Source organism: Manacus candei, unplaced genomic scaffold (genome assembly GCF_025592945.1).
Source record: "Manacus candei isolate 608988 ecotype Guabito, Panama unplaced genomic scaffold, ASM2559294v1 h1tg000072l, whole genome shotgun sequence".
Lineage (NCBI taxonomy): Eukaryota > Metazoa > Chordata > Aves > Passeriformes > Pipridae > Manacus > Manacus candei.
Window position 1 is genome coordinate 2,476,732 of NW_026138120.1, and position 288,358 is coordinate 2,765,089.

A 288,358-nucleotide genomic window follows, 5' to 3' on the forward strand; every position below is an offset into this window, starting at 1 on the left:
TGGTTTTGATGAAGGCAAAGAAACCTTGAATAAGAGAATGACAGTTCTTACAGAGAAGTGGAGAGGTGGGAAAGGATAGGAAAACTTCATGAGCTGTGCTATTGTTTTATACAAAAGCAAACACAACTTATCAAAACCAAGGCTGTTTACTTGTGAGTGAGATTTAAATTCATACCTAATTTAAGTGAAAGAGTGGACTCTGAAACATTTGTCTCCATCCTTTCTTTCTACCTCCCTTTTTCATTCAATGCACTTTGCTCATTCTCACACATTCTTGTTTTCACTAATCTGTCTCACAAAAGGATTTCCCTTGGCATTCTCCTTTAATAAAGAAGAAATCTAAATTTCTGGGTTTACATAAATTTACTGCCAGCCTCCAGACTTGTCTTGCTGCACCTATAGTTCAAAATAAATTGTCATACACTATTAGCAGATTGAGAATACTGTTGTGTTTCATATTTTTTGTCTGTTGCAATATTATCGATAAAGAAATTTTATCTTTTCCATGCATAATCATGGAAGAAAGGGATGATTTATGCTTTCTCCTGACATGGAAGGAAGACAGAGAGAGAAGGATGAAAGTGGAAAGACTGCTTTGGACCCTGTGTAAACTGAAATTTTATGTCACTGGTTGTTAACGTTCAAGCCCTCAGAGAAGGTGAAGGTGCTATAGGTTTGTAATTCTGTAATATAGAAATTCCAGTGCAGGTTTCTCTTCACTTGTACTCCTTCCCAGTATATCATTCACATTTGGTCTCCACTTTGTAAGCAGTGTGAGTCAATGTCTGCTGGAATTCTTGTAATTGTACTGAAAATCTTTGTACCTGATGGTGCCTTCCCTAGGGGACAATTTCAGCTAGAAAGAGCAAGAATTTTGTTGGGGAGTGGAAAAAATTGTCATGCTCACAGAGATGCTGAAAACATACTGCTCCCTTTCAAACCTGAAACATCACAAGTGTGTTTCCTAAACCAGTCTAGTGAATTTAGGTGAATTGCTCCCAATTCTTGAGCAGCTGGATTTATAATGTGATCTTGCAGAGGAATGCATAGTCTACCTTAATAATGCAGGGTTGTCTAAGTAGATTACGCAGCTTTTACACAACTCTGCTTTTCAGTGCCAGAAAGGCAGACTCAGACATATTCAAAGCACAGCACAGGTGTAACAGACTCTGAGCCTTCTCCTAGAATGGCTGTAAATCTACTTGTTCATACAGCTCTAAACCCTTTTTTGTCTCTGAAGAGGAAAGAGGGGTGTTTGTACTGCGAGATTTGATGTATCTAACTGAGCCTCGGCTTTTAATTTACACACCTACATAATCCCTGCAGAGAGGGAGGTGCTCTGAGTTGTTCTCTCAGGATGCTTGTCTTCCTCTATTGACAGAGAGGAGAAATGGAGGGGAGGGCAATCTTCCTTTCTATTTAGTTGTAAAGACATGAATATATCCCCTTCTCTCCCACTACCCATGCAGATGAATGTTTTATTCAAGCGAACTAATTTCCAGACATGGAAAAAAATATTGGAGAAAATACATGAGGATTTAAAAGCAAAGGGAAAAGATGTTGAGGAGAGCAGGCAAAATGCCTGTGTGTGTTTGTTGGAAGCACTGGAGTCCACGCAGGGAACAGTAGGGACTAGAATTAAACAGCTTTGAAAGCCATTCCACTACTGGGGTATAAACTGCAAGATGGAGTAAGAGCCAGTGCTCTCATCTCAACAGCATGAGCCTTGCAATAAAGGCTGTCTTTGTTTTTAATTTTCGCCTGGTCTGTCAGCCAGTTTAATGTTCTCACACAGAAAAGTGCATTTACCCTCATGGTCACATTTGGAGCTAAAGGTGCTTATGCACACTCAGCCCAGTCTCTGCTTGCTGTCTCTGACAGCAGGATCCTCTGCAGTGCTCGAGGTATGCTTCCAGAGGGGTCATCAGGAATGCTTTGCACTTGAGAAACTGCTTAATTTTTATTTAGATTCCCACTTCCTCCTTTTTTAGCCTGTACCGATGGGGGGAAAAAAATGATCCAACCGCTGATTTTTGAATCAAGAGGGAGTTGTTAGGTGGATTTTTTGTTGGTATGATTGGAAAAAAAGTCTGTTTGGTTCTAGAAATGGAAATTCAGACCCTTTAGATTTTCCTGAAAATTTCAGCATTTCAGTTACATTAAAAGAATAAGTCCTTAGTTGCTTTATTAATTGATATATGTGTGCTTAAGGAGACCATACACTATTTACTTCGACCTCCTCCAATGTTTCTTTTGATCTTTGTGAAAAGCAGAAAAGAGTTGACTATATTAGAAAAACTATAATTGTCTTCTCTCCCTCTCTGATATTAATATCAATCAACAATGCCTTTAGTGAAACTTTCTGAAACAGTTAATATAAAAATCAATGCTAAGTAATCCAAAGGACAATCAAATCCATTATAAAACCAAAATACAAGTCCCCATCAGACCACCAATATCAATGGAACCCATTGTTGGTTTAAAATTCTGGTAACCTTGGAGTAGCAGAGGTGATGCTTATCAGTATAAAAGTTAGGGTCCACTGTGATGGAAGTGGTAGCATTCAGATTTCAAACAGCTTTTTTTCTGTTTGAGAAGAAGAAGAAGAAGATTTTTTTTTCCTCTACCTGAAAAAAAGTTGCATTCCCTACAATCTGGATCACTGCTGTTCATGGCTATTATTTAAAATTCTAAAGATACTTGAGCTTAGTTCTACTAAGCTCTGTCTTTCTACAGACTTTTTTTCTATGTGGATGTTTGGGACCATTGAAAAATGTATTTAAAATGCAATGTGAGTAAGGTGCTACCTTTATAATACCAAGAAAATGTCTTTAATTACTTATTGTCTAAAGGCTATGACATTTTTTCACAGACATCTAACATGTCAGCATGACATGCTTGGGAAACTTCTGGCTTGTAACAGGCAATGTGTATTTGTTGAGAACAGTCATGTCAAACCAATTTGATTTCTTTCAAGTGACAAGGTAGCAGGCCTCTTGCATAGCAAAAGGAAACAGATGTTGAATATCTTTAGTAAAGCTTTGTTATTGATTTACACTATATTCTCAAAAGCAAAATAGATTAATACATTTAGTTGTAACTAGTAAAAAAGAATTTCAGTACTATTGGGACAGAAGGACAGAGTGGATGACTGAACAAAGTGGGATGCTTCAGGGATCCATCCTGTCTGAAATACAATACAATGTTTTCATCAGTTACTATGATGAATAAATTGAGGATACTCCCTGAATTTTATACTCCTATTTAACCTGAGGAACAACTGTTCAGGTAGCAGTTCAGAAAAAAAATCTGGGAGGTAGTGTCGATCAAAAGCTGAACAGAAGATAAGAGTGAAACACAGCTATCAGAAAGAGAGAGGTAGGTGAAATGAAAGAGTTGGAAAACTGAAATGTTTTGTGGTGGCAAGGAATGTGGTGGCAAGTTTTGATTTAGAAGACAATGATGCGCACGGTGATCACTTGCCTGGCATGTGACAATCATGTGGCAATTGAATCCAGCATATGATGTCAATAAGAGCTACTCTGCTGAGTTTCACTGAGCACAGCATAATTTAGGGAGAGCCCAGAGCAGGAATCCTAGGAATCCTGATTCCTTGTCCTTGTTTTTACGAAACTGAGGTCATTATTTGCTAAAATTGACATTTTTCACTCCCACTTTAGAGCTGTAGAGGGAAAAAACCATGATTTGAAATCCCAACAGCCTTCAAAATAGTACAATTATCCTAAATAGCACAATAACGCAAAATAGTACAAAGAATCAAGAATATTCACTGTGTAATATCCACTCAAAGGGCTTCAGCAGCTCCGGGATCTAGGTTCCACTCTTTTACTCAACTGAATTTTCAGGATAGAGAGTGACTCCACAGTGTTTATCTCTGTTCACTACAGGCAGGTTTTAAAGTATCCTAGCAATTTTAACTCCAATGTCTGTTAAGTAATAAGCACCAAAGAATTTAGTTTCTCTTTACCTGCTGCTCCTCCTTCCTTTAGGGCCATTCCTCTATGTGAAAACACCTATGGCTCTCCCAACGGTTCTGGATGTGAAGCAGCTGACTGTAGTTCTTGGGGAGAAAGCCGCTTTCATGGTGGCTGCCATCACTCTTATTGCTAAAATTTGAGGTAAAGGGATGAAAAATTAATATTATGAAGTTGTTAAAAAAAATTAATTGCTATTAATGCTAAATGCACATACAAATTTTCCTTTCAGTTACAGGCTTTTTACTGTGACGCCAAAAAAGAGCGACTTGCCTTAAAAATTCGGACTTTAAACACCAGGCATTTCACACATGGGGGAATTTTGGAAAGGTCTAATTTGGGGAAGGGAAAAAACCCCCAAAATAATGGCAAATAATAAAAGTTATTTGTGGTAACAGCCACTGGGAAATTCAGTGTTTGGGAGATCAGAAGCCTGTCAGATTGATCTGTCATCACATGACAAAGGAAGCAAATGAAGTTAAAGCTTCCCAGTGCTCACTGTCTCACTACTCTGATAGCCCGGCCAACCCTCAGAGCCACTTCTGGTGCAGAACTGGAGGATTGGGCAGACTATTAGCCAGATCAGGGGATCATTTTCACCAGGAACTGTGACTTTCAATTGTTGCTAAAGAATGATGAAATTCTTCTTTCTTAATAACAGCCAGCAGCTCCTGAACCTGCAATGGTCAGCAATGTTGCTGGAGAGGATGTGCCAGGATTTCACTGCTGCTCAGAAAGGTGTAAATAATTAAAAAAAAAAAAATTATTTTTTTCCCCCACAGTAAGCAACTTACTTTCTTTTTTAGTAAATGCTAAGGTAGCCAGGCTATGCAGTGCCACAGTTTAATTACTGAGAAAACACCATGGGCATGCTCTCCCTGTGCTGAGGGAATGCAGCAACTAGCAAAGAAGAGGATCATCTGAGGGAGAGAAAGAAATGCTGGTAAAACCAAATAAAGAAAAGAGAGAGTAAGGGACTGGAAGAAATTAAAACACAGGGAAAAAAAAGGTGTTCTCAGTGTTTTTCACCAGGATTCAATGTCCAGACTTGGGCTCACACATTAACTCCAGGTAGCTCCATATAAGATTCTGCACTTAACAGATAAATTAGAGCTGCTTTGCAATTTGGATCATGTGAGATCTCTCAGCACATTTTGATCCTTCTGAGTGTGGAGAGGGTGAAAAGAACAGTCTGCCTTGGGTTCTCATCACACCCTCTGAAGAAAGGAGCTTGGGCACTCCTGTCTGCGTCCTTGCTTGTGCTGATCTTACATGAATGCTCTGAGCTGCCAGCCATACAGAGGAGCAGAACCTGTCTCCTCACCTGTCAAAGGTCCAATAAATTGCACTCAGCTGGCAGATACAGGTAATCTTATGATAACAGTGCCACATGAGCTAAAATCTTGCTTTTCTTTGAGGCAGTAGCAACCACTGGAGACAGACAGCTCTTCCTGTTTTCATACTATCTGAAAACACATTGTAAGGATGACTTTGCTAGTTCTTTCAGCTCTCATTGCTGGAAGGGCATTGTCACAGAAGAGCATTATCTCACTCATGTTAATGCAACCTGTACTCTTGCTGCATTTGCATTCTGTTAGGGCATGAAGTCTGAATTGTAAGATGGATTTTTCAAGGTGTCAGATGTATCTGCATCAAGAAATGAGTGCCTTGCCCCTGTGTCTGACTCTTACTTAGCAAAGTAAGTGTAATAGTGAAAGTAAATGGTTGATAACTAGAATACATTGGCCTGTAATAGGCAAAATATTTTGTTTATAGAAACTTTATGGTATGAATTTGAGTTGTTATGAGATTTGGGCACAACTTCACATGTTTCCTTTTTTTTCTGGCATGAAAAATAATTAACACCCTTCTCCCCCCTTTTGAGCCTTTGATGAAATGTGTGTCTACGTTTAAATCAACTACAGCACTTGGGAACTACTTTTGTTAAATTGTGGGCTGTGTTGCTGTTAAAAATGTCCCAGTGTTATGCTGACCATATATAAGTTCAGTCTGTATTTTTTACAATGATATCTGCCCTCTAGGATTTATTTTCCAATTATAATAATACTTGTTAAATTTTTCCTTTGCTCTTGGTGATGAGGAAGGTTTTATGAAGACAATTACCCTTCCATCTGTGGTTATATCATTCAACTTTGTTTCCTCTGTCCTGTCTCTTTCCACCTACTACAGTCAGCATCCCTGCTCCTGCTGGTACAAGCTGTTGTCCCAGTCTGCTCCAGACTTTTAATTTGTGATTCTTGCAGTTTATTCTAAATCCCCCTTTGCTATAGTCTCTCTGTGAGTGAGTGGCTATGGCTGCTACTGGCTTTCCTGCCCTGCTAATCTTCCAAATTAATTTATTTTATTCCCGAATTTCTGTTTGCTGCTGCAGCAAAGTAGATTGTGTTCCTGATATTACAATTTTTGGTGATCAGCTTCATGTTTTTTGTTTTATCAGTGAACCCCAGCATAGTTACTGCTGCTTGATGGGATGCCTCTGCTGACCTAGCATGCAGCAGCAATTTCTTTCTCCCTCCTTCATTGCTATTTTTGTTTCTTGCCATTCTAATAATTACTAAGTTTTGGGGTTTTTTGAATCGGCTAATGGTCATTCATATAATTTTCTTCACCTCATTCCTGTCCCATGAACCTGCCACATTTGATTTGCTCTGCCTTTTATTTAACTACTCAGGCTTTATGTGTGCATATACATGTGTCCTATGTGGACTTTTTTTCTCTTTTCCCCAATGGCTTTTGCAAATGTGGCCAATTTTAGTCATACCTTAGAGAGGTAAAGTCATCCAGGAAATGTTTTTACCCTTTCTGTGAAACAAGCAGCACTCAAAAAAATGCATCACTGTAGGTATTTCAATGTATGTGTTATTAGACACTAGAGATACTGTGCTGCAGACATCACTTTAGAAAGACTCTGAGGAGAGACACTTTGAATTGGAGCTCACACTTTTGGGATGTGTTCATGTGAAACTATATTAGTTCATATTTATTTTATTTGCAGTTTCTATTACTGTAACAGAAGACACATTTTAAAGAAGTTTTGCTAATGTACATCCTTCTCAGTTGCTAGTATATGAGGAATTTGTGTACAATTGCAGTGAAAAATTAATCAAGTTCAATTATACATAGCTGTTTAAAAAAATAATTTGTTTACTGTGGTAAAGAATGTAGTATATAATCTCCCCCTCCCCCCCCCCCCCCTTAAAGACTTGTTTACTTGATAGACCAGTGTTTTTGTCTTTTTTGCATGTACCTGAGAGATGCTTTTGACACTGTTCTTGCTTTCTCCTTCATGGGCTTCACAAGCTGCTGTTGAACAATTTTCTACTAACAAATAAATATGCTTAAGTGCCCATACTTAATATTCTGTGTGACTTCCTTTTTTTTTAACTGCATTTATCATATGAGTTTATTTTTAGCTTTTTTTTCCTGTAAAAAAGAATGCTGTTTGAATGGAATCTCTCTTCTTTGGCTCTGTCTTTCCAGAGGTTATTCTACTGAGACTGTGAATGGAAATGCATGAAGCTGAAGAGTCTGCAACAGCAAAGGATTGCTGTAATCCTTTAGCGTAATTCTACAGGCAGTGAGGTCTTTTAGGGGTAAAATAGGTTTACAGTTCAGGCTCTAGCTGTAGTTATATCATGTCTCATCCCTGGGGTACATTAAAAACTGACTTTGGTTTAAGTACAGATTTCTTGGCATGGAGAATAGTGTTGGCATGGGTGACAACATCTGCTTGGATGACTGTATTTCCAGTTTCCAGAGCTCTTCAGAAAAAACTCTGAGTTTCCAAAATGACAATTCTTATTTTTGCTTTGCCACATCCAGAGGTAATTCTTTTTATCATCCATTAATTTCAGTAATGATTTTGCACACAAAAACTCAAACATCTGCAGTGGGGCCCCTTTAACTGAGTAGAGTTGATTGAAATAAAACAAGAGACATCAGGGTGAGGCAGTGTAATGAAAGGACTGTACAACTCTGGGCTCTTGCAAATGGAGGTGAAGATGACTGGCAGAGGGTATATTGCTTCTGAGAGGCAAACTTTATCTCTACTACTAGACTTTGACATTTTGAAATGGTCTGTTTTTTACACCTTCCGTCTCCTTATCTGTGTTAACATGAAATGTAGATACCTTTGCCACAAAATTTCCCAATCCACATTTCAGGCAAGAGTGAACAGTTCAACATGGCACCTGCAGTGATATGTTTGCCATTCCCTGCCTAGGTTTTGTTAATTGCTTTCCTCAGCATTGCATCTTTGGTGAAAGATAATTATTTATTGCTGAAGGTGGGACTGTTTCAGACGATGTGAAATAGCAATTAGATTTTTCCTACTTTCTGTATTGTCATTAAAATTGTAAGGATTCTTTCCATCTGATGCTAGGATGCTTTCTGAGACCAGAAAATTCATTAAATGTGTTGTTCAAAACTATCCTGCTGGAGAGAAAAATATATAAAAATTTCATTGAGTGACACTTGCCTTACCCAGCTTTGCTGTCTTTTGTCAGAGCAAATGAAGGAGCTACTTCTCCCAAGATCAGGCTTGAAATCTGAACATACCTATAGTTAAACTCTTTCTTTAGGAGAATAAATAAATGAAAGAGTGGAAATTTTTAGTACCTGGCAGCATGAGTTCAGAATCTCTGAGATTCTCTCTCTCGCTCTCTCTCACCCTCTGAGAGAGAACACTCTTCATTGCATGATAATGTTTATCACTGGTGACTCCTATGTTTCTTAAAATTGCCTCTAAATATGTCTACATGGGTGCAAAATCACACACACTTTCAAAGCGTTTCTTACACAATCCGGAGGAGCATGGAGGAAGAGATCCAGGTCTGGATTATCTAAGGAAGTAGGACAAGGATCTGACCAGTGCAACACCCAAGAAAAGGACTACCAGAAGAACAAAACTTGGTGTGAGAAACTTTTCAAGATTTACATCAAACCTAGCTGCAATTTTAGGATCCTGTTTTATTCAGAAGAGCAGAATTGTACTGGCATAGTACTATGGAGAGAAAAAAATGTGGAAAAAAAAAGGACTTAATAGCATGGTGAGACTCATGTTTATGACAGCTTCTGAAAGCCCTGTTTCTGTAGCCAGTCAAAATAAAATTCTGATGCTAAGTTGCCTGAGATACATTCATGTACAATAAAAGTTTGAGATGAAGAGTGGCATAAACATGTACTACAAGTTTGGCTTCTGTGGGAGAGACTTTTTAATTTGTAATACACATCTCAAAAGCTGTATAATGAACACAAGGAGGAATATAAGAAAATCATGTAAATTAAAATTAACATGGAGGAAATAATTTTTAAATGGTACAAGCAGGAATAATTTAAAATTATTGCATACTGCAAAAGATTCTTTTTCAGTAAGAATGAAAATTGTAGAATGTTTCCATCATAGTTTCTGACAGGAGACTAGAAAGAAAATTTGTGTAGTGAATCTCTGGAACAGGGACCTTGCCTTCCAGCAACCCCCTTTACCTCCATGGTAGAGATCTGAAGGGACTGATTATTTCAAGGATACCCAATAACACCTAGCTCAGGCTCAGACAACTAACAAGAATCAAACAATTTTCAGTTAACACAGCCGAGGGTGAGTCTGTCTGTTTTGTAGCATGCCCTCTCGTAGTTAGCTCATGAAAGCTTTCCTAAGGTAGTACAAGTAAAAAGTAACATTTTTTTTTACAACAATCAACTGTAGTGTGCTTTGTTTTTCTATGGAGGACAAAAACTTTGATTCACAGCAAATTATCACGATAATAATATATTGGTATTTCATTAATTATTCCATGTTCCTTTACCAAGTTATATGGTAGGGACCTAAGAGATATGTTGGTCACAATGTGTCCTTTTTTCCCAAAGAAGGGCTAGATGCAGCTAAGTTCTTGTTGTTATGACAGGCAGCTTCCAGCGCTGATGCACTGTCATCCCCAGCAACTGATGTGGACACAGAGTTGCTCCACTGGCTGAACTGCTGGGAGGGGCCAAGCCAATAGGCTTGTAGGCCACCTCCATAGGACTGACCACAGGTATGTGTTGTGCTAGAGCTCCTGTCTAACTGTACAACAGGGATGAGCTGATTTGTGTCGGGGATCACAGAGGCGAGAGTGTTTGGAGTGTTAAGCAACAATAAAGATAGGAGGTCCCAATGAAGGAAACCAACTGTATGACCCAGGTACCCTGAACAAATTCCTGATTTTTGGAGAATTTTATCCTATGCTGTAATAAGCAAGCTCTCTGCTTAGGCCCTGACATGAGTTATGCTGTGAGTACAATCAGCAGCACTGGCCCAGCTGCAGATACAATTTGGCTGGTTCAATGGAAGCATGCCAGAGTGCTGAGGAGGACTCCAAGGCATGGCAAATTGTTTCGTGCTCTCCCACTGAGTGTTCTAGATGTGCACTGGAGTGCCCGGACATTGCCACTAGGTGTTACTCTCTCTAAAAGGAGCAGACTGACTGTGTGTTTGGTTAAACCAAGAGAACATGGGGAAAACCAAGTTGACAAAGTGTAGCTGGAAACTTTCAGATTTAAAAAAAAATATTTGTACTGTATTATGTATAATTTGAAAATAAGTCATTGTCAGGATTTTCATTGCACTGTAAACTATGAGACAACCTGACTGACAATTAAGAGAAGGCCAGTATTTAGTTGCAAGAATGAAGAAAGGAAGTAGAAAACCATTGGGACGGTAGAAAAAATTGGGATGAAGCAGCTCATGGGGGCATGGAATTACCCCTGCAACATGCAACTTGCAACAGTTTTGACACGACAGACAGTTTTTGTGGCCTATTTACACAGGGAAATGAAATGATCTGGCAGAGTATCTAAGTGGCAAATAAAACTCAAGTGAAATCTAAAGGCTGTGATACCTGAAATGAAAACAAAAGTATTGGTGGTTCAACAAAAAAAAGTGAATATGCAGCAAGTATCTTCTGGCAAATGCAAGGTTGTCTGAAGCCCCTCTTTCTTTGTTCTGAAGGATAAGCGAGGAAGAACAGGCACGTGGATAACTGGTTTGGTGTAGCTGATATGATGTAGCTAATTTTTATTGTAGTGTCTAAGCCACATCAGTTTAGTTTGAATATTTCATTTACATGTGTGACCTAAAAGAATTTTACACAAGGGTTTTAAATTACTTTAGGAGGTGTATGTTAGTAGTTTCTAATGTCTCAATGCATTTATGATCAATTTAGTTAGTTTTTTAATATAAGGAAAGCCTTTGTTTGAACTTTGATTTTGTAAAGTTCCTTTTTTATCCTTCCATTCAAATACTCAAATATTGTTGGAATAAAATTTTATTGTGAGAAAAAAATTAAGTATTTCACAGAACTGAGGGAGAATGTACCACTAGTGGAGTCAGCATAGCGCACCAAGACATATGTAAAGTATTTCTGAGTCAGTTGAAAATATAGAAACTTCTCATTTTTTCTAGAAGTTTGCATTGACTGTCAGAAATATTTCATTTTGCTAAAATTGATACTTTCTGGCAACAGTTATGGTTTTGGTGAATTAATATTTTCTAACATTTCTCCCCCATCTGCCTCAAAAGTAAAAAGAACCCAGTCCCAAAATATTTTGTCAAAAAGACCATGATCAAACCAGTTTGACATCATTTGTGTTCAGGAACTGATACATATAAACAAACATTGATTCCATGTCACTGATCTGTTTGAAAGCTGGCTCAACATCTGTTACTGTTTGGCAGAGGGGTACAATGTACAGATTTTTAAAGCCTTGTAAAATGCTTTCATATTTATTTAATGATTGATATTTCATTGCAGTTACTAACTTGACAAAATTCTTCACCAGAGGTAGGAGGATGAGGGGAAGTTAAGAGACAAGCACATCTGCTAGACTCTTGGAGATCCAACAAACTCTAAATGCGATTTAGACTTTGAACTCCTTTCAAGTTTATTTTCATCCTCAAATCCAGAGAGGATAGTAATGGGCTGAAAGGAAGCAAACTGCATTGCGATAAAATGTATCCCAGAGGAGCCTTTATGATGGGTCTATCACCAGTTTCATTAGTCAAATGTTTTCGTTGGAGAAATAATGGGAAACTGGCTGTTTTCCTAGCAAGTGCATACCACCATCTACTATGCTCCTGTGTTTCTAGCAATTATTAAAAAATACTTTGAAATGTTCCTTCTCACAAAGGATAGTAATCATGTAATTGTAATTAGAATGGAGTAAGACTTCTGAAAATACTGTGAGCAGAAAGTATCTTCTGAAAAATATAATTCATCAAGTGGCAGAAAAGTGAAATTTTGAAATGATGAAATATAATAGTTGCCATTTTAAGTGTTGAAGTGTTCTCTTCAAGCTATTCTTGATTTGTTTACATTTTAGATAATTAGTCTTTAAATCAGATATTAAAACTGTGCTGTAACTAGGTGTTATCCCTAATAAGTTTTGCAGTATCAAAATCTCTATGGGCACGTCTGCTCTGTTCTGTAAGATGATAAGCAGATATTCCCAAGCTGATGTTAAAAGAGCTAGAAACAGAACAGCATAGTCACTCCACTAGCCCCAGACAGTTTGTTGCTTAGCCTGGAAGCAGGTGGTGGAGCTGAGATCAGAGCTAGAATCATTAGTAGTATTTTGCAGTGCTCCATGGATGATGATCCGCTTTGCCTGGGGGGAGGTTGAGATCCCCTGCATGAGAAACAGAGTGCTCAGAGCTGGTATGCTTCCCTGTGGAGCCACAGCAAAGTTGCTTTGCCTTTTCCAAGGTTTACTGGCTAAACATCATGTTCATATCTTTGGTAACACTGGGGCACTGGGGTTTCTGTCAATCCTGATATAAGGCAAGCCACATAGCTCTGTTTTAAGGCAATTGAATTTACAAAACTAGGGATTTAAACTTAGTTTCTCCCATTACCTCAGCTACAGCTGTATCAGCCAGTCTTTCCGAGCAAAAGTGAAGGTGTAACAACAGCTGGCATTACTGGAAAAGTACAGCTGTAGGTAAAAATAAGCCATTTTTATAATAGTGTTTTAGAACAAAGCTCAGCTTCAGTATACTATAATGATATGCAATTTAAATTTACAAACTTTAGCAATTAAAATAGGAACAGGCCAAAACTTAGGTTGTCTATGAACTTGTCAAGAACACAAATGCTAGGCAAGCCTTTGTTAATCATACGTTAATTATAGTGGAGTTATCTTTCCAGAACACTCTTAATTGTACCTATTTGAATCTGTTTTGCTGTTATGTGCATTGCCTTTGTTTTAAATAATAATAGTTTTACTGAATTATGATACAAAGTCTTCCAATTTGAGAAAGGCACAGAAACATGGCTTCCCAACCTTGTTCTGGAAAACTACAAAGCTTGTCTCATGGTATTAAGTGAACAAATGCATTTTATTTGAAATAAAAACAAGGCTTTGAAAATTTTGGCATCACTGACACAAATTTTTAATAGTTCAGTGAGTGAAAACAGAAAAGGATTGGAGCCTTTTACCAAATGATCTAATGGAATGTTTTTAGCGATGATATTCCCACTTTTTCAACCTTCAAGTATATTTGTTAGTAGAAAAGCTATTTAATCTGTCAGAATGAAAATCTTTAGTAGAAAAAACATGAGCATTTACCAGATATTTTCAGCCTATAATGAAAAAAAGAAATTAAATTGGAATACTTTAATTTTAAAAGCACAAACAGTTGATGCTAAAAGTAAAATTCATCTTCCCCCAACATGGCACATATCAATTTAAGTTTAATTAAAAGTAACAGCATCAATACCATCTTGATGCTTGTCAGAATATTGAAGAGTTTGTTGACAGATGCTGGCAATACAGCAGTAATTATGAATCTTTCCCTGTTGTATAATTTAATTTTTTAATGAAATCACACCATTTATAGACTCTTCAGGTACATTCAGGTCCACGGCCTATTGTGTGCACTCAGCACAGCACACACCAACCTGTTTTCTTAGGTGAAATCTATGCAAGTCTAAAAATAACTCTGTGAACATATGTGCTACAGTACTTTGAGGTAACCTTTGTTTTGTCTCAACTTAATGTAATAAATCAAAACTGTAGAGCCAAGCACATGCTGTCGCAGCTCCTCTTGCACAGTCATACATCACTTTTCAGTGCAAGAAGAAAAGTTCTGATATGTACATAATATATAATCTGTAGAAAGTACTTATGGTAGGGTTTCAAAAAGATGCGTAGTGTTTGTAGGGAACTCACTCTTCACCTCTTTCAAAAAAACACATGTTAATAAAAGGCATGGCTGATAGGAGAGTAACTTTCTATTGAATTTTTTTACCACTTTAGGGCTCTATACTTATAGATCAGCTGCTGGATGATTACTAACTGTTCATTATCTAGTGGTTTGTGTTAAATTAGACCAAGGTCTCTTCACCACAAGTCTGTCTTAAAGCACCTTGAATAATACATGGAACTCATTCACACTCTTGTGGGTTTTCTTCAAGGTCCAATATTTAGTCAATGGAGCTGCTTTCATCATCTAAGAAGTAAAGCAAATTGGTATTGAAGCTGAAGAAACATTGCTTATTTTGGCATGTCTCCTATGTGTGCTCTGGTCAGTGGGAAAAAGTTTATCAGGTTATCGCTCGTGATTATTACATTGGGCCGAGCATTTAAAACGTGAAAGCAAATTACTTATGGAAAACAAGCTAAACTTGTGACTCCTAAAAAAAAAAACCAGCTTGACAATGAAGGGCTGTGGATGCCAAGGACAGGCTGTTGCTGATCAACTGGACAGAAGGAGTGGAGGGAAAGAGGAAGATAAAAGGAAACTGATACTAATGTCAGCAGTATAAAGAGATGCCAAGGAGGCAAAAGGAAGGGTTGTATAGGGAAGTTTAATATGCAAAGTTGACAAAGGCATAACCCATGCCTTTGAAGACCTTCATCTATTAAACTAATGAGTATTAATACATCTTAGAACAATAACAATAAATAGTGCAGGAAGGGCGCTATATGTTTTCTGGTTTGTGTGTCTTGTATCTTGAAAGGGTAGAACTAATAGCGAGGTGATGTTCAAGTCCTCAGTTGTTTCAGTGGGGTTTTGTCTGTTTGTTTGGAACTGCTTCAGGCAACGTCCTTTCTTGTAACACCATGTTTTTTCAATTTAAAGCAAATCATCTAAATCTGCAATCTAACATTTTTCAGTGAGTGAGTGAAAGAGCAGTCATGTAACTTGGAGTTATACCTTTCAGCTGGTTTATCTCGAGCTAGCTGAATGAATACTGCCTGTTACAGATATGAAATATCTTTAACAACACTGGTGTTGGGACTAAACAACTTATGCTGATAAAATACAAGTAGCTAAACATTTATCAGATTGAATTTTGGATAAAATAATTGCTAACAGTCTATAACAAAATTAAGTAAAGGCATGGTTTATATTCTTTGTAAAATGATCTGTCAGTAAATTAAAAGTTTTGGATTATGATGCATAGACCAAAATAATTATATGAATGAAATCTTTGGCAGTAGACTGATGCAGCAACTCATTGTGTGGGGTTGACATTGTACAAGTATTTTTGGCTTGTGTTCTAGTTAACTTCTTAGTTATTTTTAATTTTTCTCAATATTTGGCCTTCGAATCTCCCTAATGTCTGTGGGGTGGAGTCTTTTGCTTGAGTGTTTTTTTTAGAAGGTAGCACATAAGTAGCCCAAAATATTTGGCTACTGAGAACTATTTTTAATAAACTTTTTCAAAAAATCTGATATACAAGTTTTCTTGTTATCATGGTTAAACCATGACCCATGGTTGTTATAATATTATATGAAAGTAGTCAGGGTGGAACAAGCTGTTCAGATCACCATGGATTCTCACAGTGACTCTGTTTACAGGAGTTTAGGGAGGCTCCTTTGGGTGAGCTCGTAATGACTGGTAATTACCTACCCACCAGTTTTTAGCAGCCCCAACCAGCCTCTGTGTGTTGTTTTTTTCTTTCTTAGGATGGATTCTGAACTGAATGTGTTCTTCATAGTTGGAGTTTACTGCTTGTCTGAATGACGAGGACAGTGTTATGAAGCCAGGCCAGAACAAAACCTGCTCATTTGCTTCTGGCTACTGGTGTACACAAAAAGCAGAAATATTGAGCGAGACTGACTTTTTACCTGTCTTTAATAGCAACTGAAGACTGTCAGCAGAAGATCAGCCTTTTGTCTCACTGAGGGCTTCAGATTCTTCAACCAAAGTAAAACACTCCACCCAGTCCTGGGATAGATTTTTTGGTAAACCCTGGTCAGCAAGCAAATTATGAAGTTCATGGCATAATAAGGAAGGAAATGGATTTTCAGCTTTATTGCTCATCATTGGAAGAGGTACTTGAAGGAAGATAAGGGTAAAGAACCTTGGTGTAGCCTCTTGGACAGCACTGGTGCTGATCACAGATGAGGAAGATGGGCCGTCTCTGTGGGGAGTGCTGAAGTTGGCAGATTTTTTGTCTCCTATCAGAAGGTCACAACATAGTGGGGCGATGTATTACATACAAGTGCCATATGGCACCACTTGACAACATTGCTGAAATTAAAAATAACACCTGAACACCATAAGACTACTGTGGATTGTGTTTCTTCAATCTATCTTATTTGCAAATTTCCCATTGTATTTTATCTGATTACTTTCATTGAAAGAAGACAAGCTAAGGTTTTTACAACATGTATTCTACAGTACTGTAACTCAGCTGATTGCACTAACAGAGCTCAAAGCAAAACATTTGTACTACAAAGGTTATTAAGAAAAAGGTACTTGTGTGTTATGAAGAGAGGTGTTAGCAAACCACAACTACATCCAGTAAAGTAGATTATCATGCAAAAGCCATAGTATTGAAGTCTTCTTTAAAGTATAATTGACTCTGCCTCAGCTGAAACAATATGCCTCTTTTGAATGTTTGCCATGACATGCATGTATAAAAACAACTCATCAACAAGCAGCCATTGAGTAATTAGGTAACAATGTCTAGAAGCATCACAAAATTATTAAAAAATTTTAGTGACCCAAGACACGATTTGGCACAGGAAGAAAGAGTTGAGTGGAAACAGCAGTGAGATGGTGGGAGCTGGGGCTATGCACCTTGGTTACACAGTGTTTTTCACCTTTCTGGTCTTGTCCTCCTTTTGTCTGCTTCTCATTTTCTTCAAGACAGAGATCACCTACAACTGCATGTGTGTTGTGCATGACATTGCACACTGGGGTCTTGGGACAGGGAATGTGTTAAATGATGACCCTGCTATATAGAAGCAAAGTATGATAGAGATAACAATGGGGCTAAGAGAGATGGATGTCATCATGGTTTTGTGGTTTTTGTTTGTTCTGGTTTGGTTTGGGATTTTTATCTCTTGTAATGGTCAACTGTGTGATGTGATGATAGAAATAATTTGGCATGTAGAGGGCATGTAGATGGATAGATTTCTAGGAGAAAGATGTAAATGGTAAAGAAAAGGTATAGCGGACTGAAATGTAGAAAGTCATAAAAAAGGGAATAGGTACAAAGTCTGTATTTCCCATGGAAGGAAAAATTACTCTGAATTTTTAAGGAAATTGACTTCAAAACTTTTTCATATCTTTATATTAAAGATGGAAGAGTTGTGGGGGAGAGTAGTAGTAAGTTTGGGACAGAATTCAAAAAGCAACAAATGTTCTGATCCACCTCCATGTCTAGTATCTTGGAGTTTAATATGGCATTGCACATGGCACACTTATAAAGGAGTGTGGTCATAATTACCTGTCTCAGAATAGGGAAGAGGAATTTTGGGCAGCTTTTCAGATCTCTAGATGTCCTGTGTGTCTAACCATTTGAGGTGGCACAGCAGTCTGGTTTACTGCTCTCTTAATACCACTCTCCATTCAAGCCTGTTTACGTCAAGCTGAAAAAGAATCTTCAGTGGTGGCTTTATAACTTTGGTTAACTTAGATTTCATTTACAAATGAAAAAAGTTACACTGCAAAAGTGATGTCATCAGTTTTTGCGCTGCACGTACTTGTGTTAATTTCTGCATATGCTTTTGATATATGCATCTTAAAACAATACACCTCATGAGACAGGTGCTGTATCCTCTTACAAATTATGTGATATTAAAAAAAAATTGCAATATCTAGATATATTGGACATTGTTAAATACTCTTGTTTTGTTTCAAGGTTTCTTATCACTGTTTAGCTCTCTAACATTTCTCCCCATTATTCATATATTGACAGAGACACTCAGAGACTATGTTTATAGGCATATGCTTCTGTTGTTTGACTGCTTTTGCCTTTTTTAATTGACCTTACTGCTTTCTCTATGATAGGGATTGGGTGTTACTAGTATTCAAAATTACATTCAGGAAATGTGTAAATTGTCTGGAGAGCAGTAGAAAGATATTGCATCCATTTTTTACCGTAACTGAGTAAGATAGCAAGGTCACAGCTTTCACCTTGAGTGTCACCAGAAACTCAGGGATGGGGACTGGTGCAGTTTTCATATGGATCATGTAGTTCTTGAGCATTCGAATTGCTTGTGCAAGTTGTCAGGAGACTGGATTGTTAGTGGCCAGCCAGTTGCTCATCAAGCACAGGATACCGAGGTGAGTTGAGAGTAAGCTGGCATGTGAAGTGTTTAGCAACATTTGAGAGACAGTGTCGGCTGCTGGAGGGGAGCTCTCCTGTGAGTCTGGAGATCTCATGCCTGTTTCTGGTTTTGTTGCCAGTCTGCTGAGTATCTATCACCGGCAAATTGCTTTTCCTGCCTGTACTGCTGCACTTTGGCAATTTATGTACCCTCTCTATTAAAAAGGGTGCTGTTGCTGGTATGGATTGTCACAGACTATGCATGTACACAGTTCATTTGTGCCTTGCTCTCAGGCCCTGCGCTGCTGTTAGCTGTCAAAAATCCCGGAGAATTTTTAACTGTCAAAACCTTTCATTCCTTTCATTCCCCAATGGAATATTTTGCTGTGGTCATTCCTGTTTTGGGGCTTCTGTCTGCTTCTTGTCATTCCTTGCAATTAGCAGCTCCACTCCACACATGTGCAGACCCTCCTCACAAATTTTTGCTTATTGCTTCTCATATGGTTTTCTTTGTTGCCCTCCTATTGCAGTAGAAGTGCCTCCCTCCCCGAAGGCTTATTGCTGGTGCTTCTGTAGGGTGAAAGGAGTTACTGAGTTCAGATAACTTGATGGAATTTGATCCAGTTGTTAATGAGCTTCCTTAAGGAAACTTAATTTGGGTGCTCTTTGTTTCCTTCACTAGTGAAATGGACTGTGGTGTGAAATGGAGCAGATAGGTAGAAAAATAAGAAGAAAGTAGGAAAGGATTGCAGGTGTAGCTGGGCAGCCTGTTTCGATTTTGCTTTTAATTTTGTCTTCTTTTTGTCTTAGCTTGGCTTGACTTTATGGAAGCAGATTTCAGTCTAGTCTTGAATTATTTGTAATTTAAATTTTTTTAGTCATCATCAGCTGCAGAAGTATACAGAAGAAAAAAAGAAATAAATGTGCTCTAAGTTCCCTGATAATGTAAATGCTGGGGTGGGGACCATATCACTTTGAGTGAGAACAAATTAATTTTGAAGTTTTTGCTGAACTGGGAGTCTGAAAATATTTGATTCTTGAGCAGATGTGTTCTGCAGTGTTCTGCTTTTAGGCTTTTAACACGTAATTTTAAAATTAATGGAAGGAAACAGTTGAAACAGCAAGAAACTTGTCTTAACAGCACAGCTATATGTTTGATACAGCACTGGAGTCTTAGAAATCCTGTTCCTCTTGCTGAAAACTGTAACTCAGTGATTTTACCTGAAGTGAAGCTGAATTTTAGTTTTCAGTTATAATGACATTTATTAGCTATTCAAGTGACTGCTCTCTCCATTTGATGCTCAATGCTTTCTTAGAGATATCGTGGACAAAGGTGAGAAAGGTGAAGTTTTTTGTTGTTGCTGTATGCATTTGCCTAGGGTGGTATCTGATTCTTTCCTTAGCTAATCAAATACTCTGCTGTGACAGTTCAGGCTTCTCAGGGAACTGCACCCGATGACAAAAGTATTGTATAAATAGAAAAGCAGGAAACTACCTGCAGGTTGGAAATCTGTGTTCCCGTCCCTGCAGCACATACCTTCAGAAGAGAAAGGCAAGGAATTATCAAAGGAAAGAAAACATGACATTGTTAATTACATCCAAAGTATTAGAAATTTATCTAAAAATAGTTTTAGAGAATCATGTGAAAAAAGTTTACTCTGGCAGCATGCTGACTGCATGTGCAGAGAAGAGAGAGACTGATTACATATTATAAGGCCTTAATTGGCAGCCATCTGAGTGAAGTATTCTGTTTGGAACTAACAACTATAAAAAACATCCCTCCCTAGACAATGGGTTAATATAACTTCTCGGGTCTCCTCAAAAAGTTGTCGCTTAGAGAGTGAGCTGCTTATGACTCCTATAATAGATGAAAAATGCATGCTCCCACTTGGAGCAGAAGATAATAGGAAAGTGTTATCTGTGGTTTGCAGACTGGCTCTGCTTGCAGAGTGAATGCGCCCTTCCTTGACCTTCAAACACTCAGCTAGTTGAAAGCACCTGCATAAAGAATATGGTCTCTTCACAATAGATCAAGCAAGGATGCTGGGTGTTTTTCAGTCACTCTATAGTAGTCACCGATGGAAAAATAACAGCTCAAAATAGTTTTCTAAAATGTTTGGATAGAATAAGCATAACGAAGGAGGACACCTATTTATTGAGACAGCATCAATACAGTACATGTCATCAAGATACCTTAGATACAGTGGTCTAAAGCTGGAATTTCTTCAATAAGAAACATGGGGAGCTGGCGTTTTATCTATATCTGAAACAAACAGCAGATTTTATGGAAGGTTTTTGAAACTTTGTCTTATATAGTTATTTGAAATGTGTGTATTTACTTCTGTGCATATAACATAGTTTCTGAAACTTCGAATTTGAGTTCTCAAAGTCCTTGAGATTAGAAATTAAGGTTTAGGGTTCCTCAGTGTATATGGTCTTAATTTCTGCTACGCCCACACCTTGGTATCACAAAGGTGAAAACCTCTGGTATTCTTAGTATTCTATACAGCAGGGCCTGCCCTGGAAAAGCAGACTTGGAAAGCCCAAAGACTTTCGGGTTAGTTGTCTGGGACCTGTCTAGATTTTGTTAAACATCAATGGCAACTTAGACATTTTTAGAAAGTGTTTCAGTTCAAAAATTTTCCAGTTAAATCTGTTTCACCTGAAAATTCCCAGTGTAACGTGGTTTTGACAGACCTTCATGATTTAGGAGTGAATAAAATACCTTGCTGTATCCGTATTTGTTAATTAGTCTACAACTTTTATCCCACCAGTTTGAGTGGAAATCTAATTCTGGTGTTTTTGAAAGTTGCATATGACTGCTTTTGAGTCACATCAATGTCACTGCTGGTTCAGCCTTGCACCCTAAAGAATTATAAGTAGAAAGTGGAAGAAAGATATCAATTTTTCTCATTATCTGAAGCAGAGGGTATGTTAGCTTCGATGTGGAAATTATCAAGCTTGGTGATGGATAAGGATATTCCATCTTAGGTGAGATGGAGAATTTACAATCAAACAACTTTTTGATTTTTGTTACTGACACTAACAAGAGAAGAATTCAGCCCTAAAAGTTTAAGTCTTGAGGTTCATCATACATCACAGAAAGCCCTTGTATCCACCCCAAATTTGGGATAATGCCACAGATTGCTGCTGAGCCTTACAGTTAGTAGACTTTTCCAAATCCTCTTACTATGTGTGGTGATTCTTTTCCCTCCCCTGATGTTAGTCTCTGGTTTTGGTTGTTGTTTTATAGGGTTTTCTTGTTAATTGTTTTCTAACCAGCAATAAATCATCATGAGCTACTTTGTCTGCTTTCCACTGTTCTGGGGGCTTCTTTATTTATTAATAAGACCAACAGAAAACCAAAATTCATGGCCTTTTCATATTCATTATTTGCAAAGCACATTGTTCCAGGCCACCTTGCACCTGTGTCATAAATTAAGTCTGTAACACCTAGCATGCATACAATGAATAATAAAACTAGTGTTCATTTGGTACCAATGTAAAAATAATATATTTCTACTCTGTGTAGATCAGCAGTTTTAATATTTAGCTGAATCTGAAGAGGACAATGAATTCCTTTTATCTTGCAATTAAGCCATTTATTTTATACCAATGTTGCTCACATGACGGAATTTACACAAGATAAAACAAAACAAGCTCAGGATCATAAAACTGTCCTGTGGAGAGGAAAAAGGTTATTTCTAAGTCACCACATTGTGGTTTAAAGCAAAGAGTAATGGAAAAGTAGAAAGTGAAAATGGATTCACATCAATATAAAGAATTAAGAGTTCACTCAGGAAAGCTCAGGCTGGATGAAAGTCATACCCTGGCTGGAGAAATACAATAAAGCTGTAGTTAAGGAAAAAAAGATTAGTTTCTGCCACTGACATTTATGACTGAAAAAAAAAATATGTTCTTCCACCCTGCAGAACTCAGCTTAGAGCTGGCAAGGGACCCTAAAAATATTGGGAATTTGTCATAAACTCTCTAGGTTAGATTTGTATGTGGCTGGAAAGTTCAGTGCTGTCATTTGTGAGAAAGAAAGAGAACTGGGGACTCTTTCACTGTGGGAAACTTTCACGTCTCAAATATAGTTTGAAGAACAAATGCCACTAACAGTGGTAGGCAAAAAACATGTTGGAGAGACAACAGCTTGCAGATTTGATCACCAAATGGTCACTGAAAAAAAAAAACAAGAGGAAGGTCCTGTACCAGGTCTATTTTGGACTTCTAACCGGGGCATTGCAGAAGGTAACCTTGAACCAACTGGCTACACGTAGAGAGTTTAAATTAAGCAGAAAATAAATGTCTGAAAGGATATGCATATGACAGTCTGAAGCTGGTTGAACCTAAGTTGCTTTTCTTCAAATCAAAGATATAACAAACCATCTAAACTCTCTACTCCTAGAAAGAGTATAATGTTTTTAGGGGCTGGTTCTGGTTTTAGCATCTTCATCCGCACAAGAATTTGGGTTTATGTTGGCCTATTCAGCATCACTTGGCAAATTAGTTAAACACTGAGTCATCCAGCTCTGTTAACAATATTGAATTTGTTCTGATTTCAAACATGAATGTTGGCTGTAAATAATTGTAAAGGACATAATTGCTACTGATTTTGGGGGAACCTGTTCCCATTCCAAAGCCATTAGCTTTTTCCTTACCTGGTTGAGTGCCTCAGTGTACATTAACTCATACAAAAAATACGTTGAGAGGCAACATCGAACAAAATTTCCTTCCTCCCCCCCCAGTTTGTTTAGTTTTGATTATAGTGTTTCCCAAGCTATAGCTTGTTTCTGGTTTCAGATAGGGTCTGGGGTCTTCCAACTACTGCTTGCACAATGACTGGGGGAAAAGGTATAGAAGAAGTGAAAGCACAGGATGTAAAATGTCTCTCAATGTCTTGCCTGCCTGTGGTTGCCAGGTTGACTGTGACAGAAGTGAGGCTTGCTGTATGTGCAGAGTCAGCAGGTGTACTGTGTATTGCTGGAACACATTGTCTACCTTCTTGCCCCTGAAAATACTTGACTGAGGCAAACTTTATCCTCACAGGCACTAAAATTCACAGGTGTTGTTCAGATGTGATTTTTATGTCTGATGGCAGTTTAAGGGAAAGGGCTGCTTCGCTGTTCTGCTCACCTGAGATTGCAGGTGTGATATAAACCTTATGCAAGTCCTTCAGAGACTTCATTTTTCCTACCTTGCACACATGAAGAGGCTAATTAATTATCAAACTGGCTGGCATAATTCAAGCACCTGCTCTCAGAAACTTAATAAGTACAGCTACAGAAACTGCTGTGCTACGTAGTCCTCACCACAGACAACTCTGCCATATGTCTCATTTGTAGGTACTCTTTGTACAAAGCATAGTGCTGGGCATCCTTCAGCATGAGTGCTTGGAAAGACTTTCTGCTCTTCCAGAGCTCTGTTTCCTGGTGCAGCTCACACTGCTCCCCCACTGCCAGGCAGTGGGGCAGGCAGGGAGTCCACCCCTGCCAGCTGATGCCGGACTGGGCAGAGGAACCCAAGCCCAGGCAACCTGCTGTTCTGCTCCTGCCTCCCTGCAAGTCATTGTGGGACCTTGGATAAATTTTTCATGATCCTTTTTCTCTTCTTTGTGCTACTTCTTTTTCTGTTAGGTTGAAAGCTCTCCAAACTTTGTATTATCTCCATATACTGTGATGAATACAACAGACCTCTGAACCCTTTAAGTAGTCCAGTTTCTACTGCAATGTGAATAATTGCAAAACTGAGCTCCACATGATGCCATTTATTCTCAAATACAATTTTCTTATTGAAGCAAAGGGCGACCAACACTTCAAAAGACTGTGTGTGCTGTGCTATGGCTCTAGTGAGGATATTATTATATGTCCCTGAGAGTTTTTACAATCTCCTGTTTCATTTTTTTGCTAGTAAGTAACTGTACAGAAACAAGCTTTTCCTAACAGCCGGTTGCTGAAGGACTCTGGTCTTACCAACAGAACGCTTATGTTTGCATACTGGTATGCATTAGGAATAGGCAGATTCTCACCTTGGATGCTCTATACTTGTCTTGCTGCTGCTGTTTATAGAGATAATTTAGTCCTAAAGGAGAGTATTAAGGATACTAATGAAATTATAATGTTTTAAAAAAGACTAACTAGAAATTTTCTTTTTTTTTTTTTAAAAAAAAATCATTTTACCTCATGTTGGAGAGGCAGGGAATAAGGAAAATTCTCTGATGTGGTACAAGTTCCAGTAGCTATTAGTACACTCTATGTACACATTCATCAGAGACTCTGTGGCAAATCTGTAGTGCAAACTGGTAATTTTCTATGTGAAAAAAATAAGCAGGTGATTGCACATCTTTAGACATGCAACAGCTGCTTGACAAGCATGACCCAGTAACATTTTAAAATGTTGTTATGAGATAGTGTAGCATTCAGAGAATGTGTGCGTTGGTGGTGGTGTTCATGTCCAGCCCATGTCATGCCCCCCTCTCTCAAAATTTCATTGTAAGCAACGATGCAGAAGAGAATTTTGTTACTTACTTTTGGAAAACATTTTGAGACTAACAGGAGAGAGATGAAAAATATTTTCTATTGTGTGGTTATCAGTTTGCTTTCCTTTAAACAAGTATAATGCAATAAATTAATTTTTTTTTTTCCATACTACAGGTTTTAAAATTCTGTTTAAAATTCATTTGCATGGTTACTGAAATAATATTGGCATTTTTCTAGTAAGAATATGAGCTGTATTTCTGTGGATCATTGCATGTAGGGGTGGGAAAGAATCCAGCAGCACTAGATATATGTGTTAAGTTACAAAATCATGCAAGGAAATTTAGGAAGTAAATGATTGACAATGTTGGCCTTTAAAAAGGCATAATTAGTCTGTAAAGTTACTGTATATTGAGGCTTGTGCTTCCAATTTGTCTCAGGGTGCTGCTGTTTTTGTCTTGTGTCTGACTGCAGAGTCAAAAAGGAACTAGTGCGTGGGATTTGATTGTTTGTACATAGGGTGGTTAACAGTGGGTGAGGTTTTTTTCCTCCTTCTTGAAGGAAGCTTTGATTTTTTCGAACCAGAAGCAAAATCTTTAATGTGCATAATGAAGAAAAAATCTCCAAGTGATGTGGGTAACTCAGTTATCTTGTGTTGTATCAGGGCGAGCAAAGGAAGATGTAGTCCATTTAATTGCATGAAGAGATCAGAGGTAGAATATGCTAAAAATAAGGAATCAGAATAATTACCAAGTAGGCCAGGACAAGGTGAATACATACATAAAGCATCACCCACTACATATGAAATTTAAGTGCAGATAAGGTGGACTTAGACATCTGGAAATTTGCACTGACTGTCCTCAATCCTGACAATGTGTGGACTGCTAAATGTGAGCTTTTAATTTTAAAAAAAGTCTTTCTTTATATTCGCACATTTCCATGAGAAATCTTCTGCTGCTTTGTTGATTTACTTAAAACTTTCACTATTGTTTTGTAAGACTCTAGGATTCTTCTGAGCAAACTCTAGTTTTTGCCTTTTTCTGAGCATTTTCTTTGTGATGCTTGTGATGCCACAGGGTCCTTAGTGCAGTAGTTCCTAAAGTCATCATTTACAACAGTGCAAATTAACTCCTGCACTGTCTCTAGCCCTTACATTTTGGGAGAAATCAACATAATAGAACAAAGGGGAGTATAGAAAGAATGAATTAAAAAAGTTGTCTGAAGTTGTAACTTTTAGGGACCTTATCAGAGTATTTTGAATCTGTGAGGTTATAACAAAGCATCCAGGATAAGAAAATTGGAAAACTGAGGAAATGTTTCTTTTCAATGCTTCTCATAAGCCAGTTAATGGAACATTTATTTAATCTTTAAAACATACTGGAGATTTTTAAAAAGAGACTGGATGTGGCACTTAGTGCCATGGTCTAGTAACCGCAGCAGTAGTGGATCAAGGGTTGGACTTGATGATCTCAGAGGTCCCTTCCAACCCAGCTGATTCTATGATTCTATGATACTAGCCATTTACCATTGTAATACATAATTTGTACAACTTGGTGTCAATGAAGATAAAGATCTTTACTATTTTTGTTTTTTTCTACCTTTCCTCTGTTGTACCAGGCCATTTCCTGGTCATGTATAAGACCTTTGAATTTGCCATGGCAAAAATTTAGCAAGTTTCAGAAGATCTGTGAAGAGAGAATGAATTCAAGTGTTAATCTCCCACAGATAAATGCCTAGACTTAAAACACACTATCAAGGCACAAATGTAAAACTACATAGTAAATATTAAACTCTAAAACAACTTGAAAGAGGAAAGTACTGCTTTTCTTCTTGCTCAACTCCTGTGGTTCCAAGTTCCAATTGACATGAGTCTTTAAACCCTTAACCTTCAAAAACTTTCTTCTTTTGAGAGATTTCCAAAGACTGGGAAACTCCGCCATCAAGGTACATAGGAAATAAAATTTTGCTTTCATTAACCAGTTTCTTTAAATGAAAGGATCAGATCTGTGGCATTTCTTCGTGGTTTTGAAGCTGGAAATTTTTGTTTCTTGTCATTGTTGTTGCCACTGACAGTGTGTGGTAAGAGAAATGAAGAGACACTGGGAAGAGAATTTTATGACGTACAGAGGAGGTCAGTGGCGGGTTTGGGAATGATGATATGATTTCTATGCTCAACTTCGAAAGGATAAAACTGATTCTGTGTGCAGCATCATCTAAGAAACTTCCAGATATGCAGGTTTTTTTGACAGGATTTAACTATTTGCATGTACTAAAGGAGATGGGCTTAGATTTCTTGTGATAAAATATTTGATTTTCTGATTGAACACTTAGTACCACGTAGGCTTCTGGAATTGATGACAGCTGTGCAAATTCCTCTTACTGAAGCAGGGGAGGGAGCCGGGAAATCAAGCACCAGCCCTTTTCCTTCTCTTATTGCTCACTCAGCTGCTGTCCAAAGCCCCAGCTACGGCCTCATTCTTTCAAGGCTGAGGTAAGTTGTTAGAAGTCTTTTTCTAGAACGTGGGTATGTGATTGTGCACTTCCTGTGGTAGTCCCAGCAGCACGAAACGTCTAAAATGTGTCCCACTAAGAGGGATGTGGAAACCAAGTGCTTTCAGGTTAAGGGAAGAAGGTGTTGAAAAGGTTCAGAACAGTTTGTTGCATCCCAAAACTTAATTTGTGAAACACAGGACTTTTTACAAACTACCAGGTGAGACTATTGACGCAGTGTGCTACAAAATTGCCTCGTAAAGGAAAATATTTTGAAATCTCAGGTGTAGGTAGCAGATGGACTAATTAGAGAGTAAATTATTTGTGGTAGGTAACCAAGCAATGTCAAAGCAAGGTTATCACAAGAGCTGGGTATGACTTGTAAAAAAATGAAGAGTATTTGCAGAATTTATGGTAAGCTGTGTTTCTTAAATTGAATCTAGTAGTTACCATGAGCACAACACAAATAAACATCTTTAATAATATATCTGAAGTTATAAAAGCAGAAGACAGAAGAAAACTAGTGGGGTTTCCTACTTTTCTTTTTTTTTTCTTTTTTTCAGTGTGTCTTTATTTTTTTCATTTTTTTTTTCCATTGCCAGTGGAGGTGACTGCAGCATTGTAAGAGTATAGTAGTGCAAGAGATTTTGGTTAGAGACTGGTGGTTTACTGCTTGACTGTTGATAGAGACTAAATATGCTGTCCTGTTGCATGATTGAGTTTAGTAACCATTTAGTTCATTAGTGGCAGACCTAGGATGATTCTTAACAGAAAAACCACCATGAAATGAGGAAAGACATGGCTGAGTTTGATGAAGTTATAAAAGGGATATAGAACTGAACGAGTGTTGGAAAAAAGAGAGGGGAAAAGTAAATAAAGAGAAATTACAGTTACTGTATAGAAGAAGAAACTGACTGATGGAAAATGCAAGAAAGGAAGAAAATGTAACAAATTTGGGAAGTAAACTGATGCAGAATTAGATGGGAAGAACAATCCTGAACAAAAAATAATTCTATTTCTTTAAAGCTTAGTGTAAAAAGAAATAAAGTAAATTGTCTGAGCTGGGCAGCTGGATTTTAGGGTATAGGATGCCTGTATTGATGTTCATACTGAGCACCTTTGGAGGGTGACGTGAATATTACAGTGGTTGTTGTTTCAATCCCAGGTATCCTTAATGGCCACTCTGTGTGTAGAACTAATATGCTCATGGTAATCCTGCTTGGAAATTACCATTCCATTCCAAATGTATGTGCCTTCACATTTGTCCCTATGAATTGTCATTTTACCTTCAAAACTGAAATTTGCTGCATTGGTTGCAGATATTTTTCAATAAAAGCTGCTTGGGGGATTCTTTTTCTGGGACTTTCAGAATATAATGGTGTCAGGGAGTTTAAAACAGAATAACCCTTCAAGTCCAGGTTTCTGTTTTGCTGTTTTGTCCAAAATCCTTACTTGATTTTGGACAAGGTGTCCTGGTTTTGGCTGGCATAGAGTTAACTTTCTTCACAGCAGCTGGTATGGGGCAATGGTTTGGATTTGTACTGGAAACAGAGTTGATAATATAGAAGTGGTTTTGTTATTGCTGAGCAGTGTTTACACAGAGCCAAGGCCTTTTCTGCTCCTCACCTTACCCACCAACGAGGGAGTTGGTGGTGCACAAAAAGTTGGGAGGAGACACAAGCCAGGACAGCTGACTCCAATAGACCCAAGGGATATTCCATGCCGTATCGTGTCATGCTCAGTGCATTAAAGCTGTGGGAAGAAAAAGGCAGGGAGGGATATTTGGAGTGACGGCATTTGTCTTCCCGTTACCCTTGCACATGATTGAGCCCTGCTCTCTTGGAAATGGCTAAACGCCTGCCTGTCCACGAGTAGTGGGGAATGAATTCCTTGTTTTTCTTTGCTTGCATACCCAGCTTTTGCTTTTCCTATTAAACTATTTTTTATCTCAATGGATGAGTTTTCCAGATTTTACTTTTCCAATTCTCTCCCCTATTCTGACATGAGGGAAGTGAGTGGTTGCATGGGGCTTGGTGCTGGCTGGGGTTAAACCGTAACACCTGAAACGAACACTTATCCTGTCTGAAGTTGCTTGAGCTTTTCCCTGGGAGGCAGTATGCTCACCTGTGTGATGCCCATCTTACAGTCTGTGCAATTCAGGTAAATTCCTTGAAACTATAGCCAATACAAATAACATAGTGTTTGCCAGCTTTGTTTAGGATGTGTTTGACAGCTGCAGAAACAAAGAGCTACTTAGGACACATATCCTGGTGCTATTTCTTCTCAATTAGTGTACATGCATTTTTTTTAATTGAAGAATTAAATGTACAACAGTAAAGTTATGGCTATTTATGCAAAGTGGTTTTTTGGTGTTTGCACTGATCTTTTTAAACTTTCATACAAAACTAACACAAAAACTCCAGAAAAACCCTCCATCTATTTTTAATCTTATGACACCAGTGTTTATACTGGAAAATAATAAAACAATGTCAAAACTTTCAAGCATGTACATAATGCTTTATAAATCATAAAATGAGAAAGCAAACACTGCTGTCAATTTTTATATGTAATGGAAATTGTTAAATCATATTGGGAACTAAGCATGTTAGACAACCTTATGCTTGTGCAGCCCCAGTCAACAGCTGGGATATGGTGAGCTTAGATTAACTTGCGTATTTCATTAATATAATAGTTATCTTGTGTGGTATGAAGAGGGTTGCCGTGAAGAATGAGGATTTGCAGACAGCTGTGCTGCATGTACCTGTGCATCCCAAGGAACCAGCATCTGTCCTTCATGGTGAGTACAGGAGAGGGCCATAGGCTTGTCTTTGTTACTATATTTGCTACTATTTGTTTTTTGTTTGGTTGGTTTGGTTTTGGTTTTGTTTGTTTTGTTTTAAATTTTTTTTTATTTCTGGGATATGCCTCATTTAACCAGCATTTCTCTATTTAACCTTAAACTAAGCAAAAACTGGAAGAGAGGGAAAGTAAGAAACCTTTTATAAAAACATTCATGTTGAAGTGTAGACACTGACAAAATTCAGGCAGCTCAAATAGAGAGACGACACTCTGTCCCTAATTTGTATCAGTGGGAAAATGGATGTGAAAGGATGTAAACTGGGCACAGAGTATCATCTGGGATTTGTGTTCCTGCACATGTCCAAATGTTAACAATTAACTTAGTCTCTGAAGTTTTCATTAAAAAAACCCAAAAACTCTTAAGGAAGTTAAACATAAATCTGTGCTCTGTAAAAATTTAATTTGATAACCACCCTTTACATTGATTATTAAATGAAACTTAATTTACTTATCAATTTTAGGACACTTATTTTGGGTTGTAAGCATGGTCTTTTTAGAAAGCTTGCTAAAGAACATGTAAAAATGTTGCATACTGAGCATCTTTAAATGTATAAATCAAAACTACAGTGGAAAAAAATAAGGCAGTTGCCCTGGTTGCACAGTAGCAATACATTTCTAGTATATAAATACTGGAAAAAAATCCCTTGGGCATTAAATCTGTTTCAGGATTAAATAATTTGCCAAACCTATAGTATCTTTTTTTTTCCTTGACTATAGGTCAAAGACAGTTTTTACAGATATAAGTAAAAAAATCATCAAATAAATAATAAAAAACTATTTTAAGTTATTTGATTCTGACTAAACCATTGTAATTTTCTCCTTTAATATTCCTTATTTTGCTCAATGGTTTTCATCCCTCTTAATTTTCTTATCTAGGTATAAAATCCCAAAACAGGTATGTCTTGTAAAATGTTGACTTGGTCTTCTAAATGACAGTGCAATAGGGAGACACAAACCAAGACTACTTAATGTTATCAGTATAACACCTTGTTTTTTAAGTAGTGATAGCTTATTACAGGATACAACATTCCAGCTGTTTTATTTTTTTAAATAAAATAATACCTAATTTATTTGTATTTCACCAGAATGAATACATTCATTGCAAATTGCATGCACATAAAAGCGAATCCATTTGTAAACTACATAATATCTTAACAATAAATAGTATTTGATCTAATACATGATGGTAGTGCATTTTTTGTTAAAACTGCAAGCTTTTACCAAAATGAAACCAAACTCTTACTCTTTTTATAAATATTTTAAATCCTTTTTAAGTACATTTCATACCAAGTATATAAAAATAGTATTTTTAGATAAATTAAGAGGTTTCATTTACATGACAAATAACGTGCAGCAACTAACCACTCTCTAGCAGCTCTATTTGGTTGATTGTCTAGATGACATGCAGCGAATATTGTCCCTTTGCCTTCACAGAACTGACAAAAAGACCAGCAGGACCCACGATCACCTGAAGCAAACAATGCCATAGATATTGTTTGGGAACAACAGTCAGACACTCGGGGAAAACCTTTGCTTCAATGAACAAAAGCCACCCAAGACAGTTCTTTGTCCTAGACTTCCAGCTACTCTGACCCTCAGGGTCTTTGGACTATCACAATAGTCTGTCAAACAGACAAGTAAGTTATATCTGTATTCAAAATGTTTTTCAACATGCTTCTAGAATCTAGAAATTTATTGTTTTTCCTATAGTATGAACCAACATTATCTTCTTTTACTTTCTATAAATCTGAATTCTCATGTTTGTAATCTCCGTGATTGCCAAAAAAGAGATCAAATAAAGCAGTCATGCAGTACTCTCTAAATTTAAAACTGGCTGCTGTGGAACATGCTTTGAGTACCACTTCACTGTTTCTCATACATCTATGGCTTGGTAATCTTTATCTTTAACATCCTTTGTGCTTGTCACAATGTCTATTGGGAAATCGGAGGTCTGTGCAGAAGTTACTCCAGCTGTTCCTTCCAGGTCCCACGATCCTGGCAGGTTCTCAAGGCTTAGTGAACTGATTGCTCCTTGGCTAAAACTACCTTCTTCAGATCTGCTGGGCAGCACGAGGTGTAACGATGTCTCTGATGAAGAGCATACTGAAGGAGAAAGAGTTGCTGAAATAGACTGAAGAGGAGTCAGGGTAGTGTCTGAATGGGGAGAGGTGCATCTTAAAAATTGCAGATTGTCTTTCTGAATTACCTGATACTGTGAGGGAGAATTTTGCAGGCCCATTGTATAACAAAATTCTCCATCCATAGAATTTTGCAGGTTGGGTTCAGTCCTTTGGGGACTGCTGCCTACAGAGGACAGATCTGTATTCCAAATGTCACATAACGTGTTTCCATGGCAAAGTTGTGCTTTGGTGCAGGTGAAGTTCCCAGATTGCATGCGTGAGCAAGGCTGATGTGTAGTCCAAGCCATTTGAGACTGCAGACTATCCAGTGTGGTACTTCGAGATATGCTGTGCACAGCACAGAATCCTGGAGGCTTCTGGGATGTGAGCAGGTTCTCCAGAAGGTGCATCACATTCTTCATATCTTTATGTAATTGTGAGACTTCTTGAGTTAAAGTTGTCACCTGTTATGGCAGGGTAAAAGTATTTATGAACCATGCCTGAAATACATACATACATACCTTTTTTTCCTTCTAGCAATGTCAAATTTCATCTGTGGTACAGTGTCTTTACATTAAAAAAATACACTCTACTGATATATGTGTGGGAAATTGTTCATCCATCTACCTTACTAAAGCTGATGCCACAATTCCTGTGGCATATTGAGATAATTAAAGAAACTCAAAAAAAAATGTATGATGGATACTCTGTAGGCATAATACACCTGATTTTAAATGATTCTCTGTATATAAAGAATGGTCTTAGGGTCAGAATTGAGATGATTTCCATTGGAAGTATAACATCAATAGCTTCTTGATCAATCATTAAATATTTTAAAGCATAAAATTTTTTTAAATTAATTTTATACTGATGAATTTTATAACAACGAGGTCTTGTGAAATCTTGTTCAGAAATATATGTGAAGTATACTGCCGTTTTCATAGCAAAATAAAAGAAAACCATATTCTCGGTTGTTGGATGCAAGTAGTAGTTATATGAAAATCTAGTGGACTACTGCTAAAAACAAGAAAAGAAAAAAATAAGTGGAAACTGAAAACCACTTGCTACCTCTAAATATTTAAACAATATAAAAGGTTGTGAAACAGTTTACTTTCATGTACTTATGTTTATGCTTGTATATATATATATATATGCTTGTATATGTATTGCATATAACAGTGAGAAAATAATCCATAGATTACTCTGGTGTATGTGCAAAAGGAAGAACCTGATAGCATCCAGTTGGTTACATGAAATGGATGAAGTCTTTCATCTCCTCAAAACTTGCTGCTTTGGGTGGGGATCAGATTAACAGGTTCTGAATTTGTAAAGTAAACTGCTTTATGAACATTAGTGGGGATACTTACTAGGACTTCTTAAGGATATTTTGGGCAACAAAATGTGTAACTCAAATAAGAAAGTAACCTGCTCATAATTTCAAATGCATTTATCTTTCCTTTTTATTTCTGAAGGAAAAGTTTTTAGGAAGTTAAAATCAGTCAATTATTTTTAATAAAGGGAAATTAAGAATTTCTATCAAGAGGTAGAAATGAACTTTGTCTCCATGGTAGCTAATCAATCTATTTTTGGCCAAAACACTGTCATTACCATTAAAACAGAGTTTCTTTTACTGACACTAGGGAAAATATTCTGCTGAAAAACAGACATTATTGCATGTGTATCTTTAAGCCACATATCAAAAAGAAAAAAGGATGATTTAGGGGGGCTTTCTTTGATCTTAAGTAATGATACCACCTATTAGATGCTCTACACAGATTAATTTTCATGTAATCAACAACAGAAATACAGTTTTCATTTTTCTGACAGAACAATTCTGAAGAAATCTGCTGGAAAGACATTTCAGCCTGAGTTTGACTGTGTTACTACAGGCACAATAATTATAAAGAAATTCTGAGAAGACATGGGAAGCTCCAACACAGCTCCTATATATCTCTCTGAGCTAGGAGTTCAAACCCATCATATTGTTTAACAGTTTTGTAATGATCACACTACCTCTGGAGGGAAAACCCCTAAAGGCAGGAGCCTCTTAACTGGCAGATGACAGGATTTCTCTGTGTCTCTGCACTTCTTTCTCTCTGTCTTGTTACCTAATCGAGTCATGCTAGAAAAAAAAAACCAGGAGATCCCCTTCTGCTAGCTGAGATTAAGGTTTGACTGCCTGGTAGCTCATTTGAACTACAGTTAATGTGAGGGATTAAAATATGTTGCAAAAGCGATTTGTGAATAGGCTTTTTGTGGGGTCAGAGCAGCCAGAGAAGGTTCATGGTATAGTCAGACTTTAAGGTAGCACACTGTGAGATTTCTGGACAAATCATCTACACAAGAACTTCTGTGTTCTATTTGAAACTAGGAAATGGCATTGCAAAACCTCCAAAACTTTCCCTTATTTGGGCAGAAGTGGGAAGACAGACAATCAAACCCATATAGATTCAGTGGTCATCAGTTCTTTTTAGGATCATGACTGGCCCCTACTCCTAGCGGATAAAGCAATTGTTTTCTGTGTCTAATTTCCCAACTTCCATCAAATTTTCAGGGCTTTCTGCAGTTGTGCAGACAGAAAGATTGACACTATCCTATGAGTATGCACCTTACCCAAACTATGAATGATATGTGAAAAATTTAAAATATTTAGTTTGGTTTGATTCATGTTTCTATTTTCCATTTCTGATCATTTATGGACTTTTAAAAAGTTTCATCATCCTTTAACATGTTTCTTTTGCCAATTCATTGACACAACAGCGAAAAATCAATCCCAGCATCAGTACTCATGGCAGTCCTGAATTTCTGTTCATTACAACTTTTTCTAGTGTCCAGATACTATTTTTGGCATGTCAGCTCTTAGATCATTGTATTATCAGCTTGCTCTCACACAGACAGAGGAACTGACCTGATAAAACCACCTTTGATGCATGCTTTAATAGTTTCCAGTTATGCCAAACTTTATTAGAAATTCACCATCACCACTTATTAAGACCTACTTGGACCAATACTGCTCATCACATACATAAAGAAAATATGTAGTTTTCAAGATTTTACAAACTATTAATCTTAGAAGATTAAAGCTCCAGCATCTCTCCCACATTAATGGTGCTCTATCTCTATGTTATGTAGTCATAAAGGATACCATTACTGTTACTACGAATGCTATACTGTTTATCCTATTATTTTTACATCCTGCAGAGATCCTTGAATAGATGCAAATAAACATGTGTAACAGGACTAAACAATTTTATCACTAATATTAAAAATTTCATAGTGCTGCAGAAAGTGCAAAGGGACAGAGATTAGAAGCAAAAGGAATTTTAAGTCTATGAACAGAAGCTGAAAGCAGTAGTTTCCTCCTGAGCAAAAGGTCTAATTCCTCTCATACTGGCAAGGCTGCATTTTTTTTAGGAGCTCACTGATTATTTGCTAGGCAAAACAGCTAGTGGTACAAATGGTTCCTGCTGTGCTAGGCAGACAGCTTCAAAATGGTCTATAAGATCCCAAATATACTTGAAATGCTGCCTTAACACTTTCTAGGACTTAAAAAAAGATACTGCAATATTTCCAGAAATAGAAACTGTGATTTATACAGATTTAATTTGAAGTAGCAAGAAGTGCTTCTCAGACTGGTCAAAAGCAATGTGCTGGTACCTTTTTAGTAGACTAGGTTATCAGGAAAGAATATCTTCAAAATAGAGTTTAAAAAAAAGGCAGAATTTTTTAACACATGGTCTTTATTAATAGCATTTTCTGATGGTCTGACCAATATATATTTTAGTAGTTGCGTTTTGCATTTTCAAATTACTTTGACAGCTTCAGTAGAAAGAGTATTTTTCTTTACTACTAGTATTAAACTTTTGAACAGTTTGAGTACTTTGTTCCATATAGTTAAATAGGAATGGAGTGATTAAAAGCTCTACATAATGTAAGATGATGATGGTGATTATTGCTTCGTTTAAATGGCATTGGTGAAACATATTTCTTTGTTTTTCCATGGTATAGTTTTTTTTTTTTGCTGTTAAATGTTCAACTAGAATGCCTATCTCTCATCACTGTTCCTGGATAAATCCGGAATAAGACTTGTTTTTTCTGATTAGAAGCAGATTCTGATTAATACATTGGTATTTTTTTCTCTCTGTGGTTTACTCCCTTTGAAATTCAAACTTTCAGCTATCATGAGTTGTTTTTCAAGGCTCAGATTGACTAGCTGCTGATATTCTGTTTCTCGCTAAGTGTATTGTTGAATGAATGAAATTGGGGTGAGCTGAGACAGACTCTTCACTGATCAGCTACCAGCAACTCTGTGGCCATTGGTATTACGGTGACAGACGTTTATGATTTAATGGCACTTTAGTAATAAAGCTAGATGCAGAAGGAAAAAAAAAATCCAGTGCAGCTAATCTGGGCAGATTAAATATATAGGATTTGTGCAATGATATGATGGTTCAGTTTCAGTGAAATAAATCCAAAAATCTGGAAGGTTGGGAAATTGATTTTACTGTGTAGGAGTAGAAAATTTGCTGCTTTGTCTGATGACTTATTAGTCAGCTCTTTGATAGTTCCAGAGTGACCAGTTTGTCTGGATAAATTAGGAAACCAAGATTATTGCTATTAAACAGGTAAGGACAAAACAGAAAAGTATAAGGGACAAGATTATTTAGATGTATTCAAGTCAACATGGCTCCCATGAAATTCAATCTAGAAAAAGGATTCCCAAACTGCAGTTCTAATTATAATTTGTGGCTCTTCATTGAGAGTGAGTCCGGGGTGAGGGGTTGGGGCAGGAGCTGAGGCACAATGATTAGAGGTATGGAGCACCTCTCCTATGAAGAAAGGTTAAGAGAACTGAGATTGTTCACCTGGAAAAGAGAAGGCTTTGGTGTAACCTAATTGCAGCCTTTCAGCCCTGCAGCCTCTCCTGAAGGAGAAAGATGGAGAGGAACTATTTACAAGAGCACGCAGTAACAGAACAAGGGGAATGGCCTCAAACTGAAAGAGAGGTTTAGATTAGATATTAGGAAGAAATTCTTTATTGTGAGGGTGGTGACGCAATGGGACAGGTTGCCCAGGGACGCTGTGATTGTCTCATCATTGCAAGTGTTCAAGTCCAAGTTGGATGGGGCTTTGAGCAACTTGGTCTAGTGAAATGTGTTCCTGCCCATGGCAGGAAGGTTGAAACCAGATAATCTTTAAGGACACTTCCAGTGCAAGCCATTCTGTGATTCTATGATTGTTGGATGTGGATTTTGTCTTCAAGTTGGCATAGAATCAGGACAGTGTCAGCATCATGGTGACACTAAGAAAACCAGGTTTGGAAATTACTGCTTCAAGGAATCCAGAAAGTATCAGGGACAAACTCTGACTCACTAGGTACTGACTGAGAGCAAATGGAGGATTATGGAAATCCCAGCTGACTGGGAGAGAAGCTGCTAGTATGTACTCATGAAAGAAGGCCTGAGGTGATACATATAATATTGAGCAAATATATTAAACAAACGATTTCTATAAGCACCTAAAGGAATAGTTAAAAGGGAACATACATTTCTTAAAAATAAACCATGGCAAAACAACATAATTCTTTTCTTTAACTGAAAAGCCATTTCAATATATAGCAAGAAACATTAGATGCAATATATCTTGTCAAAAGTCTCCTCATATGTTACTGCCCACCTGACATTCTTCAGAACAACTAAGAAAATATGATGGGCATGTAATCACCATGAGTTGAACCCACACATGACTGGAATGGCTTATGATCAATAGTTTGTTGCCATCCATGGACATTTAAGGCTATATTTTTTAGCATCACAGCCTGATCTGTTTTTATTTAATGTTTATTTTTAATGTCTAAATAGAGGTTATGTTCACTTTTAAATATCAGTAATATGAAATTCAACAAAGATAAACGTTAAAGATTACACCTGAAAAGAAAATGTCAGAGACATAAATATAATATTCTGCCTATGCAGAGTATTATAGAAAAATATTTGTGGAGTTTTGCTGATTGACACTTTTCAGGCATTAATCATACTCCCAGGATGTATAAACAGCATTTTTTTCTTTTACTGGACACAGGGAGGGAGTTCTCTTTACAGGCAATTACTTAGGTTGCTTGAAATGCACTGCAGTTTGAGATTGTGTACTTTGTCAGTGATTCCAAAGATCTAACCAAAGACGGTCCAGAAGAAAATGCTACCAGTGAAGAGTTTTAGAAAATGTAATGGGCAAAGACAGACAGAAGGAATTTGGTTTGCTGAGATCTGCTGGAGTAGTATGTTTCCAGAATAAATTGCTTTTAGGAGAACAGCACTGAACTTTTTTTTAGTATCTTCTAGGCATAAAAGAAAAAGAAGTGAACTTGAATACCAATAGAGATTTATATTTAGATGTTGGGAAAATAGATCTTTTCAGTACAGGAACATTTTGAAATTCCTTTTAGAGAGTTAACTGGATGATTGTTGCCATCTATCTTGGTAGTAATATTTTTTATTCAAATCTGAAGTCAGCTTTTGGTGTCCAGTTGATTTGTGTACTGCATGGCTGCCTCTGGGTTAATTTCTTTGTCTCAGGTGCCTTTCCACCAAGGAAAAGTTCAAGAGACATACCACGGTGTATAGAAGTTATGTCATGTATGTGCAATGTGTTCTACTTAAAAAAAAATTAATTTAAGCTTTAGAGCATCAGCTTATTTTTTATCTTCATCTGCCAATCAATAGCTATTAAGCTAACATTAAAAGAATGAAAAAATTAGCTGTAAAGACTACTCTACAGTCATCAAAGTACAAGAGCAGAGAGAGAGACAAAACAACAAGGTAGAAGTTCTTTGGAAACATGAATGTCAATGCTAAAAGAAAATATATTTTAAAAGTCTTAGTGTGTTTACTTGTCGCGTATGGTTTAGAAGGCTTTTACTTCTTAATGCAAATGATACTAGGCTCTAGGTCTTGGCTTTGATGTGAAACTTATGTGGCTAAACCACAAAATGGATAGATTAGTTGTAATAGTTTTCATCATACATAAATGTAATTAGTTCACTTTTTGACATGATTTTCTTGATTGAAAGCTGCTTTCCAAAGCAAATTACTGGGATAGCCTTGCTGCAAAGTAATTTCTCTCATGTGAAAATAAAGTTACGAACTTGATAAAAAGAACATGTATTTAACTACTCTAAGTCAATCAAGTTCATTATATGAGCTCTCAAACTGCAAATTGAAGTTTAACAGTATATACCCTATGTAAAACTGAAGGCCTGATTGACTTTACCAAATTTTCTTCATTGACACTGATTATCATTTGCATACATTTTTAATATTAAGGAATGCATTTTTTCCTGTACTGAGAGAAAAATGAGATTGATTTTTGGCAGCTGGTTGTGAAATACATTTTAAAAAATTATATTTATAAAATATCTTTAAGTGATTTGGGAAATAAACATATTTATTTAGGATTGGTCCTTTTGTTAGATGAAAGTCAAATATTCCTGTGAATGCATTTTCTCTGTTCTAAATAAGTGCCAGATGCCTAGAGTATTTTAAGCACTTGCATTTCAAAAACCTAAAATTAAAAATAGCTGAATTTCTACTAAGTGGTCCAACGTGGAGCTAAATAGAAGGCAATTATCTAGTACAGAACCTAACCCTATTGATATTTCCTCATGTTTGCTTGTTTTTGGGTTGAATGGAAGAAATGTGAGTACTGTGTTCATTATATTGTTTTAGTACAGTAATTCTGGGATCTACTGATGTAGTAAAGTAAGAAATCAGCCCCCAAATTCTGAAGCTGAAGGAGTCTGCACTGAAGCTGGGTGGCATATGGAAAAAATGGGGGACATGACAAAGCAGTCTGCATGCACTGCATGAGATGTCCTTTATATGTGAGCATGAAACCACGTATCCATGTTTTTGAATGGAGAATGTGTACATGTAATCACGGGATAAAAAAATATGACTAAATTTTGGCTATTTTCTTCTTATTAACTGGTCTATGTTTTAAATAATTCAGATTTGGGTTTTTCAAATTGAATCAAAGTAAAAGTACTTCCATGCTGTTTTCATACAGTTGCATTCAAATGACAGTGAGCTAAAAGCCTAGTAGTATACAGGCAGTGAGATAGTGATAGGCAGGTGCTTTAATCTAGACTTTTTCGCCATTTGTATACCTCAGAAAATCTGCTTAGTGGTTTCTTATTTTTACTTTGTGGGCTCCTCAGTAGTTATCTATGATTGCATCACGTACATAGTGCCTCTGAGAAAATGCTGAATGTTTAGATACAACCATTTGATCAGCCTTCGCAGACAAATGTGTTGGAAAGACTCGGTCAAGCGTACAGACCTCTGCAAAGGAAGGATGTATACTTGTAAGGTAGAAGACTATTTCTGAATTCTTGCTGTGCCTAGTCTGGAGCAGGTCTTTGAATCAAGCTTTCCCCAGCTCTGCAAATGTACAATGCTGCTAGGTATTCAGTAACCTAATCTTGAAACTATTGCTAAATAATTGTGTTCTTGCCAGAACAAGAACCTGAAACTGAACTCTCACCTGCCACAGATTGAAAGTACTGAACTATAATGAATGTCATGCCTGTTTTATTCAGTGATTATTTACACTAAGTGGAAGGGGCAAATAGGGTAGGAGATAAAGTAGTCCTATTCCACTCTGCCTTGCACTACAGAACTGGAGGGAAATTCCACTATCACCTTGGATCTCATTCAGGCTCAAAGTGAGAAGTGAGGTTAGGTGAGGAAATGAAGAAGCTGGGTAACTGGCTGAGCAGTCAAACCATGGAGCTATACAACAGGAATTTGGGGTGTGTTCAAGTTTGTCTCACATAGATTGTGCTGATTTTGGAAATTACTCTCCTTAGAGGAAGTCTGTGCATCTATTACTCCTAAAGTTAATATATAACAAATCTGAGAACTGAAATCAATGCACTGACTTCTGTTACTCTCTTTCTTAGGTAAATGAACTTTCTTTTGGATTATGTAGTGAGTGTCATACACCTAAAATACTGCCAAGAGCTCAGCTGGATTTCTAAACTAGGTATAGCTATTTTTGTAGATTTTTCTCTGGGGTAACTTTTTGCTTTGCTTTGCTAACAACAGTCTGCATTGAATGTCTGAATGGAAAGATGTCTGTCTTTGTTTCCCCAATGAACAGCTGAAATGTTTTTAAGCTAACTAGCGAACTGTTGTAATACAATTGCCTTTCATGAAAGCAGTTATTTTTGCATTTGTTGATTGACTTCTGTTTTCCACTGAAAAATGTATTAATGACAGTGTTTGCTGCTGTTGGCTACTTGTGACCTGTTTTCTCATATTTTCCAGGGGGAGACTGCATGTCTTTAATAGAGAACTTTGTCTCTAACTCTGCTGGTATTTTAACTATTGCTAGTTGTCTGCTGCAGCATCAGTCATAATTTTCCATTACCATCCATCATCACATGATGGAATGATGAAAGCACTGGGTCTATGAGTGTTCGATTCTTAATGCAACAACAAAAAACCCCAACCAACAACTAGAGTACATCAGCAAGGCTACCCAGAGGCTCATTGGGTAACCACCAAGTCAGTACTGTCAGTTCATAAACTCCAGACGACGTATGGCTGAGTATATGTAGAATATGCAATTAAGCAGCCTTACAGTCATGCAGTTTTTCCAATGTAAATTTTGATCCATGAGAGGACTTGGAGGATACTCATCTGTCTCTGGGATTTGAGCTCAGAATGTTACCTATGAAATCTAAGTCTACATCAGTAGAATTGCTCCACGTACTTTTTTTTTTTTATGTCTCAGTCCAATATTTGTCCATATTGTATGCCCATGTATTGTCATATCAAACTGAGAATTATCCCATATATAAGTATTTCAATGTTTAAGACACTTGTTTGGTCAGAATGCTGTTTTCTCTGCTAGGGGACTTCTTAGAGAGAAGACAAAACATGAGCTTGGAAAGTAGAGAATACTCCTTCCAGGTACTGCAAGGCACCACCAGCAATATTAATCTTCAGCATGTCTGCACTAGTAGAGATGTATGGTATATAATGTACTCTGAACAGCACAGAATAAAATAATCTTAGAGATTCTGCAAGGTTGAATAAAAATGTTCCCTTAGGTTCCTATACTAAGTCTCGTGTGTTTTCCAGACTGTGGGAGGTTTTATAATCATTCACATAGCCTCATGTAGCTCTATAATTCCTATAAGTTCTATGAGGTTCTGTAATCAGAGAAAGGTATCTTTCTCTGCTGTGAACAGCAAATACAACTATTTTCAGAATTTTTTCAACATTATTGTGTTATTTGTATTTTCTGGTTGCATTATTATTAATGTCATTTTATCACTGATGAGGTTAGATGTAAATCAATTCAGGTTTTACCAGAAGATGTCTAAACCTACCAAAACTTTGTATGACTTTCAGTTTTATTACTTATCACCCTATGTTGGCACAGGCCTCAGTCAGTTTTGCAGTGTGAAAACAAATTCTGTCTCACACACCAAGCTAGCAAGACTCCAGCAGTTTGTGGCACTCTTAAATCTCTGAAGATTCTCTTCCTCTTACTTAAAGGATTCCAAATACCTGCTGAAGGGACAGAGACTATAGATGAACTCACTTCTGCCCCACTTCTGTGGAAAGAAGAGAATGACCAGCTGGTGATGAAAACCTAATGATTGGCTTGTTTAATTAAGAATTATTTGTTCATGTCTTTATCCCAGGAGAGATTGCAGAAGTCTTGGGAGGTAAGTACCTCTTATTTCAAGTCTCATAGGTAGCGACTTTTATGAAAAAATGGACAGATACTCCCCTCCTCAATTTTAAAATAAAAGAGTGAACCATATTCACAACAGTGAAAAGTTTATTTCTGGATTTGGATTCTGTATCCTTGTGTGGAAACTTTAGTGTTTTACTGCATGTGGTGCAATTTCCTGTCTTATGTTAGTGTGAGTAAAAAAGTTGCATAATATTTTGTTCAGATAGTTTTATCAGGGAAAAATTAAGATTGTATATGGAGGGAAATGACCTTGATCATGTGGAGTTCTTTTGATTAGCATATTGCCCTGTTCCAAGATCTATTTATCTATCTCTTTTCCCTAGAAAAGCAATGACAAACCTGAAACTGTTACAGTTGAAGGGTTTGGTTAATCCACAAGATGCCTGTCTTGGCACATCTGTCACCATGATGTATTTTCCAATTGCCTCTTGCAGATAGCCACGTAATACATCCTCTTATTTTAAAAATACCTGTTCTCAAAAGGAATGAATAAGTATGACTTGTCTTTTTCAAAAGCATTACATAGAAAATAGAAATTTGTATCATAATGGTGTTGTCAATGAACATCTTGAAGGTTTTTTTGGGTTCTTTAACCAAACCTTATAAAAACCTGCAGTCAGTGGGATACGAGACTTTTGTCTGAACTCTACAGTTTGACATACAAATGAAGTGATGCACACAAACGAGGTGATGCATGCACTCCTAGCTCAGGATATTTAAGTTATCTCACCCAGTTAAACTAACTAAGGTTGAAAGAGGTTTAGAAGCCAAATATTTCCTAAGTGGGAAATAAAGAATAACTAGATTAGGTGTGCACAATATAGAAGGAAAAATAAAGACAAAATTTGACATTTCTGGTAACCAAAGAGCTCAGAAAGGAAGTAAAACTGTGTGGCAGACTTATTTAAATGTTTCCTCATGTGGAATCATAAGAAATTGCCTCTAATCTCGTCACACTGAAAGACAGAGTGTGCTGGGAACAGATTTTAGTCTTGCAGTGTAACTGTGAAGTTCAAGTCTGATGCTTTCATCTTGTTAGCTAAAGTACTGCAATGGCTGGATATATAAAACAGTTTAGCCATAGAACATCTCTTCAGTTTTGGATTAATAGTTGATTACAGGTTTGAAGTTAATAGAAGGGAGGAATGAAAAGCACCACTGAACAATGTTGGCCCTGCATTCCTCAGGTCATATTGCTTGAGCAGGAAGGGATGAATTTCCTTTTCATTCTAAGTATACACAGGTAAAGTGATTTGAAACATTTTCTGTGAATTTGAACATGACTGGGTTTGCATTTCTTTCAAGGAAATTCTCTAAAAGCATAGCACATATCAAGACAAGAAAAGTTGGAAGAAGGAGCTTGGAGAAATAATGAGAGGAAAGAGAAAAACAGAAGCATACCCAGAAGAGAATAAATCCTAGGAAAACTACACACACTAACCATGCTAACCTCCCTTTGTTTTTAGTTCTAGCATGTGACATGAGCTTTTATATAGGTTTCATGTAGGAAATTAATCTCAGAATGAGTTAAAAGCCTCAAACTGCCCTACATGTAGGAACCTCATCCAGTTTTGTAAGCTTGTTTACAAGAATTTATTGTATTCCCATGTCTTCTGAGTTTTCTCCAGCACTCCTTGAATGATCGTTAATATTCTTCAACCCCCACAAAAGCTTGTTACCTCATTATTAAGCCTGCTGATCTGCTGTTTGGTCTCTTCTGCTTTGATAACGAGTACAGCAGCACCAATTTCAGCTTCTGAAAATAATTCAAATACATGCAAATGAGATAAGTATAACCATTTGGAAATGGCAATACTATTCTGCACTTAACCAATGTCTTAAATTTAAACCTAGTTTGCACTTGGCTAGAATGAAAACAAAATCATGCATTAATGTTCAGTGTATAACGTGTAAGAGAAGTGTAATGACTAAAGTCCATATTGCTCTCTTCCGTCTGGACCTGAAAAGACTGAAATGACAAACCTGGTGCCAACTACATGACATGTCAAATCTTTTTAAAAATCATAGATATGATTAAACTTTTATTATTATTTTCCTGTTTGGCTTTAAGAGGAACAATATGTGTTCTAATTGTCTCCATGCTAAATGTAGCTATGTGGGGATTGCTTACTCATAAAAGAGGGGATGTTGGAAACAGTCTTTCTGCATCTTTATCTTTTTTTTTCCCCATCTCGACATGTTCTATTCCACTGTGGTGCTACTTTATCAACCTTTTCAGAGTGTAGGTGATTTAAGGCTTCCTAAGCTCCCTTGATATCAAGGTTTTCACTCTTTTACTTTTAAAAATCTATGTAGTTCCACACTCCTCCACTTCTGTAAATATCTTTAAAAAAGTTGACAGCCAAGTTTACATATGGCTATTAATGAATTTTTAGTTTGGTTTTTTTTCTTGTTTATTTATGGTTTGTATTTTTTTCTTAATTTGGTATTAGAATGTTTTTTGATGTTGAATTTTGTCCTTGGGTTTAGGACCTTCCACGCCCAAAGGTTTGGGAGTATGAAGCACCTGGCAGATCCTACAATACTGCTGGTAAAGTACAATGCATAAAAACACAGTACTCTCCACAAACTGTTTCATCATGACTGTCTGTTAGCAGGAAACCAACAAATCTCTGGGACCTCGTTGTACTTTTCCACGGTATCAGCTGTGGCACTGAAATGGTACTGAGAGTACAAATATACGTTTAATCCATTTATGCCACTTCTGAGGATCAAAGAAATAAAGGGGAACAAAAAGCAGTTATGGAAACTATTTTCTCTAAAGAGTGATTTTCCCAGGCAAAACTCACCTCCAGTCGTAGGAGATAACCTGGATTCCTGCCTGAGCTGATCGGAGCTGAAGTCAAAGGTTTGGCTTTCCTCATTGTGGTTTCTGTCTTCAATCCCATCTACAATTCTGTTGAGAAAAATCAGGGTAGTGGAGCAGTTTCATAAACAGTTTCATAAACATCATGTTCATAATTATACTGTAAAAATTACTCCTAAAGGGCACATTTTTAAACAATGGTAAATTTTGCACAACATTAAGTTTAGAGAAAAGTAAAAACTATTATACTGGTATAACTTCTTGTGAGTCACTAAAGATTAAACTTAGTGTTAATGGAAGGAACATGAGGCTAAAAATAATTAACTGAAGTTTCAAAATTTTCATGACTTTTACAGCATATTCTGAGTCTTATCTAAACCTATAGGGAATATAGTTTGCTTTTCATAGCTAAAGTAATCTGTTGCCACCTTTTCCTCTGCACAATCTAAAAAGCTCTTGTTAAGCTAAAATCTGCCTGCACATAACAACCAGGCTCTTATATTAGCCTTACTTAGGCAGAGCCTAAGCCTGAACTTAATATATTTATGAAAACATCTCTGTAAAATTCAGTCAAAAGTGTCATTTCCATGCAAATAGTTATTATAAATTTGTTTAAATTTAACTAGCTCAGGCAGGGCAATCCTGTTTGTAAATTGGATATAGGAAGATGTGCAGACTAGCCTGCAGTGTCCTAGTTACATTAATATCAATATTGGATATGACTACCAGAAAAAGTATTTTTGTCAGTTATTTCTACCCATGCATAGCAGTTATCTCCATTTTCCCATGTTAAGAAATCCAAAGGAAAAAAAAGTACAGTACTTTATAAAATAATCAATTCTGCATGCAAAGAATAGAAAACATGTATCAGATGGAGGAATAAACACACAGGATCAAAAATACATAATTATGAATATTTTTTTGTTCTGAATTATAATAAATCGTGCTATAAAGAGAACTGTTTTAAAGTCAATGAAAGAGACTGACAACTGCCAGTTGACAGATATGAAGCATGAATTTCTTCTTTTGTTCAGGCACAAGCTTCATATTTTGTCTTACAGTAGGCAGATGAGTTTAATACTAATCTTGAAGGGCTAAAGCAGGCAGTTCTTGGCCTCTCAGTTATTGGTGATAACTTTGGGATGATGGAAATTAGACTTTTCATCTAATAAGGATATTTTCAAGAAAACCTCTTGACTACAACTGTCTGGAGAAAGGAAAAACAGACAACACAGAGATATCTGTGATGTATTTGCCTTGAAAGACCAATGTAACTTAGACCTCTGTGCACATACCATGTATTCTTGTCTTTTTTGGTTCTTCATGTGGCTTTTGGGCTCTGTTTCATGTCTGAGTGTTCATGATGCCTGTTGGGTACTACTAGACTTCATTCTAATCTTAACCAGCCTCTGGGAGAAGATGAGACACAAATGAGGTGCTTCAGCCGCTCTGGCCGATAATGCTATCTGCAGCTGGAAAACTGAATGATTACTTTATTTGAAATTTGCTATAAAACCTATTTAATGTCATCTGGCTTCACTACTTCAAAAAGCAAATTTTAAACACCAATATCCCTTTTATAGAAGTTTCTAATTATATGAAATGATAACATTTCAACTGCCTTTAAAGCACACAGGAGAAAGCTTACTCAGATATGACTTGAAATTCAGAGATGCTACATTCTTTAAAATGTTTAAAGATTCAGGCTAAAAAGAAATTATATTAGCAGAAGTAGCTAGTCGTGGAGTGCCAAAAGACAGGCTTCTATGTGGGAAATATGTAATGGGCAACATCCTTACTCATATACAAGGAATGGGCTGTGGAGCAACATCTAACAAATTGAAAACGTGAGGTGACAAAAGAATTTGGTGTCTCACCCCTCTCTGAATCAGCTATTGTACAGCCCTGAATTTTCTCCTGAAGACAGACAACTCACTCCTAGAAGCCAAAAAGTCAGAAAAGATTAATATGTGACATCTTCTATCCAGTTGCTCAGGGCTAGAGTGCACTCCTTCATGTGAATCTGAGGAGCTTTGAGTACATAAATGCATCCTCCTAGGACTGCCTTTATTATTACATACATTTTCTTCCTTTTGATGCTCTTTCACTTCATAGACAGCACCTAAAATGGATTAGGAAGACTAGGACTGTATTCTAGAAGCTACAATGCTAGCTTCTGTTCCTTGTGACAAGAACTCTTTAAATATTTTACCCAGTCTCTGGGCTTTATTGCCTTCACTGTGGTGCACGGTGAAAGAACCTGTAGCAGCCACAGAACTCTGTGAAGAGTTCTGGTTGGCTTACTCTAGGAAAAACCAGAGTAGAACAAGTTTCTTAAGAAGACAAAGTATATTCTCTTGAGAAAGTGTGGTTATACAGTTCAGAACAACTGACTGGACATTTCAACCACAGTCTTGTCCTTCCCTTGCCTTCCCTTGCTTTCCAACAGCAAATAAAAGTGAAAATTTTAATTAAGGTTTTATTTTCTCCTTAATACTTACAAAGAAACATTTAAGGCTCTTTTTTAAAGTGGTATTAGCTTGTCAGTTTAAATATTCTAATAATATAAACTCATTCTAGGAAATAATATGAAACTGTTTTGGCTGGAAACCAAAATCTGAAAAACATATACATTTTGGGCCTATTTTCCAGTGTATTAACCAAATTATTCTGCAGTTATAAAATTATGAATGGAAATAGGAAATAATAACATATATAACAATAATTTTTTTATATTTGCTCTTGCAGACTTAGGTGCCAATATCTGGCTGCATAAGTTCAGAACAATAATGAACAAGATTACATTACAGCAGAAAATATGAAAGGTTGCTTTTCCCTGAATTACCACTTTTTATGCGAATGAAAATGACCTTTACTCATAGCTGACTGAACCAAATTCATATGAGAGCTATGAAACAAATGAGAAAATATCCACTATGCATTTCAATTTTGCTTGTGTAGAAGCTAATTTTCCACACATTATCTTCTCCTGTACTGACTCCCTATTCAGGGTCTAGAGAGTACGTCCTATGAGGAGTGTCTGAGGGAGCTGGGGTGGTTTAGTCTAGAGAAAGGGAGGCTCAGGGGAGACCTTATCACTCTCTACGACTATCTGAGAGGAGGTAGTAACAGGATCAGTGTTGGCTTCTTCTCCTTGGCAACTAGTGAAGGATGAGAGGAAATGGCCTCAAGTTGCACCAGGGGCAGTTCAGATTAGTAATCAGGAAAAATTTCTTCACAGAAAGGGTTGTCAAGCATTGGATTGGGCTAATCCAGAAGGTGCTGGAGTCACCATCCCTAGAAGTGTTCAAAAAACAACTGGACATGTACTTAGTGCTGTGGTTTAGTTGGCATGATGGTGTTTGGTCAAAGGTTGGATTCCATCTTGGAGATCTTTTCCAACCTTAATAATTCTGTGATTTCTATGATTCTGTACAAAACTAAAGTCAGTTTGTATCCTGCTCCAATTTGAAATGTAGCTGTACTGATCAAATATACGTTGAGGGGGAAAGATTTCTATATAGTCTTCCATTGCATCCTTAGGGACAGGTACTTTGACAGAATTAAACAAATATGGTCAAGTTGTGCCTATTTCATGTTTGCAATGGCAAGTTGCTGAAACTTCCATTCTGCCTCTAATGACTAAGGGAAGTTCTTGAATATGTAAACTATTTCAAATTATAGAAACCAAAACTAGAACTGGAAGACCAACTGCTGCACCTCCTCATATGTGAAAAACTACTTGTGATTTCTCTAAAGAACTTAAAACCAGGATTACATTGCAGCAATTTAGAAACAAGTTACATAAATCACCTTATAAGTAGAATACAAGTAAAAAATTAAACTATTTTTAAATTGTACACTAATAATACCACAATAAACTGTTATATGACTCTTCTTTATGTCCAAAGACACAGCAAAGTACATTTGCTAAACTCCATATTTAGTCTCTACATAACTTCCATTATCAGATTTCCTGTGTCTAATTTAAAAAATTTTTTCTAAAATTGCTAGGCAATAGTTTTCCATTAAAGTGCTCTACTCCAGTAATTTTTGTATTTGCACAGCTATGCTGTAATTTCATCTACTTGCTTTCTAAATTGTATCTCTGATGGACTCAGAGTGTTTCACTGTGCTATTGTGGGAATGCATATTATAGACAAAATAGACATAAAACTAGACTATTCAAATAGCCATTTTTGCAGTTGCTCAATTTTTTCACTGCCCTTTTTACTGGTAAAAATACTTTATTTTTCAATAAAGTTCTAAAGTCATAACGTTCTGCATAGTGTCAATGGTTCCTACAATAACATGGACGAACAAAAGTATAAACTTAAAAAAAAATAAGTATTTTTATAGTGTCACAATCATGATATTTTTAATAGGAGTTACATGATAGAGAAGAAGAAAATAAGTTCATAACTATTACCTTGGGCTCAGATCTGGTGGGCCACTGGTGGTCAGAGCTGAAAGGTGTAATTTAAGGTTTTTCTCCCTCCTGGAGTAGTAATGGAGCTCCGTTTCATGTTTAGCTCTTGAGGGGTTTGAACTACAAGCACGGATGGGGGAATGAAAGGGGACAGTTCCTGAGGCCAACTGCTTCAAGTTTCTCCCTAGGTAGCTTTTATTGCTTGCAGTCTTCTTCTGCTGAGAGCTATTTGTGCTTCTTGTATCAACTGGTGAAAGGATACTGCTTTCCTCTTCTCTCTCTTCCTCATCTTCATCTTCCACAATTGAAGGGAGTCTTTTCTTTATATTTCCATTTCCCTTGAGCTCTGTCTAAAATAACACATAATACATAGTAGCGTAAAATTCAGAGTCTGATGTTGCCAAAACACAATTTCTTCTGGTGTTCATCCTGGAACAAAACCAGATCTAGCACAGCTTTCATTTCTCATTAGAGATAGCTCTTTTGGAACTCATCCATAGCTTCCCTCCTCAACTATGGCTGTATGTGCATACACGAGAAAAATACAAACAAATTAAAAAAGGTCACTAGTGATATAGCCGGCAAACTTGCTGCAATATGTTTTGTTACCAAGAAGGAGTACACAACTAGCTCTTACAAGCCATTTGGCATGTGCACACTTGAGAAGATTAATTTTGTTTTACTAAGGCATTATTTCTTTTGAGTGTTATGCTACCAGACACTTGGTGGTCTACAGATAAGAAGTGAGGCTGGTAATTCAAATAATACCATGTTTTCATAATGTATAAATAGCATTTACACCAGTTCAGCTCAAGCCCGAATGTTCTCTGTGTCCTTCTCAATTGTTATAACTGAAGCCACTGCTGGGATAGTAGACAGACTTTTTATTTTATACGAAGTCCCATTGATGCACCAGTGGTGTGACAGTGTCAGCTTCAGAACAGAGTCACCAAAAAGTGAAGCTGCATCTGGTTGTGAAAAAAAGTTGCAGTTTGAATGCTCGATGTTGGAACCAAGGAAATTTAGAGGCAACATAGACCTGGGTTCTGTACTTTACATATTTATTAAAGCACAGTGTAAGAGACCAATGTATTGTTTGTTATTTTTTCAGGGTAACAAAATGTACTGGTCATGAAGGCTGAGATATGCCAACGTGGGCCTCATGTCAGGATCAGACCATAACTCAGAAATAATTCCATTTATTCCCACAGTAAAACTTACTATATTTATTGGTAGTAGGTGAATGGACTAAGGCAGACTCAGGTTCCAGGTCAAATTAACTAACTTCACACATCTCAGCAAAAAGTACAGCCAAATGCAACTTCACGGTTTCGGATTTTTTTTTTTTTTTTTTATTTTTATTTTTTTTTTTATTTTTTTTAACAGGCTACTCCTCTTAATCAAGCTTGATTAAGGTACTGTTAGCTTTAGACAGAAAACCTCAGATGACCCTGCATAGTCAGATTTCCCACATTCGGGTCAAATCAGATTGGCTGGGTGGAAAGACAGATTTGGGGAATTTATCCAAATATTCTAAGCCGCTGTTAGCATCTGTCTAAATGTTTTGCAGCATAGTTTTAATTTTGCTGTGTGTTACAGCACACATACTGAGTGCATGCTTTTATCTTGGTATACTTTGACAGATTTAGTGAACTAGGTGCTTTCCATCTAAGATATATGAAAGGTAAGAATTTAAAGGAGTGACAAAAGACATGTCTTTTATAAGAGATAAAAGACTTGCAGTCAATTGCATTAGCCATCCAAAGGCTGTCAGGATGATCAAATTTTACAGGACCTGGCACTGATACAACCTATACTCTACAGAGAATGAGTGTTACCCACATTCAAAACTTTGGCTTAGGTACCCATGTTGTTAAAATGCAGTTGCTATAGTAGGATATCCAAATCCAGCACCTGAGAGAAAAGATCATAAGCTGTTACTCATATAATGGACAGTGTCAGAACTATCTGCAGGATGAAATTCAAATTCTCATTTTGAAACCATGAAAGTCTGTTGGAGCTTTTCAAGCTTTGTTCTGGCCATAGCTGTGTTTCAAAGTCAAGCTTGGCATAGTTAAAATGTGACCAACATACCTGGGGTAGTGTAGGCTTGTTTGATAATTTTGATATTACCTGAAAAACAAAACAAAACAAAACAAAAAGGTAGCAAATATGTGCATCTGCACAGTATTGGCTTCCAACAACACGCAAACATCTAAACCAAAACATTTATGTAGATACAAGAAAAGACTCTCATGATAAAACAGCTGTATTAAATTAAATGTGACATAGCACTGAACTAATGATAATCCTTAAGAACAGATGCTGTGAGAAAAAAAAATATTTCTTTATTTTGATTAAAAAGGTAGTTCATGGAAAAATAACATTTTACTTTAATAAAAAGCGAGGTCAAGACTCCAAATCTACGAATGAATGCAGATGTGTGAAAATATGCTTGGTAAGTTTCAGTGCTGGTTTGATGGAATCCCAGGCAGGAACAAGTGCTCTACTTTGGCCCTGCCTAGCTTTAGCTCCTGTGCCAGCCCAGTCTGTACCTGAAGATGAACTAACTATATGTGGCATCTCTGAGGAATTTTCAAAAGCAGTGATGAAGCAAGTAGGAGCACAGTAGTCCTGGGGGAGATAGGTATCTGACCTATTCAAGGCCATAACATTTTCTTTTCTTGGATTAAACAGGAAGTAAAACAAAAGAAAAAGAAGAAGAAAAATTATGCAAGTTTAATGCATAATGATTTCTAATAAAATCCACTGGAACTGCTGAATAATATCTGTTATGAAAATTCTGTTGTTTATTTGAATGTTCACATCTTGGCCATGGGCAAGTCTATATGCTGTATTTATAGGAATATTTTAGTCTGCCAGGAAGAATTTTGAAAAATTATTTTCAGCATTCCTAACCCCACATATCAAGATAAAAAGTGCGTAAACCATAAATTCATAGCATCAGTTTATTTTTCTCCAAGCTTAGGTAAAAGAAGTTAAGCTTTTCTGGAAACCATTGGAACTTCTCAGTTTGTGTGATAAAAGTCTTCAGGACTTCTAAATATTTGAATTTTAGGCACAGATTTGAAAATAAGAATTATCTGTGGGGTTTTTTTAATCTCTTTTTTTTTTCTTCTTCACAAATCTTTCAGGTTAACCCGAAAACTGTTTTGTAGTGAGAGTACTAGTAGTGGTACAATATAAAAATATTTAAGTTTTCATAGGCAGAAATTCTACTCCACATCAGCCAAGCCAGTAGCAGGTGTATCAATGAATGTAGCAATAACACTCTAATAACTGCCAAACACAGCAACCGCAATAATTAGGCTATGTAAATAAATTAGGCTATGTAAATAAAATAACTGCTGTGTTCTTACTGGGTTAGATAAAATACTAGATGATGTTAGCAGAGAATAAAATGCCAGATACTTAAATCTCCCATCTTGCACTGTAATCCATGTCAATTGAAGAATCAGTATCTCCTTCAAGATTCAGGAAGAGAGGAAACTGCAAATGCACTAAAATATTAAAGTCAGAATTAAGAACTACTTGCTTTACACATATGTCTAGAATATTAATCTAAAATAATGCTCAGAATTTTGGGGCACCAGTTTGCTTGCCTTCTAGGCACAGGTGCAGTATGAATGTTAAATAGCAGCCTAAATTAAAACTCCAGGTGAATCCCAAACATTAGCAGCTTCATGAAAATGATCTCAGAAGGTACGAATTTGCCTGCTGAAGGCTTTAGAAGTGACTTGTCGTTTGTAGTTTGTAATGTGGGTGAAGATATCTCCTCATTTTTGTTTTGATGGGGTCTTTTGCCTCCTGAGTACATGTGTTAGTCCTGACTGTACATCTTGAAAACAAAGAGAAAGAAATTGTTACACGGGGTTTAAGATCCATGATCAGCTGGTAGCCCTGTGCTCTGGCTGCTGAACTTCTCCTCAGCACAGCAGCCACAGCCACCCATCGATTCTCCTCTGCTCTGTGTTACCCTGTCTGGTTGCTGCAGCAGGGAGAAACTGGCTGCAGAGGAAATGGCATTAGTGGCAGCACTTTGTTACCTTGTGCCCTTACCAAGAAAAGGGTAAAGGAATTTTTGAAGGCAAGTTGCTCTTTGCAGGGAGGGGAAGGCTAGCAGAAAAGAAGAATAGGTATGAACAGGGAGCACGTGGCGTGAGAAACTACTTATCAGACTTTCTCCTCCCATTTCCCCAGACTGGCCCCCTTAACACAGTGGGGACACTTTCAGTCTGGATAAACTGATATTTTTAGATAGACTCTGGACCTATAAACTGTCTTTTCCATAGCGCAGAATCCACAGTAAAGAGTGTTGTAACTGCTTCTGTATTAAGGCACTGCAACCATATTTATTGCTTGTAACTTTGAGTACCCTATCTTTCACACATAAAACAGGGGCCTGGGCTTTATGGCTTAGTAGTGAAAAGTTGGTAAAAGAAACTAATATGTCACCAGAGAGAATTCTCAAAGATTTTGCTTCTAAACCTTCTCTGGCAACTCCCTGTTGTCCCCCCAGTCTCAAAGAGAAAAGTAAAGATGAACAAGAATGTGGACAAAGCCAAAAATTAAAAGCCCTCACCATGTACATAGTTTTATCTGTTTAAAAATATAATATCAGAGTAAATAATTATGATTTGTTGTCCTAGTTTCTGAGCTGCTAAAATCTTTTATTTAGAACCCACTAGTGTAGCCTTCTATAAAATGTTCTTTTTTTCTTATGCAAAAGGAAAGAAGATGCAAAATAGCTCACACGCTAGTCTTTTAAAAAAAAATTGAAACTCTCAAAGTATAAGGGCTACTTATACAGTAAGCACAGGTACTTACCCTGTAATGCATTAGGAAAAAAACCCAAAAGACTGATGTTAGTATGAGTTATGTGAAATACTAATTACATTTTTAATTTCAGCCCTGAAATCTCTTTATGTCTTGTGAAACCAGATATTTTACAAGGCAAACCAATAATAGATCATGTACCAAAAGCAGACATATCAAATTCTTCCATATATGTAATCCCAAATCTATAATCTTGCAATTGTTTAATGTCTTAATATATAGGGCTTAAAAATTCAGTAATCCTCATCATTGCTTATTACAAGCACAAAAAGAACATTTCTCCATCTGAAAACACTGGTGGCTTGTTTTTGAAAGCAAGTGATCTGAAAATTTTTCAGGGTCAAGAGACAGTAGTCATTTATATAAGAATCTCTAACAGGAATTGCAGGCCAAATGAGGTAATCAGATGTACAATAATTCAAGATGAATTCTGATGATAAAACCCTAAGAAGAGATGCAGCTAAATTTGGGGCTAACACATTACTTGTCAGTAAATTTGCATTTTGGGTTCAATAGAATGTTATCAGCTTTTGCTGGGCTGATTCTTGTTGCCTTCACAAAAAGTAGGAATAAAAATAGGAACATAGTTTAACTGATTTGCTTGCAATCTTAGGTACTAAAATACATGAATAATTCTTTGTGTCTGAGGAGTCAAAAGATTAAAATACATTTTCAGGAAAGGATTTTAAATCAAACTAGAGTGTTAATGTTCTTAGTCAGCATTTGGAAACAGGAAAAACCCCTTTAAGAGCATTGGCAGTGTGGGAAACAAAACCAAGAACCCATGCCATATGTTCTGTTCTTTGCAAATTTACTGTATGGTAATGGAAAAGATACAAGTACATAACAGGGGATTATTGTACTGCTGGAAAGCGTAATGCCTCAAGTGTGTTCAGGCCTCAGTTTTCCACAATCAGGAAATTGTTCAATGAAATATCACAAATCCTCTAAAACACAAAGGACTGAATCACTCACTTAGGCTAGATGTAATTGTTTGATTTCTACATTTACCTCTTTTTTTTTTCTTCTTTTTCTTGTTTTGTTTTTCTTTTTAAGACTTTAATTTTTTGTCTTGTTCCTATATTTTCTCAGGATTATCCTTATCTCTTTTTCTTGCTTAATGGACATATAAAGTATTTTGTGGAAGCAGACACTTTCAACATTCTCTGATCCTTCTAACAGTACCGAGTATATTGAATTAACAGCAAAAGTTGAACAGCAGAACCGTCACTGGTATTTTGTCCCAGTTAAAAATAACTGTGAATTGCCATGAGCTCTGCAATCTTCTGTTAAGTCATTGTCTTGATTCTTTCCTATCTTTCAAATAAGTTTTAGTTTGTGAAGTTGGTACAAGTGTTCTTTAATGCCTGGTAGTGGTTAGTTTTTGATAGGTTTTTTGCAAATTAATACTTTCTTGGATTCAAATTTCTTACATGAGCTTTTATATTTAGTATTAAAAGTTTACTTTTCATCTAATTCTTTAAAACCTGAATGTTAATTTTACAGCATTCATTTGCAATTTTTTTTAAATTATACTTTAATTGTTTCATTAATAATTCAGATGTATTGCATTTCATGTTAAAAAGATGTCATAGAAAAAAACCCCCTAACCTGTCTGTCGCTTGCACCACATTAGGAATCAAATAAATGGGAAATGTGGATCATATAATTTGTCATTTTTACTTCTATATTCTTACCTCCCTCTAGCCAACCATAGAACAGTAAAAGAAATTAGGGTGCCAGACTGCTCTGAAAATGCATCTTTTATAATAAACCTGTGCCAATAAGAATTAAAAAAATAATAAGTTAAGAAGAGGCTATCAATAAGGTCAAAAGAAGACAAAAGGAGGAATTGTTAAAATAGACAATAGACCTTGCACTGACTGTACTGTCTGGCAGGTTGTATTTTTGGAAAAGCTTGTAAATTACTGCAGAAAAAAGATACAGCGGAGAAAGGTTTTTAATACTCCTACAGTTTGAGTACAGTCAAGAAAAGATTTACATAATAGAAATTACAATGAATGCTAACAGCTTTCGAAGCAATAATACCTATATGCTTCCTGCAACTCCAAGATTTCATACAGACTCATAAATATTTGGAGGATTGGCCCTGTGGATTGATATCCAATTAGACTCCTTAACTTGAGGCTGTGGAAGGGTTGTGTTTTCCGTCTGTATTGTTAGCTTTAGCTTTAAATGAAACTTCATACTACTTTTTTTTTATGTAAATATGTATATATAACTTCAGGGAGGTTCTTGAAAAGAAAAGAGGAGGACAATGAAGTGGATCTTCCAAAATATTCTCCCAGTTAATTTTATTAGTGCAAATTTTCTATTCTAAGCATTCCCAATGTTGGCCAGCTATTTTGCTAGCACTCACAGGACAAATCAGTGGGATTAGTGTTAATAAGTACCTCACTGAGGACAGCAACATATCCATGGAAAATTTTTAAGAATGTCCAGCTTTGACTGTCTCCCAGGGGAAACCTTACAAAGAAGGCAGGGACAGGCATAATCTGTGTCCTTATTTTAAAACCAGGGCATGTGTGTTGTTTGTTTGTTTCCCTCTGAAACATTTCTTATAAATAATGACTATTTTGCTCTTTGGTTGGCAACTTGTTCAGTAGATTAATCTCTAGTCAATTCTTCTAGAAGGAAAATAAGTGCAAATTGGTCACAGGTAAGCCCTAGATATATTCAAAGTTAAAACTTTGGGGAAGATAGGAGTTGTACAGTAACTGTACAGTAACATTAGGGCAAGAAGCCATGTTGTGGAATGTGAAGATGCAGCAGAAGTTTAACTATATAACTTTCTAAGTAAAAGAGCCATTGTAATTTCCTTCTCCTAGGATGAAATTTATGTTTTTCACATACACATAATACAGAAAAGCTGAGCATGTAGCTTTTTGGAGCTCTTGACACCTTTGTTACTCAAGAAATTCTTCATGGGTTAGAAACTCTGACGACAAGGACACTTTCATTTCAGTGAATAAAATTGTTTGAATTTTTTGAAGTACCATGACATAAACCCAAAAACAGTCAGAGAAATCCAATACAAATTTTGCCAAAGGAAAAAAACCCACAATGAATATAATGTGATTAGCAATGGAATCTGTCTCTGAACACTTGCAGTACTGTACTGCATGTACAGTGTATGTGTATATTCTGTATGTATATACTTATTACTACATTCATGTTATTATTTACAACAACATTGAAAAAGTGATCTAAATGTATTAGGTACCAACTTCATTTTCAGCAGAACACTACTTGCACTTATGTAAGCAGGTTCTGTACCTCTGGTTTTACTGAGTGAAGCTATAGATGATTAAAAATAAATTTCTTTTGATATCAGTAAAATCTTAGACTGCATTTGTACATACATAACTTTTGGTTTTCATTTTTCATGCTTTCATACTTTGAGCAGAGAGGTCGGTCTAGATTACCTTCAGAGGTCCTTTCCAACCTCAACTATTCTACTGTTCTACAATGTTTAAAAAAAAAGTTGCACTAAAAATGTTACCAGCTCAATAAAATTGAGAACACATACTTGTATCAATGTAAAATGCCACCTTGATACACAAGTTGCAAGGATTATGGAGTAGTTTTCTCAAATACTACACTATATTTACTTTCACACATTTCAGCATGTATCCTGAGGTTATAATGACTCTGCAAGCGATGTAGGAACTTTACCATATAAGCCAGTCTGATATACACATTACATATCAAGATAGCCTATGCCTTCAGAATTATTTATAGAAGAAATTATAATACATATTATCATTTCCTTCATATATTAGTCTTATCTTACATAGAATAATAACAGGACGTGTTACTGTAAGAATGCTTCTAAATTTAAGGCCACTAACAGTTTGTTGCTATATCAATGCAAAATAAAATGAATTAAGAAATAAAAAAATTAAGAATCCATCCACTCTCTAAATTCACACAATTTTAATGTTAAAAACTATTAGGATTAATTTTTTTTCCCCATTTTGTTCTGATGTAGAGACAAAAGATAATACTAATATTGTAGAAATTACATTATCATGTTTCCTAAGGCACATTGAAACATATTGGAAAAAAATAATTATCTAGTGTGCCTGTGTAATTAAAATAGAAACATGGTTAGATTCCAAGGCAATACTCTTTGAAAGCAAGGAGCTTTTCCTGTCTAAAATTCTGTTCTACACAGTGTTTTATACCCTTCTCATACAAAAGTCTAAAAACATCAATAAGCTGCTTTGCTAGCCTGGATTTTTTTTTTAACATGTAACCCTCTGGTTAAGCTTTATAATCTGTTGCAGAATGTAATAATCCCAGGAAGTGAAATGAATGAGAATGAATGAGAATGCAGAGTGTTCTAAAGGAATCAAAAGCTAAAATTAGAAGTAAAATTTTGTCACTTATTTAAACATCGATTTTAGTTACAATGAAAGTTGTTTGTCAAGAAGGTGCTAAGGTCCACTTGTCAAGATCTTTTAATAAATAATATATAATTAATACTCATAATTCCTGTCTCTTAACCCATTCACAAAAGTAAAAGAGTAGGAATTTGAGAATGGATCACATATATGTAAAACACTCCCAGACAAATGGAATTAGGTTATTTTCCTCTCCTTCTCTTTGTCCTCTTCTGCATCTTGTGTGATTCACCTTTACAGTCAGTTCTCCATTTGTTTTAGATGTAAAATGGAAAAAACTTATAAAAATACAAGAACTAATGAAAAAAATATTAATGGAAAAGATTACATAATTTCATCAATAAATTGTGGTGGTATGAATCTCCTAACTGAAAAATGACCACAAATCAGAAGAATAAACTACTAAAGAGACAAATTTAGACAGTGTGGGTGTCTGTGTGTTATCATGTTCAAAAGTATTAGAGTGACTGAAGGCTACAGAAATGAAACAGGAGATTACTAGAAAAAATTTCTTCAGGTGAAGATACGAGGAAAGAAAATGAAAAGGCCACCAAGCCTGCAAGAGAAAAGGCATACCAGTCTATCCTTTTTGAATTACATGTTTCCTTGTTGCATTATTTCTCAGCGGTGTACCATATTGAAAGGTATATTAGAAACATGATAGTGAGATGATTATCTTGTGGGTTACTGGGTGAAGTGAAGGCTCAGAGGCACCACACATCGTGCTCAGCAATGACTGCTATTAAACGAGCTTTATGACCTACCACACTATAAAAAGGAGTCAAACCTGGCTCGCACTGTAGCTCCAGGTCAGCCCTGCTCCCATACTAAGTGAAGGAGGTAATTGCCAGGCTGAAGGAGTGGAGGAGGGATGACTGTAACACTGCACAGGGAGGAGGCAGATTTTGTTGTCTGAAACCAGCATCCACTTTAAATAGCCAAAGATCCATCAAAAGATGCTTGCTGTCATGAATACGGATAGGAGACCTGTGAAATATCTTGCAGAGAGCTAGAGGACAAAGTTTATTCCCAAACTACTTCTCATCCATTTAAAATCAGAAATTAAGTGTAAAACAGGTGAACTAACTGCTCTGTGGCGTTTAGTGTTTTTTGTTTATTTTCTTTTTTTTTTCAGTGCTTACATCCATCGACAGCTGCATAACTTGTTCCATAGGAATATAGAAGTTGTGTAAGTTGTGTAAGTGACATTGTGTGAGTCTTGCCTTGTTCAGCAATAGGATAACTTATTTTGGGAAGAGGGAGAGGGAGAGAGAGAGGGAAGAAGGAAAAAATATTCCCAATGTCCCTGAAGCATAAAGAAAAGATCTGAGTAGCTTGTCCAATGTGAAAGCCCTGAGCTGTATTTCATAGCAGCACTAATTGGAGAATAGTCCATGCACAGAGGCAGGAGTCAGGAGTCATGTCTCAAAGTTAATTATATGTTCAGAGTTTTAAGATTAATTTAGTTTCTGACAGTATGAGGAGCACCTTCATTCCTATATTACAATCACTGAGAAGTTGAAAAGTTTGCAGACTCCTTCTCATATCCAGTGATACAACGGAGAAATGAAAATATGATGTCTGTCAGGCAGAAAGCAGTTAGAACAACAATTAGAACAACAAGACCCATGTGCACATGGATTAAAGAGAAACATCATTAACAGTTGGTTCACAGTTTTATAATTATTTCAGTTTTTTCAGTTTTGCTTTTGCTTTTATTTCCCCAGAATAATCATACAGATATAGTACTAGACTTCCGTTGCTTTAGGTGATTTATTCACTTCTATATTCTACCTCTTGTAATAATTCTTGTATAGAAGCACAAAAATTGCCATTTATTGGTCACTTATTTTGCAGAATTTATACCTATTGTGCCATGGACAATAAACACCAGTGAGTTACACCTGCAATAATAGCACATAGTCTTCTGCCAGTCAAGCTATTGACAGAGGTGGGCACTTAACTGCATGTAAGCTTATTTAAAAATGACAGGTTTTCCTCAAAGTCATCAAACTCCACTCTAAATGTTAAAGACATTTTAACTTTTTTAAGGGAAAAAACTTCTTCCTACACTGCTACTGGATAATGTAACAAAACCAGCTCCTCTATTAAAAAGGTGGTTGGAATTATTTGGGGAATGTTCTATGGAAATTATTTATTATGAAAAATATTTTACAGCCTGTGTTTGTCCTCCAGTGTACAGGATGAGCTATGATCTAGGTTTGGGTAGAGGAACTGTGACTAAGTATAGCAGTGTTGTAAGAGCTGGTTTGGAAATTCATTTTTTCCAGTGCACAGGTTTTATTATAAACACATAGGTAATAACCAAGAAATATAAGGGGTTTTTTTTGCTTTGAAAGTTAAACAAATCATTAAGTAATTATGTGACTGAAGTTTCTATCAGGTTTTCTTATCTTGCAACACTTGCTAAGAATAAAAGCAACCATAAAAATACCCCAAATTATTTTTTTCCTTAATATCTGTAGAATAACAAATAGGATAACTTATTTTCTTCTTTAAAGTGAAATACTATTTATTATGTAGAGAGTAGATGTATTAAAAAAATCATGTCACACTATTTTCATTGACGATTCATAATAGATAAATATGTAATAGAAAAAAATCCTTCTGAGTTATTAGTATATTGGAAAGTAGCATTCATAAATTCAGGCAAACTGTACTAGAATATCTAGAAAAAGCATAACTAAAGAGGCAAGAATGAATGCATGTCAAATATGTAATCTAGTAGCTGAAAAACAGACAGTGGATAGGTAGAATTTAATCTGAATTTTGTGCTTGCATTCAAATATTTTTTGCTATCCATTTTCTGACTACAAGAGCAGTTAGCCCAAAGAAAGATAAGAGTTTAGAAATAAACCAATTAAAATAAAATATGGTGGAATTACAGATAGGCTTTTAAAATACTTGCTTAATGCTTAGCTGGAATGAATCAGAAAGCTCAGAGCTGTTTTCACCTTTATAAGCAATTGATCTGGCCAGCTGTCAGGTTTCCCAACAGAAAATGAGGAGCACCTCTTGTAATTTCTTAGGTATTGCTAATAAGAACTTGAGCTTTATTATATTAAAACCCCCTCACATCTCATTCATTAAAATTTAATAAATACTAAAAACCAGTCTTTCCAAAGGACAAGAATTAATCCCCATTTTGTCATACAATGCCTTTCAGAGGGAAGGGGGAATTCTTTGCTTTTATTGCTTCTTGGTTATTTGATTGCCTTTTAAAATGTATTTGTCTATTTATTTATTTTATTATCAAGGAGCCTGGCTAAGCTGCAGTAAGACTCCATGTTCTCAACTGGAGGAAGAATCTACCATTTTTTTATGAAGTCTTTGTCATTGTGTTTCATTTACACTGTGATGCACTGGTGGAAGCAGTCCTTCCCCGGGCTTCAGAGGCTGAGCATTTTCATTTTAAAGAGAGTAGCTTCTCCTTCTTTGGAGGTAGGGGGAAGGGAAGCTTTTATAAGAGGCAGAACACTACTTTTAAGGCCACGAAAGGAAAAGTAGTTTCCTATTAGTTACGAGTCCTGTCTACAAGCACAGATTTTTGACTCTTCAGGGATATAATCACTTCTTTTTGAAAATGACACACATTGATAGAGCTTTAGTGAGACAAAGATTGTGCCTGCATGTGTCTTGTCTTCCTTTGGGACTTCATTACAGCTTGAGAGATTGCTTAGATGCCAAGGAGGCTTCTTGTTCTTTTTATCAGTGTGGCTGTAACCAGACTTTTTTTTTTTATTTTTATTTTTGTTTTGTTTGTTCATTTTTGTTGTTTTTGTTTGTTTTTTTTTTATCTAAATAATGTTGTCTGCACTGTAGATGCTTCTTCATGGACACAAGAAATAATCAGAAACAGTAAACTGTTACCAAGTCCACAAAGATATCGTGCAAATATTTACTTATTCGAAGTTCTTCATAGGATAATTCAGAGTTATGAACAGCTGTTACTACTCTCTAAATATATAAAATAACACATTTTCCAAGGCTGGTGGATTACAAAATAATTGCCAGTTTCTTTCATATATATGTATAATATGTTTTAAGAACCTTCTTATAAGTGTTTAGCTTTATTAAATCAGATATCAAACTCTCTCAATACCTGCTCGATTTGAAGTCTGTGATATATAGTGCAAAATTATATAGATGGGGTGAGGTATGTGTCAAAATCTGCGTGACTTAGCAAACTATTTCCTTACTATGACATCATAGTCACAGACTTAGAAAAATTGGTTGAAATGGCTGAATTGTTTTAATGTCACAACTCCAGCTACCGAACGAATTAGATTTTTCTAGACATCCTCAAATAATTGAATACATTTACAAAAACAGTTACAGGTTTGTTGATCAAAAGGCAGCAAAGAGAGGAAAGGTCAGAATATATACAATGAACACAAAAATTCTTTTCCTATTCACATCTTGCTGTGATGAGAATATATAAAAAATGGCATAATAGTACTGCAAATATGACTGCATACACTGCAGACTGCATACACATTAATGGTTATAATCATAGATCACTTAGCAATTGCTGGCTATCACGAGTTATCATGAGGAACCACTGAAACTTCATCTCTGTGATTTTGTGTCTTTGTTTCTCTATCTGTTGTTACTCATTAGAGACTGAAATATTTGCCAGTTTCCTACTTAAAATCTGAGCTTTTCTTCCAAGATTAGTTAAACAAAATTGTCAATATTTCTATAACCAGGCAGCTACAGTTTCTACTTGTAACTGGGAAATCTGGTTGCATCTCCTCCTTATTTTATTGAAAAGTGACACAGCTATGAAAGTCCTCAGTCTTTTCCACTTTTACACCTTACTTGGATTTTAATGCAGATGGAGCACATCATTATATGCACTCTTAGACTTGCAAATGAACCAAGAAAACAAATTTAAAATGATTTCCTAGAGGTTTCTGTGTGGGTAGGGAAGCTATGTGATCTAGTGCCAAGTATTCAATTTTGACACTTCAGGATCAGGAAACTACATATGACTTTTGTCCCTACTTTTAATTCAGTTCAATTCAATTTTGTGTGCAATGAATAGTTCAAAGAGCACAAGGAAGGAGGGAAGGAGATAATGGATCACCAGGACTGCATTCTCCAGCCTCAGCTTTTTAATGATGGCTTAAAGTTAAGAACTTTACAATCTAAGGAAGTTTTGGTGGACTGTGACTGAAAATGCAATAATATTTTAGGTCAGGATTGAAAGGCACTTCACAAATCCTAGTGGGGAAATTCATGCTTTCACCCTGCAACTCACCTAACCCTAAGTACTGTTACTGATCTATTTTCAGAAGCATTAAATTCACATTAGGTTGCAAATTTACAGTAATTTAAAACATCCAAGAACAAGAAAGTGAGAAACAGACTTATTGAAATGAATCAACAATTCTGTTTACCTACAGAAATGTTCTCCAAACCCAAAATTCCATAAAGCTGCAGAAGTCACAAATACTCGGAAAAGTAAAATCTCCCTGTATTAGGGAAAGGGAATCAAGATTACAGTGTCATAGCTGCCAAACTCTCCCATAGCATCATTCCCAAGAAGTAGTGTTGTATTTAAAAAAAAACCAAACAAAAACAAAAGAAGAAGAAAGAAGTCATTGTAACATACCCAGAAGTTGTAAAAAACCTTCTTCTTACTTTTCCCTGAGAGTAAACCATCAGGCAACTCAAATTATTTCTGTTTGCAAATTATATTAATGGAGACAGGTATTTTCCATGTGAACCAGAGTGAGTGGTTGACCAGGCACACTTGCTACTGACATAGATATCTTCCTTCATTTGTTGAGCCCTCTTTTTGTGGTGGTACAATTTTTGGCCACTTTATTCCTGCTCATTACCCTTATTGATAAGCAAAATGCTTGGATAAGAAATCAGATGCACATGACTGAGGTATGTTCTGCTGCATAGAATTACCAGTGGAGGGCACAGTTAACTGGAAGACGTAGGAGAAAGTGACACTGACAATTTATCTTGGGTTCTCTATATCTGCCCGTGACACTGCATGCTACTCATTGTCAGGATTTTTTTTTCCCTCTGATTTTAAGATAACAAATTATACCATCAAGATATGGTGTATATTCACAAATGCTCTAAATATTTTCTTCTTTGAAGCAGAAAATTTACTTGGCTGTGTCCTGCACTGCTTTAAATCCCTCAGAGAGTGTGAGAGGTTCTTTTCCTGTCTGTGCACTCAACTTCAAGCTGCTGTCAGCTTGCTCTCAGTGGAGAGTCTGTACATCACCCAACTTACTCTAATTGGGAAGAGTGGTCCCTGAATTTATAAAAGCTGAATGCAGCTGAGAGAGTGATCGCAAGACTTGCCATCATACAGAAAAGCATGAAGGAATACATTGTGTGGATCCACCAAGTTCCTTGGCAAAACTGTAGAGGGGAATGCAAACAGCTTCAAACTCTATCTTTACATGGAGTTATGGAGTTACTCCTTTCAGATTAAGCATTCCTCCCCAAGGGAAATATGTTGGTTATACAAACTAATCACCAGGCTCTCAGAACAGATGTGTACTTTCAGCTGCTGCCTTCAGCAGCAGGAAGTTTGGAGACATTTCAAGAGACAAACAAATGAAATGTCCTGATTATTTTCCTCTTCAGAAGTTTGCATTTATATATGGGCTTCTTTTGGCTACAATGGTTTAACAGAGTGTTGCTGTGGAAACATTGGCACCAGAGTACACCTAGTAAGAAGCTTACGTAGAAAAATCAGACCACATATCAAATTCATTGGGGTTTTGAACTGAAAAGGACTTTGGTGCACTCTTCCCTGGCATTACCTTCATCCCCTATCTGGATAGTAGCCTAGTGTCCTTTCATATCTTTCAATGTGACTTCTCTCTGTGTAAAGAGAAGCAGAATACAAAGACAAATAGCTGAACTGTTAAACACCAGGCTGAAAGTTTAGCTATAACTGTCTTCGTGCGTTTATACGGTAAAGTCAGAAAAAAAAAAGATGTCATCAAAGCTTTTAATTATTAAAATCTGAATATATACATATTTTCTATATAAGATCAGTGAAAGTACTTTAGTAAGTCTGTACTGAAGCCTTCCAGGAGGGCTTTATCTGGAATTTCTTGTTGGAGTTTTTGTTTGGTTGGTTTTTTTTGTTTGTGGGTTTTTTTCCAAATTTAAGTACTCATTTACATGGAAAAACATATCTTCATTGCAGTGTGTGAGAAACAACTGTTTCTCATTTTGACTGTGTGTGATGACATTCTTAACTAACAAGTGTTAATCAATGTATAAAATGAATGTTCATTAGGCTGGCACATGAGCTTCTAGAAAAGGTATAGTGAAATACCTTTATTTGGACACATGATTTATATGACTTGTTTTAAACATAAGCAAAAAATGAAAAAAAAATTAAAGGATAATATTCTTTCATGGATGAGGTTTTCTATGGAAAAATGAGAAGCAGAGAACTTGTTCAAGGTTTATGATCTGACCCATTGATAAGCAACTCATGTAGGTAATGTCTGAATTATCAAACAAACAGAATGAGCATCTGTATATTATTTCTTTACTGTGTCAAAATGATAAGAAATTAGTAAATTATCTTAAAGGTAACAATAACTGCAGAGACCTTTAAAGATACTTACATCACTTTCATGGCCTTCTCTTAGATTATACGTGAGATCATGCTGTATGTCTTCAACAAACTTGTGAGCATACTCTGGGTAAAGGTCGAGCACTTCAAAGAGACCTTTGAGGATAATACATTGGAGGTCACAGTATGTTAGAGCTTTAACATCCGCATTTGTTTTAATAACTTGATCCCTAATGGAGAGGTTTGCTCCAATTAAATCTCCTTTACCTAAAAGAGAATACAAAAATAATTATCTTCAAAGTATGAATTCTTTACTTCTTTTTTGAATCATATGTTTAATATAACCTGAAATCCCATTGTTACTACTGCATTCTTTAATTAGTAACTTTCTAAAGGATCTTAGACTAATATCCTTCTTTTTATTGTTTTGGGGTTTTTTTGCAGCTGCAACCTTATATGCAATTAATTGGAGGTACAAACTAATTTCCAGAAAGGTAACTAGCTGATTAAGGGAGCAATAAAGTAGATATGTGTAAAATGCAGATTTACACTGGTAACAAATAGCAAGTACAATTTTGTTTTTCAAAATAGCTGTCATAAGGATTTTGTGTGTGTATGTGTGTCCGTGTTAAAACAGGCAGCTAAGATAGCATTTTAACAATGACACAAGTAAGCGCAGATCACCATTCAAATTACCCTTTTACTTAGAATTTGGATTGCAAAACATTCAAAATCTATGATAACTATGGCTGCACAGCTGTACTTCATGATGTATACAAGCCATTGTATTTCCATTTATGGGCAAGACTGCCTTAGAATACTCAATGTATTAAAGCCTACAAGTGACCATATATTGAAGAGCACAAAAATTTTGTAAGGAAAAGCTTCCATAAACATTTGATCTGAGGTATAAATTCCAAACTTCAGTCTTTCAACCACAAGTCCTCCACAAAATTTAACACAGATGGTCTTTGTTAAAGACCTGGACAGCGTGATGGAGTGCATTCTTAGCAAGTTATAGGCCATACCAAACTGGGGGGAGTGGTCGATATGCTGAAGGGCAAAGTTGCTATTCAGGGGGACCTCAAAGAAAGACAAAATGGCTGATAGGAACATCATGAAGTTTAACAAAACCAAATGCCAAGTCCTACACCTGGGATGAAAAAGCTCACTGCAGCAGTATGGACTGGGGACTGATCAGCTGGACAGCAGCTCTGCACAAAAGGACCAGGAGGTCCTCGTGGATAAGTTGAACATGAGCCAAAAAATGTGTCCTTGCAACAAAGTCCAAGAACCTCCTGTGCAGCATTAGCAAGTATACAGCCATCAAGTCCCAGGAAGTAACTCTTTTCCTCTATATATCACTTGACATACCACATCTGGAGCACTGTATCCAGTTTTGGGTTTCCCAGTACAAGACGGAATATTGACATATTAGAGTAAGTCCAGAAGATCATCTACCAAGATGATCCGAGACTAAAGAGCACAATGTACAAGGAAAGACTGAAAAAAGTGGGTATAGTTCCACCTTACAAAGAGAAGGCAAAGGAAGGATAATACCTTCAATAGCCTAACAGAAAAGTGTACAGAAAACAGAGCTAAACTTCTCTTCAGGGTGCACAGGGTACTGAGAGATACTGGGCATAGGTTGTAACAAATGAAATCAGGAAATTAAATCATGATGAGGCTGGTCAAATAGTGGAACAGGCTGCTTAGAGAGGCTGTGGAATTGCTAGCAGCCTTGGAGATGTTCAAAACTTGCCTGCACATGGCCCTGAGAAAGCTGAGCTAATACGGCCATTTTAAGCAGGTTTAGGTTGGGTATCTTCTAAAGGTCCCTGGCAATCTTACATTATTCTGTGATAAGTTAAGACAGTCAAATATGAAAATCCACCTAGCAGTGATTCCAGCTGTATATTACACAGGAAATGGTGATCTTGAAGGGTAAGTTAAACTAAACAATCAACTATCCCTGAAGCTTGTTAAATAGGATAGTTTTATACTTTAAAATATCACTTTTTTAGTACCTTAAAATACCATGTTTTCTATTTACAGGGAGCTTGAAAAACTTTCTCAAAAGAGCTTAACATAAACCCAGCATAGGAAGGGATTTTCTTTTATGCTAGGAATATACATACATTATTGCTACTTTGAGGTCTCTTAAAAATCTCAAATAGTATAAATAAGAATTGGTATGAGCTTAGACCAGTCTGAGTAAGGGAAACTCGATAGGTGACAATAACATTTATAATTGCTCATCACATGATGTATTGCTGACATAATAAAATATAGTGTAAAGTTAAGCAGTTATACATATTTTTACTTTACTGTAAATATCAACAGTTCCTTAGATTTCCTTGTTTATATTAAGCAGAGGGCTTGCAATGTTAATCTATTGCTGGCTGTTAATATGGACAAGTGAAAAAGTATTTCAAATATGCTAAAAACATTCTAATTATAAACTTTTTAGACACACAAACAGTATTAGTATCAATAACCCATAAATATTTTGGAAAAATATTAGATTTTTATCTGATTATAGTTATAGTGTTTGATGAAATAATGTCAGCCTGAAAGACACTGCAATTGATTTGGTAATGCTAATGTATGTTTCCTTTTCAAATGACAATTGTATAGCAGTCTGTAGGTAGTAACCAAAGTTTCATGTAGAATTAATGAAGTGGTAAAATTATTGTACCTTGAATGTCAACATAACATCATTACATAACAATCATTTCAGTTATTCCTAGTATCTCTTTTTTATTTTTTTTTAATCAGAGAACGAACTTAAATATGAATATTTCTACAGATATATCTGTTTGTTAATATAGCTGGGACATGCTGTCAAAGTTATATGTCCTCACTATGGATATTTTTAAAATAACTTATGGCTAATATTTTTAACAAACCAAAGATATATGTTCAAACAGTACATAAGTCACATTAAAACATATTTTCCTATAAAATATATCCTAACCATCATAATTAGATGTAAAGTAATAGTCTCAAGAGGAACCAAATATATATTTAATGAGAGCATTTCACTGCATTGTTACGGTACTGCTTGTTAGTGAGAATGGTTCAGTAAACAAAAACTAATCCACTAGAATTACAATCAGGACAGAATTAAGAAATATTCTGGGAACTGCAAGTAACCCAGCAGCATCAGGGAAAAAAAATGCTCTTTTGGATTTAGACAGCACAATTTCTCATAGGGACCTACATTTTTGACGCATTCACCTTCTGCTAGTGTTAATTAGGTTTAAATGATGAAGCTCCCATTCACTGTAATGAAACATTATTTCATTGTGTTATGTTTATGTTTCTTTTCATTATGATTTCATTAACTTCTCTCAGAATTCCACTAATCTCTTTCTTATTGTTTTGATTGTCACCATTACACAACGATGTTTTCATTAACATTTTCAGAAGTGCCTGAAGATGGAATCATTAATGAAATTATAGTTCCAGTGGAGGTAGCTCTTGATGTTTTGCTGGCTTTAAGCTTATGTTTTTTCTAAGCCATATTTTATATCTTTGACCTATGTGACCAAATGAAATCAAGAGATTCTAAAACTTAGCAATAACAAATTAGTGATGAGTGATATGGACTGTAAATCTAATAGAATTAAAGAGTTCTGAAACAAATGGGACCTGTATCACATTTATATTCTAAAAAAACACCAATCAAATGCATGCTAGTAAAATTAGGGAAATTAAATTACAGAGGACCAGAAGCTTCCATTATCAACAGCCTAGTGCAATCCCACAATACAGGAAGGAAAGCAAAAAAAGGAAATGTTCTTTTTAACTCTGTTTTATAAGAATATTAAAAGTTATTAGAAAGAAGAAAACATTTAAATCTAAAGAGACATTAAAATCATAATAAAATAATTCTCTACTTTTAGAGCAAAATGTTCTATTTTACTTTACCAAAACACATTATAAACCCTTGCTCAGACAAGTCTAATCATCCTTTAGCTGAAGATAAAGAGAATATCTTTAGTAGGCATTAGATTGAGGCAAATCACAGAAATGTACAGATAGAGTTGCTTAAAACTCAATAAGTCAAAACAGTCATTTTGCCCGCAACAGCTAAACAAAATTTATTCGAACTGAACTTCTGGCCTTTCTCTGTTCTAATATACCCAGATGACTGCAGCCAGCAGTTAGCATGAAGAAATAGCTCCAGGGAGCAGAGCCAACAATGCTTGTTTTTTACCACAAGGCTTTACTGCAAGGGGTGTTCACACGCATGTGTCAAAGACTGACAGTAGGCTCAAATTGCTTTCTTTCATCTGGAAGCATTAGTGGGAGCATTGTCTGGCCACTAATTTTCATGAAATTTTGGGAGTTGATAACCAATGTTCTTTGAGTTGTCAATACCATCATCAAATTAGGTTGAAAGTAGCAATTTGTGACAAAAGCTAACAAGTATCTATTTACATGAAAGGAGACAGAATAAATATAAGAAAATCAGGATACATGTAAAATATTGCGCAGCTAACAATCCAGCAATTGAAAGCTCCCTAAGTCAAAAAATAAGGAAATTTAAGCTAAAAAAAAAAAAAAAAAAAAAAGAAAGGATGTCCATAGAATAAGAATAGTAAAATTAAACAAACACTTTCTCATCAGACTATTAGTAGTGAAGGTCCTCCCACACTGGGGGACCATTCTTCCTCTTTGAATCTATGGCTGTGAACATACCGAGAATTGCCAGCACCGTGCTGTCCTTCAGGACTTCCATGGAACCTGAGCACACAAAGTAGATTGCTTGCAGGGCATCTCCCTGCCGGAGAAGGTATTCCCCGGGAGCACAGAAGGAGGTTTTGATGTGCAGAGACAGAGACCTGAGGCAACCACGGCTGGCACACTCAAAAAGGGAGAGCTGCAAAATCTCCTTGTTCAAGTGCATGGTGATGTCTGAACGTAGCTCGTCTGGGAAGTCTTTTAAAAGCTGTCAAGAAAAAAAAAAGGGTGAAAAGAGAAAAAGTGTAAAATAATTTGTTTCCACTTTTGCAGAAGTGACATGATTTGGTAGTGCCGTACGTGTCATACTGATGCAAATACTTCCCTTTCATTTTTCTTATCCCCTTGATGAGACATGTGGTATACCTTAATGAATCTTTACGCTGATAAATTCCAGGAAAGATGTGAATAAATATATGGTTTTATAAAAAAACAAAAAAAAACCCAAACCCAAACCCAAACAAACAAAAAACCAACAACAAACCCCAAAAAACCCCAAACCAACAGAAAAAGCAAACAAGAAAAAAAAGGTGAACAGACTGTGTGTAGGAATTCCCTCTAATGCACAATTTAAACTTGTCCAAGTCCTTCTCAGAAAGCACAGTAGGTTGTTCAAAACAAACATGAACTTAGTTTAGGTTTTCTTTAATATGCTTCTATAAAATTCATCAATACACAGTGTTGCTTCTTCTATGGTAAAACCACTGAAAGAGGAATAACTAAAAAAAACCCTGTAAGGTGGTTTTTTTGTTTGTTTGGTTTGTTTGTTTGTTTATTTATTTGAGGGGTTTTATTGTTCTTTCTTGCATTTTTTTTATAATGTAATTGGACACTGAAGGAGGGGTGGGAAAGGAATGGCCACAAGGTGAATGAACAACGGAAGAACCTATGGAAACTAAAAGACCATGAAGTCTTCCTACTTCTCCTTTCAAGCTGCAAGCCCACAAACATAGTTTTGTCTGTAGTTTGAGGGGGTGTGGCATCTAAGCAATGTAATCAGCCAACACTTGACCAAGTGGGCTTAGACAAGGCACTTTATCCACAGGAGGCGAATAATGAAGAGCTGCAGTTATAGTACAGCAGTACTTTCACTCACTTTCAGTGCAACTAAAGGTACAGAAGGTACAAAAGCTGAAGGTGATCATTAACCACACCTAGGAAAGCTTTGACATCTAAGTGATTTTTGTACCTTTGAATCTTACTGAGCTCCTGTTGCTAGGATGCTGTTGAACATCCCATTCTTTGTGCTGTGCACAAAACAGAAAGAATTTATCAGGAAAAGAATGTTCTCAAATCCAAATCTTTCTGCTTATTTCCACATTATCTTTAGAAACCACTGGGTTTTATAACATAGATAACAAGAAATCTGAAGGGAGTGCTACATTCAAGTAACGCTCCAGCAGAGAGAAGTCGTTATTTCTCCTGGAGTATACTAACAAACAACCTTGATAAGCAATTTAAAACAGGCAAACAAAGACACCACCAGAAATCTGTCTTTTGATTTCACTCTTATGTTACATTCTGCAAAATTTTAAAATATAGGGAAATAAATAGCATAAAAATTAAGGCTAAACCGCTTGTTTGCAGTATTGCAAAGAATAAAATGAAGGAGGTGAGGAAAGGGCATCAAAGTTCCTCCTTTAAAGAAGACCTAAAACCCCTAGTTGATATTTTATTTACTGAAATACAGAACCGCTCATGGTAGCATGTCTGCTGGCATCATCCAAAAAGTTTCTGATTAATGCCTCTTCAGCACTTGAGAATTATGAAGGAATTTGAATTTTAATGTATGATTTGATGTTTTAACACAAAACACATCATCACAAAAGAAATAATACCCCTTTTCTTGACTCTAAGTTCATACCATCAAACACGAAAACTCCCTCATTTGCTTACCTCATTGGAATCAATTCCATTATTGACAGACCACGTGGTTTGGAAATATTCAAGCATCCTTTGCTTTAGCTGCTGTGGCAGGTGATGGACCCGTATAAAGTCCTTCAGATCCTTGGTTCTTGTGTGATAAAGGGACCATCTGGAGTACATCCTCTGAATTATGGCAGTCACATTGCCAAACACCAAGGCATGCATCAGAGCTAGAGAACACAGAAATTATGTACAAAGTGGAGTGATCTGTTGATCATTAAAACGTAAAAAGAAAATCAACAGGATCTTCACAGAAAGCAAATTTCCTGATTGAGAGATATAATAAAGCTTTTGAATATAAGATTCCATGAATAACATACACTAGGATTAATATGATTATTCATTTTTCTTTTTTGAGACACTAGCAGTCACAGTCATGGAACAGGGTAGAAAAACATCTGATTCTATCTGTGAAGGTACCAAGCAAAAATCAAATAAAGTTCATAGTCTAAGAAAAAAGGAAAACATAATAATAAAATCATAGAATCACAGAATTATAGAATCATACAACGGTCAGGGTTGGAAGGAACCTTAAAGATCATCTAGTTCCAATCCCTATGCCGTGGGCAGGGACACCTTTCACTAGATCAGGTTGCCCAAAGCCCCATCCAATTTGGCCATCAACACCTCAGGCATGGGGCATTCACAGCTTCTCTAGGCAGCCTTTTCCCGTGTCTCACCACTCTTATAGTAACGAATGTCTTCCTAATATCTAACTTAAACCTACCCCCTTTCAGTTTAAAACCATTCCCACTTGCCCTATCAATACATGCCTTCGCAAAAAAGTCTCTCTCCATCTTTCTTGTAGTATCCCTTTAGGTACTGGAAGGAACACATGTAGGCAGGTATCCTCAGGAAATGATGAGAAATAATCAGTATGAAAATTAACTCAAATAGTCAGTCAAATGTAATAGATTTCAGAGCACTCATAGAAAAAAACCCAGTTACTAATGGGGACTATGTGTAGTGGAATGAAGTTGTATATAACATTTAGAGATGTATCACATTCTGGGGAATAAGATATTAAAGAAAAAAAAGCCAAAAACCCTATTGTAAGGAAGAAGTTTGGGTTAAAAGAAACATTCAAACAGACAATCTGATTTTTTATGTCATTTGAGAGGGTCAAATATAGTAAGAAATCATTTATCAGAAAGTTCTGACATCCTAGACTTTGTCTGCAATTAGATACTGGCTTGGGAATAAAAAGACCAGAAACAAAATTGAAGAAATGCTTACAGGCACAGGTCATCTGGGTTTGTCTATGCAGAAATGTGCTTGCTGATTATGAGTTGGAAAAATCACTGCTAGGTTGTCTATCATGTGATATTGAACTGATGTATAGAATGTGTACAAATTTTTTATTAAAAAACTACTAAAGAGCTTGATTATTTCTCTAAAGGAACATCTATTTTTATAGTGCTTGAAAGAAAGCAGACAGACTCCTTGAAGTGGCAAAGGAATTGGTTTCTAAACAAGACAAACAAGCTGTTGACCTTGTATGCCAATTTACAGAATTCCAATGTGAGTAGGAAGAGACTAGGGGAAACAGGTGGAGGAAAGGATGCACTTTTAAATGTTAGAAACAGATAGAAAATTCTTTAGTTCGAAGTGTTAGAAAATTTTTACAGGCTGGGTAAAGCACAAAGGAGCTAGTAACAACATCTATGTCTTTATTGTGGAGAGAGTGCAGAAAAACAGATAAAGAACTGCAGTGTAGAAAGGGCAGAAACAGATCAGGTATGAGTGTTAGAAAGGAAAGTAAGCATAACTGGAAATTTATTTCTAAGAATAATCATCTAGATCAACTAGGTGTTGTTCATGTTGGTACAGTGAATTTCTGTGTCATTAATGTCAGAAGCTTGAGGAACAAAATGTGAGGGCCTGGTGTAATGCTAGGTACAGGATATTACAGTAGAAATATGGCAGCTGTGGCTGAACGATTAATCCAAACACATCTGAATAGGTTAAGGAAATAGTGTAGCCTCTTTAAGGATGCAATGATCAGTTTAAAAAGTGGGGGAGCAATAAAGCATTAAGTGGTGTATGGATGCATATGTAAGAATCACATGTGATGTAAGTCTACCAGAAGGCTCTAAGGTTAGGACCTGGACAGTGTAGACATCTCTGCGATGTTGTTATAGGGACAAATATAATCTAAAATTTTATTATTAAGGTAGAATGTGTCATTGCCTATATACATTCGAAGGTAACTGCTACTTATGATGACAAGCTATTCTTGGCTGTGACAGGCATTAGATTTCTTTATCAAATAATCACAGACTCACCCTACCTTCTGTAAGAAATATATTACTCCATTCTGTAAAATTCTAGGAACTATATTTCATAAAATAAAGGGGCCTTTATTTTAATGGATATTCTAAATTACATTTTTGTTGCTTAGGGAGCACTGAAGCTACTATAGTGGGCCTTCAATCTCTTAAATACAAAGTTGCACATTATTTGCTGAAATAACATGGAGAATATAGAACAGAACATGGTATGATTATCTGCTGGAGGACAGATCTGATTAGTATTTTACAGATACTGGGTATCCTAGGAATTCTAGATAAATTTTAATAAGTAAATTTTCTTTCCAAGTTTAAGAAGAAATACCATGTATAACAGGATGTTTTATCTTCAAAATATTACTTGTTATAAATTTAAATTTCAAATTCATGCAAAACAGAAATTAATACCAGGAGGCCAGTAAAAATCAAAAAGGTATACTGTAAGTTATTTCTTTGTTAACACTTTTTTTTTCTTTCCTCACCTTTCTTTAAGTTTGTAGTAAATTCACTTCATTCTTTCAATTTGCAGTGAAAAACACTAAAGTACAGAAAGACTACTGATTAACTAACTCACCCTACCCATTATGAAATTTCACAACTAATGGCTTTATCAAAAACTCTAAAAAGCTTACATAAATTTTTCTCAAAATATCACTTTCCACTAGGGAATTTTAAAATAAATATCAGCCAAAACAATAGCCTAAAACATGTTTTAAGAAATGAAGAGGTGTAATGTCCTTAAGTACAGATTAGTACTTCATTCCTAACAGTTTTCTGAGGCACGCTTACCAATCTGCACTGTATGATGCTAACTCCAAGTTTCTTTGCCCTACTGATTTTCCTCGACAGTATCTAAAATACAGTTCCTCAAGAAAATACCTGGAGATCAACCTGCTCTGCTCTTTTACCTGGAATATATCCTGTTCACTGGACCCTCGCAGATATAAAACCATTCTTTTACCTGCTTGCCTGTGAGCAACTTTGTCTTTCAGTCATCAGTTCCCTCTTACTACATTCAGTCGACTAGTTCTTCACAATTTATTCAGAGCACAAGTATATTATCTCTATTACTTAATAATACAAGAAATGAAAATAAAACTGCTATAATTGGACTAAATAAATGCATAAGATACTTTAAGTTCGACTCTATTAAGTTTATGAAAGCTCTGTCATATCAAAGAGTATTAAATGTTCATCATTGCCTTACACAGGGTATCTCTTGATTTCTTGACAGAAATGAAAACTCCTTCCTTCATTCCAACTGATTTTATGTAGTGAAAGCCCCAAAGCAGAGAGACCATAGAGTATTTCAAAACTATAATTTTATAATTTTATGCTACCAGCAAGAGCAATTCATGAGCTGCTTATGGTTTTGTGACATTGTAAAAATCAAAATTATATCATTCTTGGATGATTCATTATATTATTGCCACTCATTTTCGTGACTTAGGGAAATGACAATAATTAATTGATCAGTTTTTATACCACTTTATGCTGCAAATATATAGTTTACAGGTCATTCATCTTGTTCGCTTGCTTTCAAGTGTCAAATTGCCAATTTATTTTTGACCATGAAAATTTATTCTGCAAAGCTGACAACGAGCTGACAACCTGGGCTTTACTGACTAGCCCCGGAGAAATACCTACTAGTATTTCTAGAATAACTAGGCAAGCAGAAAAAAAGGAGAGGCAGGAGGCAGTACTTTAGTGGTAATTTGCATTTACCCTTCATGCCCTCTGTGACATCTTTGAGCTGTATGATGTACACATTACAAAACAGCACCGCTGATTTTTGGGGGAAACAGAGAGCTGCAGGTACTTTCTCTAGTGGTCTTGGCTTACAAAGGTCTGCAGGTGCTACCAGTTCACTGATTGTACCCAAGTGTCTCAGCAGAAAGAAAGGAACCATGAATGAGTATATGACTTTCCTCAACAGTACAATTAGATAATTAACATAAATAAAAATACCACTAAGAGCTTCAATTTGAGAAAAACATTGCACTCTGATTCTAATCTGAACCAGATGATTAGCAATGATAATTGAACTACTTTTTTGTTTATGGTAGAGTCACCTAATGCTCACCAAACAGTCTTCCTGGCTCTATCCTGTCTCCCTAGCCTTCTCTCTGTCCTGGTTGTTCAGCTGTGGATGCACACCAGCTCACAGATGCATTGCCCTGTGAGCTGCCCACCTTCCCTCATCACTATTCTCAGGACTGCGGTGGGGACCGAACTGGAGCTCACATGCACATAATACCCACCTGATCAGAAAAGTGCCTACCATGTGACCAAAGTCCCCAACACATGCCTGGGCCATTCTCACTGTCAGTAATGTGAGTTTGCATTTTACTGTGTGACACCGTCTTTTGTCACCACAACTGAACGAAAAGATATATTTATATCTTCCTAAGAGAGTTTATGTAGTGTAAACCAAACAAAGTTATTTCCTTGCTCTTTTAAATTAAACTTGTTAAACTTTCTGCTGTGTTTTTTTATAAAAGAAATTTGGCAAAATCGCAGCTGTTTTACTTGTTTCTACCCCAAAAAACATTTTACATGGCATTTAGCATTTGTACCTACCCCCAATCAGCATTGTGCAAATGGAGAAGATCTTTTCAGCATCGGTATTGGCTGAAACATTTCCAAACCCAACACTGGTGAGGCTGCTCAGAGTGAAATATAGGGCAGCTATATAGGCACTTCTGATTGATGGGCCTCCTAGTGTATTATTCTCATAGTAAGGAGACTCAATACGCTTTCCAAGCTCATGAAGCCAACCTGCAAAACAAAGCAAAAAAAGAACTACTAAGGAATACTGACACCATGAAAACTACACATGCCATAAAACAAAATAGTTCTAAAAAAAATTATTTAAAGGACACTACATTCTTCTCATAATTCCTAGAATAAAACAAACATTAAACTGTAGGAATTTATTCAGCACAATAATATTGTGTCTCTGGAATATTTATTTTTATGCATGATTATTTATGATAAGAACTGTATATCTGTATGGAAATGAAGTGGTTTTGAATTGCATATTACAGGTCTAATTAGATAATTTATAAAATCCATTAAGTTACTGAAAAGAAAAAAATCATCACCTAATAACATTGCAGCTAGAATGCAACATAATTTGATTCTTTCCATTAATTAATACTTGGAAAGCTTTTTGACATACTAAGGCTAAGTCATTATAATAGTAATAGTAATTACATATTCAGAGCTTTTTCCTTGTTTCTTTTTACAGTAGAGAAGATTCAAAGATCTAAACATAACTTACGAATCAGAATTAGTTTTCAAAAGATGCTTCAGTGTTTTCTAGATTGTTCATTAAATCTTTCCTTTCATTTTGCTAAATGAGTCTATGTGTGCTAAAGAAAGTAGAATTAGCTACTGCTTCATAGATATTTGAAAAAACAACAACAAAACAATCCCAAAGCTACAAAGCGGGAAAAATATGCAGTTGGAAAACACATGACCTGAATGAATTGCATAAACACGATGCTTCACAAAAATCAAGTTGGGGGAAAAAAAGGATAAAAATTGATTTGTTTTAGCAGTTTTGCCTGTTAAGCAACTTTCTTGGGAGATTGGGAATCTTTCCTGGGTACTCAGGGAGAACTTCCAAAAAAAATAATCCTGACAGATAGAGTTTTATTTTTAGAAAAATTGTTTGGTGGTCCCTCTGTTGGAAGCTGAGACCTGATAGACTGAATCACCTCCTGAAGCTTATTCTCTCTCCCCTTCAGTCAGCATCCATTTGGATGAATCCAAATATGACTGGAGGAAAACCCATTGCACAGAATATCTGCAAAAGTAAGGGATAGATTTAAAGTATCTGTCCCAGCTTTCAATTAAGTTTGGGAAAAAGTCTGTACGAATTTACTATTTACAGCAGACTTGTTGAACCAAGACTGCTACTATGCTCAGCTCCATAATCTCTGGCATGTTGTCCTACAGGGAACGCTCAGCCAGAAGGGCTGGGTTATGGCAGGGTAGGGGCTGGCCATGACCCTGCTGACCCACTCTATGCAGGACAGTGAATTTAACCAAAAGCATAAATGAAAGCGATCTGCATTGTTGTATCAAGGCAGTGCTGAGTAGGTTGTTTTACCTTGACAACAGACACAAAAATGAAAATAAGAAATCTCCTTGATTTTGTCTTGATAGAAAGTATTAATCATGTGGGGCTATTTTATATTTGTGGCTCCCAATTATTTAAAATGAAAGTAAAGAAAAACTGGGAAAAATTAAAAAAAAAGCCTAACTGAACCAATACAAAGCCCAGCTGTACCTCTGTACACTACTATTTTTCTGAGACTGCATTGCATTTTCCCAACAGTAACATGGCCCTTTGTACAGCAGATTTAATTCCTATGTTTCTGGGTTGGGGAATGTAATCCTAAACATTAAAGAATATAGAATAAAAACCTAAGAAAATCCCTTGCAGAGAGTAGACAGTTAATCTATCTTCAGTGCAAAACTGAAACAAACAGGTTATTTTAAATAACTGTAACTGATATGAGAATACTAAAATAATGCCTTTTAGGAGAAAATCTCCTTCCTGAGAGTGTTCTAAAAGCCAGTGATTCTTGGCCTGTGTATTTCCATTTTTTTGACTTTTCATACATTTTCAGTACTATCCAGGAAAGGTGGATGACTACTCTTTAACTGATAGATATGTGTAAACTGGTTTCTCCTTTACAGTTCACTTTATGTTCAAGGTTATCACCCAACCCTTCTGAAACATCACTGTTCCTAAAGGATTCATTACTGCTAGTAAAGGTAAGGTACAAAAATAAATTACACCTATCAAACAGTAGAAGTCCCTACATTATTTCTACAATATTTCTACTACCAAAACACCAAATATAATACTGTCATTTTACAGTTGCTAATAAGCACTTCTGGCCAAGACACCACTATTTGAAATGAGTTCTGTGTTCTGTGTCTAGTTCTGTGGTATAACTGAGGGTCAGACAAATGATCTTCTCAGTAGGATGAATGGCTTATCACTGAGCTACAACAGTAGCAGATAGAAATTATTAGCAATTCTTAACAATTGTGAAAATAATGCCCACAATATAAAGAAAAGCTGTTAGATAAATTTCTTTGGAGATTTAGACTTGGAAGAGAAAGTGTTTATCTGAAAGTGAAAAGCCAATACATATATTCTTCTGACTTGTAGATAAGAACATGTTTATAGCTTCTCACTTCTACTTTGGTTGTTAGAGATTATCCTAATCAGGACCTTTTGAAGAAATAATATAGAATGATATTTCAGTCACAGTATATAAAATGCTGCAAGATCTTCCAAATCATCTTCTTGTTAGCACTGAATTTTTTTTTTTTTTTCATTTCAGGGTAGAGCCAAGATGGTGTTGATCATAAATACTTCCATTAGCCAATGGAAATAGTCACGAGGTAACATCATTGACTAATTCCTTTTCCTTTTCGGTTCCTGCAGGTAATAGCTCTCAGCAAATTTTCTGGCAAACCTGAGCAATTAATTCCTGCCCTCAGGGAAGAAGAGGAAAATAAATATACCTTGTAGTCAGATGGAGCTTCCTAGAATTTAGCATTATGAATCTTGACTGGTTCGGAATTAGCATTATCTAGGTATAGCTCTCTTACTTTGAAGACATTTTAAAGCACCAATCAGCATAATTAAGAGGAAGACCTTTCAAAGAGAAAAAGAGCACTTAAGTAATCAAGTCCTATCAAAAAGTCAATAGGAATTGGATATTTAGCTCCATTAGGCTACTTTGAAAATTACTGTAAGAATCTATACTGAGTCTCATTTCTCTATATCGGGGAAGTGTTCAAGTATCAGTAGAAGCATAAAAAAGCATTTAAACATCCATAGATTACAAACTTTTTAACTAGATATAAAACACATTATTTCATTTACTAGCCTCTCAAAAGCTCAGTCTTCTCCTGGTTTGGTGCTAACTCTGTATTGAGTAGGTGCCTCACTCCCTATAATTCGCAGTTTCATTCTATTCTACTACTTAGATTTTCCTTACATGCCAGACACTTAACATACCAAAATACTGTCTGGCACTTCAAAAACTTGGAAAAGAGTTGCATTTTCTATAGCATTAATTACCCACAGCACTTATTCTATAAGTAAGACAAACATTTTCTTTCCCAGTTAAAAAACAGACCATAAATCTCTGGTTTATTCTGCACTACAGTATCAGGAAGCATAAAGAGGTAGGGATGAGGAAAACATCTTAGAGCATCCCTGAATGCCTGCAAGCAGGAATGGTCCCCAACAGACCAGTAGTGCTGATGTTAAAAGAGAAAAGGATGGGACAAAGGCCAAGCTTCTCTCAGCTATGAATCCACGTCAAATTTAGGGACTTCAAGTATTCCTAGAGGAAATGTAAACATAGGAAAGCCTATCTACTCTCATGTAATTGGTTTTTTTTGGTGTTTAAACAGTATTTGAACCTCACATAAGGCCAAGTCATACTTGTCCCATTCATGCTAGTGAGGAGAGAGAGTAATTGATACTATGCTGACAGTAGGGACAGAGAATATGTAGTGAGTAAACTAAAGGACACTGCTGAGTGTGGGTTATCTTTAAGGACTATGTTTGAGGCTTAGTTTTGTTTTTCTGGCTCAACTGAAAAACTCTGTAGCTCTACATGAAAGCACAAATATGGCAATGGCATTATTAGATGCCATGTCTTCTTTATGAGTCTCCAAAGCCTAGAACTGTACATTAGAAAATAGCAGGTAATACAAAACCATCTAAAAACAAAGAAAACCCAGAAATAGTGAAGAAAAAAAAAATACAAAAAGTATAAGTAAGTCACCAAAGATTAAAAAATAATAGAAAAACATCCTGAACAAAGCACATGCAGCCTTCTGGTGTAAATAGATTATAACTTTTAACACAGAAGTCTCTATCTTAGGACTAGTACTGTGTTGCAGTGAAGAGTTTAGGGTCATTAAGGAGAAAACAGAAAACCCACAAACTATACAAGAGAAAAAACAATACAAGATAAAAAAGATCCTTCATCACTCAAGTGCATTTTTAAATTAGCTCCTCATTTCAGATCTAGAGCCAGGCAGTGAGGAGCTATATGTTTGCATGGCAAACCATACCATCCTTTCATTACATAGCTGCACCCTCTGATCTGCAAATGAATATTTCATATTTCCATTTTAAATGGGGGAGAAATGTTGCAAGTTTTCCACTGATCTCAATGAAACCAAGATTTTGAGCTTGTATCTGTCTCTACTATGTTTCTTTGAATTATTAACCTCCACAAAATAAAGCCTAAGGCAAAACAGTTGCTAAGATAGAACAAATAGGTAAATTTCCTTCCTTTTAGGTAAAGGCACTTGTGATAACAGTTTCTGTGATTTTAGATGTCCAAATCACTTCCATCAACTGTCCTTGTGGCTGCTTCAGAATGTGTCATAGTTAAAGTGCATTTGAGGAGGGGAAGCCAGAGCTAATATTGTATCTGAGATAAGATTTTTTACAACAGCATAATGAATATATTCTTCCGTATAAAACTGTAACTATCATTCATTAGACATTAAAACATTAGCTTTGCTTTTAAGATTGCTCCAAAGAATTTTGCACAGTTACTCTCCAGTTGTTGCTGACTGATTCTATGCATTCGGAATCTAAAGGCATACAAGAAGATTAAATCATTTTACTTCTTCTAGTGTGCATGCCCGCATTATTGAATAATCATTGCCTCTCTTCTCATGATAATTACTCATTTAAGGCATTCAAGTTCTTCTCAAGGTACTCAAAGTTTTTTTTATCTCTGTCTAGCCAAAATGTTTTTGACATGTGCAATTTTTTCCTGTTAAAAGCTTTGCAGTTTTTCCAGACTATTAATAGGCTAAACAGCACCATTCCTACTACTTCACCCTGTGAAACATCACTGTTACTCTTTCATTGTCACAAAATCTGATCATTTGTTTACAGGTTTGATTCACGGTGGAGTTTTGCCTGTCATGATAGGAGAAGTTCCCAGGTACCAGAGCAGATGGTTTTACAATTAAAGAACCCCAGAGGAGACAGGAGCAATCATAACTTCAACCACTGCTTCTGGAGGACTGTAAATGTGTAAGACCTTATTGCACCAGGTCAATAAATAAAACATGCATTAGGCTTTTCTTTCACACAGATTAGAAAGAAACAGGTACCAAAAAAAAAAAAAAAAAAGCCACAATCCTGAAAGTGTGGCAGTTACAGGTTCTAAGAGTGTAAAAACACAGCTACATGACATGTACCCTAATGGCAGATTTGAACAGTAGTAAAATACAGGACATGAATTTATGCTCTTTTGAAACTTAAGATAATAAATTAAATGTTACATATATAAGAGGAAACCTGAGATACATCTGTATGACATGCCAACAAGCACAGGCCACGAAGGAACAGCTCTGGCCTATCTGGCCCAGAGGTTTATATTTGAACAAGATAATTTTAACTGGCATTCAAAATAAGTAAAAGTTAAGTGGCATTTAGACTAGAATGGCTTCAGTATTAGTACAACGGACATAATCATAATGGATTCATGACAATGAGGAAAAATTGGCATTAATCTGGTCTCCTTGGTCTTTATTCAGCTAACACACTTTCCCACAAACAGTAGACACATAAAATGAGAAAGAAAAGGTATACTATAAAGACATTGAGATTTTTCTCAAGCACTGTAACTGCTTAAAAATGTTAAAGTAAGTCATAAAATAATTTATTCTAAAAAATATGTTTTCTTATTTTAGCTTTGTAAAATGTGGTCCTTAACAGATTTTATTCTTTATTATGACAGATTTAATGACTTTTTTTTTCTTAAATTAGAAAGACATATAACATGGGTATGAATGAGACTTGATAGTGTGAGAGAACTCGAGGAACATCTATTGCAGTCAAATCCACATGGTCAAATTTTGTGGAGGGAAATTTTTTACATGACATAGAAAATAAATAGATTTAACTTGGACTATAAGAAACACAGTTTTATCTCAATTGTCTGTGACTGAAGTCCTTGCTGTAGAGGTGCTCTCAAGGCTACCCTGTGTAACCTGGGGCCAGAGCCCAGGCATAACTGTGCTGACTGGGAACTGCCACGCATACAGCAAGTATGGGGATTACTGCTTCAGATCAATGCATAGCAGAGATATCTACCTTCCACAGTTCACAGCATCACCTTTCTCTTCCCTTTGTGACACACTACCTGTATATTTTAAATCTAACATTTGTCTGTTTTAATGTTTCCCCCCATTTTTCTATGTTGGGGTCATAATCCTTGGTACTTTCATGGTGCATTCACTGCACCAACTAATCCAGGTAGTGAAAGGTTAACTGTGTTAAACTTATACAAGCAGATTATACTTAACCTCTGGACTGAGGTACATGGATACTATCATGATAGAAACTACACAAAACTTTCTACAGATATAGATAAAAGTTTATACACTTTTGCTTGATGAATACCCACATTATAGACAATAAAAAACCCAAACAAACAAAACAATCCCTCTAATTTGTAATCGAACAGGAAAAGAATAACCCCTTTTCTATCATGTACTCTATGCTTTTTTCTATTCAGTAAGTAAAATCTTTAAAGGAGAGAGAACAAATTTTATAAGAAGATTTCATGCTTCTGATCTGAGATGTTCGTCTTTAAAGCCTAATCCATAAAGAAAAATAGAGCCTTCATTCATGTAAGTGGTATATAGACATATATAAATATCCACGTGAAAACATTAACAGCATGTTTTTGGGGAGCTTTCAAACAATGCAAATGACAAGAAATGTAATAGTTTTAAATTAAAAGAAAAACAGTTGATAATTTCAAAACCATGCCCTTCTCAGAATTAAACCCTGATGAGACATCTTCTCTCCAAAATTATAGATGAAGATTCACGAGTGGAAATTTTTAGGAACATTGTCATACTAGATGTTATGTGGACACAAGAATGGATAGATTCAATAAAAATGCAATTTGATTTCCACTGCAGAGAGACTGGATACAATTCTTATTACAACTCTTCCCAAATTAGCAAATGAAGTAAGAGATGGGCATGAGCCAAAATCCAAGGCACAAACACGCTTCTAATAATGCTGACAATTCATACCTTTGCATCTACTTTTTATTTTTATTATAGACCAAATTAAAAAAAAAAACAGGATTTGAACATAGATGAAATTGTAGTCCTCTGCCAGACTTTGGGAATCCTACCACTGATTTTCCGAAGTCTGTAAATTGCCCATAGAAAGTCTGAACTTGGACATAACACAGTCAGAAATAAAAACAACAACCAAAGATAAACAGCATCCAGATACGTCCCACTGCTCCATGAGGCTTGGACATTCAAGATAAACAAGCCTCTGTAGTCAGAGGTAGGTGGGTGAAATGGTTACCTTCATAACTGTTCCTTTTGAATGCTTGCCTTAAATGATGGAGTACCCTTTGCATGTGCAATGCCTGATGTGCTTCTTGGGCAATGATCTAGAGGAAAGAGTATCTTTCCCAAGATCCTTAGGGAAAGTTTTTGACTATCTAGAGAGCAAACATTAAGGCAGATGTTTTAAAGGCTTTTAAAACCCATAGAGTTTTCCAAACTAAATGTGTACTCCCTTTAGTTAGATCATTTTCAGATACAAACTTAAACTTCGTCAGGTCTACAGAAAGTTGATTTTATTTGAAAGGTGACAACCCATGTAATTCTTTTGTAAGGCTGAATAATACCCTTTGTAAATAAATTGGCTGTTGTATTTCTAATCGAATATATACTTAGAAGGTATTATAAAAAAAATCACATTTTGCAAAGCTTTAACTCATTTAACTTGACAAAGTCATAACAAGATATTGACCCATTCTGCTCACTGAAAATGAAGTTTTCATGGTGCAATAAATATTCAATGAACTAAGTAGTTTCAGGAAGAAGAGGTGTTCAACCAAGGATTAAAAAAGGAAAAAAATCTAAGATCTAATTGCAATGTTGTTGATAACAACAAAACAGAAGTAATGAAAAGCTAACAATTAAGCTTTAATTATCTGATAAAACTCAACTCCAAAGTATCACTGCTTAGAATAAGAATATAACATTCCTGTATTCTCGTGATAAAGTTGATGCCACCTTCAAGATACTGACAAAAATTCCTTGTAGAAAGCATTCAATTTCTTGTCATCAACAATGTGTGGTCTTTTAAATAATTTAAATTTTAATTTTGAAAAGGCATAAGTGCAAGAATACTTTTTATCCTATGGAAAGCTAGTAATTCACCCCAGTGAAAGAACTATAAGTGCATGGATTATAATGCGATTTCCAAAGTCCCTGGTTGACCACTCCTGGGCACATTCACAGCTTATAAGTGATAGAGCAAGAGACCTGACATGAAATACTTTCAGTCCTAGGATTTTTTTAGAAAACAATGTTGGAAAGATACATTTTTAAAAATATTTGGTCGCTAAAAAGTAAGAGCAGGTTGGAGTTCTGCAGCTCTTCCACCTAATGCAAAATACTATGTAAACACTCCAGAAAACACAGTGTCCATGAATTACCAACAGCTTCACACATTTCAAGCCCCAGTTTCTAGACAGAATTTAACTATATTTATGCATTAAATATTAATATTTCTAGATTATGCCCTACCTTATTTTGCCTGCAAAATAAAGTTTTGCAGTTTTACTTTTTCTTCTACTGTGTTGGAGAAATCCCCAAGGACCAGCCCAGACAGTTTCACAGTCAGAGCCCCAGATACTCCCTGAAGTGGTAGATAATTCATGTGAATTAGTATTTACATTTCTTCTTTGCCATGGGGCAAAATATTCTCTTTCCAGAGAAGTTATTTCATGTCTACAAGTACAGTATATTCTGGTGAGAGAGGAAAGATAGGAGTGGTATGAGGGGAGTGGAGACATGTCCCCTTGAGTGGAGAAAGTCTCCAAAAAGCTAGCTAATGCTCTGTGTGAACACAGAGGTTATCATCACTGGAAGACTTTTCCTCTAGGACCACTTGCCATGTGGAATGGTAATTGGATGCCTGTGGTTGTCCTACTCGGTGGCTTGGCCCTGCAGGCTGACTGGGGAGGCTTTGGGTGGGTTATCCCTCTCATCCCTATGCTGTATTACTACCTTACTGCCTCATAAGGCTCCAGACAGCTGCATAGATTTGTTGTTCATATTTATGAGGAAGACTTCAATATAACTTCACACCAGTTTCACCATACAATCTAATAAAGATTCCTCTTATAGCAGAGATACATTTATTCCAAGATAGAGACCTGTCTATATTATGTATAAGGGTTATGTATAAGAATTTTAAGAGCTGACCCAGCAGATCTGCAAGGAACACATTTATTTTGATATTTTATGAGAGTTCTCGAAACATTTAGACTTCTGAGAAGAAACTCCAGTGTACATGGTCAGTGCACCTGCATTCCTGCAGAACTAGGTCATAAATTCCTTCAGTCTATTTATCAAGGAGTAGGTAAATTTAGAAAAGAAATGTATTAGAAACTCTTCTTCTCTGTGGTAAGCATGCACAGCTCTTCTCGACAGTAATTTGTCAGATAGCTGTGTTTGAATATGTGGGAGATTTAAATCTTTCTCGCTTTTGCAAGTCAGTAGTTTACTTTCTCTTCCCCAAATCACTAAAAGGACAAGATGGGGATATTTTCAACACCAACTTTCCGTGAATGTAGCAGTCAATACATATAAAGCATTAGGTATAGCTAATTATTTTTATTAAAATTTTTATTTTTACTAGGAATAGTTTACAAACAACTCTAAAGCCATTAATGTATTTGGAGTGAAGAAAAATACCTTTTTTTTTTTTAAATTATCTTGCTTTGTTCTCCCCAATATATATTCTAGGGTTCTTACACTAAAAGAAATTAGTAGCATTAGTAAATTAGCTACTATTTTTGCAATATTGTATAATGTTAATTTAATTTTTAGATTACAGGTAAACCATACAAGTCTAAACATATAGGTAATTTAAGAAATAAATTGCAAGACTATAATCAAAGGGATATAAATCATTTGCAAATAATCTTCTTGAAGGAGGTGGTCACACTGTCACTGTACAAAGAGTCTCCTCATTTAATGTTAGGCAGACTGGCTGTTACTGTCCTTTTTCAGGCTATCAAATGCCTTGCAGCTAAGCTTGCAATTAGAAATGTTAGTGCTCCTAGTCCATTCAGTGCAAAGAGCACGTCTATCTATGCCCTCTTTGCTTCCCTGTGCTCCATCGGTCTGTACCCATCTGTTAGAGCTTTTCTTGTCTTATATTTAGACTGTAATACCCTCTTGGGCAAGAGCAGCCTTTTTATCCTGTGTTAATTCAGCAACGGAGACAAGAGGGTCTTGACCCATAGCTACCATCCCAGGTGCTGCTGCAATAAAATTACTGATAATGACTTTTTTTTTTTTATGGTGTCAGCTGAAGAGTTGGAAATCTGCTTTGCAGTTTTATGTATTTGGAGTCCAAATCAGACCAAAGAGATCTTGAGCTACTATAGGTGACACATTCACGTCTTCTTAAAGAAATAAGTATCCTCCTCCATATACAGATCACTTTAAAATGAAAACTTTATTATTAAAATGCGCAAAAAATATCCCATGAAACAAAACCTTGCAGAATGTCAGTTCTGCAAAACTTTGGGTCTTTATGTGTGCAGTGTGACATAGTTGGTAAATTAATCTCACCTGATGTTCTCACTTGCTCAGATTTCACCATCAGAGAAATACAGGCTAAAGTTTTTCAGTACTTATGACAATATCTCAGTTCTAAGAGTTAGTATATTTACAGTTCTGACTCAGAATCTGCAAATAAATTTTCACGGAGGCAATGACAGTGGTAGTCAATGCCTTAAATTCTCTGTAAAAGAAAATATTATTTATTTGCAAGAGCAAGATATCAAGAGGACTATATTTTTTATAAAAACAGTGCAATATGCCACAAATACTTTCATACTGTCTATTTAACTGTCAGCAATCTGCAAGAATAGAGCTGTTTACTTCTAGACTCTTCTGTAAGAGTCCTCTCTGCTTTTTAAATCTGAGTAGTGCAATAGGTGGTCCCTGACAGGTGGTACCTTCCCCTCTCCTGCCATCTTCCCCACTCCAGAAATCATGCCAATATTCAGCAGCTCCTACATATTCAAATGCAGCCTCCCAGTTTGGTAAAACAGACGCAGAAGCCTCAGCAGAGAAACTGTTTCCTTTTGTACATCTAATCACAAATGAAAGGGTAATTGCAAAAAAACCAAGCTAAGTTCCATCTGACTAGCCTGCACAGGAGATGATAATGACAGTATGGAGTTCAGTTTGGGTCAGTATAGACTGCTGCAGTCTACATGACATCCATTTCTCCTTGTCTTCTATATTAATAACATCCATGCTGGTTAGATAACAGCTAAGTATGTTAACCCTCGCTACAATCTGTTCCTTGCTTGCTCCATAGATTTTACAGTATCGTCTAGGTCTTTTCTTCTGTCTTCTTATTTAAGAAGCCACTGTGTTGCTTTCTGGATCAGGACTTTGTCAGGCAGCCATATGATAAATGGTATTAACACTTTATTTGCTCTTGCCTTGTCTTAATTTTCAAATCCTTGAATCTACAACATAAGTAACATTTTTCAATATGTTTTTAATTATGTGTCATCTGAATCAAGGAAGTTTAGATCCAAACATACTTGGCTTTTTGAGGGGGAAATCAACCATAGGAGATATTTTACTCCAGTATATATATCTAAACATAGTAAAAACCTCAAGAAATTGTAATGCAATAAAGGCTTGATATAAAGAAAGAATAAAAGGTAAAGAAGAAAGGTGGTGTCTTAATGGGAAAGCACACTACGTGTTTGAAGCTACAGCAGTTCTGAAATAATACATGTGTGTGCAGATCTGACAGGTCTTTTTGAAGTGCATGACATAAGGGAATCCTAAGCATTAGCATTTTTATCTCTAGCTCTCTTAGATCTGACAGTGAAAAATGATTTAGAATAATTAGGTATAATTATTTTTACAAAATAGGTCTTGTGTAAAACTTTATATGCTGCAGAATACTGTGACATACTCTTATAGCTTCACATTGACTTGTTTTGCTGACAGTTAAGCATTGTCACCTGAAAGTACAAAAGGAGCACAAATACTTTCCAAGGAAGGTAAAAATGAAAAAGAGTCTGGGAAGAATAATTTCTTCATTTTTATAGGGAAATGATTTTCTATTCTGGCAGCAGAAAGCCCCTTCTAATATCAAGCACCTGAGCTGTTAAAGGGCAGGAAAAAAAGAGATAAATAAATAGAAAATAGGAATATACACAAAGGACATCTCTAGATTAAGAATGTAAGGCATGCTTGTGCTATAGAAGAAAAGCAAAGCCATTTTAGTCATTATGGGATGTGTCTGGAATGCAACATGGCATTCTAACTCCCTAGAATCTCTACCTATGTGATGGAGCTGAGAGGCAGTCCAACCAGATATTGAAGCAGTTGCTGAAAAGATTTCAAAATATATAGCAATGGTTTTGTGGGTTTTAAGATATTACAATTTGAACAGCCAAGACCATGAGCTTTAAAAGTAGAAGGAGAGATTTTTGAGAAATCCTAACAAAACTTCCTATTACACCAACATGTAATAGACACTAATATTTTAGCAAAATGGTACAAAGCTTTCCAAAGAGGGTAGTGCAACCCTAGAACAAGGTACCAAAAGAGATGGAGTCCTCTCCAATCTTGACAGTGTTCAGGACTTGAATGGAGCAAGTAATGTCTGACCCGATTTAGTGCATATGATAGTCCTGCTTCAACCAGCTGGCTGGTCTAAATAAACCCCAATGGTTCTCTCCAGCCAACACTCCAAGTACAGCATTTAAGGGTTAAAAGACTCTGATATAACTTCAAATTGATTGAGCACGACTTTTATGCACAATATGTTCAACTTCCAATAAAAACTGCTTTGTAGAGTTAATGAATGTTAGGTAGAGTTAATGATGTGTAGGTAGCCTGTGGTTAGACACAGATTGTCAAATCTCAGGGACTTCATCCACACACCAGACTTTTACTTTTCAGTAATATTGCCCAGAAGTTTTTTACTAGGTACAAAATCTTGAAAATGTATTAATAACTACATAAAAATCTCATACTCCCTTTTATAAGGTACTTTTGTACCTATTTTTTCAAGGGCTTCAAATCCAACAGGGTATCTTGGTCCTGGGGTATTTCATGATTGCTAAAATGGCTTAATCAGAAGGCAAAGTACGGTGTGTAAAGGAAAATACAGTTTAATCAAGGAACTGAGTCTGTAGAAAAGAACAGCAGGGAAGAATGGCAAAATAAAACTTACTAAGGCCTAAAGCAGCTAAACTACAGATTAATGTTACTCTAAATGCAGAGGAAAAAAATTCAGTTCAGCTCAACAAATGACACTTTGGTTTCACACATTTGCACCTCAAAAACAGAGTTGTTTTTACAAATAAATACAAAACGGAATAATTTCCACAAAATTAATATCTATGAATATTTTAAAATATAAATTTATATTCCAAATCCTGACAAGGTCTGGTATACCCAGGTCTGAAAAGAGGGATGTTAATTAAGAAAACCTTTCCTAGAAAGTATATTAGTATATGATTTATATTTATGGTTTAGTATATACTTAACATAAAAAACAGGCAGAAAAGTAGGTCCAGGTTTTCAGGTAAACCTTTACAAGACCTTAAATTGTAAGTATAGGTCTTTACCATGTGCAGACAGATTTCCACTCATACTTCCAGCATATACTCTGGTGGTCACAGCTTTGCACATAAAACCTCCTTGCAGCATTTAAATCTCTCTGTGTCTAATCTATCAGACTGACAGACACAGAAAATACTATGTCCCATTAAAATAGTGAGTAAAATTTGTAAGTAATCTTACAAATGGGATTTCTTCTTCAAAAGCTAGATGAACTTTCTCTCCTTATTTATACTAATTCAAAAGTGTAACCCAATTAGATAAAACAAAAAGTTTTCTTTCATTAATATTTTGCACCACAAGCTTCTCCAAATTAGGCCTCATATATAGTATTTTACATCAGAATTGTTTTAATCACTCAGGTAAGGTATTCGGCAAACTTTAAATAAATATTTTTTGGTTGTACATTTGTACATTTATTCACTCTAATTTCTTCATGATTTTAATGATTTTATCTACTTTTGTTCTAACAAGTCTAGAAATTGTGCACTCCAAACATTAATTCATGGAATTATTGTATACACATTGTGTATACAATAAAAGAGTTACTTTCACAGAGGAGTAATACTCATAAAGATTTAAAGAAGACATTAAAAATATTTAAAGGCATTCCAATGATAGATTTTCTGGGATTAAAAATTTCTGTTTCAATTGCCTTAGAGTGCTTCATCACTATATAATGCTTCAGTACTTTGCTACATCCTTGTCTTTCTCCAAGTATGTGCAACGTAGTAAGTACTGTTTGTAAATCATTTGTAAGATGAGTGCTTTGAAAAGTTTCATAGCTTCAAAGTAATTTTCTTGTTTTGGTTTCCTATTTTATTCCTATTCATTATTTCTGTATGACACTCCAGGGGCTAATTATTTCATATAGTACTGCACGAAATGACCCAAATTAGTTGGCTAAGGCTTTCAGATACTGATACCCCAAGATACTTCACAAGAGTGGTAGCCATCAACCATTTCCTTCTTATATTAATTAGAAGTGAATTTTCAGCCATGCTTCCCACAAACAAAATGGACAGGTGAGTATAGAGGTATTTCTATTCCACAAAACAATGGACCTTCAATACAGTACTCCAGGTCAACAGAGCATTTATTTATTTTATATATATATATATATATCTATATCTCTAAGTATATATAGATATTTATTCTACTAAACTGAAGATGCCAGCACTCATGCATGACAAAACTATATTTTTTAAATTCTTTTTCTTAAAGATACCTCTTAAAAACCAGAAAGAAAACCTTAAAAAAACATAATTCCAAAGGCACATATTCTGTTATTACTAATGACAAAAAGTGAAGAAAACCGATAATCAAAAATGTAATGAAGCAGACTGGAAGAAAAATTAAAATCAAACATTCAGGTACAGAGATGACAGACTGAAATGAACAATTGATCATTTATTTTGAATGATGCCCTGTGCAACGTAGTCAGCATGACGTTCTTTCTTGCTCTGTGCCAGGATTTATAAATTTATGCATGTCAGTTCTAACCAGATGGATGTGTGTGTTTAGAGCAGTGAAACTAGACCAATATTTTATAGTAGAAGACAGTTTTCTTGGCCAGGACCCTTGGAAACTTACAAGTATTCTTTCTGTCAGTAAGGAGGATTCATTTAGTTCTTATAGTGCAACAAAAAAGCCTGAGCTGCGGTTCCTACCAAAGAAGACTGGGGAGTGCAGGGCACCTGCGCCGAACCTTGCCATCTGCCAGATAGCACGAGAGCAGGTGCCAGCTGCAGCCTTTCCCAAGGCTCCAGCTGTGGCTCATTAGTACTAGCTCTTCATAAGCTGAACATTTGTTGAAATTACTAGAAGTTGTTTTGATGTAGGTCCAGGTTCAAACTCCAGAAGGTAGGTCTGGAATACAGAAGTAGGTACACTCATCTGCATGCACCAAACACATCATCTGTGTCCAAAAACTGACCATTCTTTAGCGTTACAGTTTTACCCTATGTTTTCCGTTAGCTGATTTTCGTGACAGCCCCAGTACCTGGAAATCTGTGATCACACAAAATCTCAGCTTTCATATTTTTTTAAAACTAAGTTCCTGGTTGCCAATGTTGCCAAGAATATGTTGAAAATATGAGTCTCAGAGGGTTCAAAAGCAGATTGGCAATCAGTCTTAGACTGGCAATCAGATTTAAAAATCCCATTATTTTTCATACTTCTCTTTGTTTTGGTTTTTCAATGCTTAATTTAGTAAAAATTTCTCACATCACATTCAAACCCAATTTTTTTAATTATTTAGCAGAGGAGACAAAGCTGGAATGATCTGAGATCATTAACACAATTTATATACAAAAAAAATAAAAGTAAACACCAAACCTCTATCTCAGCTTTAATACCATCTTGTTTGTCATGTCTAGCCATTTAAGTCATTACACTCCTTTGCAAAAATATCATGATGCATTAATATCTACCTGCTTCTAGAGTAGTTGTGAGGTGCAATACAATATGAAAAATACTAAGAGTCAAAAGTTAAGTAATTATTATTTACCAAATTATCTATTGTATTGATCAAGAATGTATGTAACGACACTGATTTTTCCAATATGATTTCTAGTGTTATTTACCCCATGGTTATGCTGGATCCAAGAGCACCAGAAACTTAGTTAAATCACTAACATACATTATTTGAGAAAGGACTACCTGATACATGTACCTAAAAATAGTCTTTTTTCTGAAAAGAGGCTAGCCAGAGTTTTAAGCCCAATAAATATACCAATGTCTTAAGTATCTATTGTCAAGGTTATACTTAAATCCGTACCTTCGGAATTCCTAGTAAAATTGCTCAGAACATTATAAAAACTAACAATTGCCTCGGGTTTCTTAGAATAAACTTGGAAGAAAGTTCCTGGCACTAAAACTTCCCAAGCTGTTGAAACTCAAGAGAATTCAGGGCAATGTCTCTCTTAATGGATATTCCAGTGATGCTGACTTCAGTTTTCTGACAAGACTGAAGCTACCTGGGGACCACAAAGGACTTGGGCAGAATTTAGGAACACAAGCTCAAGAATGTAACCTAAAGTTTGCATCTAAGACATAAGACACCTATGTTTTGGACAATCCATTTCAGCCAACTTCTACATCAGGCCAGAAGTGCCACTATCTTTACATGATTAAGATACTTGGAGATCCTCTCCTATCTTCACCCAGCAGGGGTCCTTCAGCCACCTTGTCCCTGCACCTAAATTCCCTCTAGGACTCAGCTGCGAACTTGGGCTGTTCAGTTCAGTCCAACATGAGGTATATAAAACCTGAGTAAAAGGGCCTGAAGGCACAACCCTATTTTCAACATTTCCTACTGGCACCACTCAGGTGCTGTGTACCTTATTCTGTACCTAACTCTGCCACTGAGAGCTAATTGAGGGTATTCACTCAAAGTCAGCATCCAGGGCCTTTTAAAGGCTCACACTACCAGTGTGTGCTGGACAAATTTGGTGGGGGAAGTTTTGTATTGCAGAGTATGAAACTACAGTGGTTCAGTCACAATTGAATTCTTGTTTTCAAAAATGCTGTGAAGTATAAAACCAATAGAAAATGAGTAAAAACCTGAAATGAAAGTGGAAGTATTACATTGAAATAAAGATTTAAATAGCGGAATAACAATACCCTTTACACACCCAATTTTAAAGCTTCTCCCAAAGTAAGCCCGTATACTTTGTTTTCTATAAAAGCACAGGTTATTTTTTTTAACGTATTTTGCATTGATAACAACATCTCCATAGTGAGAATGTTGTGTTACTGTAGATGGACTAACAAAAAGTTGCAGCTAAATTTCTGATATACAGGAAGAATTTTTTGGTTTTGAGATAATTACATAAATTTTACCTGACAGCTTTGACTACCCAAGGGAGCCAGTATCCTGACTCTTGTCCCTCTCCTAACCTCCTCATTACACTCAAGACACCTCATCATATGGTTCTTACAGAATTAATGCCTTCAGCAGTAGGAAATATTTTCAATATTATCTGTTCCCTGCAGAGACAGATTGAAAAGTCATTTTCTTATATTTGATAAGAACCTGAGGGGGAATAGCTCAGTATATACTAATACAAAAGAGCAGTCAGCAAATAAAGAACCTATGCCTAAATCTAATGCCAGCTAAACTACAGAAACGAGAACCAATGGAATTAGAGCGTTACAATCAGACGGGAACCTCTACATAGCCTAGCCTCTACTCCGTGTCAGGTAACAGAAAATTAATCTTATTTTTATAGGTTGCTTAAAATCATTCCATGTCTCAGGGAAGCATCCATTTCACCAATGAAAACAAATGAGCAGAACAAGGTGGAATGCAACAGAGAGAGACCTGAAAATGCTAGAAGAGAAAAGCAGGACAAGAACTGTACCAGTGCCTCAGGTGGATGGGAATGATCCATCCAGCATTTTTGTCTTTTATCAGACGTTAGAGTCAAGCTGCTGCACATGGAACAACTGTGTCCTGAGATGGGAGAACTTGCTGAGGTAAAGGCTTCTAGCTCTGAAAACAGTGTCCATACTGCATATCTTCCAAATAATTCAGTTAAATGTGGCAATACTAGAGCTACGCAATAGATCCAGATTTTAACAGTATGCTACACTGCTGTAAGACCGAATGCCACCACATCATGACAATTCATGAATAATATACCCAAACACTACACCTTTCTCATTTTGCAGCCATATGGCTAAATTTGTGAACGTAACCATGTTTTTATATTATTTGCAATGGTAATGTTGCCTGAATAAGGACAAAAAGTGAAGTAAAGCCTTACAATTAGGTCCAGCAAGAACAAAGCAAATACCATTTTCAGTCCTGGGTATTTTCATAGGAAAAACTGTATCACTCCCATTGCCCCAATCCAAATGCAAATTAAGCACCTAATTTGTTTAAATTCGCCAGAGATACACAGAAGCAAATGCCGCTCCCACTAAAGTCAATGTGCATATGGGGCTATGGTGCATATCTGATGGCACAGCAAGGTTCAAAGTCTTATGTTAACGGTACTGCAGCTTTAAAATATTTACTTTAAGTGCCAGCAAACCTCCTTGAAATCTGTGCTGCAGTGTTTCTGAGGAAGCACTAAATGGAGTAAGAAGGTTGTTAAAAGCTTTTTCTCCTCTGCCTCTTCCCCCAGCCTGCACCTCTCCACCCTCAAAAAAAAAACAGCAGCAAGCATAAAAAGCAAATGAATCTTCTTTTCATTCCAGGCATCATTTTCATTTCTTAGAACAAACCCATTCCTATATTTCAGCTATTGTATACATTGCATCATCCATACTCAGTGCACCAGTTTTTCAGGTGCACATAATCTGAGACACTCCAGTGAAGAATCAAAAGTAGAGATTCCAAAGAGCAGGCACATTTCTTTAAATGAAAAATAGTATAGGATTCATAACTTGTACTGTATTTTTAATACTGTCAATTAGAAGGCCTCTTAATGGCTGGAATAAATTTTGTATAAGATGTATTGATTGAAACTTGAGTCTTGAGTTTTGGTATTAATGTATCAAAATTAAAAGTTAAAAAATTAAAATCTATAAATATAAGGCTTAGGATCTATTTTACTACTTTGCCTGCTGTAATAGGTCTCTTTTACATGCTCTCCAAAAATTTTAAGTTGAGGTCTTCCTTCAGGAGAACTGAATGTCCTCAGTGTCTTACAGTAATATTACCTTAATTATACTCCAATCAAGATTTCTTCTGTATACATTTTTTGCTTGTGATTTATTATTATCTCCAGATCTCATTTCACTTTCCTTAATAACTCATACTCTAAATCATACTTACCATTCTCCCCTCAACATATCACCTATGCGGATGCTGTGAGGTATAATGAACTTGTTACTGAAAGTTTTCTTAAGGTGAAAGGAAAGTCTAGCTACATATAATCAGCAGTATATCATCAGAGTAGCAAAAGATATTGCACGCAGAGGGCCAAGACTTAATTTCATTGTATTTCACCAGCAAGTAGTTTGCATGTGGAGAGCAATAAAATTTGCACTGATTGAAGAAATTACATAATCTGATTTTTCTGCTCATATATGTGACACATAAGCTTATACAGAAATTTCATCAGTTCTGAAATGGTCTTTGCAAAACAGCAGCTTCATGTCAGATATCTGGATTTTTTTGATCTCTTTTCTTTAAACCAGTTTCTAATACTTTAACATTTTAAAACTGTTTCACTTAAAAAAAAACCAAGCAAGCAAACAAAAACTCCAAGCAAATCCCCAAAGCCATAAATTATTTAACTTACAACGTTAGAAATAACCATTCTGATAGATACAGAACTAATATCTGTAAGAGCTTTGCAGGAGTCATTACAGTGTAATTTTTATTATACATTTATAGCATCTAAATATTTTAGAGACTATCTACAAATAGAACAGCTTTCCAGGCAAAAATGCAAACCCACAGTATTAGAAAAACAACCAAAACAAAATCATGCTGTAAGCCAAATGGTGAAGCCCTTTTTCCAGGTAGGAGGCTAAAGTCTGAGAGTACACACCAGTAAGAAGTACCTTGGCCCATCCAACGTGGAGGTGCCTTGGCCATCCAATATGGAAGTGCCCTGGCCTATCCAATGTGCTGCCATGCCTGCAGCTGCCCAGGGAATGTCACTGAGTCTCACAGGCCAGGACGAGCTAACAGTGAGGGGCTCTTATGGAGCAGTTTCTGCCTGGGAAGCCCACTAGAAGACTATCAGTGTGTGATAACCCAGAAACAAAACTCTTCACTGAGACACAAATAGGACTTCTCGGAAATGTCACTGTTCTAGTTAAACTGGGATTGCTTCTGATGAGGTTGTTGGGACATTTTCTTGTTATTGCCCTAGCCCAAGAAAGGAGAAAACTTATTGGTGAAAGCTAATGTTTTCATAGCAATAAATGGCAAGAGCCCCAGGGTATATGAAGAGAGTTTCCTGACTGCGGCCTTGGCCTGGGGAAAAGGGAGCATGGGGAGAACAGCCAGCAGCCCTGCCTGGGGAGCAAGGACACAGCCCATCATCATCATTTGGACTGCAATGAATGCTTTGAAACCAGCTATTTTTTGTGGCCTATATAAGCTGACAATGTGTCTTCATAGCTACTTCCCACTAGAGACAATTATTATTATTACTATTACTATTATTATTACTATTATTATCTGGATTTGTTTCTCTGTTAACAGTATTTGACCAATTTTTGCACAGTGGGCTTTCTTTGTATGTTCTCCCCTGCAGCTGCAGTCTTTTCTTTAAGAGGTTTGCACTCCATGAGGATTTCAGCAGCAGGTCACAGACCTGGTTCACAAAGGGGAAGAGAAATAAACAACTAACTAGAAGAATAAGAAACTCCACAAAGCTTTAAGTAACCTATAAAAAAAATAGGACTTCGCTTCTTCTTTTCCTCTACCTGACCCAGCATCCTCACCTCTCTGAGGTCAACCACCTTTAACATGCTTGTCTTTTTTCCCTCAGATTTATGGTTATCAGATGATTTAGACAGATGCTAACAGGGTTAAGAGAAAAGAAATCAAAGGAGATAACAACAGGACAATTGCAGTTTGAATGCACATCACTGAGCCTTTGGCCACAGGTGTTTGCATTATTCCCCCCCCCCCCAGATATTTTTTCTGTTGGGAAACTCTGCCTGAACATTAGACAGTCCGTTTATGAAAGATACACATGCATTCTTTTTCTCTCACTGATAACTTATATATTAGAATTTATCTGTATGCTTTTTAATCATGTCTTCCATATCTAATAGCATAAAGAAACTAGCCAGGCTTCCCTTCTCCAGTTAATTTTACTGCTGACTTGATTTCCTCTCCTGCTTCAGTGAATAGATTAGGCTAAAGGTAACTACAAGTAGAATTAAAAAGATAGAACACAAGGAATCAGAAAGAAAAGGGAGAAAAGGGGGTTGTTGTGGCATCTGAGAAAGACAGCAAAAGAAATGTGCTTTTACAGTAAAGTCAGAATGACCCATGTGGGAAGATGTCAAGTCTCAGCTGTTGCACTAGTGGGTAACACACCTTCAACAGTGTACGAGTACCTGGTGGTGGTACTGTACGAGTGGTGAGGGTGTACGAGTACCTGGCTCCTATATAAGGTATATTGCTTCCCCATAGTATCATCACATGTGGGTACAACTCCTAGGAATAATAATAAACCTTTAACAAAAAATGAAAAGCTTAAAATCTAAGGAACCAACATGGAACACTCAATTAAATCAGAATGAAGGATGGGGTAGAAAACATTGGACCAAAACTGAGCATCCCCAAACCATCTCTCCACTGATAAACACCTCATGTGCTCTGCAAAAGAGCATAACCTGCAAACCCGCTAAACAATAGTTCCAAAGGGAGTTTTTAACTTGGCATTTCAGGGTCTATCTGATTTAATGTATAGGAAGGAATAATCAGCATACTCAAAGGAATGTCTCTGTTGATGAATTTTCCTCATTCACAAAACCCATGAACTTTCTCATCTATTCTTTTACACTTTCTGTCTAGCCCTTTCCTATCCAGATCCTCAATTTTCAAAACTTTGAATCACTCTTAAAAATCTCATTGTTTTTTCTTTTTGCCAATTTCTTTTTATTTTAACCCTCTTTTTCAAATTGACCCAAGATTTAGAACGCCAATCTCTTCCTTTTTTTCTACAGACAGCACCAAAAAATTGTGTAAGATTGAACAAACTCCAAAATCATGAGTGACTTATACATGTGCTTTTATATATTTACATACATATGATGATGATGATGATGATGATGATGATGATGATGATGATGACATATATGGATATATACATGTGTATATGTGTACGTAGGATGGAAGGACTTACCAATGTCCCAGGTAAGGGGGTTATTCTGTTCCATCTCCCTTTTCCCTATGACATACCAAATACAGGCCATCCAGTGAGCAAGCAAGGCAAACATGGACATGAGAAGCGTGAGAACGATTGTGCTGTGCTGGGAGTAACGATCCAGCTTCTGAAGGAGACGCAACAGGCGGAGCAACCGCACCGTCTTTAGGAGGTGGACAAGGGAAACCTAGGAGAAGATGGAAAGAAAAAACTTGTCAGCAGCTTACTTCTACCACACAGATGTCTTGCTTCAATGAAAGGAAATTCAAAAGCTCTATGAAATTTTGTCCTCTCTTCACAGATACATAGCTACGAGACTAAATCTTAAGACAGCAGAGAATAGCAAAGAAGATGCTTTTAAATATGTGTTTAATTTTGATGTGTAAATCTATAATTACTATTCCTAGTTTAAACCAATCAAACTTGAAATATTGGGAGATCTTTCCATTAATTTTTTTTTATACAGTCTTCTTTCAGATTTAGCTTAAAAATTTGTGTTTGTGAAAAATGTATTTTTCCCAACTCTAGAAGAGAAATATAATTATCAAACTGACCAATGTTCATTTGATTGTAATATGAAACCACAAAGTAAATATCTCCAAGCACATGATGACTTTCAGTTTCTTCTAACAGTAGACCTAACAAATATCTATGAGATGAAACCAGTTTATAATTTACCCTGGAAGAGATGATAACATATAGCAGATATTTTGCAGAACAAGGAAGCAGAGAAGTTCAAGAAGACTCAGATTTGTTCTTCTGATTTAAACCTGTGTTCACGGACCCGGGCATATTTTACTGCTCTATACTAAGCTGTAGCCTAAAAAAGCTTGCATTAAAACTTCTAATACCACTTCTTAAAATCCTTAGCTGAAATATTATCACCTTTCAAGTTTTTGTGGCAAAAGCAGCACCTAATCTGCTCAGCACTGTAACTATACATCAGTTTATGAAGCGTAGGGGCCTTAGCCTTGGAGGAGTTTCAGCACAAAGCGAGCAGTCTCTGGATGACCCCACCCCTGCCAGGGCATCCTGCAACCTACATCCAACACCAGAGTGTGCACAGCTCCCAGTTTTGCATGGTATGTATTTGGCTCATGTTTCAGCTGTTGGGGTTGAGTTAGCAAAAAATATACAGATTAGGATCCAAATACTTCTATTTTTTTAAGATTAAATAATCATAATTTTCATTAACAGTAAGCTGCTTTTTTCCCCCTTTATTAATGAGACATTAGGATTAATGCCTACTTGTATCCTGGCTGATACATGCATCAGCTAGAAAAATAACATCAGACTTGACATGTCTTCCCACAGCCCTCCCAGACCACAGTAATGAGCTCTCCGAAAAGAAAGTTTAAAAGCACAGTTCAATCAATATCCATTTGCTTTTGCTAATCCATAATAACCTGAAGCTCAACCTTTCTGTTTCTGTTATCAAAACTAATAATCTGAAATCTAAATTTTATAGGTGTACATTCACTAACAGCTAAGTCCAAGATGAATAATAAATTCTGCAACATGGGGTATATTTTATTTATTCAAAGACTTAACAACTCATTGATTTTATTCCAGTCTCAGGATTTAAGACGGTGCGAAATCTGAAAAGAAGAAAATTAAAAAAATCCACAAACTTTTTTTTTTTTGGTTACTACAGTTTTGATAATACATAAGTAATTCTCCCATGAGCTTCTTCAATGGGCAGTATTTACTGCCCATTGTTTATTGTTTTGTTCTCAAGAACCTTTGCATTTTTTTCTCATGTACATAGCAGAGAAAAAAAGAAAAGTAACAAAAACATGACACTTTTAAAAAATATTTTGAAGTTCACTGCTGCAGAGTAAGATCTGACATTGGAGTACACAAACATTTACAAGGTCTTTTCTTCTTGCATTTCTTTTCTCCATCTTATGCCATCCAGTGTCAGAGAATTAGTTATGTCTGTGGTCATAAGCCCAAGAACATCTGCAAGTCTGGGGCAGAAGGCTGCAACATATTTGGAGTAATTGCTACGATTGTATTAAAACAATCATATAACTTTTAAATTATAATTATTCTATGAATGATACATAACTATACCAACTGCCTCTGTTTCTGTTCATTTCCCAAAGTCCCATTTCTTCCCTTTTATCAACTTGTTTGAGCCAAACATGGTTCTCATAACATAATGCACTTAAATGTGCACTCATAACATAAATGGGTCCCTCTTCATGACTGACTCTTAAAGTGTTGTACCAATATATAAACATATGTATAATGATTGTGTATATAATGATTGTATATGTGCTGTGGCATACACACTGAAGCCTACATCTTTACATGGGAACCTATGTTCTACTATATCACAACCAAATAATTATAACTTAGGTGAAATTATTTTTTTATTACATTCCTATAAATAAGAAATTGCAAAAGGACTATTACAGTGTGCCCTGCCAGTTTTGCCTAAGTTCTGACCATTTTTATTAAGCTACAGAATGCTGGTAGATATAAAGACAGTGAATCATATACCGTAATATTCTTTTTAATGTGGAGATATGTTTCATTTTAAGGCCTAAGGACTGCCTCATTTCAAAATAATTTCTAGCATAAATTTTAACACAGATGTAATTAATCATATGCTATTACACTGAATTTTCTCATTAGTCATGCCAAACACTCTTCTGGTATTGTGTCCAATATGTCATTGGAAGATCTAAAATGCCATCAGGCAGCTTCTTTTTCTATGCCACAAATTTAGAAAGACAAAATAAGGAGTCAGCACTCATACTTGTGCCTGCATAGATCTTGTTTTGCCCACAGATATAAAATCATCAAAATTTTCCACTTTGTTAATCGTTTTAGACTAGCTGGGTTAACCTTTTTCTGTCAAAATGACAGGGACAAAATTTTATCTGAGACTAACACAAACTCCATCAGCATAGTCCTGAGAAGTACCGAGAATAAAGCTGCTACAAACCACTGATTAAATTCTCTGCTCAGAAGAATCATCTCCCACAAAAAAAATGAATTAATAAGGAAACAAGAATTTTTTATCATTTTTGTCCACCTGATTAGTTGTTTTCTTTCTCAAAAAATGATACTCTTGCTCTAATCAACAGTTACTCAGAAAGGAGTAAATTCAATCATTATAACTAGTGCTTAATGGCCTGTTTTTTACTTTGGCAACATTTGACAACACATTTCCACAAATTAAGGGATCCTTTATGTTAGACGAACACAATGATGGAAGTAACTGGGGTCTCGGCATGCTCTGAGGTTAAGCAGGATTACACCCATGGTCTCAGACCTCCAAAGAGTCCCTGATTTAATGGTAGGGCAGAATCCCTCCAAGGTGTAAAGGCAGTAGAGCCAACTCAAACAGTTTCACTTTTTTTTTTTCAAAATATATCCAAAGATAGCAAAAGACTCCACAGCATTTACATGCACTATGGCTCCATCAATCTTCCAACTGGAGTATGACATATATGTGCCATACATACCGAGGTATGTATGGCACTATACCTAGAGCTTCCCTAAAGGTTTGGCCTTTGTGCCGGGGCCTGAACAGCAAAGGAGTGAGATGCTCCCTGATGCCCTTTCTCACCGTTCTGTTGAGGCAACATCTGAAAGTCGATGAAGTGAAAATCTGAGAACAGACATGAGGAAATGGCTTATTAAAGCATAAAGTCTGAAAACAGCAGAATGTGATTGACACCTCCCCCCATTCTTGAAACCGTCAATAGTGATTGTTGTGTTGAGGATTATATTAACAGTTGCCAAGTCTTGTCATGATACGAAACATGATGTAGTAAGGCACTGTGTTCCCAGCGAGGAATCACATAGATAACAAACAATGGAGTTTGCTGGGGTGAATGCAGAGTGCAGACTCCAAAATTCTGGATTTGCTCTCAATTACCAGAGGGAAGAGAGGGTTGGCCCTTGACTCTCTACTCTGAGGGGGTCTTTACCATATAGCAGATAGTTACTAAAGCTGGGCCACAGCCAAAGAAGGAAGCAGATTGGACTCTGCAAAAATTTTTAACAAGGTGTTTAACCTCTTGAAACAGTCAGGAAACTACGCCTGTCAGTCAATGCTAATTTTAAAATCAGCATGGCTATATATCATTTATTATTTGGGGCTTAGTGCTAGTATCCACTACTAAGAGAGGGCAGTTCAGTGTACCCAGATATTCTTAATCACCATATTAGAGATCTTATTATAGGAAAATGTTTAGAAGTACACCAGTCAGGAGATGTGTATTAATCATGTTACAGTAGTATTTTTAAAATTGTGACATTTTAACTGTAAAAATTACTATTGGATAATACTTTCTTTTCCAGAATTAAGTACAGAAAGCGTATCAGTCCTTCCAATGGAGAACAAAACAAAGATGGGGATTTTGGTTGCTATTTTGTTTGTTTGTTTTGCTTTGGGGTTTTGTTGATTTTTGTTTGGGTCTTTTTACTTTTCTCCTTGAAGGAAAGGGTAAACCTGGTTCATTTAATGAAAAATTCTTAGTAGGAATTACACCAACAGAGTTATGCTAGCTGCTTGGTTTTAATGTAAGGGATAAACTGAGATAGTAATGTATATAGAGATTATCCACTCTATAAAAAAAACAGTGATTGAAGAATATGGAACCACTAACTGTCTGGTTTTAACAGCTACTGTACTAGCATCAGACTGATGGTTCTTAAAGTAACAAATGGAATGAAAACAAAGTTAATTGAAGGAAATGGAACTAAATGATAAAATCAAACATGATACTTTACATGGGATCCTTCCCGACTAATGTCTTTCTATGTAGCTTTTTTTTTTTCTGATATGCATCTATCCTATCTATGTGCTTGTCTGTAACTCACATTAAATGAAATTGAGATTGAGTGCATCTCTTTAGGAAAGATCAAAATTCTGAGAATTAGAAAGTGGACAGCTAAAAACCTTAGTCTCTTATGGCAAAGGTCCACAAAATTAAGAAACCTCTACTAACCTTTTTTTGTAAAAATTAAACTTTCTGATTTGGAGGGTGAGGGGTTTTTGGTTTTTGCAGGGGGTTGTTGGTTTCCTTGTTTGTTCTAATTTTGCTTAGTAGATTCTTACTCTACTAAATCTAGCAGGGCTAGCAGAAGAAAAACCTTTATCTTAGCATAAGTAAGCCAACACAAACGTAACACGTCATGATTGTGACATCACTTGATGTTAGAACAAACATTTTTCAAAGCAGATTAAGCCTTTTGCCATCACATTTTTAAAAAAGATGAGTTGAAACCAAAGCCAAAGTTAGCGACAACTATAAGCAACAGGTGTTAGAAGACACAAAAATTGGTAATCATGCTGTAATTTTTACACTAGAATGCCCAGAGGTAAAGAGAAAGAAGATTCCTGGCTGAGTAAGAATGCTGACCATAACAATGAGTTACTTTACCACTGTAAAAATTTATGAATCTTGAAAAATTAAGGACTGAATTTATGAAGCATAAGGGAGTAAAAGCCATAGAAAACTGTGTTTGTGTAATTAAACATGAAGCTAACATAGGTGCAGCTGTTTACAAAGTAATGATAATTGAATTAAAAATTGGGTACATCCAATATGAAAACACACCACAAAGCTGAAAAAGACAGCAAGATATTTTAGTTCATTATGTTTTAGTTTCCAGATCTGGGGAAAAAAACCAAAACACATCAACAAACCACTCTTGAAAAGAAAAGAACAATTAAAAAGACAGGTTAGTACTTACCACAGTGACGTTGAAAGCATAAAGAAGATCAAAAGGAAGTGCAGCAATTAAATCAATGATAAACCACGTAGTCACGTAGTGGATACAAATAGATCTTGCTTCAAATATAACTTGGCCAGACTTGCTGACATATGTTGTTCGGAAATTTAAAATAATATCTGCTTAACAAAGAAGGAACAGAATCAGAGACAGTGATTTCTTGATTCCTGGGGACAACACCAGGAATCCAGCATAACACTGATTGTTTTTCTTATGCATCACGAATACCAGATGAAGAATCTAATACAGAAACAACAAACCCATAGTGGTAAGAGATCCACATACATAGAGTTAACTAATTGATGTATGATTCTTTGCAAGGAGTAAACAGAATGTTTAAAACATTTATAAGTCACTGATTTGAAAGGGAGCTTGAATTAAAAAACACCACCCACACTCATTGCTCTTAAATTGTACCAAATATTGGTATTTTTCTTAGTGAAAAATAAAACTATGACTTCTGCCCATAAAATTTATTTATATTTCTTTTGAAATAAAAGATCATTAATTATTTTATTTAAAAAGTGTAATTAAAACTCTTAGTGATAACTGTCCAGCACAGAGGACAAATGTCATCTTCAAGGATAATTGTTTGTTTATCAACTGAAAACTGCTGAACACACTTTAACAAAAGGCTTTTGGGCTATGGTGGAGGCCACAAAAGTGATATGAATTTCTTGGTGGCTTGTGCATTTTGTATGTTCCTATCTAACATTACAGAATGAGTGTCTTTCAACATGAGATATATTTTTGACATGTCTTGCTAAAACACATTAAAACTCAAAGAAAAGCTCAGGTCTTGACAACAGAGTCTCAATTATTTTCACGTCCTACAAGACAAAGACTATAATCTGTCCCCAAGCTATGCACCCTGTTTGTACTAACATTAGTGAGAACTACTTGTATAACTTTTGCAATGTCAGAAAAGAGTGCAGCCAACCATTAAGGCTGATGTTTTACAGCAAGACAGCTTTAGGGAAAAAAAAAAAGATTGATTTGCATTTCTCTCTACATGTTCTTTAGGTAGGCTACAGTAAGACTGAGTAAAGTAAGATCTTCAAGCCTGTTAGCCATAATATGCAAAAAGCCAGGTAACAATTTTTTTTCCCCACTGAGGGCAAAGAGGAGAAGCAAAGAGAGATTCAGCACACAGAGAGGATCATGTTGGATCATTTCTTTGGGGTATCAGGAAAGATTTCTTCAGGATGCATTTGGATCAAATGCCCAGTTCTGGATCTGGAAAATAATTACTTGCCAGGTTTCACTAGCATAAACTTTTTATGCTGTCTTCTGCAGTTTGAAGCTAGACAGTCTACTATGATCATCTGACATACTCGTTAACCTGTATACTGCTAGTAGTGAACCTATGATATTTTTAACAATTTGATATCTGCCACCTTTGACCCAGTAGAATTGAGTGTCCTAAACTAATGAAATCTTTGGGGGAATTCTCATTTTGCACAGTGTTGATCCTGGAAATTCTTTAAGGTTTCGCGCAAAGCCTTAGCATAAAGTTACCAACACACATATTCAAGGCTATCTAGTTTCATCGACTGAGGTATGGCAGGTTCATGCTTTAAGAACTACTGTTTTCATTCAACTAAATCCTCAGGCTGAACAGAACATATAAGTAAAATCAGAGATATAAAAATTTTAGATTACCTCACGAAGTAGTCTCAACTGGCTCTGCACTCTTAAAGCTACAAAAATGTTAGGAAATTTTCAATAATACAGTTAAGATTGGAAAATAGCATAATTTTATATGGTTCACACTGACAAGGGAGTCAGTGTAACTTCACAGGTGCTTCACAGAGATAGTTGGTTAATATTCACATTTACAGATCAGTATGGTAGCACCAGTCACATACATAACTACTTCATGTAGATTTGCTTGATAGAGGTAAGAAAGACATGGATATTTACATCACTAGTATTTTGGAACTTCTCATTTGTCTCAGAAATTCTAAAGTGTTGTTATCAAAGTCAGAAAAAGGATTTGCTTACTTATTGCACATTAGCATTTATGGAACAACTAAAACTTTAACAGAAATGGAGATAAATTCTTGCTTTCAATTCCCTTAAGACTTCCAGTACACCAAAGGTTTATCAATGTGCACTGCAATTCACTGTTCAAGACTGAAGAGATTAGAGGTTTTTTTGCACTGTACCTCTTTTTGCCTTCTTATCAAAGCAACTTAGGACAACAGCACCAGATAGTATATATATATATATTATGTATATATATATAAAACATCAGATAGGAAAGGGTAAGTGCTTCTTTCTGCATCCAACTTATTAGATAAAAGCCCATAGGGTGGAAAGCAGGTGTGATCCATCTCGTATTTCTTGACAGCTTTCTGAGCTATACTTGAGTGTAAACAATTTCTTCTGGGTAGCCTTATTTACAGCTTAACCACTGTGCTAAAGTACTTATTGAGAAAGCTGTAAAGGAAAAAAAAAAAAACAGAACTCCTCAGTCAAGAAACTTCTAAGAGCACAACAAAATCTTTAGTGCAAGTTTAGAGGCTTTAAGAAAGGCCCTTAAGTCATGTATAAACATGACTCTCATGATCTCTTTTTTTTTTCCCGAGATTTTTACTGTGTTTAGCATAGATACACCCTGTGTACTGCCTTTGTGTTAAACACTCATGCATCCTAAGCCAGTTAGGATCTCCTCCTTCCCCACTCACTGCTGTGCAGGTGAGCCTGTGTGGACCTTAAGCAAAGAGTGTCAGTCTGTCAAGAAGCAAGTTATTTTGCTTCTGTCGAACACAAAGGTGAATTTGACCTGAAAGCACTCCACAGGGAGAACTCAAGACTTCCAGTTTCAAGAGGTTTGGAATAAGAAATCGTATCACCTGTACATATTGTGTCCAAAAATGGGCTTCTGCTCCACATACCCTCTTGATCACAATTGCCTGTTGATGCAACTCCCTTTTGCTTTTTGAGTCCTGCTCCTCTGAGTCCAGTTCCTCCTTCTCTTTAGCCTGCAGACCGACCACCTTTCTCTACCATTCCCACACAACAAAAACCAAAAGCCCTTTTAGGCACTAAGTCCCTAAGATGCTCCCAGAGAAAATAAACAGTGAGTCTGTGAAATCCCATGATTTGTCTTCTGGTTGGATCCCATGGCTAACTAGCCCAATCTGCATGGATTCTCTCAGTCTATTATTTCCACTACTGATAAGGTATGGGCACACATCCATTTAAAAAAAATCTTGTAAGAAATGTGGTATCTCTAAATCTCATGCAAAGATACACTGAAAGATTAAAGGAAATGCATTTTTATAAAAAAAAAAAAAATCTCATTTTTTCAACCATTAAATGAATTTAAAATTATCTATATGCAGTTGCAGTTCCTAATTTATTTATACATTTTGCTCCAATTAAGTTCTTATACAGTATGCACATCAGTAATCACCAGAAAACTGGGACCAATATTACCCTAATGTTTTCCAAGTTTGCCATTACCATGGCTACACGCTTTTGCAATATTTTCATTTCAAATTTCTGAAGCCAGTAATGTGATCTAACCAAAAAGCTCTAAATGATTACTTTCCTTGAGTGTTCTAACTCCCCTATTCATGACAATTTTCTTTTTCATAAGCTTCCAGTGTGAAAATCCATGCCCTAGTATGATAGCTCAATTCCTAAGAAAAGGCAACTTATTTCATAGTTGGCGACAAGAGATCTGGGAACCCTAAGCAAGCCCTAGGGTTTTGAAACTGTTTTGTGACCTCTCTTGAAGTAAAGCTCTATATGACATGCCACCTCTTCTACCAAGCCATCCCTTTCTAGATTTCTATTGTGCACACATTCACACACAGATACATTCACTCAGTGAATGGTGTAAAAACATCGGTTTAAACTGGTGTTCAACAAAGGGAAAAAAAATTACTTACAACAATTTGAGATTCTACTTGGTGCATAATGCAGATTGCTATCCTAAATAATATAACAGGAATGAAAACCATAAACTGATACACACCAAAGTGATCTCTTAATCCTTAAAATAATTTCCAGTATAATACCGCTTTTACAATTTCAAGAGAACAATATGTGTTTTGTATAATCTCAATTCCTAGTCCCTTTTAAAAGAAAAAAATTGGTGTCCAGCTGAACCTCTTCATCCATAAACTGGATTATTTTACCTGAAGCGGTTGATTTTCATGTGATAACATGTTTTTCTCTCATTAGACTTGATTTAAAAAAAACCCAAAACCAAACCTGCTGGGACCAATCATATGATCAAGTTACTGTTTAGGATTAGTCAGGTGATTCAATAACTATCCATGACACACTTTTAGATTTCAGCAAATGCTATGTAATATACCTCAGCTTAACTCTCTTTTACTGGGAAGTAAATGAAGTTGAAAAATCCTGTACCTTTAGGACAAGTAGTATACATACAAGCAGTAACCAGGGGATTGGGTGACGCACGATGTTTTATTAGACTGCAGTCATTCAGTCCTGTGCTTGAAACCCAGATGATTTAGGTATATTAATCCCATTGGTCTTCAGAGCAGACAGTTATCCACACCACCTCCCTCTTCTAGATGGTATGACTGACTCTTCTCTAATTTTTTTTATTTTTTTCATTTTCCTTTATGCGATTTTACATGGATTGTCTTTGGCTAGCAATACTTTCCCCAAAGTCCAAGCTCTTTGATCTATCTGATTATTTGAGAGAATGTTATTTAATTATACAAGGATAATGGCATTAGGATCTGGCCAGAGAGCTTTTAGGAAAGATTCCGGGAAATATTAGTACCATATTGCTTGAAGAACATTTTACCTGTCCCTATATCAACTGTTATTGTTTCTTTTCTACTGCTGATATAAACTTAGATGTTCCTAGTAAATCTCCTAGGAGCAATTTATTCAAATGGAAGTGTGATCTTTCAACTCAACGTGTTCCTTCCAAACGTCTATTACCACATTAGCATGATGATTTTCTTTTAGATGCTGACAGGATAAGGTGAGGGAGATAGTAGTGGGTTTATAGAGGAGAGGAAAGGAAAATAACGCTGATTATACACCATTGCTTAAGAACCTGGGCCACTATGAAGTCAAATAAATTTTGCAAGAATAAAACCAACAGAGATTAAGTACTAATTAACCAAAATGTAAGGACTTTATAGAATAAATATGTAATATATAATAAAATACATACTATATAAATAATGATATATCAAAATAATGTCTTTATAACAGCCTATTGCAGCTGTTGAAGGAACAGCATTTTTTTTCTTTTTAATAAAGATATATCAAATGGTGAACAGATACTAAGTAACAGAACATATAAACTATAGAAAATTTGACATCAAAATCAAGACCTGTTTGGGAAAGAGAAAGAAATTGCTGGTAGCCAGGAGGAAGAAAAATTACAGTTTTAGGAAGGAAATTCTAATATGCAGCTTTAGTTCCTTTGTAGTAGTGGGATGCCATTATGAGAAAAGCTATGAATAATCTTGTGGGAAAAACGGATGTATTCAATAAATACTTCTAATCTAATTTTGGGATGAAGCAGTAAAGTATGGTTGTGTCATATCGGATGCCTAACTGACAATCCAGTGTGCCCTAACTAAGAATCATCAGGTAGCAACATTTTGAAACAACAGGACTACTAAATACTTAACAAGATGTCACTTCTGAAACTTGATGAAAAACCCAAACCAAATAGAAATATGCCCTTTACAAGGCATAGGGGAATAGAGTTGTGAATTCTTCTTCCTCTAGGGTCTTTGAAGAAGAGCTGATGTTCTTCAGGAAAACATACTTTAGTCAAACAGAAATTAATATTAATAACTGGATTAAATATACTATCTTTAAGACTGAACTAGATGGTAAAATTTTTTAATTCTTATCAGAATCTTTATTAACTGAAAGGTCATATAAAACTACATATAACTGAAGTCTCAGTCGTATTGTGTTGACGTAAGTAACAGTGAGAAAGAAGCACACAGACCAAATTTTATACTGCTAGAAATTAAAGAAATTAAGTATACCAAGTTATGATATTTAGGTCCGAATGGACTTGAAATCTAAAATGGAATATCAAGACCCCCTTCTGTACTACCAGGATGGTGTTTTGTTAAGTAGAAAAAATAGTTCTCTTCCACAGCTTAAACAGAAAAAAAAAAAGAATCTTATTGAGGAGCATGATCATTAAAGAAAATTATGGAAAAGGATTAGAATTAGTCCTTAAGCAACTGTACATTTTAAACGTCAAAATATGGCTGTCAAATATACCTCTCCCTCCTATTTTTCTTTGTGTGTAACCCCAAATAACATTTTCTCCTGGCCATTAGCATTTCAGAATATTGAGCAAACAACTCCATTCGGCTTGTGTGGACAGTCACAGGGCTTGGGAAACTCATTGTAGAGGTACATTGCATCTCCATTGAAATAAGTTATTTTTTAGAAGTCCTGTGGATTTAGCTGGATGACTAGAATTCAGATGAACAATAGAAACATTAAAAGCTACAAATTCTTAAAATCTTCAGCACAAGGATATAACATGGTATCATGTAATATGATGGACTTCTGAAAAAAAAAACTTCTGCTGGTGTGGAATGACTATAATGCATAGGCTTTGTTCTGTTAAAGTCACCATTGAATGCACTGAACTGTTTTACCAGTCAAATTTCTCCAGTGAGAAGAGTTTATTTACCATTTGACACCAAGTTGCTCGTCATCGTATAGCACATGAGAAGTGGCACAGTCCCTGTCCTAAGGCAGTGCTATGACATATGTTCTCAGGCTTGATTTATTACTGTTTGAAAAATAAAAACTTTTTTATTGATTTTAATGGAGGAAGATCTAGAGGTATGATGGATCATAGCAGAACGGATTCCCAAAATCTATCTGTAACTGGCAGACTGCTTTGCTCTTCCTTACTGTCTCTTCTTACAGTGGAAAGTAATGGGATGTTGATGTCATATTCAAGTGGAAATATTGTTTTGCTTGGGCAAATTATCCATTAATATAAAAAAATTGAAATCTGAAGGGATTAGTGGTTTAAATGGCTACAGTTATAACAAAAGTCACTCCTTCCAGGGGTCAGTGTTAATGCACTAACATGGTATGTTCTATCAAACACTATATTTAGGCTGCTGTGCCCATTAATGTGGACAAGAATGGCCAGCATACCAATGTTAAAAAAGGGGGATTATTTTTAACTCTGTACTGTACTGAGAGCCCATTAATTCAAATCATGAAACTGAACAAAAGATCACAAACCAAAAAAAAAAAACAAAAATGCACATTCTTTTATAAGCTTCCTTGATTTTTAGCCTTTGGGGTTCACCCTTTCAAGTTGCTTTCTTTAGCTATGAGGGTGTTAAACTGAGATTAGCTAATCTCAGTTCCAGTACCTGGTACACCAGAAAAGCATTACATATCATGACCTTTGTAGTAACATACTAGACACTGGGAAATTCTTATTTCTTATAAACTATGCTCTGCCTTTTGAAAATAGACTCAACCCCTGAACATACTGAATAGTTAAATATATTATATTGACTTTTCTACAAAGATACAGACTTTGGAATCTTGAAAGAAAATCAAAGAGTTAAAAATATTTCTGAAAAATGAACTGCTCACTCTGTCTTGAAAAGAAACTAGTATTTGTGACTGCAGAAGTGTGAAAGTTTCTACATGGGTAACTTTCTTAATAGAACCTGCAGAAATATGGCAGAAAAAAGCAATTACAAAGACTGAAGAAACATCAGTCACATGACTTAACTTTTCACTAAATTCAATGTGTGTGAAGCAAATTGTTGGGTATGTCATGAACACAATTGACACAAATATTGAGAAAACAATGCAAAGATCAAACAAGTAAAACATTCAGTGAGCAGGGGGACAACTGCTTCATGCACTTAAAATTTTTGTCCAGTTCCAAGGGGGAAACCTGAAATATTTTTCTCAGAACTTACCTCATGCAGTTTGACAACATTTCACATAGACGTTATCCCTAAATCATTAAATAAAAGAAAGGGAAAAAAGACCACATGCAAACTCACAAAAAATTATAGTAAACTATTAAGTATCTAATAATTTCCTTGGAAATTACCTAGATCATTAATTAAAAGATTTAATCTTACTGAAAAATATGAAAAATATAGTTTTGTTTTACCATTGTGTTATAGGATAGTAAATGTAAATACAAACTTTGTCTGATTGTAGCTACAATGCAGGTCAGTCATACTCTGTATAGGAGGGTGGTTTTAATTTTGCATACCTGCTGAAAGGAAACATAGCACAGTGGAAACTACATAAAAACTGCTACTAATAGCATTTCTGAATGTGTAGATGGACTATAGGTGAAGCAAATGATTTGTCACACTGACTTTTATTTTTTTTTTTACTGTAGCACCACAGCTTAGAGAAAAAAAATGCAGAGTCAGCCCTTAAGTTGCTCTTAGCACTCTTAAGTGCTCAGAAAGCCTATATCACAAGTCTCATTGCAAAATAGGAAGAAGGATAGAAAAATAATATGCCTGACAAGATTCGTTTAGTACAGCTGAGAAGTGGAACAGTGATTTTATTTACCAGAAGCACAGAGGCCACCAGCTGCCTACCAATCTCTCCCCAGAACATTAAAAAATTACACATGGAAATGCTGCATATTTCAACTTGTATTTATTAATAGAAGTTGAAATATAAGATGACAGTTGCTCCTGTCATGTTACATGTGTTTTTTAAACGGCCTTTATCCTGCATAATCTGCTTGTTTTCTTTTAGATATTACTTCACAAAATCAGATTTTGGAATGCAGCCTGTGCAGTACTTCTTGGATTTTACCTTTAATTTTGATGGTATTTGGCATGATACATAAGAATCACTTCCTGTAAGCAGTTCAAAAGCAGTTTACATCAATGTCATTTATTCTGGCCTCAGGAAAAGCAGGAGTTCTCAGATGAGCACTTTTCTTGGCTTAACCGTAAGGAATCTCCCCACTTCAGGGGTAGTAAGTGACATTTTGGAGTAGTGATTTCTTAAATCTTTGGTTAGATCTACAAGTAGACATTTTTCCATTCTATGAGAAGCTGGCTACTGATGTTTAACAACGACATCACACTTCTGCAAATGAAGAGAAGGAGTCAGCAGAGCCAATGCAAGTAAAATTTGCAGGGTACCTCCATTATCATAATATTTATCTGCATCTATCTGAAGATACAGAAATGTTTTCATGAAATAATCACTTCTTATGTCTCATACTTGTCTCCTTTATGCTAGGTGGATGTTTTGTGCATGGAAACAGCACCTAGTATGCAGACAAGCATCTGTTCTTGCACAAGGTGTGCAAGGAAGCTTACTGGAAAAATTTCTAACATTATTGTGGTCTTGCCTATCTCAGTTCGATGCTTTGAGTGAGAATCTTTAGGAAATTTATTACTGTTTTTCAGCATAAATATTTGTTACTGTTTTTTCATGTTACTATGTAATCCATAGACCACGGACATTTCATTATGACCTTCCCTCTCAAATACTAGGTATCTCAACAATGTCAGTCTGTTTTCAAGTTTTCTTCATATGCTTTCACAGATGAGACCATTTGTTGCTCAGAAATAAATTCCCAGAAATAAATTCTCAGAGATAATTTCAAACCAATCCCTTGGTGTTTACCTGAATTTTAGCATACTATGGCCTGAAAGCCATAGTTTACATTTGTGATAGATACTTAAAGGGCCCACAAGTCTCTTTAATCTACAGTATCATGTTGCACAAATCCAAGTTTCAGGGCTTCAAAACATACTGCTTTAAAAAAACCCAGAAATTGCTGCTAAAACACTTCGTTAAATAGCATTTAACTAGAGAGAGAAATACACATACAAACAGAAGAAATCTCAGTAATCATGATCAGTTTTCTCCCTTGAAAGTGCAAGCCATAGATAAAGCCCTCAGGTGAGAGTATGTGCACAGAGAGTGTAGAAAGGGATGGGTATGTGCTTTTTTTTTCCACAGGCAGCAAATTAGTACATTTTAGAAAATCTCTTAAAATAATCTTGCCAGTGTGTTTATAAAAAGTCTAATTTTACAGCTATAAATAATATCCAGTGTTTGTCTTATACTAAAAACTAGATGATCCACAAAGAGAAAACTGAGCACTTCTCTCTATTGTTGCTCCTGGCCACCTTAGAATACAAAAAGACACCTTTGATCTTATTCATCAAATAATGCATTACCATTAGCCTGAAAGCCTATAGATATTTTTGCTGAACCATGGCATTGATCTCAACTCCTGTTGAAGGCATCCTATTCAAATAATCCTGTGAGTGAGCAATAAAGTATTGATAATTTTTTAGGTATTGTTACTTTCTACAGTTAAGATGTTCAACAATGTTTAAAAAATGCAAAACAGATAGAGAAAGACAATATATGAAAACTGGAATGAAACTGTTGCAGAAATAAAAACACCACACTGTTATGCAATAGTTATGCAATCAGGAGATTGTAACTAATTAAATGGAATGAACTTGGTGAGAGATTCTCCTGTCTTTTTTCTCCAGAAGACAGAAAAATTAACAAATATTGTTGAAAATTAACCAAGATCCATTATGTTTCTTAGAAATATCAAAACTTTAGGCTCCAGACATACCTATCCACAAATGAAGGACGCAGCTACTGCACAGACAAATACAGGGACATAAACTTGTAAGCAAATAGTGCAATAAAGCAGGTAATATCCCTCACTAGTTGAAACATTTCTTAAGATAATTATTTTTGTGTTTGTTTAAATACATTAATGCTAAAAAAGTTTTCTCTGCACCTATTTATGATTTTTGAATACATGAAACAGATAAAAATCTATAAAAGTAAACTCTATCTTTGGTTAGAGGAAACAAAAGATTTATTTACAGGGGCATGTTAAAGAATGTTTGCACACATTACAAAGAATAACAGATGTGAAAGTACACTCAAACATCACATCACACAAGTTATCAAAGCACTACCATATATAGGAATGATCAAGTGCAAAATTTAACTTAATTTGAGAAGACTTAATTGTGTTTCCCCTTCAACCTCTCCCCCAAAAGCATCAAAAAATGGGTTGTTATTATAATTTTTTATCTTTTGGCTATGTGTTAGAGAACTTTAAAGGCTAAAGCAGTAAAACCTTTAGCTAGATCTACTCTTTTCTCATAAATAATTTAATTCATATCAACACTCTAACCTGTAAGCAACCCAAGTAAGGACAACACTTCTATACGCAGTATTTTATCATGCTTAAGCACAGGCTGACACACACGGTCAGTCTTGGATAAGACTAAAAGATTTTTTAGCCACTAAACTTATTCAAACTCTTCTGCCTAAAGTAAACCCTTAGCATCTACCCTGTTATGTTCCTTGAACTTATGTACAAGCATATGTACCCCTTATGTACCCCTTATTATTATGGTTTTTATTGTCATGTCTTCATGCCCTTGGATAACACAGCTGAAAAACAACGACCATGCCAAGTCCAAATAAATGTTCATGTTTATAAAAGGAGTATTACTCTATATGCTGCGAAATCTAAATAAAATCAAAGAAGATAAACTCTATTTCTCCAATCCATGACTACTGTTGTGATAGCTCAATCCATGATTACAGAGCTGTAATACAACTGAAGACCCTATCTCAGATAGATCTTCCCACTGACTTCCTGAGGCAGCAGCATAAGAAGAATTTTACTCAGCGTTCCTCACTGACTTTTCTCAGAGCACACAGATCATCCATCAAAGATGTGCTTGTTGGAGCCACAGTGCAACAAATGCCCTGAAACTTATACTGAAATTTAAGTATGCTGTCAATCTTTCTACTTTCAATATAGTTACACATGTTCTGAGACATATTAATTCAACATTTTATTGGACAAGGTACTATGGGGATATTATTATAAACACACTATTTTCTTTAAATTCACTGCAGAGATTTAAATGCAGTATGAGAATGTCCTGAAAATACTCCATAAACCTTTCCTCAGAGCTACAGATTTTAAAACAGGTAATAACTTTAGAAACAATGATTCTGGAGAAAAATGAGCCATTATTCAAACTGTGGGGGAGGAATATTGATATGCTACAGTACAGTGCTTGTGGTTACCAGCAACATGATTAGGAAAAGTCTTTTCTAGTACTTCATACACATTTCTTTGAAGGTGTTTAGTTACAGCCATGGTTTAATTTCCTGGATGATAGACCTAAAAGTCTCATAGGAAAATATGAAGTAAAATTTCAGAAAATCTTTTTCATTTTATTTTTCTTACCCAGCTACTCTATTATCATTGCTTTTGAGTTACTAATATAAAGACTCCATATTTCCAGCAAAATATGTAACCAGAAAAGTAACACTGAGCAGTACACCGTCATGCTTTGAATGAATACTACACCATATAAATCAATTAGATACAGATTATACTCTCTTGTATTTATATTCAAATAAACGCACTTATAACACAAACCAGTTATCTACACTGATGTAGGATGAAGGTTACAACCATTATTAAAATACCATAACTTTGAGTCTACTTTTTTTATAGTGTTGCCCAGGTACATCAAGTGAAATTATTTATTTTGTATTCTTTAAAATGGAACATAGATTAATTTATGATTGACTAGACTCATAACCTCGGTCTTTTTATGTAAGACAAAAGATGATCCTTGATGATCTGCATTGCACAATGTAAGTTTCTTACTGCAGTGCTTGAGTATCTTTGAATGTGAATTGTTTGCATTAACATGAAAGAGATCACCAAGATCTAATAGTGATCTAAAAAAGGAAAATTAGATCATAAATATATTGAAAAAACAATGACCAAAGGAGGAAACAAATATTTATCCATCATAACATCTGATTCTTCCATCAGTCACATTACCTACTCGTCTTACTCTCTACAGTAAAGCTGACAGAAATGAACAAACTTTTCAAAATTTTCACAAGAAAATCTTCTGTTAAACTAAAGACATTTGGAGTTACTGTTTAGTGTTTATGATGTTTCAGTTTTCTTTATTTTTCCTAGAGAAGATAATAACATTGCTTTTAATGTTTAAGCTAAGCTGCATTTTTTCATGAAAAAAATAGAGAAAAGTGGAAAAGAAGGTTCTAATCTGAGAGTGATTTTATTCTTTTGTTAATTTCTTTCTCTTTCAGAGCCCATCCAAAGCCTTTTCATATTCAAGAAAGACATACTCAACTTGGCTTATTTCTTAAAAATAATAGCTTCTCCACCTGCCTATTATCAACAGATCTGAGCTATGGTTTGTCAGTGTGACAGCAATGAGTGGTATTATAACAGTAAAAACTTGGGGAAAAATCTGTTTGACTCTATTCAGAAATTCTTTTCCATATTCAGAAAGAAATTGAAAAAAAGATAATACAAAAAAAAAATCTTGGTTACGAAGTCACTATTAGACATGACCTTGTTTCTTTTTAATTCTTTTAAGATATAAGAATTAAATCCATCATGGAAATAAAAAGTTTAGAGAATGGACCACATGACAAACTCCAACTTCTTAAATTCTAACCCCGCTGTCAGTATAGCTTACTGATACTGTACATTTGCATTATTGTAGTATGGGTTTTAATTTATGTCATTAGTTTTTAAAATCTACTCATCTTCAGCTTGTGGTCCAGGGCTCTTCTAAGTATCTGTGAAAAATAATCTTAAAAAATAAAAAAAGTACATTATGGGCAAAACTGTCGTGATTTCAGGGCACATCCCTATATTGGGAAGGTTTAGGCATCGACAGTGTGAAACGAGGGTCTTCAATCTTCCTTGAGATCAAAGGTCTCTTTAGAGTAACAGCCAATTTAGAGGAAAAAAAAAGAAAAAGGGGAAAAAAAAAGTGATCTAAAGTTCAGAAAAAAATACCAAGCTATACAGCTAAAATTGATTTTCTTCCACGTCAGGAAAGTGGTGATTATTTCCTTTTCTAAATTATACACCCTGTGAAAACCCTAAATGTCAAAACAGAGATCCAAAACAAATCCCAAACATATCTTACCGATGATAAAGAGAATTTCCACTGCAATGTCACTGACAGTTGTGCTTCGAGTTGTAGACAGCTCATCATGGCCAATAAAGGAAACATTGTAAGGTACAGTTACAGCAACATAAAACGTTGCCAGTAAAATAAGCCAGTCCCAGCCAGCTTTAAAAGTGCTAAAATGCAAAAGTATGAATTTGGATTTTTTTGCATCTGAGACTTTGTATTCTGGAAATGCTGGTTTATCTACAAAAACATTCTGAAAAAGAAAGAAAAAAATTAAATGAGACAAACCAATAATTTGATCACGCAGAAGCATTTCTTCCAATGCAGTCATTAGGTGTGTTTGTTTTTTTGTTTTTGTTTTTGTTTTTTTTTTACAAAAGCATAATGAAATATAACATACTCATATGCAGGCAAGAACTAATGCTATTTTTTTTCCTTCCTAATGTAGTCCTCACACTTATTTAGACAGATGGTTCTGTTCATGGAATAACTTTTGTGAATGTTGGACAGAAAGAGGATTAATGAGGTACAGATTAAAGAGAATGAAGAGGGGACTGAATCTGGCAAACTATTTCTTCCTCTGTTGGATTAATTCTGACTGAAGAACAATGTTATTTCTTTAGTCAGATAGGTTAGAACTTCATATATGCAAGGACGTAGTATTGCAAAAGGAAACATATAGAAAGGAATAGGTGGTACTGAAGATAAAACATCCTTCCTATACATATTTTAGAGCTGTGAGCAGGTTTTTTCAGACTAGCTTTAGCTTCGTTCCACGGGCTAAACAGCTCTAGTACTTGGAGCACCTCTCCTGATTTAGTTTCATCTATGGCAATCCAGGTCATGGGAACCAAATTAGTAGGAATAACCTTTTGATTCTCTTTAAAATTGCACTCCTGATCTAAACCAAAATGCTAAGGTAGATCCACCATAAATAACTCCAGAACTGACTACCTTCAACATTAGACTATACCTATCTTTGTCTCGAGTCTTTGTCTAACTAGTTATGTTTTCTGCAACCAAGACTTCAGTGTTAAGCATCAGCTTTAGAAATTCTTAGCTTTCATCTTTCACAGTTTTAACAAAAACATCTACTCTCCCGAAAAGCAGCATGTGGGACATGAACCATCATGTATTACTTACTAACGAAATTCTGCTCACTGCTACTGTGCTCCTGGTTAGTGCTGTTCCAGGAACAGAGCCTCACAAAACAGTCTTGTGTATTCAGCAAGCTAAAATTACTTCTAATCTTGAAGTTATTCAATATGAAAATAAAATTACAAAACCTGCATGACTGTGGACTTAACTACATTTGCCTTGTCACAGCCTTTCTCTTTGTGTGTTTCCTTTGAAATACTGATGTCATTGCCTTCCCTACTCTTGGTTCTCATTCATGAATCAAAGTGGCTGAATTCTCACCATTGTTAGCTTCAGCTCATTTTTAATCACAAAAAAGAAAATGTTCCCCTTATTATTTCCAATCCATAGCTAAAAAATCAATATACTAAAGGTAGTAAATTAGTCTCAGAATAAATGTTTTAAAATGGTACAATAACATCTGCGCTAGGATTTTGACAGCACAGGTAAGTCACCAAAAGCTATTTAAAAGTCATGTTCCTAAAAAATATTATCGTATTACTATGCAATGAAAATGTCCCTGGAAGATCTGGTCATATTTTGGCAGGTATTTTTATTATTAAACTTTTTCAACATTAAACATTTTTAGCTCTTTTTTAACATTTTTCAACATTTAATATTTATATTCAGTGGAAGTGACTGTATGCCCTATGAGATATATTCCAGTTGTGTATTTTCATGTCTTTAATCTATACCAAGTTTTTTCTGCTTTAATTTCTAATTTAATAATATTTAGGAGGATGTAGCTGCACTGCTGCTTAATTTTGGTAACCAATAAAAGGAACATGCTCGGTGGCAGATCATCTTTCAGGGTGTTCATGTTCTATATCTGTTGGTTATTTTTTCCATTGTCTGTCTTTCATCCTCCCCTACTCATTAAAAAAAAAAAAAAAAAAGAAAGAACAAAACAAGACCATTTTCTTGTTTCTCTGTCGAAGATTTTAGCTTTTTTAAGCTAATGATATACAAACAAGAGACTAACTACTGTTTTGAGATTTTAAGAAAAACTGGTTTTGCTACCCCTGCTTCTAACAACTATATGTTGGAACAGGCTCTCTAATATTATTTTAGCAAATTTTTATGTGAACATACTGATTTCATATGTATCTCTATCTTCCTTCTGCATTAACTTTTCTCCTGAGACATAGTTCCATAGAGCAGGAGAGTTATTTTTTCTCATGAGCATTTCCTTAGAAGTCTTTCTGTTGCTATATTGTTGGCTTTGTCTATTGTTTGATTTGGTGTTAGCAACATTCATAGGATGTTTTGTGAATTTATTAGTTGTAGTTACTGGGGGAACACAGAAGTAATTTAAAGAAAGAAATATTACTACTTCTGCTAGGAAATGAAAAGATGAATATACTCAGCACAAAGTTGGAGAAATTAGCATCAAAATGACATGTGACCTTTTGGAGTTTAATCACATGGAGATTTTCAGCTACAGCAATACCTTGAATTTCTTCATTATCTTTTCAGCAAACAGTAATAAATGAAATGAAGTTATTGGGATGATAAGGCAAATTGGAACCTAAAATTAAGTTCTGAGAAACTTTATAATGTGGTTTTCCTGGCATTAAGTAAATATCTGTTTACAGTATGACTAAATGCGGCCTTGCTGTATGGTAACAAATACCATAGTAGGCAGAACTGCACCTAAGTGAAATGCATTCTAATCCTTTTGCCATTGTAAAATTATGGTTCAGATATTTCTCAGGTACTCAGTGACCTTTTGCAGTCCTTTTAAATGCTTGGGGTTTTTTTTAAGACAGTGAAAAGAGTACATTTTTGAAAAAAAAATACAAGAGAAGAAGTACACATACATTATTAATTTTTAATTTGTTCTTCTCTCTTCTTTGTAGATGTCCAGAGATATGATAAAGGACAGCTCTACTCCTTCTGCGCGCTGACTCAAAATGCGACCCCGCACTTCCTCTTCCTTTCCATTTTTCTGCAGAACAAAAGTGAAAGTTCATTAAAGATCAGGAAATAGCACTTTAAGCTTTGGGACCTGAACTACTGACATTTCAGACATTGGTAGAAATGTAAATATTACTCACACCTTTTCTTTTGCTTAATCTTTTGCAGTAAAGAGACAAAAATGCCCTCTCCTGAAGGGTAAATAAAAATCACTCTGAAGTTTTAATTGCCAAATGCCTTCACACAACTCAGAAGCAATTAATTACAACATATGATTTCATAGATAAGATAAAGGTACTCTCTACTGCATCAGAAAGTAGTGATTACTGACCAGAGGGAAGCATAACCACTTAAAATATCCTTGAGGTGGTCCTACTCTCTTATTTCAGGGAAAGAAAAAAAAAATCTCGTGGTATACTTCTTAAAAACGAAGAGTCTGACTTGTACTAGGCTCCCATTATGTCAGAATATGCTAATTTGTAAGGTTGCTCATTAGTAATAACGAATTCTTACATTCACGCATTTAGATTTCTTTTCCCACCACATGGTCACTGGCAAAATCACTTGTCACGTTCCCTGGTGACATGAAACCCATTAAGAGTAAAGACTGAATATTATTTTGGAAAGCTTTGTGGTTTTTACCTCTATTCAGATGTCTGTAATTGTCAATCATGGGAACAAATTTTGTTCTTGTTTATAAAGCAGTAAATTCAAAGTAAGTCCAGTGACTCTGATGGAATTACAGTGAACTGATGCCAGAGTAAATGAAAGCAGACATTTTGTGATGTGTCAGGATTAGGAAAAAAGAAATGGAAATAAAGGAAAAAGCCGTCTGTCAAGGAGGTTTAATTAAAGTCAATTCAATGCATACAAATTAAGGGGAAAAATTAACAATACACAAAACTAATTAGCAGAGACAGAAATTAACAACAAGCAAAATAGCTACATTTGAAACCTGCCTAGAAAAGCAAGAAAGATTTGTATTATAGAAGATTGATATATTTTTGGCTTAACAACACAAAACCACACATAACAAAAAGTGTAGGAAGATAAACTTTCCAAACTTCTCAGTGAAGAATGTTTCATGTAATTCATGCAAGAGCACACTCTAGTTCAGGATTTTTTTACATGTCAGTAAGAAGAAGGGGAAAAACAAGACAAAGAAGAAAAAAAATAAGAAAAAAACCTTTGCATTGTAAAGCCAAATAACTACTCAAAAGCTGAAGGAGGTAGATGGAGAAGCCTCATACTTTTCCATCTCCAACACATACAGGTATCAGCTACAATGAAGAAAGATAGAACAAAAAGCCCTATTTCAGCAAAGATCAACTAAATTAATGTTGGTTTAAAAAAATAAATCTCTCAATCATCAAACTATTTAAAACAAACTAAATTTTAAACATTCTTAAATTCTGAGTAAGAATAAAGTGCTTACCAGCTTCTCTGAGCAAAAACGAATGTAAGTCTATTGAATTGAGTCTGCACTGTAGTATTGGTCAAAATAGCAGTCTGGTTTTGTCATATGACTTTGAAATTCTCTTTAAAACTATTTACAGGCCTCTCTTTTTTTCCCTTTATCAAACTCATGTGCCTTTTAAAATATATTTTTAAATATGCCCTTTCAGTAGCTCCTTTTGCCAGAATAATATACAACTTTCAAGATATGGATACACAATTGCCTGATACAATAGTGTAATAATCCCCTCAGGTTTTTTTCTTAATAACTCCTAATCTCAAATGTTCCTTTTTCTCACATGCTGAGCACATAGTTGAAAGCTGTCCATAATTCCACCTCTTTCCAGAAAGGCAATGGAGACAGTCAATGCCATGAGATTACAGAGATAGACAGTGTACACATATTAAGTTAAAGTAGTTTCTTTTTCTTCCATATATTTATCGTCAGAGATTTTTAATTTTCTATGCACTTTTTAAATGAGAACAGGTTCCTTATAAGATTTTAAATTTTATATGCCAGTAGCCCGATAACATTTTCCTTTAGACAGATTCTGCCTCTTCTACCCAGGTTTAGCATTCCAGCGACTGAGAATGCTGTACTCATTAAGCCACTCAGGTTGGGAGGCTTGATATGGCACTTAGAATCATACCAGCTGCATATTTTCAGAGCAAGTGACTTCCATCACATGCTGATTCCTCTATTTGCAAAGGATTAATACTACCTCTCTGCTAGAATTGGAAGTCACTCAACTCCTAGAGACAGAAAAGCACGGATAAATAAGGAAAATGTTATGTTCATTATGAAGTAATAATATTTTTCCTTCTAAACAAAAATGGTAACGATTTTGTATGTTTGAGAGTAGCAGTGAAAAAAATATGGGTTTCTCATGAAGATTAGATGCCATCAGAGCACATATCAACAGCTTATAACATAAAACAGGGAATGATATTGGTGAATTCTCCTGCTTTCTGATCTTCCCAGTGCCTTTAGGAAAAAAAGCAATCCTGATCCTAATAAACTACATTGTTCACCAGGTGTGACTTTGCATGTGCGTGATTATTTTCTATAATCTACCTTCTTTTCCTGTCACACTCATACTCCTGTCATACTCTGAATGAGACAGTTCATTTTTCATAAACACCCATCTGTTTATCTCTGGTTTTTAAAAAGTTTAGGTACCTGACAGACTTGCATTTTTTTTCCGTGGCTGATCTTAGCAAAATGATACAAAAGTAAACACAACCATAAGCAGAAAGGCACTTTAATACAGCTGGTTTATTTTTGCCCTGTGCTTAAAATCAAAAAGATTTCTCACCTCCCCAAATACTCTGAGAATCTTGTCCTAAAAAAAAAAAAAAAATCTTAGATTTTGGGCTCTATTTCCTGGTGCTTCCATACACCCCTTCCTGTATGATGGTAATACACTTGTCAAAATAGCTCTTAAAAAGAATGCTTTGCAATTTAGTCTTATCTCCCCTTTACTTTGATCAAAAAAGTGGTAATACATCTTTTAACTCTTATTGTGTTCTTCTGGTTGTTTTTCGTTCAAATGAGATTAGGTATAGTACCATAGCCATCACACATGACAATCTCAAAAGTCTTTTGTAAGACAAGAAACTAACACAGCATCTCTTTGCTAAGCTTACCATTAGTCTCCTCAGAGCTTAAGGCTTCTCACAATCTTGTAAGGGATAGTTGCAGTAAAAAAAAAAAGCACAATCAGACACAAATGCCCTTGTAACTGTTGTCTTTTCTGCTATGCATTTATAAGAACATGAGGCTTCAATCATCCACTTATAGTGGAGGCATAACTCTTTTCTTGTCCTTTGGGAAAAAAAATCTACTTCTTAGGTAGTACTTCAATTTAGTACTGACTAAATTGAAACCAAATGTATGTCTGCTCCTCTTCAAAGCATTTAATAAAATCATAGAATAATTTAGATTGGAAAATACCTCTAAGATCATCAAGTTCAACCACTAATCCAGCACTGCCAATTCCACCACTAACCCATATCCCTAAGTGCCACATAGACACATCTTTCATATACCTTCAGGGGTGGTGATTCAAATACTTCCCTGGGCAGCCTGTTTCAATGCTTGATAACACTTTTGGTGAAGAAATTTTTCCTAAAATCAGAATAGTCAGAACCTTGGTATTTTTTCCTCATTTGTCACACTATTAATTTGTATCCCTTCAAAAGAATTGCCTTCACATTTTTCTCCCTCATGACTTTCCTCATTGTTAAAAGGTGTCCAGATAGGGACAGACTTGAAGAAACCCATCATGCTGCTCCATGCACACAGTGGAGCCCCGTGAAAAAGCATAGTAACAGATTAACACTGTGACTTCTTACCACTGGTGGTACCCTTCCCCCCTCAAAATACAGAGGGACTGGCACATTCACATACTTATGTGATCTCTCCTACTGCTGCATTCTGAAATCAGGCAGGGAAATAAATCTCCCCCATCACTTTTCCTGTGTATATCTCTAGGCTGTCACAGCCACTCAGCCAAATCACAAAGAAATGTTTTTAGCTGAGATATTTTACAAGTAGTGAAATGTTTCTTTTTGAACCTGGGTTCAACAAATGATTTATTAAAGAATTTTTACATCATTTATTCATCTTACAAGTCTACGTATAAAAGGCTTCCTGTGAGAAGTGCAACCAAGAAGTTTTTGTCCTTTTAATCCATGTCTTGAGAAACCCTCATCACTTGCATCACAAGGTAAGAAAATCAGCAGAAATTCTGATCTTTGCAAAGACCCCCATGAATAACCCACGTGCAACAAAAATAAATATAATTATGTCTACAGGAAACACAATGGTACTAAATCATATCTAGCATCATTAACACAAAACGTATTTCACAGGTGGTCTTAAAAAAAAACCAAACCACCAAGGAAATTCTGAAGGTGGCAATTGGGTAAAGCAATTCTGAATTCTGAAAAAACCTTTGAAAACAGATTGTATGGAAGGGTGGTATGAATTTTTTCTAGGTTTTTAAAAATCTTTAGCAAATTTTCAGTTATTATTTGGTAGGGGACAGCACAGGAGCAGTTGTCACTGAAGAGAAAACTGATAAAAGCCTGCTTTGGTATTAATAACAGAATAAAAGCACTACCATGGGCTGCAGGAGGTCTGTTGGTTGTATGACCCATTCTTTCTGTAAACAGCAACCAAATATTCACATAACTGTAAGCTGCATGGTGGATCTAGGTGAACTTCTAGCTGCTTTTTTTATTCTGTTAACTGATTGAGTGATTCAATAAAAAGATGTACTTAATGTACATGCCAGCTCTATGCTGTAAACATTATTACAGAACGTTTTCTAAAGGGGCTAATTTTACACAGAATCAATGGTATGATTATCATAATTTTAGCATTATGCCTTCAGAGAAAATTCAGCCTTGAACAGGCAGAGAAAAGGAGCAATAATATACATTACTATTAAAGTTTTTATGAATCAGAAAGACCTTTAAACAGTTGTATGCTTACGAGATTAAAAATCTTTAACACCATTTTGGGCTGCTGATTCTTCCACTATTAAAAAAAAAGGTAGGAGGAAACACACAAAGCCAGAAGAAGGGTTCTTTCTCCTCTTCCATTTTGGGGGTTGATAGGTGTACATTCATAAATAAATAAATAAATAAATAAATAAATATTCCTTTTTAGATGTCTGTATTTGGGTCTATCTCATAACATACAGAATTGGGAAAAAAAATCCAAGCAAATACACCTTTCTTCAACTGTTCCAATAGACTGAGTTTCAGTGGAATAACTCTGAAAGTGAATTACTTTAAGATATTTTCTCATTTATTAAAACTACTTCCTAAAAGTTACAAAACTCTTCTAATAAAGTAAAATATTCCAACTCAAAAATAACTATTTCATAATTGTGTAAAAATAGTTTCTTTGCCAGCTTACTACTGCTACTACTCCAGAGAGAGCTGTCTCACAAATGGGAAAATCGTTATTTTTATTATGTCATCAAATTTGAAACGTCTCTTGATTCTACTGAAGTGAGTGGTCATATGTAGTTCTTAGAGAACAAAATGCAGCGTTGAATTTACAGCTGGGTTATTACTCACTTCCAGCTGTTTTTTGATGGTACTGTTATTTCCTGCAACAGTTTGTATTTCCCACAGTGAATGTTAGCTCTTGATAAAGTGATATGCTCATTTATCATAATGAACAAAACCATAACAGTAATAATGAGAATATTTGAAATATTTTTAAGAACCCCTAGAACTTAAATAATTTCAGTTGAGTCACTGAGAAACTTTTCATTGACTTGAGCAAGTGTTAATGCCTCTTTCTGTGCAAAAATGTAGTATTTAAATACGTAATACCACTGAACTTAAAGGTTTTCTTTTTTCCTTTAATTCCATGAATTCAACCAAGTACTTTATTTACTGATCTTTTGTCCTCCAGAATATTCAAGAAAAGTGATCATAATTAAAAAAAAAAGATTTGCACTTAAATTGATGGTAAAGTACACCTTGTTCACTTAAGTGAAAATAAAAATATGTGTACCTGAATAATTGCTATCTTGTAATGAAAGTAAGTCTTTTGATAATGAAGACTTCTTTTGTAAATAGACTTATCTACAATACAGACCTAGACAAGTCACCTATAAAAAAGGTTTTGTGGTCAGTGTGACTTGTCCTGAGTTAAAACAGTGGGAGGAAATAGATTTAAAAAAAAAGTTTTAAGAGCTAAGACATCTAGAAGTTCAAAACCTTATGAAGTCTGTATATATGTTTCATGTGGGCATTAAAACATCCAGAAAGTATCTCTAATTATCTCTCAAAGAACGAGATTTTCAGACTATGAAGGTGACTCATCATAAACTAAAACCACTTACAACCTTAATTCTACAACTTAGGATGGATTCTTGACAGTTTTAAAACCATCTTTTCTACAGCTACGCAAAACTCACTTGTAATAGATCTTATTTGCTGAGTCTTTACAGAACCTCAGAATTGCTCTGAGGAACTACAGCAGGAACTACATGCACTATAACTGAAATTACAGTTAAATTCTGCAAATGGTCCAAGTCCTCCTATTTGTGTTTCTGAACACAAAGTGTACATGCAATATGCATTCTAGTCCTCATGGTCTCTTAATAAAATGTAAGATACTAGGCTGAGTCTAGGCTAATGAAAGTCTTTAAAGACATTTCACCCTTTTCAGATTTTTTCCATAGAAATAAGATTGTAAATTATATAGAAAGGTTGTAAACCCTCTACCTCCTTAAAAAGTCACCTAGCACACACACCCAACTCTGAAGAGCTTTTCTAATTGGCAACATATGTACTAAACATATTCCCTGTTTCTTCTGTGCTTTCTGTTGTTAGTCTTACATGGTTGAGCTTTCAAACTCTAAAAGGAATGTCTGAAGATATTTTCCACCATTCTGACAGCAAAATGAAAAACAAAACAAAAGAGAGGTGGTTCCATGTTTATCTAGGAACTAGTGAGTCAATGAACTATTCAGTGGCTAAAGCATATATTCTCCCAACCTTCCAGGATATCCCAGAATATGGTCATCTTCTCTGCATTTGCTCAAGAATCAGACTTTGTTTTTCTTTTTCTCATGTTCATTCCACATGCACCACAAAGGACACTTTTCCCTCACCTTCAGAACATGTCCTGCACCTCTCTGAGAATTGCTGGAATGGAACTGCCACTTGGATTTAACACCTGTGAAAAGCTAAAGCAAGAGCTACAAAGATTGATAAGTCTCCAGAGAGTCAAGGCTCAAATACAATTTATTTGATTGTGTAAGAAGGTGAAAAGGGAAGAGAGAGAGCATCTATGTGCCCACAAATACTGGAAGGAACAAGGAGAGAAAGGTAGCTCTATTTTTGTTCCTACAGTGTTTAAACTATCATGTACCAATCAGGAGGAAGGGAGTTTCTCTTTACTGATGGCAGAAGAGTCGCAGACCCTTCTAACTTTGATGATGAGCCAGGAACAAAGTCATCCTAGAGGAGATGTCATTGCAAAATAAAGGCTTCCTCAATATTTTTTTCCTTTGGACAGTGGGAATGTTGGGATAAAACTGTGCTTCTATCCTGCCTCCTCCACCAACAGAACTGCATTGTGCCCTGGGCATCCTGAAACAATTTTATCTGCTTTGATTATTGTACATCTAGGTGACTGTATGTTCCCCATCTCAATATCCTGCCTCCTGACGGGTGTAAGAAGCTTTAAAATGAAAAGTTGTCTCCTGAGTATTCACTGCTGTAGCTTGAGCAATCATGAAATAGCTGAGACAGTAATTAAACAGAATAAATCAAAGTGTACATTGCAGAATTTCTTAGAAGAGATCATTCCTGATCCAAGCAGACATTTTTAACATAAAAAATCTGGAATGCAAAATGTTTGGCACATGGTATTTCACTTCAGCACACTGAAAAGAACAACTCCTCTCTCCAACAAATGATGCATAATCAAAATAAATCTGTTTCCTTAGAAATTTATATAGACCTAAGGATTACTAAGAAGCCAGAAAAAGCAAGCCAGTTAAACCATACCACATAGTTTAATCTGGGGGGGGGGGGGGAAAGGTTGTAGTCCAACTTTTAATTCACATTATTTTGAGGGTGAAGGTATCTTTGCCAACAGGTAGGCCAACCTGAAACATGAAATTCTATTCAAGAAAAAATGTTGTTTACTTTGTGAGCAGTCAAATACTGGAACAGGCTGCCCAGATAAGTCGTGGATTCTCCATCCTCCGTGATATTCAGCACATTCATGGTCCTGGGAAACCCATTCAATCTGATCCTGCTTTAGAAAGGGACACTGGACCAGACAATCTCCAAGATGCCTTCCCACCTCCATCATCATGTGATTCTGTGGTTACTATATATATATTGCACACATTTTTATAATAATGCTGGAATAAAGTTGAGAAAATCTGTCCCAAGATAATTGTTTTAAAACAAAGAGTTCAAAATTTTCACAATGAAAAAAAAAAAAAACAAAAACCAACAAATAGATTTACAATAAAGGTTAAAGGAAGCTTTCTGGAATGAGTCAAATTCAACAGGGAAATTTTAGCAGCGACTATAGTGGTAGAACTCTGCATCTACGTAACCCAACTTATTACACATTAGCATACAGATTGGAGATCTAAAAGTAGTCACAGAATAATTTAATTTCTTATTTCCCTACCTAGAATCTTGTACTCCCACTAAATTCCAGTATATGGTCAAGTGTATTACAGAAAGTTCATACGCAGAAATGAAAAAGAACTGATCCAGCCATAACCACACTGGAGTCCAGAACTGGAGTCTGGAATTTTCAGTTTGATCAATTCAATCACTTTTCCCCAAAAGGACAACGGAACTCTTAACTGGTTTACCAAAATGTAGCCCATTGTAAGTTAGGATACTAAAATAAAGCTTCCATAAAACTGCTTAAGAAACAGTTTCTTAGGGAATCACAGTGTTTATTAAAAAAACAAAAATAAACCTTTTCTTGTATATTGAAAAGACCACCAATATGATTAAAGAGCCAAATTTTAGGAAGAAAAGGTATTGAGTTGCTTTGCAGAACTGCAAATGATTATAGATATTATTAAGTAGATGGAAAGTAGAGTGCCTATCTACAGTAAACTTACAGGTAGGGTAAACATGTATTGTTGAAAGCAAATTACCGATACTGAAAAGCTGAGGTTTTTAAGAATATGGCAATTAAAGGGGTATGGAGGGAGTGGGGGAGAAGAATGGCAATTTGACTTAAAAAACTCAACCCAACCCAACCAAACCATGAAAGTAACCATGAAAGTCACTGACAGTCATAGCACTTCTAAAAAACTGCTAAACTTCTCAGGCATATATTTTTGCATTTTTATTATATGAAAGTCTTAGGAAAAAGTCTACTCCTTCCATTGGTTGATAGGGCTGTTTTCACTGGAAACTTTTATACAGAAGAAAAGTAGAAAAAAAAATCTGTTAAATTTGTATTTAGAATGAGACATCCAAAAGAAAAGGTCACAGACATCTGACATTTGGGCTGGGTAAAGGGAAATAAGGCAAAAAGGTAGACTTTTGCAAGGCACATTGGCACAAAGGAACAACTCAAGTTGCGTGAACAGATGAGATAAAATAGATAAGAAAATGTCTGTAGAAAATCGAAGAGAGTATCAGCTCCTGGGATTTGGAAAAGTAAATACACAATGCACTAAAAGAAAGAGGTCATAAAATCAGGAGATAAAGCTCAGGAAGATGTCATTGTAAAAGTACAAGGAGAACAAGATCTTACGGAAAAAACATGAGATATAAAAAGTAGGAGAGATGTGAGGGAGGAGTCTGGAGAAGACTTTTGGAAGCACAATCAATGAGAGTGTATTACCACAGAGTGCTGGTGGAATGTCAAGGGGTACGGGGCAGACTCAGGAGGAAAGGAACATGAAATAATTTTGTTAGATAAGTTTCCTAAGGAGATTAGAAATTAAAGGGAGATGGAATATGACTATTAATGACCCAGACAAATTATAAAAATCTGTTCGCAGCAGAAAACAGAAGAGAGGGACTGAAACAAAAACATTGATACAAGGGCCTTGCATGGGCAAAAAGAGTTTCACACTGAGAATGTTTGTATCTAAGTTCTCCTGCTGTACACAGTCTAAACTCAAGAGGTATGCTAAAAAGGCAATAGAAAACTGGTCATTATGGCAGTTACCTTATAGCAACAGCTTGCATTCAACTCTTAAGTGTGCAAAGTATTTGATTTTTAAAAGGAAAAATTCAGTAATCTTTGAAAAAAAAAACCTGTCTTTTTAGCAACATTACCTGTAAAAATAATATCCAGTAATGTGTATCTATAATTTTGCAATGGATGTCAATCACTGAACATTAAAAAAGCTCTTTCGTAAATCCAAACAACACACTGTAAATATGAGGTGTCTCCTACGTGCCTGATAGCTTTTGTGGTCTAAGTAAAGAAGTACCAATTACTTTCATAAGTTAAACATTCTGAAATTTCAGATATTGAATCAGTTGCATAGATTGTACTGGGAATTCTTTTCTGACAATTATGAGATTATATTCATCAGTGGAGGATTGGTGAATCACTCTGCACAGGAAGAATTTTAATGTAACTCAAAGAGCTAATGTACCACTAAATTTATTTTTATATATCCAAGTAGATGTACATAAAATTAAAATGTTGGAATTGTTCGTAAATATTCTGAATAAATAGTTAAATCCTGTTTGTTATCTCACTATATTATATAAAACAGTGTATTCGGCAAAGCCCCATACTAAGTGTTACTTTCTGCTTCCATGATGCGCTAATAACGTGATTTCTCACTGAATCCATCCTGAAAATTTGCACTGCTTGTAAGTAAGTCATTAATCTTTAGAGAACAGATGTTCTGACAATATTTCTTTTACATGGCCCCATATATCACGTTTTAATAAATTACTTTCCTAAAACTTTCATAAGAGGCTTAAGGAGAAACTAGATAAAATATTTTTTATATTCTAGTTTTGTTACCTATAACAATTTCTTGAAATTGGATGTAGGGAAAAGCTGCAAAATGTACCTTCAAGGCCATTTTTCAGTCTTCCAGCTCAGAAATTTGTAAATATGTTTGGTGCAAAAAGTGAAGGATGCAAAACAAAAAAACAACTCTCCAATATTCAGGGCTTGAAAAGTAAGAAAAACTTGAAATTATTTGTCCAAAGGTACAGAAGAGGTGGACATTTTTAACATTAATGTTGATGTATGAATATTCATCAGCACAGGGTAGCATAATATTTTCCAGTTTAAAGTATTAAGGTTTCATAAAAGAATGTTGAATTGCACATCTCTATAACTGATATATAACTTTTTTTTTTGTTGAAAAGCTAATATTTAAAACAAGAAAAAGTTGGAAATTAATTGTTCTCCTACTTCAGAAACCCATGAGGACAAAAGGAGTACTAGAGCCATATGTATGTTATTTTTGAGATATGCAGAGAGCAAATGGCTATCATAGGGTGAAAAATTTAAATAAATACCAGAGCAGTACCAAATTGGAAAATTCAACAGTAATGACATTTTACAGAATTCTGAGAGTTACTCATGCTGTCTACATATATATTCTTTCTAAATAGTTTCTTTGAACGTTGAAATATTGCAAAACAAGTGTTGGTTCACTGCCTTTGATATACAACATAGATCAATTCTCACTGCATAGCCTTCATCCATCCACACTGATTTTGCTTTGTGTTAGCAAAATTTAGCAAACCTTGATTACATTATACAGTCAAAATTATTTTATGGCAGTTGTGAATCGTTACCATAATACAATCTTTTTCCAAATTCAAGAGACAATCCTTGCAGTGTTTCCTTTCAGAAGCAAATAAAAGTGAGAATGTATTTCTTATACTATTGGACAATCCTGATGAATAAATCTTATAATTTAATGTAATGAAAATTAGATGACACAAGAGCATATGTGCTTCTTAACAGGCAAAATAATTTCTAAAGCTGTTCTAGATTCTGCTTATGGAAAAACATGAAAAAATACATTCATTCATCTCTCAGCCATACTGAAATCAGATTCACAGAAGGAATCTTTGAAAAGGTCTAGTTCTTCCAAAATGTACCTCTGACAATCCAGAAAGTAAATAAATTAAGTCATGGTACATAAAAGCAAATTTAATTTTGAGGACAAAGTGCTCTGTCTCCCAAATGTGGAGCAGTATGTAAATAAAAAAAAAGTCAGATTATTTATCCTTCCATAACATATATTAATTTCTTCTTTGGAAAGCTAGGATGTCTCTCTATACTGAGAAGTGAACACAAGAGTAAAAGTTCATGTAGGTGCAATTCCCAAAAACATATAAATGTTGGTTCTTATCACTGTTTTTGTAATTCACACAAACCTTCCTTTTTGTCTTCTGCAGGAATCTTCACTTTTGTGTCTGTTATATCTTTGAAAGAGGCCAGAAAGAGTACTACATCTCCTTTTTCATTCTTTATAGGAACAATATCCAGTAAGCACCAGAATGAAGACCCTGCAAGGATAAAGAATGAATTTAATTCAAACAGCTGTCTTTTAGCAGAGAAAGGGGGGAAAAAAGTGAACTACTAAATCTACAACTATGTAATTCTAAAAAAAAAATCTTATTTAGGAGGTCAGTAGTCAGGGAATCACAGATGTTCAGCTCATGTAAATCTCTTTGCATCATTGGTTGAAGCTCAGTAATACTGTTTCTCCAGAAGGAAGACATTAATTTAAATGCAAAATTTATCTACAGGGATCATTAATGGAGTTTAATGTAGCTGTTTAGTCCTCTGAAACCATGAACTCTCAACTGATGCTCCTTATTTCCTGGAAAAGCTTTCGCTTTGTTAACTTGACATCTGAAGCGTTCATGTTTACTATAGAATCATTCTACCTTAATCATCTGACTTGATACTCATTAAAACCCCTTCACAGAAGACCTGATAGTCAGAGGATCATTCTATTAATTCAAAGATATTTAAACTAATCAGATATCAGGCCCAGAACAGAAATAGAATTAACTCATTGCAGCTTACAGATGGTGAGATATCTAATACCATGCATCATCTGTAAAATTAATATCTGCTGTCTTCCCTACTGTCTGTAACATTCACCTTGCTAAGACTGAAGTTGTAAAACGCTGAGTTTGGCAATATTCTTGTCAACCTTTCTCTGTCCACACCTGCTATATAATCATACGGCCTAAAATAAATTCTTACTGTTGTCACTGGTTGTGTACGTCCTGTTTGCAAGATATGTTATTCAATTCCAATGACATAATTCACAAGCTTCCTACTAACACTACTGGGAATAAGAAAATAATGAATGCCTGGATGTTGGTAGTGCATTACAAGCAAACATCCTAGATCCCAATCCCATCCATTCTTTAGTAATTCAGCCCAATACCAGGCTTTTGTCTCTTTCAGGTTTTGGGTACCAATATCAACTACCTCCATCCACTGTCAGCCTCCTAATATTATTTATAAGATATATAAGTAGCGCTGGAGAGTTTAAAATTTATTTTTTGGACATGTCTTTACACTTCTACAATCACGCTGCTTCACAACATACTGGTTTTGGCATTCATTCACCAGCACAAGTCTACTTTAATGCATATAAAGAAATAGGACTATTTCCCTGAACCATTGCTACCACATGATCAGCTGAGCTCTGGAGGGGTCCTTAGGAAGAGCAAGCAGATTAGTCACTGTGCTGTCTGCTGAAGTTTTCAGTTTGGAAAAAGAACTGGACACAGGAAGATCACAGTTAAGTTTTATAATTTAGATTTTCAAGTGGAAGTTCCCTGACTGCCTGTTGAACACTATAGACAAGCATGGGAGGTGAAACAGTAGCTTTCCTTTTGAAGGATCATTACAGTTAAAAGTACAAAAATATGTTTCAAAGGAAATTCATCTTGTTGTCTCTGTCCTGGTCAAACTTTCCAAGAGTCAGACGGGCAGCTTTCAGAGTAACATTACTAGTTCAGTAATCAGGAAACACTGCCACTTAAGGTTTTTAAAGAAGGGACAGGGAGAATTTGGAACAGGAGGAAAGAAATTGGAGGAGAGAAAAATCATGGAAAGAAGCAGACTGGATTTATATTAGGTTTAAATATTCTCATTTTGAGGTTGAAAACAAAGTAAGTAAGGAAGCCCTTCTAAAAAAAAAGGTAGAAATTATGTCAGAAGCAAGATATTTCTACTGTTCCTTCTTCCATTTTAATTTTCCTTTCTTAATTTATTTTTTCAGTTTTGACTTTTTAACCAAAAATTCTGGGAAAAACTGCTCAGTAGTAGTACTGTCAGAACAGTTATAGAGGCTTATCCTATCCATCTGAAGTGCTGCATTCAAAGAGAAGAAGTATGCAATTACTGCTTGCAAATAGAATCACAGGTCTCTACAAAATGCCATTATAACTTTTAAACTGGCCAAATTCTTACTGGTAATATTACTTACTACCTGGCTGCATTCTAGCAGTAGTCTCAGTGGATAAGAAGTCATTCTCAACTCTTTCTTCTAAATATCACCAACAGTGGCAATGGTCTTTTAAACATCTGTTTCAATCTCGAGAAGTGGAAGTATATCTTACTCTTTTTAATTGCTTCATGTCTTTTCCACACACACCCCCAAATTAGCCATTAAGGCTGTTCCTCAAAGAAAGCTGTAGACATCAGCCATGTTCAAACAAACCTAACTCAATTATGGTAATATTGTCTGAAATGATAGATTTGTAGGTTTAAGGGAGTTATTGTACCATGGTTCATCATTAGAAATAGATACATTTCATGGTTTAATTTAACATTTAATGGTTTAATGCATTTGCTCTTTTGTATAATCAAAGCGCATTTGAATTCTCTGCACATGAACATTGGTCACTGAAATTGTTCCACATCCTGTCACCATTAATGTTACTCACTGTTTCTCACTATCATATTTTCTTTCATTATCTTTTCTCATTTTCCTTCTCTAAATATTTTGACTAAGCAAAGCAAACATGCATAAAATGTGGTGTGCCAGCACTGCCACACACGGGGGGGAGACACCCCCCTCCCCACACCCTTCTGGGATGCAGCCCCCCCTCCGAACGCCCAGAGCCACCCCCCACCCCAGCACCATCCTGTCCCCATTCACCTCCGGGGCCACCTGGCTCCACCCGACCCAGCTCATGCCCAGCGTGGCCCCATCCCAGCCCACCGGGGGACAGCAGTTCCACACTGGTTCCCAGTGGATGCTGGGACCTGCAGCCTCGCCGTGCCAGAGCCAGACGGCAAGTGAAGCTGGCTATTCCCACCCCAGCCAGTGCCATTCATCCTGACCCAGCTTGTTTCCTGGGCAGGAAACACACGTCGAATAAATGCACAGGCTACTTCACTCCTGAGGAGTTCCCCGCATGGTGGAGTAGTCAGTCTTGGCTGTATTTATACACTCAATCTTTAGAAGTCCTAAACTGAGCTCGTGTGCTTGGTTTCCTTTTTTTTTTTTCCCCCTCTGCCTTTACTCTGAAAGGGGGAAATGAATATGAGGTACTCTTCAGGACTAGAGATGATCTGTTTTAGGTCAGGACTAGGTCAATATAAGGTTGCATTCTGTCAGAAACAGAAGCGTGCTTTCATTATTGAGGAGTATTCTTGGAAAAATATACTGATCCAATGTGAACTATTACTTAGCTTTTACTGAAAGCCAGCATCATATAATTCTATAAGCCAAAAGCAGAACTTTCTCATCAAAAAAAGTAGTACCCTATTTTGTTACAGTTCTTTTGAATGCACTCATCTGTGAGACAGAAATTCCTTCTCTGCTTCAGATGGTGCATACAAAGGTTTTCTGTATTGTCAAGAGCCGTCTATCAAAGAAATTTCTTTTGGAGATTTATTTATATACAGACTCTCTTTATTGCTTCAGGTCACCACTCTTGGAGAAAGAGTCTAATCTTTCTCTTGCATTATGAAGTGAAGGGTCAAAATATGTTTTAATAACCTCAAGGCTTATATAAGCACATCATGGGGAATGAGAAAAGAGACCAAATGAAGCATAATCTTATCACAAGGCAATTTGGATACAGTCCACCTTTTATATATATATAAAAAAATAGAGTACTTTATGGTCACTCTCTCAACCAACCGTTCTACCTTTCCTCGCTTTGACAGCTAGAAGTCTGTCCTCAGACTGAAATCAAAACAAAGGTCAATAGACCAAGGAATTTAAAAGGGAGGTTTTATACAAAACCCTGCCATTAGAATGCCAATAGCCCTCAGAGCCAAGCATTCCGTTCACTAGAAAATACAGCCCACTTAAACCAAGGAACACACTGAGACCATTAGCTCCGCTGATGAGATATGTGTACTCACCATATGAAAATACTCGATCTTCAGTCATGCCCACCCCAGACAGAGCCCAGTGAAATACTCAGAATGAAAAAATCTTAGTAGATATTTGGATACTGCAGAGAAAGATTGCCCAGGTATTGTAATATAGAAATGGAATGGGATTATGGACAGCAAGTTTATATGATTCTTTAACAAAATAATTAAATTCTGCACCCATCTGCACCATTGTAAAAAATTTGAGTAGTGAGTTCTTTCTTAGCCATACATATTCCTATAAATTACATGGAATGAGTGATATTCATGCAAAGCTGTGGTCCCCTTTTTCTCTTGACAGTCTGTGAGTAGTTTTGTCCAGGAAAAAAAGCTTAAGCCTTCCTTTTTTTTTTTTGACATGTGTTATATCCAATTGCAGACCGTCAATAACTCAGGACTTTTCTTGCCACACTACTCTCCAGACAGACACTGATCCAGCTTGTCCTGTCCCTTCCATCACTTAGGGGGTGATGCCCCTTCCATCATTCAGGGGTCGGAAATAACAAACGCACAAATTTCTGTGATTTATTTCCGCTTCTCTGTGCTGAAAGAAAGAGGGATTAAATTGCAGAGCTCTTTAGTGAAGCTCTGCATCTGCATATAACATGCCAGACTAGCTCAATGAAATGTTTCCTAGACTGTGAACCCGAGTATCTGAAGGCAGAAAGTTTAAATATTTTGCATATTAGATATACAAGTCATGTGGCAGAAAACAATAGCTCTTCAAGGAATAGTTATCATCAGATATATATGCATAAGAGTGCAGAATTAGGCTGCACAAGACATCATAAATCTGGAACCTACCTTTATGTTTCAGCAGGAGACTTAGTAAACTAAATGTTCTTTTAAGGAGATGCAAATCAAGCCTTAAAGGAAACTATTAAAACACACCACCCAATTTGTTATGTAGAAGATAAAAATATTTTTGTGTAGATAGCTGTAATAACTTGTCAACAGCGTTGATGCTAAATCTGCACCATTACAACACTGTCTCATTGGCAGAGTTATGAATTGTTAGCAAAGTAAACCTGCTGCTGGATACATCATAATGCCAGAGAAGTTTTAGCCTGATCATCTCCTCTTTTCCATCACAGAAAGTGTGCACTTCAAGACTGACAGACCAGGATGCCAAAGATTTTGCCTGAGGAAACCAAACTCTCTCTTTCATTAGCTTAGCCAAAGATTCCCAGCGTCACTGGTAACATTTCATTTTGAAAGTTATGTAGTTTTCACAGGATGTCAACATTTTGTTGAGGAGAGAAAAGTGCAAAGAAGAAAACAATCCTTACAAAAATTGCAACTGAACTAAACAGAAAGGGAAAGAAGCTGAAAGAAAAAGTATAGCTATAATAAAGTACTTTCTCTCTCATAAATATCGCAACTTTGACAATGATCAAGTAACACAGCTAATGCAAGGTTCTGCTGCTTTAAGAAAATTAGCACCTCGTTCTTCTCCATCATCTCTGCAGAAATCAAATGTATGTCTTAACAAAACCTATAATTTTTTTATTTGAATTCTGCTATTGCAGGTGCCAGCCTGTGCGCTATACCTTGGTGACATTCTTTGATCTGAAATTATTGCAAAACTAAGAACACATGTGGGCTAGCATGCAACTAACTTCTATGGGAACAGATGGTTGTGCTAACATTTTCTCAGGAGTAGTAAAGAAGGTTCAAGATCTTGTTTCCCCAAATTCTGTGTGGCCAGCAGATCATGCTTATATACTGGAAGTCTCCCTACAAGTATTAACAGTCAACGTAAATCCATTCCAAAATGGATTTATAATCTATTAATGAATCCAAAATGAATTAATTAAAAATGTATTTACATCTTAAACCAGAATATAGTTGTATCCCAATCATTTGGTAGATGAAAGGAGATAATAAAATACTTTAATAATAAAGTAAAAAATTTATTTCTGTATGAATAAGAAGGAAAGTATTAATCTTGTTGAATTGATTTAAAACTTGTTACAAATAGCTTTGCAACCCTCAATATAGCCTATGGAATGCCATGTACAATTATTAAAATCTGTTAGAGATGTGCAAATCCCCTCCTCCATGTCTTCCCAGCCTTCTTTTCTGTACCCAACTTCAACCTATGCTCTATTTCTTCTACTGCCAGGTAACTCAGTTCCTCATATGTCATATGCCTCTTATTGTTAGCATGTCCAACTTTTTGGACATGGTCATCATGTCATCACTGCCATGATTGAGAGAGGAAGAGAGGGAAATAATGTTTTAACAGGAGATGCTTTTCAGCACAGCAATCTCCTATCCTTGCCTCTCCTGCAAACTGCCAGTGTTAAGCAGAGAGAGGCTTAATTCACCACCTCAAAGTTTCCATTTATCACTACATGGACACAGGCTAGCTGTGTTATGGCAGGTTCTAGTTTGAGTGCATGCCTTTTCCAGCCTTAGTGTTCTTTATGGTTGTTGTATGTCACAGCTGCAGTTTGTAGTACATGTTTTACACAAGCTAATTTATGAGCTCTCGTACATCTACATTTCAGTTTTGTTTACTCAGTTTTCTTGTCTCTCCTTGTCTAGCTCCACTATCTTTCCTACTTAATGAAACCATTTCAAAATCCTCTAGTTACACTGAGTTTTCATTGAACAAAAGCAGAGAACTAAGCAATGCCTGTCAATGCCATATTGCATACATTAACCTTATGTGTACTACTTTTTTTTGTCTGCTCTAATTTCCTTTTCCTATCTCCATCCAGATTAGAAAACTGCATTTAAGGAGATAAATACTTCCCTGATGTAGTATATTTACCAGGTTGCAGTTTTAACAATTAGTAAAATACACAGGATTATCTAAAAGCTCTGTTAAGTCAGTGAAATACATTCTGTTTGAATGTAAAAAGTTTCAGGGCAGACTCATAAATATTACAAATCTGCAACTTACTTTCCCTCCACCTCCAGTGATCATTACTTTGTCACAGTTATAGTACTACAAGGCATTCAGCATTTGTCAACTAACTCCTGGGAAAGCACTAATTGAGATAGGCTATTTATATAAACAAATATACAGTATCTGTAGATAAAATGAAGAATAACCCATCAAAACCAAACAAAAGCAATACAAAACAAACCAAAATACAGTTTCTTCAATATCTTTATATGGACTGTTCCAGAAGTAGTCAGGTTCAGTCCTTCCTGAGCAGTCTAGTCTTCACTTCATTGCTTTCAGTTAAGCAATCCCCAAATAAGCCAAATTTGCTTTCCCTTGATATTGTATTATTGAAATCTATTGTTAAAACTGTGTTTATAACCTATGGTCGTTATTGTTTTTGGACTTCCAGAGCCAACATGTAGATGTAATCACAGCAGTAAATACAATTTCTCAGTCTACTGAGGGATGTACTTTTGAAAACAAAGCAAGAAATTTTCTTAAAGCACGATGATCTCTCACAGACATGTATATATGTGTGTATATATATTTACATATCTATTCATATATATAAATATGAAAAAACATGTACTTATTATGTTGAAATTGTGTCTGATATTTTGACATCAGGAGGAGTTTTAGCACACATTCATCTAAACACAGTCATGTTTTCAAATGACATTATTTTGCTTTTAACTTCATTATTTTATTATCTTAAAAAAGAAGTTTTGAAGATGACATGAAATTTCCTGTAAGCAAAAACACAGCAATACCAAAAACAGACCACTACGCTTATAAAGAAAAATTTCAGGTTTTCAGTTTGAAAACACAAGTGATACAAATATAAACAAAAACATCTTCATACAAAATATTTTTGTGACCCTTATTCTGGTTTCTCTGGCAGTGGCAGCCCCTAGAAACAGAAGGCCTGGGGTCTGCAGAATAGGAGGTCTCCAGCGCTGGAAGAGGTGTTGGCTGCAGCCTGATGCTTATTCATATAGATCTCAAAAGACACAACACGGAGAAAGAGGGGATTCTGCTGGTTACTCACCCACTTACATTGCAGGGCTCCATTTTAGAAACTGATCATTTATTTTCCACTGCTTTTTCCACAAGGTTCAAGCAGTAGATCAGAGAATATTTTGTTTAATGAGAATATCAGTGCCTCTATAGTCCCTGTGTATTATTTCAGTTTTATCTTCTAATATTAATCAGCAGTTTTCAGCATGTTTGAGGATTTTCTGTTGAGGCCATCGTTCAAGAACTTGAACCGGTACTTTACATGCTGTCCACTGGCACCTTTCTGAAATGAAGGGGCTAGAGTTGAAACTTGAGAAGGAGTCAAGTCATGGATCTGGATTGATAATTCCATCCTTAGGGTTCATGTTTTTTGTACAGAAGGGTTTTGAAACACAATTATATAACTTTGTAGAGAGGATTAATCTTCCCAATTCCACTTGAATCCATGTGAGCACATGCTGTAAGCAGACTCTGAGCCTGCCCAATGAAACAAATTATAGTAACCCCACCAGTTGGAAAGCAGTAGGTTTTAACCTTCTAGTTATTTAACTGCTCTGTAAAATCTGCTTTTGCAATTCCCTAGCCAAATCAGTGAGAGGGTTCAATAGACAGTGCTAACATGAGCCTCCTACCACTTTTCCAGAAAACTAATGCAAGAACCCACTGCAAGTGTCAGCACAGGAGGTGGCAAGTAGTCTGCATCATGATCCAGTACGTAGATTGGGGGATCACAGACAAAATAAGGAAACATCAGCAGAAGGGAGGCAGGTAGTCATCAGGAAAAATAGTACTTTGAACTGTCTTTGTCCAAAGAATAGCCTAACTCATGGTAAAGCTAAAAGTCAGCTTTTAGCTAAAGCTTGATTTAAAGCTCATAAAAATAAAAGGTAGCCTATCAGCAGATTTAGTGTGACCATAAAATTGTGAGAAAATTTGAAGAGAATATTGGCTGGTCTGATGTCGTACAAACATCTCACTGCAAAATAAATACCTGCATTTCTTCCTAAAAACAGATGTGTAAAAAGTAGCATAATGAAATATCTCTCAAAAACTAGACAAGACCATACAGCATTACTAACAGCCATTTATAGTAGGTACAGCTGGAAGCCCAGGGTGCCCATGTGGAAACATTAATTGGTAAGCATCTGTAAGCAATGAAGGACATCACTTTGTAGAAACGTAATAAACTTTCATACAGATTTATTTACTTATCAGTGTGGTTCTAGGAAAACAAGTCTTTTCCCAGTGAATTATGCTTTTAATACATCATGTTGCTATTGAAAGAAGCTATTAGCCAATGTTGCCATGAATGCCATCAGAACAAAATATCAGCACTGTCAGTAAGCAGCAGTCTAGTTGAAGTCTCATTAAATTATAGAAGAAGATCTCAGATGGTTTAGATCATCTTACACACGGGGGATCTTACTGTTTTGTTTTTTCCTTCTAACTGAAATTCATCCCCTTGTTTTGTCTTCTCTCAGGCTTTTGCTGACTGCTTTACCCAAGGCTCTGTAGAGTTCAAGCCAGGGCTCTCCAGAGCATCAGAAGTCTGCCCTATTTTCCTCTTCTGCTGCAAAGGCTGAGACTGTCTCTAAAATATCAAGATGCCTCATGGCTACCCGTTACCTTTCATCAGAAGCCATGGGTCAATCAAATTAGGTGTTTGGAGAGAAAAGAAGCCAAAAATTCCCTCTTCTGTGAAATAGAGGAAAACAAGGACATGCCTTCAGTCTATGTTCTGTCTATATCCTATACTGCCTTTTAAAGAGGAAGACTTCCCCTAATCAGTGAAACTTCCAGATGCCTAATGAGCTATATGAAAGGGGAAAAGGAAAAAGAATGAGAAGAAAGAGATAAAAGGGGGGGGGGGGAAGGGGGGGGGAAGGGGGGGGGAAGAAGAAAAAAGAAAAGAAAAAAAAAGAAAAAGTCTCATTTTATAAAGTTACAAATTATTTTTTGTTGCTCAGGTAACTGCAATTAGGTATTACCTTCAGATTAATTCTTCAGTGTTGCTTGCTCTTTTTATTCCCCTCCTCCTATATTTTGTACTATAATTTAGATAGTGTGAGCAAACCTACCACAAAAGCATTTTAGCTTTCTTATTTTTAAACCAAATTTTTAAGGCAGAAAAGCAGTGAAGCAGCAGTGAGGCCACATTGTTATGAACTATTCTGCCAAGCAACTTGTCAAGGGGCTTCCTCTACATTAGTAACTAGATGTCACTAGAAAATTGATGTTTCTCTATGGAAATATTTTTTTTTTACAGTTATAAAATTCTAATAAATTCCTCTTCTCTAACTGTTGGGCTTAACATTTCCCAAAGACATTTCAGGAGATGGTTAAAGCGGGGAGTCAGTTAAACTGCTACCATGCAACTCCCATGTTTCAAAATGCTACAGGATATTTTTGGACAACCATTAAAACTATGTTTTTAAACTTCGTGTTGGAAAGAGCAGATACCATTTCTGCAATGAGAAAAGTACTTTGTGTAGAGAAGAAAACCCAATTTTCTTTCATTTCAAAAGAAATTAATTTTCCTTCAATTTCTTTGTAATTAATTAAATATTCTATAATTTTAAATAATATTGAACTCATAATCTAAAAAATGCCTTTCTGTTTGCTTAACACAAACAATGCATTAAACACAAATGATGTTGTGGAGCCTTTGCTATCCTCTAGCCACATTATTCAACTGCAGCCGTGGCAGAGACAATAGATGATGTCTCACGGCCTGGAGCTGTCATTGCTGTCCATGTGAGAACACTGTCACACCTGGACTTCAAATGGCTTTTGGCCTGATGAAACCAGTAACTCAACAAGGGGCTCTTTCACCCTTTCTCTGCACATATTCCACCCATCTGAAAGAATACCTCAGTCCTGACCTTTGAGATAAGGATATAGACTTACTAAAACACATACTCTCATGCAGTGATGAGAAGAGACAAAATACCTTGATTTAATCTTACTCTTAAAATAAATAAATAATACAGAAACTAAATATATTACATCTTCCTGCCCTTACAATTTGCTTACCAAATCTTTAGTGGCCAAGAACTACAAGGCACACGCCTAAGACATACCCCAGAAAGTATTTAAATAAATTTACATATAGAAGATGACAAAGAGTCCCTTGAGTCCTTGTGGTTTATCACAGATAAAGCAAAGGCTACTTGCAGGCAATTCCTAAGGCAACTTGTATTGATGGTCCCAGCAACACCCACTTGCTCCAGTCCTCTTACAGCAGGGATTTTTAATTGCCCACAAAATCTTGTGCAAACAACCCTTTTTCTGGGGTGCACAGATACAGTACACAACACCGTGAATTCTCTCAAACATCCATAAATCAGAAATGGCCATTACTGATTATATTGTGTTTCACACAACTTACACATGCACAGAAAGAGGCCAATTTCCTTTCAATGAAGGAAGGTTGTGGGACTACTGCAGGTTTTAAAAGGTTGTTTGTAACCACAAACCTCAGTTAAAACAATACAAACTTAATTTTGAGACATAGAAAATTAGTCTGATTGGTCATAAGGGACCAAGGTATGACCTTCTCAGTAGTTGAAGATAGAGAGCTTAGACTGGACTAAGTGATTACAGGGCTTACTGTAGAATTATCTTAGGCTGTAACAGAAAAGGAAAAAATCCACACTGGTCCTTAATTGTATTTCAGGTAGAGGGAATGTAAAGACCTCATTTGACTACCTGCACTTGCTATTGATAAACTTCTGAAGTGGTCCAGTAGTGAGAAAAAGAAGGGTTTGTCTAAGTTCCTCAGCATAATCCCCAACTGCTTTTAGATTGTTCTAAAAAAGAGATCCAGGGAGCAAGCGTTTTTCTCACAATTCACTTGAATTCCAAAAGGTTAATTTGCATTTCCATTTTCATAACTGACAACCTGATTCATTGCAGATGTTTTAAATAAAATGTAGAAATAGTAACAGAAAAAAATTAAGTTAAAAAATCAGCTCCTAAGCAATATAATTTTAAAACTTTCTGAAGAAGACAACAATCATAAAATTCTTTGGTTTTTAATAGTTTCCTTTTCTGTTTGTCTTCAAGAAACTAATATAGCTCCGTCAAATAAAAAGTAAGAAACTGACTGAGGAACCAAAATAAATTCTGAAACTATGATGAAAAGTGTATTTTGACTCCAGTTTTCAAAAGACATCTCTCTCTGAAGCTGCTGGTTTTGCTGCAATAGTTCTAATATTTCTGTGTGCTAACATGGCAGAAAATATCCAGGATGAGCAACTAGTATGTCTTATTCTAAGAATTCATTAAAATGCCAAAAGGAGAACACATATAGAAAAAAGTTCCTACCCACTTCTAGTCACTCCAGAAGGACGGATTAGAGCACAACTGCTTAAGATCCTGTTGAGATCCAAACCCAAATGACAAAATACTGCAGTTCATCCCACACACAGGTAACCTATTTTACTCAGCTTTCTACCCAAGTCCTCAAACACCACTCTTTCTGCAGTGTCAGCTCAGAGCAGCCTGGAATTTCTATAAAATTGCATGTGGATTGCTGGGGCTGCTTTAGTTATAATAATCATTCCTTTAAGTAGCAATTACTGAGCAGAGGTGAATTATTAAATGATGGTTAAATAACTGTGAAAGGCCCCATATTCAAGCTTACTAAATTCAAATCAAACTAGCAAGAGCTTGAATCACTACTTGTTTAGAATCAACAGTCTAATTTAATGATAAAAACTAAATCAGCTTTACACTAAGTTTAAATCAAACTCAAAATATTGAAAAAGTGGCAATTAAAGAACCAATGCCTATTCAGTTTTGTAAGCTTGAATTTCTGTCCCAAAAAAATGAGACACAGATGATGTACATTTTAGATCAAATCCAGAAGAAATGAAGAATAAGTTATTAGGTTCACACATCCACTTCCCTCACAGTACTTACTTATCATAATGTAATACTAATTATTAAGCTTTAAGAAGTATTCTGAGGGACATCAGTCTATTCCATGAACTCAAAACTATCCCTGAAGCTGAACTTCTATCCCTGAAGTTAGCCCTGAAAGAGTTCATTTGGTCTTGTAGTTGGGCCTGCGGAGCAAGGCTGTACTAAATAGCAGACTAAAGCCAGATACGTAGTTCCACTCTGACAGCCTGAAGTCCTACCATTTAAATGTGACCCTATGATAACTAGACACTCCTAGTTACTTGTCTTCCACCTCTGTTCCTGGAATTACAGTAGGCACCAGCCCAACTGACAATTATTTTCAATATCAGGTAAGTCAGAATTTATCCATACAGTCATTTCTGGGATATTATCCCTGAAGTTCTTATGTCTTAAAATATTTTTAAAACATTTTTCTGCAACAAAGACACCTTCTTTTTTTTTTCCTTCTCTCTTTTCTGACCAAGTTGAATAAGTTTAACAGCTTCAGAAGTCCAATTTTACTTCTGAATAAAACCCCCAACAATCCAAGCACAAAACATTTAGCTAAAATTTGGAGCCTGCATTTTGTAGCTCTGTTGAAAAACTGAGACTATTTTTTAAGATAAATTTTGCTTTTGTATGAAAACAGTCTCATGTTATTTTAATACCTATTCATTTCTGTTTCCCAGTAGTACAGAAATACATGAAAATGAAAAATGTAATATGCAGTCTGGGAAATTTATTCCTATTCAGAAAATGTATTGGAATGGCTTCCAGTCAAATTATACACAAGGATGTAAGTAGGATGGATTGTGGGAATTCTTTTAGCCTCAACAATTTCTCTTTATCTATTTATCTGTAATTCAGCTAGTTCACTGATAAGCAAATTGACCTGCAATCTCTTTCTGCCTGTATTAATCATATATATTATAGGTTTGAAGCACCCCTGCATAATGTAAAGGAATCACAATTTATCATTCAGGACAAAGACTGTGAAATGGATGTGTTAGCTTTACTTCTTTAATTTACAAACATCGAAATCTCTTCTCACCAAAGTTATCACTATACAATACTGAAGAAAAGCAGCTCTTATCCTCCCAGAGTAAGACCATTTCCCTCTATATTCAGGTGTGGTTTACAAATTGGAGCTACTTTCTTGAATAACCTTCATGAAACAATTTCAAGGAACTATGCTAGAAAAAACAACAACAAACACCCTTCCCCCCTCCAAGTCGCCCCAAAAAGACAAGACAAGGAAGCATTTAGCAGGATCTTCCAGAATAACGTCAAACTTTCATACTGTGAAGAGCAGCAGTCATGAATGCAAGTCAACTAAGCAACATTTCTCCTTTTTGTGTTAAAGTGAAGCTGTCTTCTCCTAGCACTCTACATTGCTGTCTTCTTATCACTACATTGTTATTACTTTTAGAAAATAACTTTTTAAAGTGTTTAATATAATAGTAATAATATTTGAAGGGAAAATGTTTCATTAGTAAAGACGGTAGAATTTATGAGTAAAATAGGGTCTAAACATATGCCTAGAAGCACTCACCCTATAACAAAACAGATGATGATACTCAACAGCTGTGGATTAATTGAGCCCATGGATCACTAAGCACAGATGAAGGCTCCTATGACACTGGGGTGCTAAAAGTCCTGTCAGTATCCCACACTTGGTCTCACCACACAGATATGAAAATAGGAATATATGGAATAAGTACACTGAAGGAGCCTGGTATAAATGAAAGAATCTGGTAAGTGTGCACCATGGGCTGCTGTCTTCCATGGCTTATGCATCTTGACTATGACATTGTCCTTACAAATGCCTTGTCACAGAAGCAAAAACTTTGGTGGAACAACTTGAAATATACTGTAGTTTATGGAATTGCTTACTTGGACCATTCAAACATCTGAGCATTTTACTGATAGGACTGAAAATTTTACACAACCTGTCTAACTTAAGGTGAACTTGAATATTTTGATTGCAGCTTCAGCAATAAGGGGTAAGAACTTCAATATAAGAAAGAGGAGAAAATGCAGTGTCACACTGAGTGCAGATAACAGTGTCTCACCATGCAGTTTAGGAGCCTGAATTTCTTCTGTGCAGCTTTGTAACTTGTAATATATAAAATCAATAACACTAATATAAATATAGTCTCAATGTGTACTCAACTGTATTTATTGAAATCTATTCCTGTAGGTCTAATGATAAACACACAAAATCATTACATAGAAATGAATATCATATATTATATGTATTAATACTAAGTTCTATTCTTTAGGACTAACAAAACAGGAAAGAAGGACTTACCATTCTTCTTATAGAACATGATTTCTCCTTTGAATTCTATCTTTTCCTCCAATGATTTCTCAATTTGAAGAATCATCTGCTCATTTGTTTCAGCACCAAGTAAAAATTTACAGCTGCAGCTCTTCTGCATGACTTCAGTCCGTGCAAATCCAGCAAGCTCACAGAAGCCATCTGAGCAGTAAACTATGGGGAATCCCTTAGCCACCTGAGCATTTGCAAGGATGAAGTTACTATCTGTAGAGGAACACAAAAGTAAAACATGAATTACAGTCTAAATTCTACACCATTTGACATAATACTTCCCTAATACTTTAGCATCATAAGAAGGCACAACTGGACATACATTTAAAAACAAAGTCCCAACTGCCTGCAAACAAGAATCTATTTGTTACTCTGGAATGAAATCAAGTCTAATAGTCCAGAGATCACCTTCATACAATGGTTCTTCATGGCTTGGTACAGCTTGCCTCAGTGCAAAGGAATAGTTTATGGTAACTGAGATAGATGTCAGTGCATTAAAACAACCCCTTGACTGGTGACAAACATCAAAGTTTTGGAAAAATTTCAAACGTGTTATGTTATGCTGCCACTCAGACTACTCTGGAGTCTGAACAGACACAGCAATATCATAAAAAAAGAATCTCTCTATGTTCTCAATAAGCTAATGTTGACCTTTATCAACATTCAAACTAATTTCTTTTGCATAATTTTGTAAGGGAATCCTTAAAAGTACCATTGAGGGACATTCCAGGCTACATGGGTGTTTTGTCTTTTGTCTTCTCTCTCTCTCTCTCTTTTTTTTTTTTCAATGGAAAAAGATTTGATCTAAAATCAGTCAGCTGTCTTCCAGAGCCCCACCATACTTCTCCTGTCTGAAACAGGCACATAAAAGATTCACCATTCTGTTACACCTAATGTTCTTTATAAACTTCCATTATGTTTAAGCTGCAACTATCACGTATGATACATTCAAGAACAGTATATTGGCATGGACATCAGGCAACAAAATGCAGTGTTCCAATTTGATTTCAAATCTAATAGCTGAACCTATTGGCAGCCTCATAGCTCATTCCTATCCCTTGCTGAAATGTCCTTGAAGGTTTTGTGCCTCAGACTTTCATCTTCAGCTTCTGTTAACAGCACTAGCACTTAACAATCTTTTTCAGTTATTAGGGAGACCCTTTCCTGATAATATATGAACTTCTCATACAGGTTTTTTTTGGCTTGTATGTTTCCTTATCTTGAAGTGAAAAAAAAAGGTTTTATGGGAGGAATCTGTCTAAATTTCACATTGAGCGAGGAAAGACTATTTTTTGCCTATGGCTTGTTAAGGAATGTTTATCTTACAGCTTGCTAGGAGGAACTTAGAGAGTCTAGTCCCAAGACAGATATCTCTCATTTTTCAGACATATGTGCATGTGGATTCATGTGTATGTATTAAGAGGAAATACTATTAACTAACCCACGATCCCTTGATAAATATTCATAAATTTAAAGAGAAAAATAATGAACTATTTTAATGGAAAACTCAGGTTGATATGCCTAAACCCCATACAGGGATATATTATTCATGATTGGAAAGGGAGGGACAGAATTCATAAACTAAAATAGAGGAAAAATAGGTCTGCTTTTCAGTCTGAACTGTCACAAGAGTTCTGCATCTGTGAAATTCCAACAACTTCAGCTATGTTACTTTTTAATTACTCAAGGGATAAAATACTATGACTTATACTGTTAAGATTTCAGTATTTGAAAGACACTTGAGATTTATTAAATGATCAATTTGCTCTCAAGGCTTTCCTTCGGTTACCCACATTTTGATTAAATTTAATTAAAGTCTTTCAATAAATGATGGGTATGTTAAAACAGACTTTTCACATTTACCAAACAATGTGTTTTAAAAATGTATTCTGATTCAGTGCACTATTTGACTTAACCTGTCATTTTTATTTGCCTAACTAGGGAATAAGTATCATTACCATTCATGCACTAGCATGCTGCTCCCCCTGTCAACACAAAACTAAATCCCCACACTGCCAAAAGAATTAAAATCATATGCTTGCAGTGCATAATGACAGTGTTCCACTGCAAGACATACATACTAAATGCATCTGCAGCTATCAAGTTAATTTACCTCTGGGTTTCTATTGTTTAAGATATAATTTTGTGATGCAAAGACTGCTGTTGTTTTTTTTTTTACCAAATTCTAATTGTTATGAATTTCATGAAGCAGAATATGGAAAGACAAAAGGACAGAAAAGATAGAGGTGATGTGCAGTAGTGTTTGAATATCATTATGAACAGGAATACACTGGAGCCTACCAAGCATACCGTGATTTTATGAAAAACTTAAGGTGGCCAAACTCTACTGACATTTAGATCAAACCCAGAATACTCTTGGTTACTTTAACATTCATAGAAGAAAACAGTTTACTTCTAAATACCAATCCAGTGCCAGCTATAATAAGAGGCAATCTTTCTCTTAACATCAGCAGATTTCTGATAAGACTTGTAAGCCTAATTTTACTGAACTCTTTGTATACAACAGCAAGGCATCAGTATCAGGAAAATGCAATCACTATCCTATTTGCTGTTTTTATTGAGCTTGAAGTTCAAATATAACTATGAGAGGTGCACCTGTAATCCCAAATTAGTACACTAAGGGACATATTTAAAATATTTATTGAAAATTTTCTTGTAATATTAAAGGATCAAGAAACAGGATGTCCAATAATTACACCTATCATCAAATTCTTCAGTAATATTTATTAAGTGATAATTAACATTTACCTGTTACATAAAGCAAAATTTAAAGAAACTCCATATCTTAAAATATTCTGGTTAAAAGTTTATTTACTTCTTTAGTTTATTTTCATAGCTTGAACTCTTTAATATCACTTGCTGTTACTTGCGCACTGAAAGCACCATAAAATATTTCCAAAAACAAGTACTGAGGGTGAAATTTCTATCATTAGGGCTTCAGTGTAACACAAATAACAAACACAGCATTTAATTCCATGATATTCAGTGATAGCTAGCTAGATCTTAAAATATAAAGTAAGAAAAATGATATCTTTAGAATAATTTGTTAGAAATCTATGGACTGGAAGACAACATGTTTAATTATCTTGGAACTTACAGTAGGAAAGTTGGAATGAGGGATACGAACCTATTGGTCTGTATAATTTTGTATATGTTTATGTGTAGATTGAACACTTCCATAATAATATAGAAGTTCTTGAATTATGTATTATTTTTTTCAGCACATTGGCCTGAATATTAAGTTATTTTATTCAGACAATACTTGATTACTGATAGATGATTTTTTTAATGGTTTTTTTTAGATAAGAAAATACATTAAAGCTAAACACTTATCTCTTGAGAAAGATGTAACCTTCAGCCTCTAGGACTATTTAGGACTACAGGGAATTTGGAACAACAGCATAGAACTGCGTAAGAAAGTACAGATTTAGACAAAACTGTATTAGCACTCTTCAGCTCAGAAATTAAGTGCTGTAAGTCTGTGCAAAATAAATAAAAATATTCAAATTGCATATTTGTATATTGACTTTTGATAAAAACACATGGTTTTATGTTCAGGTCTGCACATGATGTGTAAAGGAGGATTTAAAAGTGTTAAGATGGGACAAGAAGCCTAGGCACAAAAATATCAAATAATGTTCACAAGGTTTTCCTTCAGCAGCAAGTCTGCAGAGATGGATAAATATGACAGAGGTCCATGACTAGTCAGTATAAAAGCATATTTCTTTCAACTGTGATTCTTTAAGTTAATTTTCTATAAAGATCAAATTACTTTTTCACATGGAAGTTGGAAGGAAGAATATTGAGAGCTTGCATGCCTGCATTCATTTTGGAAGTAGAACGTACTGGAGAGGATAGGATATTGATCAACAGAAGACTCATATGGCTTCCAGTAGCCTCTGCCAGAAACAGAGCATAAAGTCAGAGACAATCAAACAAGATGAACCAGAGCCATGCTAACTACACCTTCAATTACAGGCTTACACATCATTACCCTGTTTCAATGATCTGATACCCAAAAGTTATAACTGAAGAAACAGAAGAAATTTACATCACATGCCATCTGATACAGAGAATCATGTTTGTTAGTCATCCCATGACAGAGTTTTGGAATTGAGATAATTAAAGAAAAAGTCTTTATATAATACTCTTCCTCCTAATTAATGCACACAATTTATCTATTTGTAATGACATTGTGTTACATATATATTCTGCACTCCCTTATTAAATCTGTCATATCTACCAAAAAATGACAAAAGGATTTTTGCTTTAATACTGTAGCTATATCTGCAATAAACCTCGTCATCGTGCTTCCCCAGGTCTTTTAAAAGTTTTTTTCAATCAAAGTCTAGATGGTTTCATGAAGAGAGGACCAATATGACTTTTTGTGCAACTGAGTAAAGCCAACCACCATTCTAATTTTAAATATCAAATTATTTATGAATTAAAGAGGAAGAAAAAATTTTACAAAGGAAAAAAATCTTTAGCAATCAAGGAAGCTGCATTAATCAAGCAACTCACACAGTTACTCTATTGACTGTAGAACAGTCTGCAATTTTTCTGGATGAAAGAATTTGTTACACTTAGATTTGATTCCACAGTTCCTACACAGACAACTTAACAAGAGAAGCCTCACTGCATGTTCATGCAAATTACTGTTACAGAGAACATGATCACATTAACAGTTAAGATTACTGACTACTGATTAATTGAATGATTAAAGAAGCATACGAAAACATTTAATTTTATGTCAGCACATTTAGGTACAAGTGAATTTAATTAGAGTTCAAATTCATTTGCCAAATACAATTCTCTGAATCTGATTGAGACTAAGATGATTTTTACAATGCATACACTTCTAAATAATAAAGATCTTCATGAAAAATCTCAAGGCAGTTGACTGGGTCACTAGTGTGAGGTGAAGATTTATCTAAATCTAACCAAGTCAAAAAGGAAGCTGATTATACTGATACTTCTTCCCACCCTTCACTAAAAATGAATTCATATTCCAATGAATTTACAGTAGTACAGTGAAAGGTAAAACTATTGCATTATAAACTACAGGTATGGACTGATGGACAAAACACCTATCACTGTAACCGACTGTAACCTTTATAATTTATTTAATTGGCCAAGTCATTCCATTAAAAGGAAATGTATTCATAAAATTGGGTAATAGCTTCGAATTCAGAGTACAAAATTATATTTGAAGTACCTAGCCCTACGGACTCAGCTCAAGGGGTGAGCTGCCGTAGGTCCCATTTAACCTGTGCTGACAAAAATAATTCCCATTATGTAGAAAAGTTCTGAATTCAACAGCTAAGAAACCAACCTTTCACTTTGTATTTACAATAATACTTAGTCTGACAGTGAAAATGCCTTACTGTGTACGATATTTATAGCTACAAGAAGAGTTAATCTGTAATGCAGTTCAGCATAGAGGTATCTAAGCAAAATTTGGGCATCTGGAAGCTAAATCATCCCCTAGTCTTATTGATAAGCACAGATCGTAAGCCACTTAAGAGATTCAGTGTTTACCGATCTCGAACCCAGCTTTCATTGTCATTAGTGCATCAGGTCAATACTAGAATAATGACTGTAGCTTTCTTCATGACCAATAAAATTACCTATTCCTAGAAGAAAACACACCAAAAAGCCAGACCCTATCAGAGGGAAAGTAAATAAAAATAGAAGCAGTAATAAACTTCATGGTGAAGCAGGCTCCTGGGGCCTTAGACAGGAAAAAAAATCATTTGTTCTTCCACTAGAAATCTCTGTGTGTGTTCCTATTGTTTTTCTAATCTCAGTATCATTTGCATCTACCTGAACTCTAAAGTAGGAGACCGAGAAAGACTTTGTTGAAATAGTAGCACTGCTGTTACTGCTCAAAAAGCACCTTTCAAATAAACAATCAGTGCAATTGTAATGGGTGAACTATACTAAAGGAGAGGAACTTTTAGCAGAGACTACTTTCAAGTTCTTCAGAATTAAGCTCCGCTAGCAGAAGTATGCATCTACGTATTTTCCTCAGAAGGAAATACTAATTAGTCTAAGATATCTCTTTACTTTTTTTCTGATATTTACCTGGAATTATAAATTCACAGATGTCAGGTGAATCAAGGTTCCAATTAAATATTTCTTTTCTCACCCTTAAGCTTTGATTAGGAAAAAAATTTATTTTTCATTAAAAAACTATTCTATTCTATTTTATGTGCTTTATTTGTGTTATTGATTTTGCAGTGACTGCCAGTACACAGTGTTGATGTAACTAAAAAAGCTATATTGTAGTTGTCAAATATTAACATGCCAGTTTTATAGGCACTGAAGTGCTACAAGTTAAACAGCAAATGGCACTGGAAAAAAAAAACCCACAGAAAAAAGAAGACATTAAACAGTGAAGAGACACTGTAACTCATGAGTCACCAGCATGTTGTGACAATGTGCAATGTCATCCAGAAGTTACTCACTGGATGCTTGTTTTTCTGACAGAACTAAACCCTCTATTCTGATGAGAGTGTTCAGCTGCTGTTTGGTGGATTCTGAGTGCCCACTGAAGAGCAGAGTGCACAGACTCACATTTGCAAACAAAGCATATTTTGCAATTTCTCCAATAAAACACATGGAAATTTTAAGTTCATCCTTTAGGTAGAAAGGCCACTTGTGTAATCCAGTTGTATTTGATTTGTTGGACTTTTTTCCCATATTGTTCTGTTCAATTAAAATTCACCTGGAATGTTAGAAGTGGAACTTTTTATAAGTCAAACCAACACATAGAGTTCTCATAAGCTCAAATAATATAGCCCAATGATTTAGAGCCTGGGACCATGACTTGGTTTCAAGTGTTCACCAAGAGAAAGGTTTGCAGATAACAGAATAGAAACATTTTCAAAGACGAGAGCCACATCATCAACAAATATTTATTTATGTGATCCTGTCCATACCTCCATAAGACAAGGAGTTTAAAGCTGGGGTTTTTTTACAGCTGTTTTAAGCACTATGTCACCTACTCACGATAGGTGTTCAGTTTACAGACATACTAAACTTTCACCATTGCATAATATTATGTGGGTTTAGTATCCTATGCTTGCCTTTACTATGTAATATGCCTGATGAACCAGTTTATAATACTACTGCAGTGAATAACCCTTTGGATATTTGTCCTCAATGTACGTGCTGCTACTGATGTTGCAATATATGAGCAGCCAGATGTTATAGATGCTGCTAAGAGAGCTAGTGGAAGAATACAGGGAAAAAAGATTTACCAGTTATTATTCCTGCACACCTGAGGGGAAGAGCTAGACATTTTGAAGCCACTGTGAAATGCCTCTAAAAGATCATGTTCCTGACTCTTTGAAATCTAATGCTCCTTTCTTCTTACGAGACTGTTTATTGGAGTGGTAGCTCAGAGGCTTGGAAAATATCCTGATACTATCTATACTGGAAATAAGAAACTGGATTTCTTTACAGTGTGATGATGTGGAGTGGAAGAACCATTTACCTACTATTAAGAAAGTTTCATCTTATCACTTGAAATGAGTAGATTCTGTGGAAATTTGTTTCCCCTTTGAAAGTGACCATATTAAAAAAAAACAACCAAACAAAATATTGTGGATTCTGGAAAGAAAGAAAGGTATCAGTAAGTACATATTTTTAAATATTATTATTTCAACACAGAAATATAAAGGAATATTAGTGCAAAGACCCCAGAAGCTATTTACTCTGTATGTGCTAAGCAAAGGAAACTTTAAATCACTATTCACAGAAAGAATGAAGGAGGAATTACACTTTCAGCCCTGGAAGTGACCATGAAAGTAATGGATAAACTATGTCCTGTGGAGAGACTCCAGTGAGGCATGAATCATAAACGTACTAATTCCCCTCTGGTGACAGTGGGGCATTTCATGCCAAGGTTCCTCATCTGAACAAAATGATCCATCCTCAAAACACAACCAGATCTAGGTGTGGGTTTAAAGTGAAGGCAGTAGTCATCCTTCCTCACCACTGTCTACCTAATGCAGCACTTGAACTCCACAGAGGGTGTGGCAGCATCCTCAGCTTTTCACCACTGGCTATCTCAGATGCATCTGGTCCTGGACATTGTAACAGCACACAGCTTTTGCATACGATTTTCATTTCCACAGGCGAGTTATCCAAATAACAATGTCAAAACAACTAGCTGTTCGAATATCACATTGTTCTTATATTCTCTAAGAAACATTCATCATTTTATACAAACATTCATCATTTTATACTGCCCGGAAGTTGTTACTCAAAGAGGCTCAAAGCTGATTTTCATGTATGGTCGCTCATATACATAATTTCTCGGCTGTTCACTGTCACTTTAACAATCCTGTATGACCCCCATGACAATTTCATGCCAGCTTGTGGTGATTTTTACTATATTGATTTCTCCCTATAATTATTGTACTTCAATATTAAGGTGTCAGAACTCTTTTATTAAAAGTAACCATTTTGAACCCTAGCAGTTTACATGTTCTTCTCACAGTCTCTGAAATTAAAGGGTAATCTCGAGTTAATTTTAATGGGGAGAAAAAGAAGACTCCCATGTGCACAGTCCAGTGAAATGAGTTCTCTGTAAACAGTGAAAACTGCATGCAGTTTTCTCATCTCAAATAATGTAGTGGAAAAGAAAGTCTAAAGAAAGTTCATAAAAATTGACAGAAATCATATTAAAAATGTTTCATAAAATGATGAACAGTGTCCAGGAAATGTCATTTTCAGAAAAGAAAATGCCCTATTTGCCATAATAAAGAATTACACTCTATATCCCAAACTCATCCTTTCAGAATCAAAATAATTCTAAGAATTGCAATGGAGGTCTCACTGACAATGTCTTGAGCTAAATCTGTAAAAACACAATATTTTGAGTGTGGAAAAGAATGAGAGGGAGGTTACAGGTGAGAATGTAATTAAGTTATCATATTCAAAGGAAAATAAACCATCTTGTGACTTTCCTAGCTGAGAATGATTTCATGAAAAATTCAGAGGAAAAATCCTAAAAAAACTGTGGAAGAATCAATTCTGTTGTACAATAAACAAGTAGAATAACCGTAGGCTGTTTTTTTTGTAATGAAGCTGCTATGGACATCCTGAATGATTGGCACAGGAGCAGGAGCACTTGAGTTTAGACCTACTGATTTATTTAAGATACACAAATAAGTGAAGAAGCTGTTTGGGGAACCAGAAAGACTTGAGGTGAACATTGCTATAAGACGGTCTTCTGAAGAAAAATCCAGATTTTGGCTGAAGAAGTGGATATGGTTGGGAAGATTCAAAGCATCTGGAACTTCTTTGCAGTAGATGAGTACAAATATACATATATAAATACACTGGGAAATTGCTGGGGTTTTGACTACTTAGAGGAAGAAAAACATAATTTGGACTAAGTATTGTCTCAATGAAAGAAATCAGGCCCAGGAAAAGACTGCTATAATAAAGAAATTTGCCGAACTGAACCTCAAAGAATTTAAGCAATACAGATAAGAGAAGAAATACAGGAAAATCATGACTGGACTGAAGATAGTTACTCAAAACTAGACCTTTTTGTGTCTGCTTGCTATGTTCTATTTCTAGTTCTTTTTTTAAGGAGATAAAGGGTCTAAGTATCATAGAACCACCTTTGGCATTTCTAAAGCAAATATTATTTTCATTCTGCCATGGAACAAAATGACACCCACCCCCTCACCCCAAAGTGCTGCCTAAATAGAAAAAAACCAAACCTTACTTCAGAAAGAGACTCACATCAGAACAATATACCAGTGCTCAGTAATTAATGCAAGACACAAATCTCCAAAATACCAGGAAAATGTTATCTTTTAACTGTACTGCAGTCAACCAGTGTCATTAGGGAAAGAGGTATCTTTTCTGACAATTTTATTGGTCAAAACATACAAAATACATTTGAAGTTTTGACTAAATTCTTCTTACTGGTCCAGAATAGTTTAATGTAAAAAAACCCAGGTGTTGGCACTGTAGTTGCAAGACACTGTAACACTACTTTTGTTCAACAGGAAAGAAGTATAAAGATGCTGCAATCTAAATCCAGTGTTGTTATAGGAGTTAGTTTGAAGTCTTGCCTTGTTTCTCCAAAGTACAATCTGAAGAAAGTGATGAAAAATATCTTGACAAATGGCAGCAGGTGCTTATATCTGGTTGGAAAGTTTTCATGCAAGAGAGAATTATCTTATTCATTCTGAGAGTTTTGAAATAATTTGTGGAAAACCGACTATTTTTCCCTTGTCTCATCAAGTAAAAGTGGCACTGAGCAGACAGAGAAAAATATTAAAAATACAGAAATAAAAAAATTATTTAGCACAAACTGCACAAGACTCTCTAAAAAACACTTACTGAAAGCACCAAAAGTAGAAGAAAGCTATAAATTACAACATGATTTTACTGCCACATTTCCTATGCAACTTGATGCTATAAATTTCGAAATTCATTGCTGTTCTAGAGACTGTTTTGAAAGTAAAAAATAATTCAGAGAGACTAAAAATCAGTTGGAGAATTTAACCAGCAGCATCATATACACCAGCAGAAATGCCTTGGTCCATTTCATAACCTTTTGCAATTCAGGTGGCCACAGTACCAAAGCGATGTAAACCTTTCTTTTAGCCTGCTAAACCTCACTACTGGGGTCAGGAGTCTCAACTCCACAGGAATGTTGGGAAGCAACTTCTTCCAAGGTGAAAAATCATCTGCCTCATTGCCACTTGATGCACTGAAGCCAGAGCCCTTCTATGAACCCTGTCACTGCTTCTCCCAGCAGGCCACTTGGCAGGGTTTTCCTTTTCCCATCGCACTCTCTATCCTTCGCCAGTGTTATTAACTACTCCCACTTTGCTACTCTTATGTTCTAGGATGTTGTATGAACATTTTCCTCAAAAAAAAAAATAAAAAAAAAAAGAGCTCTGAGCTGCTTAATTCATGAACCAATATTTAAATTAAGAGTCAGTAAAGAGTGGAAAAGGGAGGAAAAATAAGAAAGAGGGGGGAAAAAAAAGAGGGGGGAAATTAAGGAAAGTCACCATTGACATAATTAGCTCGCCATTTCTAGACAACGCTGTGGGTTACAGATGTCTGCACAGGTGAGATTGTTAACTTCTTGGCTTTGCTTCCTCACTCTACTTCACTGAAGATATTCCAAAGGGAAAACTGCATAAACAGTGGTTTTTAGATAGTATTAAAATATTTTTAGCATCAATGCCATCATAAGAGGTAATTTTTATAACAGTACCTTAAAGTTTATTTTTCAGTATATAAAAATGTGTGATTGATTAGAATCCTTCAAAATTAATTGGAATACTGTCATAGGACTAAGTTTTGGGCTTGTCCCAGAGCAATGATTCCACATTCTAGCCCACAAAATAATCAACTATATTTCAAAGGGTTCTTCAGAAGCAGGAAACGTATTAAGTATTTCTCTGGAAGTACTACTAACTAGCTTTTAATTAACATTTAAATTTGCTTCTAAAAATACCTTGTTCATATAATCTCTGCTTCATAAGAATATGTCTTCAAAAATTATTTAAATAATAAAATGTGTATGTAATGCAATAATTTAAACTTATATATCAAAGTTTCAAATAAATGAATTTTCATTGTGTATTATTGTGGCTTCATAAAAAACCAGAAACCAAAAGTAATAAGGATAAGCTATTTCTTTTTATCATTTATTACGGCATAGTAATGAAAATGTGAAACAGCACACAGGGACAAAAATCAATTAAGGAAAGAAATAAAGAAAACCATTTCCCAGAGCTTTTGTTCTTCTCAGGATATAGCCTCAATAATGGATTAACTGACATTTTTGCAGCATACAAGAAAAGTAAATATGCTTGGACTTCTGGAAAGTAATACACTGGTGACATTTCAGCAAAAGATTTTCAGTTCGGGTTTTTTTTCCCCCACACTTTTAATGAATGAGTAAATTGCTAATGTAAGAATGCCATAGGCCCTAAACTTTCTTCTTCAGAGGCACTCTCAGCAGTTTCTTTCAGCTGTAGAGGTCATCCAGGTCCTCTGCTTTGAACAACTGACAGATGAATTTCTCATATTTACCTACCTGTTTTGGTCTCCTCTGCCATTGCAGTTGCCAGAACTATCACTATTTCTTTGGGCAGTGTGAATCCCTAGGAAAGTGGCTTTATGTTGATTTTTATGGTATCTGTCTTTGACTGGATTTAGGAAATAGTTACTAATGAGAGTAGAATAGAAATAGCATTTGCCTCAAACTTGCATTAAGCAAGGATCTGAGATTCACACATTCTTGATCTTCAGTCTACACTACTAGAAGGTTATAACGCAAAGGTTAGTTAGATAGACCTCTGCCTTCGCAGCATTTAACAACCAATCTTCTTCCTGAACAGCTTTCTCTTCCATTTTGTCTTTCCTGGAGAAGAACGAATAGCCTTGTTCAGTTTGAGTCCCTTTATCTTATCCCAGCCTTCAAGAGATACAACTAAAATAGATTCTGCTATCAGCTATAAGTCCACAGCAGAAAACTGAATAACCTAGCAGTTTGTTCAAATTTCAGCTTTAACAAGAAGAGAAGGAAACTATACTACTTGCATTTAATATCTTCCTTTGTAAAGAGAAACAACCTTAAGGATTTCACTTTACAAATATATTCCTGTACCACATAACCATATTTTCAATTAAAATCCAGTGACATTCACATTTTTCAATATATTTGTATGCAATTATTTGAATATTTAGTTTCTGATTATTAGCTGTTTCTTCATTTCTTACTGATATGCCAGACATTTACTGCTCTTAGTAATGCTGAAGAAGTGGGAGCTGATGCTAATTGAGCCAGTCCTATTCAGCTGGTGAAACTAATGAGTAAGTTTTACTTCACTTTCTGTTACTCAAACCAAATTAGAAGAGACAAATGACCCATTGTTTTATTTAATTTCCAAACTCAGTATGATTTGTTTCTAAAAAAATATTAGAGAAAAATTAAAATCCGTATCTAGTCAAGCACTTATGTTGTTACATGGGCATGTAAGCAAGATTTGTATTGATCATGACAACCTCTTTTTGTAACTGAGGTGTTTCATTTCCTAAAGGATTTTTTTCTCTGCAAAATGACAAGTAAACACAGAACACATCCATAACCAGATTAGTATTCAACCTATAAAACTTTTCAAGAATATGGTAATTCACAAGAAGACTGTTTCTCAGCCATAACATAGATGTCCCTCATTGATGTCCCCACCTCTCAGAACTCAGAATTACTGATGGTTAACTGACACCATTAATGATGTATTTCCTGGTGCTTTTGCCCAAAAAATGTCCAGATCAGCTTTGTTTCAAAAGGAAGATGAGGTGCTTGCATGCTTGCTGCTTTGTATTTGCATTTTCTATAGCTGATTTCAAACTTTAGGAATATTTGCAAGGGGAAAAAATCCTAAGGACACCCTTCCCAATGGAGTTACAGCAAGTCTACTATAGAAGCTCCTTAACTATTAACTGTGAAAGAACAAAAATTTAGGTTTCTTTAATGGGATATAGAATAACAGAATCATAGAACTGTGTAGATTGGAAAAGACCTCTAGGATCATCAGGCATATGGATGTGAAGCTCGTAGCCACTGACTTCTTGAACGCAGTCCACTAGGAAAAGAGTTTCTTCATAACTCCTTTCCTTATGCCACAATACTTAAATCTTCCTCCTTCTCTACTGCAGTGTTCCTTGCATACACCCCTCACAATTCCCCCAGTTCCTCCCTTTCTTCTTCAAGTCTATCTATTTTAGTTTGCTTTCAGTTCTTACATAAATAGGGAGAGCACTTTTTCCTGGCCTGCCAAGGTGTGTATGCTAGTTGGTTTGCTGGAGACACAGGAGTTGGACATCTTTCCTCCAGGAGCCATGGGTAAGCCACATGGAACTTTGCAGGTGATGAGAGCCAAACAAATGGCTTGAAATATTTTATATGGCTTTTGATTGTTTCTTCTGCAGGCCAGTTGCACAAATTTAATATTTTTTAATTTGTCCAGCAAGATCCCAAGTTTATTTTCTGGGGAAGAAAAACTGACAGAGAATAATACAGCACACATTTTGTTTTCTTGGAATGAGAAAAAAAAAGAAGTGTTTGCATTATTATATTAGTTTTAACACTCCTCTCACAATTTTAGGATGATATAATGCTATGGCATAATGAAATAGTGAACATCTCTAAATTTAGTTTTCTTCATATAGATTTAAATCAATTCAGAATCAGTAAAAATAGCATTCTGATGCAGAGTATGCATTAATACTTTTTATTGGTATTGTTAAAATACACTTAGGTTTTGCTCATCTGAAGGTGTTTCTTTTAGTTCACCACTGTACAGTATTTTTGCACAGTATAAATGTCCAGTGAATATATTTTGCAGTTTTGCTGGCCAGGAAAGCCCAGATCAGATGTGACTCTCCTCAGAATATTTGTCCACAAGAAGACAGCTGGTTTTTTCAAATTGTACATATAAACCATTTCAGTCACTGGGCTTTTTAGGGTGTTGCATCTTTATTTTAGTTAAAAAGTTTTAACTAAATTCATCCTTTGGGGTGTTAATCTGCTCAAATTTAAATATCACTTTTAATGGTTCAAAGACACCATATCCATAACCAAAAAGTAATAGCTAGAATAGAAACTCTCAAGCTTACTATTGACTGAAGATGTAAAACATGATTACAATCCTTAAAAGATTCCTGCAGGAGCTGTCAGAGCACTGGTGCTTAAGTGCCCCTTTATTTCCCCTTATTATTATTTTCCTCTTGCTTTTTTTTTCTTTGCTTTGATTTCAAACTTACACAAAAGTTGTCTGTAGACATATCATCTTATTTTTTTGTCACAATATACATTAAAAAGGTTATTCTTGTAAGTATGATATTAGTATCTCAAGATTAAACTCTATTCTTCCTCTTCTCCACAATTATTTTCCATTTAATAGGTGCTAAATCTGTTTGAAAATCTTCAGCTGAATGCATTCTAATAGAATCTTGTTCAAGTGCAACCTCTTCGGCTTTCACTTCTCTTCGGAGTTGTGAGCATAACAAAAGCATTATACATATATAAAAAAAAAAGAATCAAGTAAATTTACAGATGACACCAAATTGAGTGGTGTGGTTGACACACCTGAAGGCTGGGATGCCATCCAGAAGAACCTGGACAGGCTCAAGCTGCACCTGGGTCGGGTAAACCCCCAATATCAATACAGACTGGGGGATGAACAGGTTGAGAGCAGCCCTGCCAAGAAGGACTTCAGGGTGCAAGTGGATGAGCGGCTGGACATGAGCCAGTAATGGGTGCTAAAAGCTCAGAAAACCAATCGTTTCCTGGGCTGCATTCAAAGCTGCATGGCCAGCAGGTCGAGGAAGGTGATTCTGCCCCTCTACTCTGCTGGTGATATCCCACCTGCATCCAGCTCTGCAGTCCCCAGCACAGGAAGGACATTGGAGCAAGTCCAGAGGAGGGTCACCAAGATGATTAGAGTGATGGAGCATCTCTCCTGTGAGGAAAGGCTGAGAGAATTTGGATTGTTCAGCCTTGAAAAGGAAACGCTCCAGCATGACCTAATTGCAGCCTTCAAGTGCCTGAAAGAGAGGGACTATTTAAAAGGGCATGTAGTGACAGGATCAGTGGGAATGGTTTCAAACTGAGGGTAGGTTTTCATTAGATACTAGGAAGAAATTCCTTACTGTGAGGGTGGTGAGGCACTGCGGCAGGTTGCCCAGAGAAGCTGTGGATGCCCCATACCTGGAAATGTTCAAGATCAGGTTGGATGGGGCTCTGAGAAATCTGGTCTAGTGAAAGAGTTCACTGTGCACAGCATGGGGTTAAAATTAAATGATCTTTAATAACCCTTCCAACCCAAACCATTCTATGATCCTATGATTCTGTTACTACCCAAATGTACTTTACTATTTAATGTAAAGGTAAGAAGAAAGGTGGGAGGGGAGAACCAAACCAAAATCCTTTCCTGATATACATCATCATTTTCTCTCCTTGTTTCCCTAAAGAAATAAGTTCATAATGAGAAGGAATAGTGCCATTAATCAATATATGTTTTTTCCACTTTCAAAAATGGGGTTATCATCTTCATCTTTAGACATATGTATTTAAAATCTCATTTTCTATTCTGTCAGTTACTCATCTCCAGGGTAACTCATTTGACAGTAATAAATTTATCTGACTCTAGAAGAGATAGAAATCTGGAAACTTGGATTAGGCTTCAGTACTTTTGAAAAGTATTTCAATTGAATCCAGCACTTTTACCCTGGTACTTTTGCCCAGCTGGCAAATTAGATTCTGATTTCAATAATATTCATTTGCATCTTCTACAAAATATTTTCTATGCAGATTCAAGGAGAGACAATAATTTTAGGATCACAATCTAGCAATTAAACAATTTTATTAAATTGTAATATTGTTATCAGAGAGAATCAGTGAATCAGTAACTAAGGCAATAAACATTTTAGGTTGCTGTTAATTTTAGTTCAATAAACAGAATTTGTTTCTAAACTTCAGCATTCTCCCTATTACAAACTGTTTCATTCCATTTCAGAACAGATGTTACATTATTTATTCTCTTGTTATATTTGGTTTGTTGTTGTTTCATTTTTAAAATTCTTTCTCCTTTCAAAACAAGGGTGCCAAACAGCATTCATCTGTCAGTCTGAAAATATATGACAAGCTTAAAACATGTGTTGATAGGTTTTTCATCTTTATCTGCTTATGGGAGAAAGTATAACAGTATCAAAAGGACAAATTGCTTAGTAAATTAATACACTTAGAATATTTATAAACTCTAAAAGAAAAGCAACCCAAATGGCATCTCGAAAAGTGCATTAATATACCATTCAAAATATTTTTCATAGAAAAAACATTTCAAACAGATAAAAGGCTTCTGCAACTTCTGCAATTTAATTTGTAATATGATTTTTTGGATCATTAGCACATAGAGCATTATGTAAAGTTTAGAATGGAGTGTTCGTGTCTTTTAAGATCTCGCCTGCAATTGCACACTAAATAATAACTCCCTTGGTTCAATCTCTTAAAAATTCCCATTTTTTTCCCTTCAACAACTGTAACAAAATCAGTGTTTTCCCTGACACCAGATCAAAAGTTAATTCAACTTCAACTCATACATGTGTCAAACCTCTGCAATATTGCATCTATCCGCAAATCATTAAGCAGAAAAAATGAAGAAACTACAGAGAGCAAGGCCATATCCTTCATCACTACTAATGCCACATCTAAAAGTCTACTTTTAGAAGAAAAGAGGACTTTTGATGGATTTTGTTAAGTGACCCACCTCTGCATGAAACTGTGCTGTCTGAGCTGACAGTGGTCCAGCATACAAGGCCTGCTGGAGAAGACTGTTTTTTATTATTCAGTCCACAAGCTTGATTGTTAAATATTATTTTTCAATTTTAACACCTGATCTTTCATCAGAAGCTAAGTAAAATAAAACTGAAGTAAATAAATTTAAATAAAATTCAGATTCAATCAAAACACAGAAACAATTATAATAGATTTGTGCTTAAGAATCAGTGCTCAGACTGAATTATATCAAAATGGGCTCCAGACTTCCCAAACAAATTACTGGATTCACATGAATTATTACATTGAGGTGTGGGGTCATTTGGAATTTGGTTTTGTTTGGGGATTGGTTCTTTTTTTAGGTCACATGGGATGGACTGATACTTCTTTCTCTCTCACGTTTATTTCACTTCTCTGTTTTCTAGTATCTCCCCTTTGTTTCTCACTTCCTTCCAAATTTGTCTCACTTCTTGTGACTTGAGTCACTCAAGCTCCATCTAAACCTAAAGAGATAGTATAAAAGTAAGTTGAGAATAAGTGGAAAATTGAGGAAGACTCCACTGAAACTTCTGGGATCAGTTGATGGGCTGAACCTGTCTTTTTCCCCTACAGGGACGCCTATCAGGTAAGAATCATACTTTCTGCACACTAAGTATTGCTGTTAGGATTAGAACTTGCTTCATAGCATAGTAGGTTGCTTTAAACATGTTTTTCCAGTCAGATACTATCAACATCAACCCTCGAACTTTATTAACCTGTCACAATTTGTACTAATAAAGACTTATTCTGTAAATTGCTAGAGTGAGTCCTTTATAGGTAGTAGCAGTTGCCAGCATTGGGAAGACCTGCTGAGGGGTCGCCAAGCTGTTGTCTTAACCCTCCTGGAAAGGGCAGTCAAATCACCCTCTAATCCAGCGAATCCGTTCAGAGAAGGGTCCCCTTATGGGACACTGACAGCCTGGTTTGGCATAAGGGTCTCAGCTTTCCTGGGGCACTGACAGACAAAGAGATCACTAAGGGTTGAGAAAATCTCCCCACACTAAGTGTCAGGCAACTCCCCCCCTTTTCACGTGACAACCAGGAAAAGCTGAATGAAGTTAATAACTTGCTGTAAGCTGAGACATTGTGCTCAACCTCAAGATTAAAAAGAATAAGTAGAATAACTGAAGTTGGGTTAAACTGAAAATGTGTATTTATATTTCTTCAAGCACATAGACAGAAATAAGTGTTAATTAAGCAGTCATTATGTCACTTGCAACAACTGCTTGTCAATTATTTCAATATTTTCCAGTCAGCTAATAAAAACTTCAAACCACAGATTTGTTTAGGTTGGAAAAGACCTCAGATACCATTGATTCCAACCATTAACCCAGCACTACCAAGTCCACCACTAAGCAATGTCCCTAAGTGCCACATCTATGTGTCTTTTAAATACTTCCAGGGATGGTGACTCCACCACTTCCCTGGGTGGTCTGTTCCAATGCTTGACAATCCTTCTGGTGAAGGTATTTTTCCTGATATGCAATCTAAACCTCCCCTGTTGCAACTTGAGGCCATTTCCTCTTGTCCTGTCACTTGTAACCTGGGAGAAGAGACCAACCCTACCTTGATACAACCTCCTTTCAGGTAGTTGTAAAGAGTGATGAGGTCTCCCCCGAGCCTCTTTTTCTCCAGGCTAAACAACCCCAGCTCTTCAGCCACTCCCCCATAAGACTTGTGCTCCAGATCCTTCACTAGCTTTGTTGGCGTTCTCTGGACACTAGAAATACGTAGGAATGCAATAACCTGCGTTAAAATGAGTAATATAAGCAGAAATATCAATAAACTGGCTAAGTCTGACCTGGCAGCCCATCTCTGAATGGTAAGAATTCCCATTATGTATAAAGAGATGTAGCAAACAGACAGGATTTCCCCACTTTGAAACTGGCATCTATTTGTTCTCGATTTCATTCTATGAGTGAATGCAATTAGAGTTGTTCCATCAATTAAGCATGCATTTATTACATATTCTACTTTGCTAGATCCAATTTAAAAGCAATGTTTATGGAGGGGCTGCATTTATTAAGTGTGCTTTGAAAGTGGTCCCTAGATACAGTGATTCAAGTTTATTACACCATAGAAGCATAAACCTGAGTGGCAACAAGAGGCACATGTAAAAGAGTCACAGCAGTGTTTGTCAATTATAACTCCAACAGCGAGCTTGAGACAAGATTTAGACTTCAAACTCACCAATGAAGCCCTATAGCTCCATGGAATTGAGTATCCTGAGAACAGGGAGCCAATTTTGAAAGAAATGCTTGTCTGGAAATACAGATTTTGTTCACATGATGAGCCTCCCTTTCCAAGTAGAAAGGGAGGCTTGCACGCATTTTTGTGCTGGTTGCCTTTCTCCTTTTTCCCAATAATCAGAAATTAAGAAGACTGGACACTTATCTGGCATGCAGGATTTGATCCCAAATTGGTTGTATCTGTAAATGCCTGAATTTTCAGAGTATGTATTCAATTTCTGTTTCTCAGTCTTTTCTGTTCCACATGAAAGATAATATTCACTGGGTCAGAGAGCACATGAGCCAATCACAGTCATCAATAGCCCATGTTATTATGCATTTTGGATTTGAGTCACCCCTAACTCTTCCGATTTCTCCAGAAATTTCATGTAGAGGCTAATGGACTGACTGAATTGCCTCTATTTTCAAAGCCCAGTATTCTTTAAGTAGTTTCATACAAACCTCCGTCTATTAACTGGATTTTATCGTGGGTATTGTCCCAGTAGTAACCCAGTAAATCAGGACAGCAGACACAGGCATTCTTCTTTTCTGAGATCTCCAACCAAATTCCCTCCAACTTCAACCTTTTCATGATATTCAGAGTTGCTGTAAAATGCCAGCTACATTGAAAAAACCAACCAACTCCAAGTCTCTTACATCTAGAGCCTAACAACACTCATCTTTTCCTCATTGTTTTTAACTGAATATTTTAGTTGGAGTGAAGCAGGTATTGCTTATACCTACCAGAATTAATTTTTTTAATGACTGCACAAGAAAAAGCTGCCTTGTGCATATAATATTATTTTTAATAAGAAGGACACCATCATAGTTTCAAATGTACTATTAACAGGAAGAAAGGACAATTTTGGTTTTCTGCCTTTTAAATTATGTCCTTCTGTGGCACAGCTGTCACTGTAGACTCCTTTTTTCCTGCACAAGTCTGACTCTCCAGACTTCTAGAGCATAATGGAAGATTCATTAGTAGATTCCAGAATTAATTAGCTTGTATTTTTTTCAGTGTTTTGAAAGAAAAAAGCATTACAAATATATTGATGTTGTGAGTAATTTTGAATAAAAACCATCATTGCTAAGATTTGAGGTTAGTTCCCTGATGCCTGGCATTCAATAGAATTATTTATACAAAACTCAAGCTTTTTGTAGTGCAGAGAACAGAAAATGTTACCAAAACTAGACTTCTACATTTGGCTTAACGATGAAGCTGATCTCAAAGTTTGCTCTATATTTAGCTAATCCGGGGCCATTCTCTGTCCCTGATGTCTATGGCACAGTACATTTCTTATGCATATAGCAACCACCTATTCATCAAGCTTCCACCCTGAAAAAAGAGCAAATCCACAAACAAAACAAACAAACAAAAAACCCAGGCAGTTAAGATCAGCATAGCCTCTTTCTTACTGCCTGTTGAGAACAAACCTTACGCTATCTTTCTTTGGCACTGCATGTGAAAAGTTTTCCCATATATTATAGGATAAAAGTTTTCACCTTGCCATGTTTCAGGAATTTTGACTAAGTCTATGCTGATAAAAAACAGGCCAATTAAAGGTACCAATGCCAAGTACTAAGCAGTCAACAGTGGTCACAAACTCAGCCAACCCTATCGGTTGTTTGAATAAACAACCACTGATTGCAGCTGCTAACTCTCTCCTTGACATGGAGATTAGCTCTATACAGGCACCATTTATTCTAAAGTATACATTCAATAAATACTTAGTAAGAAAGAATAATCTTTTAATATACTGCCTTGACCTTGTCTTGTTCTATCAAAAAGTTCTAGAGGCCATGAATAATATTTGTGCCCCACTGTGAGATTTTAGCAGGGAATTTTACACTGCTTTAAATTTGTAAAGGTATAAAACTAGGAAAACTGGGAAACTGTAGGAACAGAAAGAACAGACTTTTCTTTGGTGACAAGGATGAGTAAGAAAGGATAAGAACTCCAAAAATATTTTTTCTTTATTTATGTAGTTATGCATAATAATGAAAGAAATATTACAAACAGAGACTTCAGGATTCCATGCACTTGCCTCCCACATGCTCTGAAATATTTGTGCAGCAGAATCTTTTAAGCTATTTTTTCCCCAAAGATGCCTAAGACAACAGATACTAAGCCACATATATGAAAGAAAAGGTAGACTGTGTATATTCGCTGTAGTTTAAAAAATGTTCATTCCTAAAATTTTGGTTAGGTCTCACATGACTAAATGTACTTCATATCTGAAGTAGACATCTGGTCAAGACATCTTTGTAGATGGAAGGACAGTAGTCCTAGTCCCCCATTCGTCTCTTTTAATGGAGATGTAACAAACAGGTCAGACGAATCATGCCCTGAAGTTGTTTATTTCTCTCCACATTAAAACAGTGTGAAATCTTTTTTAAAATGCTCTCACTGAAAACCAGTTTAAATTCAATCCTTTGGAAAGTTAAGCTCCATTTTGTGCCTTTTGTTTATAGAACGTACCTGCAGAAACATTTCAGAATGCCTCTACTCCACTATAAATGCAAAAGGCGGTCCAAATACCCTCTGACTTCAGGTCACCTGTGCCTTTGTCCTGGAACAAGTCTTCAATGCAGTCAGAAACCAGAGTCTATAGAGAAGCACCAGCTAACATGCACGGTCAGGCTTGCTGGTTCATGGTAATTGCCTGATGTGGTTAACTGCAAAGAGAACACCTGTCTGCCCTGGACACCTGATTCCTCTCGTCCAGGGGACTCCACACAGGCATTGCACACAGCTTCACATTGGCCAGGAAGCACTGAAATACTCTATAAATTAGGGCTTATTCTTGAGCAAGAATCAACGGTCTAACCTTACCCAGTACAGTCCCACATTTCTACATGCAGTTATTCTCATGACTCATCTTGTATGACTCATGTTGTTTATAAATAGGGGCAGAAATTCTGAATATGCCCTTGTGTAAAACTATCTGCAAAACAGGTCCTGAATAAAATGTTTTCTTACAGACAGTATCAGACCTGACAAGGCAAGGGACCTAACTCCAGCTATATATGGCCTAATTTGCTATGTAATGTGATTTATCTTGACTAACTTTTCTGAAAAGAAGTTGATTTAAAAGATTTACTTTAAGGAACTTTGGTATATAAACAAAGGGACTTCTCTTGTACGCAAAAAACAACATATATATGAGAAGGATGAGTATAAGAAGTTCTACTGATAGACAGGCTGGATATGGCAAAAAGAAGACAGGAGAACAAAGAAAATATGCCTTTGATTTGTTTAGCATCACATGTTCCACTAGTAACACAAGATCAGGTTTGTGCCTTGGCTTTCCACTGTCACCTATAGCACGCAGTAAACTTCAGGTTGTGCTCACTGACATTATCTTGATTTTCCCAACAGTCTAGAATGTAGATTGGCTACTAATAACACACTGGTAACACATTTCCTTTTCTGTCCTCAAATACTTTTAACACATAAGACTATTTGTGAGATATACCAGCAGCCTGCATGGAGACCCATCTTCTCTAGTGCAAACTGTCTACACCTACAAGCCAAAGAGAAGAAAGAGCTTGGATGAATCACACTCTGCAAACAGTTAGCTCAGGACAGTATGTACCATCCTCTGAAAGTACCTCTCACTTTTCACTAATGGCTGGGCTTTATACCTTTCAGGTGTTTGGGTGAAATTATCTCAAAATCCTAATGAACAATAAAGCTTGCAGTCTGACTAAAAGATAGGCAGGTTTTGTGGTTGGTGTTTTTTGGTTTGTTTGTTTTGTGTTTGCTTTTACTGGATTTTTGTTTTAATCTAGAACTAAAAAAAAAATAAAATAAATTGAGAACAAAAAACTGGAGAATTCATGATTCATACACGTTTTCATGGAGATAATATTTCAAATCCATGAAATTAACACTGGAAAATTTCAATCCAGTTCCAGTAGTTATGATATTATAGTGCAAGACTGCAATTAAAAAAAACCCTCAAATATTACTTATTATTAGTTATTCTTGTTTTAATGTCACCATGAGACTAGATTTATAGGGAGGAAATTAATTCCACACTCACTGACAATTCTAGTTGCAATGTAAGAGTATAATGATAATAATGATTTCAGTGGAAGACTATAAAGAATCCTCTAAAATGAAATGAAATGCCAGTGTAAGGTATATTGCTGTTAAAAAATGAAAAGGAAATTAAACCAAATAAAATCCATGTAAAGCCTATTATTAAGATTCACAGATAAATCTCCATATATGATCCATTCCTGGTTTTCTGGTTATATACCACTAAGCATGGATTTACCATAAACTTAAAGAATAAATATACATACACAAACTGAACAGCAACCTTTTACCTCATGCCTCTGATTGGTGGCTGCACCCTTTCATACTGAATGTTTATTATAGCCTATGACATTTGTTAGATCAACATGACAGGAAAGACTTCAATGTTAAATGAAAATCACTGAGAAGACATTTTCTGGTTTATAATTGAATATAAATACATGTAGCTTTCAAAAAATGATTTCTCAGCAAAAACATTTATGGAAAATCATCACCTGTCTGTGTTTGAATGACATTCTCTTCCTGTTTCCTTAACATGCAACTAGATGCCAAATTTTGGCTGCTTCTGCTGCCCAGGCAAGTTTTAGTCTCTTGACTCTCAAGTTCAGCAAATATTAACTGGGTCAATGATGACAAGCCACAAGCTTCAATCCCAGACAGAAAAGGTGCTAGAAGGGAGCATAAAGAAGTGGAAGATTGCAACTATATTATGTTAATTTTCAGCAGATGTTGAACAGTTCACATAAACATTCTTTAAACTTCAGTTTACATCAAGATCACAACATCAGCACTTTAAGAATCAGGAGGTTGCATATGGCTTTTAAATTGTGATCGCTCCATCTCCAGAACTAAATGACTCCCTATGAAACAAAAATATGGTAATTTATCTTCCTTAATTCACTGCAAAAGGTTCTGTAACTGAATATGCCTGATATCTTCGGCTATGTTTCTGTTTTATGTTTATTTTGAATATGTATTTATATCATTGTAGTAATTTCCTATGATTTCTGCTGGTATGAAAGGCCAGTGCATTACATTTAGAAAAAATCCAGATCTGTACAGCTTATTGCTATCTCTTTTTCTCCACAAGCACATCACACATAGACACATTCTAGGAAAGAGTTTTAGGTGTTCAACAAAAAGTATTCTACATTCTACAACCAGGAAAAGGCCCAATCCAAGTGGCAATCTATAGGGTCTCATTTGTCCCTGATGAACTTGACTAAGAGCAACCCAACAGAAGTTAAAGTGAACCGCAGCAGCAACAGAAGAAAATAGAGCAGTACATGAACATCCTTATGTAATGTCCTGATTCACTAATGGCTCACACCTGCCTTGAGCTCCTGCCCTCTTCATTTAGATGTAATGGAATGATTTTGCTTGCCCAAGTGTTGGAGTCGGTGCTGTTTTCCTCTGACAGGTCTGCGATAGCTCTGCGTATTAGGGCATATTGTTTCAAAATAAGGCAAACCACTATAAATAACACACTGAAAATTAATAATAGTAGAAATATAAATGGTCATGGAAAGTCAACAGCATTCTGTAAAATTTTCCAGTCTATGGTAACTGTGATATGCATGCAAAGAACATGCATTTCACATAAAAAATTAAACATCACCAGCAAAAGACAAGGAATTTTGAGTTGAATGTTTTTAAGAACACTTTTTTTTTTTCAGTTCTTTGCCTGGTGTGTAAACTCAAAGTGCATTTGATATGATGCTATATTAAAGGTGTGTATTGGGAGTTAGGCCACAAGCTTCAGTGGAAAGAATACTATATGCTATCCTTTTAAATTAAGACACATATAATGAGCTTGATTATGAGAAAAGTCTGCATATAGCTTTCCTTAATGATTTTCTTGATCCTGATAAACTGATTGTTCAGAGCTCAGGTAGCAGCCAGAAGTCCTAAAGTTCAGAAAAGTAGTAACATCTATGTCACACCACAGAACAATCCATAACAACATGGTGACTTTATCTTAAAAAGAAAAATGTCAAAAAAGGATAATGAAAGAGCAACTTGGAAAAAATATTAACACATTCAAATGGATATGCTCAGACATTTTACTTCTTATCCTTCTATTTCAAGAAGATTCAAATTTCAGAGTGAAAGGTTTTATTCAACATAATATTCTCCTACAATACACTGCATGATAATCAGGAGAGCAGTTAGTGCACATAAATGGACAAGTCAAAAATAAAATAATCCTATTTCCTTCAACTCAGAGGAATTATAGTATAATTCATGTAAAAGTAGATTCTGTAATGATGTAAATAAGATTCTGTAAGCAAGTACCTGCATTCTATTTCCTTAGCTCAAAATGGCCTGGAAACAAGAGCAGCTGCATTGTAATTATGCTGAAAACTTAACATGGAACTTGTCAGGTCTTGGGAACTCAGCAGCATCCAGCAGGATTTCCCATTCTATGGCAAACGATGTATGAAGGGGTGGTGGTGGTGGTGTTCATTTCATGTAAATACAATGCAGAAGTCTTAACAGCAAATGTTATAACGCTTATATGGAATACTGAATACATAATACTGTTGAAAAGAATTTCTATCCATTTCTAAAGGTTGTTTATTTTGTTCCAGAAGATAAACTTATTTTTAGACACTCTGATGGAGTTCAGCCAAACTGGCAAAGCAAGACAAGAAGGACATCCACTGTCCCATTCCGATCATTATGACAAATTATTTTTTGTGTCATCACATGTAGGTGATTTCATCTTTTTATGATATTGTTTCTTGTCTTTCCAATTTCTTAAACTACAAGTTTCTCAGAGCCATGGTAGTCTGTTAAGATATGCTTGGATTGTGTTTACCACAGTGTGTCTTCTTTCCCATTTTATTGTGCAGCACTACTGAAATATATGGCTGGTATTTCTGTCCTGGAGACCCATTTGAAGATATAGCAATGTCATAGCTTCCTAAGTATCCTATTTCAGAAAAGCAATGTAGTCTTATTTCTCTCAAGAGTTGGGAAAAACACTCACAATAATTACCCTTTTGGAAATATCTCTCTAGTCACAAATTATCTACTAATAAATATGGTTACTTATAACCACATAAAATAAATTAAATGCTTCATTGAAATGTAATGTAATTTTGTATTTATGTCTTGAATGACTTGCCTTGACTGCATAGCTGCCACTAATATTCACATATCTCTATTCTATGTAATATTGTTCACCCACAACAAATCCTTATTTCCTACTTACGAACACACGAGCATGCAAATTCATTGCACTTACGATACTTGGTAAAACTAAATAGTTTGAAGAGAAGTTTGATTTATGGATGAAAGAAGAAAATTACAAACTCCAAGTGTCCTGATGAAATATATTCAATTAAAAAAAAAATTAGTCAAATTTTAACTATTTAGAAACAGTCACAACTTATAGCAAGGGTCATAGTTAGTATTGTAACTTAGTGATGCTAACTCAAATACTTTTTCAAAACTACTCTTTGGTTTACAGTAGGACATATTAATATCTGTATATACAGAAGTTATTTTGTCATCTACTTTAAGTGGAAAATTTTACTTCTCATATTTGTATTCTTGAAATCTGATATTGACCTTCATGCTCATGTTTTCATTTTCATTCTCTTGCCATAAGGACAGACCCAGTCCCATACTGGACTTGCATAAAACCTTCTTATTCCTCTTTCTTACAAAATGGAGCAATTCCATCTCTTCCTTTGGCTCCCAAATTTTTATTATTCAACATGACACAGAAGTAGTTCTCCCCACATACATATACTGTCACAAACAAATATTCAGCAGGTACACCAGAGTCCCCAGCCTTTCGCTTCGTTACATGATCATTATCACCAAAAGCCAAAGGGGAAAGAAGAAAAACAAAAAGTTCTTTAGCTGGGCAGTTTATTAGTGTGTGTATTCATTTGCAAGTTATTTTACTTAAAACAGTCACAAAAGATGCCTTAAACTTGGGCTATTTAGTCTTGCACACTCCTACAAAGAAACTGCTAGTAATATGTGCAGAGGAAAAAATGTGGGAATTTGATAGACACCAGTAGATTAAACTGAATGCTTGCATTAAAAGGGTCCCTTTTTATTGAATTTTATATATGACAGATGTGGATTCAGAAGAAATCTCTTTCTATACCTTTACAGGAAAGGACCTAAAAGAAATTACTTGAAATTTCTTCTGCAAATCTTTTGTCTAAACCCAGATCAAACTCTATTGTATATTGCATGGAAAATTCCACTACTGGCAGGTGAAACACAGTGAAGGAGTTTGCCTTGAATGAATAAATTAATCAAAGATCTTACTAGGCAGCAATTTCTTGCAGATTTCTTCCCTCATGAGTTGGGATATTTTTTCTGACTGACACAGGACTGCTTGATCCAATCCTGTTTTCCATGTTTCTTAAGCAAATATATCAGGATTGTGCTCACACATTTATCTCCCACGTATTTTCTCAAATACATAGAGGAATAAAATCCAAATGCTTGTAGCAAGTTGCATATTCAATCAGCTCGGCTGGTGGAGTATTGCCTTTGATTCACAACCTGACCATGGCTGTGATGAAGCAGTATTTGCTACAGGCTGAATCAATCTGTTTCACCAGTCACAAGAGCTTTCAGAAACGGTACGGTCTTGGACAATCAAGTTAATCCCTTTTCTTTTAGAAAGTCAGCACATTAGGGAAAAGCTTGACACTTACAATTTGATCTGGATCAATTGCTGTAGGACTTTGTGTCTTTCTATTTGAATCTGTCCAAGAACATTTGCAATTGTTTAACCGCAGTTATTCATAGTGTTTCAGCCAGTTCCCATGCCTACATGTTAAATGTATCTTTTCCTGATCAACAGCTAAAGATCAGGTTGTCAGTATTTAAACTTTATTAAGGAATGTCTTTGGACCAAAGCCTCCACACCTAAATATTTCAGTACTTTGCTAAACATGTCATTAAATATTTTACAGATAGGTAAGAGACAGATACTGTTGTTTTCTAAACATTCCTTCTCCTTACAATAAGGCAAGTCTTCCATCATCTGTAATCCATGTAATATTATTTCTTTCTTCTGCATGACATAATCCATCAGTCACTCATGATTTTTTTTCAAAGAAAAACATAGTCTGAAACTCAAACCCAGGACATTTTTATATAATGTGAGAATCTTTGAAGGGAGTTTTCTCCCTTTCCAATATAGTAAATCTTTCAAGATATTATTGAATAATGAATGTGATAATTATGGATTTCTCAAAGAGTTCACTATCTTTTAAACATATTTTGAAAAATCAATATATGCAAGGAACATTAAGGATAGTTTCTCACAAATACACCTTTTAAAGACTGGTAGCAAAACTTACTTCTGAAAGTCTCTTTATTCTTTGTAAATATTAACACTCTAAGGTTTTGGGGTTTTTTGTCTCTTGTGTGTATAGCATTTATTATATTAAATTAACTGATCAATGCCAAAAAAAAACCAAACAAACCAAACAAAATAAGACATTGCTTAAAATCTGTAATGGAGTGATTATGAACACTTGCAGACTTGTTAAGGAGATGATGGAGCCTACAGAACTTCTAAAGAATGTCTACAAACAAAACCCAGTTCAGCCTTCCCTGTTTCTCTGTTTGGAACACAAGATCTCCTAGTGACAGACACCATGACAAACACATAATGTCTGATAATATGATGCAAGTTTCATCAAAAATAGTGTTTACCATGTCTATTCACTGTCTCTTGTATCTCAGCTGCTAGGAAGGAAGAGTATCCCTGGAGTTCAGCATTTCCTAAGTTGCTGGTTGTTCAGAGGAAATATTAATCCATTTTTCTTCTTTTTTTTTTTTTTTTATTTTTTCTCTTTCTCTCTACCTCATTCTTATAGCATGGTAGGAGAAGATGTAGTAACTCAAATCTTTTCTCAAATTTAGTGTTCCTTGCACCAGCACAACCTATTTTTCATATCAAACTGTACAAGTAATATCTTTGTGCCTTTGGTTAAAGGATGAGGTTTACAGATTTATATATGTCTTCCCTTCTGAATCTTTCATGCTTTAAGAAGATGACAGAAATATGTGAATTTAGCAATTTTTTGCTAAATAAAATCTACCAAAACCCTTTATACACTAATACAGTTATCTATTAAAACTTCCTAAATTTCAGCTAAAATGCAAACCTAGTAATTTTTAAAAACCTCAAAATGAGACCTTTTAAACATCTTTTAACAAGTCAATGAATCCAGTGCCCTATTTTTAAAACTTCAAGGCACCACATTTGTGTTACTTTATGCACTACATAGCACTGTTCTGTGCTGTGTTTTACCAAGATAGTTTCTGTTAGGTCTTTCCTGTCCCTCCCAGCATGTGTAAGACCATTCCAGTTGCTGCTCATTTCCTCTACTTATGCCAGCAGCGCAGAGTTTAACATTTGAAGAGAAGTAGAGACTGATTCCACTGCCAACAAGAAATTAAGTATGATCTCAACAGGCTAAATCCTGCTGGTAACAGCAGACAGATTTCCCATTTTCTTCAATGAAACTGTGAATATCTGTACTTTGCCTAGTACTTGCATTCATTATATATGTAGTTATAACTGCATATGCTGTAAACCTAAGAATATATGTAGAGATGTTTACTGGGAACTCAGAGACACAAAATCCTGTTTGCATGAATATCTCACATGTCAGTTTGCAGATTTAAGCAGTTTACTCAGTACTCATAGAATTGTAAAATAAAATTTATTTTAATACTGTGTAAACAAATTCCAGTGAAAAATAATTAAGTTGTACCAATATAAAACTGGCATGACATTTTCATCAAAAGCCAGTAACTTTTAATGTATTTTTCCATTGTTCTTCCTATATCTTTTGCATCTACATAATTAGTGACAGTTTTTTACTCATGATAATAGATATGTCAGTGTCCTTATTTCCATTTTTTTTAAGCCAGTGATTTGAGGACAGGTATAGAAGACAGGTATAGAAGAATGTGTGCCTTAAATTTAGATTGTGTACTTCTCTGAAAAAAATCCATTTGGTATGAAAGTAAGAAGGTAATGAAGGCAATGGAAAAACTGTAGTTACTTTCTGCATCAAAATATCTACACTTAGGACTTACGCAAAATATTTCTTTTTCCTTTTAAAACATTGGTTTACTCAGTTTAAAATTACCTAACTAGCTTTGTTTTGTCCATCAAAATATTTTTTGGCATTATTATTTTAATTCTGAGCATGTCTTCAAGTTTAAAAAAAAAAAAAGAAAAAGTACTAAGATTTTTAAATCCAAGTGGAGTCTAAATAGGAAGACTTTGGATTGATATATCATTATATAGCCAGATTCTTCCCTGTGACCATACATCCAAACACTCCAAGGGAAAATGAGTTATTCCCTTACTTATCCTTTTAAAATGTGCATGCTACTTAATATGTCCTTCATTTCAGATTTTCAGCTTCCTTTAAAGAGAGCTCTTACAAGTTTAACTCAGTATGCTGGGACTGCACGTTCCTCAGAAACTCACTTTCTTAACTACAGTCTTCAGTTATTAGTGATTATAAGGACAGTTCACAGATTTATAACCTTTCTGCTCAAAACAGAAAAAAACAGAATGAAATATTTTATTTACTTTCCTGTGACTTACAAGCGTGATGTGAAAAAGTAATATCAAGTTCATAGATTGATATTTATCCATACATCACTCCTGGGACCATAACACTTCAGTTTTAGGTCACATATTATAGCAAGAAAATTAATGCTGTATTCCATTTATTTTATGATTGCTTTTCCTAGATCTTGTCAGACAATCAAGATGATTATTTTAACTTTCGGTGAATATACAAATAGATCTGGTAACAACTGTATTTGAAGTGTTCTGTGTTGCAATTAGAGCAGGGTGAAAACCACCACAAATTTGCTTTCATTATTTCCTCAAACTTAAAAAATAAATGGGCCATATTCTGCATTTGTCCTTCATGTTGAATTGGAGTTGTGTCTTGCAATTCTCCATTTCCCTTGGGTAACAAGTAGCAATAACAACACCAAATAGAGCAGAGAACCTAATATGTGTTCCTTCTAAGATACAAAACCTGGTTTCCATCACCTCTTGTATTTGGTATTTAGGAAAGGAAATAGAGGACAGGAAAGAAAGATGAGTCAGTCTCTTTCCTTTTTTTTAATCTCAGCCACAGTTGGTGATGTACGATAGAGAATGGAGCTGTCAAGGCCTCAGTTGCTCCTTACTATTTTTCTGCCACTACCTGCCTGCCCCTATGACAGAAAAAAGCAGCACCAGAGAAACAGCTGCTTTTCTTCCTCCAGGATACTACCGGCAGTAATGACAGAGACCACAATAGATAGAAATCAAGTTCCACATAGATCATTCACTATCGTTGCCCATCCTCATCATTTCTGTCTTAGTATACACCTGAAAATGGCTGTACTGAAATGAAAGGAATTCTTAGAGACATAAAGTAGTAAACAGAGCCATTATAAGATGATCAGTATGAGGTTGCCACCTTCCTCCTCAAATCTGTCTTCACCTGGTTGAAACCATGACCTCTTGTCTCAATCACCATAAATTCCTCCTGAGTACTCCTTACCACTTCTCTACAAAGTATGCAGAAAGTAGATTAATCTCTGTTGGCAGATTTTGCACAAAAACATATAAAGAACACTAATAATATCCACTGGCTGTGCTGTGAAGATACTAATCACCCCCAAGAGAATACAAACACTGTAAATCAACATGGTTATTTGTGCAATAATCATTAGACCATGGCTGAAGGGAATGGTTGCAGACTCTGGCCCTGTTGTTATTATCTGTGAAACTGAAATTAATTTCAAATCATTCTCCAGCAGAGTTAGCTTGCTGGAATTATACAAGAAATACGGACTCAACCTAAAATAAAGGTTTTGTCCTCTTCTACAGAAATGCCATGGGTACTTCATGTTGAAGTTGAACTTTCAATCAGCAGTGTACTGAGATAGCTCCTGTCTCCATGTATTGACAGGGAAAGTTCCATGGAGAAGCTTTAAAGAGCTAGCTTGAGTGCTGGGGTAATTAACTATTGCAATACTTAGTGTGTGACTCAAAAATGATGACTGTATGGAAACGGAATGAAAAAAATCAAAATCATTGAAAGTAAACTCCCATAAATTCTTTTTTTTCCCTTTTTTTTAAAAAGCATCTTGCTCTTAAAAGAATTTCACTGAGTTTCATGTATTCAGAAATATGGAGTCACAGTGATGCAGAGACAGACTAGGAAAGAAAATCATGTTAATCTCCATTAGCACTTAGAACCTACCAGAACTACAGTTTTATGATTGCTATTAATAATTATATTCCTAGAAGTTCATTTTCACAGAATTTTTTACCTCCTTCTAAAATTTATATACCAAAGTAGAATATTTGTGGCAAGTTACTTTCTATTGAACTTGTTTTTAAAAGTGTGTTTATAAAAATATAATCTCATCCAAGTTATACATTCATTACACCTGGAGTACTGTGTCCAGTTCTGGGCCCCTCAGTTCAGGAAGGATATTGAGGTGCTGCAGCAGGTCCAGAGAAGAGCAATGAGGCTGGTGAAGGGACTCGAGCACAAGTCCTATGAGGAGAGGCTGAGGGAGCTGGGGTTGTTTACCCTGGAGAAGAGGAGGCTCGGGGGAAACCTCATCACTCTCTACAACTCCCTGAAAGGAGGTTGTAGCCAGGTGAGAGTTGGTCTCTTCTCCCAGGCAGCTATCAGTAAGACAAGAGGGCATGGTCTTAAGCTATGACAGGGGAGGTTTAGGTTAGATATTAGGAAGAAATTCTTTACAGAGAGGGTAATCAGGCATTGGAATGGGCTGCCCAGGGAAGTAGTGGGTTCTCCATCCCTGGAGGTTTTTAAGACGAGACTGGATGTGGCACTTAGTGCCATGGCCTAGTAACCACGGTGGTAGTGGATCAAGGATTGGACTTGATGATCTCGGAGGTCCCTTCCAACCCAGCTGATTCCATGATTCTATGATTCCATGATTCTAAGTACACATGTTCACTTTCTAAACAAACCTTTGTATCCACAGCTAAATGAAAAAAATAATTATGCAAACCCATCATAGTATTTTTTCCTGTTTGATGACTCTTTTATTGTTTAAGATTCTCTAGTTATTGCTTTATCTTAATTTTGACACAGTTTCTTAAATTTTATATAATTATTTGTATTTATTAAGATTATATACCATATAGCTCATAGAAATGCTAACACATCACAGAGGGCTGTTCTGTTGATGGCAGGTTGCCTCCAATTTCCACCTGCTATATTGTATTAAAATAGATAAGAGAGTATTAAATACATCAGCAGCACTACTTAGTGTAATTGCTATGGGGATGTTATTTGATCATTAGTGAGACACACTGCAGTGCAGAAGATAACCCTAGGATGCAGCATGTGCCAGGAAACTGGTTTTGACATGTTCTGAAACTGAAACTAAGCCTTGCAAAAACTAAACTGCAAACAATGGTAAGTAACAAGTGCCCCCTGAGTCACTTTTTCATAAACTAACTTCATATATTAGTTGAATTTTGTGGTTGGTTTCTTCCCAGACACTGTGAAATGGAAATATTCTTCAAAATATAGTGCAAGGATTTAAGATGGACACAGTTTTTTAAACTTTTTCACAATAGTCTCAAACAATGTGTTTTAAGTCTCCAACAATTTTTTTTGTTTTTAGTTTTTAAACTCTATTGTATTCCCAAAATTAAAGAATCTATTCTTTATACAGACTCGTTTCAAGTGTCTCATTCAAATTCCTCTCTAGAAAATGAAGTTATGAAATGTACATACATATTTATACATAAATACACAATAAATAACTAATAGTCAAATTTTGATCTTGGTCAAAGCAATGCAAACACTGACTAACTAGAAACAGGAAAGATTATTGACTTCAATGTTATGGAAAAGTTAAAAAACAAATCAGGCAGCTATATTAGGGTGACCATCATTTTTGTAGGGAAAAAAATAGAGAATTAATGGTCACAAAAGTAATATCTATAATTTCTTGTTGCGATAATAGGATGCAATACCTATATTAGAAGGGTACACATAACAAAAAACAAATGTAAATGAGTAGACACAACCTAGTAAACCAGGAGCTTGCGTCACAATCAGAAGAGAAAAATATCCTATCTGTTAATGCAATGTCCTTCCTCTTCCACTCTAGTAGAAAGTAAAGAGGAAAAAAAAAGATAAGAAAAAAAAAAGGCCACCAAAATTTTTGCCATACACTTCCTCTCAAATTTGTGCTTAAGTCCTTTCCTAGATCAGGGATATGAAATATATACAGAAACTCATTCTAAATCTCCCTAGAGACAGAAGACTGGGAAGGTGCTTGATGTGATGATAAAGTAGAACAAAAGAAAACCAACTTTGTGAAAGAAGTCAGTGCTCATAATAAGGTCACTTATCAAAGGAAACAAATCACTGAATAGAATTAAAAACCTGCAAGTGGGAGACAGAGTACAGGCAAAGGATTTGTGCTCTGACAAAATAATGCAAGCCCCATTTTGTTTTCTAAAAATGCAGAATTTCACTATGCTTTTCACTGCAATCAATCCCAGATAAGTGTACCTTCCCCCTGCCACCAGCCCCCAACCTGTACTTCTCATGCATAGCACTGTCTGGCAGAGACATAATGCATATATTCAAGAACCACGTGTACACTTGGATATTTTTTTGCTGCAATTTTTGGAAACACTGAGAAGGGTAATTTCACTTTATTATTGGTTCTTGTTACTCCTTTCAGCACTGAAAAACTATTAATAAATAGAATAACTTTCTAATGGTTTTTCTACAGTACAATTAAGCTAAATGGGTAATCTGACTGTATAGGAAAGTAGAAGGTGCATAGTGCTGCTTCAGTTTCCAAAAGCATGTCTTACCTACCACATATAAACACACACATGAAAATGAAGAGGAATGATCCTGTAGTGATAAACAATGGGAATATTTGGAACCCTGCATGTCATTAAACATATGTCATGATCATAGTTTTCAGCAGTAATATACCATAAATTCAACATGATATCATTTAGCAGTAACCGCAACTGATTAAATAAAAGCATAATACCTGCCTTCTTAGTAACATGTATGATGCAAGATATTTAAATATTTCTGCTCTCTACTAAAATCAGTTTTCTCTATGTCATTTAACAGAGCTGAAAGACTCTAAGAGACGATCAACTGTGACGTTTAAGAAAAACTCACAAGTTTGTGCAAGCGTTTCAGGTATATCTTCTGGGATAATTTTAAATGCTACTTTTGTATTTTGATATGTGTATCATCTGGCAATAACACACCCAAAAGTTCATATAGCATATTGCACAAAGCACTGCTAGTGAACAGCATGATTTTCAGAAGCATGATATATATATATATATATATCAGTTTTTTCCTTAAATTGATTTACTAATAATATAGTTATATTCTCACCTAGCCTTGCAATAGATTGAAAGAAAATTATAATCCTAGTCTGCATTTACAACTAACAATATCTGTGAATACTCTTTTGTTTCTATATATTAAACTTCCATTTTGTTGCCTTACTACATCAGTGTGAGACTGTTACAACATTGGGAATAATTTTTACAAATTTTTGTTGCATATGTTTATCAATGTTTCAAAAGGTTACCTTACAAGTTACACTTGCTTATTCATGTCACCGCCATGCATTATTTATGAAATGTCTGCATAATGTTAGATTATTTATACTCTGATAGTTATGGTGCATCCTGATCTGAAAGTTTCTGTGAAATTGTTCAAGAAACAGTACAAACAGTAACGCATAACATGAAAGTCTACTATTAAAAATGGAAGGTGAACAAGACTTATTGTTTAAAAAAAAAAAAAATTTTCTCCTATTGCCTTGCAAAAAAAAAAAAAAAATCTGTCTTTAAGATTCATCATTCAGCATTTATTATATATTTTTTCTGGCTGCACAAAAGCATTGGTGTTTTTAAAATATTTCTGTCTGAACTGTTAGCTATTGCAGAGCTGCACTGTCCTGTGGATACTCATACTTCCTCAGAGGGTTTAAAGGTTAAGATTTAAATAAATGTGAACTTCTGGAATTTATCCCCATGAAATAATTATTTACTTTACAATTCAGAAGACATTTTCCTTGGTAAGATTATGTAAAAGCTTGTTTTTATGTGTTTTAAAGGCTTTTTTTGGGTGAAATCTTAAAGAACCTATTAAGATAAAATGCCACTATTCACATGATTTATACACAAACAGTTAAAGAGTGGGCCTGGACAAACTCAAATAGCACAAAAAAAGGGAAGAAACTAAGCCCCAACCCATGTACTCGACAGGGATGAATACACTTCTTTATCAGCCAGTAATCAACTAAGTTCTTCTAAGCAAGACTAGTGGATGTGGTAACAGAACAACAGCTGGATCTCCAGCCAGCTGTGCAGCTGGAAAGCATGAGAGCCACAGAGGAAGACATCTGTAGTCCTGCTCTTCACTGCACAAGTACACCCAGCCTCTATGGAAATGCAAAAAAAGCCATTATAAATATATAAAAATACACTGAATAGTGTGAAATAGATGTAAAACAAACAAACAATCAAAAACCTAAACAAAAAACCAAACCAAAACAAAACCCAATAAAAACCCAAACAAAAACAAACAAAAAACAACAACAAAAAAACCCCAAACCAACAACAACAAAAAAACCAAACCAAAACAAAAAAAACTTCCAGAAGTTAAGGAAATGAAGAAAAAGGAAATTCCAGGGACAGACATTCTAATAGGCCTATTATAGTGGGATTTCTCTACATTGGGTTTCTGAAAGAGTAGCATGTATGCATTTTCAGCTTAAGCCTTAACAGTTTTCAGCAAATAAAGACTGGTCTCCTATCTATTCATATCCCTTATCTATCCCACCATCCATCACTCTAACTCCTGAAAAGTGGGCTTGGAGCATTCATTCAGAGAAAGGTTGTAGTTAGCTATACAAGATAGAAAGGAGGAAAACAAGTCTTGTAAGTTTACAATTTTGATGAAGTACCTAGAAAAAAAAATCCTTACAGTGACATGATAGTTTGTTTCTTATTGTGATGCTTTTAAAAAAATGCATTGCTTTCAGAAAGAAAGGATAAATCCAATTGAGAAAAATGTGCAAGCAGACAATAAAAGAGTATTTGAGGCACAAAACAGTAACATCATATATAAATTTTGAAGAGAACATGGAAATAAACCCTTTTCTAGAACCTGGTTCTGTTTCAATTAATTTAGTAATGATAACCAGAGAACATGGAACTACAGTAGGAACCATAAAGCTTCTCAAAATAAAACTGACAACATAACTGAGAAGCCCAAAATTTATGTTTTGCTGCAGTTGCATAAACAATATTATAGATTCATTATTGCTCTGTGGATGACATATCACAACAGCTGGAACTTCACACAACCTTACTGCTCTGCTAAATAGGGGTGGGACATTAATGGCACTGGCCACTCACTCCAAAAGAGAGATTGGAAAGTTTAGGTTTAATTAGAGTAAAATTGATTTTCTTTTTTTCTTTTTAAGTTTTGACAGTTTAATTAAAATCTTTGTTCGGAAAAAAAATTCATTCAGAGCAGTAACCGAAAGGTAAAACAAATTGTCTCACATCCGCTCTATTTAAATAATAACAGTGCAAATGGATTTGGGAAATAAATAATTCCTTAGTAATAAGGAATAGTAGCTAATATTTACAGGTCATTGTACATCTTCAAAATGTTTTAAAAGTATGAAATATTCTTCAGAGCTCCCTTACAAGTTAAGTGTACATGATATCTCATTTCAAAGATGGAAGAAAATTTAATTAGGAACTTTTGTTAATTACTCTGCCTTGTAATGATTACTGGCCCAAGAGCCAGAATGAAAGTATAATTTAGATCATCCAAGGTGCTAGCCTTCTACTCAAACCTAGAAGTATCAGATATCTGAATTTCCCCTCAGATTTGTCTGTATATCACACTCAGGCTTCCCACCTTAGAAGAATTTCAGCATTTCCTAGATTTTTGTGCAATACACATCCTATGGACTTTCTTCTGAAGGAGCAGACTGATAGCATGACCACATGACACCTAGAAATTGCGGACAAAGCCTTTACTGACGGACAGACCATCAATGCAACATGTGGATTACCACCTCCAGAAAACGTGAAGTCTTCTGTGCACATTACTCTGGTCTCACTGGACTTGTTATGTTGCTCCAGGACATCACGTGCAGTCTTCCTGATGCCTCCTGCAGTTCGAGGGCAGATGAGCACCTGCTGTACAAGGTCTCCACGCCCGCTCTATTTCTCTCACAGATTGCATGGAATTGGCAGGTCGCTTTGGTTGGTGCAACACATCCAGGACATGTGAAACACACCATAGATAGCATACAGTGCTCACACATACAGGCTTTATCTAAATTAAAGTATATATAGGTGACCTATACATACAACCGTAGAATGGTCAGGGTTGGAAGGGACCTTAAAGTTCCAACTCCCCTGTTATGGGCTATTCAGACCGCACCTGATTCTTTAATGCAAATTCATTAACAAGAGACATGATGTAAGTTAGTTTGAATGATAATAACAGACTTCAAATACTTCCTATGAACCTACAGCCCATGTATTTTCACAGCATGAAATGAAATACCTGCACAGCTGCAAGAAGTATCAAGAGAGATGAGGATAACATCCCCATGGAAAATATTCTAGTTGTGAAAAGCTGATCTGTGGAGTGACATTTTCAGCCCTCTTACATTTTTGAAGGTTGGGCTTGCAAGTTCCTGAGCAGCAGTGAAGGACTGCATACAGTGACAAGCAGACAGTATTTCCAGCCTGACAGGCTTACTCTGAAAAGGTTTGTGCTTTGGGGGGTGCTCAGAGCTCCTTCTGTTTTCCTGGGAAAAAAGGTTTCTTTCCTGATTATTACTATGTGAAGCATTGTTACAGGACTGCACTGTTCCACTGTAATCTCCCAAAGGCTCGAGGATCATGAACTAATATGAGGTAAAGGGTAAACAAAAACCCAATTGCTCCTGACCCACTTGTTTCCTTGTAACCTACGGTGGGCAGCTTCCTATGTTCATCTGTTTCTACATTCAGTTATTTATCTCTGCATCAAAAGCCAAGGGTAATACAGGGGGTTTAATTTGAAATTTAACTTCATTAAGAACAGAATCAAGTTTAGACCTGGAGTAAAATCAGAGCAATCCAGTGAAATACCATCCCCAGTTTTAATTTGGTCAACAACTTTCAGTACATTGCTCTGCAAAATGTAACCTTCTGGTAATGATAAATATAGCAGGTAGACTTAAGTTCAAATATCAATACTAACTTGGTTTGTCTGAAAGGGATTTTTTATTAGAACGGTTTTTGAATTCTATCACTACAACAATTAGAATTTGCTGTAATATTTTATATATATACAGGTGGATATATTTTTATTTATTTTAAATAGAACAATATTCTTTAATGATTTAACTTCATAACTATGGCCTGTATTGCCATTTAGTCATAGGGAGAAAAGACCACTAATGCTACCTTTTGTCTTGTCAAATTTCAGGCATTTATTCCTTACTTCCCTGCTCTAATCAATGGAGAGAAGGACACTTTTCAGATGGTGAAAACACCATCTGGACCTGCCTGTCCTTTTCCTATGTCTGGCAATCCATTTACAAAGTGTGTTCCTAATAAAGACACTGAAACATTTGGTTCTCCAGAAGTTTAAAATTTTAATTTAAAGTTGACCTAATTCCTTAGACTTCTCTGAAAATTACATTCACAAGAATGAAATGACTTATAAAAAATAATGCACTGCAAGTTATAAATTGCATGCTGACTCATCAGAGATGGTAGGTTATGTATAATATAATTTTGTATTTGTGTTTTGAGATCTGTCAGGAGGGCTTGTTTCTTATTACCCCATTTCTATACATGGAAGTATGAATACAGGCCAAGGCAACCAAACTCTCCAATTTTAATTGGTATTAAGAAAGCTCTGGCATTCTACAATCATTGATTCTGAAGGAAAATTTGGAAACCACATCCTCATAATATTTAAAAGTGCTTCTGTTCTGGTGATTTTTATGACATAAATGCATGCATAACTACATATCTCTTCCTAACAGTGGGTAAAACTACTTTGAAATACTTAATGATATACAAGGTTATAAATCAAGAGTTCAGTTTATATGGAAACTACTTTGATATAATTTTTAGCATTGCATAGAACAACAGAGACTGTAGTAAGTACATGATGTTCTGACACTTCATCCCAGATAATGTTGCTATTTTAGGAAGAAATTGTTTTCATGGGGAAAATCACCAAAGACTTCAAGACATATTAGAAGTATCGTGCAATGTGTGATTCATTGGTCATTAGATCAGTAGTGATTTTAGTATTTAAAAAACCCAAACAAGCAGGAACCAGACTATAATTCTCATAATTAAACCAGTTAAGTTCATACCCTAATACATTTTTAGGCAAGAAGAAAACAATATTCAGCAACATTAAAGAGATTAAATAATTGAATAAATACATCATGGTTTAATCATTAGAAAATACAGTATGTGCACATTAAGACTGCTACATATATCACACATACCTAAATAAAGTGTCCTTTATACCCAGATGGGTTAAATTTATGGCAAAAAAATTGGCTTTTTTCTCAAGCATCACAACTACCCCCAGCTGCTTCATTTTGTGTACTAAAATATGGTTTAGCTGAAACTGTGTAAAAATGATTGCTGTTAGAAAACTCATTTAAGTGTCATTTATTTCTAAATTGTTTCAAGCAAATAAATTATTCCACTTAACTTAGGCAGTAATTTCTATTGATGAAATTAGTTCAAGTTCCATCTGCATGGAAAAAAATTCATGACAAAAACCAAAGTGGCTCTGCTTTTGACCATCCTATTCCACTTTCTGCATCAATTCTCTTAAGAGGTGTGATTCTGATGGTGTTATACAAGATCCTTCCACAGAAGCAGAAAAAGGAAACTCTCAAACATATTTGGTTTCACTATTTCCAGATGTGAGAGATTTAAGAGGAGCTATTAAGAGATTCTTAACAAGTTTTATGAAGTTATGAAGGGTAGTTATATGGTCTATTTTAGACGTCTAATTAAAGTGCATCCAAGAAACACTAAAGATTAGGAATGCAAGATTCCCTCTGCAGTCGAAAGTAAGAAAAGCACTTTCCCCTGCTCCATTCTGTAAATTACTTGAACCAATTAAGGAAAAGAAAATAGCATAACATTCACTGTACATTTCAGAGTTTCTTTCATCAGGAAGGTGAATCAAGTGAATCACTCAAAGCCCACTCCCAAATATGTAATTGACACAAAGCCCACCCTGAGTCCTTCTACTCACACTTGTGAGAGTGGCGCTGACTAAGAAAATTTTTAACTAAAAGGGAGGAAAGCAGTGTTAACACTCCTGTCTAAAATAGAAGGACAGTAGCATATATGACTGTCTTCTCAGCATTTCAATGGGTGTATTTCCTCCCTCACAGCAATAGATTCAGAATTAATGTATCAAACATTTATTTTTAGGATACTGAAGCCAAAAACTTCAGAGATTGGAAAGCATTGATACAGAATCAGTTGGGTGTCTGCTTCAAAGTGTGATAAAGGGTGGTACTTAAAATGCTATGGATTGCCCATACTTGCTGAATCTCTCAAGAAAGTTTTAATGTACTGCTGTTTTTTGTAATAAGGCAAATAGAACTAAAGTGATTGTGTTTCCCATACACCTCTGATTCCCATTCCCATCTTCTCCCTTCTCAACACTAAATACCCTGCCTATTTTCAGCAATAGTTAAGAGGTCTAGAGGGTTCCAAGACACAATAAGCTTCATAAAGCAACCAGGGGAGAAATTACTCATGCCTCATTTTCACAAAATTTCAGTGTCATCTTGACTGTATTGGCTTACAGAAAATTCATACAGCAGCTCCACTGCAAGAGAAAACAAGGGTTCTTTGGCATATAGAATCACTTGTTCCCCCTTTCACATGTTTGCAAGAGTTGAAGAGATGAGTTTTTTTAATCTGATATTTTATCAAATTTTAAACATTAGAATTTCAGCACTTTGTGAAATAAGGAAACAAAAACTATTAATTAAAAACAAAGAAAAAAGGATTATTCAAAGAAACTTTCTAGATGCCCCTTCGATATAGTACCATAATCACTGCTTACTAAAGGTGACCAGGTCAGGGTTAGGGTCTAGAGGTTTCCATTTTCCATCACAGAGTTTAAATTCCAGTTATGGAGAAGAACTTGGACTAGTGCTGTAGTTCTCACAAGACACTGTGGAACCTGTTTCCATTATTTATGGAAACAAAAACTCCCAGCGCTTTTACAGTTAGTCTGGTAAACAAGTAAGCAACTGAATGTCCCCACACTTCAAGGACAGTTCTCTCATCCTTGGCAAAAGGAATTTTCCAACTGATCTGAGCTGGGTCAAGAACTGTCTTGGGAGAAAGTCAAGTTAGGCCACTGGTGCCCGATCTGAATGGAAGGAACCACAAAAGGTACTACACTGAAGAAACAAATAAGTGCATTTGGTTAAAGTGCTAGGAGGTTCTGGTCTTAATGATTTAGAAAGCAGGAAAACATCATGACATCTTATTCACAGTAGTTCTATTTTAGTTTTCAGTACTTTGAAGAAAATTCAGCTGTACCTCAGAAAATGCAGTTTATACCAGTAAAAACCACTGTGCTCCTGATGCTCCCCAAAGAGTGCCAGAGCCCAATATTGCAATCCTCAAGTTATGAAATAAAAATATGTCAATGTGATAAAATACATAAATTTATTATTGCCACATTTTTATTGACGCGAAGCTTGTTTGGGTTCTTTTTTAGTTTTAGTCCTTCTTTTCTATTTAAACATTCATGCAATTTGCTTTCTACTTTTTGCCTGAAAGCTGTGGTATTAGAAGAACTTTTTGGAAAGTAGAAAGTACATTTTTATAGGAACATTTTTTCCATCTGGACATTTAAAACCACATTTATATGAAAAGTTTTTATCTTGCTGACTGAACATTAATGTTCTGAAAGATATCCATTGCAAGTAAAGATAGGATTCCTCTTTATAGACACGCTGTTTCATCATAGCATAGGTTGTTACAAATCCTGTGTCATGAAAAATCCTCTTCATTTCTTTAAAGTCTGTGATTGAGAATATTTCAAGATTAGAAAAAGAGAGATTTTCTGTTTCTAATGCAAGATAAGTTTCTGTGACCTAGACTATCTAGTTCCATGCTTCATGTTTATCATCAGTATTGTTTAAGACAAGTTTAACATTTTCAGCTAGTCTGGTCTTGTCATTTTATGAGAGCAATCTTGGAAACACAGAAGGAGGGTGGAAACACATTTCTAATGTACAATAATCCATTCATATAAAGTAACTATACTAGAAGGATTAAGGCTGTGAAATATCCCTTTCATGGTAAGAATGGGATAGATATGGTGCAAGGGTGGCTTTTAGTTGAGAGTCTCATAACTGAAACTCTCATAGTAATTTGCACTTGTGAAAATTAGATACATCTCCCATTTTTGTAAATTCTCTATTTCTCTTCTGTTATAACTATCAAGTTCTCTAGCACTATATTTTAACAACAGAACTATGTAGACGCTACTAGGAATCCTGAAATTATGTTGATCATCATGAGGATTCTTGAGTAACAAAATGTAAAAAGCTTCTGAAAATTACTTTTGAAGCTGAACACCTGCTAAAATTGAAGAATTGATCCAAAAAATTAGGATAATTAAAACTGAAGATTAATGTTTTGGTTCAGAAATATCTTTTGTTTTCTGTAATCAAGCCATGTGCTTGATTTTAAGTGCAAGTATAAATTCATTTGGGAAACACTGAGGATTTAACAATGTGGAGCAGTAAGGGAAAGAAACAAAATTCCTATAGATAATTTATTTATTTATGGGAACTATTTTACCTTCTGGATAATACAGAGAACAGTTCTTGATTCTTGTCTCATAATCCCATCACACAGGCCTGTGACTGTCACACAGGGCCATACTTCAGACCCTTTCCTATTAGGTACCCAAATTGTTTATGTAGATACCAGGTTTGATACTTGATTTCTTACTCAAGGACTAATCTGGAAAATAGGTTCATAGAGCAAGAAAGATATTGGTGGTTCCCTTCAGCAGAACAGCAAGCCATACTGTTGGACTGAGCCTGGTTGGACAACATTTCTAATTTTGCATCCCCAGCCCCAGAGATTCCATGTCATGTGGCCCAAGATGGCTTTGTCTTATGTACCAGAAAAAATACTGGTCTGTCAGAAAGCAAAGATTCCATGTTTTTTTTCACAGCCAAGCTATCAGAACACTCACTGCAATATTTTACTGTCACAAACTTTCCTTGCCAAGTCTGAAAACCTATCAGGAAGCACCTGCTTTTAAGAGTAAACTATTCTGTTATTATATTTAGTTTATTATGCCATTCACAAACTCTCCCTGGAAGCCATGAATTAGCCATGATAAATGAACACTAAAGTATTCAAGTGCTATGCAAACTGCTACAATACTCTAAGCATTAAAACATAAAATAAAATCACTGCTCTGCACAGCAATATGTCAAAATTTAATAGGTAGAAAACCAGCAACTATCAAACTAAGAGACACCATTATGAAGATTTTCTCATTAACTTCACTTTACAAAAATATTTAATTAGAATAAATACTATGTACATTTTAATTAAACATCAACAACCTATTTTATGTACTTCTAAGCATCAAAAAAGTTAGAAGACAATACTTTCATGCTATAAATGTAAAAAAAACGTTCTTCATTCTTGCTCATCTTAGAAAGACATCCCAGCATAAAACAGAATGTGTAAAGGTGGCAGAAAATGTCTCATAACCTTTAATTGAACACCTGGAAGCATTGTTTTCAATGACAGTTCATATAAACTGACATATCAACCACATCATGCTGGGGATAAAAACTGTTGTAATTCTCCAATTAATTCTAATCTCTCAGCTTTACTTGTAATTATTTCACTCAACTCCCAAAACTTGGCTTATTAAGATCTATCCATCATGGTGTAGGTCACACAGTATTTCTATTGTTGGGCTTTTTGGCCTTTGTCTTTCTTCCTTTCTGTGAGAGGACCTTGCCTACAATGAATTCATAAAAGGGAAATGTGTTTTAAAAAGCAGAATAAAGGTAAAATGTAAACTAATTACTGTTGTTCCTGATTATTTATTTATTTATTTATGAGACTAATATTTCCCTGAACTTCGTTTCCTGCTTCCCTAGAAGAGGCACTCCTTATGCTAGTCACTTGTAAGACTGCCAGTTGAACTATTTACGTGTTCTTTGCACCTTACTTATTGATGCACAGAGTGGCTGTTTTTCTTTCCACCATTTTTTATCTGGGTGATCATACGTATTTATTTAAAGCTCCTGCCTCAGGAATTTGATGTATTTCAGGTGAGATTGATACAACATCAGGTTATGATTATTTATGTTTAAAACACATACCCACAAGAAAAACAGCAGAAATTAGCAATGTTACAGTTATTCGTTACAAAAGACACAAACAGAAGGCCTGCAGCTCTCCTGAGAGTTCAAGCAATCTGTCGCAGGAGACTCACATCAGCAGAAAAATGAACACATGAACTATTCATCCTAAATGAAGCATGATTTCTTCTGTAATTAAAGCAGGTTATCACCTGCATATATATGTTTCTGTATTTATAAACATACCTCAAATAAAACGTGTTGAAATATCCAGATAGATAATTCCTTTCTAAAGATACTGTTGGTGTTTAAAGGGAACACATCTGTAATATAGAATTATTTTGTATAGTTAGGACAAAAGGGGGGGGGAACTACAATTCAGGTAGCTCCAATTGGATGAAGGCAGCAAAGTCTTTGTGCGTTTCTCCAAGAGTTACTGCTTCCACAATCTGATTTGATGATTAGCTCTGAATTGCAATTGGAACCAAAACCCTGGGTCCCCATCTGGATCCTGCTCACAGCAGTATGAAAACAGCTCAACACCTGCCTGTTTTATTTGTATAAGAATTATGACTGATGGGTTTAAATGTCTGCAGTAATTTCCATCTGTCCATCCTGACTCTTGCTGATCACTACCTCTGCTGCAGGAATCGATCAGCAGCTTGGGGAAGCAGCAATTTGTTGCTGTAATTCACAAAAGCTGTTTGGTCAGATTCGATCCACACTGCCAGTAGGAGTGGAAAGTTCTGGGAGGGGGGCAGGAGAGATGGCAAACATGAGAACCACAACAGACTTTCAGAAATACTGTAAGTAAGTTTACGAAAAATAAGATCATGTGCTATTGAGTCATCCACACATAAAAAACCTAATATCAGTTAAAACAAAACAATCAAAAAACCCCACTTTGATTCCTCATTCCCTTTATAAAAGTAGTAATTCTGAAGTGTAGTCCTTTATAAAAAACTAAAAATAAAAGACAACACAAAACACGAAGTTGCCATAGTCAATTTTCACTGTGCTTTTTCATTACGTCAGCTACCTAACTTACTTTTACTTGCTTCCTTAGCCATATCAGCCAGCTAAAAGTTACCATATGATGAAATCAGGCTGCAATTTGTTTGGTTTAGTGGCTAAACACTCATCAAGAAGATAAGAGACATGTTCACCTTTGAAAGCCAAGACTGCCCAATGTCATTCCACCGAGTGCTAGGTAGGACCACAAGCAATTTGTTCTCTGAGAAGACAGTGCTTTTAACCCTCTCACAACTATATCCATTCAGGGCAACATTTCCCTGGTCATATTCTGCACCAAAGTGAAGCTTCCCACAGTGCTACTGCATTCAGTTCATTCCAAATCATTACCTTCTGCTCACTCAGCAATCCCATCAGTCAACCCATCACTGCTTCTTCACAGCTGCTTCCTCTTTTTTTCTTTCTTGGCCAAAGATCACTTGTACAATTTTCAACCTAAGACTATCCCTTACCTCTGAAAAATCAATCAGCACTCCAGTTCATGTTGTAAGTAAACTTAAAAAAAAAAAAAAATCAATTTTGTGTTTAAGGTCACTTATAATCTAGTTTTTTAGTTTTTTTAAATACATCTTAAAGGAGAGCAGACTACTTCTTCAAAATTCACATATCATTTATGGTTAATGTCTTCAGGAACAAAAACAAGATAATAAATAATTATCTGCAATTGTTAACGAATTTGAAGAAAAAAATCATAGGTTCAGAGTGAAAAATGGCAAGTGCTTACTTCACTTCAGGGAATGCAAAATAATTGGGTGCAAGCCTGTACCCTACCAGAAGAAAATCTGGAAATATGCTTTAACCCTCACAACCTTTAGCATACCTGTAAGTGTGTAAAGAATGAATCCTCCATTTGTGGTCTCATAATGCACTGCAGTGAGTTCACATAACTGATATGGGGTAGCCAAACCTCTTTCCTTAAGGAACGACTCAATGTAGTACAATGGAAGAGCCATAGCCTGCCTAATTCCAGGCAAGAATTTGTTGGTAACAGATCCATGGAGCACACTTTGCTCTAACCACTCTCAAATACATACTCTCCAAGGCAGTACTAATAGTGTCACTCTCCTGATGAATTCTAAACATCCTATATAAGTCTAATTAAAAAAAACAAACAACCAAACAAACAAAAAATGCCAAACAAAGAGTTTAGGTAAATATTCCTGTAAAAATACACAAAGGTAATAAAGACATTCAGAATGCCTGAGGCATCCTGTTTTCTGTTCCCAATGCAGAAGCAGCTCTTCATCATGACAAAGATAACTTAGTCATACTGTAATGTAGCATAGATCTGCTTCAAACAGGGCCATTAAAGCCATAATATGTTTTAAAAATCCAAATACTAAGTTGCTGTAAGACTTCGAACAGCCCCTAAAATACAGTCTAACCATGCTGTTCTCTCACATTTTTCCTCTCATGCTGCCACCCCATTACTACAGCACTGAAGCAGACACAACTCGTAACTGTATATTTTCCTCTGAAAATCAGTGATCCTGCTGACTTTCCCTAATCTTGGCAAATGCGTAGCTCACTATCTTTCATTAATACTTATTACCTATTCTTTTCTACATTGAACTTTTAGGTATTTAAATCCCTAACATGATTCTATAACTACAGGTTTTATGAGGTGCATGCTTATTCCCACGGTTATGGAAATGGAAAAGAGAAAGTGTTAAGTACAAACTCCTGGCCTCAAGATCTTTCAACTCAATAAAGAAACAATTCAGTTTAATAAATTCAATTAATGTTTTATCTTGCAAATGTAATTCATGTATTCAAAAGAAATACATAGATTAAAATATTGTATATTTTCATTTAGATCATTAAAAAAACCCCAACAAACCAAAAAAATCTTGTCACTGATATTATGTGATTATTCTTTATTTTTAAACTTTTTTTTTACCTCCCAAAGAAGTTTTTTTTACTTGCCACAAAGAAGGGTGTTTTTTCTGCAAAAATATTTTCCTCTAAAACAATATAGTTTCCCCGTTATTTTTCATATCATTGTAAATTCAAAATGTGGGAAAAGGTAGAATTTATACAAAACCACACTCATCACAGTAGTTATCTGACATTTTGGGGAGAAAAAAAATCAAATTATTTGTCTTAGGAAAATTTTCTCATTCTAAAAATCAAATAAATGACAAAATTACCAGCTCAGAGTTCTCTTTTATACGTTTGGAATAAAATGTCGAGTCACGTTATCAAAACAAGTTGTTGAGGGAGATAGAAGGCAATAATAACTTCAGGTCCATGCTGTCCCAATGAATCCTTCTGTATTTCTATAGATTTAAAATAAAAGAAAAGCAAAATAATCCTGGCAGCTTTCAGCCCTCAAAAGTCCTAAGAACTGGTACCTGAACTTCTAGTTATCATAAGTAATGCCTGCAGAAAAAGTGAATTGAGAGCTGGCACACTGGAGGCTGTTTTCAAAATATCAATAGGGAAGACAACATATTTCTCCATAACACAATTGTCTTCAGCTGTCCTTGAAATGATTGACAGCCAGCATTAAGGTTTAGGGATGCTCAGAAGATATTTAGTGTCAAGTTCAATGTAGAATGTGCTAGTATTTTAAGAACAACACCTGTTCCAAAGCCTTTGAATACTATTATCAATCCCAGAAAACAGAAGGAGCCAGAAGCACTTGGCAAAATAAACTCTAAAAGAAGACTTTTCTTACTGTTAAAGAAGTCTCTCTCGTGTCTGCAATTTGAGACTGGCTTGTTTGTTTCTCTATTCCCCCTCCTCCCCTTTTTTCCTTCTTTCTAATTTATTTATTTTTAGATTGAGTGGGCATGAAACAACATTGCTTCGGGATCAGGTTGTTGCTTGCACACTTTTTCCTTCTAGTCACTTTAACACAAGGTAAGGTAAGCTTTCTTGTGACAAGGCAAAACTACTGTAAGCAACTGCCTTTGCTCACCTTTTCCAGGCAACAGTTGATGTAATACAGGCAACTTGCATTTCTTTCAAAAATACATTTCCTCAGAATAGTACTAACAGCACTTAATGCTCTGTAAACCCATACCTTTCTTGATTTATTGTAATATATTCATGCATCTCTATTTGCTTACACTTCTACATGTGCTTGAGGCAGCGGCTTTTTTTGTATTTCTATTGTTCTGTTGCCCTAAACAATATTCTGAGCACCTTTTCTTTGCACCCAGAAAGACTGGGAATGTGTATAAAATTGCTACCTGCACACGTAAAATAAAAAAAAAAAAATAAAAGTTGAATACATAAGAGCAATGATCACAATAAGAGAAATCTATTTTCAGGGTAAACCTATTTACTCATTGAAATGTTATCAGAGAAGAAAGTAGGAAATGTTTGGAAAGAGAAAAAAGGGTAAACTTACAGAACCTCTCTAGTGTGAATCCTGATAATCATCTAAGATTTAGAAACCCTCTAAAGAGATTTTTTCCATTCACACAGAGTACATGTTCATTCAAATATATGTCACTTCAAATATACAGATTTGTTTCGATCACTGCACTGTGTATCAGGTTTCTACCCTGAAGCAATGCAGAGGATAATATTCTTTTATTATTCAGAAAAAAAAATCCCTTATTTACTTACTCTTTTCCACTCTTAAGTTTCAAACACTTGCCTTGAATTCAAATACAGAGTTTATTTCTGTAGTAATGATGTGTGTTACTAGTCTAACTTTACATTTATAGCATTAACCTAAGACTTAAAAGTGGTGTGATTAATGAATTATATATATCCTCTGAATGGAAGAACTGCATAATTATCATTCTATCTTCTTTCTGTGTAACAAAAAAGAAGAGAACACTACCTGACAACTTGAATACATCAGCGTTTTCTATAGCAATAAGATGTTCTCTGAATAAAATATACCATAATGACCATTTTTCATGATTTTAAGGAATAGCCCAGTGATTGCATATTAAAAATGGTACCTGCACACGTTTTTTTTCCCTTGAATTAGATCCTTTGGACCAGAAATCAAGAATTAAGAAACATGATTGTAAGATGCCTCCAAAACTTTCAGGTCTAACTTCAGTTCAGGTTAGAATCAGAAGTTACTGTAGCTGTTGAAAGCAAAGATCACCAAATAACCCAAGCTTAAATTATGAGGTTCTACACCTTCAACATTTGTGCCAAAAGAAGAGGAAAAGATTTTCCAATTAGCTTCTTAATCTAGCCTCTTGGTTATTTCCAGCAAAGAGCAACAACAGATTCCAAACATCCAACCCCTGGTTTATATTCAAAATCACATTTGTCTTTTTTTAGTAACAGAGCTACAGTGAGCTGCAACACAGGCCACATCTTACAGAGACAAGTACAGAGAGGCAAAGTCTGCTCTTTTGCTCTCTGAGCTGAGAACAGGCAATATTTTTTCCAGTGTTGACTGTATACTTTTGCAGTGAAAAATACGTAATTAATTCAGGAAACTTCATTATTTACTTATCCAAGGATATAAGTAAAAAGCCCAAAACAATTCTTCATTAACATAAGACCAACAGCATCTGACTCACTTCATCTTTATGACAAAGAACTAGACCAGCTTTACTGCACCTGCACTCCCTCAGAGGGAGAGTTTGACAGACCACGAGCTTTTTCACTGTCACTGCTTGGAAGTCTCTTTGACACTAATCAGTGAATATCATAGTTTGAGTCACCCTTCTTTGGACACAGGATTTTACAGAATCACAGAATCAATTAGGTTGGAAAAGACCTCTGAGATCATCAAATCCAACCTTTGACTGAACACCACCACGTCAATGAGACCATGGCACTAAGTGCCACATCCAGTCTTTCCTTAAACACCTCCAGGGTCAGTGACTCCATCAGCTCCCTGGGGAGCCCATTCCAATATCTAATCACCCTTCTGTGAAGAATTTCTTCCTAACGTACAACTTAAACCACCCCTGGCACAGCTTGAGACTATGTCCTCTCGTCCTGTCACTTACTGCCTGGGAGAAGAGACCAACCCCCACCTGGCTACAACCTCCTTCCAGGCAGTTGTAGAGTGATAAGGTCACTCCTGAGCCTGCTCTTCTCCAGGCTAAATAACTCCAGCTCCCTCAGCTGCTCCTCATAGGACATGCACTCCAGACCCTCCACCAGGTTTGCTGCCCTTCTCTGGACCCTCTCCAGCACCTCAATGTCCTTCCTGAATTGAGGGGTCCAGAACCAGACACAGGATTTGAGGTGTGGTGTCACCAGTGCCAAGTACAGGGGTAGAATCACTTTCCTGGTCCTGCTGGACACACTGTTCCTGATATAGCCCAGGATGCCATTGGCCTTCTTGGACACCTGGGCACACTGCTGGCTCATGTTCAGCTGGCTATCAACCAACACCATCAGGTCCTTTTCCGCTGTGCCACTTTCCAGCCACTTTGCCCCCAGCCTGTAGCTGCAGCACATTTTGTCTTTGTAAGGTGGACCATTCTGATCCTGGAGTCTGATCAATGACCTTCTTCCCCTGAAGTTCAGTTGTTGTTTCCCTACATCTGATACTGCTGCAATTCCTTGAGCCCTTCTGGGAGAGAACCACTAAGCAGCCAAGAAGCACTTTCCTGCTTTTGAAGTTTTTGTGATATGATTATGCAGCACATTGATCAGTGTAGGGAGGCTAGGATTCACCCTGAATGAGACATAGAATCTGACAATGAAGTTGCAGAGAGTGTTAGTGCATTGGTTCAACCTAGCAGACATCACTAGTTTGTTTATGAGACAGAAAGGCAAGCGATGGGGGTAGCTGGTGAAGAGTGGGGGAGGAATCTGACCCTGCAATCTGGAAACATCACTGCATACAGAGGCTTTCAGCTCTGTACCAACTGATGATGATGCAAAAGAAACAACCTGGTTCTGCCCACAGTACCAGCAGAAGTATGCTGGCATCACATTTGATATGCTCAAATCTGTATGTTCTGATCAGGAATCCTGCAATCGCACCTGAGGGTAACCAAAGCAATCAGAAAACTGATTCCATCTGATCAACAAGGAAAAAAAAAGTTATGAAAATTGCTGCTTAGGTGCAAAGCTCTTTTGTTAGTACTTGAGCAATGTTTTAATTGGAAAACATATCTGAATATATTTGTTCAGCAAATACAGAATTATCTAATTGTCACCACTGACGGTGAGCAAGAAGGAATTAACTCAGCTTGATCTTCAGAGAAGACTGATCACGCAAGATTGATAATAAGAATGTGAAGTACACACTTAATTTGGAAACTGATAAGATTTGACAGACAAGAGATAATTATAGAACTTCAGCTGTCATTTTATAGTATAACTATACACAAAATTGTTGTCCTTTTTTTGATTATAAATTAATGAAGTTATTTGCTGAATCTCTGTTAGCTTTTCTCCATGAGAAAGTCTCACAGATTTTCAACAACAACGACCCCCGCTATGTATTTAATCTATTTAAATAAATAAATAGTGCATAGAGAGTATTTTTATTTACATATATATAAATGAAAACAATAGAACATAATTTCCTACCATGCAACTGTTTTTTAATACTTTGCCTAATCTAAATAGGGTTAAGAAGCACAAATACCCAAATTTCCAATTCAAAAGCTTGAAGTGAAATAACTCACTTCAGACATTAAGTTTCTTAATATTTGGTGGCGGGGTTAATTATAGGCTTATATTTGAAATATTTTCACACTTGAAAATTATATTTTATTCTGAAAATATAAAAAGAAAAACAAACCCCCAAACCAGCAAAAAAACCCCTAAGCCAAAACCTACTCATTTGAAAATTTTTGTATTTTTTTTCCCAATTGGCAATAAACTCGTTGCTAACAGAGGGAGCAAAAAGTCTTTGGATGACCTGGTGCTTAGCTATTGGGGGGGGGGGGGGGGCAGGGGAAAGGAGCCCTTTGAGAAAGCATTGACTTAAATTACAATGTCAGGAACACAAAAGATATTTTCAAGTTGTGAGAAGGTGGAGGTACAATAGCACATAGGCAGATCCAAGAGTTCTGCCATGGAAATCCAGATAAGCAAACCTTTAATGCTGTTCTTCCACGTGTGCAACTCATGTAATAGGAAGTTTGCAGGAAATCTCTGCAATCCCCTATACAGCTAAGAGGCACCCCAAAATTAATCTAATTCTTTTGCTTAGCACATATACCCTGGTTTCATATGTAAAGAATATTTATGTATAACATACAGACAACAAAATATCTACTGAGAGCATTCTGAGCACCTGAAGAACCTGTCAAGCAGCTGTTATATAAGTTTTTGAGATATTCAATTTTTCATAACTGCTAATTAGACATAAATCATTGCAAAAGTAAAATTTAAAAAATTATTTGAATTAATTTTTGAAAATTCCGTGCAAAGCAAAGCATACTTTCTAATATTATCTGGAATCCCTTCTTGCACTCTTGCCCGGAATTAGAATTATCCCTCTTCTGGATTAAAGATGCATTGGTGGATTAGTCTATCACTGATGACAACATAATATATCCTTCCCACAGGCTTAAACTGGAAAGAGGTCTGTTAACTACAGAGTATATTAGAACAACTGCCAAAAAACCCCCAATACCAAAAAACCTTTGGCAGTATTTTAACATTTAAATATCATCATGTGTGAGGTCAAAGCAGTTTGTGAAACATAACCTCAGGTTCACTGCCATGTATCAGTCCTATTCCTTTCACAGACTGTATCGTCTGTAAAACTAGTGAGACATGGGACTGATTCCTGCAAGGATTAGCCACTGATATTACTTTTATCTTGAGCCACCTGAACAAGCTCTGGAATACCAACCACACAGGCACTTTAAGTGAAAAATAAATTAGTTTTAATTTTTCTTCTTGATGCTTGGATATATATACACATTTTGCAAAACTGTACTTTTTAATTTGGTTTCTTTTTGTCAGTTTAGAAGTATTAATTTTTATATTTAAATTTAGGATTTTCAAAGCTACAAAGGAGATAAGCTATTTCTGGAGGTTTTAAATTTAGTTATGATGTGGAGTGATCCACAGAACTTTGTTTCAGATCACATCAAGTTGATTCATTGCTTTACCCTAACACTCTAAAGTAGATATTATGTTATTTTGTAAATTAAGAGACATACTACCAGATTTCGATAGAATACCACCATCCTCCAAAGTTTTACTAGATGTAAGACTATCTAGTTCATAAAACATCATGTGAACTACTGGGAATATTTCACATGTCAATAATCATACCATAACAACTTCTAGAATACGCTTGCTTAATATTTGAGGTAAATTCTGGAACACTAACTAAGCCCAAAAATCTCTGTGCCTGTAATAAAAAAATAATGTGCTGTATTTTCTGGTGAAATTAAATATCTAATTACATTATTTTCCAATTACATTCCAGGAAAAAGTAGATGAGTTGTTAGCATTAAATTTCAATGTAAGACACTGAGGTCTGTTTCTTGTTTAAGAAAAGATCATTCCATTTGACTTCATGAAGCGCAGGAGAATCATTGCCTTAAAAGTGTGGCTCCATTTGGGTATAGAATTCAGCTAAGTAATAAACTTTCTACCACACTTATCTGTTGGTGTCACTGAGATGTGGATTAAACATTTTTCTAGTGTTTTATTTAATAAGAGACCTGCATGACATCATTAACATTGCTTGCTAAATTGGATCTTTGAAGAACGGTATAGAATTCATGAAGCATTTGTGTGCACAGCTCGCAGGCTGCATGCTCCATCCTTTGAAAGGAAGCCATTGTAAAGGGGGAGGGTCCTGAGCACAAAGAAGGGAAGAACTGCTTTTCTGGCAAATAACAGTATCAGCAGCAAAACTCTTATTAGTACTGCTTCAGTATGCAGTAAATAATACTCATACACTTCACAGCAATAAAAGGGTGGAGGATGGGGGAAAAGGACTTTGAGTTCTGCAGTTGAAGGAATTTAAAGGTACATCTAAGCAGTCTTAAGAGACACTGCTTTATAGAGAAGTATCAGTTACATACAGCCCTGGATCATAATTATTTGTGTATGCTCAGATTAGCAGAACAGTTATAATAAAGCTCTGTGCTTCTCTGCAGTTGATCTCAGTGACTGTATTATTTTCTTGACATTTTACAACTTATTGATTCAACAATCACAGTTCAGTTGTCTTAATCACACAGTAATCAAACCATCGAGGAAATGCCAATAGATATGCAATCAAGATTTCAAACCAAATAGATGGCAATGTTTTCAGTCAAGAAACCGCCAGTAGCAACTCAAATCTGAGTTGTTTTTCCTCCACGATGTATGCCTGGGTTTTTAGAAAGGGAATTAAAGGGAAGGGAGTTCATTTTGGTCCAAATCCACTATCTCCCCCTTCCTTTTTAGTTGCTTTAATATGAGTGAGCCCCATCAAAGAAGAAACAAAACTCAAGACTCCTACAGGCGAGTCCTAACCCACGGCCGGAGGGGGAGCACGCCAGCCCCCCACGGGAAGGCAGTGCCTTGCCGGGAAAGCTCCCGGCGGAGCCGGGGCGCCGCGGGAGGAGCCGTGTGCGGGAGCTGGGAGCGGAGCCCAGCGCCGGACCCGCCCGAGGCCGGGACCTGTCCACGGTTCTGCAGCCGGGCGGCCGCCGCTGTCGGCGGCACCGCCGAAGAGCCCTTCCCCTGCTCCTGGCTGCCTCCCTCCACTAACGCCCTGCAACAGCTGCTGCCACGGATGAACCCGATTTACGGGAACTCAGCTTTTAGGGAGGAGATTTAATATGGGGGCTGGAGGTAATAAAGACAAAAAAGAAAATCCCAAAACCTCCCGCCAAAGCCCTGCCCAGGCTCTGAGCGAACCTTTCCCTCGCGGTCTCTCGGCTGCTCGGGGCGCTGGGGAAGCCCCAGCCCAGTGTACAACTTTCCTGCAGGGATCCTGGCTCCGGTCCCCTTGAAGCCTCCGGACAGGGGGTCAGGGGCAGAGGGTACCGGGCACCCTCCTCACCTGCAAAGCTGTGGAGAAACCAGGCAGGAGAGTGGGAGAGGCTGAGAGCTCCCTCGCCTCCCCCTCCTCATTGCCGGCTTCTGGTACCAAGGAAACCCCAGGGCGGCGGAGGGGAGGGAAGAGGAGCCTCCCACCACACGCGCAGCGCCCTCCGTGTATCCCCTTCTCCGGGCGTCCGGAGCCCCAGCCCGGACTCACGTGTGCCGTCAAACCGGGTGGCGATGGTGTCGAGGAAGGTGTTCTGCGGTGCCAGTAATCCCTTCATAACCGGCATTTTTCCAGCGCGGTGCGAGGTTCCCCATCAAAGTTTGTCTACGAGGGTGGTTCGAGAAGAAAGTGCATAGGGCGCCCGGGGGAAGGCAGGGAGGGAGGAGGCGGAGGGATAGAGGGGAGGAGGATGGGGATGCCGCCGCGCCGCCTCCGGCGCCTGGAGCCCCCCTCTCGTCAGCCCCGACACCGCACAGCGCTCCCGCTCCCGCTCCCGCCCCCGCTGCGAGTGCCGGGCGGGGCGGCGCGGGGCGCGCACAAGTGCGGGACGGAGCACAGGTGGGGGGCCGAGCACAGGTGAGGGGCCGCGCCCCCTCCCCGCACCCCTCTAAAGGCAAGGGGGACAGGGGCGCCAGTGGAAAGCGGCCGTGAGGGAGGACAGGCCGGAGAAGGGCAGGGAGCTGGGGAAGAGGCACTTTTATCCACCTGTGGCCGGAGCCGGGTGGGGCGGGGCGGCACAGCACAGGGACCGGCGGCCACCCGGGCGCTGCGAGGCTTCTTCCGCCCCCGCCAGGTTTCGGCTCTACCACGAGAAGTTTCCCAGGCCTATTAGCTCACATGAACCCTGTTCTATGAGTAACAATATCGCAGCGTAAAGCACGGGCTCTTAAGCTGCTGGAAGGAGAAACGCCCTTGAAGGATAGTAAATGCCTCTGTAGGTGCTCAGTGGAGAGCAAGACTAGAACATGGATAATGCTCCATCAGGTGTGTGATCTCAGGCATTATTTGTATTTATGTATTTATTTAAGGGATAGACACTTGCTGTCACTGTGAATATCTCCTAGAATATTCTTTCAAAATTTTTCCCTGAAAAATTCATGAAATAAATATATTTTTTTTCTGCCAGCCAAAAAGAGAATTGAGATTTATGTCCTAGATCAGGAGGTGTAATGTGTAAATTAAAATAAATAAATATATAACAATAGTATTGAGGTAGCAGGCACTCCCCATTGGGATGAGTAACCTGCTCAGGCTGGTACCATGGCTCTTTAAATGCTGCCAGATAACTCTCCATAGTACAGTCATTTCACTCAGTGTAGCAGCAATGGCAAAACTTCTCCGTCTTCTTTCAGGACTAAAATACTCTAGAAAAAAGAAGTGGAAGTACGCTCCCTAATCTAGAAAATCTCTGTACAGAGGAAGCCTGTTGGGCTCTTGCTATTTCACAGTATTGCTTTTCTGTATTTTTTGTGATTCCCATTTATTTATGGTTCTCTCTTTCTCCATGTAGTTAGAGGACTTTGATTCCCACTTTTTAGCTTAAGCAGCCAGAGAGAGGTTCCAGAAGAGATGAAAAGGGTCTTTCTTTACAGCACATAATTAAAAGTAAAAAACACCAAGAACCTCAGAAAATGCTGATGCATAGGGTTTATGGCATAATATAAAGTCTACCCGTGGTAACCCCTCCTTGGCTCTGAAGAACACAGCAATATTTTGCTGAGATCATGAATCTGTCCAATTGTCCTTGTAGTAGAAGCCTGTACAAATCAGCTGACGTAGAGCTGCCAGCTCAGTTTTCAGAAGCAGCACGTGAAAAGAGAGACTGCCTTACGCTACTTTGGAAGTCTCCAAGATCACACAGTACCATCAGTTTATTAGCTAGCTGATAAACTTCAAATTCCTGTCAACCTTGTCCTTAAACTGTACGAACACCAGTATTGCCCTTAAAATGTACAATTTTTAATACTGAATGCCAGAAATTTTTAATTTTCTTTACTTATTATTCTCACATCTTCTAGTTCAATATAAGCAGAGTCACAAAATTAATTTCTCTTGATAGGTTTCCATTTAATTTCACTGGCTATTTGGGTTTGATGGTACAGCATGTACCTACCTATGAAATAAAGAAAACTCTGTTCCACTAGAGCATGATCAGATTTTCAATTCTGACAAAATGTTCAGCACAGAGGTTGTTAAGGTAAATCTGAATATTTGAAATCTGACAAGGGACTAACCTATGTTGTAGCTGTGTGTTGTGGTTGTATTTCGGTTTGTGTTCTTTTCCATGGCTTGCCTAAACATCATTTTAGTAGGTATATGGTGAAGGAGAAAGGAATATATTCTTAATTTTACTACAGGCAGCCAGGAGACAGTAACTCATACATGCAAATTAAAGTTATAAATTTATTTCTTAATTTTGATCATCACGAAAAGGGAAAAAGAGACTATTTTCCAGGGGAGTCAAATTGTTATCTGATAAGTCTGCAAGCCCATAAGTGACTAAGACTGAACCTCCTCACACACAGAGACCACCAAGTCTGAGCTGTAATCATACAGTTTGAGGGTTCTATTATATAACAGCTTCAGTAAGTTTAGAGCTTTATTAAGAGCTCATGGAAATTTCTTAACAATCATGAGACAGAAAATCCTTGAATAAAGCCTTAAGACTTAGATTGGGCAAAAAAAATGCCAAAAATTTATGCAAACACACACCTCAGAAAGGATGGATATGTGCCAGAGGAGTTACATGGCATATTTCATGATAATGGTGAACACAATTTACAGTTATTGAAATATATTCACCACTAGTCAGGAGGATGTGATAGCAATGGCAGTGAAAACTCTACCAACGATGAAATTCTAGTGATGGACAAGAGCGAGGGACAATTCCAAACTCTTTACAAGGAGAACATGCCAAACGCCCCTTCACCTGTGAGAACTTCAGAAAAGAGGAAGTTTGCTGTGCTTTACGAATACTCACAACCTTGGCGTACTCTTATAAATTGGTTATGGAAATAACTATGTACTATGAACAACTGGTAACAATTAAGCTTCTAAAAATAATGTTTGTGTTCTACATATCACAAAACAACCATCCAAACTTCTCTGAAGTAGAACTAATGAAACATATTACAAAAATGATGCATTTAAATAGCCTTAAACTACAGAAGAAGAGAAACTGAAGTACAATATCCAGTTTTACACTTGTACTTAGCATATTCTACAACCTTTTACTTATTAGAGTAATCCTCCTTAGTAGAGACTGGTACCTAACTTCAGAGAGTTAGCTGCAAAACACAAAATGTTAAAGTTGCTCAAAGCAGAAAAATATAGCAGGCTGAAATTTCAGTGAGTTAAGTAGCTCAGAAAAGCAGAGAAAAGAGCTAAGAGTATATAAAAGAAAGGTGAAGGAGCAGCTGAAGTTTGCAGTCAATTCCTGGAAAATTATTTTTTAAGCTTTAAACAAAAAGCAAACCAGGGACTCTGAATAGTCACAGACTGATTTTCATTTTCTTCTTTTTTATTTTTTTATGTTTAAGAAAAAGTAAAATACAAAAATACAAACCAAGGTGATTTTTATCTTGTTTCAGGAAATCAGCTTTCAATTTTGATATATTAATTTTGAATGTTTCGGATATTTAGACATGGTCTCTAATATATTACATATATTTGCTGGTAAGGACAGATAAGTAAGAGTTGAAAACTAACTTTGATTTTCGTGTATAAATCAATATCCATGTAAAGTAAATAGCCCACTCCCTGTATTCCTATCTTTCTTTGTTCACTGTGGAGCATTTTGCTGAATTCAAAACATAAGTATATATAAAAATATATATATTAAAGTTAAGAAAGTCAGTACCAGAGCTGAGAAACCAAGTACTAATAGCACTGCTGCTACTCTTCAGGTTGCCATTAGCATCCAGAGACTACAGTTTAGACCAGAAGTACTATCTAAAAAAATAAGGTTTGTTGCTTCAAATAACTCAACAATATATAAGTATATCATATAAATATATATATATATAAACTATATTCTCAGCCATACATTTCCCCCTACTTATCCACAGCCACTTGGGCACTTAACATAGCCCATTACATTGTGAGGCACTGAATAATCTTTTTAAATATTGCTTGTTACCCAGAAATGAGGGTATGTGCAGAGTTTTGCACAGAATGTATGTAAGGAGCAGCATGTTGTAGCATTTTTGGTCATAATTGTACACCTTTTTTCTTCATTTATTGTTTAAATAAAAGCACATATTCCAAATTTTGTTATTAATATTCTACAGTACAATGATTTACCTCGTAAAATAAGGAGTTAGGAGTTGCTTATTGCTTCCCTGGCATAACCACTTGACCTCAACTTACCTGCTGCAATTATGCAAATAAAAACAGCTAGTGAAAATCAAATTAACAAGGACTGCCTGCAGCTTACTTTTGTGCTTGAAATTGCCACCCACTTATTTGTTTGTTAACCTTGGCATCCAGTGGAAAAAAGGGAATTATGAAGCAGCCTGAAAATTCCAGGAAAGGGCAAAGAACGGCAACCTGCTGTTCATCCTCCATGAACAGGCTAATTTAGCCTGAAGTAGTGCGTGTTAAGAGTATTATCCTAATAAATGATCACTGTGCTTCAAGAAGTGCCTTTTGTTGTGCATAAGCCAGCAACAGAACTTTTCAAGAATAGAGCTGCATAATTGAAGCTCTGCCAAGCAAGGGACAGTTTAGATGCAAAGCTGGCACCTCTGGCTCAGGAGGACACTAAGTTCCTATAAACTGGAAAAGGTTGCAAGCAAGCAGAAGAAACCATACATGGCACTACCTTGAATGAAGTTAAAGATTCAAACCTCACTTTTCCTCTGCTGCTGGCAAACATCCATGAAACATTTTGGCAAAAGCCTCATTTCTAAGCTTAAAAGGATTCAAGCTTATCAATGTTAACAGACGTCATTCACTAAGGTACTGAAAAATTGATGTGGTAGATTCACAAGGTTCTAATTGTATTGATATCACCATCATATTGGGCTGTAATTTATGTACTTGTTTCCTTTTAATATATATAGGAAGTCACACATCATGTTTCATTTCATTACATATGAATGAACTCAACTACTCAGAATACTCAACTACTTAGAATAACAGTTTATGTGATATTGATTTGGTATTTTATAGTTAGAAAGCTCTTGCTATATTCAGACCCAGGTTTCACATGTGCTGTGGATTTACAAAAAGAGGAGATGCTGCCTCTTGTTTTCTGTAAAGCAGAAAGTGAATTAAGACCTGAAGATAGCTCAGTTGTCAAACCAAAAAATTAGTCAATGGTGAATAGACTCTACCAGATCTAAAAATCAATAAGGTTATAAAATTTCTATTTCTGTCCCCACTTTCCTATCCATAAAAGCAGAATCATAGTTTTCACGTTCAATGATAGTGTGGATACTATTAACGTGTGTGTAACAACAAAATTTTGCAAAAACATCTGATAAAGCTAGAAGCAAATTAGCAGTTGTCATTCAACAGATGTTTGGATCGTGTTCAGAAAGGTATTGAAGCACATTTCAAACAACAAAGAATTAAGAATACACTGAATTGTTCTATCATTAATTGAGCACCATCATGTGGGGAAAAAATACTCATTGTTTACAGGAAAAAAATACTGCCTAAAGGAGAAATGTGCATCTATACTCAGAATTAACATCCAAAGCTGAATAAGAAATATCTAGTTTGAATCAATTTTGGTTTCCATCAGAAAACAAAATCAAAAACAACCCAGCAAACCATCCAAAACCCTCAAAAATAATACTACTAGTATTAAATAAATTTAAAAAAAAAGTCACGTTACACTTCTGCAGATGAACCTATGGTTAGCTAAACGGGAACAGAAGTTTTCTTCTTAAAATCTATGCGGAAAAATAAAGATAAAAAGAAAATTGGATTCAGAAGAGACTGAAATGTAAAAGCTTATTTTGTATTTCCTGGATATGAAAGACACTGCAAGCCTGTTTACCTCACTGTGGCATTGCGGTGATGTTAAAGGATCCTGTAGGTTATGAGGAGAGTTGTTTTGGTTCCAGTTCTTTCCTTTGAATACTTAGTGAATGCAAATGCAGCTGTTGAGATAGATCTTATACAGTAATATCAGAACTTCACTTATTTATGACCTGGAGTTTAAAATTATTTCACTATAAAAAGTTATCCATTTAAGTTTATCTACTTGAATTCAAAGAGTACCATACCAGAATTATTTGCAAATTAAGATTGTGCTTAGCGAAAGAAAAGGAGTCTCAGTCTAAAAGATTAAGAGGTGATACTGACTGTATAAGAGACATAGTAGGATGCTTAGAATAAAGAATAATCACAAGCACAGCTCTAGATATGGGATTTGCTCTTAAGCCTTAAACATGATCTTCCTACATGCAGATGTAAAAAGTGATTCCTCTCACAGATCCACCAAAGCTAATTAGAAATTATGCTGCCTTCTTTCCACACATATATCCCCTGAACGTTGGGAAATAACCATCTAAATTTCATAATCATTTTCTAAACACTATTATTAAAACGCAACTCCAAAGATAACACAAATTCCTTCATAAGTACACCTATTTTAAAATTATTAAACCAGATAAGTGGAAAATCATTTATTCTATTCCTCACCTGATTTTTTTTAGCACAACAAGAGCTAATAAGTGCAAAATTACTGCTTAAGCTTCTTCAGTATCACCAAAATATCTCACACGACTCAGCAATATTTTTCATGGCTTGCACCAGTGCAATAAAGACCAGGATGGGACACACCAGCTAGTTTTACTTTATTAATATTTCTGATTTGCAAAACACTACAGGTAAGGCTAAAAGAATTAAACAGTACAGCTATGCTGGTCCCTAGCAGTGTTGTGGTGCTGATTTGAATTACGATTTTGGTGACCATTCATGAAGCGACAAGAGAGCAGTAAGTGACAGGAACACTGTTTTTCATAAATCACTGCAAGTCACGAAAGGCTAGCAAGACACAGAAAAGTCAAAAGGAAACAGAATAGTATTTCACTAGATGTCATCTTCAATTTTGTTTTCAGTGTAATTGCTTTGACAGAGGATTCATTAATAAAAAGCCTGGATGACATTACTGAGTTTTATTTCCTTTTTTCCTCTTGGATTTTACTGCATTTTAAGACATGAAAATCTCATATTAAAATATAAGATTAATAGCTAAAACATGTTAGATAGCATTCAAAGTTTCCACGCTCATAATACACAAGTATTTCTATTACTTCATATCACAAAGACACAAAATTTAATGCTATGATGTACGTATTTTAATAGACATGTAAATTAATACAAAAATTAGATCTGACAGTTTTTCTACAAAAAACATGCTACTAGAGAGACATAGGTGCAAATTCTTTGCTATTTAAAGATTTTGATTGGAAATACGGATAACATTCAATTATATGGCTGTTTTTTTTGTGAATTGAACAGTAAAAGCATTCTCAAAGCTGCAACTGGCAAGCTTCACAGAAGCAAATATCTGACTTCAAGTATTGCTGTTAAGTTTTGCTTTAGGAAACTCCCAGCAGGGAAAATTCAGGTTCTACCCCATTATGTAGGTATAATAAGCGTATTTCGTAGTACCCTTCACAACACCTAAACAATATCTGGACTGTATTTGTGAACTTCATTCTTTTAGCATTGTTTTACACAGTAGGGATTCAGGGTTAATACTTATGGCAGGTCAAATGTACCTTCTACTTCAATTGAAATTTTATGTGACTTTAATGGACTCTAAAAGTATCCTGAGGTCTTTAATCTTTGCCATAGAAGACTGTAGATACAATGATCAAAAGTGTGATAAAATACAGAGATCAAAAATTTTGTTTGTTGTATCATTAAAATATTATAAGTAGGGGCTTAAAATACTTCCATTAAAAAAAGTACTAATTTAAAAATATCTAAAGTGAGTTAGACTTATTTCATGAATCCTTGCATCAACTAGAATAGACAAAATTGCTACAGATACTGCAATATATATAACCTTTCTGAAATATGAGAAAAGCAATAGGAACCATTTTCCACAGTTTTTAGATAAAACTTTTTTTAACTACGGTTCAGATTATATGACTTTTCCATTATACCAGTGATCACTGGTATTCTTCCCACTTAAGTCAATTACATGGGAGTCTAAAAATAAATCTAAAAAACCCAACAACAACAACACAAAATCCACAACCTTTTGACATGCAGTAAATCTTATTTCTACATTACAAGTTCTTCAGAAGACAACAGATAAACTGCAAGCAATTAAAGAACAAGAGTCTAACTTGATCCATCCTCAAGGGTATAACAGAACAGCCTTAATATTGATTGGTTTGCTTTTTAATCTTCTCTAACTCATCAACTTCTTTTCCATCTTAATAAGAGTTTCATTAGTTGTTCTTCTTATGAGGCCATTTTACAAGAAAAATAAAGATACCTCAGTAGTCATATGTAATGTTTTTCTACCTAGAAGATACTCAATATCTTCACAAGTAAACTAAACAAATGACCCTGTTTTCATCCTTATTAGAAACGCATACACCTTTCTCTCTTATTTTAGAACATTTATTTCCATAAACGTGTCTTCACTGAATGTGTGATGTGAGTTAGATATTTATGAAGAGAAACACTGCAAAGGGATAGGCATAGAAAAGGAACACTGCAGGAAAAAAGCTCCACTGCTGGTTTGGAGAAAAAGAACCACACTCAATGAGTAAGACATTATTGGCAAAGAAATCCTGTGTAGGTAGACAGAAGAGGAAACATTTGATAGGTGAAAGTTACCATATTTGGCACAAGAATAAGCTTTAAACTAAATCTGTTGTGCAACACATGTGACATCAGGCAAAACGGGGTTTAAGTAGGAGGAGATGATATCTAGGGAGAGAAGAGTGGGCAGCACACCAGGTCTAAGAGAATGAACAGCAAGAGATTCAGGCAACGCTTAGTTGTGCAGAGGCCAAAAAAAAAAAAAAAAAAAAGAAAAAGAAAATGAAAAAAAAGTACAGTATTTTTGTCTGTAACCGAGACCATTGTGAGAATATGTAACTCAGGATTAAGGTGAGTTTTATGCTGGAATCACATCCATCCTGGTTTTGCTTGCTCTTCTTCCAGCTAACTCCAAACAGGGCATATAACTAGAGGTTATTTTTGGATTTTGTTTGAAGAAGTGAATCTTGAACTCCAGTCAGCTCCAAAATACACTGCACTAGTCCACACGACACTTTGAAACTGAAAAATTCTTGGTTTTGTTCAGATTTTGACCTTTTCCATTTTTTTACAGCATTTCAAAGAATTTGGGATTTCAGTGTCAATCCTCTATTTGCTTACCTTCTATACAGACTCTTTTATACACTTTTATATGTTCCACCTATAAGCAGTGCTCTGATCCTGCAATAGGTTGAAGCAAGTAAAGCCTTGGGTACGCGCAGCTTTCTGCGTAAGAAAATTAGTATAACATAATAGCTAGGTGTAAGGATTAGACTGAGGATCACATTACAGGATTAGGGCAAATATACATGCAATGGATTCCGTAGGAAATGACCAGCCCTGCAGTAGAGGTAGCCTCAGAGTCCTATTTATAGTATAATCCACTCCCTAGTCAGGTTGAATTAATATCCTTATCCTTTTTGCATATACTAGTTGGCATATTCTTGGTACAATTTTCAAGACTAATCTTTTATCTAGGATGGCATTTGCTGTTACAGTGCAGTTTAAAACTCAGTACAGAATTTGTGTCAGCACTTTTTGTCCCACAAAAGGCTAAATTAAAGTATTAAAACATAGATAATGCAGCCATTGTCCTGAAAAAACTCAGAGCTTCTTCCAGCCTCATAATAGATGAGCACACTAAAATCCATGAACACTTTATATGCATTTTTTTGAGACAGAAAAAATGCCATAGAAAAGGTTTCCCAACCATGGAAAAGGTTTTCCAGCTGTGTTCTTCCGAAACACATTTATTTTCCAAGAACTAGCACTTTATTCTTCTTCTTGGACTAAAAACCTCTTCAGATTAAGGTTTGAGTTAAAATAATTTGTTTCACACTAAGGGACAGAAACCTGTGATCACCTTCATGTATTTGATCTAGCATCAAAGACAGAGGTGAGAATCATTCTATCTTTAGCAACTTAGTGGGATCAAGTAATGCGGAATCAATTCCAGAGTGAGCTGAAATATGCATCTTGACATTCAAGATTTGCACAGAATTCATTTTCCTACCTTTTTTCTAGTTAAGTTGGTCTACCGGGTTATCCATAGGAAATGTCAAAAGCCTTACAAAAATAAGCATCACAACTTTACTCAAGTGAATTAAGACATATTGACATTATGAACAGGTCTTTATATATATCCCCAATATCACCTGTCAGAAGATGAACAACAACAATTAAGAGCTAGATATTTTGAATCTTTTCATCGAATTTGTTTGAAGCCATATATACATGTAAACATGTAGGCGCAGTTTATGCTTTGGATTTTATCTGAATGATATTAGCTCACAATTCCCCCAAGTAAATTTAAAATTACCAAAATACACTTTCCAAATAAAATTCTGGGTTCCTGTAATCCAAACATTTGTTATTTCATTAGAATTTAAGTCAGATATTTACTAGACAGGCTAACAAACAGATAGTATCTATGTTCAGTAAATAGTTGGATAGATATTTTTACAGCTAGAACATTATAGAGCTTATTGGCCCGAGTGGAGAATAATCACTCACAGTAGTTTTAATTTGTTGTATTCTTTTAGCAGCTGAGAGAAACATTTGCTATTTTCTCCTTTATGCTTAAAGTTAACAGCATTTGTTTTTATTTTATGATAAACTATATGGAGGATGAACACTTGGACAACTTGTAAAGAACCAAAATATGATCATAACTATTGCACAAACTAGGGTCTAGGAGGTTTGTTTTATTTACAAGAATAAAGGAATTATTACAAAAAACAATAAGTGAACAATCTATGAAAACGCCTGCTGAAAAATCCAAGGATTGTACTGATATAATATATGGTAAACAAGAAAAAAAAAAGAATTTGGCAATCAGCAGGCCAAAGTTACTTATTAGATAAGTAAAATGAGAGTCCTATTGGCTTATTCTATCTCTTTTGTTTGATCCCCATTATGGCAGCTGAAGCTCATTTTCTCAGTGGGAATACAAGACCCCATGAACATACATCCCTCATACGCTCCAAAGTCACAGCTCTAACAGTGTGAGAGCTTGTTCTCCAAATTCTCGTCTTCACAACTCCTTTTTCATTTCTGCCTGCCCAGTGATCCTAAGACCAAATGTCTTTATCCCCCTTTGGGATAAAACAAAAGAGCTCACCTACCTCTGACAAGGCCTAGGAGTGGCATGCCCAATAAGGTCTCCAAGATAGGGCAGTGGCACAATTTTTGGAGCAAATATCATCCCAGAGTACCTGCTTGTGACCAACTAGTTACTTGTATGAAGAACTTGATTCCTCCTCCCTCCCCTCATTCCAGCTACATTTTCCTTTACTTCTCTATGCTTCCATTTTTATTTCAAAGTCTAAATTGTCATCCAGAACGGCCTACCTATCTAAAGAATGAATTCTGTCCTCTTTGGCAAGACAGCTGTTGTTCTCAGATTTATTGCAAAAACTTTCGACTAATCCTGTTGTTCTTCACAAACATTTAATTTCAAAACACTGAATGCCTTTTCCAAATTCAGGATATTTATATATTTGAGTACCCTGGAATGGATATTCTACATTTGCTACAGCTGCTAAATATTGATGTCCTTCTCTTGAAAGTCTGTCTCATTCAACTTCACATACTAACAAGATCATGGTAATAGCTCTGATATTTGGACCTCTTATCCTACCTAAAATGGCACAAAATGTAAGATTGCATTTGGACTTTCACATCCTTTAAACCAAAACAGAGAACACTATGACATTTCACATTAGTTTTACCTTCTTATTTTCTTACTTTGAAGAAGACATGCAATAATTTTTTGCAATTTACTTTTTCTAACCTTTGGACAATATGTATCTTTACTAAAGCTTATTGTGACTAATAGGAGAGAATTACGAGAATTATAGGAGAGAATCTCCTTATGTTGCTCTTTATTGACTAAAATACAGTGCGAGAATCAGCTTCAGCCTGTTCATACTTCGATTAAGTTCAGGTAAAACACTGAGTTCAAGATACTAATAATTAAAGATCAAATTTACACAGGCTTTTAGGTGCTTAAAGAAAAAGGCAGGAAATGTACAGGATTTTCAGAAATGTTTAATTGCTTTGTGTAATTTTGCCTCATGGGGATCACCTCATTTTTTTTCTGTAAATCCCAGTGGACATGTGACAAGATGCTCTCACTTTCTCTTCCCCTGTACGTGAAGGAAATTATTTATAGCCACCAGGACTCCCACTCTCCTTCTCATGGATCTTGATATCTCCCCAGTCCCCCCATATCATAGTCATAATCATAATCATAATCATAATCATTCCCTCACCTTTGCTTATCCATCCCATTTTACAAAGATGAGTGAGGTGGTCTGCTCCCAGAAGCACCATCCAGGGCAAGTCTGAACAAGTCAGCAGACAGCAGAGACGAATGGTTAGAGTCAGGAACCTCTTCAGCCGTCTAGCAGCAACAGCTAAAAAGAGGATGCAGTCAGACCCTCACCACTTTGGAAGTCTGGCCGAAGTAATACATGATCTGAGCCCTTATTCTCCAGTATAATAATGTTACTAAAAGAGCAGCCTTACCACATGAAGCAATTTTAAAAGATTCTGGAAAGAATTACCTTAAAATATGCTTTGAAATATTAATTTGGACCAACTGCTTCCTCAGGTGAAAAGGTAAGCTAATGATCTGCTGATTGACATCAGTTACATTTTTCAGATAGTTTCAGACTATGGAAATGTGGTATAAGAGGTTGGAAATTAGTTTCACAGGTAGATGTGCCTCTGTTTCCGTAGATTAATTGGGTAATATGCCGCTCTGAATCTTATAACTAGCAAAAATTTATTCAAATTAATATTTTTACTGATTAGAGCTTGAGTTGCAGGAAGGTAGCTTGTATAGATATATTTTGGCCTGAACATTTCAATACAATGATACACATGGCTGTTGCAAGTATTCTGAATATAACTTGTACTAAAGTAAGTGCATGCTTTTTTTCTAAGCTCACTTTTCTAAAAAAGAACTTGGAATCAACGCTCTAGTACTGTGAGCACAAGCTTATGTTCTCCAGAGCTGATGCAGCAAAACACTTAAAACATATACTAATATAGGACTTGTAATATGCTTAACATTAAGCTCTGATTTAGTGAAATACTTTTAGTACTTCCTCCAGTGTATTTTGTAAGATAAGCATACTGAAGTTTTAAACTCTCAACATGCATTTTTTCAGGACTGTGGTCAATGTTTGCCTCCAGCCACAGCGTGACCTGGTTACTTATATGTTTGAAAGCTCTTGAATAGACAAAAAGTCTAGGTCTCTGCTGGTGTAATTGAACTGATGGCACTGGAGGTACAACACAGCTTCAATGGCTTTAAACATTGTACAACATACAAATTTTGTAAATTCTCAATGATTCTATTGCTGACACTGCAGGTGTCATGGACTCAGATCAAATGAACATTTAAAAATTTCGGTGGGCACTCAGAGCCAGTACCAAAGCCTAAAACTAATCAAACAAGCAAATAAATAAATAGGTATGCAGACTTGATTAATCCATTGACTTGGCTATAATTGATCTGGCTTTAAAAACTAATAAGTTTTAGATGTACATGGAATTACTTTTTTTTTTTTTTAGAGAAGAAGGATACATTTTTCTTAGCAGTTTTATTTAGGTACTGTTAACCTAACAATCCATTCCATTTCCTTTAGTACTTAAAAAATTTGTTTCAGCAACTGTTATGTAGCAGTTGAATTTGGCAAAAGATAAACACAATACTTCCAACTATGGTGTGAAAATAAAATTGACAGTAAAATTGGGGGTTTTTTTCCTCCCTTATATGCTTTGCATTTTGTCTCACAGCAATTTATTCCACAATTCCTTCATTAGTATTCTCACTTTTTATACAATCCACATATACTGAAATTCCCATATCCCATTTCTAACTATATTTTCTCCTATTTCCTAATTATATCGTGGATGGTAAATTAGTAAGAACTAAACATAAACAGGAAGATATTATTTTATTTGAGAAGTGCTGTTCCTATTCACCAAACACTTTATAACATTAGCAAGGCTTCATCTGCAATACAGTACAATGTATAACACAGTGTTAGTGTTTATTATTGAATACGTAAGTGATATATTTTGCAAAGACATCAGTAACGAAGCAGACTTTAGAGACAGTAACACCTAAGATGCATTGGCCCAAAGCCTATCACATTACTGTAGCACTTTCCTTTCAGAAATATAAGTACTGAGATGAAACTATGCCATAAAAAATTCTCTTATGAATCTGTCTCTCAATAGCTCAAATTCAGGTGGTTACATAAGTATATGAATGATGTTAGGCAAATGAGTTATTATAATGAAGTTAAATACACAACTCATATCAAACTAGTGTTTAAACACCTTTTATGTCTTTGTACATTTTCATGGAAGATTTAACAAGGCTTAAATCTTTTACCACTTATTAAAACAGAGCTGCTCTCACATGCAAAATCTAAGTGATCAGCTTAAAAAGAAAAGATTAGACAATAAACGAAATATTTTTTATTGAGCAGCCATGTGGGTTTGAATATTACAAAAGCTGCTTATTTGCATCACAAGGGGCAGATACACAACAATATTTAAGCACTGAGTATTCTTTCTTTTCAGCATGGTACAATTATCATATTAGAAAGAGAATGAGCAGCTGTTAGGTAAATCTGTCCTGGCACAAATCCATACAAATAAATACATATTAAAATAAAAGAGGGACCTCACCCAGTTCCTGTTACTAAGTTTCAAATATCACTTACTCCTAGTAGTTCCCATTCAAACTTGAGTGAGCACTAGTATTTCAAAGAGTACTCTTAGGGGTGCATGAGCAATTTATACTTAAATTCTACTGAGTTTCTATACACAAAAACCTCAGGGACTGGGGGTAAGGGGAAGGAAGTTAGCAAGCTTTTTCGAGGCTGCTAAAGGAGCCCTGAGGATTCTTGTGGAGTCTGAAATGAGGATATCTAATACAAGTCAGAGGGATATTGGTGAAGTATAATGAAGACCTTACACAACCAGCTTCAAATACTGATTCAATTTCCCTGTTATTCACTCCCCAAGAGTTTTACCATTCACAATTTCCTTCTGCATTATTACTTAGACCCATCAGTAACTCTTCTCCTTTCAAAACTTTTAGATTCTTTCCATCAAACACATCTGAGGTTTTTTCTGGTTTTTTTTTAGTTTTTTTTACTTGTTTCTACCTAAGCACATAATCTGACAGTGTGATATTGAATGAGATGACTTAAAGATAGTGTGTCAATACTGCAAATAATTTCTTTCCTTTTACTGCTTTGAAGCATAACCTGAACAGTTTTCAGTCTAATTTTCAGGTTTAATTATTTTCGCTTCCCACTGATACTGCAGACAGAACACAATGAGCATCTGGGAAATCTGAAACCAATCCAAATTCTAAGAAAAGCCTTTAACAATCTGATTTTGCTCATGTCTCCTAATTTATAAATGTCTGCTTCTGTCTTGCAAAACAAATTCCAAACTCGAATTTCAACTAGGATTTTCACTAAATGGTAATAGCAGGCTTCCAGTATACGGCAATCACATCAGAACTTGTACACATTCCTGTTTACTTTAAGCAAAAAAAAAGTCCTTCCTTGGTAATACTGCACAAGTAGAAAAAAAATCCTAGGAACTTTCTAGAGCAAGTGATAACACATGCTAGCAAGCTTATGGTTCACTATAATGTTAAAGTGGGATGCCACCTACTGCTAAAGACCCTGAATTAAAAAGAAGAGAAACCAATTGCTTACCCACATAAAACAACCTGAGAGCTCTCATGACTAATGTTTCGTAATGCTGTTGTACTAGTCCAGTTCTCAGCAAAGAGCTTCACAACCAGCTTATAATGTAAAAATTGGTATTCTATGACTTCTACTGCTGGAGGAGCAGAGTTCTTTATAGTTAATTGAAAGAGTACATGCAGTCAAAAAAGTTTTTACTTACGGACAGTAACATTACTTTGTGAAATAAAATTAGTTTTTGACTGCCAGGTTTGTTTCCTATTTCACTGAAGTTAGCAGAGAAAGTCATTGGATCAAAAGCTTTGGATCAAATACCCACAAAGTGAGAAACTCAATGCTTGCTTTGATATCTAAAAGCTTGGTTCAGTTTTGGGGCCGGGGGGAGAAAAGGAAGGAAGAGATAGATTGAAATTGAATTTACTTATTCAGCCTGGGAGTTTACTTTAAGTTTCAAATTCAGCTAGTAATTTATATAGAAATGTACATAAATGTTTTCAATATTCCTAACTACACAGTATTCTGTAAGTCTTTGCCTTCTCTCATATAACCTAAGACAAAACCCCCCAATCCACTACTACAGCCAACAAACAAAGAGGAAAGTAGCCTAAAGAAACTTTACATGAGAAGTTCCTCACTCGATGTTCCTTCCAACCTCTCTAGAAGAGTTTCAGCCTCCTCAGTTTTTGTAGAAGTTTGTAGAATATGTTGAGTAGCGGCTCAGTAAATCAAATCAGCAAATTCATCCAGATTCAGGGTAACTTTCCAAAACCAAGCTTCTTTTTCGACCTGTGTTTCTCCTCTGATCCAGGCTATATTGTAGCCCTTCGAATATCTGTGTTAGCACAATGCAGGGCACAAGAATCCCTAGCACAAAACCTGGTGGCTCAGGGATTTCTGCCAGAGGCAGCTCACAGTGCAGTTTCTCAAATTTCCCCTCTGTTCACAAATTGAAATAAAACAGACATTTCTATCATACTTTAGTTACATGTGACCTCTTTGACTCAGGAAAGAACCACAATAACTGGACAAATGCATTACATTTTTTACACGAGGGAAGTGGTGAACAGAGCACATGAAGAGCACATACCACCCCACCACTTCCATTTGTTGTTCTGCGTGCAACTCCTCAGCGCAGCATTTGCATTTGCCAGAGATGGTGCTTTATAAAGGAAAATAATTGCTGATTTAGAGGATGGACAAGGAAATTAAGGATTTTCCTAGGGTGTTCAGACCATTTTGAAGGTTCCCTACACACACACCCACACACCCACTCTTAAAGCAAGCATAAAGAAAGTACTTTGCCACTGCCTTCCCTTAGTTTTAAACTGGGTTTGTGCTACAACTGTAACAGAATCAGAGAACTTCTCTTATTTGAATTAAAAAAATCAAAGCCAACAAATAGTGCATATTGAAAGAATGCCTTTAATCCATCTAAAAGTTCTGTCACTCACTGCATAAACTAACTTTCTAAAAAATACTATGGGATGAAGTTTTATTAAACTTCACGTTGCAAAAATATAGCCAGCTTGCTTTGGGTGATTAATCAAGGCATTAAGAAAAGGATGCAAAAGCTTTTTTAGGGGAAGCAAGACATTAAATTACAGTCCTACTGTAATGTCAAGTACTTCCTAGCCATCCAAGAGCTTGGTTCAGAGAACCCAAACAATGTCTTTTCTCCTATGTAATATATAATCAGTTTATTAAGCATAAATCGTAATATTCCATCTGTCACATGCATTAATTACCAAGCATGCACAGAAGTGTGCAACCAATTGTGTGAGGATCAAACTGTACTGCAATGTCTAAACATACTACAGTTTGTAAATGCAACAATGAACACAGTGTCTTTCACTTTGAAATTATTGACTCTCTAAGGAACCAAGATATTGTCATGTTTAGTCTAGCATCTGATCACCTACCACACTAAATCCCCAATCCCCCAGATCATATAGAGAACTTTTTGTTTCAGTTGCATAATTGCAATGATTAAACTTTGTATTTCTGGATCTTTACAGCATTGCTTTAGCCTACAGTGGTTTACCTCAGAGATGAAGTGGGAACACTTGCATAATTGCATCGCTTACTCAGACCCAGCCTGCTCATTTTTGTGTGGGATGGGGATGTCCACACAGGATTCCTCAGAATCTACACAAATATTCTGATGATATTATCAAGAAAATACCATTATAAGCACATGCATAAAGGGACCAGAAGGGACATGCAGGAAAACAATGTGTGAAACTATTCAGTGAAACAAATTTCCCGCTCAGCTGTGCGACAGCAAGAGTTGGCTAAAAAGACACAATTCTGTAAATGTGGGAGTTCAAAAAACTCAGGGTAGGCCTCCTGTACTTCATCCAGTTTTATGGGTAGCTATGTTAGCCCAGGGAGTGAACTTTTTGAGTTTACTAGTGGAAAAATTCTGAATATTGACTGTCAGATTGAAGATTTTGAGGAAGTAACCTAGTAAGAAGCCTAATCACCCAATCCTATTTAGTAAAATTAATAGCAATCATGACAATGAACTGATATTCAATGAACTAATATATTTACTTCCAATGGACATAAATTACAAAACCATTTCCAGCAAAGGCTTTTTCTGGTCTGGAATCTGATTTTCTGGGGGAAAAAGCTAAAGCTTTGATGTTTCGCTTCATTACCTCAAAAACAATTTTGTTTGTCCCCTAAAAAAAACCACTCTGTTTCCAAAGAAAAATTTTAGATAGATCTAGTACTGGATGTTTTTTCTTGTCAAAATTAGGAATTTTGAACATTGAAATACTCCATTAAAAATTGTCTAAGACTTAAAAGAAAACTTTTTACATTGTTGCTCTTCAGAGATAGAATATTTCACTGGTATTTATACTTTGAAGGTTTCATTCCTAACTGTCTTTTGAGGACTTTTTTTTAGATCGCTGTTTAATAATTCTTTTACTGCTTTATTTTCTCTCACATCCACCCACCTCACCCTTTATTTAGCATGGCTTTTCTTATGTCCTATAAACAAAAAGGATGACCCCAAAACAAAAATCTAAATTTGGACTTAACTTATAGAAATAGCATTCAAACACTCTATGACATACTTTGACCCACTCAAGGTGTAAGGTAGGGAAAAGTTAACACTCTTCAAAGGTATAACAGCTTTTGATTTTAGATCAAAGCAACAGGAATTTTAATTGGTTTTGTCATATCGTATTCTTTGTACAAGTCATCTGATGAAGTGCAAGCCTTATTTATTAATCAAGAACTAGTAAGTCTTATTTCACACTTTAACTGCAAAATCAAGACAGTAACAGAAACGAGTCGTTCAACAGAGAACCAGCAAGTCTAACACATATTCGTGTCCCACTTGGAAATCTCGGGTTATAAATTACGCCTCCAGACCACTAAATTTCTGTTGCACATGCCTAAAAGCTTTCCTTCGGTAAACTGTTGCGATACTTATGGTTTAAGCAGGGTTAACGGAGCTCAGGAAAAAAAACAACCACGCACAGATTTTTATTAGAACACTTCTGCGGGTGTTCTTTCAGCCAGAATGAAGGCTTACGGCACTCTTTTTCTCCCCCCCTCCTCTGCTCTTTCACGAGTATCATGACAGACTCCGATCCACCCGGGATCTCGCCGGGCACGCCGAGGCCGTTTCCCAGGTCGCGGTGACTGACGTGGCACGGCCGCCCCCTGGCGGCGCCTGACCCGCACTGCGGCCCCGCGCCCTCGGGCTGCGCGCCCACCGCCCCTCCGCCTGCCTGGGGATGTCCGCGCCCCACATCCACACACGGCACATCCACGGCAGCTGACTTATGACAGCGCAAGGGAGGCAGGTGAAAATTCCGCCAAATTTGACCTTCCAAACATCATTTCTACTAACTTTTTATCCAACACCTGAAGTGCAGACATCAGGTTATCTTCCTCCTCCTCTTTACTACATGAAGGATGAGGGAGTCATACAAAAGGGAAAGGCTTGATTTGAAGGTAGGAGTAATGGGAAGAGTGACAAGAGAATGATAACAAAAACTCACTCTACTTTGCTGTTACACCTGCCACCAGTGACTCATGACAGAGGATGAATGATACAAGTGTATTAGTGAAGTGCAACGCAACTAGTCCAAGTGTTTGCATGAAGCAGTATTGAGCAGGGCTTGCTTCTGTTCTTTGCAGGATACTGTGTAAAATTGGTGATTCATGTTTTCAAAAGATGAGAATGAAAAAAGACAAGGAGATAATTAGATCATTCCTTTTTTAGAGGTGGCTTAGAAACGTATAGAAAAATGAATCAGCTTAAATTGTGAATGATGATGTGTGGGATAATTGTGTGCACATCTGTGTGGGTATCAGAAACTAAAGCTTTGAACTCTCAGGAGCAAGCCTAATTCTTAGACTTGCAATCAGCAGCAAAGTCACGTTGGAGATTGGTCACTAGTGGTCTACCGCAGGCTACTGTTGCCAGTACTACTTTATCAATGACATAGATGATGGGATAGACTGCGCCATCAGGAAATTTCCAAGTGATACACAACAGGGAGGAGTGGCTGATACACCAAATAGTTGTGCTACAGTTCAGAGGGACATCAACATGCTGGATAAAAGGTCTGACAGGAACAGCAGAAAGTTCAACAAGGGGAAATGCCAAGTCCTGCATGTGGGGAGGAATGACCCCAGGCACCATTACACACTGTGAGGTGGGGGTGTGTACAGCAAAGCAGCTCTACAGGGAGCAACCATAGAGTACTGGTGGACAACAAGCTGATGATGAGCCAGCAATATGCCCTTACATCCTGGGCTGTATTAGGAAAAGCATTGCGAACAGGCAGAGGAATATGATTCTTTCCTTATGCCCAACACTGTTGAGGCCACACCTGTGCAGCTGCATCTAGATCTGGACTCCCAAATACAACGATGAACTCACTGGAACAAGCCCAGCAAAGGACTACAAACACGTAGAAAAAGAAAATATTAGAATGGTTGGTTTGGAAGGGGACCTTGAAGATCATCTAGTTCCAGCTCCCCTGCCATGGGCAGGGACCCCTACCACTAGACCAGGTTGCTCAGAGCCCCATCCAACCTGGCCTTGAACACCTCCAGGCATGAGGTATCCACAACTTCCCTGGGCAACCTGTTCTAGTGCCTCACCACCCTCGCAGTAAAGAGTTTTTTTCCTAACTAGTCTAAACCTACTAGTTTAGCTAGTCTAAACCTACTCTCTTTCAGTTTGAACCCATTCCTGCTTGTCCTGTCAATACATGCTCTTGTAAATAGTCTTGCCCCATTTTTCCTGTAAGTTCCTGCCAAGTACTGGAAGGTCACAATTACGTCACTGAAGCCTTCTCTTTTCCAGGCTGAGTAATCCCAATTCTCTTAACCTTTTCTCATAGGAGAGGTTCTCCATCCCCCTGATCAACTTGTTGGCCTTCATCTGAATACAATCTGTTTTGGAGCATATGGTATGTGTGCAGAGGCAGAGAGAGACGACACCATTCATTCTGGATAACAGGCTTGGGAGGTGGGGAATGGAGGAGTGGGGAGAACAAATCTTGCCAATGTGTATTTATACCTGAAGAGAAGAGATGAAGAAGAGGAAAACAGACTTTTCTCACACAATGACATGTCAAGGGCAATGAACACAAATTAAAAACCAAAGAATTCCATATGAATAAAACAAAAACCTTTTTTATTATCCTAAGGGTGGCAAAAAATCAGAACAGGTTTCCCAAAGAGGTTGTGAAGTCTCCGTTCTTAAAGACATTAAAAATCCAACTTTGCACTGTCCTAAGGTAATATGTTTCTATTGACCTTGCTTAAGTAGGGAGGTTGGACTAGATCATCTCAGGAAATGACTTCCAACGTAAATGATTCTGGGATGTTTGCCAAATATAACTGGTACTTGCTGCTTCTAAATTTTGATAACACCTGAACAACAACAAAAATTAAAGTGTGGCATGTCCTCCATTAGGAGGCTGTCTATGTCTTGTACTTCTGCATGCAGATAATTTAGATTGGGAACAATGTGAGGCTTAGTTGTCCAGAGAGAAGGTGAAGAAGATCCTGATTAGGGGAAAGATCTTGGAAGTGAGGGAAGATGCTGGAGATGAAGGAATGGATGAAAACAAGTGCCAGGACAATGGCCCCCATGACCTTGGCCAGTGGCACCCAGGACTAGCGATTGTAAGCAGTTGCACTCTCTAAACTGACAAACCTTTCTACTTGACCCACCCGGACCTGCAGCTAATTCCATGATGAGAAGTGGAAGTCAAGACCTAGCGAACATAACCTGGGGGAGAATGGGGAAATGAATGAGCATTCAGGACATTAAATAGGGTGAAAGCTCTAATCTCATGTGTTCTTAACCTCTTTGCATCCACAGCACTGGCTATAGTGTTCTGCATGGGTGAAGAGTGGCTCGTAACTACACATCTCAACCAGTACACATGGCAAACAATATTTGCCTGGGACTTAGGAAGGTCTCTGGTGCCTTATGGTCCATCATCTTTCCAAATCTGCAACTTCACTAAAGTAGTAAATGGAGGCCTAGTACCTCTAGAGTACAGCTAAATGTACCTAAGAGTTCCTGGTGGAAGCAGAGTACCTAAACTTTCACTCTCTAAATAACACATAATTATCACAGAGTTCTCTCAGTCAGCCTCCCACAGGCAGATTATGGATGTTTAACTGTTATTAAAGTTATTTTACACAGTATGGGAAGTAAAGCATCTGCCCTATTTCTTTGTCGTTTCCTACTGCCTAATGAAGCCAAATACACTACACAAACCTTCATTTACTGATTCTACTTCCATTTTGTCCTTACCTATAGTGTCCCTTAGCAGTTTCTTTCTCCTTTGTTACTGTGAGTTTCACAATACTACACAGGCACATATTTTCTACTCCACTAACAGTGTCTGTCTCGAATGCTCCATTGCCAAATCCTCCAACATTTCCAAATTTTTCTTCTACATTTTGTCACTATTGTAAAATACTTTCCAAAATTGCCTACAAAACTATTTGCTGGGAAACTGACGCCTTTCAAGCATCATGACAAAGGCAGGTCCAGAAGTAAAGCCCAGAAAACTAATTAGCATGTTTGTGCAGCAGTCAGAAATAACAGATTTTATTGATCAATCAGTATCTGACAACTTCAGAATGAAGTAAAAATAACATAGGCAAGCAGGACGATCCTATTTCTGTTATTTCTGTTAGCCTGCTATCTACAGGCACTTTTCTGTTCTCTTTTTTGCTTCTCTTAATTACTTGTGCTTTGTCTGTATCAGACTATCTTTTCCTTGGAGCAAGAGTCTTATTTATCTAAGTACGGTAATTTTTATGTGTGCATACAGCAGATGCCAATGAAAACAACAGTTGACAGGTTACTGACTTGTGGTGAACTCAGATTTGTGACCCATGTTTTCAATTTAAGATTAACGAATGCTCTAAGGAATTATATAAGTTTCATAATTAGGGTAGGGGTTTCTTTGCAGAGGTTTAATGTATTTTTTTTAAAAAGTGCTGAGTCTTACTGTTCCACTCATTGTGAACTTTTGTCTTCTGTAAAATTAATTACTAGTATTACAATTATTGTAATAGTATTATTACAATGTACAGACTTTATTCTCACAAAACCTACCTCAGGATGTCTACATACAAGTCTTTCCAACTAACAAAAAGTACTGCAAACAGTGCTTACACTTTTGGGGCACAAAGTAGCTCTTGCAAACTCAGCCCTACCAATTGAGTGGTTACTATGGCTACTTCAGGATTGATTTTAAGCATGAGTCCAAACTTATGCTTGAGCTCATACTCATCTCATACAACTTATCTGGCCATAAGCCCAGACTGTGGTGAGGAACAAATCCTGTTTCCATGGCACCCTTTAGCACAGGTTCAGGCAGGCATTTGTCTATAGTGAAGAGCAGTGCATAGGAACAGTAGTACTTTCTTGGTCCACGTCTCTCATGCCATCTCCAAAAGCATCTCATGTGAATGAGGTAGTGGAAACAAGCCCAGAAACTGTGCATGATTGAGGTGGTAGAGGCAAACTTGCTCTGCCTTCTCTAGAAGCTTGTGCCATCAGGTCCCTCCAGAATGGCACTCCACAGAACGCATGCCACCAAGACCTGGCCCCATGTGGAGACAGATCCTAGAGCAAACCATATTTCTGCCATTCCTGTGCCTGTGCCTTGGCAAATGGGCAGAATGGTTTACCAAAATGGAGTTGCTCAACATCTACCTGAAGACAGGAGGAACCACCAAAGAAGGATTTCTGGAATATATATCATATAAAAGTATGAGGGACTGAAGTATTATAAATATATTTAAATCCAAAAAACTTTTATGAAATACATACAGTAACAGTGCTTATCCCGACACTAGTGTTAATTAGGCCAAATAGGAATTAGTGGGAGTAGAAGCAAGGACAAAAACCCCACTTGTGCTGGAGTACATTGAAAATATTAAAATAAGGCTTTTCAGGTCTAAAGAACAACAGAAATATCCGGTGTTGTATACTTCTACTAATGGCTTATCAACCTTCAACCTTTCATTTGCAAAAGACATGCAGGGCAGTTTTTGCACACTTAAAACACCATACATATATGTGGAAAAAGTCTACATGTGTTTTTCATTCTAGAGAAAGAAAAAAACCCACCATTAGAGACATATGACTTGATAGGAATCATATTGTTCATGACTGGAAGGCTCTGAGAAACAGGTGCAGTGTGAAAATAAATATCTTGTTTTGTCATTTCACAGCTAAGGTAAAAAGGTAAATTCCACTGTTATTGTGAAAATACTGGATTTTTTTAAAGCTTCAGCAGCCACAAAACATGCTGGGTTTTTTTTTAATCCTTCCTGACTCTGCTAAGCTTAGAGTTTTATTCACATGAGAGAAATCCAAAACAAAATTTGCTACTTGAAATATCTCTTGGAATGGCATACTGTAAAGCTACAGGGAGAAATTAATCTCTATAGCTACTTCTGTAAAACATCTATATTCCTAAATGCTAATCTTTCTGCACCTCAATGGTAGTTTTATCAATGGTTGTTTTCATCCCAATCAGTTCTTAACACACAGCATACACATACCTAAATGTTTATTTCCCACTATGATCATGTCTACATAGGTGTTTTTAAAAGAAATTTTACAGCATTGTTAAACTGAAGTGTTAGTTTCCAGGATAAGAATAACAAATATTCATTCTCTAGTAGGAGTCCCTGTGAAAGTTGTGATTGAATTAGAGTTAAGCCATGTCAGTATGCTGTATCACCTTCTCCCCAGTAGTTCCTTGAAGGAATTTGGAAGAACTGGTTTGACAACAGCGTCACAAAGCAGGAATAAAAGCACCAGAGAATCACTATGAATCACATCAACAACAATTAGTTTACAATCCAAATCCAATAGTTCCTGCTAAATGTTTCAACCTAGCTTCTAGTAGTGCTAGAACACAAAGACATCCTTGCATTTCATTACAACAGTCAAATGAAGCATTTATCAGTGTAGCCTGCTAAACTGAAAAAAGTTGTCCTCACCTTTGTTTGCCTTACTGATGTTAAAATATTTAAAGCTGCTGTTTGCCTTCTTTCATTATGCCTCCTGCACACACCAGATGGGGACCATCATGGCCAGTGGAGCTGCACTGACAAACTGCTGAGAAGCCATCTCCACTGTCACACTGTGACCACAAGCAAGAAACGTGTGCAAGCACACTCTCAGTCCTATTCTGGACTCAAAAGACTTCAGTTCACAAAGGTCAATCAGATAATAAAAGTGATGTTTTTGCTGTGTCTAAAATAAAGTTTTCTGAAACATAGCTTTTTGCTACCTCATACCTTCTCAAAATTGAGTTTTTCTTCAATTTAAAGACCTTTCTAAAGACTGACATAACCACCGTATGTAGAGCAAAGAAGCACAAAGTATTGTAATCGCAAAAAGGATCATTAACAAGCATAATTTCTGAACAAACTTCCATCTAGGAACACCTTGGTCTTTTAAGTAGTATTTAACATTACTTAACACATTTTTTAACATATCAACACAAACTGTAAATGCAGCCTGAATATTTCCCATAGAGAAGAGACTTGCTACTGCATGAAAGTCAATTTAAGTGTCTGTCTGTAATTTTTTTTTCTTTCATTAAGTGGTAATTCAGCTCTTCATCTTTTCCGATTTTCTTTACTCACTTTCAGGCAATTACTGCTAGGGGCTCTGATGTTAATGAGTTACAGACAGCATATTTAGAAATGAAATATGCTTTTAGAGTATGAAGTTAAGTTGATGGAAGCATCATCCTGAATAGATGCAAAAGCCAGACATCTTTGATATCAGTGCTTGATTGATTTTATAAGTCAGGTGTTCACATGAATAAGTAACCCTTACTTAGCTCAAGGAGCATTTTGACAAGAAATTTGCACTGATGAGCTAAAAAGGCGGCCTTTTTATAAGACTCTGCTTTGCGTTGTCCCTCAAATTTTTGATCTTATGTGCTTTCACTCTTAAGTAATCTCAATCCTTATCAACATTGCAGATCTCTATATTATCATAAAAGCTGTTATACAGCTATTTATAAAATCTCTACAAATTAAGAAACATGTGAAAGTACTAATGTGAAAAGCATGACCCTACTCCTGCTTATATTATACTTTTTATGTGAAGGGTTCTTTATTGTCTTCTCTTAACTGTTGCAGTGAAACACAGCTTATAAGTGTTGGCCAAGGTTTTTTCCAGTGAATTCAACAATGTATATTTAAAGTCATCTAATTTTTAAATATTTTTACGTTTGTTATTTTTTTATATTGACTACAAAATTTAGAAAATACTATTTCAATAATAAAATTCAAGAGGTATTTTAAGTACCATAAGACGTAAAAGCACAGAAACTTGATTTATCTTTCTAAACACATCAAAACTAAGTTAATCACATTTTGCAACTTATTCCTTTGGTTTTGAGCTTCATTTTCTTCTAATTCAGCAAAATCCCTAATCTGAAATTAGTGTATTAGACTAAAGACAAAGTCAACGGACTAGGAATTGTTACATTGTTACTAATAAATATCACTTTATCACATGAAAGACACACATAAAGATCTGCTTCAGATGTACAACCACAGAGACTGAATGTGAACAAGCAAAACCTAAAATTACATTTTTTTATAAAATCTTTTCTCCTACTGCAAGCAGGAGGAGTTCTAGTCTTTGCTGAAAACATCTAGCAAGTTCTCCTTCTCTCCAACACCTCCCACCCTCCTTGCCCAAGGTCCTTTAGAAGAAGCAATACTATCCAAAGAACTCGCGATCATGTCTACGTTCCAGAATTATTAACCGAGATTAGAAAATTTGTGGAAGGAGAAAATAAACAGACAAGATACATTTATTTGCTAATCACACAATTATATAAATACCAGAAGAACTTACCCAGAGCAGTTGCAGACTTTCTACCCTTTGAAGAAACTACAGCAACCAACCAACCAACCAACCTACCAAAAAAAAATCAAACAATGTAGAAAAGCAGAGAGCAGAATATTCACCTAAACCATTAGCCACCTAGCGACAAGGCTACATTAATTCAATGTATATCCTTCTATAGAAAGGCTTTAACTTGTTGAAGGATTCGCTGTGTTTCCAAGCAATCAATGGCAGTGTTTCGCTGAGGGTTAAGGCTGAGCTCAGTTGGTTAGAGCATGGTGCTAATAACACCAAGCTCGTGGGTTCAACCCCCATATGGGCCATTAACTTAAGAGCTGGAGTCAATGATCCTTGTGGGTCCCTTCCATCTCAGAACATTCTGTGACTCTGTATGCTTCAGCAGAATCACCTGAGGAAATGATGAGGCCTGTGCTAATTTCCAGGTGACTCATATTAATAGAAGAATATGTCTGGTTTGCAAATCACCATCACTATCACCATGTGTGTTACCAAGACAATGTTCTATGCAGCCATCAGGTGTCACTCTATGTAATCAAACACTAAAAATGAAAAATGAATCTCTCCGGCTCCCAGGTTTCAGCTTAAAATTGCTCTTTAAAAAAAAAATAAATAAGGAATTTCCCAGAGCCTAGCTCTTGTCAAGGGATGATGAAGATTTTTGTATAACATCATAAACTCTTGAATTCTGCCTAACTGCTGGCAATGGTAGGTTACACAGCCAAGACTGGATCATTGCCAGAGGCGGGGAAGGGAGGCTGAATTTCTAGATTATGGCTTTGCCTTTGAGCTTATTTATTTTATTTTAACTTATGTGATATAGTAAATTAGGTTTCAGAGCACTACAAAGTAGAGTAGAAGTACCACAGCCATAACATAAAGTCCAAAACTAGAATATGCTTTATCTTATTATTCATGTTTGTTCAAAACACTGTGGAGGCATGTCTGCCAGGCAGACATCATCCCTCAGCTAGGTATCACAAATCTACAGTGCTCCAATGTTATGCTTAATGTGATTTTATCAGTTCCCTCACAACCAATATCCATGTTGATTTAGGTACTCTAAGCAATTCAACCCTAACTTTGGTTAAGTGTATACTGTGAAGTAATCCCACAGTTCACAGACCCAAATCTGTTACCACACAGCTACAGCTGTAAAGCCATTCTGGGTCAGGCAAACTGAAAAACAATATTTGATCTAATTCACTGACAGATCATGTAAGAATATGCAGATAAACATCCAGGATTTCTGCAGCTGTGTCATAAAGAGCAGAAAATGGCTTTAAGGGCTGATGCCATTTCAATCCATCCTAACTCCATCTTGTGAAACAATGGGAGGTTTGTCTGCAAGATGCAAATTGAAAATATTTTTAATATTACTTTGATAATAATCTTGCCTAGTTTGTTGAGTTATAATACTCAATTCCAAGGTATTTCTTTTTCTTTTTATGTACCAAGCAATAAATCCTTCCCCAGAGTTTCAGATAAGCAGTCGGTCCTGATATGGAAACCATCACACCCAGCAGTCTAGCTGTTAATGTGTTTTTACAGTTCTGAACTAAAAAGCACAGTTAGTGGCAGACCCTATTAACTCTCTACCTGGCAACAACTCTGTTCCACCTCTGTCCTTCTACAGAACAAAGGGGCAAATTTTCAGAGTACAGGCAGAGGCAAGACTGAGTTCATACATATCGTCTGATGAGGAAAGTCTATGTTGTATCTGTTATACAACCCCAACAAGGGAGAACAAAAGGGCAGCTGAGAACTACAAAGAGGGATTGCTTCTCCATCTGCACTGCCTAGCAGCAACAGCACCTGATGTACTCTCCAGAGCAGCAACATTGCCACAATTCACCAGAACAAACCAGGGTGAGCTGCTGGCACATCTGAGTCTAGTGGAGCTCCGACTCCAGCAAGGCCAGAATTCAACCCAGGTTCTTGTTGTCACGAGAGACACAAAAGTGTGCTCACAGATATGAAGTACAGACATTTATACTACCGCAAGCTGTAGTTTGTATTTTTATTTTGAAGGCAGAGTCTTATGGAAACCTATTGGATGCTCATGCATTATTAATTTTCTTCAGCTATAAAAATATAAAATGGAATATACAATAACATGTTGTTTATTGCTTATGCTGGTGTGGTGCTCAGAAACTCGGATCTCCTGCCAGACACTTAGAAGCAGAACTGTTCCACTTCATGCTGATGACACTGCTCCATCAAACAGCACTAATCAAATTGCCCAGGGCCTTCCAAACAAACTGTTAAACTGCATTATCGAAAAATAGTCCAATGGAACTGCCCGTCTTAGTCTTATACTGGAAGTGTGGATTGGAAAGCCTCCAAATATATTACAAAAATATAATAGTTTCTGCAGATTTGCTTCTGAAATTCCAGCCATTTCACATCACTGTCCTTAAATGAATGGCAGCTGATAGCTATCACAATATTTAGAGGTTTATAAAGAAAAATGTTCTACTTTAAAGGTAGCAATGTGTTAGCATCAAATTTTAACATGCTTACTGACAAAGATTCCTGCGTATCTGGAAAAGTCGCTAATACCAGTCTGCAGGTTACTCTAAACATTTCACAGTAATTAAAAACATTACTTCATTCCAAAGAACAAATGTATTCTGTTTTTCTCAGTTCTGTACCACAGAATTACTATCAGAAGAACACCTTTGTACCATTAAGTTTTGGGTCCATTTAGTTTTCTTTCAAGCAAGCATTTCATTCAATACTACTGAAGTAGTGGAGTAAAATTGTCCTCTTAATTACCCATTCCATTCAGTGATGAAAAAGGGCAGGGAGCTTTTTTTAGTTAGTTGATCATCTTCCTCTTGGTAGTTGTCAATCTTGCCTTTGTCTTCTGTTTTTTCTCAGAGCTTTAGCAGTGTTTTCAAGAAGATGATCCTGGTGGTAGGACCATGTCATCATGGGCAGGCAGCTTTCAGACTGGAAATCCCTGTTTGCAGAGCTTCAGTTCTTCTAAGGTTGAACTTTTCTGTGCAGAGACTGTCACCCAAGCTATTGTGTTATAATAGTGTGGATGCATCAGAAGTGCTGGGAATCATGTGCTGGTAGCAGATAGTGTTATATAGATCATCAGTTTTAACACATGAAAATTAGACTCTTATTTGTTTGTTTGTTTGTTTATTTATTTATTTATTTATTTTAGTCTTGCAGGAAACACGTGATTACAAAAAAAGAAGCCATGGGTAGCAGAATGATAAACCACTGATAGTTATTTGTCTTCTGATTCATGAAATAGTGCCCCTGGGCTAAGCATTAATTTGGAAACTCCCCTAACATATCTTTAGTACCTCAGACATTTTTAATGAACACATCTAATAATTATCTTTGCTACACTTACAGATAGTTTTTTTTTAAATAAACTATGCCTTTAGACAGCCTTTTATGTGAAAACCAGAAGAACAAGCTGAGTAGCTAAGAGGTTAAATAGAAAACTTAGCTCTTCCTTCATTACTCATGTATTAGTAGTTCAGCAGAACCATTGTCAATGGGGAAGGAAAAAAAATAATAAATTGTATCATATTTTAAAACATGCCTCATTTTGAATTAATTCTCCAGGTTGCTTCTAGATTTTTTTCAGAATTCTACAAACATCACATATTTTCTACTTACAGGCCAGTATGACCAGACTCCCACAGAACACAGTGAGGTTCCACTAGTCTTCAGTGTCCAATGAGACAGGAGCTACTATTCTCTCTTTCTATCATTATATGTGAAATATGAAAACAAATAAGAAAGACAATCTAATTTCCCATCAATGACAAATTTGGCCAAAAGATTTTGAAAATAAAACTGTTTCCTCTTCTCATTGAATAGACATAGGCAAAGGCTAAGTAAGAATGTCCTACAGTACCACCCCATGAAGCTCCTCTGTTTTCCACATGCATATATTTTCTTATAGACCAGGTGCAAAGATCTGCCGCTGCCACTGCACTCTGGACCAACACAACTTAGCAATACCACAGAATTACATTATTGTTCTAAAGGTAAGTATGTATGGTGCAATTCTATTTCCATTCTGATTATTATTTTTTCTCATTCCTCGATCTTGCTTTAAGATCAATCTCAAACATTGTCTTCAGCAACTATACCACTACTGGATGTGATTTAGCTGATATTAAAAAAGGCCAACAATTAGAAAAAAATGCACCAAGAAAATCCAAAACACTGACAAATTTGTTTGCTATCTACACATGTTATTTTAAATACATATATACAGATGCATATGTATATCAGGACATACTTGTAAACAATTAGGAAGCAGAAGAAAAGTTGAATTTACAATTGATATAATTCTAAGTATATAATTAATTGTCCAGTTTAATAGCATAAATAGCAACATGTACCAGGCATTTTTTCTGAACAGCCAAAAAAAAAATCCAAAAAATCCCACAATTCTCTTACAACAACATCACAGGAAAATGTTGTAATTAATGCAAAAATAAAGCGGACAATCTATTAACATAATCTGAATAAAACCCTTCCACAGTTAAATGCAGACACTAAGTGCTAGTATAATACTTTATTAATTAACAAATTATTTATCCACTGGGAAATGAGGATAAAAGACTGTACACTTTGTCAGACTGCAGAAAAATGTGTTAGCTCTTCATAAGAAATGCATAAAACTCAAACAAAAGAATGATTATCTCTTTAAACCAATTACATTTAATCTCAGAAGAAAGAATGAATAAGTCTGTTCCTTCATTTTACTGTGATATACCACCAAAATTATGAAGTTCACAGCCCTTATAAATTTCAAGACTAGTATCCAGCTATTCTCTTGAACTGTTGAAAGTATTAGTATACCACATGGAATTTTAAGTTACAGGATTTTTTTAAGAGGCAGAATAGTTTTATAAATGCAATACTTTAAATGGAGCTGTTTTCTTCGTAAATTAGAGACATGATGCTTGCTAAATGAACGGTCTTTGCCACACAGGATGGCCCTTCTTGCCACACACCTTTATACAGTATATCCTTACATTTGCCATGTGTGCTAGAAATCTTGCTTTTCCTTCACTTAAATTTTGCAAATGTTACATTTTTAGGTGCATTGTCCCAGGAATAAGGAAAGGAGCAGACTGAAATTTATTCCTTGCGGATTGCATCATTTCAATCTTCCTGAAGTCTTTCATTCTCACTATGTTATCTTGCATTTACACATATCACATTCTTCTAATAGGAAATGCAGGTCAATTAAGATGAGATTTTGGAAAATTTAAAAAAAAGAGGGAGGGGGTTTGTTAAACTAACCCAAAAGTTTCTGTTCTTTTGTAAAAACTAGCAAATGTATATTTGAAAAGCACATTGATATTTTCTGTTAGGAGTTCTAGTTGTGATCCTTCGTGCTTCCAGATCTTTCATGTGTTTGTACCTGAGCTAGACTGCATCTTCCTTATTGTAATGAAACATCACAGGACTGCTTTGTAAAACTCAAAATCTACTTACAGAATAAACACTTCAGAGCATAACTTCATCATCAATTTATGAACTTTGAAGTATTAAAAAGTCTTGATGGGAAGACCACTCCATCCTGAATATGTACTGTGGGAAATCCTATTCCTTCCTCCAAGGCAGTTCTTTCTACCTTGTAGGGTATTTTGAATACCTCTGACTCTGATAAGATGCAAAACATTCATAATCGATAAGAGATAAATTATTTACTATTCATTAGTATGTATTGACTTTGTATTATTATAATTTCCCCTTTATTGGATAAATTTCTAGAAACAAAAGGATGAAAATAAAACGTCATCAGATAAGAAGGATAAAACTTTCATTACAATGAGTGAGTGCTGCTTTTTATATTAACATTCCAGTAAACTAATGAAAGTTTATTTTTACAAGAGCTCACTGTAAAACTAAGGTATAATGCAGTGAATAACTCAAGTAAGCTCAAGTTTCTAAAACTAAATGAATTTCTATTGAATTCAAGGTTGTCTGAACTTTTCTCTCACTTGTATTCATAAAGAATATTTGAAATGATTCATCTAGTAGATAACTTGATTTTTCTACTTTTTATTAACCTCTTATTATTACTATTGCTCCATTTCACAGAATAAGAATTAGAAACTTTCCCAAAGTGGCAGAGTATCTCTTTCTCAGAACCAGAGCTAAAAGTCAGAAGGCCCTAACTGGTCTCTGTACTTCACGTACAAATCGTTCTTTAGCAGCATCAATAAATTACAAAAGAGATTTTTGGAGGTTCGGATCCTTACGGAAAGGATGAGAACCATGACTTCCTTCACCTGAAGCCTTAATATAGAATATGAAGCTCTGCCCATCAATACTTCTTTTGTGTAGCACACCATCACAGGCATGTGCTACTGTCTTTCTCCTAATGTCTTTGCATTTTCAATGTCCTTCTTGGATTTTGTTGGATATTTAATGTTGTTACAGGTGCAAAATTGTAATTTCAATCTTGAATGCTGTTGCACATGTGCCTCAGAAACACTGAAGGCCAAAACTCTGCTGCTAACACAGATTGTGGGTCAACAACATTTTCCTTTGCTTGCTAATGTTTTATTGTCTCTTCGTATACATTGAAATAATAATGGTAATTTATGCAGATATTTTGTATGCATAGCAAATAATGAGAAACACCTGCAGAAATTTCCCTCCTTCTCTGAGTTCAGCAACTAATTATATTTTTAAATAATGGCTACCATTGAACACAATTATCTAAATCACTTTAAGTAATGGAATCTTTTAAAGGTGTTTTTGAAAATTTTCACACAGTTTTTAAACAGTCTTTTTATATTCCAGATAGGAGACAAAGAACACGGTAAGCAGCTTAGTAACTCAAAAATGTTTTGGCAGCTATAAATCACACTGTGATTTTTCTTCTGCAGCTAATAGTTTGCTGATTTAAAGGAAGGCTAGGGTTTTCCCAATACCTTCCTGTCCTGATTAACATTCATGGGTGCTATATATTAAGAAAAAAACTACAGGGAAAAGTAGAATACTGAGCCACTTCAGTTAAAGTGACTGACTCAGCAAATCTTGCCTTTTCAAAAGAGAGGTTTGAAAGCAGAACTGGGGATGGAAAATGGCAATCTTATGAATAAGGAATGAGAGTCTAATTTAAGGAGAAGAGTAGACCCAAGGTCTCTGAAGACTGAAGTAACCTCCACTTACCTGAGGATACTCATATCTTTGTACCTTGCATGTTGAACATTCTCCCTCTAACTAAATGGGACGGAAGTGTTGTTTTTTACTATATTCTCCTTTGCAAGTAAATAAGTGAAAAAATGTAAAAGAAAATCACATGACTTCTACAGTAGTCAGCTCAGCTCATGGATTTGATTCTTTATATCTGATTGCAAAGGAGAGAAATGGGTCAGTTTAATCTATCATCTCTTTCTGTTTCTACTTCCAAGCTTTCCAGAATTATATAACAAACAAAAAAACTGTTTTAAATACATCTGAAAATAAAACACCCCACAGCAAGAAATTAAAGCAGAAGATTACTCAGAATCTCTATAGTATTTTCTGTCTTATGCTTAACTAGATGTTTAACTAGAAGTTTCCTGCATTTCCCTGCACCTGGATAAACATGTAAACATATTTGCTGTATTATTCACAGCAGACCCACCACTGGGCATCTCTGCAGTGATGTTCCCAAAGATGACAGATCAATATTAACTCAAACTCAGGATGCTCAGTGGTGGAAAAATAAACACATGAATAAAGGCCTAGGTGGTCCAAACAGGATAGGGAGAGTTCTGTGTAGTCAAAGCTGCAGATTCATTGTTGCTATGAGTAGAGGAGATTCAGTAGCAAAGTCCACCCTACAGACATCAACTCACAGGTCCTAATCTAACTCACTCTAGCCAGACAAAGGCAGCTCAGTTTTCTAAGGTACTACTGCCCTTCTTGGGGATTCGAGACCTAGGCCTGCTTTGCTTCAAGGCTTAGTAGCCAGTCCCTGACTGTATAGATCACACTTGGCTATTCTAGTTTTGTGACTCCAGAGATGATAGATTTATGTTTTGTGTTGCAAATACGGTTTACTCTTCAACAATGTTTCATTGCACATGAGAAATCTCACAAAACACCCAAATTTCTAGGATCTAACATATAGAAGTTGAGGAAATCACAGCAACACCCTAAATTTGAAACATATCAGGCAAGTGCTAAATTTCAAAACTCAGTTGGGTCACTCAAGCTTGGTCACTTGGGCAAGATCATGCCTACACAAGGCATAGCTGCATTAGATTTGCAATTCATCTTTTTCGTCTTCTGTTGCTAGTGGAAACAGACATGATGCTCCTGGAAGTGGACAAGGATGACAAAAATTACCATTACAGCCTCAAAGAAGCCTATTTATCTCTAGTATTACACGTACATAGTACAGCAAAATGGGGTAATTAGAGTTAAAAAGGAGGGAAATTAGGATTCAGTTATATGTATGATACTTCTGTGTGAAATGAGCTGTTATTCTAACTCATTTCCCTGTAGCTAGGCGTCCACATCATATAAATGTAGGAACTGATACTTAGAACTCACCTTCTGAAAAGAAGCCAAGAATAAAGTTCTAATTTTGGGTTAATCAGAACAAAGATAAAGCAGTTTGGAGAAACATTGACACACCTTCTTACATGCTTTACAGACAAACAATAGAAATTATTCTTCAAGCCTTTGTGTCAGTATCTTGTGCCTGCACAAGATAATGACAGTCCCATGGTATGACTTAAAGAATTACGTCTTTTGCACTATTATTTTCTTCTTTTGTACATGCTTGTACAAAAAAACACATTGTTTTTACAAACATTACATGGATTCAGTAATGACATTGTATTACAAATGTCAAAAGCATTTGAGTGACTGATTTTAAAATTATACCCCTTACTTTTGAAATTTATGTTAAAATATTACACTTTTTTTCCCCTGAAAATGTCTTACATTTTGGAAATTTAACAAAAATATTCTAACATATGCCACAATGGAATCCCCCCTTGCAAGCAGTGTTAAATTAATTTTGATAGCTACACTGGATCTTTACAAAATCTTTACAAAGTATTTTTAAATATCAAAATAAATCAATAGATAAAAAAATTCTGGTTTCAGCCTAGTTCTAAAAATTTCATTATGTCTTTTGTAATTCTGAAATTAAGACTTGCTTTTATTGACATCTGCAAGAATGTCTTGTATCAAGATAAATTTGGAATGTTAAGATAGCATATCCTGGTTACGTTGTTGTAGGTCAAATACTGAAAATCATATCCAGGAAAAATGCCACTTGGCATCTGTCCTTAGTTTTTGTATATGAATTAGCTAATTGGTTGATCAAACTGTGCTTTCTAAAAGAGAGATAGCACAGGGCCTTTGAAATGTGTCTCTTTAAGAGTGCAGTTCCAATATACTCTTGATTTCCAAAACAAAGCAGGAGAATGTTAACATTCAGAGCCCAGATAGATTTGCAGAGGATTAAAAGGCATTTAGTTAGGACAAGTAGATATAGAAAACAAACTGATAAGTTCTCCTCCTTTCGGTGTAATGTCCTGTTGTACTGTTACTGGAGCGGGAGAAAGCAAACTGATGACACAGAAGTAGGCAGTATAAGAACTAAATAACAACAATTTAAGGAAGAGAAAAGTAGATAAGCTTTTGAAATATGAAGTGAATGTACTTCCTGAAATATGGCAGTGGGCATTCAAGAGAGAAGGAAGGTACTGTGGGAATAGAATTCTCAAACCCATGCAGATTACAGGGATTACTTTCCATTTCCAAATCCCAAAAGGAGAGCCAGGTTTCTCTGTCTTGCAGGATCAAATACAGTCTCAAGATATGAAAGGCTGATGTTAAGTATAATTACAAAATAGATGATCCATTATAATCTCATTTGATCAAGTTATTTACACTATCTTGAACTTTACTGAGATGAAATACTAAATTTTTCAGTTATGGTAAGGACTGCATAAACAACACATAATACTATTATACACTATCTATTCTCACCGTTTAAATATCTTACAGCAAATAGAAAAGTGCATCCCCTTGCAAAGTGTTGTAGAAAAGAACTTGCACTCCTAGCTGCATTTACCACAGATTTGGATAACGGTGGGAGTTGCTTCTCCCCTCTCTAAGCAAATATCTCATGTTTGGCACATGGAAGAAACAAAATATATTTTTTTTAAAAAAATCTGTGACTCTCCCGACACATTTTATGAACTGCAGTAGCTTACAACGTCCATGAGAGGGAACTATTGTTTAACAGTTGAAGATTCATATCCCCATTCCAATTCTCTTAGTGCAATTTCCCTCTGCTTATCTGAATCCTGCCAAATGGGGTGTTCAGAATGTAAAAGGACAATCTCGATCCTCATTAGAATGTTATTTTTGAAAGCTGAACTGTTTTAACTTTTAACAAGAAGGGTACTAAAGATGGTGCTACTAATGGGATTTGGTGTGCTATGCAGATGGAACCAAGTGACAGACGCCTGATACCGGAAACCAGAGACATGACAGCAATAGGCATCATAACAAGAACACACTTGCTACATTCAGTGTTTTTTAAGGAAAAAGAAAACTTTTCCTAGGGATATATTAATTATAGAAAGTGTCACTGTAAAATTAAAAGAATATCTTGGTATTCATCAGATTCCTGCTTGACAAGTGAAAATAGTGATCCGTAACCAGAACCGTGTAAACATATGCTGTGAAGTATTCTTTTTTACAACCTCCCAGGCCATTGCAGCTGGCACAATCCAGACTACTGCGCCAGAAGATACATAGAGTGGACTCTTGGAGATTACACAGTCTCCTTCTGTATTCCGCCCAACCCCTACAGTGCCAGAACTACAAAACAAGTTGGAAAATATATGCTTCTTTAGGGTTTGGTGTTTATGCAGTGAGTTTTGGGGTTGGGTTTTTTTTTGGAGGAAAGGAGAAGACAAATATTCATCTTGGCAGTCTCCTGATTTATTAGAACATTGACATCCATTACTTTTGTACAATTTGGCAAATGGTCAATAGCATTATTCTTCGTGCAGGCAGTCTCAGATTGACTGTGGCAGCAGGTACAAAAGGCATCATACCAGATTAGGGTTTAGGATGAATTCGCAGTGTGAAGGGACTTCAATTTTACAGACTAGGTTGAAAAGCAGTGAGTGGATTGGTAATGTGGTTGAAATTCATGTTAGTAAATTCTTTTTGTGAAATTTGTACTGTTAAATTTTTTTGTTAAATAAGTTATACAGAAATATATTAAATATAATTTTTTTTCCTCACAAAGATATGAGAATTGGTAAGCAAAAAAGAGGAAACAGTGTTATAGACTCTACTCTTCCCTGCCTTCTTAATTCTGTATAAGAGAGTAATCCAGTTGAATTTAGTGGGGGTAGCTCGTATAATCTTGTCTCTAAAGTTAAGAAAAGCTTTGCAGATTTAAGTTATGTATTTTGTGCATTTTGATTATGCAGCTATTTTTCTGGTGCATAAAATGACTCTGAAATTAACAGAATACCTCCAGAATTATTTAAGTATATGTTGATTTAAAATGCCACATATTTCCTGGCCTTAATTTTGCCCTTTGTTTGAAACTAATAGTTGTCAAAATTGCAGTTGCTTAGCCACTGTCTTTAAACAAGAAAACATTCCGCATTTGATTAATAGAGAAACCTCCTTATCAAGATTTTTTTTATATTCTATTTTTTATTCTTTCATTAAAAGATGCAATGAAATAACATGCCTTATAAGTAAAAAAACTATCACAATTAAGCCCATTCTCAAATTAATTAAATAGCACTGTCCTCCAAATATTTTTTTCAAAAATGTAAAATCCCTCAACTTAAAATACTCTGAATTAACATTTATTTTTTCTATTAAAAAACTCAGCTTCTCTCTGTGCTTCAAAACTGACATATTGTGCAATAAACAGCAATCAGCCTAAAGATGCTATATTAAACAAACCAAGTTTTGTTTTGCTAAACTAAGCAAAATTAGTTGAATGCCCTAAGTAATAGTTGCTGGTATTTTTTTGTAAATTATTTCTCCACTTGTTTTTGTGTCTATGCATAAATTAAAAATCTGCTGAAATTTATTATTCATCTGAGATGTAATTAATATGCAAAAATATGCAAATTAAGATGCAATTAGGCTTCAATTCTCTAGTGGAATTTTCCATTATAATTTAATACAAAGTAATAGAGTAATTGGTGTCACGTGTAATTACGGTTACTCACGTGTACTTGCAGACGTGAAAATGGTGTGGTATATGTTAGTTATCCTATGCAAATGTACCATACAGGCTCTTAACACTTGGGAACTAGGTAAACAAAGATTATCTTAAAAAAGAAGTGAGCAATAGTGACCCTTCTTTCTTGTCATGTACTGTCATTTTCAAGAACATGAATCATTTTAATTAATTTTTGCTGTGTTTATTCCTTAGAATTTATAAATAGGTAGCATGATGCAATACTAGGCTTTCTTGTTTTAATATCTTCTTTAGGAAATTGTGTGTGGCAAAACAAAATAGGATCATCAAAATGACACAGATCTGGAGGATCAGTGATACACATAACACCAATTTGTCACGTTTTTAACACAAAATATATTTTCTGTCTTAGTGTGATATACAATCAGTTTTAGTTGTTTTATAATTCACTACTTCTTACTATACAGGTTTGCACTACAACCTGTAATATAAAATCAGATTCATACAGTTAGGCTGGAGGGGGAATCTCCAAACAGTTATGGACACAAGTACGTGTACTGGGTGAGCAAATCACTCTGAATTCAAGTTTTCTGAAGTGTTAACATCTGCAGGATCAGCCTCTGAGTTCGTATGAACTGTAAATATAAGTGGCTATCTGTGATACTGCAAAATAATTCACAAGGCTTTTTAAGTCTTTTTCCTGTCCTGAAGTATAACTCTTGCTTTGCACTTTGAGAATTTTGCATATAGCAATAAATTGTTCAAATCATCCATGTAATCAAAATTTCGTAATTTGCCTGATAACTACATATCTAGCTGAATAAAAGGGATGTATTGCCATGCACTTGAATTCACAAAAATAATAAAGAATAAAGGACGGGAAAAAAAACCACAAATAACCCCAGAAAAAGGCTTTCCAAATTTTATGGTAACAAAAGATGAAAACTGGACAAATACAACTTAAATTTGTTCTTAGCTCTGACTTCAAGCTCATCATTCCCTCACAGCAGCATACACATGCCATTTTTAACATCCTAACAGCAACACACATAAACCAGTACTATGTGTGCAAAAGAATTATTCCATTCTAGGTTTTTATATTTTTTTGGAGTTCTATTGCATATTGTACAACCATGCTTTTGTTGTAACACTTTCTCATTCTCAACCACCTTTTTTTCCCCACACAGGTTGGAACTTGTTACAAGTTTAATGTGGATGGATCAATAGGTAGGTAGGTGGGGTGAAGAGAGGGAAATTGGAATGATTTAATATAATGAGTATAGAGCTTCAGTGTGCCAAACTGGTCTCCTTCTCTTTCTTTCCATTTGCTTCTACTGCCTCTGGCTAATTATTTAAAGGAAAAGCCATCTATGTGAGAAAATAAAATCTACCATTAGTCTCTCGTGCTGCGCCCTTCCCTAGCCCCACCCATTCATCCATATGTAGCTTTTCCATTCACTCCCATAATACCACCAATTACTATGCAGTCAGGACCATTCATATTCATATTCACATCTCACTGTGGACATTTAAGCTACACTCTGAGCAACACTCATACCTTAAACTACACCTATTATACAGCTGTTGTACAATTACTGTAAATGAAGTATACAATATGGGGCTCAGCTTGTATAATAATTTGTAATCAGTGATAGGGGAAGAGGGTTTTGTGTACTTCTGCCCTGCGTACCTTTTGGTCTCCTCCTTTCCATCATTCTTCTTTCCCTTCCTCCCCTTGGGCTTGGTACAATAAAAGCTTATTCTGAGAGACACAATAAAGAGATTCTCATTTGGGGTAAAATAGCTTAGCCCTCCTGCAACTACACCAGTTTATGCCAGCTGAGACAGTCAGCCTGTCTGTCTCAGCACATAACACTGATCTCTTTTGTATCATTCTTTACTGAAATGGACTTAGGTTTGATTTACACCAGAGATCAGAAAAAAATGCAAACCTACGTGTGACAAGAAGATCAGAAGAAACATTGAAGAGAATCAGTACAGCAAGCACTACTAATTAAATTATTAGGTTTTGGTTTGGCTATTTTTAACAGTTTATGGGGTATTAGCTGTTCCAACAGGCAAAATATTACAGATTTGATAGATCAGTGATCTGACCCATTGACAAATCTCAGGCTGATGACAAATGAAAGGATATTCAGTATAATATATGTAGACCAGCTATCTCACTGACAGGCTGAAGTTTTCATAACCTTTCCTTTCTTGTGATTTTTGTCACTTGAAGTTAGGATGGCTTTATCACTAACAAGATCAAAGACGTGTGCAATGTGTTGAAACAGTTTCCCACTACTACCCAGTCTATGGTCACCATGAACTGTATTTTGCAGAAAACATGAAATAAGAATTACTATGGATGGTTTAACATGATTTATTTTGATTGTTTCCTGTTTATAAATATACCATCATAAGAATAAGTCTGAGAGTTGTGAAGTCTTTACTAGTCTAGAAAAGTTCTTCAATAACATGGAAGACCATTTGAGTATCAGTGGATATTTGAAAACTATGCAAACAATTTAAGACCTTCTACTTTTTTTCTCTCATATAGAATGTAGCCCTCAGACTTCATCCAATATTTTCACAAATACCATGTACTTTATGTATGTTCCTTGTTCTACACTTACCATTACCTTGTCATGCTCTCCTTCTATGTTTTTTCTGACCTACAAATTCCGTACATCTGGGTAACTTGTTCTTATGACTCCCTTCACAAGACTGTGAATTGACTCTATAGGGACTAGTCACGTGTATTCTCCTTAGTAATTGTTTGCAAGAGGAAAGCCTTAAGATAGATTGTCTGTCTTAGTAGTGTTGTAGAAGTCCTGCTATCTAACATGCAGTGTTCTCAAATAGCATTGGAATACTAATAAAATTTAATAAACTTTTTATAGACATTACTACTCCAATTATATCAGGCTTTCTTGCTTTCTCCCTTAAAGCAGAAGGTCACAGTCAATATTACTGATGCCATCTCATTGTGTAACCTTTAACTGAGTTCTTGTTGTGGGTTTTCAGCTGAATAATTGTTGCTTTCTGTGCTTCTCTCATAAGTGGATTTACTGATAGAGAGGCACTGTACATCTTTCCTCCTTCTTGTATGCCATGTTAAGGGAAGAGGCTGCATCACTGCCCCTCCATCGGCATTTTGTTTATGCATAACTTTATATCCCTTCCTTTCTCTCTCAAGACTCCTACTGTCTTCTGTCATAGGAGGAAACAACTGTTTTCCATCAAAGATTAATCAAAAGATCAGTCTTTCCATTTGTTCCTATCACCCAAGATATTTATTGTACTTCCTTAGAAAGCTAATTCCCAAGAGAAAGGACCAAATAGGCATTATTTGTTTATTGCTACTGTGGTACTTCTTCACTGATTCACTTTTACATAGTGGCTGTCATTCTCACATTCATACAGCAATACCAAAGAGTTTACACATTTCTCAAAAACTTGCATGTCTCTGCAGTGAGGTGGATTAGTTCAAACAGTTGTCAGCAAGACAGAAAACATTGTCACTCATGGGTAACAAGTATGCACACCATTCAAGTGGTTTATGGTTCGTAGTTGTTGTTTGCCACGTGTATCAAAAGATAGAGCATGAAAAGAGGAAAAACCTCATTCTTATATGACCTTGTAGAAGGCAGATGTATGATATGTACCTACCACATCTGCTGCAATTCAACTATCTCAGATAATTGGAACCTCACATGCAGGTGGACTCCAGACTGCTTCCTTTATGCCTGCAGTAAGGTCTCTGCAGTCCGGGTTCAAGACACAGTTATTCAAAAGTTTTGCTCATCCTGTAGACTAAGAAAGGGCTTCAGATAAATAAAATCACTACTGGTTAAGATAACTCCTTATGCAAGTACCAAGAGAAATGTTGATATATAATTTGTATTAAGAGCTTTTGATAAGCTTCCAAAGACTTACAGTTAATCAGTAAGATAAATGTTCTTAACCAGAGAGATTTTTGGACTCTGAGTTCTCATCAAGTGACTTATCCTCTCCAAACTGATCCTATGTCTCTGTGTGTAGATGCAGGGAGGGAAACACTTTTGGCTGTTTGATCATGGAAAGAAATGTGGACTGCATCACAGCACTCAGAATAAGTTATAGTCCAATGAACAGTGGTCTTGATAACAGTACCATTTTAAACAGCCTAACTCTCCCCTCTCATCCTTCTGGTCCCTGGTTTAATGTTGCCACACCATTTATACCCTTCAGCTGTGCACCCAGTAGCAAGTGAATGTGATGAACTGAGAAGAATTAAAAATAACTCATTAAAATAAATTTGTTTTAACCTGGCTGTGTTAGTTATTCTGCTGCTAAAGAGGATGTCTCAAATTACATTCCTGCTTCCCCAGGCTCTTCTCCTTTCTACTTGTCTTCTGAAGTAACCCAGGTAGTAGACTTAATTCATAGTCATTTCCATGGAATTAGAAGATCATCCAGATCACATTTGCCTCTTTCATCCTTCCTCAATAGCAGTACATCTTGCTACTCATCTCATCATGTTAACAAATGTCAGGTGACAAAATGTGTTACCTGCAATATTCTCTTTTTACTTTAATGATCTCCTACTCTTACTTTCTGTCTAGGAAGCATTGTCTCTCTTGTTAGCCATTCATTATTATAAAAATCCCTCTCGTCATCTTTCCCAGTTTCTACAGTAGTCTAGAGTAGAGTTGTAATCTCTGCTTCCAATGACTATGTAGTAATGGCCTCACTTTATACTGCCTTATTTTTATTGCGGATCTTCCTGGTTTGGCCTTCCATGAAATGCCCACAGTTCAGAACTAGAGTTAGGTAAGACTCTACTGCCATAAGATCCTGGAAGTTTCTGTGCATTTTTAGAGAGAGTGACAAAGAAGAAGCCTCAGTTATCATCAGAACAGACAGCAACACATGTCTGCAATGTTGAAACAGGATGAGAGGCTGAACTTCAAGTGCAACTCCAATCAATATTTAATTACTCATATAGAGTGGAACAAGGTTCAACAGGAAATACAACAAAAATGTACTGGTTGGAACTTCCCTGAAGACAGAAGTCCAAGTCATCTCTGGTGTTAGCCCATAGGAGATTTAATTTCAATTGACTGGGTGACTGACTGCTCTATTTTGTTTTTTTCAGTGGCAGAGCAGGACTGTAGAGCAACATGTCTTCTTAGAAGAGGAGTCCATCCATAAGAAAACTAAAACTTGCATTTCAAGTGAAGGGAGATACAGAAAGTAAGAAGCAACCAAAAATAAAAGCAAAACCAAAAATCTCCCAAAAGCTTTCACGATTGAGAAATTTCTAGTCCACTTTACATGAGACCTTTCTTTCCTTCTCCACCCATAAGTAAATAGTGTGCAGCTTCCATCTGAGGCCATTTTACTCATTTTTTCTGCTGAAAAATCTGTATTTTACCCCATGCTCAAGACTATTTCCTCCTCCTCAACTGCTGATCACCACTACTATTCTAACAAAGATGCCATATAACAATTAATTGCTTTGCTTTGTATTATAGCTCATCAACTTGTTGGGAGCTAGGAAAAATGAAATAATGGGGGTCACTTCTGGAAAATGAGTTTATTTTCATGCCAGCTGCAGAAAATGAGCAAGGCTGGCTTCATGCCAGTTAAAGGGATGCTGTAGGAGGTTTCTTTCTGTTTGCATGATGCACAAATGCCTTTCTGAAGTTACACATGCATATTCACACATACGTATTACACACATGCAATGTCAAAAAAATTATTATTGTGAAAAATATGCTAAATTTCACATCTTACTGTCTTTTGCCCTATATTCTCTCCTTTATATTTTTAACTTATATCAAAATGTCCTTTTCTTGTGCATTTATCCTTTTGAAAATGGTTTACTAATTTAACATAAATACCAGCCAATAAGTACTTTACAGGTAAATGATCTGGAAACTAAACATTATTGAATCACTTTAGAATTTGTTTGAAGTTTTTAGCCTTTTAAAAGCAAGTCTGATTACCTGCTTCATCTATTTGTGAAACATTAAATGATTAAAAGTTTGATACAAATGGAAGGAACCACACAGATATTTTCAAGCACTCAGCACCTGTGTATTGTGTTTTGATTAATGTGTCCTAAATCCCTAAGAAAGCTGAGCTCTATAGACTTAGTAGATTACTTAATGGCAATATTTGTTAAGGTACTGCCATAAGTCAGTTTGGAAGTAACTGGTGACTAAACTCTTCATTGAGGAGAGAGGATACAGCTTCCTTCTAACAACAATACATTGTTGAAAATAATTTCTTCACTGAGACACAAATCTCTGTGTAGCACTTAACTCGAACACTGCACATGGCAGTGCCTTTAACTTCTATACTTCTATCATGTATGAAGTGGCTGTTTCTTGTTATAATTTCAGGAAATATGAATCAAGAAAAGAAATTATGAGAAAAGAAGGAAAACCTTTTTAATATTGTGAGCTTTAATAGCAAAGAAAAAATAGAAAGCGTAACTGATAAATAAATGAAACAAGGTGTAAAGAAGTATTAATGTTTTCATTATTTCATACCATTTCTATTCTGTTGCAACTGATTTCCATAGTAATACAGTTAGCTCAAAATCTGTCTTTGCATATAAGGTCTCCATAGAAAAAGCAAATGTGAAAATGGCAATATTTTCAACATTTCTTTTCTTTAATAAAACTAACATTTTCAAATCTACTTTTATTAAAACACAATAAATACCATCAATTTTTGACATGAAATCTCATTACACACTGTAAATATTTATCACTTTGCAGAAAGAAGATTATACATTAGTTCTATTCATTCAATTCAAATCTGAGTAAGAATGAATTCATGTTTTATTTTTCTTCATCTATTTCAAAAGACCCAGTTGCTGTAAGAAAATGAAATTAATATTTTTTGTTGCTGCTAACAGATAGGTACAGAGAAATATCTCAGAGGTAAGTGCTCTGACACACTGTTCCTTGACCCTGCAATTACTCCCTGCCACTGCCATTTATGATCTCACAAAGTCCCATTGATTTCAAAGGGAGTCAGTTCATGAAGACCTCTTTGGAAAAAGAACCTTTCTGTGTCTAGAATTTGGCTTCAAACATGGAATGAGGTTACAAGGGAAAAAAAAGAAAATCCGATTATCTTATTTTCCTTTTACCTTTGTAACAGAATCACTGTTATATTAACCAGTACAGTTCAGAACACAGAGAAGCCTCTGTTCACAAAGCTCAGAATCAGAATAACAATGGTGTAACAGCAGGACAAAGTGAATAGACAAAAAAATTGTGGAAGCCTATGTTACACCTGACTGTACTAACCAACATGAAGACTTCAGGCTTCTAACTTGTGTAAGTGGCATGTTTTCTGAGAAAACCATTCTTGCAGATCTGTTGCTCTTCAAATTTATGGTTATACCTAGATAACGATATAGACCATATCCTGTTGCACAGTCTTTGAAAGATTTTGCAAGTATCGTCGTTTAGGTGCACATGTTCCATAAGTCTCACTCAAATCCTTTGAAGAATGCTTTTGCTAACCTACATACAGTTAAGAACAAAGAAAGTGGGCTTCCTCCCCTTTTGGGGGGGCACAGTCTTTGCAGAATAAAACAATTTCATCACATGCAAAGAGCGTTTGACATATTGCTCAAGCAATTTTAAATTCTGCAAAATCCATTCAACCACTCTCATAATAAACAAGAAAACAAATAAATAAAAGTGTGGAGCTTTCATCCACAATTAACTCTTATGCCAGGCTCAAGTATAAATTGTGGTGCACAAGTGGGAGAGGAGTGGCTGGAGAGCAGTCCCGCAGAAAGAGATGTGGGGGTGCTGGTCAGCAGTGGGCTCGACAGTGAGCTCTGTCAGTCCAGATGGCAAACCCCATCCTGAGGTGCATCAAACACAACAACACGCCAGTCAAAGAGGTGATTATCCCACTGTATTCAGAGTTGTTGCAGCCTCATCATGAACACTGTGCACAGTTCTGGACCCCACAATTTAAGAAGGATGTGAAGGTCCTTGAATGTGTACAGAAGAGGGCAACAAAGCTGTTGACAAGGCTTGAAGAATGTCCTGTGAGGAGTCACTGAGAACACTGGAGTTGTCTAGTTTGGAAAGTCTCTGTATTTTCCTCAGGAGGGGAAGTGGAGAGGAATGTGCTGATCTCTTGTTCCTGGATAGGGATATTTATCTTATCCCAGTGATAGGATCTGTGGGAATCGTTCAAACCAGCAGAGGTTCAGACTGGAAATATTTCTTTACAGAGGGAGTGGTCACACTCTGGAACAGGTTTCCTAGGTAAGTGGTTGAGGCTGTCAGTGCTTAAGAGGCATTTGAACAATGGCCTCAATAACAGGCATTAATTTGGTCAATAATGAATTGGTCCAGCTGATGGCCTAGGTGGCCATTGTAGGTTCCTTCCAAATGAAATATTCTAGTCTAGTCTATTCTTGATAACAAAATATCTATAATTGTAAGGTAAATGTGAAAAAATAATATAATTCTGACTGACAGTCTGGACACAAAACACTACTAAGTAAAATTTATTTATTTATAATCATGTGAGAAACAAAAAGAACTATGGATGAATTAATTCAGAAGGATACCAAAATATTTTAGCCCATGACTTCATGATTCACAGAATCACAAAATTTCTAGGATTGGAAGGGACCTCTAGAGATCCTCTAGCCCAACTCCTCTGCCAAGGCAGGGTCACCTAGAGCAGGTTACACAGGAACATGTTCAGGTGGGGTTTGAATGTCTCCAGAGAGGGAGACTCCACAATCTCCCTTCTGGGTTTCCTATTCCAGTGCTCTGCCACCCTCAAAGTAAATAAATTCTTCTTCTTTTTAAGGTGGAGCTTCTTGTTTAGTTTATGGCCATTGCTCCTCATCCTGTCAGCCGGTACCACTGAAAATTGCCTGGCATGTCCTCTTGGCACCTGCCTTTGAGATATTTATATGCATTAGTGAGATCTTCTCTCAGTCTTCTCCAGACTAAACAGGCCCAGCTCCTTCAGTCTCTCCTCATAAGAGAGATGCTCCAGAGCCTTAATCATTTTTGTAGCACTCCACTGGACCCTCTCCAGTAGTTCCTTGTCTTTCTTATACCAGGGAACCCGGAACTGAACACAGTACTCCAAATGTGGCCTCACTAGGGCCAAGTAGAGGGGGAGAATCATCTCCCTCGACCTGATGGCCACACTTTTCCCGATGCACCCCAGGATACCATTGATCCTTCTGGCCACCAAGGCACCTCCTGGCTCATAGTCAACTTATCATCCACCAAGACTCCCAGGTCCTTCTCTGCAGAACTGCTCTCTAGTAGGTTAAGTTCCAAGCTGTACTGGTACTTGGGGTTATTCCTCAACCAGGTGCAGTACTGTACACTTGCCCCTGTTTAGCCTGTACACTTGCCCCTGCTTAGAGAGGTTTCTCTCTGCCCAGCTCTCTAAACTATCAAGGTCCTGCTGAGTGGTAGCACAGCCTTCAGGTGTATCAGCCACCCCCTTAAGTTTCGTATCATCAGCAAACGTGCTGAGGGTACTTTCTATCTCTTTGTTCAGGTTGTTGATAGACAAGTTGAATAAGACTGGACTCAGTGTTGATCCCTGAGGAACACCACAGACTACAGGCCTCCAATTGGATTCTACTCTGCTGACCATGACCCTCTGGGCTCTGCCATTCAGCCAGTTCTTGATCCATCTCATTATCTATTAATCTAATTCACATTTCCTGAGATTACCTACAAGGATATTATGGGAGACAGTGTCAAGAGCCTTGCTGTAGTCGAGGTAGACAACATCCACTGCTCTCTTCTCATGGACCCATTTTGCCATGCCATCATGGAAGGCTAACAGATTGGGTAAGCATGATTTCACCTTGGTGAATCCATGTTACTACTCCCGATGACTTTCATTTCTTCTACATACTTAGTGATGACCTCCAGAATGGTCTGTTCTATCACCTTTCCAGGAATGGAGGTGAGCCTGACTGGCTGGTCCTCCTTCTTCCCCTTTTTAAAGATGGGAGTAACATTGGCTTTCCTCCAGTCATCAGGCACCTCTCCCATTCTCCATGATTTTTCAGAGATATTGGTGTGGCTTAACAACAGTATCTACCAGCTCCCTCAGCACTCATGGGTGCATCCCATCAGGGCCCATGGATTTATGGGCATCAAATCTGCCTAGCTGATCCATAACCCAACCCTCTATGACCAAAAGCAAGTCTCTCTTTCTCCAGCTTTCTGTTACCTCTGAGGTCTGGGACTCCTAAGAGCTGACTTCAGCAGTAAAGGCTGAGGCAATGAAGGCATTCAGTAGTTCCACTTTCTCTGTGTCTTCCATTACTAGGACACGCACCTGTTTCAGCAGTGGCCCCACATTTTCCCTAATCTTGCTTTTGCTGATGTATTTGTAGAAGTCCTTCTTGTTGTCCTTGATACATCTTGCCAGACTCAATTCCAAGTGGACCTCGGCCTTCCTCATTGCAGAAGATGACAGAAGCCCAGTGAAATGAAAGAGTCCTTTCATAGGGGTAGTGAAGAGTGAAGAATTTTTTTCTGTCATAAACTTCATTCCTCTGTCTGGCTATTTAGTCTCACAAATTTGTCAAAATCTGTCTCCGATTTGTTTATGGTCCTCTTTTTCTGTGGCCAAAAGTTGCTCTTTGGAAGACATACAAACAGCAGAGCTATTCCTGTCTTTTAAGAAGCTGAAATGAGTAAAGGAAGAGCAAAGGATAATTTAAAACGTGGTGGAGTGAGGATTGTGATACTTCTAAACTCTAATTTTGGGCTAATGGAAAAATGAAAAAATTTCATAATTGTTTTACCTCCATTGCTCTTTATCTTAGCAGCCTTAGTGTCAACTATACAAAGCATGACAGTGCATTGCTAGACCCAAAAAATCTGAAGACTTTTATATATGAGCAATTCAAGGTTTTTCCACACCGCAGTTTCCCTAAAGAATTTTACTCTTGCAGTTCTGGTCCATATAAATGTGCAGGGTCTTGTTATTTTTATGACTTCTGTTGTCATGAGTAAAATGTTGAATAATATATATGAAATGCAGTATTTTGCAATTCACCTATCAAACAGTAAGAACACTGAAAGAATGTCTTTGAAAGATTCTGAATATATGTAAATTCATTTTTTTTCTGTTCTGATGAGTGCTCCAAAGTTAGAAAGTAATTCAACTCACTAAATGACCTACGGTCATTGTTGGTTATTTTTTTTTAAATCCAGTACTCTCTGTTTCACTATATTTAAGTCTAAACTTATGTAGGTAATCAAATTCACCATTACTATTTGAGTGTCTCTTTTCAATGGTGATTTTTTTTCATGGAATAATGACTTTCATTTCCAAGCAAGCCTTAGCAATGCAAAAATAAATAAAAACTAATTAAAAATAGTAATTATAATTTAAAAAAACACACAGAAATGAGATTATTGGATGCTTCCAATGTAATTTTGAGTTTTAAAAAATGGATGAATATTTATCTGTAGATCGATGAGTTTGAATTTCATCTGAACAAGTCTGTCCATGCTTAGTTCTTTCAGTCTTGGAGAAAATTCACCTTCATTATTCATATACCTAAACAACTATGTTAACAAGTACTTCTAATTGCCATATGGAACTAGAGCTCTGAGAGAGATATTTATATGAAACAGAAACTGTAGAAAAGGATATTCTCTTCTTTATTAATCTGATGCCAACATTTTGCTAATTAAACCACCACATGTCTCATGTCACTTCCTACGTAGGTCACTGGAAGAGGAGATACATTTGGGCAACCTTAAGGATGAATCCCAGGGGAGCATCCCACAAACGCATGGTATTTAAGCTTGCAAGTTTATTAAACAAATCACAGAATATACTGCAGTCTAAATCACAGACGTGGCATGACACAATTAGAAGATTTATTGATTCTTTGGGCTAGAGATCTCGCAGCTTGCACTGGGAGCTCTACACCCACCAGAACCAACAGATTTGCTTCATCACAAGTAATATTTCTAAACTAGTACAGGGAAGTTTATAAAGTTGAAACTGCCTGACTTCAACTTTGCTTGTTTTCAACTTTGCTTCTATTTTAACCTAACTATAAACTGAACACATTTTGTATTAGTCCCCTGTCTCACCACCCTGAATTATTGGCACTCAGCCTACAATAACAGAATCACTGTATGAAGCAAAGGAAAAAAAATAATAAACAATATTTTCTGCAGTCTAGCTACCATCTGCCTGCATTAGAAGTTCTTACCTCTTTATGTAGTCCTTCTCTGCTTATTGAATAATGATGATCAGAACAATGGTCAGGACCTCTACACAAATACAAGATACTAAAAAAGGTTGGCTATGTCCTCTACACTGTAGTTCCAATAAAAAAATTACTTATTATGACTGAATTGTGTGTTTCCCTGAACTCAACTTAGGTATGAAACCGGTCTTTCCAACAATATCTTGGAGTTCACTAGTTTACAGCAAAGACATTTCTTTTGAAAAACTAGTTTTTCATTTCCATTGTGGCATGTAAAAGTGACAACATTTCTGTCAACAGAAACCCTAATCAGCATTCAATGAAGTTTGATGAAGAGTTATGAGGATGCCTAAGGGACTGGAGCACCTCATATATAAAGAAAGGCTGAAAGAACTGTGACTGTTTAGCCTAGTAATGAGAAGGCTCATGGGGCATCTTATTAATGTACGTAGACACCTGAAGAGGAGGTGCAAACAGGACAAGTCTAAACTCTTTCTAGTAGTGTCCGGTGACAGCACAAGAGGCTCCATCCAAACATAAGGAAGCACTTTTTTACTGTGAGGGTAACTGAACTCTGCAACAAGTTGTCCAGAGAGGTTGGAGAGTCTCCATCCTTGGAGATATTAAAGAAAAACAAACATCCAGAAACATTCCTGGGTAACTGGATGCAGGTGACCCTGCTTGAACAGAGGAGTTGGACGAGATGACCTCCAGGTATGCCTGCCAACCTCAACCATTCTGTGATGCTGCGATTCTGTGATTGCATGCTAAAATCTGTCTGTAGTGGAACAAATTATCTTCCTTAGGCCCTTTGGATCAAGAAACCTCTATCAGTTCTTCACAGGCAAGCAAGTAATATTATCATCTATTTTTGATCTGAACCATAAATGTTAAAGGTTCACACTAAATCTGTGTACTGGTGCAGGCTTACCTGCCATGGTCTCATCCATACCAGTGGGCCATGAATCACTCTTTAACTCTGAGAGTAGTCCCTGCCACGGCTATAATGTAACTGAAAGAAACCAATCTTGTCAATCTTTCTGCTCTCACATAAAGAATGAAAGCCATCATAGAATCATAGAATGGTTTCAGTTTGAAGGGACCCGGAAGAGTATCTAGTTCCAGCCTCTCTGTCATGGGCAGGGATACCTTCCACTGAGGTTGCTCAGAGCCCCATCCAACCTGGCCCTGTCGTAATCATTTAGGTACTCAAGACTGATAAGCTAGGTGAACCAAGGTTACTTAAATGGTAAAACTTTGTGGCTTAAAGCTGGTACCTGTTAAACACCTTTGTAATGGCAACTGACATCAGATATGGCTGGAGTGCTTGTCCTGAGGTCTTATTCTCTTTCTACAGAGTTGTGCATTGTGGAAAAAAAGGTAACTAGGAAAGAAAAATCGGAAGTGTCAAGGACAATAAGAAAAGAACTAAGAAAAAAAGCATCCTTTTACTTTGCAGTGGTATTTAAAAGTGAGGCACCCTAGAATCAGTGGTAGCTCAAGCCAGTTTTGAATGCCTGACTGCCTCATCCATTTACAGCAGCTTTTGACCTCAGTATCCACAAGATACTAATAAAAGCATAGCATCTTAATTTTAGGCATAAGAGACTCTTTTGACTTCATTAAGGATGAAGGGATGCTTCTCTGGATGGAGCAAATACTTGTGAATGTGCTTAACTTTAAGCACAGAAGTAATTCCATTGCTTTCATTGGCTTTCAAAATTAAGAACATGCTTGAGTGCTTTACTAGAATAGATTTCAACATAGAATTTCTGATGGTTCCGCCAAGTCATAATAATGGAAATTCTGAAAGGGGGGGGGAGAAAAATAGAAGATTTAGCAGCTTTATGATATATTAAATTAATATTTAATTTGCCTAAACTCTTTTCTGAAATAATTACACAAGTGTTCTTTTGCTTTTTTGGTTAGTTTTTTTGTTGTTGTTGTTTTGGTGTTTGTCTAAGAAATATTGCACATCTGCAGTGGAGCATGTTTTGTTACTTCAGCAAAACAAAATTCTTTACATGTGTTTAGGAGGGCCTTAACAAATTACTGGTTTTAAGTGAATAGTGTTTTTTCATTACATGTCTGTTTTGTCAGTCCCAGTCTTCTGAACATGTGAAGTGGCCATCTTCAAAATTAATTTGAGCCTTTCTGTTTTAAAGTGTTCAATCTATGCAACAAATATCTCACTTTCTCCTGGGAAGCTTTTCCTTTCAAGATGTCAAATTACATGTGAAGGGCTAATTTCCATCTGGAGACCTTATCAGTGAGGATCTTTCTTCTTCACAACCTTAGGGGGGAAATGTTTTCCTCTTGGATAACTTACTTTTTTTTTTTTTTAATCTAGGCCAATCTCTATAGCTGTAAGAAAATGTCTGATCCTGACTGCTCAAGCATTTTGACCCATCCGTTTCATCATAGGTTCCACTTCAAAGCAAATCTGCAAAAGTAGTTTGTTCATGTTCTCTAAATATTTAAGAATTCCCTCAGGGTGTTTCTGAGTTTTCACAACACATTTTTATGTGGGAAAATTATCAGCCTTTTTTATGGTATACGGTATATATGGTTAAACTAGTTTTGTCACAAAATATTAGTTAAACCGTATGACAGAAGTCATGTCTTATTTCTTCTCTACCCTCAAATACTTAAGACAACATGATATATCAGCCCAAAGCAGAAAAAAATTATGGTTCATTAGAAACTGCAGAACCTGCATTTTAGTGTAATTCCCTAAATTTAGGTCAAATCTCTAATCTGAGTTTGTATAAATAACAAAATATACATTCTTTTAGCCCTGTGTTTAGCTGTAGATGGTGTTACAAATGTATCTTAAGTAATTTCACTTATTGGATTGACAACTAAATTTTGTTGTCTTCTAGAAGCAACTTATTCAACAAAAATTTTAAAATCAGCACACCTTTCACTCCATTTGTAGTACAGCCTACTCGGCTTCACCATCTTCTTTATCTCAGATCTCTGTATATTCCTGGAAAAATAGCCCCCAGTTCGACTCTGTGCCCTGCAATCAAACTAAGACAAATTAATTCACAATAAACTATCTTTCTAGGTTCTCAGTAAAACTAATTCACTATATTCAGGAACAAACATAATATATAACAATGCTCACAGTTTAAGTACTGGTCATAATATTCATTCTAGAGTGCCTTGAAAGTACACCTCAAAATACAATTTTAAACTTATAATTTTTGACAACTAAACTGTACTTGAACAAACTTGAGAGAATATAGAAAGAAAAAAACCAGGGAATTTCTGCCCACTTGACTGTTTTCACTCTCAGTAGGACATTCAAGTCTGAATTTTTTACTTTTGGTCTAAATTTATATTTCCTATTAATGTTCTACAACATTCACTTTTCAATTTTCAGCTACTACCCTTGGTATTTCAAATAAATTTGTGACAGAAGAAATGATAAGATGACTTTTCTTAGCTTATTTCAGTACAGGATTCACATTCGCATGCCAAAAAGTTATAAAAATATATACCTTTTTTAATATTTATATTGGTAACATGAAGACAGAAAGTTTTGAATTAATTTTATGACAGTCATGTTTTCTGATATTATTCTTTTCTTATTTAAGTCTTTAGCAAATATCTTAAATGAGAAAATAAAAAATCAAAGGATTTTCTGTAACACAGCTTCCATCTTTGAGCTTCTAAAACTAGCTAATCAAACAATGACCTTATTTTTTAATAGAGGGGGCAATTGAAAATCATTGAACAGCCCTACCCCCTAATGATTTTTTTCTCAGATGTAATTATAATAATTAGCATTATAAAGTGCTAATTATCTTTGGACGCGGAGGACTTACACACCAGAGACAGAAGTCCACATTAAGTAAAGAGGATTTTGTTTTCTTCTGTCACCATTTTTTTCCCTTTGTAAAGATGTAGAGGACACTTAGCCCATCAGTCCTCCTTTCTGAATTTTCACATTTTGTTATTGCTGTATAACTGATCCCAGCACAGGAGCAGATCTGTTCTTAAAAAAAATGTGGATTGATTCGGCAGTACACAGGTCTAGTCTGTAGATCTGAACTAACCCAAATCATCTCCTTATTTTACTGGACTTCACATTGTCCAGTAGCATTGCAAAGACCTTGGATTATTCTAAAGGGTTGCTTCAGTCCTAGTCAGTCCTGAAGGGATTGGACTAATTTTGTTAGCAGGCAGTATCATTTTCTCATAAATTCTTCGCTATTGATACAGCAGGAGGAAGGTCTCAGTCCCCTCAAGAAATAACAGTGATGCTTTGAAGGATTGTAATGCACACTGCATATATTTTAAAGTCAGGAATAAGAACATCATAACCATGACACAAAGAATAAAAGACTGGAAGTTATTTTTCTTTACTTCCTCTACTGAACCTTACATCTATCCCTGGCTAAATAATCCTTCTCCTGTCCCTCACACTGGATATCATTGCTTGAAGCATGAATCTTTTGTCTCTTGCCAAAACTTTTACCCTCCTTTGTTCCTACAGGCTATGAATATTATTTGGATTTTCCCCTACATGTTGACAGTCCTTCTGCAGTGAGCACTGCTATTTCATTTAGGTGCTCTCAGTCTTTCATTTTTCTTTCCACTGAAAACAAAACTTTGGTCTCATTCATTCTTCCTCAGGAGGTGAGTCTCACAACTATCACACTAAAAGGTGATATTCATATATATGTAGTTCCTGTAGTCATCTTGGTGTCTCAATGATCGTAGATGTATTTGAAAGGTTTATTCTTGCTGTAAGTACATCTGAGCTGCCTTCACTGATGACTTTGTGCATTAAATATGTATAGAATATCTTCTCCTTTAACAATAGCAGGTTATGTGTTCCAAAGAAATTGGAAACTGCTAATAGCATGTGTGGCATGGATAGATTTTTCCAGGTATTCAAGGTAATAAATAGAATGACTGCAAGGGTTTGCTCTCAACATGTTCTGTTTATGCTAGAGAACACCTACTATACACCTCATAATATCATCTGGGCTATCATCAAGGAGTCAACCTTCTTCTGTCTAGGATAGTACGAAACGACTCTCTAAACACGAGCTGAAGCATCCTCCAACAGTATTCATCAAGCAGTTTGCACTAAATTGCTTTGTAAAAGACTACTTATTTTTCAGATTGCTATGTTGTTTCCTTGGGTCTGAGCCAATCAACTCAATTTTTCTTTGAATTGTTAAAGTCCTATCTGGACTAAGAAGAAGTCACTTTTCTCTCAGAGGCTCTGGTTTTTCTTCAATCTCATTTTTTTCTGTTACAAGGCACTGGTCAACAGTGATCACTTCTGAAGACAACACTGATGACAAGTATAATTACCTGTGAAATTGGTATAAAAATCTATTCTCATATTCTCCCACGGTAGGAATGGCAGAATAGTTTTGCGCACTGTCATACAGCTCTTCTGGTTGCATTGCCCTTGAAGTTTATCGTCCAATCAGCTGCACCAGTCATTTAAAATCGCAGATACTATTATAGCTTTTGATTGAATGCCTATGTAAGTATTTTTGGTATGTATTTTACACACACACACATACACACACACACACACACACACTCTCTCTCTTATGTTTTCCTTACTTTTGTGTGTGAGAAAAAGTTTTGGGGAAAATAAATGGGAATATAGACGAACAAAATTTGCTAAAAGGGTCTATAAAACCTCTGCTCAAAATATATTGAAGTATGCTCAGATTCTCTTTAGCATATTCATCCACATTTAAGTTTCTTATTCTGGATGTCTGCTTGGGTAGCAAAGGAAATTCATAGCAATTAGTACTTGTGTGTTGGATCAAGACTTAATGTCATTCATTAGGACAAAAAAGCATCTCTTAATAGTTTAGACTCCCTTTCTTCATATCTGTAGGGTTTTTTTTTAGTATATTACTTCTTTTGTTGTTTGGAAGGTCTCTTCCTTCTAACAAAAATATATAAGTACAAACCTAAGGATAAGAGGGAATTAAAGTAATATGATATGAATAGAATACATCACGCTAAGCATCTCAAACTGTATACACTCACAGGAGTAATGAAAAGCAAATATAACGTCATCATCTACTTCCCATATGAACAATCAAGGGAGTCAAAATCTAGCTAAACCAGCAAGAGTAAATAGTTTAGTGATGAAAAATTGATATAAAAAGTTCAGTGAAAATATAAATATCCTCTGGGCTGTCAAAAGCAATTGGTTCAGCTCAATCTGGTAAATCTACTTTTAATGATAATGGCAACAACTTTTGCTTTTTATTACACTTTACATAAATTTATGAGCTTTATCACTTCAAACCAAATAGAATATATTTGTCTCTGTATCAGGTTTTAAAGTTACCATGTGTCTTGGAAACCTACCTAGAAATACAAGAATACAATGCTGGTTGTAACCCATTTCTACTAGGCTGGAAATAAACTTCTTGTATCATAAGAATGCTGTTAATTAAAAGGAAGGGGATGAACATACAAAGACAGCAGCACTTGAAGTGGTATTTAGTTTTCTTAAATAGCTAAAAATATTCATTTATAACAGCTTATAGTTATAGGAAAAACCCTTCAGTTTAGAATTGAGGCAGTTTTTTTCTTGTTTTTTTTTTTAAAAATAATGCCTTTTATACTAGATCGTATATTTACAAATGACCCTTGGCAAGTTGCATGAGACAGCGTCAGTTCCATTCTATAAGCAGTCAGATTTTTGAGGCATTTCCAGTAGATGTGGAAAGGTTATTTGTGATTATTACATTTCAAATATCTGATAATTTTTTCCCCAAGAAAACTACTGAAGTCGATGGTATGTATCCAAAAGGTAGGGACCTATAAATCAATAGGCATATGTAACACTACTGGAAACACTACTAAATATATTTGGCTTTACTAAACCACAAAGTAAAATGTTGATAAATGTCATACACCCATAACAAGTCAATGCTATTTCATATGCAAGTGTATTACTAAATTCAATCCAGTTCACATAATTTTTGTGATTCCTTATCTTTTAACAGTGACATTTTGTCAGGACTTAAATGAAAAGCTGATGCCTCCATGAGCTCATTAATTATCTCACGAATATATTATAGGAAGTATCAGCTACATCTAAGGCTGCAGATATCTCAGTATACATTGCATCATTTCAAGCCTGAAAATTTACCCTGCTTTCTTTTTTGTCTTAACCTTTGACTAGCCAAGCTTTATAGACTGATGTTTAAAAAAGTTGCTGTTTCATTTTTCATAATGTTTCTACTCACAAACTATGATTACCCTGGTTTACTTATCATCTGGAAGAATGAGAGCATGCATTCCTATTACATTTCTGTCACTATTTCTAGAAATTACAAGTACATCATGCAGGCATTATATTTCATACAGTCCTAGTTTATGAGAACCAGCTTCATGTTTTTCTGCTTCTGTCTTGTTTCCAACCATTAAGTCAAATCCAAATGTGTTTAACTCCAGGTTAATTTGAAATTAAGGAAAAAAGAAAAATAAAGGCTACGAGATACTACAGTCTTCTCAGGCATTAGTCTGATAATACATAGATACATATATGTTGTCTGTGCAGAGTCCTTATATTTAGAAAATACAAAATACCCTATATAAAATTTACCATTTTCAGTATTGTATATAACACAGCACACATATTCAGAATCTGTAGGACTTCCAGTGCTGCCAAGCAATACTATGCCTTTCCCCATTTCTTTAAACTTCTTTATAATGGGATTACAAAAACTACCCCGAAAATACCAAGGACAAGCCATTTTGGTAATTCCTTTTTCAGTATTTGTGGAAGAGTGGAGGAGTTGGTGACTGAAATTAATGTTTCTAATTTTCCTGGAATTAGTATTATTTGACCTCAGCTGTTTTCCTCATGGACTGAAAATAAATTTTCTTATTATAAATCTCATATGTACAAAGACAACTTGAATAGTTGTTTCAACACAGCACAGCAAAATGCCTCAAACATCCATAGAACTTAAGGATTATATTTGCCAGTTAAGGATTTAGGAAGCAAAACCCAAGAAGGAAATGCCACATAGAATTATTTTACATAGCACAGAAATCATTATGCAATATGGCCAGCCTAACATTGCTCATGTTTTTGTGTGAGAGAAGAAGGTTGTTTTCTAAATATAGATAAAAATAATGCTGCTCTTAGCCAATAACTCATGGCAGAGAGGTAACATATGTGATCATAATGCAGTGGGAGCTGCATGACACAAAGAAAAGATGAGCAATACCACTGTATAGAGTTACAGCCCCTTATTGCCATTATAAAACATCTTTATTGGAAAGGAAAATGCAATATTTTGGTAGAAAGAGGAGATGAAGTACTAGAACAAGGGAAATTTTTCATAGAGAACATTCAAATTTACAACTTTCTATATGTGTCCTGCTGTGCTCATGGTCCATCAGAAGACAGATGTCTAAGGGTATACTGATTGTTATACAAGGCAATGATAGGGTGACATTTTTAACCTCAAAACAGAGAGAGTGTTTTAAATAAGAAAATACAAGCACTAAAATTCCTGTTCTCATCTCATGTCTCCATTTCCTTGAAAGAATTTTGGTTTATGAGTGTTTAGTCAGGAAGGATAATTTTACTGTCTGTCACATTTCATTTCAAATAATATAAACTGCTCAAATAGACTCTAGGGCCCGAACTTCCACTGATTTTAAAGGGAGAGCATTAGGCCCAAGCTGTTATTCTTCTGTTAGTTGAGTAGGAAACTGAAAATTCAGGCCTGCCAATGTTCTTTTGAAATAACATATGCATTCAGTTTTAAGCTCTTTAGTTATTATCTGACTCAAGGCAACTGTACTCTTGCTCCCAACTGCACTAAAGCCCATGATAAAAAATCAGTTTTATAATGTGAACCTGATACAGCACATGAATTCATTGGTATTCAAGATCAGCCTCAGGGAAGAAAACTGAAATATGCTGGATTTTTACTTTTAGCCAGCACCTGAAAGAATGCTAACTGAAATATTTTCTACTCCATCAATGGGTGAGGGCTTACTTTGGTCATTCCTACATGTATTTCCTCTGCATAAGGCCCCGCATGCCTTTAAAGGAAGGTTCTGTTGAACAATTATCTTTTATTTTTTGGCATTTTGCACCTGAAGCAAGTTCAAATGAGAGAATATACAGATGCCAAGAGTGAGTGTGGTGAGACAGCTTTTAAAAAAATAAGTTTTTGCTATTAGGAAGGCATTTTTTATTTTTTATGCCCTTTCATACCATATTGCCTATTGTACCCACTCCGGTTATGCAAGTCAAAGGCAGACCTAGTGTCAACATTTGCACAGGCTCTAAAAAAACTTCTGGATACAGAGAGATTTATAAAAGTTTAAAACAACTAATGCAATGCCCAACATTTTCACAATTAACTATATAAAAGAAATTCTTTTAAAAAACAAGATTCAAAAACGACTTTGAGCTATGATCTGGAATTACTTTCACAGAAATGTCATCACTGAGCTTCTCATCCCCGTACTTTAAAATTTTAAGAGAGGTAACAGCAATAACCCTCAATTTTGTTTAAAAATAATTAACATATGTCACCACACCATGGGCAACTGGTACATTCTCAACTTCCATAAAAAAACAGTGGACCACAAAACCTTTATTTCTGCAAAATCGTAGAGACTGTTTTTTCATCAAGCTTTTCGAACTGAAAGAATCAGGAAAACCAAAAGCTTTGTTGAAAAAAAAAGCATATCTTGACTAGTGAAGAAACACCTGCAGCTTGACACACATAATTTAAAGCAACCTATGTGAGCATTTATGTAGGTCATTGCTGGTTACGTAGGTGTGTGGGGGAGATACTGGTCCTGATACAGACTATAAGCACATCTCATAGTTTTGTGCATACACTGGTCAGCCAACCCAAAGAGTGGCAAAAAAGTTCTACAGAAGGAGAGTTAAAAGGACCTGAGAAAATGTGCAAAACCCCAGGTGTTACATATTTAGCTTACCATGTCATCTACTCAGATTTCTATGATCTCTCTAAGTATGGGAAGTTGTAGGTGTGCGTAGGCTGCAGTCTTCATAAATCACGAGTAAGACTCCAAGCCTCCTCACAGACTTGGTGTGAACCAGCATTCAGCACTCTGAGATATATAATCTCAGAAAGTACTGAATTCTTTACAAAACTCCTGTTACCACATATGAACGGTAAGATGAATGCATGCTCTGCCGCAGATGTGAGATAATACCCATAGCGTGCTGTCAAGAGAGGCAGCAAATATAGAATGCAATGTGGGATAAGCGGTCGGGCAGAGATGCGCTAACTCAGAGTAACGTTCTAGACAAGGTGGTGTGCCATCTTCCCCTTTACCACTGAACAAACCCAAGTAACATTTTGTATTATCTGTTCTACCTGTGATATGAAGCCAATGTTTGGTGAAGGCTCCTTTTTTAGAAACACCTCAAACTGCATGTTAGACATAGACATCTTCTCACAGAGGTGTGCTCTATCTTGTATTATTTGTACTCTTTCACCAGCTGACCTTGTGGTATATTTCTTTCTGCCCATTTGTGGTATTCTCACATTCAGGACTTGCCATCTGCCTGCAGAACTGTGCTGTTAAGTTCCCAGATAGCTCAGCAGAAACTACAGATGCTCATCAGAGGGCAAAGAGCTAAAAGGTTAATTCTTGGATAAACTGAAGAATGTACATTTTGCTTCAGTAATAAATATTGTTAATGAAGTTACTTACTGTGAGCCAAATACAGTACATATTGTTTGCTTTTTAATCCTGGAAGATGACAGATGAAGAGAGTTAATACTTCTACTGCAGTGTAGAGTAGATAGCTTTTTATTAAATACAGTTTCAGGACATGATACCGTTTTATGCAGATATGCATTAAAAATTACTTGATTTGTATTTTTAAGCATGATTTATAAAAGGACATCTTTTATTATATTGGATTCAATTTTGCTTCATTTAAAACATCTCTGTGTAACCTGTATGAAAATCTTGACTAAATCCAAAAGTCCTTCCATCCTATTCCCTATTTAGAAACACTCTGTACACCAGTCAACAGATTCAAAACAAATATAGTATCTTATAACAAGGTACAGACGACGGGTCACATTTTTCTTTTTCTGAAGGGAAAGAGAAGCACCAGAAAGAAAAATAGATCCGTGGTTGAGTAAAAATAATATTTCTTTTCTCCTCAACCCTTACAACAATGATATAGTGAACTTGAAACCTTTTTTTTTAACAAGTGGGAAGGACAGAAATGTAATAAATAAAGTGGTTACAGAACTTTCTCATAGGACTCATGATAATGGCATAATGGTTATCAACTGAAAATGTCAGATGGGATCTTTAAATGGCAATTGGTTCATGAACACGAATGTCAGCAAAGAACTAACAGATCAATTCTTAAATGTTGCTAGACTGACCTTATTAATGGCCTTAAACTGCAGTGATTTCATAGTCAGCCCTCCAAGGTAGTAATACCTAATATAAAAATGCTCTGAAGAAATAAGATTGCAGTAGCTCAGACTAATATGAAAATGTACTGAGTAAGAGAAAAAGCACAATGATACTTCATGCATGGAGCATTCCAGTAAGTAAACTTAGGAATCATGATGGGATTTATTGCTCTTCCACGTTCAACCTGGATAAGTAAGGACGTAACTCCAGGTTACTGCATCATGAAACAAGAGACTATCCATGCAGAAAGCACAGCCAAGAATGATATTAAAATGGACATTAGTACAGAGGTGGTCAAACATTTACTGGATAAACCAGATCATGTCTGTCTGCAGTATGTTGTCAGCGATGCTAAGACTACACCATTTTCAGTGTTGACTTTCATAGCCCATGCACAATTCCAGCCTCAAAGTTAGTTAGTTCATGTGGATCCAGCTAGAGTCTGGCACAACACACAGTAGACACATCCCAGACCAACACACGTTTTGCAAACAAATTTTCTTCTGGGGATAGATTTGAAATATAAGAGCCAAGTCAGCTGCTCCAAACTTCTGCTGTTTTTAAAACGTGCCTTTAGGCACCCTTTTCATAAAATGTTCTTAATATTTACAATATTTCACATTAATTTTGTATTTACAATTCTCATGTTTTTATTAAAATTTGGGAGGAAAGAGGGGTAGTTCTCCAAAATATGACATTTTCCCTGATATGTCTGAATATTAGTTTATTCTCTCTAATTCTGGCAGCTAAATTGGAGAACAGAAATGAAAAGGCACTGCTAAAAGGAAAGTACTTATAAGAGATTCTATTGTCCTCCTGTCAAGTATATGTTGTTCATATATTTATTTGCAATAAAACAAATAAGCAACATCCCAAACAGAAACACACAAAAGTATATTTGTCAGCAGTCTAAATTCTTACATCAGAGAAAGAATTGTTCCAGTATTTGGGTTTATCCCATGGGTTTGTGTTTTCAAGGCCAGATTAAAGATAAAATAAAGAAGCAACATTTGGAAGTTTCCCACTAGTTCATGATTTGGTCATATGATGTAAGACAGATTTCCAAGTCTTCCATGCATATTGCAAGAACAGTTTTAATCACCATTGTTTCTGCCTCTAATATCCAAAAAATTGTGTACATTTGAGATGATATTGGTGTGCCCAAAACCTCCTCTCCTTTAGCTACCTATATCAAATGACCTAACAAAAGGTTTGGTCTCTCCAGTTGGCCTTGCCACTCTTATACAATTTCTGTAATTTTTGACTTCTCAGAAAAGCAGTAAGCCTAAAACAAGGATTAGTATTTAAAAAAAAAATCCTACTTTTAACAAAATTAACACTGCGAAGAAAGTAATAACTCTCCAATTTTATAAAAGCTCTTATCAGAAAAAAAACCTGACCCTAAATATCCAGGCACATATTGATAAGGCAGTGCAAGGACCTACTAAAGAAATACTTGAACTACTATTAGGGAAAGAATGGACAATGTGGGTGTCTAATAGAAAACTGAAAGGGAAATATTTGCCAAATTCAGGCAATTCATGGAGTCTCTCCTCCAAAGGTAATGTTTTCACATACAGGTATACCTTCTCCCACTAGAGATCCTGGGCCATGTTCCGTTCTTCTACACAAGTTACTTGGTCTGTATGAAGCCAATGAGGCAGCTGTTCTTGGACTTGAATACAGCTCTTACTTCATATATAAAGGATTTAATAAACTACCTCTTTACTAATAATTGGGGAAAATAGGTGTCATTTTCTTTTGCTAAGCAAGTGACAATTTAGATGTACATTAAGAGGGAAAGGATTGTCTTGCGTCAAAGGTGTAACCAGTTTTGCTTAAAAGTTTATGATTTCTCAAGACTTTAATGTATTTCTGTGTTTTCTGCACAGTTATAAGTCAAAGTTTAAAGAGACTTAAAACTCTGTTTTGAAAATTCTTTACTTTTTTATCGTTGTAAGAAAAAAAGAAAGAGTTAAGGATGACACTCCACAGACTTGTTCTTCAATTTTTCTTCCTTGACAGGTCTTGCTAGTGTATAACAAAATTTTCAATAGCAGACTCACAAACATTTCAATATATATAGTATTGATGAAAATTAAGGGTTAAGATGAACAGCACAGAGCTCATCCATTTTTAAATCAGAATTTACTGACAGTCCTACTGAAATAGATAAGGTGATCCTTTTTAACTAAGGCTAATTCAGTAGGAAAAAATTATAATGAAACAGTTAAATGACAAATCAAAGGGTCAGCTCCTTGCAAGATTAGACTCAAACTGAATTTTATTTTTCTTCTGGGCCTCCACGATGGAAATTTACAGCAATGCTTTAGAATTAGGTGCCTTTAAAACTGTGGGTAAAGTTCACTTTACATGTACTTCATTGACTTAATGGGGTTGTATCAAGAATAAATTTGGCCCAAAGGGTTTTTAATATGATCTGAACCAACTAACAATAATGCAGTGCCACTTAGTGGCAAGGAAAAAAGTTTTCAGCATGTGAGATTCAAAGACATTCAGGCATACAGATAATTTTTCTGGTGTTATTTGTGTTTGAAATTTTGATACAATCTTATCTGATAGCTTCCAGTTACATTAAGCTCATTATTGCCACAATATTATATGATTTTTTTCATATAAAAATACAAAAATATCTGCAAAGAGGGAATGAAAGCGAGCCCTTGTAATTAATGTAGCATTAAGAACACTCCCTTCACATTATATCTTCAAATTATAGCCATTTTCTAAAAAGGTTAGAATGCCTGTAAAAGGCATAAATATCTTAAAGCTATTTGTATTTCTCATGCTTGAGTAATGTGTGTGTCACCTTCCTGAAAAATTCTCCCTCAAAAAGGTCTACGGTATTTCTTTTGTTTAAGTACCTATAGATTTACAGTTTTGGCGAGTGACAGCTATACTTAATAGCATTTTAAATGGTGGTATGTAACTCATTATTCAGTGCAATACTATTCTATTTCCAAAAAAAAGAATGAGGTAAAAACTAGATTGTAGTTCAATACAAATAATAAAAAAGAGGACCAAAAGGATCCACAACAGATCATGGGGTCCAACCAGTTGCAAAGAGAATGATCTTTATATTTGTCCAGGAAAAACCACTGCAAAGGACTGTACATTTTGCCAATTTCATAGAATAATAGAGTGGTTTGGGTTGGAAGTGACCTTAAAGATCACCCAGTTCCAACCCACCTACCACAGGTCAGGACATCTTTTACTAGACCAGGTTGCTCAAAGCCCCATCAAGTCTGGCCTTCTGTGATGCATCATTCACAGTTTCTCTGGACAAACTTTTCCAGTGCCTCAACATCCCCACAGTAAACAATTTCTTCCATAATCTAACCATACCCTCTTTCAGCTTAAAGCTATCACTCCTTTTCCTATCACTCCATGCCCCTGCAGAGGTCCCTCTCCAGTTCTTTGTAGGTTCCCTTTAGGTATTGCTCTCAGGTCTCCATGGACCCTTCTTTCCTCTGTGTCTGTGCTTGGGATTTCGCTGACCCAAGTGCAGGACCTTGCATTTGGCCTTTTTGAACTTCATAAGGCTTGCACTGGCCAACCTCTCATGACTGTCAAGGTCCCACTGGATGTCATCCCTTCCTTCCAGTGTATCAATGGCACCCCACAGCTTGATGGTATTGTCTTTGGCTTACCTGAAGCCAAAGATGGAATTCATTGACACTAACAATGAAATTAAAAGCCCTATGCGTACAGTGGGAGTAAAATTGGTCTCTGTCTTCAGAATATAACAAAGAGCTGAGTATCAGTTTTTGTGACTAATACTTAGCTATTTAAAAGCACTTTTAATTCCGCTAAGGCTCATGATGTCTTATTGGGTTAAATAATCCTTTGGCAACCATTTAGCTGCCATCCGTGCTTCAGTCCTTTCCTTTATACTACCAACAACACTTGCTGTAAGCGGGCTTCAGTAATAATTCTACAATTGTATTGTTGATGAGATTTGTACTTTGAATGGGCATGCTATTTCTATACACATCCTTGAATATTTACAGTGAAGAGACAAGAGACCATTGCCTATCAGATATGGGTAACACATAAATAGTATCCTGTAAAAACAGCTTTGTAGAACTAAGATTACATCTAGAAACTTCTATCTTCATATATATCCAGCATTGCTCATTACAGAACACATAGTACTGCATCAATTTACCTGCAGTAACACCAACTGAGCAATAATTAACCCAAATTTAGGGAAAACACTATAGTACTATAACACCATAATGTTAGAATAAATCAAGGATGACTTACTAGAAAAATATTTCAAAAGTCAGGAGACACAGCAGCATTTCACTTCAAAATGGGAACAGACTTTTGAAGCAGGTGTTCTGATGGTTCCCCACTTAGTTACCAAAAATCCCAGAACTATAAAATAATTGAGATTTTAAAGGGTTCTTTGGAGGTTCTCTAGTCCAACAACCTACTTGGAACGAGGCCACTTAGATCAGGTTGCTAATGGTTGTGGGGTTTTTTCCTGTCAAGTTTTTAAAATTTAAAAAAATGGAAATCTCAAAGTCTTTCTGGGAAACCTGTCCCAGTGACTGGCCACCTTCATGATCAGAACTTTTTATTTTCGAGTTGAAATTTCCAGCTTTCCAACTCCTCCCTGTTATCTTTTGTCCCAAAACTGTGTGAAAGAGACTGGTTCTGTATTCCCTCCAACCTCCCAGCAGCTAGTCAGATAACAGTAAGATTCCTCCTGAGCCTTCTCTTCTCAAGGCTGAACGAACCTGTTTTTTTTCATACTTTCCTCATACACTGTGTGCTCAAGCTGCCTCAATCTCACTCCCTCCAGCAAGCCAACATCTTTTTTGGAAGTGAAGAGACGAAAATGGACATAGTAATTCAGAAATTACGTCAGTAGTGCTGAACAGAGAAAGATCACTTATCTTGACCTCTTGGCTACACACTTGCTAATACAGTTCTACCCTTCTCCCCCTGTCCCATCACTCCCACCTGCCTCCATCCCTTCCCTGGTGGGGAGGAAAATCAAAAAAACAGTAAACCTTGTGAGTTAAGACAAAAACAGCTTAATAATTGAAACAAAATATAATATAATAGTATCATCGATAATAATGATACTAATAATATCAGTAGTAACAATAGTAATGAAAAGTAGAGAGAGAAGAAAACCCAAGATAGACAAATGATGCACACTACAATTGCTCACCACCCACTTGAAGCCCAGCCTGTCCCTGAGCAGTGATCTGTGCCTTTCATCCAACATCTCTCAGTTTATATACTGGGAATAATGTTCTATGGCATGGTATATCCCTTTGGACAGTTTGGATCAGCTGTCCTGGCCACACTCCCTCATGGCTTCTTGTGCATGTCCACACTGGCAGAGCATGGAAAAATGAAACGCCCTTGACTTCAACAACTTAACATCAGTGTGCTATCAACATTATTCTTATACTAAATCCCAAACACAGCACTCTACCTGCTACTGGGAATAAAATTAACTCCATCCCAGACAAGATTAGGGCAATATATTTGTCATTTTCCAGTCATTTTTGTTTGCATCATGAAATAGCCTGAGAACATATGATATGGATTGTTTCTGGATGAAACCAGAAGTTGGGTTTCAGGAGTGCACATAATGTACTCCAGCTGTTAAGGTGTCTTCAGTTCACAGGATCACAACAGAGCTACTTCAGATTAAAATCTCCAAAATGCACATAATGTTTCTTCTCTAGGTCCCAGCATCAGATGTTCCCTAAACAGCTTGGGACTCATTATTTGCTGATATTAATATGCTAGACACAAATTTGATTTGTCTTCAGTTTAAAAAATATTTTTAGTCAGGATATTCTGAATGAAGTAAATTGATTTAATATTGTGATTAAAAAAAAGCATAACATCTTAAATGAGTAATTTGTTCCACAAATTTAACATATTAGGTGTGGGTGAGTGCATTTATTAATAAAGTTTCAGTTGGGTGAGTTAGAAACATGTAACCATAAGGAGATGGTCCATTGTGAGTACCATCACTTGTTTGAGGGTGACAAATTATAGTTATTGCATCATACAAAGTGACTGTAACTTTACTATAATGTTAATATTTTTTCATTTAAATTTTTATTGTCAATATCATTAGTTATTCCTATTTGTTCTTGCTGCCCAAGTTTTTCTGCTTATAGGTTAATAAAACAGGATTCAGTAAATCTCATTCATCTATAATAATCTTGTAGAACTCAATTTTATTTAGTCCTGTACCAATCTGTCAAAAAGATTAGTTCTTATTTTCATAGATATTTTCTGTTATCCTTAAAAAAAAATCACGACAATTCAATGTGAGCCAGGGGAGTTACACTAATTGAATTACCTTTTCAGGACATAAAACTTGAAATCTGGGAGTTTATTAGGGTATGAAAATTCTTTCAGAATTCTTTTCTCTTAGAAAACTCTTGGGGTTTTAGGCCTTTCTAGATGTATTCCATAAACATTAGACTTGAGCATATTTCCAGTGTCAACAGGTCTGATATTGCTTTGTGTTACAAGGCATACTGATTGATTTAAACAGATTTCAAATTATTTAACTCTGTGTACTACATCCATATCACCTTAGGATGAGTGTTTTCCAATTTAAAGAAAATCTGTTCTCTACAATCTACATGTAAAAATACCATGAAAACAAAATAAATATTATTTGAAAGATGGTATTAGTTTGAGTAAACTTATGTACATCTGTGCCAGTTGAAACATCTTATCTCTTAATCCTGCTAGTTTATCCTACTGTCTCTTTCAAATGTATAGGAACTTAGATTACATGAAAATTGTCCAAAGTGATTTGAGAAGTACATGTGCAAATGTACCCTTGGGTCTCGAGTTCACATAACCAAATCTTCAAACTCTACCTCCCCACTAAACTGAATCATTTCCAACCTTCAATCAATTTCAATTCTACAGACTGTGAAAATATAAGAACCAAAGTTTTGTCCTCTATGCCTCCCCAGTACACTGGAAAATTCTGAAAATTGTTTCAGAACTGTGTGCATTATTTAGTTCCTTAATTGATATCTTTGAATGGCACTTTTTCCAACTAGCAAAGGTTATTAGGCTTAAAACCATCTCAGAAATCCTTCTTACCATAAGCTAATAACCTGTTTTACAGCCATACAATCAAAATACAGGCTAAAATTAGAAGTAGAGTGTGTACCCACCAGAAAAACATTTGGAATAGCCATCTTGGGGGAAAAAAAAAGATGAAAAGGCACGAGTGATAGTGGGATGACAGAAAAGACTTAGAACTGGCTTAACTCAGCTGCAACTAAAGCCATTGATCATGGTGTAAACAAAGCAGAGCCAACACCAAGTATTTTAATGGTCTTGCCCTAGTGCCTAAATGTATCATTAACCTTTCAAATCTTGAGACAGTGAATATGTAGTACTGATAATCAGAGATGTTCTACCACACCTCAGTCCAAAGACTTGACTCACACATACTCTTTAATTTGAAGGTTCTCTTTGTCTGGAGACACTGGTAAATTACATAGAAAAAAAAAAATGTAAGAATTTTAGCCCTCCTTTCAATAAACAGAATGTGTAATTTTATCAGCATAATTATAGAGAAGCTAAACAGGTGTCATGTTACCAGGACAGGTCATCCAAAATATCTGTAATACTAACCAAAGCAAAGCAGAGAGAAGATCAAGGCTTAGCTTTCAAGTTACAATTATAAACACAAAATGAGTTCTTCTTAATTTGGTAGATACCAGGTCTGCATACAGCATTAGCCATTTTCCAGTACATTTCCATTAGTAATGTCTTTGCTGATTAGGTTTTTTCTAAATTAGCATGTTTATCCATTAGCATATCAATATTGCTGCCAACCATCCTCTTAATTTTTAGTTTTCTTGTTGCAACAAAAAAATTGCCAATAAAAGCGAGCTTTACTTGAAGCCTTAATTAAGTCTAGTACAATTCTTTTTTCTTCCTTTTTTAAAGCTTTTAAAATAATACTGTGTAATATTTAGTCAGATTATAGATTTGCTTTGCTCAATAACACCACTTGCTTGAATAATCAAAAACTTCATATTTTGGTTTGGCAGCAACACAAACTATAGTATTTGCATAGTTCGGAGACATTCTAATGAAAGCCTTCCTTAAAAATCAGAAAGTCAACATCATCAGTCAAAATAGTTTTACATAATTTTTGAACCTCCTGTTAACAGAAGGTAACAGGTAAAGAAGAGAATCTTACGCATAATCACAGCAAGACCTATTCTGATCTCTTTTATACAGTCCTAAAATACTGCTCGCACATTGAGCTGCTGTTTCTGATCAATATCTTGCATGTGAGAAAAGCCCAATTCTTCCAAAAGTTACTTTTTGTTCATATTCCTCTTTTTTTTGTATCATACATAATTCTTTTTATTGATTTTATTGATTATATTAACTTAAAGTCAGTCACAGCAGAATACCTATGTTTAACTGAAGTGTACAGAGAGCTGGTTTGTACATACAGCAATGCCAGCTTCTACTGTCAACACTTATTCAGGACAGATAACTCTTGTCTGGCATAATTAAATCTTGACGGTAATTATTTCTACTGATTCCTGGTAGACTGCTGTTAAAGATATGCTTATCCACTTTCAAACACACTATCTTATTAAACTAAATGCATGCCAGTAATTACAAAGCTGCACTTTTTAAATTTGGGGTTTTCTAAAAGTCTTTTTAAAATAAGAAGATAAAGCTTTCCCTAAAGTGATCCCCTGTGTTCTAAAACCAGGAGAGCCCAGACAATGCTTGATACTCCAACACCTGATCAGAGAGAGAGAGAGAGAGAGGGCATGTTTGCATGCAGGTTGTCAAGAAGTTTTTGTTTTATAACTCAGTAGGTCAATTTGTATTAAAGTTATAAGAAAATGATAGTTCTACTGTTCATTGCCACTTTCTTCAAATAACAAGTTCCCCTGAGCCATCATCTTAATTTATTTCATATGAAATGTGCATTTCTTATTTATTGCACTGTTTGACAGTGGGAGATGGGGAGATTTCAGGTAATGGTCATGCTGAATCATTAATACTTGTTTTTACCTCATAAGGCTATCAAAGCATGACAAAAAATAAGTTAGAAATGAAATTCAGAACAAAGTCAGATGAGAAAAGTAGGATCAGATTCGCCTCCAGTGTCTGAATATTCTTATTGAAGATTACCTTTAAACTTCTCCAGTATTCATATCTAAGAACATAAAATATTTTCACAATACAAGTACATTTAGCATAAGCAAATGTTTAAACAAAAGAATGAGGAATCTTAATGAAGCACCCTCAGGAAAATGGTTAAACTTTGCCCTTAAGTTTACTTTGTTCACTAATAGGCTTCTATTTCTAGTACTGAGTAGGAAGGATAGGTTCAATGTGTTAATAAGAAAAAAGTAATACTATTTAATTAATTCTGGCTGAACACACATGGTTTAATATACTTGGAATATCATTCTATCACATGATATGATAATTTAATGGAACTTTTTTATTTAAATTGCTGGCAAGTTTATGAAATTATAAAGCAAATAGGCCATGCACTTGGGTGTAATTGACTGTATAAATGTGTTTTATACTATACTGTGGCAAATTAGCCAATCCCTGTCACAGAATCAATTATTATCTAGCTGTAGTCTGCAAACACAATAGCAGAAATACAGCATTTATAGGGAAAAAAAACACACTACAATTGTTAATCTTACATTGTGCATCCTAAAGTCAGGCAATAAACATTCATATGCTGTATAATCATCTTACAATAATGCTGTTGCCAAATGAGTGCACATTTAAAGATTCCTTGTTGTTGAAGAAATTCCTTAACTAGAGGTGCTATTTTTGTTTTTATTTGTCTTTTCTTCTTCATATCAATGAAGTGAATAATATGTATGTCAGTGACTCAAAAGATATAAGATTTGACTACATGAACTAAATTTTAAAAGCTACTTAAAGGGCCTTGGACACTCAGTTCTCTTGGTGTTGTATTCACTGTAACCTAATGACAACTTTGATAATCTGAGTACTGTAGCAAAAATTACAAAATGTAGTCTTCATGTTTTTAATGCATGCTTAGATAAATTCTTTTTAGAGATCGATGGGGGATTCTGAATGAACTGGACATTCAAAATATTTCCTTCCTGCTCTCATAATAATATGAAGCTGCTTGTCTTTTTTATATGTCTCTCTCCCAGTAGGCCATATCTAAATTATAAGAAATGCTTAACAATTTCTTGCTGGTGTAAACATAGAAACAAAGATGTACCCACTATGCTACAGAACTCAAAAACTCTTGTTCATGTAGACTATATGAAAAGCATAGTGATCTTGAGCAAATAAGAGTCAAGAAGTCTGGACTACCACATCATCAGCATTGTTCCCCCTTTCTACACCCCAACTGTGCAAGGATTGGAGTCAGGACTTTATGGACTGTATAAACTGAGCAGCTACTGAGTAACTATAGGCAGTTTCACAAGGCAGAGGTAGTAGTACTTGTGTTCACTGGAAAGAAACAGTGCAAACTTTTAGGCAGATGGTATAGGTCTTATGAATGTTACCATGTACCCATATGTGGTTTTTTATACTATGATCTGCACTGCAACTACAAAATGCAGGATCTTCACTGTCATCCAGGTGCACAGAACCGCAGCTTATGGGATCATCCTTCCACTAGCTCATGTACCAAAACAGTCCAGGTATTATAGCAGACTGCACAAACCCACCAGAACACTGACAGTTTCTTGGCAGCTGAAGCCCACACTGCTATGACTTCAAGACTCCAGAGTCCCAGGCTATATGATATAAAGCTTTCTCAGGGAAGCCTGTGCATACCTGTGAACAGATGCATTGTAGATATCCCCAGCACTCTTAATGACATGCAGAAAGCAAGTTGTTTAGAGCTTTGAAAGGCTCTGCAATTCTTTAATGTATCTTTACAGCACTTATGTGGGAAAATACCACCATCCAGCTGAGAGTCATCAGAAACATTCTGTTGTTCTAGGGCTCCAAACTCAGCACTCTCAGTCTCAGCTCCATTATTTACCTAGACGTTATTCTTTCCATGGAACCAAATTACTGATACCAATTTGAAAATAAATCTGCCAAAAGGGAAGGAATCAACCATGTGCTTCTGTCTTAGAATCAACCCCACTGAGGACACTCATGAATATATTGTGTATATTTCTTATGAAAATGAACCATGATCCAGCTAGCAGTCTCCTTAGAATGCTACTGTTTCCAATACTTTGTAAGTAAAGTTCTCATCTACAAGTGTCCACTCATGCATTCTTCATATTAAAGGTTTAGATCAAGAACTTTCCCACTTTCAAGTATTCTTGTGTGTGATGTTTCCAATCAAACCGTGCTGGGTTCTAAGTTGCAGGCTCTGATCTGAACTCAGATCTGAAGTTTGGATACAATATTGTTTTATTGACCCTACTCTCTCATAAATGTTAAAGTTACAAGCCTGAGGTGAAAGTCTGTCCAGAGCTTCTCAAACAACAACTATGAAAAGATTAAAGTTTGTTTTACTGACAAACAAAGCTTTTAGTAAAAAAGGATGACAAAAAATAAGTACAAAGGTGAAAAGAAAAGCAGAAGGTTTCTGTCACAATCAGAATTTGTCGAATTTATTCTCAGTCTTGTTCCACTTGCTCTGTTTGGTTCCTTCTGATTCCTCCTAGCAATATTTTGTCATCTCTATTTTATTCAACTTTAGTGACCTCACTTGTTGGTGAAGTAATTTTGAACTCTTGTGCCTAAAAACATAACTTTAATCGCATGTAAAGGAAGAAATATATCAAGTGTGGGGACCAGAAGCTAGTAGTCATACTAAATGTACAACGAAAATTTTAGAAAGAGATGTACCAGTCAATATTACTGAAATGTAAATCTTTGGCTGTGTGATTCATTGTATACTGGGAATCTTAGAGATGATGGCAGTTACTTTGAACATAATTTTTAAATTACAATGTGGTTGGGACATCTTAAAGAATAACTTGAAACGGGATTAAAAAATATACTGTGAGTGTACTGCCAGGAAATAAAAATGTGTAAGATCAGGGCACAATAGATGCCTACAAAAGAAAGGTCTATATTTCAGATTTTCCACTAGAACACAAAAATTAGGTTTGTTTTAACAAATGAGTGAATTAAAAAAATCCTGTTATCCAATGTCACTCCACATGTTGAATCAGTTTTAAAAAATAAACAACTCCCTCTCCCCCAAAAAACCTCCAAACAACCAACAATCCACAAAATTATCACTGTTTCATTGGATAGAAAAGAGCAAAGAAATTAACATTAGAACTCAATAACAATTACAGAGCTTGGACATGAAATGTTTCCAAGAAAAGAAATTAAACGGGAATAATAAAATAAAAGGGAAGATCAGCAGCCTCTTGGGAATGTGTTGTGAGAATGACATAATAATGGTGCCTCGTTATCCAAGCACTAACCCCAGTGCCTGGGGTTGTGTCCTCCAGGAAGAAGAACTGACATCAGGTATATTCATTAGAACAGTCTGGCTTATTTGAAGCAAAGAGTTGGACTCAGTGATCCTTGTGGGTCCCTTCCAACTCAGGATATTCTATGATTCTAAGATTTCTAAAAAACAGTTATAAAATTCAATTTTTCTGGCTGCAGCAGGGAAAAAAATAATAAAAACCCCCAACAGAGCATATCCTTGTTAACTACGTATAGGTATGCCTTCCCAGCAGTTCCTATGTTCAAGCAGCTCTGTGTGCTCTATCCCAAGGCCATTTAGATAATTCAGAGATGGAAAGACTAAGAGACATACAGCCACTTTCTATAATACTTTATTTAATAGATGGTACAACCTAATTGGAAAAACAATGAGATACTATCATTGATTCATAATTTTTATTAACAGCATTAACCCAGACAGAGTCTTAAGCAAGGACTTTGATCATGACCATTTACATTGTGCTACTTGTCTATAGAAAAAACTTTTCTCTTGAAAAGGACAAAATTCAGGATGCAACATTTGATGATAATCCAGAAGGAAGATTACAACATTTGTTCAAGCAGAGAACTGGCATCTTACAATTCATAAAATACTTTTATAATTCTTGGTTTCATGCACGTAGTGGCACTCTCCATCTATGGCAGGGTGATCCATTTACTGGATGAGGGAAAGGCTGTGGTTGTTGTCTATGTAGACTTTAGTAAGGCCTTTGCCATCAATTTCCTTGGCGTTCTCCTGGAGAAACTGGTTGCTCACGGCTTAGATGAGCATACGCTTCACTTGGTAAAAAACTGACTGGATGGCTGGGCCCAAAGAATGGGTGAGTGGAGTTACATGCAGTTGATGTCTGGTCACAGGTGGTGATCCCAGGGCTCAGCTGTGGGGCCAAGTACCATTTAATATCTTTATCAATGATCTGGATGAGGGGATTGAGGGTACCCTCCATGAGCTTGCAGATGACACCTAGTTGGGCAGGAGTGCTGATCTGTTGGAGGGTAGGAAGGCTTTGTAGAGGGATCTGGGCAGGCTGGATCAAAGGGCTGAGGTCAACAGTATGAGCTTCAACAAGGTCAAGTGCCGGCTCCTGCACATGGGTTACAACAATCCCATGCAGTGCTACAGGCTGGGGGAAGAGTGACTGGAAAGCTGCCTGGTAGAAAAGGACCTGGGAGTGCAGTTTGACAGCCAGCTGAATACGAGCCAGCAGTGTAACCGGGTGGCCTAGAAGGCCAATGGCAACCTGGCCTGTATCAGCAATAGTGTGGCCAGCAGGAGCAGGGAAGTGATTGTCCCCCTGTACTCAGCACTGATCAGGCTGTGGCTCATATCCTGTGTTCATTTTGGGCCCCTCACTACAGAAAAGACATTGAGGTGCTGGAGCATGTCCAGAGAAGGGCAATGGAGCTAGTGAAGGGTCTGGAGCACAGCTCCTATGAGGAGCAGCTGACAGAATTAGGGTTGATCAGACTGAACAAAAGAAGGCTCAGGGGAGACCTTATCACTCTCTACAACTGCATGAAAGGAGGCTGTAGCCTGCTTTCTGACTGAAGTCAGCCTCTTCTCCCAAGTAACAAGTGACAGGACAAGGAGAAAAGGCCCCAAGTTGCACCAGAGGAGGTTTAAATTGGATAATAGGAAAAATTTCTTCACCCAAAGGGCTGTCCAGCATTTGAATAGGCTTCCCAGGGAAGTGGTGGAGTCACCATCCCTGATGGCGTATAAAGACAGGTAGATGTGGCACTTAGGGACATGATTTAGTGATGGACTTAGCAGTGCTAGATTTATGGTTAGACCTGATGATCTTAGAGGTCTTTTCCAACCTAAAGACTTGATGATTCTGTAATTTTCAGCAAGAAGATGGTGAAAACTTTTAAAAGTAAGGGAATGTAGGCAGCTTTGGGGTGCATTTTCTGAATATGATGCACATTCGAAAGATTTCTAACAGGAATGAAACAGCATTTATCTAACATACCAAAATACAAAAAATTGTCTTCTTTAAAAGTTGGAAAAGAACATAACACAATATAGACATGCTACACATGTGAATATTTAAGTTCAAATAGTTCATGTTGTGTTTATGTTTCAGAGATAAAGCAACTATCTATTAAATTCCACTTTATTTTTTCTTGTCTTTGAATGAGTGGGAGAGTTATAAATAAAATCTTGTTCAAGGAGGTATATAAATAAATTGGTATAATTAGGTGTCATAATTAAGGTGCCCATTGCTGTTCCAGACACATTTACATAATTGTCAGAGCTGAAATTAAAATAATTGTTTGTCGGAATTGCCTCTGTTAAGGCTGATAGTTCCTTAGTTTGTATAGTTTGCTCTAAGTATTTGTTTAGAAAATATTCTAAACTCTGAGCATAAAATGACGACACACAAGCCAAAATCTTCACAAGTGATCAAGTGAACAAAATTTACCACCTTGGAATTCAGACAAAATATTTTGCTTAGTATGTTGGAACACATCTTTTGCCTAGTGGCCAACTCTGTATGCCTTCAATGTTCTGTCTGAGATTTGTGTATGCTATGCAAGTAACTGCTTTGCAAAACAGAAAGGGTAAAAAGTTTTGTTTTGTGAGAAATTACAAGCAAAGAAAAAGCCCTTTAGACTAGTTCTTTGATGTAGGTTTTTTTTTCACAATTTGCTTTTATGAGTTGTGTTACTTGTGAGTGTACATTCACACAAGTATCAGGAAGCAGAGAATTGATTTTGTGCCAGTTCATGTAATGTAACTTTTAGATTACTGCCTTAGAAAAACAACTCAGGTTTAACCAGTATATGACAGTGAGTATTGTGAATATTCAGAGTTTTGTTTAATTGAATAACAGGCTAACCAGGTGTGTTAAGTGCAAATGTTTTTATCCAAAGAAGAAATATCTTAGCAAAATTATATATCTTAGAGCTAACTGATTTTGTATTAGTATAAAGCTGTGTTTGAGCACAGCTGCAGTAATTCAAGACACTGCCACATATGTGTAGAAATAACAGATTTTATAAACCCTCTAAGATCCTTTACAAACAATGGAAGAAATTATTCATACACTTGCCATGACTTTCATACTCTTTCATATGCTTGCTATTGTCCTTACTGTTTCTCCTTTTTCCCTGCTCTTACCCTTCAAAATTTCTCATTTTCTCAAATTAGAAGTTAAAATTCTCTGGGACAGAAGTAATGTCATACTGTGGATTTAGACAAGTATTTTGAGCTATTTAGCAGGGGTCCAAAGCCACAATCAAATTACAACAAAAAAAATACCCCAATAGCAGATGTACTT

General features: G+C 36.0%; 1 protein-coding gene and 2 long non-coding RNA genes across 5 annotated transcripts; 2 read left to right on the top strand and 1 right to left on the bottom strand.

Moving 5' to 3' along the window:
- The first annotated feature begins 26,854 nt into the window (after positions 1-26,854).
- LOC127480287 (uncharacterized) lies at positions 26,855-43,326 on the top strand. Of its 3 annotated transcripts, none has more exons than XR_007907819.1 (6): positions 26,855-26,979; positions 27,367-27,526; positions 30,218-30,322; positions 31,819-32,021; positions 41,464-41,546; positions 43,070-43,218. It is a non-coding gene; the product is annotated as an uncharacterized LOC127480287 (long non-coding RNA). The 3 variants fall into 3 exon arrangements; XR_007907820.1 differs by lacking the exon at positions 26,855-26,979 and adding an exon at positions 29,533-29,685 and having other exon boundaries at positions 27,180-27,533; XR_007907818.1 differs by lacking the exon at positions 26,855-26,979 and having other exon boundaries at positions 27,180-27,526; positions 43,070-43,326.
- KCNH8 (potassium voltage-gated channel subfamily H member 8) lies at positions 32,015-210,008 on the bottom strand. Its single transcript, XM_051808258.1, has 16 exons — positions 209,500-210,008; positions 152,189-152,422; positions 137,075-137,206; positions 124,636-124,763; positions 121,691-121,931; positions 107,658-107,815; positions 101,919-102,126; positions 78,946-79,143; positions 74,048-74,247; positions 72,110-72,359; positions 67,455-67,669; positions 52,625-52,663; positions 50,531-50,880; positions 46,085-46,191; positions 44,954-45,030; positions 32,015-32,968 (listed from the first exon to the last, which is right to left on the bottom strand). Exons 1-16 carry the CDS (start codon positions 209,573-209,575, stop codon positions 32,258-32,260), a joined length of 3,324 nt encoding a protein of 1,107 aa, XP_051664218.1. The 5' UTR covers positions 209,576-210,008; the 3' UTR covers positions 32,015-32,257.
- LOC127480291 (uncharacterized) lies at positions 81,756-101,832 on the top strand. The gene is made up of 4 exons (XR_007907823.1): positions 81,756-81,792; positions 84,326-84,466; positions 97,326-97,468; positions 101,740-101,832. It is a non-coding gene; the product is annotated as an uncharacterized LOC127480291 (long non-coding RNA).
- Positions 210,009-288,358: the final 78,350 nt, after the last annotated feature.

Excerpts from the sequence above, each read along its gene's own strand:
- KCNH8 (XM_051808258.1), bottom strand. The coding sequence starts at position 209,575 with ATGCCGGTTATGAAGGGATTACTGGCACCGCAGAACACCTTCCTCGAC. Across the intron at positions 107,816-121,690 it reads GGAAATTCTCTTTATCATCG|ATATTATTTTAAATTTCCGA; the intron begins GTAAGATATGTT and ends TTTGTTAAGCAG. Across the intron at positions 45,031-46,084 it reads GTTATCTCCTACGACTGGAG|AAGCTGAAATTGGTGCTGCT; the intron begins GTGAGTTTTGCC and ends AATTATTTTCAG.